Source organism: Eubalaena glacialis, chromosome 5 (genome assembly GCF_028564815.1).
Source record: "Eubalaena glacialis isolate mEubGla1 chromosome 5, mEubGla1.1.hap2.+ XY, whole genome shotgun sequence".
Lineage (NCBI taxonomy): Eukaryota > Metazoa > Chordata > Mammalia > Artiodactyla > Balaenidae > Eubalaena > Eubalaena glacialis.
In genome coordinates this window covers 11,704,844-11,993,201 of record NC_083720.1, presented here as the reverse complement: position 1 = coordinate 11,993,201, position 288,358 = coordinate 11,704,844, and positions in this window count along the sequence as shown.

Here is a 288,358-nt window from a genome sequence, read left to right as displayed (position 1 = left end):
TTGGTGCAGTTCTTATTTATATTCATAAAGTCCCAATCTAACAAAGTTAATGTATATTTAAGGATAAAGTTTTCTTGTGATCTGATTAGTTTCAGAAGCAAAATTTTAAGTTAATATTTTGATGGATATGCACTTAGCTTTTGTTTCTTTGTACAGGGTCCAAATATGAGTGTATTAAAGACATCTATACATCTATTACTGAAGATATAAAGTACCAGATTAATTCTCATCAGAGTTTAGACAAAGAAAATCCTTTATTTCTTATGTTGGTATTATGTGAGTCTTTTTACTAGAAAGTAAGATCTGCATAATTCACTTTGATTCCATTTTTCACAGACTGGTAGAAGACACTGAGTTGATATTTAGATTTCAGAGTTTTATGCTTAGGACGACTAATGATTTTTAGTAAATTTAGCTATGTTTCTCTTTATTATTTGTGCTTTGCCCTTTGTCTCTATTTTCAAAGTATTTGCTCCAACCCTGATATTATAATCAGTGTGGCTGTATTTTTATTTACTTTATGGGCCTGTATGAGAACATTTTAAAACAATTTGACATTGGTTACATAGAACTAGAAAATGTGTATCTCTAGTCTCTCAAAAATTATACTAAATAAATTTAGTATGGGATTGTATTACATTATGCAAACTTTCAACAGACATGCTCATTACAAAAATATAAATCAGAGTATTTCAAAGACTTAAACTAATTTGGAAAATTTTTCCAAATTATGTAAATAACCAGAGGCAAAATAATTGTCAGTTTTTATTGGCTTCTTACAAATAAATGTAAAAAGCCATACAGAATAACTAGAAACAGAAAGATGATAAATGTAATTTATATATTTTTTCCTATCACCTAGACTTAAAGTAAATGAAGATTATCTCTGTTTTTAAAGTAATCATATTAACAAAATTCCATATAGTATATTTTAATTGGACAATTTTGTCTTTAAGAAAATTATCCTTCTTGGCAGACTTATAGAAATGTTGCCAAATTTGGCCATCAAAGTAGAATGTTCTCTTGTTCCTTGAGTAGTTCCTACAAGTAGCTTTTCATATCCTTATCATCATTTTGTTTGTTGTTTCTTAACACCCTTAAACACTAACTAATATGGCAGTACATCTATACTTCTTTGTTCTTTTCAGTATTAGGCTTTTGTGGATCCCTGTGTCAGTTACAAAGGGCTGAAAGTGATGATTCATTTTAACAGAAGTTATGTGTAATATACTTTAGAAGATGAGAGCTTGTACATGAAGTCTTTACTGAGTAGAATTTATCAATCCTTGCTTTGCTTTCTTATATTTTAGCCATTAGCCACATGTGGATATTTAAATTAAACTCAATTAAGAGGAAATAAGTTGAAAATTCAATTCTGTGTTGCTAGCTACACTTCAAGCGCTCAGTGACAAGTTGGGGCTGACTGTTATTACATAGGGTAACACATATATGTAACATTTTTATCATCAGAGAAAGTTATATTGGATAGCACATGACTTTATATAATTTTTGTTGGAAGTTTTCTGTTTAAAATTATGGCTTTATGTGACAGCATTATACAAAATATAATTTGCCTGCTCTTTCCCTCTATGTTTAACTGACGATTTTTAGATTAAGAATATATTTATAAATCTCCAAAAAAAGCAACAAAATCACTCTTGCTAATTTCTGTTCTGAAAATATTTTATTTAAAAGTAATTATTCAGAACTGGGAAACTGACTTCCTTTTATAACATTTTTTTAAGTCTCAAATTTCGAGGGAATGTATTTCTTTAGCATAGGTACATACCTACATTATAGAAATTTTATCCTCTTGGAAACATTTCAGTATTTATCAGTTTAGAAGCAGGATGTATACCTAAATGTAGAAAATGACTTTAAGTTTATTTATGATAGTTAAGAGGTGATGTTGTATAATTTACCTGAAATTGATTTTGTAGCTGTCGTAAAAGTACACAGAGCTTCTGTGGAATCAAAACCATATCTATTGGTATGGTATTTTCTTCACAATTTCCCATTCAAATATCTGTTGAATAAAATACACAAGGTTCTTTTTTCCCCCTCTATATTCCACTGATAGAGAGAAGATTCATTATTCATTCACTCAGCCATTTAGTCAAGCAAAATGTATTGAAAGCCACTGAGAAAGCATTGTAAGTGGCATAAATATTAAGCCAGATATAGAATTATCTCTTGGAAGTCTTACACTCCTGTATGCAGAATAAGATAAACACACACACATACACAGACACACACACAGAATTGAATGTAGGAAGAGTTAAGTGCCATAAGAAAGAATATGTAAAAGATAAAGTTAGATAGACATATAGATTGATAGATATAGAGATAGACACAAACATATATCCTAAGATATATATGTATATCTTAGCACATTGTCTGGCACAAGAAAAACTCCAAATAAATTTTACTCTTATTACTTATGTCACAAATTGAGAATTCACAGGTGAAGAGTTTATTTGTAGGTGTGTAACATGACAGTCTTATAGATTGAAAAAGCTGATTGGAGCTCGGTACCTAAGAAAATGTCCAGCATTTATAAAAAATTGAGGGACTTCCCTCGTGGTGCAGTGGTTAAGAATCTGCCTGCCAATGAAGGGGACATGGGTCTGAGCCCTGGTCCAGGAAGATCCCACATGCCGCGGAGCAACTAAGCCCGTGCACCACAACTACTGAGCCTGTGCTCTAGAGCCTGCGAGCCACAACTACTGAGCCCAAGTGCTGCAACTACTGAAGTTCAACTACTGAACTACCGCGACAAGAGAAGCCACCACAATGAGAAGCCCGTGCACCGCAACAAACAGTAGCCCCCGCTCGCTGCAACTAGAGAAAGCCCACGCACAGCAGCAAAGACCCAACGCAGCCAAAAATAAATAAATGAATAAACAAACAAATTAATTAATTAATTATTTTTAAAAATGAACAATGGCAATGAGACAAGAAAATGCAGGAAGTCTATGGGAGTACTAAATAATACATTTTATCCATTTAAGGTAAGGGCTATGAGGGAAAATAGAATATGAGCTGGAACAACACTAAATATACTTCTTTACGATGTTAGTAAGATTAAAAGAGGCTTGATCTGTGTTTAATTAAATTCTTCAAATGAAACAAACAATAGCTATTAATTCCAACACACCCCTTCTTGGTTTATCTCCAGAATCATAGGAAAAAACTGATCATCTTCTTCCCTAACCCTTATTCTTCATTCTGTGTCTCTTACTCAGTGGTTTAAACATCCTTTTTTATCATTCATCCTTAATGTGACATTAATCTGTAAGTCTTATTGCATCTATGTTCTAAACCTCTCTGGAATCTGTCTTGTCCCCTTCATCCTCACTGCCTTTATTGTATATACATCTCTTGTCCTATTTACTCCCAACAATTGATACTAGCAGAAAGTCCAGACTTCTAAACAAAACTTCCTACCTCTAGGGTTCCTTCATTTGAATGGATCAGATAACAGATTTTGCAGTGTCTACTCTGCTCTACCACAGCAGTGCACTTGGGTTTGGATTAACAAACTCCTAAGAAACAGTAGGCTTCTCCTAGCGACACGTTTATTTTTTAATAATATGGAATAAACAACATCTTTTTCAGAGCAATAGCAGAGCAGAGGTCCCATGTCTTCCAGTTCTAGACACAGCTTTGATTATCCAGTCACTCCAAATTGGGACATGTGTGCTAAAAAGTGACAAGTATGGGTAGACACAATCTATGTCAGCTCAAAGATGTCATCATTTTGGGGGATCCCTTCATCTTTCATACTAAGCTAGGCATTCAGCCCCTTTAGGGGTCATGGACTAATTCTTATTCTGTAGTTCAGATGCATCTTATTATCAGTTCTATTTATTCCCTACCAAAATAAATTATCTTTATAAAAAGGCATGCAGGCTTGATCTCTAGAACATAGTCCTTGACTAAAACCTCAGATATTTTCAGTCTTCTATATCCACCCTCTTACAATTTCCTTGTTAGTGATGCAAGAAGAATTCAACCATGAGTCAACATTTTAGGCATTCTTGAGGCTAGGAAAGGCCACAGAAACAGCTGTTTACCCTTTACTTACAAATCTGGAAAAAACCTAATTTTGTGTCCTCAATTCCATTTTAACCTTTCAACAGTTTCTCATTGCCTATGCTAGAAAACCCCTCAGCATATTATACAAAGCCTTATTATTGTTCCAGCTTTATTTCACACCAATATACAGGCTTCTCTTTACTCCCGTATCCAAACTTTCTGTGCTTCAGCCATTTGGAATTAGTTTTCCCTCTTAACAGTAGGTCTTTGCATGCAGTGCATTTTCTCTTGAAATGTCATCCTTTTCATTTTTCAATTCAACCCTTATTCCTCACCCAACTACCTGTTCTGACTAGAAACAGGGTTAATGCTCAGAGAAGCACAAGGCAAATTCGGAGCAAGTATATGTGAATGAAATGCTTACTCATAAATATATGATTTTGCTATTTTACCATTTCAATAGTTAGAAAACAGAGTTTCTCTGACCCACAAAAACTGTTTTTAAAGATGTCCAAACAATTGTGTTATGGAGATCTCAATTCTGAGTGTAGTCTTGGCTTTATTTAAGGCATAGGCACAATCTGCATTAAATTATATACTGATGCTTTATCATTTCAGATAGAACTTACAAATAAAGAGTGTGAACTCAAGAGTCAGGAGTCCTATATTCATACAGCATAATCTAGATGTTTAATATTTCTCTGTTACATTTTCAGCATCTGGCAATTCTATCACCCAAGTTTTAAATCAACTAATTATGTAAAGTGCCCAAAAGTACAATTATGCGCAGGAAGCACTAGATAAGTGTTACTATTATTTTTATATTTTGTGTTGCATTATCAATTAATTATCTAATTATTTCTAATGGATAGAAGTCAAAAGTTAAATGCGTTTAGTATGTAGATATTTAAAAATACTTTGCATTAGTTGTTTTTCCTCAATATTTCTATCAAGAAACAGAAACAAAGGAGAATTTAATAAGAAAAGCCCTGCTTGGATATTTTACCAGAAACAGACAATGTTAGGAAAAAAACAGTTTGAGATGCATACAGTTTGAGTACCTAATAATAAGAATATTTGAAAATAATTTTATGTTTATATCCCATTAGTCACTCTTCCTCTTTCAGCCTTTTATCTATTAGTTAACGATTTGACTGTCTTCTTAGCAATAACTACTCTTAATTTATCTTTTTTCTGTACATTTTCTTCAGTAAGTATATTTTCTTTGATCTTTTCAGTCTGTTAGAGCTGTGATGAGACCTAAATTAATATCATGTAATGCTCTCAGCCTCCCACGTAAGCCAAAATATACATGGGGTTTCCTTAGAACATTTTATCACTGTACAAGAAACTCCTATATATTAGAATTCACTAGCAAACAATAGTTTACTTTCTGTCTCTATGAATTTGTCTATTAAGGAAATTTCATATAAATGGAATCATACAATAGGTGTTTCATGACTGGTGTCTGCTGCTTAGCATGAAATTCTTAAAGTATATCCATGCTGTAGCATGTATTACCACTTCATTCCTTTTACTAGTGAATAATATTCCATTATATGAATATACCACATTTTACTTATTCTTTCATCTTTGACATTTGTGCAGTTTTTACTTTTAGGTTATAATGAATGACGCTGCTCTGAACATTCATGTAGATAGATATTTGTGCAGTTTTTACTTTTAGGCTATAATGAATAATGCTGCTCTGAACATTCATGTACAAGTTTTGAGTGCTGATATATGTTTTCATTACTCTTAGGAGTAGAATTTCTGGGTTTTATGGTAATTCTCTGTTGAACATTTTGAGGAACTATCGAACTGTTTGCCAAAGTGGTGACATCATTTTACATTCCCACCAGCAACAGAGGACAGTTTCAATTTCTCCAAATCCTCTCCAACAATGAAAACATTACATATCATATGATTTAAACTATATGACTTTTTAAAAAAGCAAAGCTATGGAGAGGGTCAAAAGATAAGTGGTTGCCAGCCGTTGAGATTGGGTGGGAGAAATGAGTAGGCAGAGCATAGAGGAATTTTAGGGCAGAAGAAGTAGTCTGTATGATATTATAATGATGGATAAATGTCACTATACATTTGTCCAAGCCCATAAAATGTGTCAAACAAGTGTATAATGACATGTATTCATCATGGAAGAACATTAAGTTCATATTACTAATTTAAAAAAGACAATCTGAAAACAATACACGTTGGATGTTTCTAACTATATGACAATCTGAAAAAGCCAAAACTTGGGAGACAGTCAGAATACCTTTGGTTGCGAAGAATTAGTGGCGGATGAAGGGATGGGTAGATAGGTGACAGTCAGCAACATCAAAAATTAGAACTTCATTTTTAACTTATATTTATATGATTGTTTTTAAGGTGGTAATAAAGATAAAGTAAGAACTTTTCTTACATAAAATATGAATTTTGTCTAGCTTTTCTAACTTTTCAGTGTGAAATACATTAATTGAAAAGGATTTGGTACTTCCCTGGTGATGCATTGTTTAAGACTCTGAGCTTCCATTGCAGAGGGCACGGGTTCGATCCCTGATTGGTGAACTAAGATCCCGCATGTGGCACAGCATGGCTCCCTCCCAAAAAAAAAGGAAAAGAAAAGGATTCATAGCAGACACATAAAGGTATGCTACACATTAATAAGAAACAATGAAGACTATTGAATGGGATGTTTGATTAGGCACTTCACAAAAGAGGATATCAAAATGATTAATAAACTTATGTAAAAACATCTACCTCATTAGTTATCGACAGATACAAAAGAAACCCTCATTTTGATAACATAACCATAATGGCTAAAGTTTAAATGACTTACAGTAACAAGTGCTAGTGAAGACACAATACATTGCTTGGGATTTTAAATTAGTTTCACAATTTAGTGAGAAAATAAAATCTAACAATATTTTGAGCAATAAAAATTAAAGTAAAAATTACAAAGTTGTATCACTTATAAGATTTCAAGATTAATGAAAAAATGTTAGTATTTATAATAAAATATTTGTCAGAGTACATTACTTTGAATGCTGTAACAGTCTTCAAAATCTCAGTAGGTTAACACCTTGGAACAGTACTCTTCAATAGAACTTTCTGTGTTCATGGGAATATTTTTTACATGTGCTGTCCGTTATGATGATCATGATGGTAACCATACTTACCTACTGAGCACTTGAACTTGTGCTAATGTGGCTGTGTGACTAAAATTTTAATTTATTTAAATTTAAATGTAATACCCAATGTGGCTAGCGGCTACTGTATGGGACAGTGCACCCCTAGAATATTATTTCCTGACCACCTAACACTTCAAAACAATTGCTCAGCACCCATGTTCCTCACTGTGAGTCAGAGACCAGGCTCAATGCATCTTATGGTTATTCTACCCTTCAGATTTCATAATCCTCTACTTGCATCTTGTTAGTAAACAGGGGAAGACAAGTTTGTACGTGAAAGCTTTCATGAGCCAATCAGAACCACACACATTACTATTTTCACTGTCCATTGGTCAGAACGCAATTACACAATCATACCTTGTTAAAAGGGAGGCTTGGAAATTAGAGATTAGTAGTTTTCCCAAGAGGAAAATGAAATGGGCCTTGGTAATACATGGCAGTGTCTCTCACAGAAAGTATATTAGGCAGGCAAGATAGCTGAAGGTTAAAAGTCCAAACTCTGAAGTCAAATGTCTGGGTTCAAACCTGACTCTACCATGTATATGTGATCTAGGCAAATTATTTAAACTCTTTGTTTTCCGTCTGATAAATGGGGGTAATAAAGTACTTACCTCGTAGGATGGTTGTAAGATTAAATGACTGTTTATAAAGCACCTATGGCAATATCTGACACATTAAAAAGTAGTAGGTTGAATTATTATTATATTATTATTATTACTATTATTAATAGTCTTAGGATAGGCAAATGAATAAATAAGATTAACAAGCTCAGAATCAGAAAAACATATGTGTGGAAACGTTATGTGGCAAATGTAAAATATTAAATGTCAGTAGCTATTCTGAGACAATTGGTGATACATAAAGAAAAATAAATTTAGATTCATTCAATATGGCACGAATAAAATAAATTTCAATGGGTTACAATAATCTATATTGAGGCAAAACTTAAATATAAGAGGAAAAAAAGGAGACAAGCTATGTGATGTATAAGTAGGAAAAGTTTTCTTTGACAAACCACAAAAACAAAAATCATAATAGAAATTGATGAATTTGATATTTGGCAAGGTTAATTACAATCAAATAGACTCTTGCTCTTTTACCTGGGGATTTTATTTCTATACGTATTTTCTAGAAAAAGTCACAAATGAGCACTAGAATTTTCATACACTTATGTTTCAGTGTACGATAATTTATAACAGAGAGAATTTTAAGTAGATTAAGTGTCCATCAAAGGTTGTTGGATAAATACATGTTTAATATCTAACCAACGGAATTCTATTAAAGAATTAAAATTAATTAACTAGCATTGCATCTATTAACTTGGCACTTATGAACGGTGCCTTTGAACCAAAGAAACACAATTTAGAATGGCACATTAATTAAGAATCAGTTATACAAAAACTTAAACATGCATAACAGTAGTAGATTATGTTCATGTATAAGTAAAAGTATATAAACATGCAGGAAATGATGAACGCTGAATTCATCATAGCAATGGCTTGGGGAAGGCAAAAACTGTCATGAGGTTTGGCGCGATGCAGGGGGGTCGTGAAAAATTTTTTAGAAATAATGTCTGTACTCAGCTTTGTTAATCTACACAATATGTAGTAGTTTATTCAGGTTATTATTTTTAATAATTATTTTTCAATAATCTGAATAAACTACTACATATTGCAGGTTAGGTTCCAGACCACCACAATAAAGCGACATTTTGGTTTCCCAGTGTATATAAAAGTTATGTTTACATTATACTTTAGTCTTTTAAGTGTGCAATGACATTATGTCTAAACAAATGTACGTGCCTTAATTTAAAAATACTTTATTGCTAAAAAATGCTAACCATCATCTGAGCCTTCAACGAGTCATAATCTTTTTGCAACAGTAACATCAAGGATCACTGATCACAGATCACCATAACAAATATAATAATAATGAAAAATTTGAAATACAGCGAGAATTACCAAAATGTGACACAGAGACACAAAGTGAGCAAATGCTGTGGGAAAAATGGCGCCGATAGACTCGCTTGATGCAGGCTTGCTCACAAACCTTCAATTTGTAAAAAACACACAATAGCTGCTAAGTGTAATAAAGTAAAGCACCAATAAAATGAGATACGCATCTATACATTTAAATTATTATCCAAAATAGAAAATAGTGCAAGGCCAAAAACAAGTACAAGAAACATCACAAATCCAAATGAAATCACATAAGGAGCATTCCACTGTGCTAAGGTGTATTTTAGAGACACAAAGCAACATCACGATTGGCTTATCCCACTCTTCTTAAAGTCATACTACCTTGAACTTAAAATATCACTGAGAAATAAGTATAATTCTGTTTCCAAGATTTTATTAATACAAAAAGGGCTATCTATCTACCTATCTGCCTATCTAGTCTATCTGTCTATCTATATTTTAAATATTGCTTACTAAATATGTGTGTTCAGGGGAAAAAAACAGGCTTCGACTAGAGACAAAAGTTAAGTCAGAGGCAAATTTTTGAGAAAAATGTTATCCAAATTTTGAAATCAGTCCTTTTATATAAACACTGTGATTCATAAAGAAAATATCCCTTAATTTTCATGGCACATTATTCATAGCACTTTGTATTATATTTTAACTTTTTTCATCCAACTAATGCCTAGTCTTAATTTATTTAGGCAAAAAATATACACACACCTGCATGCATGCATGCATGCATGCAAAAAAAAAAACTCCTTTAATTTACTTCTAAATGTTTTCCTTCTGGAACTTTATCTTATTATTGTGTGTGTTTATTTCAATTTTATTTGTTTTCTTTTTAAACTGGAGAAAAACGTAGTACAAGCAATGACATCCTTTTTTGCATAATGTGTATGCGCATTACATTTATAAAGTTACAGTTAGATAGTCAATGTGGGACAATTTTATTTTATCTGTCTAATCCTCATATCAGCATAAAATTAGGAGGTTCCATTCATCATTTCTGACAGTTGTAATATGCTTGGTTAGCAATAAAATTTCATAATGTGTAAAAGGGAAAATATTATCTAACACAATTAACAATGAGAAAAATACACACACACACACTAAGTTTTGGCAGCCCTCCAGAACTGCAGAAATCAGCAGAACTCAACTAATTCTACATTATAGTAGAATATTTTGTGGAAATAAATATTATTCTGCCTAAATCTCAAATGAGTCTATTACAATCAGTAGTATTATAATCACTAAAGTGTTGCTGATGTGCTTAGTGACTGTGATTGCAATAATTGAAAAAAAGTATTTAGAATCCACCCAAGATTAATGATTTTTGAAAAAAGACTAAAGCAAGTAAGTATCAAACAGTAGTCTTTGAAGTTAAGATAGGGAAAATAATGTTCACTTGTCAGAAGAAGCAAGTTCGATGTACTGGTATAATAGCTCTACAAAGTGTAAATTCCGTAAGAGACATGATCTATTTGTTGGTGGAAAAATGCTTCAGTCTTCCTTTATACTGTAGTCATTCTGATAGTGGGAGGTGAAGTGAATGATCAAACAGTCAAATTTGGGAGGGATCACTGGGTGGGTTTATCTTAACTCAGGCCTTCTTTCTCTTGAAGTTAATGTATAGAGCAGCCCTGCTTTCTTCTAAGGGGCAGAGGCCCATAACATAAAGCATCACTTTATAGGGTAGACAAATATGCCTAATTCTGAGATTTATTTAGCAGAACAATTTGGCTGTCCCACTAAGCTCTGTCCTTTGACATGGCCTCTGTCAGAAATACATCTGACATTTTGGTTTCTATTTTACTTCACTGATTTATTTCTCAAATATGAAGAAGTTGGTTGAAATTAAGGTGTGCCATATTTTGAGGTCTACCTCAGAGATCTCAACACTGCTCAGTTAGTGTTGTAATCTGTAACACTCCAACAAGTTTCATAAAATATAATTGACTATATTCTAACTCACTTCTGAACTTATTTTACTAGTGGAGAATATAAAAGAGTTTTTACAATTATACCATCATTGACATAACAGCTCTGGTACTAGTATAATCTCTAAATATTCCTAAATTTGTGTGAGGCAAGCAAAAAGTATATCAGCCTTATGACATTTGTGAGTACCATTAGTTTTCCAACAATAATTTAGAACAGGAGTCAGAACAACCTGTAGGTGAATCCCAGCCAGGCTCCTGCCTTTCTTACTTTCATTGGAACATAGACACACCCATTCATTTACTACTAGCTCTCCTGTTTGAAAAGAAAATCAATATAACTGAAACAAACACACAAAAAAGGAGATAGAAAATAAGTCCTGGAAGGAGAGTCTGAAAATAAATTAATTTTTTGACCGTTTTCACACTACGGTGGCAAAGTTGAGGAGGATGGCAGAGACAATATGGCCTGTAGCGCCTAAAATATTTACCATCTGGTTCTTTACTGAAAACGTTTGCTGACCTCTGATTTCAAAGAGCAGCCTGAAGACATGAAGAATAAGCTTTCTGTGTGGGATTTTCAGTTTGTGTGAGAAGTCCTGTTTACTCACATGACACTTAGCCTGGCTTACCTTCCTTCTTTCTTGGTAATTTGCATGGTAGATTCATTGATGAATCTCTAAAGCATCAATTTTACTAACACTTATTAATGTTTGCTTTCCATTTCAAAGATAATGGGGTTTATGCAGTCTTTATATTTTAATCATATCTAAATTTGAATATATATTCTGAAACCAGTAGTTTGTCTTCAGTGATATAACCTATACTGCGTAGAAAGCTGATGTATTACCTGGTGGATGGTAACTAGCCTTGCAAGTTAACTGATTGCTACTGAGGCCAAAAAAGGGAGACAAAATTGTAATTTAAAAAGTACTTATTTTTTCTATAGAATTCCTTCTGTTTCGGTATGACCAAGTTTTATACTATGCTAATATAATGTGTGGAAGACCAGCCACCTTCCCAACATGAAGTAATATTTTCAACAGTTTCATGATAACACTGTGGAAATAAATCTTGTTAAGTTCAATGGTTATCAAATGCCCAGAGTGTAAATTTGGCCAAATAAAATTTTTTGATCGATGCCAACTAGAGCAGTCCTGTAATAATAGTGTGAAAAAGGACATCTCTAACCAATGTCCCCTTCTTGCATTTCTTCTATCACATGCTATACATGTGACAGTGTGCTCGAAGAACATTGTCACCAGGTTAAATAGAACTGCTAGTAAATTACTAGCTAGTAAACTCCAAAAAGGAAAACTTCCCCATTTTGAATCAACTTTATTGCTGTATAACTTAGAAACAATAAAATGTACCTATTTTCTTTAGAGTTTGACGAGTTTTGACAAATATCTACACCCATGTAATAACAACCTTAATCAAGATATAGACTATTTCTATCACCAAAAAAATTAACTTCTGCCCCTTTGTAGTTAATCTCTCTACTCCTCTCCTAGACAACTAGGAGACTAGTGACTAGTGGCTTTTTGTCATTGTAGAATAGGTTTTACTAGGGTTTCCATGTGAGAATTCCTTACTAGAATTTTACATATATATGTATATACATGTACATATATTTTATATACATATATGTACATACATATATAATATATAACACAATGTATGTTATAATAACATATAATACATGTATGCATATTGTGATATATGTATATACATATGTATGTTATATATAAATTACAAATCCTGAATCTCAAGGGAAAAAAAAAGAAAATCAAGAAAGGGGAAGACAGATTATAATTCTGTTGTGAAAGTCAGTTATTATCAATGTAGAGATATTACTAATGAAATCAAATGGAATCATGATGAAAATAACAGTTAGAAATGCTGTAGGCAGAATCCAAAGTTAGGCTGAGCTTTCAGGAACCAGGGCTGGGAGCATGTGGAAGGGAAGAGGTTATGTTGTAATCAGTCAGTCTTGCTTGTAGCTTTCACCACCTTATAAATGTGTGCTTGTTGCCTTTTCTGCTGTTAAAGGTAAGCTATTCTTACAGATAAAATAAACGTTCTTAAGTTTATAATCCTAGTACACTCCATACAAATCCTATAGATAGAATTAGAAGATGTAACAAATCTTGAGCTAAAAATGTCTTTAAATCAGTAATGTTGACACATTCTCTATAGTGCTCTTAACTTAGCTAGGTCAGAATGCTATGCTGTTCAAATACTCCCAATGTATTATATGAAGATTGCATAACCTTGACATCAAACTGCACAAAGAATAGTAGAGAAAATGAACTTTATAAGCCTGTCTCATTTACTGTGTGACATGACACAAAAATTGTAAGTATAGTATTAGCAAATGGAAAGTAGCAATATATAAAAAGGCAATCACTGGAAAGTGATTACACAGTAGAAAATAAATCAACAGAAAAATCATTTGACAAACAATTTTGTAGAAAATAATTTGGGGCAAATCGATACATATTTATGGTTTAAAAAAATTTTTTTAACGCAGGACTTTAAAATTTGTTAGCACAATGGAGCACTTGCTCATGCACTCTTGTGTCTCTGCCTTTGCCATGAGAAAAGCTTCCTGGGGGTAGCTGTTGTTCCTTCAGATCAGGGACCAGAATTAAGAAAGGTTTAGCGAAGTTGTTCTGCCCCCATTCAACCGCACACACATTTGAAATAAATGTCTTTTGCTCCATGCCCCTGAAAGCTTGTGGTTGGTAGTTATGCAGTACAAATTAGCTGATAGGCCCTTCTCTATCTTGCTCTTCTCACCTTCTTCATTATTAAAATTGCCTTTAACTCATGTAATCTTTGTTCTTTCCTACTTGTGACAGGATACCTTTGTAAATGCATAGTAAGATTACAACAGAGGCCTTTTTTGCATGAAAGGGGTGGAGCTTTTCCTTTGTCCTCTCATGTCTTATCCACTTTTATTTCTGCTTTCTGTAGCTTGTAATATATACCATGTTATTTTGAAATATGTAATTTAGAAGACATTACTATGAAAGTTATTTCCATTCAGTGGGTGGTGAGTGGTGCTTAAGGAAGTTGAAATGAGTTAAAATAGGAACAATATATTATACAATAAATCTTGAATTTTACTCTCTTTAAAATAAATATTTGTCCAAAAAAATTAAATCTGAATTTTGAATATGATTCTCTTTTTGTGTAAATATATTTGGCACGTTTAGACTGATTATGGCTTAATTATACATAAAGATAAGAAGGAAAATTAACTAATTCAAAGTTTTCAAAATCAATATAGATTTAGCATTATTTAAACAATAAATTTGACATAAGTAAAAAATGACAGAGGCTGTGAAGAGGACTATAAGAATTTCACAATGTTCTGACAGTTTTGCGAGGTCTCAATTTGTAATTTGATTCCTCTACTGCTTTCTTAGTAGTATGTTTTAATTTTTTCTTCAAGGTTTATGAGAAAATTAATTATTAACTTTTCTTTGTGTATTGATCATTTTTTAATGTAATGATCAGACACAGACTGCTCAAATTGATCATTATTTTAAAAAGTTTCAGCCACATATGCATCCTGTAGCTTTCCCTCAAGTCTGCTCCTTCAGTGGTTTTAAAGACTTTTCCTTTTCTTAGTGAATCCTAAAAATATCTCTTGACTTGATTCTAGGTATTTTGTATTAAACACTCTGTTTAAAGAATCCATTATCAAATTTTTAAATAAACATCTTAATATAATAAACAAATATTTGCTCAGTTTCCACAGTGTATCAGCTATTATTGAATGAGTGGTGGAGATAAACCATTAAATAACGAGTCATAATCACTTACCCTGTTGTGCTTACTTATGTGTGAAACTTAGTCTAGAGGCAATATACAATAATAAGTAAGGCAATAGACAAAAAGTCTGTGTTTGAATCCTGCCTCTCAAACTCATAGCTGAGTGATCGTGGATAAGTGGCTTAAATCCCCTTCACTTAGGTTTCCGCAAATAAAATGGGGATGATTTTGTGCATTAAATAAATTAACATGAGCAAAGAAGTTATTAAATTTCTGCTATCCGGGCATTTTTATTACTGAGAAAGACAATAAACATAATGCATAATTATGTAATTATATTTAAAGTTTGGGAGCCTAAGGGTGGATGTCAGAGCTATAATTTTTGTTAAGGTATTCAGGGTAGAGTTCACGGGGAATGTGTCACTTAGGAAAAGAATTGACGGAGGTGAGGCTGTGGATATTTAGGGGAAGATCATTCTAGACAAAGGGAACAAGTCAGGGCTTTGCAAATATTTTGCAAAGGAACACTTTGAGGCCCAATGTCTGAAACATGGTGAGCCAGAGAAAAGATAGGAAGAGATGAAGTCATGGAGTTAACAAACCTGCAGATACTGCAGGGCCTAGTAGACCATTAAAAAAACTATGGTTTTTATTTCACAGTATGTGATGTGACCATGAAGGTGGGCTAATTTCAGGAATTGTAAGTTTGTTTCACATGTAAAAATCAACAAATAAAATATTACTGGCATATCACAATGTGAGATATAACTCATGATCACCTCAAAATCATATAAATCTATGCTCATATAAATCATATGATCATCTCAAAGTAGAAGATAAGCATTTAATTAAACTCGTTATCCAATTATACTTTTAAAACTTGCAAACCAGAATTAGAAGAGAATTTCATTAATCTGGTTAAGAATATTTACACACAGTATTAAAAAAGCAACCTACAATAAATACAGTAAATATATTAAATAGTAAAATATTGACTGTGATTCTCTTTTAGTTCAGTAAGATACAGAAAATTCTGTGTTCACTATTAATGCAGTTCAATAGTATTCTCTAGCAACACAATAAATGTAAAACAAATAAAATCACACTTATTACAGAAGTAGATATAAAACATTTATTAATTGCAGTGGAATTAGTGAATTTATTTTGAGTGGATGGATACAAAATCAACATAAAAATATTTTTCTAGATATCAAAAACAATGATTTTTCACATTCAGTTTATAAATTGTATTTATGTAGCATCAAAATAACAAATACTGAAATCTAACAAAATAAATAAATCTAAAAATATGTGTAAGATCCCCATACAGAAAATTGCAATACATGACAAAAACTGACTCTAGAAGATATAAATAATTGACATGTTTTACCATATTCCTGAATTCCTCTATTATAATCCTATGTACATTTTCCGTAAATTGATCTATAAATTTAATTTAATCCCAATCTAAATTAATTTAGCCTATTGTGGTAAAATTGACAAATTAATTCTAAGATTAATATGAAAAAACAAAAAGAATAAGTCTATCAAAACCAAAATAACAAAAAAATAGAATTATAGCTTCAGATAGCATGACATTAAGACCTTGAGCAATTAGGAGTCATATCGATACAAATACAGATCATGTCAACTACAAATTGGCACTTGCCACGGGCACTTGCCATCTACCTCTACAAGGATTAAATCAGGTGCCCCTGCAGCTGCTGACCTTCAACACCCCCGGAAAGGAACTCAGGGTGGAGAGCAGGAATGAGGCAGTCGGTGCTCTGAGAAAAACTGGCAGACAGGTCTTCAGATAGTGAGATTTTCAGGAGCCGATTTTATGAACCCAATTCTTGCATCTCCTCATATCTAGAAAAGGACTGAATTCCTTCCTGGTGACGTCTGCTCCTCATGACTAGCAGTAACCCTCACAAGACCTTCTGCAAAAATGTGTGCTTGATTGCATATATTCCCCCTTCACCAAAATCACATATAGACTGACCTTCCCCCCTACCTCTTTGGAGCAGTTTCTCAGAACTATCTGAAATGCTGTCTCCTGGGCTGCAGTCCTCATTTTGCCCCAAATAAAAACTTAACTCGTAACTCTCATGTTGTGCATTTTTTTAAGTCAACGATCAATAGAAAAATAGTACAAAAGAGAGATGTGTGAAATAGTCTTAAATATTTATGAACATTTATCTTATTAAAAACATTTTGCACCTGTGAGCAGCAGACAAATAGTCATTTCAATAAATAAAACTTGGTAATTGGAAATTCATATTTTTTTTAAATGAAATCTTCCTTCTTCACACTATTCACAAAACTTAATTAGAAGGAAATTGCTAATTTAAGGTAGGAGGAAATATTGGGCTGGCCAAAAAGTGCCTTTGGTTTTTAAGTAAAAATAAAAGACACATTTTTCATTTTCACGAAGAACTTTATTGAACAATGTATTCACCCTTTTGTTCCACTACTTTCTGCCATTTTTCAGGCAACTTCATAATTCCATCTTCCCCAAACTTTTTATCTTTTTGAGCAAAGAACTGTTCCAGGTGCCTCTTACAGTCTTCCAGGGAATTGAAATTTTTTTCCATTTAGAGAATATTGTAAAGACAAATAAATGGAAGATCTGAAGATGCAATGTCTGGTGAATACAGATGAATCAGAACTTCCCAGCCAAGTTTTGTAATAGCTTTTGCCTGTCATTAAAGAAACATATGGTCTTGCACTATCCTGATGGAAGATTATGTGTTTTCTGTTGACTATTTCTGGACAGTTTTCATCGAGTGCCTCTTTCAGTTGGTCTAATTGGGAGCAGTACTTGTTGGAATTAATCGTTTGGTTTTCTGGAAGAAGCTCATCATAGAGGACTCCCTTCCAATCCCACCATATACACAACATCATCTTCTTTGGATGAAGACCGACCTTTGGTGTGGTTGGTGGTAGTTCATTTCGCTTACCCCATGATCTCTTCCGTTCCACATTATTGAACAGTATCCACTTTTCATCAGCCGTCACAATTTGTTTTAAAAATGGAATGTTTTCGTTACATTTAAGTAGAGAATCGCTTGCGGAAATATGATCAAGAAGGTTTATTTCGCTTATGTGGAACACAAACATCAAAGCGATTCACATAACCAAGGTGGTGCAAATGATTTTCAACGCTTGATTTGGATATTTTAAGTATGTCGGCTATCTCCCTTGCGGTATAATGTTGATTGTTCTCAGTTAATGTCTCGATTTGATCACTATCAACTTCAACTGGTCTACCCGACCATGGAGCATCGTCCAGAGAGAAATCTCCAGCACAAAACTTTGCAAACCACTCTTGACACGTTCGATCCATCACAGCACCTTCTCCATTCACTGCACAAATCTATTTTTACGTTTCAGTTGCATTTTTACCTTTCTTGAAATAATAAAGTATAATATGCAGAAAATGTTGCTTTTTTTCTTCTGTCTTCAATATTAAAATGGCTACACAAATATTCACCAATTTTGATGTCTTTTTTTTAATACACACTGATATAACAGCTGTCACATACAATCTAACAAAATTGTTTCGAATGAAGTTAAAGACAACTAAGTGCTACTAGAGTCATCTTATGGAAAAAAATGAACGAACCTTTTGGCCAAACCAAAGCAATAAAGCCTTTAGGAAATAACAGGAGAATACCTTCAAGAAATTGAGGTAGGACTTTCCTTGACCACAGCAGTTCTAATGGAAAGGATGCAGATAAGAGGTGAATTTGATTAAGCTAAAGATACACTAGGAAGTGAGAGATTTGCATTTGGATTAATAGATATAAACAAAGATTTTGCAATTTTTACTGTGACTAATGGCAAAGAAGTGGGAGGCAGCTAAGAGGTATCATGAGGTCAAGGCAGGGTATTATTAAAGTTGAAGACACCAACACATGTGTGTACAAATGCAAGTAATTCATTAGAGACAGAAATCATGATTCAAAAGAGATTTGGTAATCACAGTAGAGTCATTGCAGGTTGAGGGCAGAACAGAAGTGGAAAAGCAATCTTTCAAAGAAACAGATAAGTTTCATGTACTTTATGCAACAATGAAGTAGTATTCAGATGATGGCAAAAGAACAGGAAAAGCAGAAAATGAAACTTGGAAAATATTATTAAGCCAAAAAGAGGGGTTGAAGATAGCAATGAAACAAGAACCATTGCTTAGGACTGCATTTAGTTATAAAACTACTAATAATGTTTCTAAAACTTTCAGGATTCTATTAATTCTAGACTTAGAATAAGGAGTAGAAATGTTTTATTTGGGAGATGGATAGGTCTTTGATTTATAATTATTTTAAAAATTATACAGATATGTTTTATGTAGTCTTTTAAATGAAACCCATATCTCAGATTAAAAAAAAATAAGTGTATGAGAGGCTTAGTTTAGAGTCTGGATTATAGTAGATGCTCAATCAAAGTTTGCTTTATTGGTACTCATATTTCAGTCTGGTTTAGAATCTGGACCCTCTTCCCCAGAACCAAAGTAAAAGGTTAAAAATCAAAATGATTAATTTTGGAAGCAAGTAGTCTTATTAGCTAAATTTTTAGCTTTCAATTTACAACATGCGATACAAAATTTAAAATTTAAAATTCAATTCCAGTTTCTTACTTCTCACAAAATGTGAATATGTGCAATACAATGTAACTCACTTTCATCATAAGAAAAAAAAATCTCTAAAATTCAATATCTAAAGTATTGACTATATTTAGGTTCTGTAGACTTTTTAAGCTTGTTTAACTAAAAGGGAATTGATTTGTCAAAATAACTGAGCCTATATGGCCAAATACATGATATAATATTTATTGCTTATAATAACAGAGGAGTGGTTATTCCTCGTCATTTAAGGAAGATAAAAGTTTTGCCAACATTTTTATCATGATTTATGTTTGATGGCAAAATAACTAAAACATGCTTTTTTTTTTTTTTACTTAATTTTCTTTGTCACCACATTTTAGTGTGATAAATTTTGTTGGAACCTAATGCTATTTTTTCATTCTTTATTTAGTCTGAAATAAATAATGATGAAAATGTCATTATGGGGAGACTTTTTCTAAATAACTCTTCCTCCTCCTTCCCCTCCTCCTCTTGTTTCTTCATTTTCTCACTTGCTAGAATTGGTGGTAGGAATTATATGACTTTATGTCTAACAGAGGACTTATGAAGGACTAAAACTTTTTGAATTTTTAACACCTTCCATGTCTCCCACAGCCTCAACCATGTGGGGTTTATGGGTTTATGAGATATGGATAATGTTTGGAATTCCACGTAAGTACCCATAACATCCCCATTGGGATGTGAAAGGGTGCCTTAACAGAGTCAGGGAGATCACTTCATCTGTATCACTTTCATAAACTCTGCTAATCCTTTTTTAGAGGTGTACACCTGTTTAAAATTCTCCATTGACATATATCAGATTTGGTCAAAATTTTCCGCCACACCCCTCATTTTATGCTTCTCGCTTTTGTCTCTTTCACCCAGAGATCTTACTCCACTTAGATGACACACTTTTATATCATTAATTGGACTTTTGGAGTCTGCCTGGCTGGGCTTGACATATGTTTGTCTTCATCATTTTGGGTCATCAAATTTACCGAACTATTTAATTTGATTGTTTACCTGGAACAGCCAAATACATATAAGCCAGCAGAATCTACTGAGAATAGACCTGAAGCCATAATGAAGCCATAACACATTCTGTTTGTTCCATTTGTACTTTCTGAAGCACATATTACACCTATAACTCCATTTTATTAATTAAAGTGAATCATAGCCAAACCAAAAGGAACTACAAGATAGCGTTTCATTGAGCTACAGGCTTTAGAGGAAAGTATACAAATTGAAAACTTAATCTATTTTTTCTACTGTATTTGTAATTCACGAGCTATTTCTTGAGCCTATTGACAGGAAGATAATGAAGATGAACCTTATTGATTAAAAACCCTCCCTTCTTCTGTCCATGTGTAGCCATCATCACATGCTACTTCTTAACATGTCCACTCTGCTTCAACTCTTGCTTTTCTCCTTCCTACACTCCTATGTAGCTTGTTTTATAATTTCAGAATGACCAAAATGAATACATTTTCTAATATTTTCAACATTCTGACTACCACTTAAACCATTTCTGGCACTGAAGCAATTGAGAATGTAATAGCCTTCATATGGACCAGATTAACATTTGTGAGAACAGCTATTCATCTTCAAAAAAGATTCACTTTGTGCAACAGCTTTCTATTGTGAATAATAAAGTCCTGAACTGTATCACCAGGAGAGCTAAGATTAGGGCAGTATGTCTATCTTGCTATCTTTTTGCAGCTAACTTCTACCAAAGCCCACAGGAGTAAGACCCTGACTTGCTTCTCTTCAAAGGACTTGGGAACTGCTTCCCGATTTGATTTTGATCTTTCTTCCTTCACACTCCTGGACTCCCTTTCTATTTGTGAAGTGATTGTTTTGTTTGTTTGTTTTCTCTCAGAAAGATACTGGTTATTTTTATTGAAAAGGAAGAATATCTTCCTGCTTTCTATATCTGGTTAGATTGTTCTTCTCCCCAATTTTAGGGCCAATATGTCTTCAAGAGATGCAGCATAGAGGAAGAAAGCAGACAATTGCAAAGAGTCAGTAATTTTTGATACCTGACATTTTAGGTAGCCTTGAGAATTGGATATGAGTGATAGAGTATTCTTCCCTGCTTTCAGAAACAATTGATTCTAAGCTGTGTGATATAATGTACCGAGGAACGGTCCTTTCTCTTCAATATAAACCATGAAAAATTAGCTACATGATACTAAATTTTTCAGACTGTCGCATTTTGCCATTTCTTTAACTTATTAATATTTCTCCAAAGTATTGGATTTAAATTATATGCCATTGGGCATATAATTCCAGAATAACTCTGTAGGTCTTCTTGATTAGGTTCTCAGAATAGTATTTAAGCTTTTTTTTTTCTTTCATTTTGTAGGAGAAAAAAAAAAAATTAAAGCATAGACTAACTGGCTTCTTTGAGTTCTGCTAAATGATTTGTTTCATTTGGGATTCGCACATTATCAACCCCATTTGCAAGAGAAAAATCTGATCTTAGCTGTGTGCTCTGCAGTTTAAATTAGAATTTTGGAAATCTGAGGATTTAAATTAAAGCTCATACCCAGGGTAACAGAAAACCCTCCACTCTACACTCATAGAGAAAGTAATTATATATGAGAACCTGAAATTAGAGCTATATTCACTCAGCCCCAAAGAACAGCTATTTTTTCAGACCTAATAATGAAATATATTATCCAGGTAAGATAATATACACGTCAGAGCCATTCTGTGCCACAGTTGCTCAGCTCGTATTTTCCTTTCTCAAATATATTGAATCCCCTTAACTCCCTTTGCTGGTAAAAAAATGTTTTAAACTATTTACAGATTGCAATATTTGACCAAAGGTTCTGCCTTAAATTTAGAAAAAGAGGTAAAAAGTGCCATGTTTGAATAAATTTTCTTTTGGTTGTATTTAATATTCATAAGAGCAAATACAAATAAAAATTAATGGATGTCTCTGGCATTGCTCATCATAGTGATAAGGAACGTGATACTTTTATTAGAAAATATTATATAAAATATGTTTTTCAGTTAATGGTAAATGATTTTACGGTAAAGAATATGCAGAGAACATGAAAATATTATCATGAAAATAATAACTAACACTTACTGAGCCCTTGTTTTGTACCAGACATCGTGATAAATATTTCACAAATATTGTCTCATAAAGCCTTGACAGAAACTGATATATATGTACATTTATATATACATATAAACATATATATCAAGATTTTACAGTACCATACATACATATATACACACACATATACCCTAGTTTACCAGACATAAAATTGATGACTTTCTCTAAGTCACAAAGATAGATTTCCAGAACCAGACTCTTCACCTCTCTAATATAGTAAAATGTGTCACTTTTTACTTGGGGCTCTGAACACAGAAAGATCATTTTATTAAAATAAAATTGATTGATATGTTTCTAATACATTGATTTCACGTTTTATGTAATGTTGGTTTTAATTAGTATGCAAATACATATACAATAGTATATGTATAAAAATAAACTGAAGAAATGCAAATAACTAAATTGAGTATGAGGCCAAATTTAAACAGATCAACTAGAACCAGATATGGTAAGGCAACAATTGCTAAAAACTAGCATAAAATTGAAGAAGTAATATTTTAGTGTCATCAAAATATTAGTGATAAATACTGATGATAAATAGTGATAAATCCTATTGATGATCTTTTGTCATGATGATTCTATTCGTCTAATCTGTCTTAAGTAATCCAGCAGTTTGTCAAAGATCACAATGTGCGTAAAGATTCACTGACACACACACACACATATATATATAATATATAATTTCGATGGAGTCAGCAATGTCTATATAAAAGCTTCATTGAGCATGCATTGGTATTGCCTTATGCTTTCTTGAGCAGGAAAGGGGGTTAGATTATATAGCTACTGTCCATTAAATTAGATATAGAGGTACAAAATTTGGTGTTTCCTACTTATAGACTTTATTTTTAACAACTTTATTGAGGTATAATTGATATACAAAAAACTGCATATATTTAATGCAACGTGATGAGTTTGGACATACCAATAAACCTATGAAACCATCATCACAATCAAATTAATGAACACATCTATCACTTCTAAAAATTTCCTCCTCCCCCCACTTTTTTCTCCCCCCACTTTTTCTGTGATAACAACGCATAAAATGAGATCTACCCTCTTATCAAATTCTTGAGTGTACCAAACAGTGTTGCTAACTACAGGCTGTATATTGTACAGTGGATCTCTAGGACTTATTCACTTGGCATAACTGAAATGTTATACCCTTTGAACAACAATTTAGACTACAGAATATTATAAAAGCTCCCTTTTCTGGAGTCAGTCACCTTATTAATTTACCATTCTCATAAGAAAAAATGAAGGAGTGGGACTACATGAATTTTAGACTTAATCTCTATGTCCTGGTTTATAGGGGGAAAAAAGTCCGATAGTAATCATATAGAAGCTATAACATCCATTCATAATATTTCTGCTTTAATTCAGAATTACAGGCTACTTTCTTTCCTTTGAACTCTAGAAAGCATTTGCCAATTATCCTCCCAATTAGAAACATAAAAAGTGTCTTCTTCACACTGTATTAATATGAGAATATAAACTGGTATGACCTTTCTGGAAGGCAATTTGGTAATGAATATCCAAAGCCTTAAAATGAGCAAGAAATAGTACTTCAGAAATATATCCCAAGGAAACAATTATGTGAATGAAAAGTTCTACAAGAAATTTATTGCAACAGTGTTTGTAATAATAATAAATTGTAATTTTCTTAATTGACCAACAACATGGAAAATTTTGGATAAATGTAATTTAATCTAGGCATTATAAAGCGTGTCAAATCCAATAATATCAAAAAGCGAGTTTTAAAAATATCAAATCATAGTAGTAAGAATATAATCAATTAAAATATATGCACACATACCATATATTAGTCACTGTAGTTGTATTCAATGGCAAAAAACTGACAAGAAAGTAGTCGAATCTAACATTCATCCAAACAAGAAAATATAACAGAAAAAAATTTTAAGGTTGGTGTGTTCCAACTACTATTAAAAATAATTTTTAATGGAAATCATTAAAATATAATATATTAGTTAGATGCTATGTGACATTAAGTTAACTGAAAGAATAGAACATGTTTTTATTTTTTTAGTAAACTGATAATTTCAGCATCATTCTCTATGTTTTATATATGGGACTATTACCAGGTTTACTTTTGGGGAGAAGAAAAGTGGAAATAGTTAGCTTTTTAATCTTTCTCTATAGGCTAACAACCACTTAAGATTATATCTACTGTTAAAGAAATGGTCTTAGACACTCCCTTCTTGCTGGCAGATGGGCACAATTTCACAAACTGGAAGACCTATGTCTAAACACATGTTTGAAAATAGTTGTGATCATGGTATGTTTAATATGTTTTAGAAAGATACCATTTTTCAAGGAATCTCTATGTTTTGAATAAAAAGAAATATAGAAAAGAAAGGTAGATAGTAAGTCATTTTACTATTAAAAGAAAATCTGTTTATGAAAATTGTATGGATTAGAGTCTTGAATAACTATTTAAACATGTTTACAAGTCCTAGAGCATTTGATATTACTCATCCTAACCTATTCTTTTTATTCTTAGTTCACAATGAAGTGCAGTGTGCAGACAACTGCCCACTGTTTCAGAACATTTACTTCTTATTAATTTTGCATGCCAAATAAGCCTTGATCCTCTCTATTTAAGTTTCTTATTGCTTCCCCCAGACACAAATTTGAGTTTGGAGTCTAGAAGGATGTGATCTTGACTTTTCCACAGATAATTTTATAGCTCCTAAGCCTTGAAATATGTGGATATGTAATAAAATGTTTACATACATACAACTAATAGATTTTCTTTGCTGTGGAATAGTTTATAGTCCACTATTTCCAGAATTATTCATTTTATGAGATAGATTATCCCAGAGATTGACTTCTGGCATGAGAGCCTCAGGAACTCCACTGACCCACTCTCTAGCACAGGGGTTCCCAAGCCCCGGGCCACAGACCTGTACCATGTCCTCGGCCTGTTAGGAACCGGGCCGCACAGCAGGAGGTGGAGTGGCAGGCAAGCAGAGCAAAGCTTCATCTGCAGCTCCCCATCGCTCACAGTACTGCCGAAACCATCGCTTGCATTACTGTCTGAACCATCCCCCCGCCCCCTACCAGCCCTCCACCACATCCGTGGAAAAATTGTCTTCCACGAAACCCGTCCCTGGTGCCAAAAAAGGTTGGGGACCGCTGCTCTAGCAAAAGGGGTTAAAATTATTTTTAAAAAACAACCGTTTCATCAGAATTTAAAATTTCCACTGTATGAAGAACATTGTCAGGAGAATGATAAGACAAGTCACAGACTGGGAGAAAAAAATTGCAAAACATATCGGATGGGGGCTGTTATTCAAAATCTACAAAAACTCTTAAAACGAGAAAAGAAAGAAGCTGATTAAAAATGGGAAAAGACCTGAACAGACACCTCACCAAAGAATATATAGAGATGATAAATAAGCATGTGAAAAGATGGTCAACATCATATGTCATTAGATAATTGGAAATGAATACAACAGTGAGATACTGTAACCAAAAGTAGGGTCTGGCCGCTCACTGCTCAAAAGCCAATAAAGAGGCAAGGCTGGTGGAAAGGAAAGTTTACTTTGTTTTGGGTGCTGGCACCCAGGGCGGGGGGAGGGGGGAACGCCTGTCCAAAGGCCGACCTCCTCCCCCCAACCCCCGGACCATCTGGGGGCAAGAGCTTTTACAGACGGAGGGAGGGGGCTGCATGCGGAAACAGCACAGTCAGCTCCGACAGTCATCTTGAAATTGGTCATCAGTGATCTGACCAGCGTCATCTAGATTGTTTTAAATACAGTTAATCTTCAGTTCCAGGGTCGGTTTGCTCACATTTCCTTGAGGCCAATTCTTGGAATTGTGGCAGCTTATGTCATGGCTACAGTCTGGTCATCATGTAGTTAACTTCTTCCACCTGGCGGGGGTTTCTGTATCTATAAGACAGCTCACAGGATATGGCTCAGAATATTACCTATAGCTCTTAAGAAGGAACTAAAGGTCCTTGACTCTGTTTAATGACTAAACTATTATTATTTGGTCTCCTTTGACTGTTTTCCTTTGTTTCTGCATTTTCTCACTTCTCTGATTAAACTTATTGTTTGGCTAAAGTTTTTCCACAGACAAAAGGCAGGCAGAGGACATGGGGCGGCAAGGACCATAGGGTCCTGCTCCATTTCAGTACAACTACACATCTATTAGAATGGCCAAAATCCGGAACACTGGCGACACTGATGGCGAGGATGTGGAGTAACAGGAACTCTCATTCATCGCTGAGGGGAATGCAAAATGGTACAGCCACCTTACACTTCGGAAGTTTCTTACAAAACTTACAGTCTAGCCTCATGATCCAGCAATCACATGCCTTGATATTTACCCAAAGGAGTTGAAAACTTATGTTCACACAAACCCTGCACATGGATGTTTTTAGGAGTTTTATTCATAATCGGCAAAACACAGATGTAATCAAGATATTCTACAGTAAGTGAATGTATACATAAACTGTGGTAAATCCAAACAATGGAATATTATTCATTGTTAAAAATAAATGAGCTGTAATCATGAAAAGTCATGGAGAAAACTAAAATGCATATTATTAAGTTAAAGAAGTCAATCTTTAAAGACAACATACTGGGACTTCCCTGGCGGTCCAGTGGTTAAAACTCCGAGCTTCCACCACAGGGGGCTCGGGTTCGATCCCTGGTCAGGGAACTAAGATCCTGCATGCCTCGAAGTGTGGCCAAAAAAAAAAAAAGACAACATACTGTACGTTTCCAACTATATGACATTTTGTAAAAGGCGAAACTATGGAGACAGAAAAGATTACTTCATTGGTTGTCAGGGATTAGAGGGGAGGGAGGGGCAAATTAGCAGAACACAGAGGATTTTTAGGGCAGTGAAACAACTCTGTGAGGTATTATATTAGAGGATATGTGTCATTATACATTTGTTCAAACCTATAGAATGTAGAGTGAACTCTAATGTAAACTAAGGACTTTGGGTGATAATAATGTATCAGTGGAGTTCCATTGATTCTAACCAATGTACCACTGTGATGTAAGGTGTTGATAGAGAAGGAGGCTATGCCTGTGAGGGGGACAAGTCAGGTATGGGAACGTTCACTCTGTACTTTTTAAGTTATGAACTTAAAACTGCTCTAAAAACTAAAGTCTAAAAACAACAAAAAGAAAAAAGAAACACAACCATTGAAAGCCTCTAGAAGCAGTCCTAAGGAAAAAGAGCAAAGAAAGGAACATCTATTCAATAAAATCTACAACAATTTTTAAGAACTGCAAGAGTCTATGGTATTTGAACCAAAACCACTTCTCTCCACTCACCCACATCAGAGCATCAGACTCCACTCCAGACTGCTTCACCCAAGAACACAGGGCTCCCTTCCCCCCAGCTTCCAGTCAAAAGGCTTTTATCCTAGGGGGTGCAGGACTTCAGCACTTCTTATGCTTCCCCAGGTACTTGTTGCTGAGGCTGAGTTCCTGGGTTAGTGTGGTTGAGAGGTAGGGCTTTCTTTATTAGGCACTGCAACATTCACGGAATGAAGTCGCAGCACACTGCCAGTACAAAGCCAGATCAAGTGGTGGCAGTCCCAAACCAGGAGAGGCAAGTTGAGAGGACCTTAGGACAATAGTCCTGCCCTCCGCCTAGAACTCAGTTCCTAATCATTGGTGGGCATGCCGCTCAGAAAGTAGCTTGCCTTAGTCCTCACTCCAAGCTCCAGAGCCCTATCCCAGGATTTGCCAGGGGAAGTGGCATGCCATAAAATAGATAGCTCCTAATCTCTTCCAAAGCAACTGCCTTTATTTTGCAGGGGATATGGAGAAATTCAAGCATATAGGCCCTCTGAAAAACCTGAGAGTGTGGTAAGAGGAAACTGGGAGGAGATTCATGGACTTAATGAAGGTACAGTCCAGATGGTAAGCTGAGTAGTTTGCAGGATAGAATCAGGGAATGAGACAGCTGCTGGGGGCAATCCTGTAGTCAGAATAGATAACAACCATGGACTTCAGAAATTAATCCTTCAAGAGAGCTAAAATTTAATTGGATTAGTTTGTAGAGCAATTTATGCCCCAGAGCATCTCTGAAAACCATTGAGGAATCTGCCCACCCTTAGCGGAGGTTAACAGCAGAGTACGGTCAGGGAAAGTGAGAAAGAAAGCCCTATCAATACCACTGACATCCCAGGAGACTAGAGGCATATGTCACCCTGCAGAGCAACAGCAAAGACTTAGCATTGTGAGGAAGGAATAAACAGACTTCACTAAAACAATATACGCAGTCTGAAGAATAAATAAGCAAAAAACATACTAAACCCTGGGGGCAGGGCGGGGCAGGGGGGCAGTACTTAGAGTTGCTACAATATACTACCTAAAATGTCCATTTTCCAACAAGAATTTGAGTCTTGCAAAGAAACCAGAAATTATGCCCTATACACCAGAAAAAAAAAAACAAAAAACAGGAGGCAACACAAATTGCTTGTGTAAGTGACCAGATGTCATATTTAAAGGAAAAAAAGACTTTAAAATAGCCATTATAGCATCAAAGCTTACAAAAAAAGTCCAAGACCAAATGGCTTCATGAGTGAGTTTGATCAAACATTTAAAGAAGTAACACCAATTCTTATCAAACTCCTCCAAAAAATAGAATAAGAGAGAACGAGAGAACACTTCCTTTCTCTAAGAGGTCTGCATTACCCTGATACTAAAACCAGAAAAAGATACCACAAGTATAGAAATAATTGACCAATATCCCATATGAATACAGAGACAAACGTCTTCAGCGGAAATACCAGCAAACTAAACCCAACAGCATTTTAAAAGGATTATTCACTGTGACAAATAAGAATTTATCACAGGAATGTATGGTTGGTTCTCCATAGGAAAATCAGTCAATATAATACACCACATTAATAGAATAAAGAGAAAAAATAGAACACTTGTATATCTCAATTGACACAGAACAAAAGTTTGACAAAATCTGACGCTTTCATAATAAAAACACCCAGTAAACTATGAATAGAAGAGAACTCAATATGATAAAGAGCATTTATGGAAAAGCCACATCATATATTCAGTGATGAAAGAATGAAAACTTTCCCCCTAAAATAAGTAGCAAGACAAAGATGACACTTTCACCACTGCTTTCAATACTGTACTGAATTTCAAGCCAAAGCACCTGGACAAGAAAATAAATAAATAAATAAATTGGAGAGGAAGAATTAAACCTACCTCTTAAGAAACTGGAAAAAGAAGAGGGGACTAACCTAAAGTTAATAAAGAGGGAAGTAATAAAGGCTAGAGTAGAAAAAGAATTGAGAAAAATCCATGAAAGCAAAAGTTGGTTCCTTGATAAAAATCAACACAATTGACAAAACTTTTGCCACACTGACCAAGAGAAAAAGAAAGAGTTGAATTACTAGAAACAGAAATAAAAGATGGAGCAGCTTTATCACTGAACTTTTAGAAATTTTTTAAAAATAAAGGCATACTATGAACAACGGTATGCCAGTAAATTAGATAATTTAGATAAAATTGACAAATACTTGAAACTACCAAAACCAACTCAAGAAGAAATAGACGCACTGAATAGATTTAGAAAGAGTGAAATGATTGAAGTGGTAATCCAGACTACCCAGGCCCAGATGTATTCATCAATGAATTTTACCAACATTCAAAGAAAAATTAATACTAATTCTTCTCTAAATCTTTCAAAAAGTAGAAGAGGAAGGAACACTTCCCAACTCATTTTACAAGGCCATTGTTACTCCGACACCAAAACCAGACAAAAACATCGCAAGAAAACTGTAGACCTATTTTATCAATATATCTTAAAAAATCCTCAAAAAAATACTAACAATCAAATCCAGCAACATACAGAAGGGTGATAACTAAAGGGAATGCACTTTCTTTCTGAGGTGTTGAGAATGTTCTAAAGCTGGCTGTAATTCTGCTTGTTCACATCTGGGAATATGTTAAAAACCATTGACTTGTACACTTTAAATGGGTGAATTGGATTGTTTTATAGTGAATTATATCACAATAAGGTTGTTTAACAAAAAAGGAAAGAAAGAAATCTCACTGACATTGAGTTATGCAGAGGCAGTATTCTTTCTCTACTTGATTACTAGCTAACCAAGCATGACAGCTCTTAGACTTGTTAAAAAAACAAAAACAACAACAAAAACTGACAAAGTGCCCCAGGCATGACCTTATCATTTAAACAGTTACATTGCTTCTCCTCCCTTCATTATGACCTTCACACCTCATTCTCTTCCTAATACAGAATTCAGATGTCAGTAGGAAGATATATGTGTGTTCATTTGTGGTTTTATATCTGTATTTTCCCTAAACCCTGCTATTCAGTTTCTCATTCTCTCCTTCAGTTCGATTTTACCAACTGAGAAGGTACCCATCTCAGTCACTCCAAGTTCTGAAGTTTCTTTCACTTTCCTGTCTCCATCTGTACTTTCCTTATAAAAGTTCTCTGTAGTCTGAACAAGTGCTATTAAATAAAAATATAATGGGATCAATATATGTAATTTTAAGTTTAATAGACACTGACAATCAGTAAAATTTATGTTAATAATATATTTTATATACACCAATCCCCCAAATTAACATTTTGACATATAAAACCATTAATAAGGTCCAAATTATATACTTTTTATATACTTTTTCATATTAGATATTTCAAATTTCATATTTTACACTTATAGCAATATTAATTTGTACTAGCCATGTTTCAAGTTTATAAAAGTCATGTGTGGTTGCCCAAAAGTCAACCACAAGTCAGGTATTTGATATAATAACGGGGTGAAAAAGACATGGTTACTGTCTTTAGAGAAGAAACTACCTTGTTTTGAATGGAAATTTATATTAATTTTTTAAATTCTGAAATTGTGTTTTACCTTGATCTTCTCATGAATGTTCCTTCTGTAGGGAACACTTACCTACTCCCAAGAAGATTGATACTTTGAGCAGATAAAGGAGAATGTCATGCATTTGAAAATATAAAAAGAACATTATATTAATAATTTTCACAATATCAGTGTTAGTAAATCACAGCCATGCACGCTATACAGGTTTACCCACACAAGATGACATTTTTACGCATCTAGGAATTGGATGCTAGAAGGTAAGTAAATAAAATGGGCAGTAAGAAATAATTCTAGATTAGACATTGCTAAGTCTCTGCTTCCTTTGGTATTTTCTAATACTAGTAATGATTTAATATATTTAACAATGTTCTTAAACTTGGAAAAATTGTGTGTGAGTGTGTGTGTGTGTGTGTGTGTGTGTGTGTGTGTAAAAATTCAAGACACAGACATGGACATTCATAGAGTATTGAATTGTGTATGTGCAGTTGGCCTGCTTCCTTCCCTATTAATCAATCAGTTTATATGCTTTATGAGAGTTACTGAAGACAAGAGTAATATTTTCAAAGTGAAAGTCATAATTATTCTTAATATGTTTAATTAAGTCAAAATTTCTTATCATCTGCTAAGATATTCATTATACAACCAAATCAAAGGACCCAAGATAAATCTATGGTGTCTCTCAAATTAATTTCAAATAAAAATAATCATCACATTATTACCAACTTGCCACCCAAAGTCAGTGCTATATATTAACTAGCTTAGATTTCATTATTAAACATTAAAGCACTTTTTTTGCTGTCAAGTATGAGAGAAAAGAAACCAAAAATCAAGGTTATTGGAAATAAATGGAAGCCAGCAGGACTGGGAGCAGATAATTATAGCAGAGTGATAGTGTACCTGGACATCGAATTTTCAAAACAACAGGAGTTGAAATTAGAAGAGGAAGAGGGGCTACAATAAATAGAAGCTGATGTGTGCACCTCTCTTTTATATTTTAGCGTTCATATTTTATTTCATGTGAGAAAGATAAAAGCAGTCATCCAAGAGCTGGTCTAGCACTCAGAGCTAAGCCTGATGTTCTCCTTTTAAATGTTAATAATTTCATAGAACATCAATATCAATTAAGGACACACCATGGCTGTGAAGAAGTGAGACAAAGTTTGTCCACACACAGAAAAAAGCAACAAACATACTGTGCAAATTACAAAAACACCAAATATACCCCATCATCGCTAGTATGAGCGGCTGCTGCTTCTTTACCTGTATTTTCAGTCTCATGCTAATCTTTTCTACTTCTAGATAAGGTCCATTAAGATAGTAAATCATAGAATTACTCCTGCTTTCTAACAGCTTTTGATATAGAACAAAACTTAGTTTCCTTGAACCACGCCCCCAAATCATTTAAAAGATCCAAATAAAACAGAATTTCCTTTTCATACCTTCTTACTAGACACCCCACAAATCCCCATAGCGTGATTTGCCTAGCTGCAATGAGCAATGTGCCCATCTTGTTCAACTACAGGAGAGGTCCTAGTAGTCTTTGACTGAGGAGTCTTGGCTATTGTAAAAATGACAATATCACCGTATATTTACTTATTCTCCTCTTGATAGTCATTCAGATTAATTCAGATTAATTTTTGATAATAAAAACCAAAGTTACAGTAAACATCATTGAACCTATCACCTTGAACATATGTGAGTTAGTATAAAAATGATGCTTAGAAGTAATATTGGTGGTTTGTTTGTTGGAAATCCTTAACACTATGTGGTACTGACAGATTTATGCTTATAGTGTCATATACAATTTAAATTTGCACTATCATTGTTAGGGAATTCCTGATTCTATATATTCTCATCAGTACAAAGTACTTCCACTGTTTATTTTTCTCATTTTGATTTATTGGAAATACATCTTATTTTCAAATCTATTATTTCTCTGACCACTACTTACTTTAGAAATTTTTATGTTTATTGAGCACTTAGGTTTCATTTTCTGTGAGTCAAAACATTTGACTCTGTTTTTCCTCTGTTGGCTATTTGTTTACCTTTTAATTATTTGTAGAAATTGTATACATTTTCATAATACTATGCTTTGTTTAATATTGTGTTGTAATTATCTCATCAGTGTCATATATTAAATTTGTTCATAATGTTTGCTGTTTTTCTAAGTTTTCTTTTTAATTATTGTCCTTTTTATAAAAGTCATTTGATTTCCATGGGTTTTAGTAAAACTTCTAGACATCTGGTTTCTGTTCAAGCCTGTAAGGAGCTTGTAGTTTTTCTTATGACCTCAATTCTCTGACAGATCATCTAAGTAAAGTTGTTGATTTTTAGTTTGTTCAGTTTTTTAATTGTAATCAGGACAGAATAACAAGTTAAACATCTCTCAAATGGGGGGTGTGTGTGTATGTGCACATGCATGTGTGCTGTGTTAAACTTTTTTTCCATAATGGAATTGGGATTTGAGGTATATTATAATTGCTGTCTGTAAACAATGAGGGTGCATTTAATGATGCATCATGTGGACTAATGTTAGTATTCTTTTTCTTGAAGATGCTGACCACTCAATTTCTTCCCAGAATGTCTTCTTCCGTTATTAACTACCACATTTAGCTGGCCCTTTTCACATTTTCATAACACTAAGGCATACCTTACAGTATTTATTCCAGGCTGATAATGACAAAAACTATTTTTCAGTGGAAAATCGTGTATCTTTTCCATTATTCTCTCCTGAGCAAAGTCCAGGAGACTCTGGCACTGGGCTTGGGACTAGAAAGAAGGCGGGACTGTCTTGAATATGTTGTGGGTCACAAAGGGAACCAAACACAGGAAACTGTGTGTTGGGTAAAAGTGGCCTAGCTTCCCATTAGTATGGGAAGCAAACCCATACTAATCACCATAAATACAAAATGTGGAGTGAGAGGGAAGCAGTGGAACAGCACATACAGAAAGGCAAAAAGCAAATATGAATTAAAGGGTATATCATAAGACCAAGGAGGTTGGAGAGAGTAAAGAGGAAGTTAAAATGTTTCCAAAGGTACCGATGTACAGATAGATCCCCTTCGGTAGACTTCTTGGTGCTTGTGGATGTTCATAAACCTCCTTAAAGCTAAGGTAGCAATCCATGCCTTTGGGATTGGTGTGCTGAAGGTGCAGTGCACATGCTTGCGAGAAATGAATGTCTGAAGCTCTTCTCAACTTCACGTTCAGTGGCATAACATTGATAGATCTAAACTGGCCATATTGGAAGTTTTACACCAAGGAAATTGGCAAAGTAGACTACTTCAAAAACATATTTGTGTGGCCCATATAGTGTGTGTCTGCTTATTTTAATAATTTATGACATTAAAATAAGGATATATAAAGTTAAAAAATAAGTTACTGGCATCCTTTACAAGATCATAAGATGTGGCTATAATTGGCCCTCATGGTTCAGTTGAAATGATGGAATGCAGCTAAGCATCAGTGAGGTCCTTTAGAGCAACGGGCCGCACAGCAGGACGTGAACAGCGGGCAAGAATGAAGTTTCATGGGCTGCTCCCCACTGCTAGCATTACCACCTGAACCCTTCCCTACCCACCCACCCCCCAGGTCCATGGAAAAATTGTCTTCCACGGAACTGGTCCCTGGTGCCAAAAAGGCTGGGGACCGCTGCTTTAGAGTATAATGTGATTTCCAGTTTGTTTCAGACCTTCTCTCTTTCAACTGGTCTCTTTCATTTATTTGCATTAACAACCTGGCCTCTCCAAGCGTATTCATTATGACCCTTGTTTTAAAGTCTCTAAGAATTTAAAGTCTATTGATGTAATTGTTCCTAGCCTGGTGCACTCCGTGTTATCTCTGCCATTTTATTCTAACAGTAGATTCAGCAGTTGTTCACTAAGTAATGACAACCATAACATTAGTAATAGGTTGATGACAATAATAAATATAATGGAACAACTTTTTCACACTTTGTAATTGACCAATTTGATGATTTATTCTCATCCAGTGTAGTGTGTCGCTCCATGCAGAAAATATTTTAACCACTCCTCATCGCTGTCAGGATACAATAACAAGTTTTATTGTGGATACTGAAGAAAATTAAATTAGGTTTTAACATAGTGCGATTAAATTGTGTTATGATTAAAATGTCTATATAACTTGATTGACTCAATGTACTTAAGATTAAGTATGTCTTCAGGTTATTTCATGTCATGAATGAACATATAAATAAATGCACGTTATTTTTATAGTGTAAAAGATTACAATTTAGAGGGGCTTCCCTGGTGGCGCAGTGGTTAAGAATCCTCCTGCCAATGCAGGGGACACGGGTTTGAGCCCTGGTCCGGGAAGATCCCACATGCTGCAGAACGAAGCCCGTGAGCCACAACTACTGAGCCTGCGAGCCACAACTACTGAAGCCTGTGTGCCTGGAGCCCATGCTCCGCAGCAAGAGAAGCCACAGCAATGAGAAGCCCGTGCACCACAACGAAGAGTAGCCCCCGCTCGCCACAACTAGAGAAAGCCCGTGCAGCAACAAAGACCCAACTCAGCCAAAAATAAATAAATAGATAAATTTATATTAAAAAAAAACCAATTACAATTTAGATTAAAAGAGTCATTTTATTAACCATTGATACATTTAATTTATTTAAGGTTTATATTTTCTGTGCTTTTTGTTTTGTTCCATATCTCTACTGAGAGCCCTCTCTGACAATGGGAAGTAAAATAAACATTCTCAGTACAAAGTTTGACGTTTAGGGAACGAATTAATAATGACATAGGTAAATTTTTTATATTCTTTATCTCAAATATTTGTGAAAATATGACTATTTAAGAAAAACTTACTCATTTCTCAGAGAAAAGTCCAAGGGGATTACTATAGATTTTATAACTTAATCAACTATTATATTAACATATTCAATAAATGTTTTAGAATCGATGCAATGATGCTAGTCTGTTCAATATATGCCACAACTGAAATATGGAGCAAAACTTTAGTTATTTGATTAAAGATGCTTAAAGTAAATTAATATATTTAAGTAGAACAAACAACAATAAGATAAAAGTGAAAAAAATTGGCTCACATTGGAGAAACATGCTGGTTTTCCTTCTTGGTCCTTAGGAATAAACTTGGAGGGTCATGGGGTGCTTGCTACAGCATGCTAAAATAATATCTAATTTTTTGAAAAGTGTGCATGGGGGCATGTCTTGGGCGTTGCTAACAGATGGTACAAAATTAAATGGGTTTCCTTAGGTAGAAACAGTTTCTCAAAACTAGTGATGTTTAGGCACAGGCTGGCCGTACTATGATATTGATATTACGGTTGTCAATTTAAGTGATTTTTGCCTTTTTTCTTATAGACCAGTGAACAAAAATGTATCATTATTTAATATGTATATGGATCGAAAATAGTAATGGCTAACGAATTATATTATAATACTATATTAATAAATACTATATATAAAATGGAATATATATTATATGTAAATAGTAAAACTTGGAATACTTGTACAATAATACATTGTCAATTTTGAATATTTGTGAAAAATCTGTCATTTTATAATGTCATTTTATAATTTATATAATCTGTCATTTTTGGCGTAAGCTGAAGTCTAATATTCAACTTAAATGAATTGTAGATTATATGTCAAATCCAGTCAGGTTAATTGAACATCTTTCTCTGAAAAAGATTTCTTTAATACCTGGAGATTAAATGCTGTACAGTGTTAAGAACATGGTCTTGATAAAGACAGAAATATGCTATTAATACTTGCCCAAACACTGAAATTCTTTATTATTTTTATTATTTTGCTCAAATATTGAAATTTTCAAACAGCAGCCTTTTTTTCTAAAATACTGTTTTATAATAAGAATATTAATCTTCCAACTAAGAAGTTTCCCTTGATTAACTCAAGGAAGGAGACAAATAGAGGTTAAAAATGTGCAAACTTCATGAATTGTGTTGAAGATATTTCTCACCCCAACAATGGATCTGAGTTGCCTGAACCTAGTGATTGAAAATGGATGCCTTTGTGAAAAACAAAGTGTTTTTATAAACACTTTATATTGGATTTCATGCCCTCTGCCAACTTTACCTAAGATGTTACTTGCGTAAAAATTGGAAATATCTGAAGGTAACAAATCTGCTACCTCATCTTCAAGTCCACTGCTGTAATGAGACTAATATGAGGTGGGAGGAGGGAGACTACAACATTGGGAATATATCAGGGAGCCCCACAATTTCTTTTTTTTTTTTTTTATCGGCGTCATGCAGCATGAGGGATCTTAGTTCCCCAACCAGGGATGGAACCCGCGTCCCCTGCAGTGGAAGCGCAGAGTCTTAACCACTGGACCAACAGGGAAGTCCCAGGGAGCCCCACGATTTCTTTTTTTTTTTAATTTATTTATTTAGGGCTGTGTTGGATCTTCGTTTCTGTGCGAAGCCTTTCTCTAGTTGTGGCAAGCGGGGGCCACTCTTCATCGCGGTGCGCGGGCCTCTCACTGTCGCGGCCTCTCTTGTTGCGGAGCACAGGCTCCAGACGCGCAGGCTCAGTAGTTGTGGCTCACGGGCCCAGTTGCTCCGCGGCACGTGGGATGTTCCCGGACCAGGGCTCGAACCGGTGTCCGCCGCATTGGCAGGCAGACCCTCAACCACTGTGCCACTAGGGAAGCCCCCCACGATTTCTTTTTAACAGAACTTCCACAGGTCACAGTGTAAAAAGGAGAATAAATATAAAGGAGAATAAGGTGTAAGGGATAATAGAATTAACTTGCTTTGAAATGTCCTAGAGCAGGGTAGAAGATAGCCTGTTAAAATAGTTTTGTAAATGGTGAAACATGTTACTCTATGACAATATATACATTACACATTATTCTTCAAGCTATAATGTAACAAATCCTACAACATAAGCAGCATGTCACTGATATATCTATCACCACTAATTCCTCTCCACTTGAAATACCTCTGCTTTTGTTGATGGTGGAAAATGGACAAGTGAAACAAAACTCACTGCATTCCACCAATAAAAAACTCACTTCAAATGTAAATGTAAAGACTCATAAGTTTAAAGGCAATGGACTGAAAACTATAGCTCATGCTAACACTAATCAAAGGAAAGCTGGAACAAGACTTTTGTTTCTGGAAGTACATCTGGTCCCTATTACTCCATCTTAGCCTGAAACAAATGACAATGTGCTCTGTTAATGAGGCTGCTGGGAAATATGCGTTCTCTTATAATGCTTGTGGGAGGGCAAACTATTACATCTGTAAGGAGGATGTATTAGATTCATTATAATTACTATTTAAATATTAAAATTAGAAATGGATTCACTTTTAGACTCAACGGAGAAATATGTTATATATACACTTTTCTCATTAAGGTCATTAATTGCAGCATTGTTTGTAAAGGAAGAAACAATAATTAAATAAAATAATCTAAATGTCTTTCAGTAAGGGAGTGTTGAAATAATTTACATTGTAACAAATAATGTTATAATGTGCTGCTCTAACCAGTGAGGAAGCTCTCTGTGCACTTATATGAAAGTAGACTCCCAGATATATTAAATGAGAAAGCAAGAAACAGAGAAGTGTGTATATAGTACACTACTTTGTGTATAAAAAGTGGAGGGTAAGTATATATTCATAGAGTGCAAGAATTATCATAAAGACGCTCTGGAATGACAGGTAAGACACAAATACAGTTGTCTGTGGGAATTCTGGGATTGCTTGAGCACAGGGAAAGAAGGGAGAATTTTCACTGGATGATTCAATCATGTGACTGCATTATATATGAAAAAGTTAAATGCAAAATTAAACAATGAGCAACCAAAAATTAAAGCAATAGTTCCATTCTGATACAAAGATATCCAGTCACATTGAGTAGAAGACTAAACCTTCTCTTACTTTAGTTGCTCAAAACCTCTGTTTTTGCCTTTTCATTCATTCTCTTGCCATTTTTTCAAATGAAAAATTTTTGGAAAAGTTCTCTCATGTAACAGAAGGGAAAATAAAACAAAAGTTTTAATCATCTTTACTCATATAATGAAGAAGACGAGAATACCACTGCCATATCATAAAATGTCCAGAAAATAATACAGGAAAAAGGTGGTTGAAGACTCCTGGAACAAATTGAAAGGTCAAAAATGCATAGGCTTACCTTTGAGAACAGCTGGATTACCAAGGTTCTCACACCTAGAGATTTTTGTTTTGTTTTGTTTTTCCCTCATGGCTTTATTGTTAGGAAAAATGAAATAGTTAATGTACAAAGACAGCTTTCATCAAATATGTGATGAACCGTGAATACCTTCTGGGCATGAGCAAAATGAATTTAGTTTCAAACTTTATGGCTTTGCAATAGTTATTTTAATCATATGTAAAGTTGTTTTAAGTAGAATGATTTTACCATTATTTATATTAACATCGAATTATCATTAAGCTTTCCACATGATATAGTTTCTGCAGTTTTATTTGAGACATTGGCAGGTATGTTAAGTCATGTAAATTCAGGGATTATAATCACTCGTGAATAATCTTGTAGCAAACAGGACGATATAATCGTACCCTGTCTCATTTTTTAAAATTTAATATAAAAAACATGAATGGACAATTTTCATTCCTAAAAGCTAACAGTTCATTTATTAATGGTCTCTGGACTTCAATTAAGAAAAGTAACCATGACTGTTAAGTAAATAGGCATTTTACACTTCATTTCATTAATACAGCTTCAACACGTAGAACTAGGTATTTTTAACCTCATTTAAAACACATTAAAACTGATTAAATAAAAGAGAAATAATTCAGTTATAAGTCTGTCTAGCTCAAAGTGTATTAACTCAGGTATAAGTTCTGTGAAACCCTTCCCCTTAACATCCCAGAGCCTCACTCATAATAGTCACATTATATGTTGCTGCCATTGTATGTACTCAGTGATGTTATTGATTCCATGCTAGTCCCGGAGTTGAAATCATCATCAGCATCCAGTTTGCCCATATCTGAGACTAGACAAGCTCTATCTTCTTGCAAGTGTGTTTTTGCCTTAGGTCTAGAATCACATGTAAGAAAGATATCTGACTTGGAAAACTTTTTATCATGAAATAAAAGTAATCCATTCCCAGCTATATTAGTCTATTGGACGTACATTGTCCTACTACTAGGTACTTGGTTATGTGCAAATGAGTGTCTTTGTAAGAAGATATAGCAAAGATGGATGAGTGAGAGACAAAATTGCATGTAATTTTAATCATATCATTGAAACATAGGTTTTTAGAATCATTGAAAGTATTGAGAAGAACAAAATACAGTTCCTTCTGATTATGTCTACTGATTTGTGTGTTCAAGGGCAGAATTCTTTCTTACCAACTTTTATTGCTATCACCAAGTTGGAACAAAAAGATAAACTTTAATGGCAACTTCAGCCCAAGAGGGATGTTTAATGTTTTGTTAAAAGAAAAGAAAACAAAACAAAACAAAATCCTGGGGCATCGATGATTCTTTGTGACATGTAAGATAGCCAGTGCCCACACAGACCAAGCATTATTATTTTTCATCCAAAGGAAAACAAATTTATAACATCCCACCCACTGCCATAATGGAGAAGAATTTTAATTAGGCAGAATACTGTGGCAACTTGTTCAAGAAGCATGATTCATATTAGAGGCATTTACAGATGTAAGATAACATAAATAGAATGAGAAGTCATTTCTTATTAATAAGTAGCTAATGGTAAAAATTTCTTCAAAGCAAATGAGAGCATAGAGATCCTCTTGAGCATATCATTGATAAAGACAAAGTAGTTAAAAGCAAGTTTAAAATATGTTTATGCAGACAACTAAGAACTGTCTGATATTAGAAGAAAGATGTAACCACCAGCCATTCCACGGCAGAAGGACACATGAAAGAACAGCATGGTACACGAAGAAACTGATCAGAAGAGCAAAATTCTCTTGAATTAAAGAAAAAAAAAAAAAAGAGGAGATAGCCACAGGACAAGAGCAGAGATAATTACCTACCTTTACTAAGGTAAGAGTTTTCATCATACCCCAAATTATATTTTGGAGTACATAATTACACTAGTTGGAAAATACATAATTCTCATTTTAAATTGTTAATATAATCATTGTCAAATTATCTCCCTTGTAGTTTTCACAAAGTACTGACTTGGAAAATTCTTTCAGGTTGGGGTTGTTTTTCTGGGTCAATTGCTGTCAGCATTAATACACATAAAGGGCCTTCATTTGATACAAAGCATACTATACAGAGTACTTCTTCTATCTACAAGTGCGTATTATTCCATATCCATTCTCCCTTAAATGTTATTAGACTTACATAGATCTATTTGCATTTATAATTATCCATTTCAGTTTTACAACATAATATTTCAGGTCCCATTTTTCATCCTGTAAAATTTTAGAAGCAATAAAGTGTTCTGTCTTCATTCCTATCTTTTTCTCTCCTAAACATAATTATTTTCTCGTATTCAGGGAAAGTATTGATAAATGCATTTTGCAATGCCATCAGTATTTGGCAATTGGAGGGATCTTCTGCCTGATATCATATAAAGCTAATGAATATCCCCATAACCTTTGTCCCTGTTTATTAAGGAGTACTAGGACAAAATTGGTGACTAGTTACTTCTAACTTCACCAATGGGTACAGCAAGATAAGAGTTCTTAACTTCTATTAGGTAATATTTTTGCATGCTAAATACTGAAAATGAAATTCATTAAATAGCCTAGATTCCAGGGGTATAGTGTGACTACTTTTTTCAAAAAGGTGTAATGATAAATAGATCTGCACATGTTTTTGAAAAAAAATTAATTGAAATGATATATGATAATGGGAACTTGGGTTCTCACTACATATTCCATAGGTTTGAACAGAAATGCTCATCTGTTTATACCCATGGTACTCGTGAGAGAGAACATCATGTTAATAAAAAAGGAAGGGTAGCAGAAATAATGTATATTTCCCTCCCCCTCCAACTCCCCCTCCCCCATGGCAGAAAATACTCAAAGAAATAATTCATTGTTCTCTAAAAAGATTAATCTTGGAGAAACAGTTTTTGGCCATACAAATTATTCAGTTTGGTTTCTGGTATGCTGTGTAGGTCCATAGTCTCAAGTAAAATTTTTTTCCAGAACTAAGGTATTCACCAATTTCTTAAAACCATAACTTTCATGGGGAAGCTCATTAATGGTGATCAAATATTAGAAAAGAACAAATGTCATTTTGCCTGAGAATGTGTTATAGTCATTATAGTTTATATTATCTTCAAATACTCTTTATCCACAAGTTTCATTTTAAAGTGTAATTACGGTCAGAACAGTGACAATGTAAGAACATGATATCTAGAATCTATATTTATTCTGCAATTCTGACATCCTTAGTTTTTTTTTCTCAGTCCGCAAGTCAAAACAATATTTTCTCTCTGTAAGGACAGCAGTTTTAACTGTTGTATAAATATCACACTGTCTATATTTCTTACATTTTGTCTCTTTAGTGTTTGAATGGGTGACTCCTTTCTTTTTACACAGGACTTAGAAGACTGAAAATTATGAGAAAGGCTTGAATGGGGGAGAATAATAATTAGTGGTGTTATCTATGTTTAAAATAGGTTAACCTTCTACTATTAATGAAATAATAAAATATGTAAACAGAAAAATAAAATACAATAAGAATAATTTTATTGAATAGCATTCATTTAAGCACCTATAATTGGTGTGCATATTTCACACATGATTTATACTTGTAAAATAGAGTGATAAATTATATAAAAAAATGCATGGTCATTATTATTTTAGAAGCAGTAAGTGAATCATTGAATATTAATTTGTCAGGATTTTACCACTACGAAGGCAAACTTGCTCTTCCTTGAGCAGGTCTATTTTTGTGTTAAACTTTCTTGTTTTGTCCTCTCCATCTAAAGATAACATTACCTTTTATGCAGCAAGGAAACAATTATTTTATAATCATTAATAAAATTAGTTATGCCAATAGCTATCTTTTCCAAAAAATACAGTTTTCTATGAAAAAGGAAACATAATTTGTTGATCCTTAGAGCCCAAACAAAAGTACTCTGAGTATATCAAGTGATTATCAATATGATGACCTGGAGTGTTACAAAGAAGGATGTTTGAGGCTATGGACTGGAGACAGACTATATACTTTCACATGTGGCTGTGCCGTGTGCTTACTGTGTGCCCTCAGCAAACTGCCTAACTTAAATCAGCCTCTTTCCCCAACTATAAAATAAGGAGATTATCATAATGTAACTCCACGGGATGGTCGTGGTAAAGATTCAGTGAGTACAGTGTACTTAGGGCTGTGCCTAGTACATGGTGTTACACAAGTGTTGGCTACTTTCAAGTATATATGCGTCACGACAGAGGCATTAGCTAATCCTCTGATGGTAACCATTTTGCAAGATACGTGTATCAAATCAACACATTGTACACCTTCAGCTTACACAATGTTATGTGTCAATTACATCTCAATAAGACTGGAAAGAAGGCACACAAAAATAAGTGTGTGCTAATATTAAAATGCAAGTGAGTGACCTTTTAGGTTTAATGATATATTTCATTTATATTAATAGTGTTTTAATTATTTGATCCTCAAGTCCTTTCCAACTGTGTTTTATTGTGTTTAAGGAAGAGGTAGTCACTTCAATCATAGTTGATTTTATTTTAAAAAACAAAGTCAAAATAGATTAGAAAAAAATGGGATAAAGCAGGTTACTTTAAATATAAAACAAAACATGCTTTCTTAATCATAGGATAGAATTTACAAAGTCTGATCTTCCATAATTGTAGGATGAGGATATATTTTTGACCTTTCTTTTTGTCTTTGTTCTTGCTGGAGAACAGGAGGGGAAAACGTTCTGTTCAAAAATTTTTTGCTTGGCTTTTTATAATGGTTTTCTAACTAAATAAATATAACAATATGCTTCTAAGTATAGTTCATGAAATGTTAATCTAAGAGAAATGCCCTGAAAAATGGACCTTGTGATCAAAAAACGCATTTTAAGAAGTTATGAAATAAACACACTTGCTTAGCATTGTTTTACTCATCAAAATTCCTATTTTGCAAATCACAAATCTGCTCTGCACATTATTTAAAGACTCATGGACCAACGTTCTATGCAACGCTCTTTATGAAAGCATCCTGTACAATCTTACCTTGAGATCTTCTGATCCCACCCTCACAAAGAGCTAAGTAGAAACTCATTGAAGTCAAATATCACTTGTTATGAGTCAAACATTTGTTGACTTACTATGAATTTATAATTAATAAATCATATTACTCTTTCATTTTACAACATTTTTTTTTTGGCCGCGTTGTGCGGCTTGCAGGATCTTAGTTCCCTGACCAGGGATTGAACCCCGGCCATGGCAGTGAAAGCGCCGGGTCCTAACCACTGGACTGCCAGAGAATTCCCTCATTTTGCAACATCAAGTTCAAATAATCTCTTTGTTTTTCATATTATCTGGCTCATAAACAACAGAGTCAAAGCATCAACCAAGACTCCCCTTCTAAGTAGCAAAGGGTGGGGGGACTCCAGCAATCAATTAAAGAAAAATGATCAAATAAAAACACAAATTCATACTGAAAATAAAATGTTTCTTCTCTTTTGATTTCTATAGAAGATGTTCCTTAACTCTAAGATTGAAATTACCTAGAAATGTTTGGATGTTGCTTACCAGGCTAGCTTTGATTTCCAGAAAATTAAAGATTTACACCATTGAGCATCTAGGAAAATTATAAACAAATTTAGGTGTAAACCTTTATGAGATGAATATTACTAAAGGTCAAGATTTTTAATTTGCTATGCTAATATAAATTATTCTTTGCCTTGATGACCCAAGGTTGTCATTAGAAACATAAACCATTATAATAATGCTGTAGTAAGTGATACTATTTTACCCCACTGAAGTATTTTGGCTGTTTTCCCTTTACTAAAAATTCCAGAATGCTTCATATCTATTGTCTTGATTTTTAAAGTTTTAACCCTTTTTGTATTCTTACTTTCTCTATCACGTATTTACTCACTGAATCTCAGGCCTGCCATCGCCTGTTGTACACTTAAACTTGTCTCTGTACCGCTTGGGACTGGAAGCCTTTAAACAAGATTTTCTCAGACTCTCTTATCATTTAGACTCTAAGTTTTTAAGAAGGTTAGCTAAAGTTAATATCCCAGATTCTGTATTTTATCACCTCACAGATGGGAGCAATACCATTGTGTTTCTATGTAGCATTCCTTTAGGAAGCAGAGGGGCTTAACTCCACCTCCATTAAGGAGTTTACAATCTAGCAGAAGAGACAGACAATTCAATAGGCAATTGCAATTAGGGTTTGAAATGTATTATAAAAAAAAGTAATAGTTGTAATAGAAGTACATGTTAAGGACACTTGATGTAAATCATGTTTTCAGGAGGGTTTTAGCCAAATGAAACTGTGATGGAAGGGCAAAGTGTCTTACAAAACTGAGTCATATTGAAAGCACAGTGTGTTCAAAAAGAACACAAGGTGAGAGAGTGGAAAATTCCTCCAAGAGGGGAAAGTTTCATGTGGCTTACACAATAGTATGATGTGGTAGAAGATGAAGCTATGTAAGGGAGGGTATATGAAGCCAAGTTTAAAATTAATTATAAGCAGAAATAACTTCAAGCATGGGCACATTAGAATGACATTTATGTGGTAGACTAATTATTCTGATTGGCAATTGAAAATTTATTTTGAGTGAAGTACGTTATGAAACAGAGACCACTGAGGGACTGACAGTGAACACATAAGACAATGCCTTCTCATTACCATGTACTCTACTGTTTTTTACTTAAAAAACAGATTTTATTATATGTATAGTTATATTTGTTTTTCTTTAGATTAAGAGATTTCAGAAATACTTTTCAAGTAATTAAATATAATTTTGTTCCATTATTTTAAATCTCTACATAGTATTTCATATACTAAATGACTATTTTTAAAGTATTATTGTGGTTAAAAAAAAAAACACTTAATATGAAATCTACCCTGAACAAAAATTTAGATAAACAGGACAGTACTATTAACGATAGGCACGATATTGCATAGCAGACCTCTAGAAATTATTCATCTTGAGTATTTGAAACTCTATACCCTTTGAATAGCAAAGGTACTTTCCCCCACCTGAACCCCTGCCAACCACCATTTTACTCTGTTTCTATGAGTTTGACTATTTTAGATATTTCATGTAAGTGGAATCATGCAGAATTTGTCCTTCTGTGACTGGCTTATTTCACTTAGCATGATATTCTCCAAGTTCATCCAAGTTATTGTATATTGCAGGATTCTTCTTTATAAGGCTAAATTACATATATATGTATATACAGATATATATACAAACATATATATAAACACATATATATATGTATAAACATAGATGTAATGTTTTCTTTATCAATTCATCAGTTGGTGGCCACTTAGGTTATTTCCATAGCTTGGCTATTGTAAATAATGCTGCAATGAACATGGGAGTACATATACCTCTTTGAGAACATGATTTCAATTTTTTTGGGTATATAATCAGAAGTGGAATTCCAGGTCGTAAAGTAAATCTTAGGATGCCAGGAATACACAATAGGAAAAAAACAGTCTCTTCAACAAAGCATGTTGGGGAAACTGGATATCACAGGCAAAAAAAATGAAATCGGGCCCTTTCACTATACACAAAAAGCAACACAAAATGAATTATTTAAATGTAAGACCAGGCGCTGTAAAACTCCTAGAAGAAATCATATTGGAAAAGCTTCCTGGCATTAGCTTTGGAAATGGTTTCTCGGATATGACACCAAAAGCAAAATTAGACAAGTGGGACCACATTAAACTAAAAAACTTATGCACAGCAAAGGAAACAATCAACAGAATGAAACAGATTCTTCTTGAAGCTTGTTATTCTAAAATCCTTCCAAGTTATACTTTAATTAATCTATTTTATATTGGGGTTATATGCCTTGTTACTAAAAGAATACTATTAAATACCAGCTGTTTCAAGAATTCATATAATCATAGTCTGTCATGTCCTTGTGGGTAGAGACAAAGTAAATGGCTTGATAAAATATTTTGGAGGTAGTAAAAATGGTATTTAAACATTGATTGTGTGAGGAATAAGGGAGAGAAAAAGTAAAGTTGACTCTTTTCCATTTTAAAGAAATAATATATTTTCAAAAGGTTTTAATTAAAATAAATGTATCAAATTAAAGATTTTACATATATCCTTGAATTTAATACTATTGTATACACAGGGAGAAGATAGATATACTAAGATGGACTACTTTATTAATTGAGTGGTATACAGGTTCACTTTTAAGATAATTAATATTGAGTAGCTCATTTTCAGCACACTATAGTCAACATTCATTAGCATGTAGGGAGTTTGGCATCTTCAGTTTTGAAAGTTAGATTCATTGATTTATTTGACTGAAAATCCTGAATGCAAAATTATCAATTCCATATGCAAACATTATAAAATCCACATGAGATGGCTTGTTGCTACACTTTACATAATGTTGTTCCCTCCAGTCGATTACTATGTGTATTGTTTGAAGTAATCACACTCAAACTGAAAAATGTTGAAATTTTTAAAAAGTAAAAGAATTGTTTTTGAGAATTTAAGTGGCAAGGTAATTTTGACTGAATTTTTGCTAATAAGGATAAATGTCTTGGTTGATAACTGATTATCCGGTTCAGCTTCCAATTTCCTAAGTTTTCAAAAGGTCATAACAAAGGGAGGGCTGTAATTATAATAAAGAACAAAAGGTAAGAACAATTAATAATTGAACAAACAATTTTAGGAATGCGTAGAATTTAAAAACCACTCCAAATTTCTCTGAACAGAAGTCCTAAAAATAATAATATTGGCATCTTAATCATCTAATTTAACAATTCCAGGCTTTCTCTGTATGGATACAACTGTCCAGACTTGTTTCTTTACAAGATCCATTAACTAGGTATTCCTAAGCATATATTATTTATGTATACATATTTAGAATATTTATATCTAAGAATTTCCACTTATTTAACACAATTTTGAAAAGCCTTCATGTCAAAGCACATTTCAGGCCAGCATATTACAGCACTCTCTAAAAAGTAGAGAATATTCCTGACACATTCATGAACGTCCTTTAGATAACAAATTATGGGTGTAGAATTCATCAATGAATACCTTACCTTTAAATTAGACACCAATAGGAAAATCTATTACTAAAGAAAGAAAAGGTTATGCACCTGCTTTTATTCAAAACTAAAAGATCTCTGAAGAAAACAGAACAAAGGAAATGACCATAACAAAATTGAGTACATATTACTTTTAAGGCGAATTTTGTAGACAGTCTCAAGGTAGTTTAATCACCTGCTGTTGAGGTAACCAATGCATTATACTACCCAAGGAGTCTCGTGGATATATCATATCATATACCTTTTTGTTCTAAAATCAAATTTAAAATAGTCTATAGAATATCATTTTATTAAAATAGCAATTGTTAATTACTCTTGTTAGGTTACCCATATTTTTTCTAATTTCTACTCTCAATTTTTAAAAACATCCTTAGCATCCTTAGGTGTGAATTTTTGGTGTTTGGTTTTATCTTCACATGTCAATCTGAATTATTTTTTCCTTATACTTTCCTCAAAATTTAATTTTATGTGTATTCACATAGACTCATATTTACCCTCAATTAAACAGGATAGAAAGCCCAGAGATAAACCCACGCACATATGGTCACCTTATCTTTGATAAAGGAGGCAAGAATATACAGTAGAGAAAAGACAGCCTCTTCAATAAGTGGTGCTGGGAAAACTGGACAGCTACATGTAAAAGTATGAAATTATAACACTCCCTAACACCATACACAAAAATAAACTCAAAATGTATTAAAGACTTAAATGTAAGGCCAGACACCATCAAACTCTTAGAGGAAAACATAGGCAGAAGACTCTATGACATAAATCACAGCAAGGTCCTTTTTGACCCACCTCCTAGAGGAATGGGAATAAAAACAAAAATAAACAAATGGGACCTAATGAAACTTAAAAGCTTTTGCACAGCAAAGGAAACCATAAACAAGATGAAAAGACAACCCTCAGAATGGGAGAAAATATTTGCAAATGAAGCAACTGACAAAGGATTAATCTCCAAAATTTACAAGCAGCTCATGCAGCTCAATATCAAAAATCAAACAACCCAATCCAAAAATGGGCGGAAGACCTAAATAGACATTTGTCCAAAGAAGATATACAGATTGCCAACAAACACATGAAAGGATGCTCAACATCACTAATCATTAGAGAAATGCGAATCAAAGCTACAATGAGGTATCACCTCGCACCTGTCAGAATGGCCATCATCAAAAAATCTACAAACAATAAATGCTGGCGAGGGTGTGGAGAAAAGGGAACCCTCTTGCACTGTTGGTGGGAATGTAAATTGATACAGCCACTATGGAGAACAGTGTGGAGGTTCCTTAAAAAACTACAAATAGAACTACCATACGACCCAGCAATCCCTCTACTGGGCATATACCCTGAGAAAACCATAATTCAAAAAGAGTCATGTACCAAAATGTTCATTGCAGCTCTATTTACAATAGCCAGGACATGAAAGGAACCTAAGTGTCCATCGACAGATGAATGGATAAAGAAGATGTGGCACATATATACAATGGAATATTACTCAGCCATAAAAAGAAACGAAATTGAGTTATTTGTAGTGAGGTGGATGGACCTAGAGTCTGTCATACAGAGTGAAGTAAGTCAGAAAGAGAAAAACAAATACCGTATGCTAACACATATATATGGAATCTAAAAAAAAAGAAAAAAAAAAAGGTCATGAAGAACCTAGGGGCAAGACGGGAATAAAGACGCAGACCTACTAGAAAATGGACTTGAGGGTATGGGGAGGGGGAAGGGTAAGCTGGGACGAAGTGAGAGAGTGGCATGGACATATATACACTACCAAATGTAAATAGATAGCACAGGAAGATCAGCTCGGTGCTTTGTGACCACATAGAGGGGTAGGATAGGGAGGGTGGGAGGGAGGGAGGCGCAAGAGGGAAGAGATATGGGGACATATGTATATGTATAACTGATTCACTTTGTTATAAAGCAGAAACTGACACACCATTGTAAAGCAATTATACTCCAATAAAGATGTTAAAAAAAAAAAATCCACCTGGCTTATTCTGAGTTAAATAACCCAGGTTCCATATATGTGTCAAAATACTTCTATTATTTTTTCTACTCCCGTTTGAGAAATCCTATATGAGCTAATATTTAGTAGAATTAAACACTTTATTTATCCTTGTTGCTTTCTCAATATGATTTTTATTTCAAAGCAGTACACTCCCACTCCTAGAATTAAAATTGAATGCCCACTGTAGAGTACAATATAATTGACAAACAAGCATTTGCCAAATGCTTTCTGAGACTATACTAAGTACGAACTTCCATTAATGTGGTACTTAGCTTAATAGTTTCGAGAATTCTAACTCTGGTTCTTGGGAATATCTAGATTTAAAAAAATATATAACACTATCTTTTCTCTAATTCATTCCATCCATTTCTTTTCTAATTATAATTTAAATTACTATATCAAAATCCATCACTAATTATGAGACAATGTATGTCTGAAAATTTTCTCAGTGTACAATAAGATATGTGTGGAGAACAAATTGATCTTGGATTCACTGAGTCTGACCTAGTATTGATTAGCCTGACTGTTGTCTTTCTTCCTTTTATGAACTTGTCCTCTAAAAATACTGCTAACAATGGCATTAACATGTTCATAATTTTTAAATTTAAGATTACATATTCACTTATTCTCTACTTTCAATTGACAGTAATTTGTTCATTACTACATTGTTATAATCACCTATTTCTCATGATCATAACACAGTTTCTGATACCACTTGTATTTTGACTTTTCTTTCTGTCAATAAATTGATCCATTATACACACCTCTATATTACAGTCTTTGTATTTGGAAAAAGGGATAGAGAGAGAAATAAGGCATAGTCTCTGTCATCAGAGAATTTAGTCTGGTTGAGTGATTAATAAGAAATCAGTAATTATATATTTGTAACATTATTTTGATTTTCTTATCACAGTTTGTTCCTTTATTTTAAAACATTAGGATTATTAAGTTAGGGCAAAGTATGGCACAAAGTTTCAGAAACTTGAGGATATAATTGCATTCTTGTCAACCACATGCTAAATATTACTGTAATGAAATGTAATGGAATATCTCTGGGTCATGCTAAAATATTTTTATGATGTTATCATTAATAAAATGTCCACCATGTTTCCTCTAATTATACATCCCACTTATATCTAAATATGAGAACTATATTAACACACTTCTATTGATGATTTTACTTGGAAATGATCTTTCAGTTTTGTTTTGCTTTGTTTTTTTACTGTATTAACATTGTTCTAAAAAGGATACCCCACAGTTTATTAACATTGTTATAAAAACAGATTCTCTAACCAAGATAGAGTAACCAGTACAGGAATATATATCCAGTAAAAATGAATATAAAAACTGGGAGCAACACATGAGACAACTATCTTTCAATGTTATTTAACAGGCAGTATTGGAATTTGATGCCTGAAAGAGCAGGAAAAGAAAGCATGTTCAGCAACCTATGTATGTTGGCTTTATACTTGAGTTTACCTTTCAGATTGTAGTTTAGGGACAGAACACAGTGGTATCTCTGAGCTGGAAAGGTAGAACTTGGAGTGCAGGGCTGCTCAAGTGGCTGCAGTTTGTGATATCAGGTTACTAGCAAGCAGGATGCTATTCAGAAAAGGAGCTCCGAATATTGACTTCAGGGATCCCTTTTATTTCTGGCTGAATAATAAGTTGTATATATGCAAGGCAGTCTTCCATGAGGCCTGGCGGAGGATAGTTACTGGGAAGCAGGGACCCAAAAGGAGAGTTTAGATTAGAGGTCAAAGAGTGCTGGCAGAAATGGGAATTTTGATGAAACAGACTGCAGAGACCTCACAATAATGCAGGCACTCAGCTGAGACTCCAGATATACCAAGTGTTAAATAAGATTATTTTAGGAAGAGTGAACCTTAATGTAAACTGTGGATTTTGGATGATAATGATGTGCCAATATAGGTTCAACAATTGTAACAAAGGTACAGTTCTAGAGGAGGATGTTGATACTGGGGGAGTCGATGCATGTGTGGTTTAGGGAGTATATGGGAAATCTCTATACCTTCCTCTCAATTTTTCTGTGAACCTAAAATTGCTCTAAAAAAAAAAGCAATGTCCTGGAAAAAAAAAAAAAAAGTGGTAGAAGTGATAGTGCATGACTTCCAAAGTGATGTCGTAAAAGGTTATATAGGGTTTCTGACTGGCTTCTTCTACCTTGGGGCACTTATCTTTGGATCCAGGTATTATGTATGCTCTAAGGAAACCCAAACTATCTCTACTATCAGAGGCCCTTGAAGAATGAAAACTGAGGCCCCCATTTGAACAGTCAGTATCAACAACCAGACAAGTGAGTGCGTGAACCTTCAGATGATTCTAGTATTTGGTCTTTGATTCTTCAACCCGAGGCCATAGAGGTAATAGAGCTTATACAAGGAATCCCCACTCTGCCCTTTTCAATGTTCTGATTGACCAGAACAATACATGGTTATTTAATGACAATGAATTTTGGGATAATCTATTACAATGCCTCAAATATCCCATCTTTGTACTGACCAGTGTCACTGTCAAGTTTCACTTCTTTAATGACCCACCTTAAGTTCCATTTTCCAACAATAAAATAATTGCCTTGCTTATAACATCAGCATGTGTGTGATTTTCTTGCTACATTGTACATAGTTGGTAAGTATCCCAATCTGGGATTCAATTATCTGACTACTCCGTTCCTGCACCAATGCAGCTATGTCTGTAAATTAAAAAATTCAAAAAAACCTCAACCATGCTGACTGATCTCATCTTTAAATCATGACCACCATGTCCAATGAGACCTCAATATTTGTTCAGAGCACTTAAAAAGAGGTCATTTTATTGTATCAAGTGTAATAAATGACATGGATGTCTTGGATTCCATCTAACACAGTTAACATTACAACTTATGTTTAGATCTTATTTGAATTGCTGTCCTCCAGTGGGTGGTGCTTTTTAATTTAATTTTATTTTTTTGGCCACACTGCATGGCTTGTGGGATCTTAGTTTCCTGACCAGGGATCGAAGCCAGGTCCTCGGCAGTGAAAGCATGGAGTCCTAACCACTGGACCACCAGGGAATTCCCCAGTCGGTGGTACTTTTGATCCATTTATTTTCTATAACTCTGTGGAAATTAAATTTAATTAAATTGTGTTTTATTAAAATGTATCTTAATTTTATAGTACTAGTATTAACAGGTCTACAGCATCACCTTATGGTTTCCCCATTTCTTTTATTTATTTATTTGTTTATTTATCTATGGCTGTGTTGGGTCTTCGTTTCTGTGCGAGGGCTTTCTCTAGTTGCGGCAAGTGGGGGCCACTCTTCATCGCGGTGCGCGGGCCTCTCACTATCGCGGCCTCTCTTGTTGCGGAGCACAGGCTCCAGACGTGCAGGCTCAGCAATTGTGGCTCACGGGCCTAGTCGCTCCGCGGTATGTGGGATCTTCCCAGACCAGGGCTCGAACCCGTGTCCCCTGCATTGGCAGGCAGATTCTCAACCACTGCGCCACCACGGAAGCCCCCCCCCCCCCCCCGCCCCCCCCATTTCTTAATTCCTTTAAAATCATATTAAAATAAAGATAAAGCAAAGTACTCAATTCTTAAACTTTTGTGGAGTTTCATCAAAAGAAAATGGTATTACAAAAAGGAAAACGAAGTTATATAATGTTACTTAAGAAAAAACAAAGGATCATAAGGCAATATATTATATCATGTAGATCAAGTATTGTGGTAAATTACAAGTGATTGCAATTTTTATCTATAAAACTGCTACCTCTAAGCAGCATGTTAATTCTAATCTATTTGAGAAAATCATTCAATTACAATACCAGTTTTTCATAAAATATCATATAAAATAATAAAATATAATTAAAACATGCACTTGTTAGCAATGCAGCAAAATTAAATAACCCACATGATTTAGTAATGTAACAAATTATTAAAATGTAGAAATTATTCATTATATAAATTTTGAACCATGTATTTCCTTATATAATTGCCACATCCCATGAAAGTGTACTGGATTCTATGATACTTGACCTAAGGGTTTTTACTTGTACCAGAAAAGTTTTAGATATATATAAACTTTCAGAAATCAATATTTGATCATCACTTCTTTGTATTTTACTCTTTATAATAACCTATATGGAATTAGAGTTGTTTCTTATTAGGGGACAGGTTTTCTGAAACTCTATATGTTATTATAATAGAGACATGTTGTACAGGTGAGATGCCAGGGAAAGACAAATAGTCTAAAGAAAAAATGATAAAAGGAGCTCACAGAGATATACATCAGACAAGTCAAAAGTTTCATGGTTCAGTGAAGGCTCCTGGCAAAATCATTTAACACATAGTTTTCAAGTATTATAGAAAAAATAGTTTTACTCTACTTAAACAGAAGCTATGATTTAGTGATATATTATATACTGTTTGACTGATTTCTTTTAAAAGTAGCAGTATATTAGGCTGAAAATGGAGAACCAATAGAAGTGTTAACATAATTTACACAGGCTGCAAATGTTAAGTAGTTTTATTCATTGTGGGAATAAATCTATCCCACAGTTTGAAACTATCAATTAAGTTGATGGCTAAAATTCATTATAATCGATGTATAGCATGCTATTCACGACAAGCAAATGCTCCATCTATCACTACTAAGTACATGACTGTGAGGAAAAAAATGATATAGAAAAGATGGCCCTTTAGCTTTCAATTTACACCAAATTAGAAAAGGGTATATGCTTAACATTGTAAATAAGCACAAAGATCCTATATATGTTCCCAGAATTCTCAATGTGTTTTCTTAACTTCACTATTTTAATCAGCAGATCTATAAAATCATAATTTGTATAAGCACATTTGAAGCAAACAGTTTTTAAGAGAGGCATAAAAACTCAATATTATTTTCAGCCAAAACAGTACAAAGGAAACTATTTCTTGTGAAAATTTGCCCCTTCACAGTTTTAAATGTTTATAAGGCTGAAGAAAAACTCAAATGATAGAAGTTGTGATAAAATAAGTGTTAAAAATGTATACACAATGTAATTGAAATATGACTGCTATCACTATTTTACACACGGCATTGAGATCCAGAGAGGACAATTAGTCCATAATTACCTGCTCCTATTCTGAATTAATATTTTACTCAAATCTGTATGTATCATTTAAAAACATAAGCACTTTCCCAAGTGTCTCATGTAAAACCATTTTGAACTGCAATATATCAATAAGATTAGCCATCAGAAAAAGAAGAGATTTTCCCACAAAAAACTTTATAATTTCTAAGAAAAAATACTGTATTTCACAAAGTTTCATTAACTATCACTTTAAAAAAATGGAATTCATGATGTTATTTCACTATAAAATAAAACTTTAATTTACCTAAATAGTATCTGTTGATTCTCTTTCGTGTTTTTAAACAAAAGGTTTTGACTACAATACTATCCAAATTTTATTCATTTAAACAAATGTTGATTCTTCTTTTAATCTACATCACTGTTTTTGTGAGAAATAAAATTAGTACTAGTGTGAAGAGTTTTATTTCTAAGTCCAGGTTTCTCTTTTTATTTCCTTTTTCTTCCTACTTATTCATCTTCTCAAGTCCTTCTCCAACTCATTCTTCTTTCCAAACTCCTCAAGAACAAAGAAGTATTTCATATGAGAAATATACACAGTTGCCATGTTATAAGAATTGGAGATTATTGATTCCAGCAGACTTCAATGTAACGTTGAGATGCAGTTGTTGTGTTCATATTTGAATATTTCAGAGACAAGATGTTAATTATGACCTGAAAAACTCACACTTCTATTGGGCAGTTGTTTTGTTGTTACAGCTCTTGTTTACAAATATTTCTCTAGTGAGCCAAAATATCACTTTCTGTTACCTCTATCTGTTGACAACATGTGTAGTTCTATCTACTAGATTGACGCCAAATATATGTTATATTGTATTATTGCTCAAAACATTTGCTGCTCCTCCCGAGGAAGGATTATACCGCTGTACCCTATCAATGTCAATGTTGGCAGTGCAATTTGCAGGGTTCTCTCTGCAGAAGGATTATACTTCCATTCCTGCCCAGTTATCTCAGACTTAGTCATTGTGATTTGTGATGATGCACCCAAAAAGAGAATTATGCATCCTTGGAGTCTGAAATCAGGAGAGGTCATATAAATCATTTTAGCCAAGGGTATTTGTGTGGAGGTGATATATGTCACTCTTGAAGCTTTAAAAGCCAACTCACAGTTAACCTTATCTCTTTATTCCCTCTGCCAAGCAAATCTCCCACAGAGATTCTGCTTCTTCAACCTGGACCTAGAGGGAGAATAACAGAACAGAGATGCATTCATCTTGCGATGGACATTTAGCATGAGATAAAAATAAATTGTCTTTTCATAAACCACTGAGCTTTAGAGTTGTTTATTAACACGACATAGCCTGTTATATCCAGACTAATACATGTTATAACAAAAATTTCTTAAAATCAAATTTGAAACAAAATAAAAACTAGCTTAGTGTGGCACAAAATTCTTTATGATGTGACCTGCTTTATTCTGAAGGTCAGGGTGTTTGTTTTTTTTTTAATGATAGTATCGATGTGATGAGAAATAAAGTTTTTGATCAAAGAAATTTATCTAGACATTTCACCTTATGGCATTGTGATTGATTTTTTTTCATGTTGCAATCACTTATTTTGGTACTATAAGGTCAGAAATGATGGCTGTATAAAGACACATAATTTTGGTCAAATTGACTTGGGGGATTGTATTAGTAAGGGTTATGCAGAGAAACAGAATCAATAGAGACAGAATCACCAGAACCATGGTCGGGATTATCCAGAGAGAGAGTCAGACTTCTCCAGAGAGACAGAGTCAATATTTATTATAAGGAGTTGGCTTACACAATTATGTTGGCTGGCAAGTCCAGAATCAGCAGTGGGCACTGGAAGTCTGGAGATTCAGGAGAGGTGATGGTACACATGAAGTCTGACATCGGTCTGCGGCAGAATCTCCTCTTGCTCTGCTCAGAGAGTCAAATAATTTATTTTTCTATTCAAGCCTTCAATTGATTGGATGAGGCCATATTATGGAAGGCAATCTGCTTTATTCAAAGTTTACTTACTTACATATTAACTCATCAAAACTACCCTCCAAGTTGACACAAAATTAACCATCATGAGGATATATCTGTATCTGTCTATTCATCTAGATAGACAGATAGATAGATAGATAGATAGATAGATAGATAGATAGATAGATAGATAGACAGATAGATTAAATAAAAGATTATCTTGTGGATCATTACTGATAAGGGATGGTTTCACATTTTATTTGGGAGAATTTTTAATTTTCTGTTATCTAGTCACTCAAAATTATAAGCTTATACATAATATATTATCTATTAATTACATTTGATACTACTATTTATACATTCATAAATCTGACTGTAGCTATCTGTATTAACTTTAATATAACTCGATAGGCATTGCTTTTGCTTTTGAGATTTAGTTTTAGATCTTTAAATGGATAAATGTTTGAAAATGCTAGTAATATTATAAAAAAGAAAATTAATTCCAAAAGGGAAAGAAACTACTTTTGCTTCTAGGTAGCACACTCTTTATAATATTTATTGTTAAGCCAACAAAAAATTTTACAAGCTAATTATAAAAATTTCATTTTGAATCATAACATTTATGTGGTTATCTCCTTATAAACCATTTAAATTTAACTGCAAGATGTGGCACGTCCCAGCAATCTTTGATAAATGTAATTCAAATATCTTGCTGTTGTTTTTTTCTCCCAAAACAAAAAAATGTCATAAAATTAGCATTGTAGGATGGTTTGGAAATGATATAGTCCCATCCACTTATTTTTACCAGAATTAGCAAGGTTATTATTATTAGTTTTTAATGCAGCAGCTGTTGAGTTGTCTATATCCTTTTTAGCATCTCATTTTCCCCCAAAAGAGTCACAAATGCTCAGTTATTCCTCTCAATTCATGTTCTCAACTTACCAATCCATCAAATATTTAATGAGCATATGTTATAAGAAATACACTTCGCTAGGCATGATAGAGAGGAGTTGTGTGTATGGAGAAAGATTAGAAAGTAATTGTTACTCTTTCTCACACTCTGAAATGTGATATGAGCTTTTTATCTTAAATGTACAGATAAAATATTCAGATTATTTACATTAAGTACTAGTAACAATACTACTCATTGGCAATGAGAAACATATTATTTTATAGTTTATTGTTTATATAAGTTGAAGGGCTACAATTTTCATCCTTTCTACTTCTATGGAGAACTAGACTCCTTTGTTCTTTATATTTCTCTTCTATATTTGTAAAAATGCAAAAACTTCATTAAATTAGCAAAACTGTGATTTTAATACCTCCATACCTCCATACCTACGTACCTCGTATGTCTCAAAACTGTGATTTTAATACCTACATACCTCGTATGTCTCAAAACTTCATGTGGTGATTTGAGTTTTTTAAAACTGAATTATCAAAAACATCTCTTGTTCTTCTAATATAGAAATCGAACCAAAGCACAGGTAAGGAATAATGTCTTAGACAAGTTAGAAATATTTAATTATTTCTTTAGAGTTCTAAGTAAACTTCTTATTTATCCTGGATCTACTCCTATTCTAATTAATTATAGAATTCAATATATACTCAGAGGTGCATCCATCTTAGGAATTTTTGTTGTTTTCAAAAGAGTATTTCTTTAGTAGATTTCTTTAAAATACATTCTACAACTACAAAATGCTAGTGACAACTATCCTACATCCAGTTTTTATCTAAAAACAAGAAAACAGAGCATTATGAAATACTCATTTGTAGGAGCAAATGTCATGTCTTCCCTCATGAGGAGACTATAGTTTGTTTACAGTCAATTTATAATATGTTGTCATAATCCTCTTTACACAGTTTTCTCCAAACAGGATTTAACACTGCTAGATGAAATTAATTTACTGACTTCTGTGGTGTAAGACTGATTCTGTTGATAGATAATCAGATATTTATTCAGCTTTCACTGTGGTTTAAAAGAAGTTGCCTCAGTTCATGCAGGTAGAATAGGATTCAAACTATTCAAAATAAAAGAGATATTAAAATCACATAAAAGGAATTAAAGATCTAATTAACTTTTTAAAAAAAGATCTAATTTAGTGACTTGAATTTCTTCCAATGTTTCTGTATATAAGTTTTATCAATAGTTTACAATTAGGATAATGATATAATTAATCATATATATGATGGTACATTTGAGAGTAAAAGGAGTCTTCTTAATAAAATAGATTTTTAAAAAGCAATAGGGGCTTCCCTGGTGGCACAGCGGTTAAGAATCTGCCTGCCAATGCAGGGGACGTGGGTTCGATCCCTGGTCTGGGAAGATCCCATGTGCCGTGGAGCAACTGAGGCCGTGCGCCACAACTACTGAGCCTGCGCTCTAGAACCCACAAGCCACAACTACTGAGCCCACGTGCCACAGCTACTGAAGCCCGCGTGCCTAGAGCCCGTGCTCCACAACAAGAGAAGCCACCGCAGTGAGAAGCCCCATGCACGGCAACGAAGAGTAGCCCCTGCTCGCTGCAACTAGAGAAAGCCTGCATGTAGCAACGAAGACCCAACACAGCCAAAAATTAATTAATCAATCAACTAATTAATTAATTTAAAAATTCTAAAAAAAAAGCAATAAATATGTAAGTTCTTGGGAAAACAGGACATAGGTTCAACTTATCTAGAAATAACTTAAGGAGAGGCACTATTTGCTTAAGCATAATATCTTCAGCACCTAGACTAGCACATAACAGGTACTTAGTAAAAACAAATTTAAATAAATGATGGATTAATTGTTCAAAAAGTAATCATTATGTCTTCTTTATAGTCATTTATTTATTACAAACTTTATTTATTACACCTGTAATTCAAATTCTATTAATTCTGACATTTTAGAGAATCATCGGTATGTTGATCACTTTAGGTCAATCTATATTCTGTGAAATAGCATTGACTGTGCTGTATTACTATTCACTTATCCTTTTTTGAAATCAGTTTCTGTATCAAACAGTATACATGCACATTAACCTCATTTATCTAGAGGCAAGTGTGACAGAAGTGGGACAGTAGAAAAGTTTGGTAACTTACCTTTAAGTGGCAGTGTCAACGATTAGGGAATTTGTAAATATGTTTGTTTCTGTCTCATTGCTACTCATGACATCAAGGAATCTGATACTCTGAAATAAGGTATAATGATGTTCAAATAATTAAAGTCTAAGTAGAATCTTCAATCTTGTTAACCCAGTTTCCGAATGAGGTGTACGTTTATAAAATTCTAATAAGATGTTCAATAGGAAAACCTTGAAAATGTTTCTTTGAATAAAAAACAAAATATAATTGTGACTACCTATTAGATAACTTAGGTTTATGGAATTATAATGTCAGCTACAATTTAAGAAAAGTAAAACTTCATCCTCAGACTTAACTGTAATAATAAAGATGAGCAGAATTATTTTACACAGCATTTGAATGGGACACAAGTAGTAAGTCTAATTAAAGATTTTAAAAAGGTAAGAAGATTGATTCTATTAAAAACTTGGTTAAAGTAGAATCCCAGTTTACACCTGGCACAGCATGGTAAGTTAAGGGAGCAAACGTAAGAATTCTAGTATGGTCAATAGTGTGGCATAAGGAGAGCTGGATTGCCTCTGTCTAGTATTTATCTGTTCAATTTTAGCTAATCACTTAATTTTCATCTTATCTGTTTCTTCAACTGCAAAATTAAGGATAGGGATAAATAAGAATTTCTAAAAGTCTATTCATGGCAAACACTGGCATGCATAAATAGTCTTTCAAAAATTATGTTTTGTTTTGGGATCCAGTCTAGGACCATCCTGGAGATTAATCATTCACACTGCCATTATGAGAAGCATTGCCGCAATAAAACAGCGTGCCTAACCACGTTCAACATAGTAAGGACCAGACTTCAGCGCAATTCTTTCCTTAAAGCTCCATTTCTAGGAAGTGCTTTTGGGGAGCTATGAACAAGCCAATATTTAAGTTATTTAATCTGATTATTATGAAGTATGTCATATGTGTTAAATCAATGACCTGGTTTACGTGCATTTCCAGTGTAATGGGAAAACTTTCTAGCTTTGTGCAAATAAAAAGTCTTTATATTTTATAGTTAACCCAAATCAAATTTCTGTTTCAAATCTCCCAAAGTCTTGAACTGGGTTGATATTGGAAAATAGAATGACAAAAGGTAATGTGCTGATTAATAATCAATGCTATTTCCCATCTTTCCAATAAATAGAATCTAATATGATTACTAAAACCTCAGTCACTTACCATGTTACAGTCATCCTTCATCTTTAATCAGTTGAAACGCCTCTCCTGGCTTGGACAGAGCTTCCTGGCCCACAGCAGTCTGCTTGCAAATCTCCTTTGTCTCCATCTTCCCTGACCGTTTTGCTGGCCTGTCAGATGAAAAATGGGGTGGAATTGGATAAGACAGCTGCCAATATGTCTGTCCACGTCTTGGTTGAAATAGTTTCCACAGCTAATCTACATATATTTTTTTCTCTAAAGAATTCTATGGTCAAAGTAGCTTGAAGTCAAGAGGCTTACATACATGGGTGGGACATGATAAAACCACGCTAAGGGACCTGATTCTGTGCAACTCTATGTATGTGAGAACTCCAGGAGTTTTTGCCCCATTCCTCTGATTCCTAGTTGGTTGCATCATGCCCACTTTTATTTGATACAAGCAAACCTTTGCCTACTCTTCAGTAGCTTTTAAAAGGCCTACACACCCTCAAAACTCCTATGAATATAATCAAGGCCTACTGGAAATAATGATATGCTGTTTATACCAGAGCTGGGAGGGGCTTGAGAATGTCTTTATTCTTTCCAGACTGTTTGTCCCATCGTGCTACATTTTCTAAGATCCTTTTCCATGTTCTGCAAGACAACGGCGATGTTGGCAATGGAGATATAGAAATACAAAAAAAAAGTCTTCATGACATACCATGCAGGCCATGCAATGCCACTTAAGTGAAACTAACAAAACACAGTGATGGCAATTTACAGGATATACAACATTTAAAAAGAGCATATTGGAGATTGAGCATAAAAAAGTAAAAGTTGCTGTACTTGGTCTTTGGTTGAGACTTCTGTCTTACCTTTGCAGCATCCTCTAACTTGAGCTTCCTCCTGCGCAAGAGATGGACTCTAATCCAGAAAACAAGTTCCAGAATTAGGTCCTTCTACCTGTGGACACATATCACATAGTGATAGCTATGCATTTTTCTGATTTAAGTACTTTTCACATATATTCTCTGTGCACTGCTTGAGACCATACTTTTCACTCCAGAAAATCTCAGGACTAACGTTTGCCAGAAATAAAACTGGGCTTGCTTAGCTTAGAGGGTATTGGTTCTAGTCTATTTAGCTAAACTTTCCTTTTCTGGGTGAGGGGTGCTTCCTTGCCTTATGTGACTGATTTCTCTTCCCTTATTCCACAAAAGCCAAACTGCTTTTATCCTGTTGTCTATTTCTTCATAACACAACATCTGCCCTATTGTTGGATTCCTAATATAAACATGTACTCAACCTACTGTAATTTTAAACAAATACCATGCTTGACACTAAGTGTATTTTATTAAATGTATCAAGATGTTTTTTATCTCTCTTAATCATATTTGAGTAAAGTTGTACATGTTAAAGTACATTTAATCCATGTTATATTTTGACTATAGACAGATGTGTGTATATATATACATATATACTTCTATGTATAAACATATTATATATTTTATAAATATTAGCAAGAAGCATGATAAGAATCAGTTGAAATATGTAAACAAATATTTTTTTTCTTGCTCAAGGACTGGTAGTGAATTTTTTTTTTTTGAAAAGAACATTTGTTAAGTGGTTAAGAAAGAAAAGACCAAGACAAGCTCAATCCCTCCATGTATAAAATATATTGTGTTTGGTAGGCAAAGCCACTCTTTCTTTAGCATTGTTTGTGAATTGTGTTTATTAAAGTATTTGATAGTTTTTAATGTCTTTGTCCAACATGAGAAATCCTTTTTCTATTTTCACATCGTAGTAATTTTGCATGCCACTATTCTTGCCAAGCAGTTTGAGGCAGTGTCATATTGCTAGAGGTCATAATTCAACATACATTTTAAGTGCTTACATGTTTTTTCTTCCTTTATAGTTACCCTCATTTCACCTTTTGAATACAACGTCTTACAGAAATGCTCTGGGATTTTATTTGTACTTATTCTCCATGAATCTTCAGCCTAGCAGGCTAGCGAACTAAAACCATCCTTTTATTGCCTGCTGACTGGCTGACTTCCAGGACCTCGTTGTTAGTGGTTCTGTTTAGTCTTTTCAAGTTATCTGTTTAATAGCATAATTTTTTCAGGACCTGCTGAATACAGCTGTTTATGATGTTTCTCTTAATCAAACTATCACATGGGTATGAGAAGATCCGTTTGAAAGATCAGAAACAAAAGCATGAGAATAAGCCAATTGAAAATTAAAATGTGTTGTTTAGACAAAGTTGTAATTAGGAGGAAATAAAATAATTTGGGTCATAGCTAAATAAATAAAAGACATATTCTGTTACGTGAGAAAGTGCTTTCTCGATCCCTGTTCATATACTTAAATCCTCTTCAGTGAAATGATATTTTTTTTCTCTTATTTATGCTTTTGGTCTTTTACTCAGTTTTCACAGGCTGAATATTATGAATTTCTGTCATTTTTATGTACTAAAACCCATTTCTATTGAAAGAAAACAGTTGAGTCAAGTGTTGAAAAATATTTTATTTGGGATAACCTCATTTAATGCATGAGAAATTTTCTTCTACACAATCTATTCCAACTTCATTTTTACTTTACTATGTCTTGGCTATTTGGAACAGCAACTATTGAACACAATATTCCAAATCGCATATTTTTTAAAACGCAGGATTTGTATTCTTATGGTGGTTCTCTATTTGTTCTATGTGTTTATCTTAACTTTTACTAAGTTATTCACATAATTACAGTAAAAACACTATTTAATGATGTTTAAATGAAGCTGGCTATTTAATGAAGTTGCCAGGTTCATCTCTGGCACATAAAAACAGGGTGGCCATAGTTCAATATTCTGTGAATTGCATGAATATTACTCCCGCAGTACTAGAATGAACACGTCTAAAATCAAAGCTTTATATAAGCTCTTGGGGTATAAAAAGACTTAGAGGGCTTCCCTGGTGGCGCAGCGGTTGAGAATCTGCCTGCTAATGCGGGGACACGGGTTCGAGCCCTGGTCTGGGAAGATCCCACATGCTGCGGAGCAACTAGGCCCGTGAGCCACAACTACTGAGCCTGCGCGTCTGGAGCCTGTGCTCCGCAACAAGAGAGGCCACGATAGTGAGAGGCCCGCGCACCGCGATGAAGAGTGGCCCCCGCTTGCCGCAACTAGAGAAAGCCCTCGCACAGAAACGAAGACCCAACACAGCCATAAATTAATTAATTAATTAATTAATTTAAAAAAAAAACTTAGAAAAAAAGACTTAATAATTACCAAAACACAAAACACTTCATTAATTAGTAGAAATAACAAATTTTTTTAAATGATGAATTCTATAAAGTGATGATGGAGAAAGGGGGGGAAAGTTTATCTCTAGCTAAGAGCATATTAAAGAAGAATAAGAAAAATGTAAGTACCTGGGAAATGATTTTCATCTCTTATTTTAATCACTTGACTTCTATAGCTCTGTTGCAACATGAATGTTGATGACTGAATCCATATGGGCTATATAAAACATCACTAAAAGGTCATTATTTTTAGTTTTCGTTCCATGTTTAATATCTTATTGATAGATAATGATACAACTGTTGACTTATTTGCCTAAAAATTTGGAATCTCTATTAAAATGCTGGCTGCCAATTTCCCTATAGTGTAAATACTATCAAACAAACTTATTCAATTGAACAGTAGATAATATTATTGATTAAATAAATATCTGAATCTTATGATACAAAAATTTAGGCCAAACTATTGTTTCCACAATTTCATCAACATATTTTATCAACTGTAAAAATTTAAATGAGCAATATTGTTAAGGTATATAAAATTAAAATATTTATTGTTTTAATTACTTAGTATTGAAAATCTCAAGTTAAACAGCAATGTAGTACATGAGCAAATGCTTCAGAATTATTGGTACATTTAGGACAATTAAGATGGATCAATATAATGACTTTGCAAGGGTTTTCGCTCATTGGTCAGTGCAACCACAACCGCGCTACCTCATTCATCATGTTCCTGTCCAAATGTTCACTTTAAAATAGTCCATTATGTTTCTCTATTAATATATTTCTGCATCTGATGAGTGAGTGAGTGTGAGAGAGAGAGAGACATAGAGAGAGAGAGAGACAGAAGCAAAACTATCTCAGTTTATGAAATGTTACATACACAATACCAGGTATATAATTTTGGTGAATAAGATACAATGTTGTGGAGCTTATATTCTATATGTGAACACATACGTAATCTAGAATTTCATTCAACAATCAAAGATCTGAATAAAGTGGAGTTTTCTGTACCTTTGGGTGTAAAACTTTTAATCTTAGACATATATCAACACTGGCTGGACATTAATTGTATTATTGTAAGAAATCGAAACTTTTCTATTTATTTGATATTTGTTTTTTAAAAATATGTAGCTGATTCGAAGACTAAGATGCCTCTTTTAAGCAAATCAGAGGCATTTGGCAGAAAAGTAGGCTAATTGTTTTTTTTGCGCATGTGTGACTTTGGCCTTGCTTACAAAGTACGTAATATCAATACATCCTTTATTATTCAAGTCTTCATCAGTTTAGCTCTTTATACTGGACATAGACTGAGAGGTTTATTCAACTTTCATTTGAAGTCCTGATGGCTACTGCTTGCCACATACTTTGTTGGTAGTGCAATTAAAACTGTGAAATTCCCACTTATATATGAAGAGTTTATCAAAAATTTCAAACCTAGAAAAGTTTATGGGACATATTCATACATCAAGGGGTGTCAGTCAAAGGGTGTGTTCCTCTGTACGTTCTGAGACAAAGTCTCACAAGTCCATCTGCCTCAGCATCCCAGAACTTGAATTTCTGACTCTTCCACTCAGTAAAATGGCCACGATCTAGTTAGGTCTCCATTCCCTGCACTAATGTCCAGAAATTTCTTCTAGCCTGAGACCACAGTGGTCCCTCATTTCTTTGCCTTTCCTCATGGGGTCACAGCCCTGCATGTGTTGACAAATATTTGAAAACCGTTGGTTCACATGTTTTGCAAATATCTGTTTATGGTGAGAGAATAACTCTAGTTTTCATCATATAAAGAAGTGGAATTTTAATTCTACAATTTTTAGGTTAAAAACTAAATGTACACATGTATCTATTTATCTAAAGATATATATATGTATATATATATGTGTGTGTGTATATATATAGAGAGAGAGAGAGAGAAAGAGAATTATATCTATATACACTCTTCCTGGAAAAGATATGTATATTTCTTATTCTTCTATTCTATTTATATCTATCTAAATAAAGTTGGGCCAATGGTTACCTTTGTACATAGAGATAATAGGAGAGATTGGATACATCTATTCAGGGCAGGATTCTTCAAAGGCACATATAGTGTTTCCTTTCTTAACTGGATTTGGAGTGGATCGGTTTTACAATATCATAATCCTTTATGCCTTACATACATTTTTATGAATTCATATTCAATAAAAAATTTGAGAAGTATAAAATTACCAGATATTGTATTATTTGTACCAAAGCTCACTACGCTTATGAAGAGTTTAACTCTGAGGTATTTTTAACATAGCTGTCTAAATGAGATAAGGAATTTTTCACATAGTGAACAAGTATTAAATAATAGGTGTTTTAGAAGAAAGATGGAAGAAAATGCCTTGGTTGTTCTAGAAAAGCAATATAGCACAATGATGTTCGCACTCTGGGGTCTAATAAATGTATATCCAGTTCTGGTTCTTTAACTTTCCAGCTATATGTTTCTGGAAAACTTGCATAATCTCTCTAAATCTTAGGTCCCCATTGTATAATCTGTATAATAATGGCACCTATTTCTTTTTTTTTTTTTAATTTTTATTTATTTATTTATTTTTGGCTGCGTTGGGTCTTCATTGCTGCGCGCGGGCTTTCTCTAGTTGCGGCGAGCGGGGCTACTCTTCGTTGCGGTGTGCGGGCTTCTCATTGTGGTTGCTTCTCTTGTTGCGGAGCACGGGCTCTAGGCACACAGGCTTCAGTTGTTGTGGCATGCAGGCTCAGTAGTTGTGGCACACGGGCTTAGTTGCTCCGCGGCATGTGGGATCTTCCCGGACCAGGGCTCAAACCCACATCCCCTGCATTGGCAGGGGGATTTTTAACCACTGTGCCACCAGGGAAGTCCCAGCACCTATTTCAAAATAATATAGGAGTATAAAATAAGTAATTCATTTATAATCAGCTAACACAGAGCTTGCCACAGAGTAAATGTTCAATAAAATATTAACTATTATAATTACTACAGTTCTGTCCAACACTACTAGTATTCATTGACATCATATCTAAAATACTATTAAAGCATTTCCTTTGTTAGGCACTTTTTCCCATTAAATTCAATAATAACATCATTTCACTTATAAGTAAATTTCAACGAAAATCTTTTCCTGCTCTGCTATCGTTAGATTATATACGGTAACATTTCAAACACTTGTTAGTATTGACAGTATTTCTAGAATACAGGGCAAGGTTAAAAGAAATGCATTACCATTTTGACTTTGAAAGTACACAGAAGATTAATGTGTTGCTGAATTTAATATTACTACTGAGACCTGCATGCATGATTTTCTGTCTTGGGTTCATCAAGAGAACCCTGATGAAGGTAAATAGTTGAACCTGTGCTACCAAACCAGTGTTCCTTTCTTCTGAAGTGGTTTCTGTACATTAGACAACAGGGAGGATGTAATGAATACAGAAAATTTGTCTGCTTTTAGAATCATTAGAATCTATCTGTGATTGGAAGGCAAAAGAAAGTATAGGTCTGAAGACAGAAATATCTAGTTTGAAAGTTGTAGTTTGAAAGCATCCATAGGCAATAAGTAAAAATGTGTGGCTGTGTTTAAATAAAACTTTATTTACAAAAGTAGCAGAGTAGATTTGGTGCACAGGCCAGAGCTTGCCATTCCCTCTTCTAAGGTCTTTACAGATACTAACTCATTTAAACATCATGAAGTTAAAGTGGCAGAGTTAGGATTAAACCCAGTTGATTTGGCTGCGAGGTCTGTGCTGTACTCTTTCTCAGGCTAGGACTCGCTGGGTCCTCCTCTTTCCTCCCTTGATTGTCCCTCTATTTTCCCATGTTCTCTCCATTATCCTCCATCTATGTTTCTGTATGTGTAATCCTATATATCTATTCCTGTTCTACACATCGGTTCTCCGTATTGCTGAAAATATATCCCATTTCTAGTTTTCTTCATTCTCCTTCATTGCGTTTCTTTCACCATTTTAAAATTTCTTGAGGTTTTATGGAAAGTAGTATTTACAATTTAAAAAAGAGTCAGGTTGAAAGATTTTCTTCATAAATGGTCATTTTTACATTAATTCTTTTTTTAAGAAATTGAACAATAGATTTTGCCTAGCTAAGTCAGGTGTCTATCTGTTTTACTGAAAATATGTAATAATAAAAACAAATATGTAATAATAAATAAACAAATAAAGACAACAAAAGTTTGAGAACTTCAAATGCAATTGAGACTGACATTATGAAAAATATTTATTTGATGAAGGAATATTTCCTTATACAATAACATTATTTTTTTAGACTTGAAAAAAAGTTTGACAATGGCACCAATTTAAATGGAAAGTTAAAAAAAAAGTTACAATAGAAAACTGTGCAAAGAAAGAAGTGAATTTTGTCCTTCAGTATACAGAATTATTCATTAACAGATAAAACGTACTCATAAAACAGGTCTATGAGAAGAAAACAGTTGGAATAAGACTATCCAATGGATACATATTATATTAAATTATTAGGTAATAAGATAACTAGTAGAACTGAAACAACTTTTAAAACAGATGAACACTTATCTCTGAAATGTACTTCAAAATTCTGAAAGTGGCATTTGTTCATCGTTTTAAAAGTACCTCAAATACATTTTAGAAACTACTGCTACAAACTGAAGTGTTTTGCAACAGAATGAGGATAGATTTTTCAGTGCTAACACCCTAAAATACATATTTAACTATACATTTTTAAAACAAGGTAGGAAAAATTAAAATCTCTTCCATTTTTACTTTAGAATTATTGACTGCTGGACAGTTTCTGCTATGTTTCACTTATTTGTTTTGGGATTGAAGTTCTGGTTTTATATCCCCCAGTTCTGTATGTATACGTAAGACCCTTAAATAGCTTTTCTCTTCCAAAACCTTCTGCTTGATACGTGATTTACACAGATGCCTATATTTAGTTTCCATTTATTCCCAATTGCAACTTGCCTTTCACATCCACTTATATATTCACATGTTTACGCAGAGATTGCTACTAGAAGATTGAGAGGAGAATATAAGCTGAAGAGGAGAGAAACTATGTTCTAAATATGCTGTAACGCTACACCTAGAACAATGCCAGAAAGGCTGTATATGAATAATTGAATGTATAAATAAATTAAATGAATGAAGTAGCTTGACACTGTTACATTTTTTTCCCCTGAAACTATATAAATGTCTTACATTTTTCTTTAATTTCAAACCACCCAAATCACGATATTTGGATAAATTTCTAGTAACGTCAACTCACTTTAACAGATTTCCTGACTTTTGGAATTTAATTAAACCATTTGTTTAAAACAAATCTATGCTCCAGATATGGTGCTTTCTCTTACAGATTCAACAATATGCAAAATACAAACTTTTGTTTTTTAGGCACTCAGAATCAACAGGTTTGCAAGACTTTAAAGATTCCAGTTCACTTCTTATGTGCAAGTACTTTTACATTAATAATTTGATTTTGAAAGCAAATGGTTTAAAAAAATTACAAATATGCATACACATCTGTTTGTTTAAATCAATATGAGGTACAGTTGAACTTAGTAAGTTTTTGGATGTAGTCATAAAGATAATTAATTTTATTTTTCTACCAGTGGTGTCAGTGTGTATTAGGGTTTTCTAGAGAAACAGAACCCATAGGAGATAGATAGCTGAAAGAAAGAGAGAGAGAGAGAGAGAGAGAGAAAGGAAGGAAGGAAGGAAGGAAGGGAGAGAGGGAGGGAGGGAGGAAGGAAGAAAGAAAGAGAGAGAGAGGGAGGGAGGGAGGGAGAGAGGGAGGAAGGAAGAAAGGAAGGAAGGAAGAAATTTTTTTATACGGAATTGTCTCACATGATTATAGAGTGGAGGCTAACAAGTCTAAAATCTATAAAGCCAGTGTCTCAGTTTGAGTCCAAAAACCATAAGCTATTGTGGAAGCAGGAAGAGCTGAATTTCTGTTTGGAGGCCATCATGCAGAAGAATTCTCTCATACTCAGGGGACAGTCAGACTTTTGTCCTACCCAGGCCTTGAACTGATTGAAGGAGCCCCCATACTTTAGGGAGGAAAATTTTCTTTATTCAGTCTACTGATTTAAATGTTAATCTCATCCAAAAAACACCCCCACAGAAATGTCCAGAATAATGTTTGGGCAAATATCTGGGTACCCTGTGGCATGATCAACTTGACACATAAAATTAATAAACACAGGCTCAAGGAAACCTAGTTTTTAATTGCATTCTCTATTCCAAACATTGCTGAACACTAACAATTCTGGCTGGGTCTGTTTTTGTTTTTCAGATTTCTGCTATACAGGACCTAATTTCTGGGACTCTTAGAAATCCCTTGGGTTCATTTGTTTTTTGGGCCCTGTCTGCTCGCTAAGTGGAGAGGCTAGTGACCTACTTCGTCTCCTAGTTTTTTTGAATACAGCAGGTTCTTATTAGTTATCTATTTTATACATATTAGTGTATATATGTCAATCCCAATCTCCCAATTCATCCCACCACCACTCCCCACCATTTTCCCCCCTTGGTGTCCATATGTTTGTTCTCTACATCTGTGTCTCTATTTCTGCCTTGCAAACCGGTTCATCTGTACTATTTTTCTAGATTCCACATATATGGGTTAATATACGATACTTGTTTTTCTCTTTCTGACTTACTTCACTCTGTATGATCGTCTCTAGGTCCATCCACATCTCTACAAATGACCCAATTTTGTTCCTTTTTATGGCTGAGTAATATTCCATTGTATATGTGTACCACATCTTCTTTATCCATTCTTCTGTTGATGGGCATTTAGGTTGCTTCCATGACCTAGCTATTGTAAATAGTGCTGCAATGATCTTTTAATACTACTGCAACAGGTTTTCCTAGGTGTCACCACTACCCATTCACAGGCGGGATCCTTAGGAGCTCTAGTGCACAAAACTGTCCCAAATTAACCCACAGAGTTTGTGACTTTCCTAGTGGCAGTCTGTACGGGCTAGTGAAACAACCAGGAAGTGTGGATTAACAACATGAGAATAACTCTGACCAGGAATCAAAGGCAGGAGATCAAAAGGAACATGAAAAAGACTTGTTCTTTCTGAATATATGCCATCCTGTCACAGGAGGGAACTACTTTCTATTTGGAAGTCAGTGTATGACATTCTACTGGGTCCTTTCAGGGAATGAGCACCAGATCATGAAACAACATGCGATTGTACAAACCTAGCTTCCAATAATGAGCTGGATGCCTTAAGAACCTGTGAGGCATAAAATCAGGTGGAAGCAGCCAAAATCCATTTTACAATGGAAGGGATCTCTCCAGGATAGGTCTTGAGTAAGGCCAGAAGTCATGAATAAATTGCATGAGCAGGTGGCCCAGACCCCACATAACATACCTCCATTGTGCCGATGCCTCTCCTTGTACCCACGACTTAACAGAGGGGTTTCTTAGTTGATGGAGAAGAAAAAGATTCAGGTCAAGTTTTCAGACCATTAAGAGTGTATGTTGGTTCTAGCTTCAAAAAGACTGCTGCTTTTTGCAAAATTATATTCACAAATAACCGTATGCTGAAAGTTATATATTAAAGAGTGACTTTTTAAATGAAAATGATACTAGTATGTGGATTTTTAAATATGTGAAAAAAAAGGAGTTTTAATGGGCAAAAATTAGCAGCTTAAATAGTAATGGGATGAAACATAATTTTGAGGTTTAAGTTTTGTTTTCCTTGGGATTCTTATTATATAATTGTATCTTAAATATAGATTTAATAAATTTAGAAAACATATGATATCCATATATCATAAAGTATACGGAGAAATGCAAAACTGTCATTGTAAGAGTTCAGCAATATTTTTTAAAAAAATTTAGTGATTCAAACATTTAATAAAATAAAATAAAGGCCAAGAAAAAAAAAAAAAAGACTGCTACTCCATAGTAACTCCACTTATAGGCATAAAGGACAGCAATGAAGGAAATCATCCAAGTGGGCAGATCTGGGAACATGACCGTTGGACATCCACTTAAAGAAAGACTAAGTTACAGATATTCACTGAATCCTAGTTACTAGCAGCCAGCAGCAGAGACTGACTGAGGATTTTGACTCAGAACTACTATTTCTAGAGAAGACTGCGTCATATCCTAATAGCAGTAAGTTATATTGGACCCCTTTCACCACAAAGGGGGCAGCAAATTGTCTTTATTGTAATAGATATATACAATGACTATGGGTTTGACTCAGCTAGCTCCATATCCAAGGGCTTACAGAATGCCTCTTCTATTGAGATGTTATCCCATACAATATTACCACATATTGAAGAATTATTTTTAGAGCCCAAAGAATTGCAGTTAATGAGCTCCTGACTATGCAATTCTTGAGTCTTACCATATAACCCATCATCAGATTTTTTTTAAAGTGTGGAATAATATTTGGAAGGTTTAGTTAAGATGACAGACGGGGATATTGACTTGAATGATTGCAACACACTGTCCTCTTGGAATACATGTATTTTAAAAGTCAGAGGATAGAAGTGGGATTTTTTTTGCCTTCTCCATCACTGTGAATGACTGACTTGAACAATTTGAACTTCCCATCCTCACACCATAGACTGTAACAGATAAGACATCCTCATTCTTAGCAAGGAAATACTTTCACTAAGTGACCTATCTGAAGCAGAAGATAAACAAAATAGAAAGAAATCCTAATTTTATGTGTATGAAACCATCCCTTACCAAAATAGTAACCTCATTATCTACCTGTTAACCTACTGGAATGAGGAGCCTGAACTTTCTAGTAGGCAGCCTCGGATAATGTTAAATGGAATGATGGTTGTGCTTACAGAGAAAGGCATCCATAAATATATAATTTTTATAAGCTATAAGGATTCTTTCCATGGTTAAAGTTTTATCATAGCTCCATATCTTCAAATAACCAAATGGCATTAAATTTTCCAACTTTGTGTGTGTGTCATTGTTGTTATTTGTGGTTTTTGTTTGTTTATCTGAGTTTAATTTTTAGCTGGGACTCAAATAATATTTGTACATTAAAATGACTAATAGCCAATTAAATTTCTTTCAAGGTTATCTAGCGAGCTAGCTAGCTAGCTAGCTAGCATTTGTCTATCTTTCTGTCAGTCTTTCTCTCCTAATGGGTTAGGAATTTCAGCTTGTTTTAAGGTACTCTATATTTTGTCTGTGGGAAAAATAGCACCCATAATTTGTTGCTAGTTTATGGTATTTCTCATTCTTCATGACATTACTATATGTTATTCCTACATTTTCACTGTAACTTTGTGAAATATAACCACTCTGTTCTTCATTCTACTTCTAGGTAATGGGGAATACAGTATGACCGCTAAGTCAGTGGGTATCAGCCCATTACCTTACTTTTTACTTTAAAAATAAATGTATTGGTTAGAAGTAATGCTGTGTATGCTATCATAATATGGTGAATGCCCACAGATAGTGGCCCTGACAGAAGAATGGTAGACACATACTTGTTTTGCCCATGGCAAGAATACAAATAAAGGTCCATATGCTCTAGGTCTAAATAGTTAGAAGTGACAAGTCAAGTTAGATGACATATGACCTATCTTCTTGACAAATATGCTCTCATAACAACCTGGAAAGCTAAGTTTGAATATAAAATTCTTTACTTCCTTGGTGTTCCATGTCAGAGCTCAGTGGCACAGGAAGAGGTATTTCCTAGGCCCCATTACCATGTCCCCAATCTTCAGAATGTCTTACTTCTTGTTTCTTGGCTGCTTCATTTTTGTACTGCTAGTGGCCATGTAGACATGTTGACAACCCAGTGCTATTCAACTAATACATGAAAATGGATAGCTGAAGGAAACTAATGTATTCAGAATTGGTTAGATGTCTCACTGGCTTCAGCAAATTTAATGTTTAGCAAATTGACCTCAAGAGATCTTTGAATATATTTCTCAGCACTTAAGAGCTAGTTGGACAAGTTGTACATGATAAATATTCCTCAAAAAAAAAACAAAACAAGGGGTGGGATAGGGAGGGTGGGAGGGAGACGCAAAAGGGAGGGGATATGGGGATATATGTATATGTATAGCTGATTCACCTTGTTATACAGCAGAAACTAACACAACAATGTAAAGCAATTATACTCCAATAAAGATGTTAAAAAAAGAAAGTAATAGATAATATGATGAGCAATAATAAATATGTAGCATCCAAAAAAACAACAAAAAAACCCAGCTTCTTTTCTGAACTTTCTGGGTTATTCCTTCTCACATTTAATAAGCAACTTATGACCTCAGAGCATCATATAACTTAGTCCTCCAAGGACTGAAGACTTAGCCATTTCTAAAAGTATATGCTTTCCTCCCACCTCTCAGAATTCTCAGAATTCATTCATATCCTTATTACCAAGATTTTTTTTTATGACTCTGTGTTAGTTAACTGTTAATATTTTTTGAGCAGTCTTCGCCTTTCTGGTTTCATTTTCGAATCATTTCTCATCACCACCCTCCCCACATATACAGGCTGGGGTACAGCTCACATTAGTAGGTATAGATATAGAGAGAAACAGTTGTTAGTGAAGGAGGAGAACTAGGTTCACCTTACAAGACAACCCATCCTCAGTAAGGATTATCTATTAGCACTGCTTCCTTTCCAAGTTAGCTTTTGGCCCAAGTTACATACTCTTCAAGCAAGAAAAGAACTTCCTCTTAATAAAAGGGACAAAGGAGGTTCAGTGGGAGTTGGTGGTTTGTTTTGTTTTGTTTTGTTTGATTTTGAGTCCTTGTACCCTCTCTGTCACATTTTTCAGGGCCCCACTCTTTTTGTAACAATGAAGAGGAAAGTCTGTCAGTTTTCAGGCTATATCTTGACTATTAGGACAAAATGCCTTTAAGGATATTCATTTCCTCTTCTATTCTTTAATGATGTACAGTACTATTAACAATAGCTAATCCAACTCAAGTTACTCTGTTTTTCTTGTTCTTCAGGGTATCAGCCATTCTAATATTTAAAGCTTAATTCTCAGCGAGAGCTTCATTCCAGGTGACAATAGGTGAAAAAGGAATTAATCATTTTCCACTTCACGTCATGGCTGACAGATTCCTTAGCAGTAAGTGGACTTTCCATGTAGCCCCAACTAAGCCAGACAACCACTCCCAAACTTCCCCACCACTTTCTCGTAGCCCCTCCATTTTCCTTTCCTGGCAGTGATTCCCAGATTAATCTTTTAGTCCCAAATAATAGAAATCTATCATGGTCTATTTAAGCAGAAAAGGGATTAGATAAAAGTTTAGATAACTAATTAGATAACTAAATTAGCAAAAAGCCTGGAGAATCAGACTCAGAAAATCTTCAAAAGGGAAGAATTTAACCAGTCAGAGCTACACAAATCCTGCCACATTCAAAACTACCACCAAGGGACTTCCCTGGTGGTCCAGTGGTTAAGACTCTGCGCTTCCTATGCAGTGGGTACGGGTTCGATCCCTGGTCGGGGAACTAAGATCCCACATGCTGTGTGACCAAATAAATAAATAAATAAATAATAAAAGAATAAACATCATCAGCAAAATCATGCCCATACAACTCATCCATTGAGAAGTTGGCTCTTACTTTTCTGAGCACCGGATCCCAAATCTTACTTCCAGGCACTGGATCTTAGATGGCATGTTAGCTTTGCTGTCAGTGCTCTTCTAACGTCCCTCCATTTGCTGCCAATGAACCTTCTTGAGGGAGGACTTCCCATAATTCCTGCAGTTTTGCCAGATTAGCTCTTGGTTCAAAGTTGAGAGTGGTTGTGCGTGTTGAACAGCCTGTATCAACAAGCCTGGCCAAGTGACTCTTTAGAATGATCAGCTTCCAGAATAGGACAATATTTTCTGGTTCTCATAGAATTTCATACGGTGGGAAGAATCATGGCTTGTATAATGTTGATTATGTAGTAGGAAATCAAAAGATGTTGAATATATACTATATTCTACCATCTAGCTGTGCGACATCAGCATAGTATAACAAATAAGAACTGCTGTTTCTGAATGCAGAAAAACTATCTCCTCATATATAAATAAAATCCATCCATTCCCTCTGTTAATGTGCTTTATTCCTTCCTTGCCCCAGAACATAGACAGAATGTATTTCCTGTTACTGAAATGCCACCTCAATTGTAGTTTAACAACATCGACCAGGAAGCCTTCCTGAAGCTCCATCCTAGAGCAGGGCAACCAGGTAGTCTGCTCATAGCATTCGTACTTCTCCTTTCTAGTGGTTATAATCAATTAAATAAGGAATCTTGTCACCATTTATTTTATGTCTATTTTACCTGTTAGAATGTAATCTTCAGCCTGTGTTGATTTTGTCCAGATGTGCATTTATAATGCTAAAGCAATGATTTACATACAATCGTAGCTCAATACATATATTTTTCAATGACAAAACAAAATGGAATGAAGCTACATGCCATAACAGGGCTGGATTTCTACCTAAGGTCTCTTGGCAAGTTTTGGATGATTTTACTCAAGAGTTTGCTACAGAATATATAGTTTGACAGAGTCCACTTTCTACGCCAGCAGTAAGAAATATTATTAGAATGATAGACTGAAGGATACAGGGCCCCGCATTGTAAATTTAGAGGAGAATTATGTCTATAGATAAAACCTGCTGTCATATCTTACAAGTATTAATGATGCATTAAAGGTCAACAGTGATGTCAGTTCACAGATAAATTCTACAAAATTTCTAAACCAATTTTATTGTAATTGTGTTGCCATATAATTCTTGAGAAAAATCTTTGCTAATATTTGCAGTGATTCAATGATACTGTAATATCTGGACTTCGACAGATGTTACTAACACCAGCTCCTAAGAATGAATTTTCTATTTGCCTATTGGATTCAATACCTCCTGCCTTCTTATGAGTTTTATACTGTTTCACTCTCTAGCTCTGTGTCTGTTGCTTTTCCTCTTTCCCTGTCTCCTTCCCTTCCTCCCAATCCCTTCCTTTCTCTTTTTCTCTTTTCTGGTCAACCTCTGCCTATAAATTGAATCCATTCCATAGGTTTTAACATATCCAAGCTTTAACCAAAAAACTTTAAAATTTAAAACTCAACCCTGGCGCATTAGTTACTTATTTCTTTCTCTCCCTTCATAAGTAAAATTTGGGGAAGATATGTCTTCATTTTCTCGATTTCTATTTTCTCCCCATATCATTCTGGTCTGTCGTTCAGATGTTCCCATTAACCCAATTCTCATTATGGTTACAAGTCTCCAGAATATCCAACAGATATGTTTTCAGTGCTCACATCATTTGACTACTTAGCCACACTTGAAATCACTCCCAGCTTCTTAAAATGTTTTCTTCCTCTGGTTTCTGAACACGTTTTCCTGGCTTTCCTCCTACCTCTCTGTGCCATGTTGGTGATACTTATTTGGTGAGCATATTTTCATCAGCTGGCCACTAGTAGTCACTGTGACTCAGCATTTGGTCTGGCCGTGGGCATATCTTTCACGCTATGGTCTCTCTAGGTCATTCTACCCAGCCTCATGGATTCAATTGCTCACAAGACTCACAGTTTATATATTCAATTAGGACATCTCTATGATTTCTAGACTCAAAGAAACCTAAAACTCAAAGAATTCAAACTTTATGATTTGGTAAATGCTATCAATCATCATCCATCCACTTAAATAAACCAGCACCTCAGAAGTCATCATTGACACCTTTCTTTCCTTAAACGTATACACTTAACACACAGTTTAGTCCTATTGATTTTATCCTACACCTATCTCCTGTAGTAGATTCAAATTTGGTCAACTCACATGTAATATTGCTCAATTAAAATATATTTTCACTACATCTGGGATGACCTTTCATCTAAACAAAATCATAGATTCCACTACTAAGTAAAAATGGAGTTCCCACTCCATTGCTTAAAATATATCAACAAAATTTATTAAATCCTTACACTTACTTACTTGTAATATTATTTTGTTGATGTCTGTTTCTATTATTAGAATAAAACTCATTGAAGGCAAGGCCCAATTTCTTTTTGATTCATTACTCTATTGCCAGGAATTACTAGGAACTAATTAAACATTTTTTGAAAGAATGAAGAAACTATCATATTGTGTTCTCCCTCTAAATGAATTAAAATAGTTTCTTTTCCCCTCTGTCTCTTTAAACATAGTATATTTATTGCATTTGGTTAAGAGAGTGATATAGACCTGTGTAAAGATTATCCACTTGTTTCATCATGGTAAATCAGATAATAATTGTTTATTATATCATTCCTAAATCATATAATCAACAGATTTAAATTAAGGGTTACCAATTAATCCAAAGTATTTGCTATTCATTTACTTAAAAAAAACCCAAGCAAAATAAGTATAAATTACATTTATAACTTTGATAGAGTTAGAGAAATATTTTGTTTCTAACTATGAGAAATATCATTGATGGTCCAAAACATTACAGTGTTTCTATTAAATTTCCATTTAGAATATACACTGGCAAAGTTTTAATTTATACTAAATTTTTAAGCTTCAATAAAAATTAGTAAAAGAAATCTTATGGTTATTCTAAAAACTTTAGTTTATTGAGTTAAAATATACCTGCACAGTTATCTCATTGACCATTTTCCCAAACCATGTGAGGATTATTGAAGATATTTTCTCAATTTTATGAAGAGTCAGAAGATTTGATCAGAATCTTTTTTATTTTTTATTTACTTTTTTGATTTCATAATTTTCTCAGAACATTTACCTCATTATCTCTATTTTCTCAAATTTTGATTTATCATTTGACATGATACAAGATGCCCACAAATATGGACATGAAGAAAATATGATTATATTTATATATGATAAACATAATACAAAAGTATAAGTGGTATAGCAAAAACAAATATAGGGCAAAATATTTAAATGTCTTAGACTCTTCTTCATATTTTGTATGGATTAGCTTCAATGGTAATCTTGCATTTAATGAAAAAGTTTATTACATTTCAAGAACTCTGAGAATAAGTTTAATCCTCAGAACAATACTTTAGGCAATTATTATAATATTAAAGCTAGATAAGGTTAAATTTGGATACAGTACATAATTTGCCAGAAATCATAAACAATGAATGGCAGTGCAGATATTTAAAAATATATCTATTAAACCCTGCAGTTTATGTTTTTGAAGACAACTGCATACTTTCTACCTTATGATAATTAAAAAGTATTGATACCTGCAATTTGCTAATTCATTAATCTCATTATCGGGTGGGCTTAAATTGAAATAATTATTAAATTTAAATAAAATTGTGATCATAATGACAGTTTTTCTTTTTGTATTTTTGCAGAATCCTACAGGTAAATAATTTTATTGGGAATAAATTCAATTACAGTGTTCATTTATACATCTTGTTCTAAGTATTCAGAGAAAGCCGAAATGGTTGCATCATGGAAAGTATAAAAAGGGTGGTAGAGAGGATACTTTGAGATACTTTGAGTATTTAAATACATAGCTGAATAAAAGCTTCTTATAAATCTTTAGCTTTAAGCACAAAATACTCAAAGTCATAGTCGTTGATAACAGCAAAAGCAAGTTCATAGAGAATTGGTCTGATAATAGCTGGACTCAGAAGAGATACATTGATGTGCAAAGAATGTCTGTAGATAAGGCAAAACAAAGAGAAATCAGAGGAAAAAGCACATTTATAATATACTGTGCAAAATCACTAAAGCAATAGCTTTGGAAACCTTACATCTGCAGAAAATCTTGTGGGTCTGAATTCAATCCAAACCTGTCAAAAATATTGATGGAAAAAATGTGTCTTTATATTTAAGTAAACATGAATTTAGGAACCTGCTCCTAAATTCAATTTTTTCCATAAGAAAGATAAAATTTTTCCTTACATTGCATTGTGTAGGCATGAAGATTTAATTAAGACACTGATGATGCCAACAAAATTACTTTTTCACTGAGGTACTGAAATAGCTATTGACAAATAACAAGTGTATCAAAGATTATAATCATGTTTCTGCAAATTGCTTTTATAGCTATTTTCAATAAATAGTTTCAATAAACCTAGTTTCTTTCAAACTGATTTGATCACAGCCATTGTCAATATTCAAACTATAGTCTGCTTCTAAAACGGGATCTGAACATATGTTAAATTTCTCAATCTATTCCACTAGGTTACTTTACTTCAGTTACTCAAGTCGTATCTAAAGTTAGGTATACTTAAAAATTATACCTACAAAATGGAATCAGAAAATATAATCAATTTTGTCCTTCCAAAACAACCCATGTTAAAATGCATGCACGGATAAGTATTCACCTAACACACATTGGAGAGGGACACTTGAGAAATCTGACAATTTTCTGAAGTTTTTCTCAATCGATATATTCTTGCTTGATTGTAAAGACATATTTTCATCTTCAGCTTTCAATAAACAGTCTAAAATTAGTCACAGTCTTATTTTCTTGCTCTGGATTATTAAAAACTCTTAAGTTGTAAATTAAAAGAGTCCACGTTGCAGACAACTTTAACCCGTATTGCCTTGAAATGCATTTTATTATGATTTGCTATAACTCGTAAAGTTATTAAACCATATTACTATCTAGCAAATTCATGTAATGTTTGAAGTGTAGCAGCATAATAAATAAAGAGAAGTGTCTTATTATATTATATTGTAATCGTTTGGTCTGATAATACTCAGCCATATAAAAGAAAGAAGTCCTGCCATTTGCAACAGTATGGATGAATCTTGAAGTGCCAAGTGAAGTAAGTCAGATAGAGAAAGACAGACACTGTACGAGCTCACTTATACGTGGAATCTAAACACATAAAGTCAGAAACAGAGAACAGATTGGTGGTTGCCAGAGCCAGAGCATTGGGAAGCTGGGAGAAATGGATGAAAGTGGTTAAAGGATACAAAATTCCAGTCATAAGATAAATAAGTTCAGGGGATGTAATATACAGCATGGTGACTCTAGTTCATGATACTGTATTATATACTTGAAAAGTGCTATGAGAGCAGATCTTAAGCGTTCTCATCACAAGAAAAAAATCGTTAACTATGCGAGGTGATGGATATTAACTAAACATTGTGGTAATCATTTCACGATAATACATATATCAAATCATTATGTTGTACACCTTAAATTATAAAATGTTATATGTCAATTGCATCTTAATAATGCTGAACAAAAATATCTGGGTCTGGAAGCATTTACAAGGATTGGTCTAACAGAGGAAGTGCCTTAATCTCACCCTAAAATAGACTTTTCTTGGGTATGCTTGTTCCAATGGTATCTGGGAGTAAAGGATTCTGTAAAACACATTTCAACTTATTTTCAGACAACAAGCACTCCAATGCTGATATTAATTATAAGCTTTAGCTGAGAGAAGCTCAAATTAACATAAGAGGAAAAGGGGTAAAGGGAACATGTCAATCCCTTTAACCTACTAAATATGTTAATATAATTCATAATAGCGTAACTCTGTGATCAAATACTCACATTTTTCTGTGAAAGAATTGCTGGCTTTCTAGCCTGGATTAAGAGAAGGAGAGAGAGCTACAGGGTGTTTTATACTGGGCAACACTGGGGAAGCTTACGTGAAAAGACACTATAACAAAGAAGGCATTTCCCAGGAAATAATTTAAAAGTTTAAAAAAGAAAAAAAAAAAAAAACTCAAAGAAATACACACAATGCAATACTAAAATTATTGTTTTCTCATTAGCCAATTATCATTCTAAACATAATTGAAAAATATGCAAATAATTCCCCATGTTAAAACATTTTAAACAAGTTGAGAAAGGAAAAAATACAAAGATAAGCACTTACTGTCTGTAAGGACTTTTAGTGAAAAATAAGCATAAAAAGTCTTTTCAGGCAGAGCAAGGAGTGGATTTTCTGTTTCTGAGGTAGATTACCATTTCTGAAGAAAAGATCAAAAGATCATTTCATTTAATGGAGACAGCTTTTAGTGTGGAGTCCTGCCTTCCAGCATCAATATGTAAAGAATTTAAAAAGCAGTTCTAAGAAGTATGTGCTATGTATCCAGTCCAGTGTTTGTAAGCTATTTCACATCCCTGGGGCAGCTCTGAGTGCCAGTTTTTGTTCCTCTTGCTAATTCTTAGAAATATTAAGGTTAAGTGATTCTCGATACATTTGCAATGAAGGATATATATTCGATTTCATTGTTACTTCTATTCTAAAAGCATAGATTTTAGACTATCAGTTTGAGACCTAGAAAAAATAGGGTAAATAATTTGTCAATTCTCTTCTTTAAATTACTACATTATATATAATTTTGTGAATACTTAGGATATTAACAGACTACCATGAACATCACTTGCTAAGCCTTTTATTCAATGTCATTTAAGTTGATAATGACATAATCAACACCAAATGCAAATTCAATTGGGGCAGCATGTTTGTCGTTTTGTTTCAAAGTAATAGTATAACTTAAGCAGTGATTGTATATTGCTGTGTGAACAAACAAAAAGAATATATACTATTGCACTATGCTCTCTCCCTTTGGAGTTTCTTTGATTCCTTTCATCAAGCTTTTCTTAAAAGTATATAGGAATACTCTCAAAATTAATTTTTATATAAAAGGTTAATGATAAATTAGAATGTTATATGTTCAAATGCAGACCTTGGTAAAATTCATCGTACATAATTTAAATAAAAATTCAGTAAGTTTATGCCTATGCAATGCTAATACAGTCCTTGAGTAGTAAAATATTCACTGATTCAATTACATATTGTGTACATAGTAAATATGTGGACACTCTTCCCCATGAAAATTAAGAACCTGTTTTGACAATATAGAGTTTAGCTTAAAATCTAAGATGTTAGCAAAGAGTTCCATGAATTTCAAACATAGCTTATTGATAACTGACCAGATTCTGTAAGTCGCTATATTAAAACCAAAAAGCAATAAACAAATCTTTTCTTGGTTAAAGGTGTTTGATCAGTTGTTGCTGCCCTCTGTATATTTGCTTTGGCATTTGAATAATATTTATTCACGTAAAGATTTTAAAAATAAAACATTTAGTCATGTTAATATTAATTATTATCTAAACCTTGCATCGCAAATCGATTTTAGAAGCTTTGCAGGATATATGACTGCATTCTATTAAATAATTTTAAAAGAACATGGACAAGTATGCAAGTGAACATATTGTCCATAAGTACACACACCCACTCCTATACTAGCATGAAATGGTATGGTACAAATAATTGGTAGCTATATTTTTCATTTTTCAATGAGGCAATTCCTTGCACCCTCTTCCAAGTTTTTCTTTGAAAAGCCTCTCTCTTTCTCTCTCTCCATCATTAACCTTGTTCTTGCTACTTAAATACTTGCCACTCTGGCCGCCACTCCTTTTTCTACTTAACATAAGGAGTCATTTCTGCAGGAGTCTGCATTCTCTCTAGCAAATTATGTTGCCATTAAGAGATACAATAAGAATATAAAGCAGGAGTCAATGCTACTGTGGAAATCCAAAGGAGAAAATAAATGCACTCAACTGGCAGCAAGAGTGATTTGGAGGGAGCGTGCATTCGAGGTTCACCAGAAATTAATTGTTGTTAAAGCTTACAGACTATGATGCCAAGACTGGATTCCACTTAGCCCAGCACACACATGGGTTCTTTACAAACTGATGCAAAATGCAATTATTCAGTCCTTCGAAAAGAGTCTGATGTTTAGTAGTTTTTATTGTGCGTTAATGATAAATCAGGCAAGAAAAGTATTGCTAAACTTTTTACATGGAATCCTGAGCCTACATTGCCTTCCACCTGCCCAATCCAGATATTTTGCAATTTGAACAATTATCATGAATAGACTGTACCTATCTATAAGATATTCTAAGCTTTTCCCTAAAAAACAAATAAATTTAAAAATAAATATCTTGACTATCAAGAGGTAAGACACACCTAAATTATTATAATAGACTACTGGTTTAAGTCGTTTTCAACAGTTAATATTTATATAATTAACTAATGAGAATAAATTTTGCACTTTTGGGATTTCACATGTAAACTTTAATAAAAGAAAAAAATTTCTGTCTTCATCTTCATTGTGTCTTTCCTATAAAAAATGTGTGGTCACAAATTAACCCTGATTTTAATACAGTTTTAAAGAAAAAGAAATAACCAGCTCTTTAAGTGTAGAGCATAAGTAACAAAAATAAACTTTACTCAAAAAAGATGCATGTTTCTTGAATTGTGTGTTGTATATACTGAGTTATTCTTATAATTTGTGAATCTACTTTTATTACATTTATATTTGACTGGATTATCATCTGATTTTGTTTATGCCAGAGTCTGGTTAAGTCTTTCCTAATTTTTATGTCTGATCTATATTTTGGAACTATGTATATCTGATCATAGTTGAGTGTTTAAAGATCCATTTTAACAATTTACTACAGGGCTAAGAAAATGAAAGAGTACTCGTAAGATTGGGTCAATTTTTAGAGCATAAATGCCAAATCTGAAAAATATTACAATAATGTAGCACTCTCTATTGATATGACCTTTAGAAAGTAATTTTAAGTGCTTAAAATAAATAATGGGTATTCTTCCTTTTTACCTATTTTATTGTAGTGCTCTTACTGAATAACAAATCAATTTGTATGATGAGGACTACTTAAGACTGTAAGGAATACTCATTTGATACAGTTATTTTGAGCTGCCCATCAGTTATCTAGGTATTCTCTTAGTTGAAGTTTAGTTTCTTTGTTAAAGTTAGCATGAAGAAATCTAATAGAAAAACAGAAGTATAGTGTTTGCAGTTATTTTGTGTAAGTAAAATATGAAATGATGATGAAAGAGTATTTTTAATGTTTAAGCAACTAATAATTTATATCCCAAATTTTCAATTTGGGATTGTATACTAATGAAATCTTAATGATATTTTTGATTTTTATATATTTCTTTTAAAGAAGATCTTCTACTGTGCATTTTCACAGAAATAACATAATAAACTACTTAATAAATACTATTTGTGAAGACAAATTAAACAAAAATAATTTTTCATTTTGTTGACTGCTTTCCAGGTTTAAGTTACCTATAGGAAAATATTATTAATCTAATTCAACTAATTGCAGTATATATCCTATTTTAAAGTGTGTAAAAATGTCCTAAAATAAAATAATTTCCCCCATAAATTATTATCATTTTTTTTGGTTGCATATAAAGTAATATTGTGTTTTATATTTTTCTATTTCAGGAATAAGAAAAGGTGCACTTCTTAAGTATAAATAACGGAGAAGTGGAACTTATTTCTAGGAAAAAACAAAATTTTATATGAATAAAAAGTTTCTTCAACCAAAGATATATTGAAGTCATGAGCTCCAGTACCTGAGAATGTGACCTTATTTGTAAATAGATTCTTTGCAGATTTAGTCAAGTTAAGATGAGGTCATTAGGGTGAGTCCTAATCCAATATGACTGACATCCTTATAAGAAGACAGCCATGTGAAGACACAGAAATATGGGGTGAATTCCATGTAAAGACAGAGGTTGAGATTCTATAAGCCAAAGAATGCCAAGGATTTTCTGCCATCACCAGACACTAAGAGAGAGGCATGGAACAGATTTTCCCTCAGAGTCATTAGAAGGAATCAACACTGCTGACACTCTGATTTCAGACTTCTGCCTTCCAAAACTGTGAGAAAGTAAATTTCTATTGTTTTAAGCCACTCTTTTTGTGATACTTTATAGCAATCCTAGGAAACTAGTACACTATTTACATGTAGATATTCAAGGTTCTGGCCATTTTATTCTAGGTGCTAGATTGAATTGGTACTTATGTAAGCTACACTTACTGCAACAATGCATGAGACGTTAGGTTAATATATCATTTAAATGTGTGATTTCAACTGTGAGGTTTCATTAGGCCCTAGACTATAATAAATGAGATTCATCCCCCTCTAGACCAGACTCTACTCTTTCCCTGTTTCTGCTTCATATCATCGCTTACAATTGTTCTTTTTTAGTGTACTTCACACATAGAGGTAATGTCATTACAAGAAAACTCTTATAAACCTTTGTTATTTGACCTCAGCATACACGTATTCAAAGCCTACCTGTTTTTATGCTTCTTTCTACGTTTCAATGAACACAGGCTGTAAAAGACAAACTGTGTAGCAATGAACGATTGCCTTAACTTCCCTTCTATAAACCTTCACAGAAGCAACTTTAAGTTTGTTCAAGTCCTCTAGATTCTTATAAATACAAGTTACATTTTTCTCCTTGCCTTGAAGTAGTTAGATATCCTGACCAGAATTAATCTTCCAAACCTGATATCAACACTCTTTATTTTTTTTTGGAAGCAACCTAAAAGTCCATTGACAGATGAATGGATAAAGAAGATATGGCACATATATACAATGGAATATTACTCAGCCATTAAAAAGAATGAAATAATGCCATTTGCAGCAAACATGGATAGACCTGGAGATCATCATACTAAGTGAAGTAAGTCAGACAGAGAAAGACAAATATCATATGATATCACTTATATGCGGGATCTAAAAAAAAATGATGCAAATGAACTTATTTACAAAACAGAAACAGATTCACAGACTTAGAGAACTAACTTATGGTTACTGGAGAAAAGGGTAGGGGGGAGGGATAGACTGGGAGTTTGGGATTGACATGTACATGCTGCTATATTTAAAATAAAGTGTCTTTCCATGAAAAAAAATTTTTTTAATAAAATAAATAAATAAAATCAACACTTTAATTAGTATCAGAATAGTTCTCTTCCTCTTTAAATTGTGAATTCTAGGGGTTAATAACTCTTAATTATTAGTTTTACTATCCTCAACATGATTTTCACTTAGTGAAATTCAGTGTTGCTTGGATTGAACAACACTGTTTCCTCTACCTTTACTTAATTCTCATGTCTGATTTAACATGACTGATTCACTCTAATTCATAATGCTTACTTTCTGTATTGAGTTGGTTAACCGTTATACTTGTCAGCTTGTTAAACATCAAATATGATAAAAACATGTAAAAATATATGTGAGTTTTAGAAGGAACACTGATATATCTAGCATATAATTTACAATACAAATCAATATTGCTTTTGGAGACAGCTGTGGCCCCCTACTTGGTGCCAACTCTGTCTTTCCCATCAGAGGAAATCACTACCCTGAACGTTACATTTGCCTTTCCCTAGATTCCTTTAGTTTTCCAAATATGTGCCAGTGTCCCTGAACGAAGATGTTTCTGAGCCTTGATGTTTTTAAACTCTGTGTTAATGAAATTACAATCTGTGGATTCTTCTGCAACTTGCTTATTTGCTTTACCACTGTACTCCTGAAATTCATCTATGTTTACTGTAAATAATGATCATACATTCTTAATGATTGGATAATATGCCACCGTATATAACACTAGCATGTGTATCAAACATAGGATTATTTCCAGCTTTTTTTTAATACGAAAATTCTGTCATCACCATTCTTCTATATGTTTCCTGGTGTGTGTGTGCAAGGGTTACTCCAGGGTGTACAGCTAAGAATAGAATTGCTGCATCATGGGTATGTATATCTTTGTTCCTCTTAGAAGATGTCATGTTTCTTTCTAAAGCAGTTGTATCAATGTGAGCTCCCACCAGAAGTATAAAATTATTCCAGTTCCTCATATCATTACTAACACTGGCTATTTCACACTTAATTTTTTTGCTAACCTGGTTGATAAGAAATGATATCTTATTGTAAGTTCAATTTGAATTCTACCTATTATTTATCAGGTTAACTTCTTCGTATATTTAATGGCTAATACTGTTTTGTTCTCTGGAAATTCTGCTTTTGCCCATATTATTGGGTTATCTCATTTTCTTAATGATTTGTAGGTAGTATTTATGTATTCTGAATGTATAAATTACATCCGTTTCAAATGTTTTCTTCAAATACATGGCTTGTGTTTCCACTTGTTATGGTTTAGTTTCATAAATAAATATTCTTGCTTCAATATAAGTTTTACAAGTTCTACAAGTTTTATACTTTTTCATATTCAAATTTATAATTCATAAGATCTTTGTTTTTGTTGTGAGGTAGGAGTCCAGCTCCACTTTTTGACATATGGATGGCAAATTATCTCAGCATGTATGCTGTAGTTCTTTCTTTCTTCCATGACTGACAGCACCATTTCTGTCATAAATCAATTTTCCATACAGCAATGTTTGTTTCCTGTGAGGTCACCTGTAATCATTTCATCCTTGTAGGCTTTAGTATATAGGATGTCTTAATCCAATAAAATAGTTGGAGAATGTTTCCTATTTTCTATATTCTACAGTAGGAATAGATTCCATATTTTCTGAATATGGAAAATGGGACTAGTTGTTCCTTGAATACATGTTAGAACTTGTTGTTTAAAAAAAATAACCTAAGCTTGGTGTTTCCTTTTATGGAAGGCTTTACTTAGCCAATATATTTTGTTATAAAGTGAATCTGATTTTTAAGGTATTTTCAGTGAGCTTTTCGAGTTGATTTATTTAGAAATTCATTTATTTGCTTGATATTTTCAAAGTAATTGGCATGTTTTACAAATTAAACATTAACTATTACTATTACACTTTGTTTTGATGAGTATTAGTGAATTCTCTCTTTGTTCATCATTTTACTTTCCACCTTTCTCTTTGCTATGTTTTAGAAAAATCTCTTGAGCAGCACAGGTAGATATGTTGTGAGGGGCCTATTCTGATAAACTTTGTGTTTCTTAACTCAATCACTTTGTCCATTTATATTTATTGCAATGATTTATTTTATTCATTTATTTTAATATTATAGGTTGTCAAAAATTTCCCAAGTTTTCTACATTTTTTACTCTTTTTCTGTTTTTGTGAATGTTCTAATTTAATTTTCCCCTCCATTCAATTAAAATTATACATTTCATTTATCTCTAGTTTTTCCTCAGCAATTTTAATATTCATTTAAGTCAATTAGTATCATTAGTCTTCTTACAAATAGTATTTAGAATACTTTAAACTTGATCAAACATTTCCCAGATTTTCCCAAATCATCACCATTATTATTCATTCCCACAATAAATATTTAATATTGGCATATACAGGCGATGTTTGTTTTAATTTCTGACATGCATATCAGGTATTTTGCTTTTTGTTCCTGATGGTACCATAGATATCCTTCTAGCATCATTTTCATTGGGACAGAAGTACACCCAATAGAATTTCATATGAAGAGGATCTATTTGTGGCAAAATCTCATATTTCGTTCGCCTAAGCATCTACTTTTCACTTTCACAGAAGTTATTTTCAGGTGGATTAAACAAAGTCCCCTGTAAGTCTAATTGCAAATGCTTTGAGGACAATCTTTGCCTTCTCTTTGTCCATTTTTAAGAGATTCTTTTTGGTCTTGGTGTACTACAGGTTCACTTTGGTGTGCCTAGGAGTAAATGTCTGTCATTTATCTCATTTGAGATTTTATAAGTGTCTGTGAATTTTTTCCTCTTACCAGTTTTGAAATTTTTTGGTCATTTGCTTTTCATATAGTTTTATGTCCATTCCATCTCTTCTTTCCTGAAATTCTGATTCAAGCATTTTAGATTTTATCCTTCTAAACTCCAAGTATCTTAACCATAAGTTTTTTTCTTAATCTCTTTACCTTTTAAGCTCCATTGTGAATAATGACTTCAGATATATATTCAGGAGTGGTTCTTCAGTTCTGTATTGTGTCTACTAACATATCCATTGAGTCTTTAATTTTTGTTATATATGTCTCTTTATGTTTAATATTTTTCAATCAGATTAGGTACCTTTACTGGAGTCAGTCTTGCTTTTATCTCATTTGCCTCTCATTTCTTGTTATTACTAAATGTACTTAATTTTGTAAATGCATATCTTTGCTGTTTTAATATTTTCTTCCAGTTGTTTATCATGGCCCACATTCATGGTACTGAGTGTTAATTGTGATTTTTGACTGTGGACTCAATTTTCTTGGAAATTTTTTTGTGGTAATTCTTGAAGATAAGTTTTATGGTAAAAAAGAAAAAGCTTAATATAATCAGCAAATGTTCAACAGTGAAAGCTGGCTCCATTGCTCCTTTTTCCTCTCTAGGCTTTCATTTCAGTTAATATTTGATTTGATCAAAGACTCAGAACATAAATGTATTTTTTTAATTGTATATATATGTATATGTGTATCTATCTCTATATCTATCTATACATATATATTTAAAGTTTTAGTTGTTGTAGTTGGAATATTTGGTCAGACTACCTAGAATGTCATATTATCATATAGTAATTTTCTCTTCCTACTTTTACTCCTATTTTATAGCCATTTAAAAAATTAATAGTCTAATGGAAAGAAAGGATGCTTTTTTATTCCTTGCCAGTAATCATAAAACGTGTATTTTATTTTTTATGTTTTTTCTTAGTTATACTAAATTATGCTTTATAGTATACTTTACCTTAGTAGTACACTTTTTTAATTTGAAAACTCTTCACTGGAGGATATTTTGGAGAAGAAATGTTCAAATTGGAAGCCTTAATAGGCATGGTGTTCTGGTTTGAATTTCAGCATATCACCTCTTTCTGTTACTTTTTTGCCTGGTCCAGATGGCACAGTTACTTGACTTGCCCAGTGTCTGGCTGAGTTAAGTGTGAACCATTTGAAATTCAAACAGTAGAAGATGGAAGTGATGGCTTTTGGGCAGAGGAAAGCATTTTGATAATTTATAAATCATTTTATTTAGATGACCATGAAAACTACAAGCTATGTTATACTGTGATAAACCTGACACTTTTGGCATTAGATTAAAATGAATTTTCCACTCAAAAAATCAATGATATGCTTCTTTTTTTTCCTTTATTAAGGAAATAATCCCCAATTTTTTTGGCTTAGAGTTTGTAGATTAATTACATGCATGGTGTTTTGGCTTCATTTCTGTGCATTTTAATAGACTTATTACACATTTTCTACAAAATATAAATACAGTAGATAAGAAAACGTTATGTACAAGAAAAGTATTGCTTTCATGGTTCAGATCGATTTATTGTACAGGCACAAATTATACTTTGAGAAAATGGAAGCACTGGAATTCTCTTGCATTTTGTTTTAAATATATGATTTAAAATCAACTTTCATAATTATCTTGAGATACTAATATGACAATTTTCACAAAGTTTGATTATTTAGAAGACAGACATACTTTGGGAATACTCACAGGACGTTCAATGTCATATTTGTATAAATGCAGGAAGTGGCTTTAAGAACCAAAAGAAGTCCTCATATTACTTATATTTTAAAACATTTAAGTGTTTGGAGAATAGGCCACATATAAAAATAATTATAAATATATATTAAACAGATTCTAGAAACATTTGAAGTAAAATATTTTATGTTTCTGATTCCATATAAGTTTAATTTCAGTAAACTTAAGCTTGTTCATGATCTTGTGATTATTTAATGTTAAAGACAAGTGTTTCCAAGTATAAATTTTGTAGAATCTTAAAATCAAAGCAAAGCAAGGCAAAAAAACCCAAAAAACAAAAAATTATACCAAGAAAGAACCTTAAACATATAATATATTATTCTAATTTAACCTAATGGGAAAGGGTCTTTACAATAGGTCCGATGGAATGTCTAACCCCACTTAGCTGGTCAGTGCGAGAGGTGGTACTAGAAATTAAATTACCAAGTTCATTTGGTTTACTGATGGGAAGACACAGGTTTAAATTCTAGTTTTACCCTCAGTAGATGCTGGCGCATCTAGTACATTTGTAAAAGTTAGGAAGAGGTCCCTTCAAGGCAAATAAATTAAGAGACTGCCCCTTCTGTGCAAAGTAGAAGTATTCTCTGTGTCAGTCGGTGACCCAGCAGGACAAAAAAAAAAACCTAATCAAATTGGGGTAAATAAAGAAGATCTTATCGTACAGGCACAAATTACACTTTGAGGAAATGGAAGGATCTGTAGTACACCTTGTTTTTTACTTTCTCTTCCATTAAAAGGGTAAGGGGAGGAAGCAATTATGAAAGCTAAGCAGTAAGAGTTCTATAGTCCATATTGAGAGCTGGAAAATAGCCAGCCTGAAGCAGTGCTGGAAAGAAGGAGATTGAGAAATAAGTACTCCAACCTCACTCTCCTTCCTCACTTTCATCTCCTTTGTTGCTACCTATTGGCCAACATAAGTAGGTGCCAGAAGGCAAGAAAGCCTAAGGCAGAAACAAAGTAGTGAAGGGTAGAAAGTGAATCTGGGGGAGCTAAGAGATGTCCAGAATAGGTTCTCTTCCACCAGGCTGCCACAGTGCTGAGCCAAGTTAGCGGATCTGGCAAGCCATGCCTGTCTGCTTTTCAGCTGGTACTTTGTACCTCCTTGGCCAGGCATTCTTGTACATGGTATGTACATCAGCTTTCACCACTTACTAACATTGTGAAGTAGAGCAAATCACTCCTATACGCAAAATAAACATAAAGATAATATTTACTCCACAGGTGTGTTGTGAAGACTAAATGTAATTAGCTATTTGGAAGAATATGACAAATCTAAATAAACATGCAAATACGTGACAATTTTCATTATTGAAAGAAGAGAACCATTCTTCTAATAGCTGTCATATGCAAGGCTCTGGGATTGATTAATCTCTCTTTAATATGAACATTCATCAGTTTTAGTGCTCAGTTTTAGTCAGTAGATATTCCTACTCTCCACCACACTTATCACGTTTCTACTCAGCTGTCTAGATTTAATCCTGTCGTTGCTCTTTCCTGCAATGTTTTAACCATTCTTTCATGTATGTTTCTAGCACTTCCAAGAAACTATGCTGGTCTATCGCTTCCAGGTCTTATCTAGCCCTTTCTTACCATACTTTTGGTTTGTTTCACATACTTAACATATTAGCATCAGTCATATAATAATCTATGTTGATCATTTCATCCATATTTTGTAATAACCCTCAGTAATGATGGAAGACCAGATTGGAGAAAGCAGAGGATTCAGGGCTCTTTGAACCCAGTAATTGTACACAATACAAAATTTAGAAAATACAAAATTTGGAAAATACAAAATTTGGAAAATACAAAATTTAGAAAACAGTTGCTTCCAGAAATCAGAGCATGGCACATTCTACCCCAGTTTCGTCATATTTTGAATATTCCTTGTAAGGGGCAAATCTCTGGAAAATTATTACTAAACCAAGCAAGAGTTTCTATTTACTAGCTATCATTTTTCTAACATAATTTAATGGTTTGATTTACACAGAATAAATGCACATGGTTGACTCTTACAAATAAGTTTCTTGTCCAATGATGCTGGTGCAGCAGTTCTAGATCAGCTGAGGTTTAGTTATACCTCCTTACACCGTCGACCACATCAACTACACTAACAGTTCCCTTCTTACCCGGTAGAGCAGAATATCAAATCAAATGTTCCTTTTAAAAAAATTTTTAGAATGAGTCATTCGGACTGCTTTTAAAGTTAGCCAGCTTATGCGTACAACAGCATAAATGAATCAGACTTCTAAAATTCTCCATTTCTAATATCCTGATTTCTTTCAGTATGTAGGTGTCAGTTGGTGTAAATTAACATCCATAAACTGAGAGTGACTTTTTTGTCCATGGTTCTGGAGGGCTTGTCTATAATATACTGATATTCTCTTAAGCAGTTACTAACATGATAACAATTTCTTTGAGTCGAAAGGGCCTTTTAAATACAACAAACAGTTTTATTTTTCTGTGACTCAAACTATATAATGTTAAAAGATAGACTGAGGCATATTAAAAATTTTAAGCATTTATTTGAGCAAAAATTGATTCAAATGGGGCAGAGCCAAACCGGAAGTGGTTAGGAGCTCTCTCTCCATCCACATGAGGGAAAGACTTATTTTAGAGAAAAGGAAGAAGCAAAGCAAGGAAATTATCTGATTGGCTATAGCTTAAATGTCTGCCCTATTTGGAGAAGCCCAATAAACAGTGGCTGTTTATGATTGGTTGTCCTTAGGTTTCGATTTCTTAACCTTGAGTCATTTACAGGTTCAGGTTTTGATTTGCTTACGTAGGCTGCTAAGGTATTAGAACCACATCAGTCTGATGGCCTCCTTGTTTAATTAATTTAACAATAATAAAATTTGATGTTTTGGCAAGATATTTTGACACACATTGTCTCATAAAACACACCATAACACTGCTGTAATATTATTTCACTTTATAGACAAGACACTAAGATTTAAGACTGTGATTTGCCCATTCCTACAACAAAGAAGTGGCCAATCCAGATTATCTAGGATTTGGCCAACAAAACCAGAGACTTTACCATTGTTTACAATAGCATCAAACTGAAAATACAATTCATTGTCATTAGCTGTTTTAGCTCTTTGCTTTCAGAAACAAAGCTAATTAGCTTACAAAAATTACAACAAAGTTCACATTTAATTCCACTTTGAAAAATGATATAAAATGAATGATTTCATTTTGATTTTTTCTCTACAGGAACTAAACCTTTGCAAACAATTTTATATATGGATTTTAATTCTAATGTTTAACATATTTATATATGTGTTGCAATATTTCTGTGTTAGAAATACAGAAATCCTGGGAATTCCCTGGTGGTCCACTGGTTTAGAATCTGCCTGCCAATGCACGGGACGTGGGTTCGATCCCTGGTCGGGGAACTGAGATCCCACATACCCAAGGGCAACTAAGCCCGTGCAACACAACTACTGAGTCCACGTGGTCAGCTAGAGAGCCCGCGTGCCGCAAACTACAGAGCCCATGTACCACAACTAGAGAGCTCTCACGCTGCAACTAGAGAGAAGCCCACATGCCGCGACAAAAGATCCTGCATGCCACAAAGACCTGACGCAGCCAAAAATAAAATTAAAATAAATAAATAAATAACTATAAAAAATTTTTTTAAAACCCAAAATATTTGTATTGATATTGATTTTTGTATTGAAATGATGACTGCTGTGCAAATTAAATACTCTCCTCAGTCTCCTCTACAAAAGATTCAGAAAAATCCATGTTACTGAGAAATTTATTTTCTGAAAATGTAAACTGTCCTATTTTTTTTGAGCTTGAATTTTAGCATGGGTTGAAATTAGAGGTTCTCCAATGAAACGTCCAACATCTGGCTAACATGTTATACACAGTAGTTTGAGGTCACAGATTGTGTTTATCAACTTATGAATCCCCAGTAAAAATTTAAATGATTGAAATATAGCAGAAGATAATAAATGTTTGATGAATGAATGAAAGAAAATGATAGAAAAGATATAGCAAGGAGGGAGCAGGATAAGAAGGGCAGATAAAAAACAAGAGGGTTCGAGGAAGGGAGAGGAAAATGGATTCTGAAATGGAACATCTTTATTTGAGCCCTCAGTTGATGAGTTTCTGTGGTCTGTCCCTGGGCAGTAGTAGCTTTTGTGAGCCTTGGTTTCTCCTCTTTGCAAAACAGGAGCAATTATACCTACAATTGCCATTTTAAAATACTAGGAGATTCAGATGACAATGTAATTAAAAGATATTCATAAAATTGAATTATGTTATGCTTATCTTAGAATTACTCCAAGAAGAACTAGTCAGCAAATTTCAAACCCTTTCCATTAGCTAATTTTTCTCCTGCTCTATTGTTTTGTGAAAATACATCATATTAAAAATAGCAGCTTCCTCTAAGAGTATGCTTTGCCTCACTGACTATACACAGATACCTCTCGTACTTGTCTCTACCCCATTCCCTCCTACCACACTGATCTTTTCTTCTCCTATTTACTAATGAGGAATGCTGCTACTGTCATAACTTGTATTGTAAAGCATGAAAACTGTGAGAGGAAAACAGAATTAGGATCCAGCACAGTAACTGAAAAGAAAAAAGTGCTACACTGACCAAAGGAAGAAACGGATTGAAGTTTGCAAGGATTTGGGAGTCTTTTATAGGGAATGTTTTGTCTTTTTATGATTAAATGAATCCCTAATACTGTATTACAGTATAAAATAAAAGCCAAATAGACACTATTGCAGTTTAAAAAAAAAGTGACTTTAGCTGTCTTGTGAAAAAGTTATGCTTTTTGTGGTTTTCAGTTGAAGTTTGGCATTATATATAAGAGTTGAAATGATAGTGATTGAAATAAATCTGAAATGTTCAAAGTCCTGGAGCTCTTAAATAAGCAAAACTCATTTTCCAGTGTTCAGTAGGCATTCAATTCCATTATGAATCTTGAAAGAAATAATGTAGAAATCGCTGTCGAACTTGAAAGAAGGGAGAAAATAATATGTAATAATTGTTTTATTCCCCTGAAGAATGCTGCACTACCAAAAAATCCTATAGTCTGTATTTCTTTTCCATTAGTTTCCGATATCATAGTGAGAATTTACTTTTCTTCTGAAAGTGTAACTAGATACTTTTTTTCCTATTTCTGCTTTGTGATGTGGAAATGGCATTTGATGATTTCTTTTCTGGTCTCTGTTTGTGCCTTTCATTTCTCATTAAAAGTCTTAGTTCAAAAGTACACAGCTTCATGACTGACCCTGGCAATGGCCTGCTAACAGGTCTTCTGTCCTCCAGAATCTCTTCCTATAATCTGCTGTATATGAGGCTAAAAGATTACATTTTTCCTTATGTAAAATTATGAAAATGTCTTTCCTTTGGTCAAAATCACTAATGTCTGCATACGTGTTGTGTATTCCAACCTCATGGCCAGCATTCAAGTTCCTCACAATCTGGCACAAATCTAAACTTCCAGCATGATTTTTCACTATTCTATCCTGAAACCCCATGATCCATTCACATTACAACACACTCTACACGTGTACATGCATTTGAATGCCACACATGTGTTCATGATGTGTTCTGTTACTGGAGAAACCTGGATGATAACTTTTAAAATTCTAGACATCCATCCAAGGCAAGGCTATAAAGGCCTAAAGAAAATGGCCAAATTTTCACCCCAAATGCAAATTTCTTTCCCCTTTGGTCAGCTGTAACATTTTCTTGATATAAATCATACTCTTGGCTTATAATTTTTATGAAAAATAATCTTATTCCTACTAGAAGATTATAAAGAAAAATTAATCCTACTTATGTCTCCAGTGTAGTGATACGCAAACATAACTCTTTGCCTCATACAAGATTGTAGACTAAATAAAAATCAGCAGAAAAACTTGTCAGTATGTAGATTCACAGTCTATACCACAGAGTTTCAGATTTAGTCTGACTGAATATCCTGTACACAACCTTCTAGGTTTACAAAACTATAATCTAATTCAATTGTACAACTCCAAGGAGCAAATAGATTATTTTTAAATGAAAGAATGAGTTTAATGCATGCATATTTATGAATAAATGAATTAAAAATGGAATGAAATGCATTGTTAAAGAAATGCTATATTATTGAAGAATTAACTTTTAGCTCTGCTATTTAATCCTTTTGAAGTAAGAATTTAATCTTGCTAAGCCCCAGTTTCTTCATGTGGAAATCTGAAGAAATACCAAGTGAAATGCAATTTTTTAAAGACTAAAATATGTTCTTGAGATATAGGAACCTCTGTGTTTCTGAGACTCTGAAAAAAATAGCTTCTCCTATTTTGCACCCAATTTTGTATTTTTAATTTCAAATGTCCTTCTATATTTTAGAATATGTGGGATAGAAATATAATGTTCAACACAATATGTATACCTCCTACAATTGAGACCAGATTACTTTTTATCACAAGAGGCAGAAAACAGAGGTGTCATACACTAAAAATTATGAGCAGGAAGTAATGATTGGAATACCAGACATTATTCATTGCTCGCTATGAAGTATGAGCTTCCATAAAATCTTCTCCTATAAAAAATGTATCTCACTGTCTCAGAAGAAGAGAAGACGCTATTCAAATCACAAGCATGTTGGAAATCTACCACTTCCTTATATCAAGGACTTTGCTTTATCAATAATTTTTGGTCCTTTCCATAAATTTCTTTCATTTGTTATGCACTTATTCATTTGTGTAATGTATATCTTTCGAGAACCTAATATAATCAGGACACTGTGCTAAGTTCTAGAGATATGGATGTGAATAAATAAAAACTGGAGCACTGAGCAGAAATTTTCCAGATGAAAATGCACAAGAACGTTCCTGGCAAAGGAAGCAAGTGCATCTTGGTTAGAACAGTGAATCTGTGGGATTTAAGCCATGACCCATGACACTTTCCCTAACTCAGCGAGATGGATGGATCCTCTGGGCGAATGTAGCCAAGAGCATATGGTTCCCTCTCCCCCCAGGTTCCCAGTATAGGGCTATGACTTCTCATGGGGAGGGGCAGGCTAACAGGATTTCTCATCGTTCCAATCCTTTCCGTGTTTCAGGAGCTCTATTTAAGGCAAGTGTGACTTAAGAAGTCTGCGGCTCCTTTCTCCTACCCAGCCTCAATTTCCGTGGAGAAATGTCTACCAAAGGCATGCATGGCATGCCAAATGATCACCTTCACTACAGTTTGCTCGTGAGATGAAGAATCCATACCAGGTGAGGTAAACTAAGATGACCAGAGTCTACTGCACCTGCTCAGCACCTACTCATACACCAAGGGTGTTCCTGCAACAAAAAGCTGGTCTCTGTCTACACCCCAGCCCTAGAGCCGTGGTGCTCTGCCCAGGGGACAGACAGGCTGTAAGAACAGATGGTTCCAGCAGCTCTCCCTTCAAGGAACCAATTTTATTTGGAGTATAGTGTAGAGAAATTCAAGCCAAAAAGTGCTGTCAAAAACAATGGAGATTTGGTGGTGAGAAATTAAGAGGAGGCTGGTGGCTCTATAATAACAACAAGTAAAACAAGTAGAAACAGTAGAAATATGACATGTAGAGTTGTAGTAACACAAAGGAGACAAGTAGGGAAAAAGCTATATTGGTGTAAGTAAATGGCAACAGATGACAACAAAAAAACCGCAGGAAGCAATGAAGAGAACCAGGAATAAAAAGTAAGAAGGTTGATATAATGAACTATAAATATATACTTGCTGTCCTTCTCTCAACTTCTTTAAAATACATAAAATTATATAGAGTAATATCATAAAACCACATTATTGGGTTTGTAATATCTATACACATAATATGCATAACAGTAACAGCACAAAGGAAAGTGAGCAATAAATAGAGCTATAGTGAAAGAACACCTCTATATCTCACTGGAATTAAGTGAGTATAACTCTGAAGTAGATTCTGATAGGTTCAGATGTATACTGTAAGCCCTAGAGCAACCTCTAAAATGTCTAGATAGGAAAGAAATAAATAAAACTATGTCTATTTGCAGATGACAAGATCTTGTATTAAAAAGCTTCTAAAACTTTACTTAAAAATCTATAAGAGCTAATAAGTTAGTTCAGCAAGGTTTCAGGGTAGGAGATAAATATAAATATTAATTACATTTCCATAAAATAGCAAGGAAAAATCTGAAAGTGGAATTAAGAAAGAATCCTTTTTACAGTAGCACCAATTACAATAAAGTAGAAATAAACCTAACAAAAAAAGGGCAAGACTTGTACACTGAAAACTATGAAAGGTTGTTGAAAGAAATGAGGGAAGACGCAAATAAATGGAAAGATATTTCATGTTCATGGAACAGAAAGCTTAATATTGATCAGGTGGTAATACTGCCCAAATTTATGTACAGATTCAGCAGAATCTTTATCAAAAATCTCAGGTAGCCTTTTTTTAAAAGAATTTGGCAAATTGATCTAAAAATTAATATGGAGCTGCAAGGAGCCCATAATAGCCAAACAAGTTTTGAAAATAAAAAGTTGGAGAACTCACGTTTCCTGATTTCAAAGCTTACTAAAAAGGTACAGTAATCAAGACATGTGGTAGTGGCATAAGACTAAACATATAGATTAATGGCAAACAATTTAGAGACTAGTAATAAACCCTTGCATTGATGGTTAATTAATTCTTTAAAAGGATGTCAAGATAATCCAATGGGGGAAATAATAGTATTTTCAACAAGTGGTGTTGGAAAAACTGGATACCTGCATGCAAAACCAAACATAAAAATTAAATCAGTGTGATTCATAGATCTAAATTTAAGAAGAAAAACCCTAAAATTCTTACAAGTAAATATAGGAATAAATCTGTGTGACCTGGGATTAGGCGAAGGTTCTGTAGATACTACATCAAAAGCACAAGTCACTAAAATACTAATAAATAAATTGTAATTCATCAAAATTTAAAACTTTTGTGTTGCAAACAATATCATAAAGACTACACTTAGAATATTTACAAATTATTTATCTGATAAAGGACCCCTATCTAGAGCTTCCCTGGTGGCGCAGTGGTTAAGAATCCCCCTGCCAATGCAGGGGACACGGGTTCGAGCCCGGGTCTGGGAAGATCCCATATGCCGCGGAGCAACTAAGCCCATGCGCCACAACTACTGAGCCCGCATGCTGCAACTACTGAAGCCCAAGCGCCTAGAGCTGGTGCTCCGCAGCAAGAGAAGCCACTGCAATGAGAAGCCGGCGCACTGCAACGAAGAGTAGCCCCCACTCACTGCAACTAGAGAAAGCCCGCACACAGCAACAAAGACCCAAAGCAGCCATAAATAAAATAAAATTTAAAAAAAAAAGGAGCCCTATCTAGATTATATAAAGAGCGCTTACAACTCAATAATAAACAGGCAAAAAAATTAAAAAATGGACATAGGATTTGAATAGGTATTTTTCCAAAGACATATATACATGGTCAATAAACACATAAAAAGATGTTCCATATTATTATCCATTAGTAAGATGTACCTTAAATCCACAGTAAGGTATCTTTTCACATCCACTAGTATACCTATAATCAAAAAACCAAACAATAACAAGTGTTGGCAAGAATATGGAAAAATTGGAACCCTTATAAACTGCAGATAGAAATGTGAAATGTGGCAGCATCTTTGAAAAAGAGTTTGACAGTTCCTCATAAAGTTAAGCAGAGAATTATCATATGACCCAGTAATTCCTCTATGAAGTATATACTCATGAGAAATTAAAACGTATATTCACACAAAAACATATAAACTAGTTTTCATTGCAGCATTATTCATAATATCCAAAAAGTAGAAACTACCCAAATTTCCACCCAAACTGATGGCATTATAGAGAGAGTATATGCATAAAATAGAATATTATTCTGTGTTAACAAGGAATGCAGTGCAGATACATGCTACAACATGCATGAATATTAAAAAAATTATGGCAAATGAAAGACACCACAAAAATCCACATATTGTATGATTCAATTTACAGAGACAGAAAGTAGATGAGAGGCTGCCTGTAACTGGACTATTTTCAAGGAATGGGGAGTGACTGCTAATTGGAATATGTGGTTTCTTTTTGGGGTAATAAAAATGTCCTAAAATTGATTGTGATGGTTGCAGAACTGTGCTGACATGCTAAAAATCAATTGAATTATACACTTTAACAAGGGAGAGGGAGAAGAGTGAATTTAGGAAGTTTCATGTAGCAGTAAACATACTATCCCAGGTGAAAGATACAGCCTTATACCAAAAGATTGCAGTGAAAATCAACAGAAATGGGCCAATATTAGCAATACGTTGCACGTGGAATCGTAGCATGGACCCTGAACTGTTCGTGAGTTTTGAGGAACAGGGAAGAGGAAAACTGCTCCAAAGTTTTTGGTAAAGGGTGCCACTGACTAAGACGAAGGATGAGGAATGTGAGGTACCAGTAGCTGATGGTTATAGGACTGGGGCTAACTGAGGGAGGTGTAAGGAAGCATAAGTACTTATGTATTAGCTTATACGCAAGTTGTATACAAACCCTTGGAGATGGATGCACATATCGGGAAAGAAACAATATCAAGTAAGAAGGTAAATGGTCATAGGACCAATCCCTGTGGAATGTCAACAATTCTTAAGTAGGGCACAGAAAGTGAAGTGTGTAAAAGAAACGGAAGACCAACCATAGAAGTAGAACAGCAACGACAACAAAAATATTGAAATATATGTTTAGAAACTTAGAGAATAATTTAAGAAGGAAAGAGTATCCATTTATTTTTTTTAAATTTTATTGAAGTATAGTTGAGTTACAATGTTGAGTTAATTTCTTCTGTACAGTGAGGTGACTCAGTTATACAAATATATATATTCTTTTTCATATTCTTTCCCATTACGATTTGTCACAGGATATTGAATCTAGTTCTTTGTGCTATACAGTAGGGCTTGGTTGTTTATCCATCTTATGTATAATACCTTGCCTCTGCTAATCCCTTCCCTCCCCTACTTCCCCTCCACTTGGCAACCACAAGTCTGTCCTCTATATCTGTGAGTAGAAACAGAAAGAGTATACATCTATTTTAAAATGCTACACTATTAAAGTAAGATGGCAACCCATAAGAATCTCTTTGATTAAGCAATAGAGAGATCCAGTTGAATTTGAAAGAGCAGTTTCAGTAGGGATATAAGCCAGACTGGTGTAAATTAGAAAGTGAATAAAAAATAAAAAATGAAATCAGTGCCTTCAGTGGTCCTTTTAAAGAAATGAGATATAAATATGGACTGAGAGAGCAACAATTTGGGGGGATTTGTATCAAAGAAGAGTATTTTTTTAAAAAGGAAGCTACCAGAATATGTATAAATATTGTCGGATTTAGTCCAGCCAGAGGAGATAACAATGATTAATGCCAGTGAGGTGGCAGGAAGACGAACACGTGGAAAGATACCCGCCATAGACAGGGAGAAAGGGCTTCCATTTCAACAGGTTTAAGGAAAGGATAGGGCAGCACAGATACCTTTTAGTTCAGCATAATGGCTTCTATTTTTTTTTTTTTTTGCTTGAAAATATTTGAAATGAAAAGGATGATGAAGAGAGAAGTTGAGATGTTATACATATTAGAAACATGACCATCATCATTTTTATTATGCATTAAAAAAAAAACAAACTATTTCCCTGTATTTTTATATTACCCAGTCTCTGTTTTCACTTTTATATCTAGTTTTCCAGGGGCTTGGGGGAGGTCTACTCCTCCAGTCTGTCATCTTTACCTCTTTTCTATTCCTCTGCCCACTGCCATGTAATCTCATCACTCCCTGTAAACTGAATTGCACTTAGATGACCAAAGATCTCCTATCAGGTTAATCTCTTTATCTTTGACTTCTCTGTAACATTAGGCACTTGAACCTCTTGCCTCACTGTCTCTCTCTTCCCATGTTGGTCTATCTCGTGGCTGACCTATGTTCAATCTGTGCCGCTTTTATGTTCCACTGAGGTTCCCTAGCATTTTGTCCTCCGCTTTCTTTTCTTCTCTCTATACACTTTCCTAAACATCTTGCCTGTACCTTTGGCTTCACCTACAACCTATATATTAATTGGCATAAATTCATTTCCAAAATACAGATTTAAAAAAAAAATCAAACTCCAAATATCAGTGTTCTTTTTTAGAAATTCCACTTGGATTATCTTTTGTACCTCAAAGTCAACTTGTCAAAACATGAGTCTTCATCTTTCTGTCCCCATGTGACATTTCATCTGTTCCTATATTCCCTATGGTAGTGACATGGAGAGCCCTGTGCACTAAGCATGAATCCCTGCGAACATATTACTCTTCCATCTATTTATCCCTCCAATTCATCATCACAGCCCATCTCTTCTGCTTCCAAGTTTCAGTGTCTCCTCCATCTCTCTTGTCAACTCTGCCCTAGTTTATCTTCATCCTTTCTTTATTGAACTATTTTAATAGTCTTTTGTTTACTCTCCCTACTTCTAGTCACACCTATATCCACTGACTTAAAAGACAGTCAGAGTGGTCTCTCTTCAGAATTGTCAAGCCAGGAGACAGGAGTTCTGGATCCACTTCTAATACTCCCAAGCAGTGTAGACACAGGAAGTTCACTTAAGCCCTCAGGTGTCAGGTTTCTCATTACTGAGAATGTGCTGAGATTATCGAGACGACATTTAAGGTTACTTCAGTTTTAATGAATTATGATTCTATAACTTTTATATTTCCATTTATAATTCTGAAATAGAAACAGTGATGGTTTTTGATTTAACTTATTTTAGTTCTAATTTTCACTACAAGCAAAACATTAAAAGCCTTAAATATTATTGTTAATAGATTAGTTACTGAAAACATTGCAGAAGGAACTGAGATAAGAGGGGACTGACTTTTCTCCTAGAAAAGAGATTCACCCTAAGACATGGGACTTAGATTTTAAAATGGAAATAGGGCTTTTAAAAATCATGTGGATAAATTACCAGTGATTACACTTTGTTTTTTTACTTAATAGACTTCAGCTTGTGTGTGCATACATAGAGTAAAGCTCTTTGTTCTAAACCACAGTAATTCTAAATTATTCGTGATTTACAAAACAATCATTTGAACTAGACTTAAATTTCCTCATTTAGCAAATTTTTCTTTTAACACATATTTTTAGATAATGATATTAATGTGAACCCGCCAGAAGGAGAAATGTGTTAATTTTGTTTGACAGATAATTTTGGACACTTTCCAAGTACTGAGCTTGACAAAAATCATGTTTAATACCAACCCCTGTTTGTAGGAAGGTTACTGAGTATGTAGGAATAGAAACAAAAAACCTAAAGAGCTGTAAGACTGCTTTGTGTTTTTAATCGCAAAATCATTACAGCTAATAAATGATTAAGAAAAACGTAATTAAACGTGGCCTGAGAATACAGTATAGACTTTCAAAGAGAATGCTAGACTAGAAATGCACTTTCAATAATGGCAATAATATCAATGAAAAGAATGTGTGAGATTTGTACTGTAAATTGCAATGTTTAAAACCATGTTGCAGACAGCATTTGATTTTGTCCCCATAGTAACTCTGTGAAAACAATATAGAAAATGCTGTTATACTCCCTTAATAGATGAGAAATTAAGAATTGGAAGAGATAATATATTTAGATTATAGAACCTGTAAACAGGTTTGGAATTAGTTCTTCAGTGACTGGACTTTATTGTCCATTGGATAAAGGGCACTGGATGGGAGAGGTAAAAAAAATTGAAAAAATAAAAATTAACATTTATTAAGGACATGAATGCCTTTTGAAAATGCTGTTATGAAACAACAGAATAGCACTCCAAATTCATATAGTAAACTCAAAGAATGTAGCTTGTCAAAGTAAATTGATACTCATTTTTTTTTCAGATTTTATTCTAAGGCCTAAATACTGCCACTAGAAATGCTAGGATTTATATAGATTTAAGGGAATAAAAATGAATGACTGACTAAAATAATTATATGGGGGTAAAATTGCTATATTTGGAAAGCAAATATATGAGACTATATGGACAAGGTATTGATACTAACAGAATATAGTTTGAAAGGGAGATTAGAATCACACTGTAAGACTTTGAATTTCAGCTAATGTATTTGTACTACATATTTTACCTCAGGCGAAGCAACAGAATAGTCTCTGCAAAGGAATTGCTAGGGCTTATTTTATTCAGTAACTAAAATGTACAAACTAGATGTTGATGACAAGTATGTCTAATAAAGAGCTTAAGAATAAATTATCTCAAGATCAGAGTCCCAGAGAGAGTAAAGGTTACTAAACATCTTATTTCTCACCCTTCCTTGCAGTTAGGCAAGACAACATTACTAATCCTGGACCACAAGCTGGGAGGGAAGTGATGTGCACCACTTCCAAGCCAGGCTGGTGCTCCTCTGACCTCTCTTACTTTGCCTTGGCAAAATATGCTCATTTGTTCCAGATAAATATTTTAATTCCAAGATATTGTGCTGTACTTCATCTGCATTCTTTTTTGTTTGTTTGTTTTTGTTCTTTGTTTTGTTTTGTTTTTTATTTTTGTCTGCGTTGGGTCTTCGTTTCTGTGCGCGGGCTTTCTCTAGTTGCGGCAAGCGGGGGCCACTCTTCATCGCGGTGCGCGGGCCTCTCACTATCGCGGCCTCTCTTGTTGCAGAGCACAGGTTCCAGACGCGCAGGCTCAGTAATTGTGGCTCACAGGCCCAGTTGCTCCACGGCATGTGGGATCTTCCCAGACCAGGGCTTGAACCCATGTCCCCTGCACTGGCAGGCAGACTCTCAACCACTGAGCCACCAGGGAAGCCGTCATCTGCATTCTTGAGTGACTACGTGAAGCAGAGAATCCGCCTACTACTGCCACAGAACTGCGGTGGACATGAATCTGAGTCTAAATTTAACTTTGGATTTAAGTCACTGAGATTTTGACAGTTTGTATTACTACAGCATAACCTAAGCAATACTGACTAGTAAAAAAATTGACATCGAAAGTGAAATGATTCTTTAAGGGAAAAACTAAACTATGTGGCAGAGTGAAAAAATTGATATCAAAGGCTGGAAAGATAACAAGCACGATCTATGGTGGCAAAATACTTAGAAAAATTGTCAACTGAGATTAAATGGATGCAAGGTAACCTGCTTAATGAACTTAGAGCCCCATGAGAAAAAGTGAGAATACAGAATCTTCTAAAATGCGTTGATATTGATTGGTTATGTTTTCCAGGGCATTAAAGAAAAAAAAGCTCAGAGGAAAAAAAAAATGTTGACAGTTTGAAAGCAAATAGAAAGTAAATATAGAGTTTCTAGAAAATTTTTGCCTGTCAGTGTTAAAAAAAAATCAACTACTGTTCAACACAGAAGAACAAAAAATAAGATTGGGAGAGAATGTGAATGGCAAATCCTAAGTATCTTTCAAATGATTAAATTGCACCAGCAATAGAAAAGGAACATAAATGTGTGATTCCCAGTGAGTTATTTCAATCCAATGACTTAGAACAAAGGGTAGATTAAGGATGTGGATTTCCCATCAAAGTCAATATACTTAAGCTGTCCAATATTAAGTTGAGAAGGAAGATGGATAGAGATTAGGAGGTAGAGTGTAAAAAACAAAACAAAACAAACAAAAAATTCAGCTTCAACGTATCTTGAAAAATATGTGAGCATGTTTATTAAATTTTAGAGAAATATATCCTGACAAAAATGACAAGTCACTTCTAAGAGTTACTGTTAGCTTTTAAGACAAAAAGTGTGCTTTGGCTCCCAAAATATCTGCATGCAGGAAATAAACTAAGAAAGAAGCACAGTGTACAAGGAGAACATATTTTCCTAGGCCTATTTCTGATGTGGCCAATCAGAATAAGGGACACGGAAGAATTTCTCAGAGATTTAAATAGCCTGTGAAATTCTCAAAAAAAAATTTTTTTTTAAGTAAGTGTTCTGCACGTAATTCCAATGTGTTCAAGAAATTCTCAGACACCAGCTGGGTGTGCTACAATTCAACTAAATTCTGACACTTTTCTACCTGGAGACAGCATCAGATTCCACAGGTTAAGTGTTCAGTCCCACAAGACTGCCCTCCACTTGAGATCCCAATTACAAGCAAATCCAGATTGTTACCTACACTTCTGACCAACCGGCTATAAATCAGAAGTTCCCACAACCCCTTCCTTGGGCTCAATTCATTTGCTAGAGCAGCTCACAGGACTCAGGAAACCAGTTTACTCACTAGATAACTGGTTTATTACAAGGATATTAAAGGCAAGGAATCAACAGCCAGATGAAGAAATGCATAAAGTGAAGTCCCAAATGAAGGAGCTTCTGTCCTTGTGAAGTTTGGGCATGGCATGGTGACATGTTCACCAACCTGGAAGCTCTCTGAACCCCCTCCTTTTGGGTTTATATGGAGGCTTCATTACATAGGCATGCTTCATTAAATCACTGACCATTGGTGATTGATTCAACCTTCAGCCCTTCTCCCCTCCCTGGTGGTCAGGGGTTGGAAGTTCCAATTGTCCAACCACATGGCTGATTCTCCTGGCAACAACCAGCCCCCATCCTTAGATGGGGTGCGAATGTCACCTCGTTAACCTTATAAGAGACACCATCATGGAAATTCCAAGGGTTTTAGGAGCTCTGTTCCAGAAATGGGTGAAAGACAAAATATATATTTCTTATTATAAACCACAATATCACTGTGAGTTAGGAATTAAAAAAAGAAAGAGCGAATTTGTTAATCAAAATAATGGATTGAGGCAGATAGTAATACCTACTAAATGTTCCATTTTGTCATTGATTTTCTGTATTATCCAAATAATGTGAGGCTATGTGTGGCTCTGGCCAAGGGCTCTAAAGAAAGACATATGACTCAGAGCCTTGGTAATGAAAAGCCCATCAGGATTTTCCAATATTTTTCTTCTAATTCATGGACTAGTTGTAAAAGCCACATATTTCAGCTGGTACAGCAAGAAAATGATAGAATTTTTGTTAGCCTGGGTTTTTGAAAGCCTGTGTCGAGCAAAGCTCTTTAATGACCCCATGTTAACTGATCATGCAGCATGAACAGGGAGTAAATATATGTTGTTTGCTTTTTGTTTTGTTTTGTTTTTACACCACAGCAAAATTAGGGTTATTTGATACTGTAGCCTTTTCTGACTCTACAAGGGGTGATTTGAGTGTCCTAGTCATTGCACAATGCTTTCCTTTATTCTTTTTAAGACACCAATTAAGTAACTGTTCCATCATTTATGAAGAGATCCCATCCAAATGATAGGCAATCTTTGGTAAACATCAATCTAAATCATACAACTTTTTAATTATACAGATAGGGCTATCAAAAATCAGAAATGTTTATTAAATGACAACTGAGAGGATAAAAGAGGATTGCCATTTTCAACTCAAGAATTGCTTATGAGAATTTCTCCATTTGTTATAGGGTAAGACTTTCCCAGATTCCACAGTATGAATGGTGTCATGAAGCCAATAAAAAAGTCTTGGGTTTTTGTCAGCTAGAACATCTCCACATTTACCTCCATAGTTCTCAAGGTGTATCTTAGCAGCCAAAGTCATAATTGCTTTTGAATGATAAATGTACTAGAATTTTAATAATAGAAAAAAAAGTGGGTGAGGGGTGAGAATAAGAGGTGTATGGCAGGGACATAAGTTGGAAGTATAATGATAAAGAATACTAATCAGAATTATTGCATAGTATCAGCAAGTATATACAGGAAGTATATATATAAAAAATACATATATAATTTTATTTTTCAATTCACTTCAATGAATATGAAAGAGGTACACAAATCGATCCTTGAAGAAAGGCAAATTATCTGGAGAAATAATTACATGTTCCAGAGCAAGGTTCGATTCACCTTTAATCAGTTTAAGAGAGACACAGATGTAGAGAACAAACGTATGGACACCAAGGGGAGAAACCGGGTGGCGGGTGGTGGTGGTGGGATGAACTGGGAGATGGGGATTGACATATATACACTAATACGTACAAAGTAGATGACTAATAAGAACCTGCTGTATAATAAATAAATAAATAAATAAATAAATAAATATTTTTTTTAAAAAACCCAAAACTGCACAGGGAACTATATTCAATATCTTGTAGTGACCTATAATGGAAGGGAATCTAAATCTGCTAAACAAACAAATGTGGATATAATCATTGCAAATTTGTATTCCATAATCTGATCAGATATTATCTTATTTTGAGTTACTGTATATAATTCAATTGAATCCAACTATATTTCTTTAAAAATATGAATTTCCCCATTATTTGATTATCCTGAAATACTAACATAGAACTATGTTCCTCTGTTTTTTATATAAACATATTCCCTCTCAATTCCTACTCATGATGATCTGGAAAAATCTAAAACTTTGGGGAACACTTTACCTCTCTGTGTATCTTGATGTACATTCAATGGCTGCTAGATAAAACTGCCAGAGTAAGTGAAGCTGCCTGATTTCACTTGAAATTCATAATAATAAATGTTAAAAAAAAGTCCTTTATATGTTGTAGACAAATTGCTTGTTGTTGCCTGTGTTAATCAGGGTTATTCAGCAAAAGGGAACAAATAGCATAGAAACAGATAGGTACAGATATAGATATATAGACATAGATATAGATAAAAGGAGATTTATTATAGGGATTGGCTCACACAGTTGTGGAAGCCAAGAAGTCTCACAATCTACCATCCACAAGCTGCAGAACCAGGAAAGCAGTGGTATAATTCAGTCTGAGTCCACAGGTCCAAGGACCGAGAGTCCCTATGACCAAGGTCAGAAGAAGATGGACATTTCAGCTCAAGGAGAGAGAGAGAGACAGAGAGAGAGAGGAGACAGAATTCATTGTTCCTCTGCCTTTCTTTTCTATCCAGGTCCTTAACAGATTGGATGACTCCCCACCCACGTTGGTGAAGGCAGATCTTCTTTATCCAGTCTACTTAATCAAAAGCTAATCTCTTCTGGAAACACCCTCACAGACACAGCCAGAAATAATATTTTTCTGGCTATCTAGGCATCACTTAGTTCAGTCAAGTTGACACAAAATTAATGATCACATTGCCTAATATCTGTTCTCCCCCCTACTGTAGCTGTAGATCCCAAATTCTCTTTGGATACTTGTCTACCTGGAATAGACTGCATTTCAGTCTTTTTTGCAGCTAAGCATGACTATGTGTCTAAGTTCTGGCCAAATTGTATATAACATAAAATGGTGCAGGAAACATTGGAATTGTGCTTGAAGAGAAGGAATTTGCCCTTCTTCCTTTTATTGCTTTTCTACTTCCTGCTGTCTAGAAGGCATATAAATGCTGGTATCAGGAACCTAAACAGGTAACTTGCACCGTGAAGAGAAAGCAAAGTTCAGATTGGTAGGGCGAAATATGGGAGCCTTGGTTTCCTGATGATCATGACATCCTCACACTAACTCTTGTCTGTCTATACATACATATAAGAAAATATAAAATTTAATCTTATTTAAGTAACTGCTATTATTCTTTCTTACCACTTATAGTTTAACGTTAATAAATACAACCATTCTTCAATCCTTTTTATTTATAATGGAGATCCTTTCCCTTACTTCCTAAAATGTTTACTTTGCACCCTTTGACTTCCCCTCAGATATTCCATATGTCTTCATCTCCTCTCACTTCCAGCTGTGGTCCTGCCCACATTTCATTGACGAAATAAATAAACAGCTACACATCTTCTCGCCATCACACTCTGAAATCTACATACCATGGCTTTGTTCCAATGATCTCCTTTCCTCCTGTTAAAATGATTTCCTCCTATAAACCATTCTCTTCTTACAAAGAAATAATTTCTCCACTTGTGCTGTGAATCCCTTCCACTCTAGACTTCCTTATATCTGCACTTTGACTTAACTCCTTCTCTCCTGCATCATCATTTTCTCCATTTCAACTGAATAATTTTCATCAGTGTACAGATATGCTCTAATTAATGAAACTCTTGCCCTGTAGTATAATATGGAGACCACCAGATTCACTGCTTTCTTTCCCTGTTTGGCCTCTAAAGTTATGTACTTCACAGGGATCATTTTAGTCCCTTTTCTGTCTTAGAATCACCCTATTAATTGTATTACTGATTTCCAAGGTTTTAAAGACCAGCTCAATACCATGTTTCAAATTTATGTTTCTGTTCCAGGTCTTGCAATCTCCTACATGCCCTTCCAACTATGTACTTGGTATTTCCTTTCAGGGTCTCGCAGAGAAATCTCAGACTTATCATGTCCAAAACTGAAATCTTAATTCCTCCCCTCCACATGGGAAAGCTCATATTTTTAAAGAAATATATTTGGATTCTGTTGAATTATATACAGTAACTCAAAATAAGGCAATGTCTGATTAGCAAAGGAATACAAATTCGCAATGATTATACCCACATTTGTTTGTCTAGCAGATTTTTAAAACTGACTGAAGGTGAATGATACCTATCTGCAAATTCACCAAGCTCAGGAACTCACACTCATTCATTCATTCAGCTGCTTAAGCCATGATCTTAATAGTCATTTTGGATACCTCTCTTTCCTTGACACTCCTACAAATGATATCTGTTTCACCAGCACATCCTGTTAATATCAGGGCATATTTCTCAAATCTACCTACTCTTCTCTACCTCCAGTACCAAGGTCCTCATCTACTTACTGACTTCTCTCACTTAGACGATTACAACAATTTCTTAAGTAGTGTCTACTCTTTTATGCCTTCAATATATTCTACACAGGGCAGTAAGGTGAGGGAATGCATTATATCACTTTGTTGTTAGAATACTTTCATTGTTTTTACTATACACGGGAAAAGTCAAATTCCTTAACACGTACACATACAAGGATATATATATGATCATACGCATCCTCATACACTGTAATTATTAGTCTTCATTCAGACTATATAGTACAAAGATATTGTTTGTAGTCTTTCCCACATTGGAACACTTTTCTATCTCCTCTTCACATGTTTAACGCCATCTTATCTTCCTGGTATAACTGTCACATCTGTGTGAAGTGGTAAAGTGTACTCTGTTTATTATATGTAAATACCCCTCAGCAAATACACACACTCCAAGAATCCCAATATTCTCTATCTTAGCACTCTGTTTCCTTTATACCATTTCTTACAATCTGATATTATTTTCCTTATTTATTTTATAATTGGTGGTGACTGTCTCCCCAATAGATTTTAAGCCTTACCACCGTCTTTTAACTATTCTATCCTCAGCACCAAGCAAAATATCAAGTAGAGTAGATACACAATGCATACCTGTTCATTGAATAAGTGACTAAATAATTTGTGTAGGTTTCTCTTTGGGAGGAACACTGGACTTAATCTAAGGAAGCCCGAGTTACAGCCTGGACTCTGTCACTAATTCTCAGTTCCTGTGACCTACTATAACAAAACTCTATAAACTGGGGAGCTTTTACTATGCGTCTACTAAATTAACACTTGTTAAGTAGAGCACAGAGTGCTGAATGATGAGCCACAATTCAGAAACACACCACAAGAGAAATTGGAATAGAGAAGTTTATTACTCACAGATTCTGGAGGAAGCGTCCGGCATGCCCTGAGGGGTCACACGGGGAGGTCAAGGCAGAGTGCAGGCAGGCAGATAGAAAGACACAGGAGCCAGGACACAGGACTTTATTAGGGTCTGTGGGTGGAGTGCTTTGGAGTTCCTGGGCTCTGTCTGGATAGGTCAATTCAAACCACAAGAATGGTTTTGAGAAGCCCCACTGCGGTCTTATCTACGAGGTGCATAAGGGGAAGGCACTGCGAGGCAGGGGAGACTGCGGATCACAAGGGCTGTTGGGGAAGTCGTTTCAGGAACTTAGATTTACTTGGGACTCAGAGGGCTACTATCTAGGGCATGTACTTGCATGGGAGGCTAGTGTCCATTTAAGGTCACTGCCAGCCAAACAAAATGCATGCCAAGGCAGCAATATCTTGAAGTAGCTTAGCTAAACTCTCAACACTTAGGAACAACAGAAATTTACTTCTCACAGTACTGGAGGTTGGGAAGTCCAAGATCAAGGTGCCAGCAGATTCAGTATCCAGTGAGAACCAGCTTCCTCACTGGCCGCTATCGTCTCACTACAGCCTCACATGGCAGAAAAGGGGCAAGCAAGCTTCCTTAGATCTCTCTTATAAAGACACCAATCTCATTCACAAGGGCTTCACCATCACGACCTAAGCACTTCCAAAATGTGCCACCTCGTAATGCCATCACATCGGGCATTAGGTTTCAACATATAAATCTGGGTGGGACACACAAAATTTGGTCCATAGTACTCTCCATGAGGCCACATGGAAATATTTAAGTTAACAAGGTATTTTCAGATTTCTAAGACCTCTTCAATTTGGAGCATCTTCTATGTCTTTATAAATCGTCTCCAATTTTAAAAGTAAAATCAATAAACAGCTTTTAAACGTTTAAATTACCTGTGTAATAAAGTTACATTTGTCTTGGTAAATCCTATGGCCCAGAACATCATTTTCAGAAACAAATACAGGCTTAAGTGCAAAATAATTTCTCAACACATGTGATTAATGGACCAAATTTACTTACACTGCAAAAACTACTTCTGTCATCCAGGAATCAAATGTGAATCATGAAACTTAACTTATTGCTATCTGGAGTCACAGTGGCTAAAAATATTTATATATGCATATGTATGAGTAAATATACAGTTACATAAACTCCCTGCAGCATAATGGTATATTACTCATATTTATATTTGCATTGGTACCTGGGACAGAGTTCATACTCAATAAATGTTTTATTTAATAAATGAATAGGAGGTTATAGGATATATCTGATACTATTTGATCTTACTGTGCTATAAAAAATCTTTTGGTCTCTGTTTTTATAAGAAACTATTTTAAAGCTGTTTTTATTTTAATTATTTTGCATTTGTAATTTAATCCATTATTATCAAAAAATAGTTCCTCAGAAACCAAAAGCTTGTCAGAGAAGGACAGACTTCAGGCAGTGGGAAAAAAAAGAGACTAGTAACCTGTTTGCTTCTATGCTTACTCTCATCAAGCAGCTATATGTCTCTAAAGGTACTGGTATGTCCTCCTTATTATTACAAATTAAATCTGAACTGTACAACAGCACTTGTAAACCGCTGCACGCAATTCTTTTGATTCTTAAAGGAAAAAAAAAAAAAGAATACAGGAAGAAAAGTGAGTAAAACATTGGTAATTTGTTTAGCTGGTGGTGCAGGCAGCTCTCCGATCAAATTTTGTTTCCCAAAGGAAGGCATCAGTTTTAAATTACACAGCAAGCGGGCAAGAGAAAGGAAGCAAACAATCAAAACCTTCCCAGGAGGGGAAAGAATAAGGCGAGAGCTCCAGAGATCCCATTTAATAAATAAACACCTTCATTTCTGTAAGTTAATTTCACCACAGGAAATAAGTTTAGTTTTAATTATATTGCCTTATGTCATGTTTTATAAAAGGCACATGAGGTTCATTGACTTTCTCTTATTAAAGCTTTGGCTGTTTCCAAAAACCTTTCATGTAGGTTAAATCTCTGAGGAAACGTACGTAGTGTAATGTACAACTATTTGAAATGCAATATTTTCATCTTATCCCATGTTAGTGACAATGAGATAGATGAAAACAGCATGTTGTATTTAATTTTCATTACAAACTGGTTTTACTTTTAGAGTATATATGAAAGACTGAATAATACAGGCTAGCTGTATCATTGGCACTAATTAAAAAGTAGGCTACCTTTTGTCAAGTTTGAGAAAATATATACTTAGTAAATTCATGGTTAATTTTTGTGATGTAGACTCCTAGTCTTCATACTTATATACAGTTGTAATTTAAATTTAACATACCAGGAAGTGAGTATTTTCATGTTTTTGCAGAGTTAGGGCTTTCTGAGCCAAGAAACTGAAACCTGGATTAAAGTACAAGTCTTAGATAGTGAGAAACCTCCAGAGAGATTTAGATGCTTATCTTAAAATTTGTTTACATTTCAAAGTGGAATGAAATCTGGAGCTAGGAGCAGGCTGTTTACATTCCAAAGGATTATAACACATTACTAGCAAACAGTTCCCCTCATCTCTCAGAAGGGGAGGGGGCAGCGTGTAGTCTATAAACTCCGAGATTCTTAATTTTTTGGTCCCTCTCTTGTGGTGTATAAAACCTCTTTTGCATGTGCAGTGTCCATCTGACTCTTAGGGCTTCTTCCTGAATGGAGGAGGATGCAGTATGGGGGGTCTGATATAGTTATCGCTGTACATAATGGTAATCTGTATTTGATCCAGAAACTTTGTGTTTGCCTTTGGAATAATATAAATAATGTAGATACTAAGACTTCTCACACATTTGGATCCATGACTTTAAAATGCATCATCTGCACAAGTTTAAAGGTGAAAAGGATTTATCTGAGCCTCTGGCAAAACTCTCTATTTTACAGCCTATGAGAAATTTGTTTTTCTTATTTTTTTCCCTTTAGGGATAAAGCATAGAAAGTTTAAGGAAAATGTCCAGAGTCAAATCCATACATTCAGAACTCACTTCCTTACTAGTTATTATGTGATGGATCAAGTTTATTTTAGCTTGAAGACTAAATGGTACACAGTGGATAAAGGAAAAAAAAATCATGGTGGGTAAAGTTGGCTATAGTGGATACAAGGCAAAAAAATAAAAATAAACAAATAAGATATGGTCTACATATGTATTTTGATTAGTGAAAAACAATACTCTGTGGGTGAGAAATTTCACTGATATGAAAACTCTGAGGGTTACCAGGGAGGAGACAAATATCAAACATATGTCCCCAAACACACATTTTTTAAAATCTTGGTGTATTGAGCATCCTTAACTAAAGCAAGGTATTAAAACCAGCAATGTACTTCCTGAGATGAAATCAATACAGGTTAGGTTGGCTCTACGTTTGTGAGATGGAAGACAATTTTGCTCTCCAAACAACCAGTCGTAAGTTAGGCTTACATTCTAAAGACAACCTATATGTATAGCACATAATATGATTAATGCAATGCCTGGCATTTATTAGGCATTGACTATATAACTGCTCTTCTTTTCATTATTGCTATTCCTGAGTTGTGTTTTGTGTTGATGCAGTTAAGTCGGTGTTGAATAATTATTATATTTGTCTTTCTAGCTTATATAAAAGGGATAAGCCAATGATAATCATGCCCTCATAGCTCTCACTAGGACATAAGAACACAGGACAAAAAATGAGAAGACACTTCCTTTTATAGAACACAATTTGAAGAGGCACACACAACTGAGAGCTGATTTTATCTAGATAACTGTTAAAAGAAACTATGTTGCTAAAGACAGTGTTTTATTCATTCTGTTAAGATGCTGCTCCAAAACCCAGCCTTACTCCTATAGGTATTTCTGAGAGAAAAAAATATATATATGGGGCTGTGAGTGGTTGAGCCATTGTGACCATAATTGGTACAAGGTATACAAGGGGGAACACACGACCAGGGTGTACAATGGTAGGCCTCGTAAAGGGAGCAATATTTATGTTTTCCATTTTGTCTTTCTATTAGGTACGTAGGTTACTTTTTCATTTAAATGCCTGTTACTAAATATGTTCAATTAAATTGAACCTCATGGGAGGACCAGGATCACTTGAAATAGAGTATATGCAATGTACTAAATTAAGCCAATGGAAGGACTTCTGAATTGGACTTAGTCAACATTTTTTTTAAATAAGGGAAAACTTGTGTTCTTTAAAAGAATTATTAAGAAAATGAAAAGACAAGCCATAGAGACAAAATTTTAAGCCATAATTCTGATAAAGGACTCTCATAAGTCAATAAGAAATCAAAAAACCCAATACAAAATAAACTGAACAGAAATGTTACCACAAAATATATAAATGACAAATACACATGAAAAGCTGCTCAAAATCATGAGTTTAGGGAAACACAAAACCACAGCGAGAAAACTACATGCTTCTCAAACTAAAAGACTGATTCTACCATGTGCTGGTGAAAGTCTGGAATAAATGGAACCCTCATACACTGGAGGCAGGAATATAAAATCTTATAACCATTTTGGAAAATAGCTGTCAATCTCTTCATACATTGAAGATACACCACTAATTATTCCACTCTTAGGTATTAACCCAAGAGAAAAAAAGAATATATGGCCGTTCAAAGACTCTCACACTAATCTTCATAACCGATATTTGCTAATAGCTCCAAACTGGAAACAACCCAAATGTCTATCAACAGGTAAATGATGAAACAAATATTGACATATATCTATACGATGGAATAGTACTTAGCAATAAAGGAAAAACTCCTGATACATGCGACCACATTGGTTAATCTGAAAGAATTTTTCTGAGAAAGAGTAGCCAAACAGCCCCCTCGCAAAAAAAAGTCCATACTAAATGATTCCATTTATATAAAACTCTATAAAATACAAATAAATCTATAGTTGAAAAAAAAATTAGACCAATACTTTCCTGAGGATAGAAGAGTGGGAACTTCAGGAGGATGGGATTAAAGGGGGCTGTGAAGAAACATTTGAGGGTGATGGATTTGTTCACTAAGTAGGTATAATATGTTTTTACATGTGTAAAGACTTAACATGTATGATTTAAGTATATGCAGTTTATTGTAAGCTTATTGCATGTCAATTATGCCTACGTAAATCTTTTAAAAATAGAATAAAAGTAAACAACCATCTGACAAAAAAAAAGATAAAGAACAAATTTGCATGAGATTCTCATTCCTCAATTATTTTTGTAAGGCAAGGGTTTCCCATTCAGACATTACATTCATTCTAATAATGCATAAATTTATGGGTGACATGATTATCATACATGATATTTATTTATAAATTCATACCTTTGCCACATTTTTACTTTTGAATGTTCTACAGTAGCATCACCATATTCTGTAAATTTAACACAGTGCCCTTCAGATTTTCATGTGCAGGTTTAGGTATCAGTGTGCATTAAGCATCTCTGACAGTCCCAGTAATGCCTCTTCAGGCTATTTTACCCACACCAATGCAGAAGACCTTCCTCTGGAAGCTGTGCCGAGAGACCTCAGCTACCCGAGGACTCAGTCATAATGCCCTTCTTCATCTCACACTTTTTTGATTACCAATCTGAAGAGACTGTAGATTCCACTTTTTTGTCATCATCAGGTTTTCAATTCATCAGGAGGTGAATAAGCAAATTTGTTGCTTTCTTCTCACCTGAGGAATTGTTAGAGCAGCCTGACCACCTGATCTCATATAATGAGCCATAATCACCTTGGTTGCCACTTCAATTATCTCCTCCCGTTTTGTACCACTTTTTTTTTTTTTTTTTTTTTTTGGCTGTGCTGGGTCTTCGTTGCTGCGCGCGGGTTTTCTCTAGTTGCGGCGAGCGGGGGCTACTCTTCGTTGGGGTGCGCAGGCTTCTCATGGCGGTGGCTTCTCTTGTTGCGGAGCACGGGCTCTAGGCGCGCGGGCTTCAGTAGCTGTGCACATGGGCTTCGGTAGTTGTGGCTCGCGGGCTCTAGAGCGCAGGCTCAGTAGCTGTGGCGAACTGGCTTAGTTGCTCCGCGGCATGTGGGATCTTCCCGGACCAGGGCTCAAACCCGTGTCCCCTGCATTGGCGGGCGGATTCTTAACCACTGCGCCACCAGGGAAGTCCCTGTACCACTTTAAACTAACCACCTCCTTACATTTTGTTTGACCATCCTGCGTCTTTATCATCCCTTTTAAAATTATGTCGTTTTTTCCTGAATAATTTATATCTTCTTTCTGTCATGCAGCCCATTATGTGAAGCTTAGCTAGTAGAATTGTGATAGTTTTACTCATTTGGTCTGTTTTTTTAGCCACAATGTTAAAATACGGTGTTCAAAGAGGCAGAGCTCCACTTATTATGGCATCAATCACGACATCAGTTAAAGGGATAAAATTAGGAGACAACCTGACATCATTGTATAACCAATCCAAAGTAGCTTACCTTCTTAAAATTTAGAAGACTCAAGAATGTTCCCTTTAATATATAAGGATGGCTTGGGCAATTCTTCTCAAGGTAATCTTTCCTTAACTCTCACCTTTAACCAGCTCATGAGCTTGGAATTTGTCCCTCCATTTATATTTCTACCAGTCTGTGATTAACTGCGATGCTGAATAAGATCAAACCTCCACTTAGATCACGATGTCTTGAGCTAGAGACCTCGCCAAAAGGTCTCCAAATTCTCAGTTGATTTCCCTTCTGTTGAAACTACTCTTTTTATTGATTTAGCAATGATCCCACGTTTCAAGCCTACCACCTCTACGTCCCATGGATAGCTTTTCTAACTGTCCATGACAGTAACATTTGTTCAACTTCAAACCATGGATGGCTTGGCAGCAATCTGGTCTTCACGGGTTCCTCTTCCTCCTGTTTCTTCTATAGAGGATGAAAAACAAATCTCCTCCTGCCCTTCTCAGTTCTGAGCTGAGACCCTATAATAAGAGCAGATTAACAATAGAAAACAAACCAATCTTTTAAAACTTCTTTCAGAAAATAGAAAACACATTCCCATGTGTTACATGAGGCCAACAAAACTATGACCCTAAACATGTGGCAAGGATATAACAAGAAAAGAAAGTGAAATCAGGTTTGTGCTTACCAGAGGCAGAGGGAAGGGGGAGGGAGAATTGGATGAAGCCGGTCAAAATGTACAAACTTCCAGTAGTAGGGGTGCAATGTATAACATGATTAATACAATTAACACTGCAGCATGTTATAGATGAAAATTGTTAAGAGAGTAAATCCTAAGAGTTCCCATCACAAGGAAAATACATATTTGTCTTCTTCTTTCATTTTGTAACTATGTGAGATGATGGAATGTTCATTAAACTTACTGTGGTCATCATTTCATGATGTAAGTCAAGTCATTATGCTGTACACCTTAAACTGATACAGTGCTCTATGTCAATTATACTCAATAACACTGGAAGAAAAAATGCATAAATACATATATAAATACCTACAATAGATAAAATGTAAAAAAAAAAGAGAGAAAAAAGAAAACGAAAGACCAATATGGCTCATGAATAATGACAAGAGTTCTGAATATAAAATTAGCATTTTGAATTCAACAATATATAAAAGAGATTTCAAGGTTGGTTTAACATTCAAGAATTAATTAATACTCCAATTTAGCAGAGAGAAAGGAAAAACATATGCTTACATCAAAAGATACGGAGAAAGTATGAAATTCAAGTCCATTTTTAGAAAACCTTTCAGCAAAGTACAAACAGAAGGAAACTTTCTTTACTTGATGAAGGATATCTCTTCTAACCCTGAAGCTTACATTATACTAAATAGTAAACACTTTTCCCTTAATTTGGGTACAAGAAAAGAACATGTACTACTGCCTTTCACTCAGTGGTATTTTTTAAATAGTAAAAAAGAATACTACATGTCACCATGCAACAATATGGATTATTCATTTAAACCCAGTATTGCTCAAAAGAAACTGAGCACCAAAGAATATATACATTCCATGGTACAAAGAAAGTATGCGGTTCAAAAACTACAGAACTATGGCGTTTGAAGTATAGGAAAGAATGTGGGAAAGTGACTGGGAGGAAAAATCAAAGGGGTCTGTTTGTTGCTGATGAGGTTTACTTATATTCTGAACTTTTTACTTTCATCTCTATATTTTTTAAATGGAATTTTATTCATTTCTTTAATTTCAACTTGCATTCTCATATAAATGATTACCAAATTTAAATTCATAGCCCTATGCTATCCAGGGGAATAAATCAATAGTACAAAAGGCCTTGAGCTTTATTCTTTAATCTTTATTTCAGGTTATTACACTTACCTATAACGTCCCTAATCCCCAACTCCATCACATGAAAGTGTTCCAACTTTCTAAGGTCCATCTCAAATATCTTTCTGGTAAGACTTCTCTGTGAAATTTCCCTATATGATCTTTTATTATGCTTAGTTTGTAACCATTTCTTTTTTTTTCTTTTTCTTTTGCCGCGCTGCGTGGCTTATGGGATCTTAGTTCTCTGACCAGGGATTGAACCCAGCCAGGCCTTCTGCAGTGAGAGTGCCGAGTCCTAACCACTGAACCACCAGGGAATTCCCTGTAACCATTTCTTGAAACGTCCCAATCCAGCTTGTGTTCAACTGTTTATCTCCATTTTCCTCAAAATATTTTTTTAAAATGCCTTGAAATGTACTAATCTTTTATCCACCAGAGTACTGTAATCAATGCTTTAATCAAAACTAGTGCTAAAAAGGTACTTAACAAATTGCATTTGTATCCAGAATCATGGCCCCCAACTTTCAACTCTGGTAAAAATGTTTATTTATACATTGTTTTTGGTAATATTTACTATGGAGGGGAGTTAGATATGAGAGAGATCAAGCTTCCAGGAGAAGTTCTGAGGAAAATCACAAGCCCCACCTGAACAAAGACCATCCATTATCAGCACGAGCTCACGAGAAGTACGAACATGTGTCATGCATTGACCATCCATCCTGAGTACTGCTGGATTGGGACCCCAAACTCTGCCCAATCCCAGTTCAGTTCCAGTTTCATCGAACTTGAATGAGTGCTTCCACTTCTGATACCTCAGGTCATTTATATGTCAGAATGGAGTGTCAGAGCTGATAGTAATGGAGGGTACAAAGTTGGATAAAAGGCAAATCCCACCAGTGAAGAAAAATGAAACTAGACACAATTTGTAATCTGGTACTTAGGAAGGCAGTTTAACACCCTGCTTCTGTTAAACATCCTGGTTCTAGTTTTTCCCTTTAAATGAAGACTATTTAAAGCTTTTAGGAAAAAAGGTAATTGCATGTACTTTCGTTACTGATATATTTTCCTCCTATTTCTCTACTAACAAACATCTAAATCAATGTTTTTTCATTCTTACATCATATAAATTGAAAACATGTTAATAACCCTCCTGGTCTATAGTTACTGAAAATACAGAGAAGAAATGACTTTGCCTATTCTGTCAGGTACATTATTCACTATATAGAGTTAGAATTTATTTTCATATTTATTGGGATCTAAAGGGCCAGTTATCATTCAGTTTTATTTAGAGCGCCACTCCAGCCCAAAGGGAATGATGCAAGCTATCCTATAGTTCTTGGTTTTCTTGTATTCACTTCCAGAAACTCTTTCTCTGAGCTTCCATCTCATTAATTCCTAAATATTTGTCTGGTGTTAGATCAAAATTGCCAGTTCTTCAGAGGGATTTTTTTCTTAATATGTGTCATAAACCCATTTCTAAATCAGCTAATTGTGTTTTTCTCTCAGATTTTCATGTTTCGCATCTTGCAAAATCTTCATTGTTGCATATAACTATATATTTATTCGATGTGTGCTTATCTTCCATTTTCTCCACTGGACATCGGCACATACTTCAAGGGTATATGGATGATAATAATAGGTCTTTGGATTTTTAAAATTGTAATCTCCTGGATGTTTTCTTTATATTTTGAAACTATACTATAAGCCTATAGTATATAACATTCTGTGTATTGCTCTAAGACAACCAGATATGTTAACAGCTATATTTATGTCCTTAAAAAAACCTTGACTCAGAAGTCCTTTACCTGCTCTGGTTCAAGGGCCTCTACCTCATATTCCCACCATCTACCCTGATGTGACTATATCTTACACCTTGTCATCACTCCAGTTTGTACTATTTTCTTAATCTTGAAACCTGAAACATGAACCAACTTCCTGCAGTTCCTTTAAACCTACCTTTAGTCTCACTGGAAATTCCCTTCAAGTTCTTGGTCTCATCTCAGTTCTCTGACCTAAAATATCACCCACCAAAGTGACTTCATGCAATTTTCTCTGCAAGATAATATTCTCAGCCAGTTGAAGCACCTATTCTCTATTATCTTCAAATGCAGGAGAATGGAAGCTGAGAAATTTTTAGAGAAAATGTGCTGACTCATATCACTAAATATCATGTTATCTGTCTTCAAATGGGATCTCTATTTCTTTTTAATCATTTAATTTTGGCTTGCTCAATCCCCTCTTTTCTCATGCAAACTCTATCTAAACATGGTTATATTCACTATGTCCTTTACTCTATTTCTGGGCTTCTCACTCAATAGCAGCCTAATTTTCAACCTTTCTGAGAAACTGAGAAAACAGTCCTCAATTTGTTTCTCTTATAACTTCCTTATAATTATTTTCATACATATGTGTTACTTTATATATAAATATTATTAGCTTATCATATGCAACATATAATTTGTATATTATATTTTAATAAATTCTGTTTATGTATACATAAAACATAACTGTGTTACTCTCTTCCTTTTTTCTGACCAATTCAAAACTATATATCTGTCTGTTCTGTTAATACTTTCCTTACTCATGTCCTTTAGGGTCAAGTTCTAAAAATTATCCTCTCTTCTCTAGTGTATATGTTATTTTTTTTCCTTCACTTTAAAAGAAAAGCAAACTAGTATAAAACCTCCTTTTGAATATGAAAATCTCTTTCACTCCTTCACGCTCATTCTCTGTCCCTGCTTTTAATAGCTCAGGTGTTCCTGTCAAAATCACAGAGGCATTTTGATACTTGAACTGGAGAGACCCTTGAAGATAGAGTCTTCATTATTTTTTTTCTCTTGTAGATGAGAAATAAAGCGCCTAAAAGTTAAGAGATTTGCTCAATATCACATTCCTAGTTGTGATCATAACTGAGAATAATACCTAGATTTTCAAAATATAAAATTCAGTTTCCTTTCTTCCATTAAGCTATTGTTTCTGCACCCACCCGTATCTCTTGAAATTCAGTTTTTTGCACTTATCCTGCTCAACCAAGACTAAAATATTCTACTCCTACTTCTTTTCTTCCAAAGGAATGATTTACTAAATTCTATAGATTCTACCAGCATAAAGTCCGTGTACTCCACTCCCCCTTTTTGTTACTATTGCCCTCTCAGTAGTTCCTGACCTTATGAAATCTCATCTGTGCAGTCATTACCCAAAGGCTATAAAAATAAGCTTCTAAGTGATTCTTCAGTTATGTATTGTTACTAACTCCCAAGCCCAAGCCATGCTATGCACTGTGGTGGATTTGGTTTTATAAAAGTGAGCTCCATTCAAAGTATGTCCTTAATTGCTCTACAAGTAAAAATACAATTCAATTTACTGATCTTCCATCAACTGAGCACTCACCACATGTCAAATGTAAATGATAGGTTTTAAAGTTCTGCCACTGAGAAATAATTGAAAAGAAAGAGATGTATTCGAATAGACAATAAAGAATGCTTCCTGTATCACAGGATTACAATTACTGGCGTATTGCATTTGAGTGGAGATTTAGTGAACAAATAAACCTTTAAGTGTGCTTTTGTCACCCGTGGGATTAGGCGAGAACGCCTCACTGCGGTTTTCAGGAAACTCCACAGTATGACACTAGCCTCCATTTTCAGGCTTACTTTGCATTTTATATTAAGGATGTGTAAAGGTGAGAAAGATATACTGTTTTCTGAAAGAAAAAGAGCAATTTTTATATTAGAATCACAAAGTTCAGGAAAAGGAAAAACTGGTTGAAATAAGCAACATTAGTACCACTTGAAAAATGTGTTTCCTTCAACAGTGGAAAGTCACTGAGATTTTAAATAACGTTCATCCAGTGGCCCAAAGAAGTGGTTGAAAAGCAGAGGCGGCGAGGATTACAGAGCTACAGTGACCAGGGGTTCGAGCAGGGAATTGCTCCCTTTCCTTCCCTTCTCCAATCACAGGTGGGGCAAAGATTCAGCTGCTCTTAACATTTCACCCTGTATTTCCCCCAGCATGTTTCACTTTATGGAAAAAAAAAAAAAAAAAAAAAGAGTGGTTCGCATAGAAAAACCAAGTTAAAATGAGAGAAAAATAAAACAGTGAAAGCTGAGTCTTTATCATGCTACCTTTAGCTGTGACACTGCTTGATGTTTTTAAAGCTCTCAAGGAGGAGCTGCAGTTGCTGTTTCACAACAAAAAAGAAAGAAGGCCAGGGAATTACGTGGCAAATCATTTTTCCACAATAAATAAGGAGAGGATTATGTTAGGTAAGAATAATACAGTAAATACAGTGGGTCAGTGAAAGAAAGGGAGCAGCTATGCCCAAGACAGCCTGCAAACGAGCTTGGCCACAGTGCCCCACAAACTGCCAGAGCCAGGAGAAGAAAAGCCATTCTCTAGTCCTGCTTCATTATGTGACTAATAGATCTTCTGATGCCTGAAGACCTGTCTCCCATTACCATTTACGGTAATGAGCAATCACAACCTCAATCGTCTAATGCTTGGCACACAGAGAGTCGTCACCTGCTTGACCTGAGGTTTTAGTTATGAGCCCTGAAGGAACTGCAAAAGGTGGGCATTGTGGGAAAACAAGAAAATGCGGTTAAAGCCTGAATTTAATAAAAAAGGAGAAAAAAGTAAGAAAAATAATGTTGTTTTCTGAGGAACAGAGAGCATAGCAGTACTAAAAATATAGATAGGCCATTTAGAATCATGGGAAATATTTCTGAGGCAAAACAAAAACAGATTTTGATAGTTTAATTCGTAGATTATTTCAGTTGTTTCAGGTTTGGATGTTCAAATAAATAGTATGACATGTTAGCACGTTCAGGAACCAAAAAGAGTTTGAAAAGAACAGAGCCAGGGCCCTGGGGAGTAGGCTTACCTGAGGCCGATTTTATTTGTGTACAATCCTGTAATGGCTAATCATCACTAATGATGGCCATTGTGAGGAAAATGATATTACATGACTTCTGCTTTAGAGAACTGAAGTAAAAGCAAGTGTTCTTCCCTATGTGTATTGCTGTTTTCAATAAACCTATTCAAAATATGTATCTTGAGTGATTAAGATTAATATTCTCAAATGATAACAATAACAACACATAATTTGGAATTACTGTGTGAATCAATATACATACAGGGCTTAGAATAATGCCTGGCATGTATTAGAGACTCGATAAATTTTTGTTGTATTTAATATTATGCTACATTTCTGCGGTAACTGCTTTGAACAACTCAAAAATTAATTAAAACATAAATCTCCTCAAGCAGATTATAGTTTTAAAAAGGAGATTACATGTGTATGTATGTACAAATACACGTAGGGTGTGTGTGTGTGTGTGTGTGTGTGTGTGTGTGTATACAAGCTCCATAATAAAACGAGGAAAAAATCGTAGGAGAACAAGAGCAGAGCTGGCCAAATTCAGTGAGGATTCAGTGGCGGTTTGAGATTACATTTGTGGGAAACTTGAGATTTAGGAGATAAAGTAACATAAGAGCTAGACATTTAAGACTGGATTGCATTTGAGGATCTACATTGGGGGGTAGTCATTCCAGGCAGTAAGAACATTGATCACATAGACTAAGACAGGCAGAAAATAGGAAATACACTGAAATCTGCAAAAATGCAAACTGGAAAAGTCAAGAGTTTGTGGTAATGAAAAATGTTAAATAACCCTGATTATTTAACCAGGAAAAGATCATAGAGAATGTTTATTCTAGGAAAGTGATCTGAATTTAATCTGTGATGATGCAAAACATTGAAAGTTTTTAAAGTCCATGAATTTCGGTCTTGTGAGGAGCTATTTCGTACATGTATGCAATAAGGAATAAGATGTGCTAGAAGGAAAGGAAACGAATGAATATATGGCATCCATAATTTTATGATCTCATTCTCAAATGGACCTTTATTATATTTTTACTTATGCCCAAGAGGAATGCCATGTAAACATCGTCCACAGCTCTAATTTCAGTGCCTAGAAGAATATTTCTTGAATGAATGTATAAAATATAGAGGTTGGCTGAATTAAATTAGATGGAAGTGAAATAAGGAGAAGCCATGATAGAGGTTCTGTGACTATTAATGATTTCCTTTCTCCTCCACTAAACTGTGAACAGCATAAGGAAAAGATTACAATTATTGTGTCCACTATTTTCTCCCCAGTTCCTAACACAGGCTCTACTACACTGTAGTACTGGAAAAATATTTGTTGAGCGATCACATTTTCATTAGCATGATCATACGCTACAAATAGCTTTGTTTAATTGCTTAATATTTTATCTTGAGATTATTACATACACATGTATGAACGTATACACACATATGTAGATCTATATCACAAATTTTAATGGTAGACAAGTCTTTCATTTTATAAAATTATCAGAATTCATTTAGTAAACTCTGTATTGCAGATAATTTAGATAATTTTAACCATGTGATCTATATACATAGATTGAACAACTATATGTTAATAGATTAGATAATATCATACGACTAAAGTCAAATTTATGGAACAATGTACGCATATATAATGTTTTAATATATTATTAAATTATTCTCAAAAATAGTATTATGCATTTCATATATATTCAGAACTGTATGAGTGGGTCTGTTTTCCCACACCCTTGACTTTCTCAGGTATATAGTTATTTCAGTCTCTGCCAAACTGATAAGTAAATAAAGGTTATCTATTTTTAAGTTAAGTTTGATGATTACTATGCTCAAACACACTCAATATGTTTACTGAGATTTTCTTTTAATTTTTTGAATTGAATGTTTATATCTTTCACTCCATTTTTCAATTGCTTTTTGTTTCTTTTCTTGATATATTTGTAAGCAAAATGTTCACATTGAATATTAACTTTGTATGCCATATTCAATGAAATATGAATAACTTTCTTTTCAAATGTGAAATGAAACATTTTTTCCAGTTTCTCAATTTACTATGAATTTGTATTTTTACATATAATTTTTCAAGTTATCATGGGTCAGATTATTTATTTTTTCCTTTATACTTCCCCAGTTTTGTATATTACTCTTATGGAAAGCGTTGCCATTATAAACAGATGATTTTTGCTCTACCAATGGTTGTTATTTTTCCTCTTCAGCAAAACATTTTTCTCTTAAACATATTCAAGCAAATAGGTTTTTCTATGCCCAGATTTAAGGGATATTGTATCATAAAGAATAGAACAGAAGTGTCTTTCTCTGACTTTTATAGTTAGAAAACCTAAGCCATTAGGTTGATGTAAAGATCAAAATCTTGAAAAAAAAGTAGAGTTTTTCCCATCTTCTCCCCCCACAAAAAAACAGGATAATCTCTGCTTTGGCGAGTTGAGGAATTGATGGAAGGGAAATAATGAAAGTTGAGGGAAGAAACTCTATACTCTACAGCCTATGAAAGGCCTGGGATTTGGCAAACATCCCAGAATTACCTTTGGTGAACCATATCTGAAGGCAGGAAGAATATGATAGATTTTCCAAGTAGAAAGTTGGGATTTATCAAAGTTGGGATTTTTCATTTTATTCAAAAATGAAATGATGCTTGGTATATATAAGCAGCAAAGGCCTCAAAAAGCCTCTGGGAAGTTTTACTCTCAAAATTCACAGAGGCTACACTCGGACTACTGTAGTGTACCAGAAAGTAACACAAAAATATAATAGTTCTCAGACCTGTAGGATCCATGAAACAAGAATGAAGAGCAAGTATGCAGTCAACTTTGAGGACCACTAACTTAGGACCAGGTGAGTGGTGGATGCCCAGTAGGAGCCTCTGTCACCATATGACAGCAAGGAAAAGACCTGAGCTCCTTTGAAACCATGACACCACTCAAACACCATCCCCCACTCCAAACTTAGATGCAAACCTACCTCATGGGAGGAGGGCCTCAATTGGACTGTGGTTATATTTCCAGCAAAACTGCAGATCAGGAACTCGAAATGATAGCAAAATTGATTCATAAATAATTCAATAGTTGCATATCTGACTTGATGAACAAAAATTTACCCTTACTGTGTCCAGAAAAGAAAACCATCAACCTATCATTTTTCCAACACATTTGTCAAATCTGCTTTTAAATTTAAATAGTTGAATGTAACCACTTGAATTTATTTTTGTGAAAGAATGGAGAATCTAAATGTCATGAAGAACAAGTGTTCATGAGTCCTGAGGAGTGCACCCTTCCTGATGCCTGTGTACTGCTCAGATTTCAGATTCGCTTGCTCCCCCAGTTCTGAGTGAGCCGAGTCTCAAGGAAGAAATATTGCATTAGAATTAAACCCTCAGTTTGTATTACCTCTGATGGTCAAGTTACAGTTGGTTAAGTTACAGATTAATATGGTTAATTTTCCCTACAAAGGTTCTGTTTTCCCTGACTCTCCAGTGGCTTTCAATTATTACTCTTATCTCTAGCCCTTTAGACTTCCTGTTAGAATAAGATGTTTATGCAAAAATATTCAATATGTGGATGCAAGGGCAAGGTGTTTTCTTCAGTTTTGATGTTATTGCTCATCTACCGAGGTAGAAAGGCTTGGAAATGGATATTCTCAATTGTTCCAATACTCTTTCCAGACTTCACTTCTTTTTATTATGGGTCCACAGTCCCTTATTTGCATTTCTGAAATCCACCAATATCTTAAGAATGATTTCTTGGCGGTAATTCATTTACATATTTGACATAAACTTGAATTTACATGAGGCTATTTATATTGTTTGCATTTTTCCTACAGTTATTACCCTAAATCCTGCTGGGGATGTTATAGAACAGATTGTATATTAAGTTTTTGCTTATTTAAATTGGAGATATTCTGAATTTTAAAAGACAGGTGTATCAAAAGTTTTCAGAATGTGGACCTGTAAATATTGGGCTATATTATAGTGATGCTTCCAGAAATTGTTCCACCTACTTGCCAGCTCACATGCTGAGCTCTCAAACAGGGTTTATATGCTAACTCCGGTTCTTCTCTTCCCAACTGTTCAAAATCATACTGTATAGGTCATTTGTATTATAGTTTGTGGTGTTTTAGGTTTGCTTTGGTTCATAATAGTTGGCTATGAGGGAGGAGGTGGTTTTCAGGGAGGTCAGATTTCTGACAATGACTATTCTAGCAATTTTTTTTTTGTGTGTGACTACTTTTTTTTTTTAATTTTTAAAATTTTTTTGGCTGTGTTGGGTCTTCGTTTCTGTGCGAGGGCTTTCTCTAGTTGCGGCAAGTGGGGGCCGCTCTTCATCGCGGTGCGCGGGCCTCTCACTATCGTGGCCTCTCCTGTTGCGGAGCACAGGCTCCAGACGCGCAGGCTCAGTAGTTGTGGCTCACGGGCCCAGTTGCTCCGCGGCATGTGGGATCTTCCCAGACCAGGGCTCGAACCCGTGTCCCCTGCATTAGCAGGCAGATTCTCAACCACTGCGCCACCAGGGAAGCCCTATTCTAGCAATTTCCATGAAAAGTTCTTAGAATTGACTCCTAGAAAAATCTTTTTCAATAAAATATAGGGAATGAACTGGAGGGGAACAAGGAGATGAAGAAACACCATTTAATGTTTTCAGCAGTTAGTGAATCAGTCAAAGGGCAAATTCTACTTATACTCCAGGGCTCTGTATTAGAAAAGTATGTATTTTTTTTACCTTTGCTTTCCAACTTGGAATTCTGGCCTGATGAATTGTTACTAGGTTCCTTTCTGCAGAGAGCTAGCTGTTGGATCTGGGGATCCAATCTGCAGTTGCTGCTTGGATAACCAAATGATACAAATAACCCAGATGTTTTATGAGATTTGAAATTAAATAACTATGTGAAGTATTTCTTTTTAGATAAATAATGATCTGCATTAGAGTAAATGATTTCAGTCCCCACCATGTGCTTTCAAATTCTATTTTATGCTCCTTTCAAACAAAGATATGAAAAATGCTTACTGAGATCTCTAATGATCCTGGATATAGTTTTCTGGATCGTTTCAGTGATCCCTCTGAGGCACACTCTCCGCACTATTCTTGCCCAGGCAATAGATTTGCTTCTCATTGGTTAGGAGAGACAAGAGTGTTTTTCATCACACCATGAACTCTCATCTCAAAAAGACAAGGCAGGGAGTTACACAGCTATAGGTTAACCGTGATGTTCATTAACAGTCCCAGCTTTGTCAGGAGAGTGAGTAGTGATCATATACTTCAGAGTAGGCTCTGGGGAGGGATCTCTGTTTAAGAGTAGGTTGGAGTTGTTCACTAATAGCATGCCTGTACAAAACTAATAACAAATTCTGAAGCAGGAAGCCGTTGCTTTTAACTCACCTAAGTTCAAAGTCCAAGAGTTCTGCTTTCTAAGTTCCACATACAAAATTAAAGGTAAAGACCATATAAAATGTTACCAAATGGCTTCTCACTTGAGGGTAATTGAATTCATGTAACTGGAGCTCTCATCATTACGTTAGATGTGAATTTACAAACTAACTCACAGAATATATAATAATACAATACACATTTATTTAATACATGAATTTTAAATAAACCTTATATGATGAGTAAAATCTAGAGATATGAATGAAAAAATAATATGATTTTATTTACCAAGCCTTTAAGTATTCATTTTTTCTGACAGATTAATAAAGAATATTCATCAAAGAAAAGTTTTAGAGCTTAAGATGAGGGAAAAAATCGTTAAAATTTGACAAAATGGAACACAATTACCTCTTTCTCCCTCACTTCTTTCTTCTCTCTTTCACTTTTTTAAAAGTCATACCTGAGGTCTCATCATTTTCACCTCTGCATCCTAATGCATTGTTTAAGAACTATTAAAAAAGTGCCATTTTTTGAATACTTTGTACATTTCCTACATCAATCCTTACCTAAAATTCTATTTCTCTTTCACACTTATGGACTCAGAATTACCACTTAATTGAAGCCTCCATGGAATCCCTTTTTCATATCAGATATAATTGTTATTGTCAAGTTTGTTTTTTTCTTTTTTTTACATTTACATGGGGTTTTTAGCACATTTCTGGTATAGTGTTTATCATACAGTGTTTTAATTATTTCTCTGTATTTCTGTCCAGCCCATGCATATAGTGATTTCAGAGAAGAAATGGACTGTATCCCCAATTCCTATTCATTTTTTAAATCATAGGTCCTAGCCTATGATGTTGCATAGATGAAGCTCAGTAAATTAATATTACAGAAAGCTTTGAATTATTTTAGTAAACTTTCAACCTGATATATTGTGCATCAAATAATCAGAAAAGCACTTAATACTTATGCAATCAAAAATAAATTATATATGGTAGCATTTGTCAATTATGTTTTAAACAATTACTGTAAATGCACTTTTAGTGACATTTTAAATTGCAAAAATACTAATCTATACTTTGAACCTTCAAATTATTTTCAGTAAATTATATGCTATTTGAGAAGGAAAATCCATGAAAAATTTCCTCCCATGGTGTTTATTTGAAACAGTTCTCTGCCATTTTTAGAGAAAATAATAATAATAGTAATATCAACTAATAATGATAAAGGGCTTAATAGGGGTCAAGCCCTGTTCCAAGTGTCACATATTTTCTCATTTAATCATTACAACCATCCATTGAGGCTAGTGCTGTTTCCCTGTCTCACAGGGAAACTGACATACAGAGGAGTTCACTAGATTCAGTCACAGTGGCGATGACTGGTGGATCCAGGTTGCGAAATAACCATTTAGGTGCCAGAACTTTTGTTCTTAACCGATTAGGTAAGACATACTATTTATCATCCAGTTTGGAGATGCAGGTAATCATAAATTCCATGGGGAAAAAAGGCACACTTGTTAGCGATCCCTAAGAAAATGTATATTCATGATTCAAAATGAAAATGCCAAATATTCTATTTCTCTACTTCGGTGACTGTTAGATTAATAATATGGTTTTATTTACATTTCAATCTTGGGAAATTATGTTTGGCATGAAGACCCAGTATTTCATCTTGTAAAATGAAGGGCTAGAGTTTAAATAAGTCTCATTAGCACCATGATCTAATAATTGGTTTACATATATTATAATAGTAGGTATGTATGGATAACAGTCATTAGACGCAGCAAAAAAGTGCACGTCACTGAAATAACTTTGAAGAAAATATGTATTTTAGGATCAGAATTATTAAAATCCAAAATAAATTAGAAATGAAACTATCTCTTCCATGTGAGCTTTGAGAATCTGAATCATGTATACCAGTCAGATAAAGAAAATTGAAAGCATTCCAAATATTTCAAACACTGGACATTTACTATAGGAAATTGCCTTCAAAGAACGTAGAAGGGCTAGAAATGCTAGAAGTGCAAACACAAAAAGAATCCATGTTAAAAACATGAAGAAAAAAAAGTGATACCAGAGTACACACGATATTAATACCCCAGGCTGGAGCTCATGCACTCACACGTCCTAAAACATGATCGGAAATGCTCTTGCACTCCCTTCTGGATTCACAACAAGAAGAGCAAATACTACTTCTCCCTGGGCTGCTCAATTCAGGAATCATCTTGCCCCACTGCTATTTCAGTCACTCCCACAGTCACTCCCAGCAAATGCTAGCTGTTGGGTTCAGAGGAAGGGATTTCTCTCTTGTTTCTCCATAATCTTATCTTCAAACAGTGCCTACCCATTGGAGGCACCCAACAGGAAGTCACTCGGCAAATGAACTGGAAAAATAGAGTTTGCACACCCCCCGACCTAGCGATACACAGCAGGATTTAGGAAGGTGGGTGTCAGGCTGGGAGCTCAATGTATAAATAACTGGAATGGCATGTTATATGAAAAATGACAGCCCCAACTCCTATGTCTAGAATCCAAGAAACTTTTGCTTTTATGTTTGCTTGAAGTATTGTTGGTATCTGGGACACTGTATTCACAATGTAAACTTTGTGTTCTATTGGAACACACTGTAGGCTTTTTTTTCCTAGTCCTTAGATATCTGATTTTGGGTCCTTTAGTGAATTCATTTTGCATTTGCACTGTAGTGGGTCACAAACAATCATCAGTGTATTTAGCTGTTTTTTGTACAAATATTGTTGAAAGAGAAATCAGTTTTGAGAACTTTAATAGGAATGGCAGGCAGACGTAACAGTTAAGACCTAAAGCATACTTAGAGACATCAACTCAGCTAATGAAAACTGTCGGCCTGTCTCAATACACCCTTAAAACCACCATCTCTCCATCTGAACTACACCTACTTGTATCTCTTTACAACTACTCTACTAACTATTATATAGTTACTTGTCCAAATAACCTTTTAGTATACTCTTAAAGATCTTCTTTGTGAACTACCATGTCTCAAAAGGTGCACAAAGAGTTGTAAGTCTTTTAAATTTCCATTTATATACTGAGATAACACTCTCACAAACTTGGTTACTATTTTTTTTATGATTAATGAAAACAACTAGAGATTTATTTGGAAAATAATAAAAAGCAATAGATAATTAGAAAACCTGGGATTATTTAAAAGTTCTTACTTTCTATGGAATTTAAAGCCAGTGTAGATTTCATAGAATGAATTGAAAGATTCATCCAATGACGAAATTTCCTTCTCTCACTGCAGACTTTCTGGTCTTCACAAATTATTTAATCTCTCTTTCTCTTACCAAATGTTGAACAGATATGTAACAAGCACTGTGATAAACTTTTCCTATGACTAATCTCATTTAATTCTCACAACAACCTTAAACCTTGATTACTATTATTCTCATTTCATAGAAATGAAAATAGAGTTCAGACAGATAACTTACCCAAGGTCGGTTTGTAAATTTGGGGGCTGGAATCTTAAATAATAATTGCTGATTCCAAAGTTTCTGTGCATTTAGCATGCAATAGACTGCCTCTCTCTTTAAGCTATGTTGGTTAATTTAATTTTTCAGAAAAGGACAAATAATTTAATTTTTCAGGTTCTTTTAGAACCATAAGAGATAAATGAAATAGCATATATAATGTAATGATTACTCTCTGGAACCCCATAAACCAGTTAGTAAATTTGCATTCCTTTTCATCTTTCCATTCTCCTAGAATAAAGCAAAACAAACAAAAAAAATTTGAGAAAGATTTCCATTACAGAATCAATGGGTTAATTCAAGTCTCATCTTGTAGAAGTTTCCCCTTAAACTTTTAATAATAAATCATATTAATAATAAATCAATATGAGCAGATGACAACCCATTGCAGAGTTATAATTTAGTTAGATAAACAAAATATTTAAAGTACTTATTTACAAGTATATATTGAATGCCAACTATATGCCAGGAACTATGTTAAATTTTAAACTGTTAAAAAAGAAGGCATTCTGAGCAGATACAGAAGTGAAACAGGGAAACTGCTATATCATGATAGCACATATTTGGTCCACCTAAATCGATATCAAAGGTCAGTGACTTGGAAGAAATAAAGACCTCGCAAAATATCTGTCCCAGTGTTGGAATCAAAGTGTAAACTATGATTATGCACAGAAGGGGTTTCCTTTGATGTTTCACCTCTACCTCTAAAAGCTCCAGCAAATGGCTTACCAAGATCAGCTTGACTAGTGCAGAAGTAATGGCAAGACTTCAGTAAAAACTGTTTTGACCTCAAAATCCAGAAATTGGAATTTATGATACATATTTTAGTATTTTTTAAAAATAATAATCATATAATAATGCTACTTACTACATTATTAATGTCTTAATTCAGTGATGTGATAGAACATTTGAGACAGTATTAATTGACACTTGTAAATCTGCTAATTTTGTTTTCTCTGTAAAAGCATAAACAAACTGTTTTACTCTGAAAAACAATCTCATTGAACATTCCAAGCATATAGCATAGAATATTGGAAGAGTAATTTGTCACAGTTATTTTTTTCCCAGCATTTCATGCTCTCAGTTAATAAAATTATTTGACTTAACTAAAAAAGCAACTTCTGTACTGTTCATGCTGTGAAACAAAGAATAGCTATTCCTTCCCTGTACTTCTTTTGACAGAATTAAATTGCATTTCTGATGTGTCAAACTGGAGAAAATCTTGTTGGTTTATGACATGGTGCAACACAAATATATGTATAAAGAATAGCCCAATGTGACAAATTACAGATCTTTTTAATATTAAATACTAGCTATCAATTCACACATTTGTACAGCAATAGTTTGGATTTTTAAAAAGTGGCAAATGGAAAATAACCTAAGTAATATATGTTCACGTGAAGTGTGAACAAGTTATTTTTTGTCTGTCTTATCTTCTAAAAATCCAAAAATTCTTCTAATTTACTCTTTTTTTAAAATTTAGAGCTGTTTGCAATATAATATTCCTATAGAGTTTTATGATTCGCAATTATAGTGTAGTACTGGACTCTATATTGGTACCATCATTATATTATAATGGCAAGTTCACAAATTTAAATTATTTCCTTTGGTGTCAATATTCTTCAAACTTAAAATAAAAGGGCAGGTAATTGTCATTATCTGTCTTTAATTATTATACTATAAAATATGCGTTTACTTAAATAATATATGCGTATTTATAGTGGGGATGTAGCTGCAAAGAGTGTTAAAATAAGAGACAAAGTTACGGATCGGGAAGGGAGGGAGGAAAGGAAGGAGAGAAGGGGAGAGACAAAGATACAGAGACAGAGAAACAGTTGATACGTCTGATGTTGAACCTGGACAACATACAGTATTTGGATCATTCTGGTATAGTAAATCTTCTGAGACAAATATCCTGTCTTTACTTCATAAGACGTTTCCATGCTATGCATAGGATGATCCACTAATGGAGTCGGAAATTAACACCTAAGCCAGACCGCCATTTCTCATTTGCCCAGGGGTCAATGGGGTAGACTGTGAAAAATAATATCAAGTAGTGTTTAAGTTCTAGTCTGTCTTCATTACTTACTAGCTATGTGATCTTGGGCAAGTTATTTAACTTCTTTGCATTTCACTTTTATCATCTCTAAAATAAGGAAAATATTATTAACTTGCCTTAGAGATTATCTCTAAAAATTTAAAACCACTAATAATATATAATAAGCATTTGATATTGCTTAGTGACTAATGAATCATCAAATCAGACTTTTAATGAGTCATAGGCACAAAGGAGTTACAAAGGGGTGAGAATTGACAGTATAGCAGTATACTGAGATAGAAATAATGATACCTCAAAGATTTGTAGGATAGAAGAGCACAAGCTACAAAAAAAAACCCAAACATATACGGTGATGTCCTATATCTCTGGTTATCAGCATCTCTTTGACAGGATTTAATACCTTTAGGTCTTCCAACAGAGGAAATCTTTTAGAAGGTATGGAATGTGACCAGGTGGGTACCAGTGCACTAGAGTAGAGCAATTATGAGCCATTCTCAGAGAATAAAATTATGATGTGCTTGTGAAATTCTAATGATAGTCCAATTACCAGGAAGTTTAATTATACAACTGCTAATTAGTTTTTCATGCTTCCTTATGTCTCCATGTATTCTTTTTTTAAAATTAATAATTAATTAATTAATTTTTGGTGTGTTGGGTCTTCGTTGCTGGGCACAGGCTTTTTTTAGTTGCGACCAGCGGGGGCTACTCTTTGTTGCAGTGCGTGGGCTTCTCATTGCGGTAGCTTCTCTTGTTGCGGAGCACGGACAACAACAAGAAGGTTCGCGGGCTTCAGTTGTTGTGGCACGCAGGCTCAGCAGTTGTGGCTCACAGGCTTAGTTGCTCTGCGGCATGTGGGATCTTCCCGGACAAGGGCACGAACCCATATCCACTGCATTGGCAGGTGGATTCTTAACCACTGCACCACAAGGGCAGTCCTCCATTTATTCTTATAAATCAAAATTCCTATCACTTGAAGGTATATGACATAGCTTTGTTCTCTACAACCTGGAAAAGTCAAATATAATATTCTACCTAATCTATGACAGCCCTCAGATTTAGACCAACAGATGAATCAATTTGCATGTGTGGTAAAGAATGGTAAAGAAATCTACTGCAATAGAATGCAGTTTGAGAGAAGAGAATACATCTTACGTTGTCAGATTTACATGTCTGATCCAGGGATGTAAGTCAGGTTCAGAGAGAAGGGGGGATTCACAGTAGCCTAGAATGAACATTCTCATCATTAGTATATGTAAGAAATGCTTTAGTTAAGATGTAACAATTTTCAGCGGACCAACAAGACAAGTTTATTTTGTATTCATGTAATGATCCAAATGGGTGTTAGTTTGTCAGTTAGTTAGTTGTCGAGTGGCTGGCTCTCCTCCAAGAAGTGATTCAGGGACTCTTCTCTCATTGGCTCTGCCCATGTCTATCATCATCTGCATCCAGACAGAAAACAAAAAGGGGGGCGGGTGGTGGGGAAGGGAAGAGAAGGCATGATTACATCTTTAAATCCTTGGTCTGGAAGTCACACACAGCAATTCTTTTGACATTCTATTGGAGGATTCAAGGTTATGGACAAATCATAATGCAAGAGAAAAAGGAGCCAGCTAGCTGGTAACAATCCCACAGTATGGAAAGAGGGTTATAGATTTCCATGGTGAAAAATCTTCCATGAAACATACCAAATAAAACTACTTATTTCAAGAGCAGGGTTGCCCTTCCTTGGATGGCAAAAAGATGGGGGATTTGTCAACCATCACAGGGCTCAGATACATTTTAACATTGTCAAAAGAAAAAAAGTCCAACGAAGAAGTAAAGAATGGAGTAAAAAGTTTTTTTTTTTTCCTTTGATAGAATGAAATTTGTTAAGAATTCTAAATTAGATTCACATACAAACACCAGATAGAAAACCTTACTGGTTTGAAAGGAAATATATCATCATTATTTCATATCTTCAGGCATTTACTTAATAAAGCCTTGAGTAATATTTTGAATTAATGGTTTAACTTACCAAATTATCTTTGTTAAATTAATTAATTTACCAAATTATTAATTCATTTTGAAAATGGACCTAGAGTTTACCTATCTAGTTTAATTTCCCATGACATGCAGAAAATATTTTTAAGATATCACTGAATATCTTGTGCTGAAAGAGTTACTTCAAGAGTTTCATTGGCAAGAAAGTCATTCTCTTCTTAGCTATCTTGTTCCGTGATAGGATAACTGTAACATGTTTAAAAATATGCCTTATATTCAAGTAATAATGTATCTATCTGTCTTAGTCCCTTTGAGCTTCTATAACAAAACACCACAGACTAGGTAGCTTATAAACAACAGAAATTTATTTCTCAAGCTTCTGAGCCTGGAAGTCTGAGATTTGGGGGCCAACATGATTGGGTGAGGGTTCTCTTCCTGATAGTGGACACGCATGGACCACACTTCAGTCAAGCTTGAGGAGACTGCTTGGCTTCTATTGTAATGGCTCAGGGGGTCAAGCTGGAGATGGGTTCTCTGAGGCTGTCAATTTCTTGCCTTTTATGAGCACTGAGTTCACATGAAGATATGTAAATTGAAGCACTTAAAAACAGGTTCTGGCATTCAAATAACCGGGAGCTGTCAATTAAAACCAGAATGGATAGCATTTTTTCCTGTAGTTCTTATTTTCTTACGCAAATTGTACTTTAGTCTCTAAACAATACCAACATGCTGATCATGCTAATGATTTCCATGTATTTTACTCCTGAACATTAAATTAATATAATTTGAGCTAATGGATTACCCAGGCATTAGTAAAATGCCTTTTGTAGTATTCAGTATCTGAAATCACAATATGCTAAACGAAAAGGAAGCAAAAAACAGACCCCAAAATGCAAACTGACTATTTTATTCACATCTGCAGTAATTTTGAGTAAACTAATGACGTACAATTGTAGTTTTTGTTTGGTATACTGTTGATGTTTTCATGTTTTATTTTCTGGACATATAAGAAATCCCTCCCTTTCTCTTAAACAATCTATAACATAATATTTAAGTAGAATATACTTTGTAAAACAGAAATGAGTATTTGTAAGTTATATATATATTTTTCCCTGTGTGACTCTCCAGAATTTGGAAACCCTTATTCAGTTTTATTATTTTCATGGCAATATAATTATTTACATTGAGTTCAATAAGAATCTGTCCTCCTTTGTACCAGGATATAATTAATAGGAAATATTGCTTAAGTAACCAAGTTCTTCCCTGGAATGCCATACCTGAGAATAATGTTAATATAATCAGATATGAGCAAACACTTAGGAAAGTAAGTTTAAATTTATGGAGCCAATGCTTACAAAGTCCTTTTGGGAAAATTGGCCTGGTATCTGGCTTATAGAATTTTCAGTCTTTCAAGTGAGTAAAGATGATTTTTTTATTTTTATTTTTTGGCAAGCTCAAGAATCCTAGCATACTTTAGAGTCACCAAGGAGAGAGAAATTTGCCCACACTTACAGGAGCCACAGGTAAACTCTGATGGAGAGTTTATGGCATGGTTTCCTGGCCTCAAGATGCTTTTAAAAGTCCTATCTGAGATTCCTTCTGAAATCTTCCAGCAAAACAAACTTATGAATGTCTATATAGTAAATTACCATTCTTGGCTGTCCTACATAAATGGTTAGGCCTAATCTAATGACACCAATCATATTTTATAATAAAGAACAATCTCTCTTTGAGATTATTTTTGGTCAAAAGAGGAGTAATTGTAGAGTGAAATTTTGTGTTTAAGTGGAAAACTATGCATCTTCTATAGCACGCCCTTCGCAGTTAGCAGTTTGAAACCCTATGCATAGTCTTTAAACAATGTTGTACCTTTTTGTAAATGACAAGTAACTGATGGATACACAAATTCTGTCTTATCTGGATAAAATTTAATTGACTCATTCCCTCCTTCCCTGGGGAAAAAAAAAACAATTTTGTTACCTTACTGCAAGACAACAGTACTGGATCCTGTTACCTTGCCCAAATTGTTAATCCTTAACAAATTTTCAGTTCTTTGGCTACATCTCTCCAATCTAACTTTTCCAATTTTCCTTCCTCTTGCCTGACTCAGCATCACTGAGAACTAAAACTGGCTTCTCAGATCCACATTTGGACTCCAGGTTTCCTTGCGGCTGGCCCTCTTATCCTGTGAATCTGAACAAGCTCTGTGAACTGAATGAAACTCAGTGACTTCCACCACATGACCACCCCCAAAGCAAACCATGGATGGGCCAACTTTGCTATGGACAAGCTGTGACCGGGCCACTATGGAAGTCGGATGAGACGTTTGGATCATGTAGGTCCTTATATAAGAGGTAAACAAGACTTTGGACAACATGACCAAGAGCTTGACATTCTAGCTTGAAACTTTCAAGAAACTCAAGCACTGGTGCTACATAACTAACTGAAAGATTTTCCGTTATAGACCTCTTTAAATCCACAGTACTGGTATCTTCACGGTTAACTCTGGGACTCTAATACACCTCTTATGTTAACATTTCTCTTTTTTCATTTTGGTCATCTCTCTTTTAGATGCCTGATCTCCAAGACCCTAAAACAAACAACAAACAAACAAACAAATAAATAAATAAAACCCTGGTCTTTACAACCACCATTCAACAGATGGTCCAACTAGTGTTATGGAACAAACTCCAACAAGAATTCTCCAGAAACTGTCTTAAATCCTGCCTCACTCTACTCTAGAGATTTAATTTTGCCTCTGACCTGTTCAGTGACAAATCATATTTATTCTCTTGATAAAAAAGAAAATTGACAATGTTGCATTTCATCTGAGTCTTATACTCCCTGAAAGCAGTGATGGTTGGAAAATCTCATCCCAGTGCGATCCCAGAAACAGCTAATTTCAAAAAGGCCATCCTGCTGGTCTCATATCCCAGGAGAAGATCTGCCTTCACCTTCCCTCAGTGACTCAGTTAAGACCAGTCTCAATCCTTCCTTAAGACTCAATGATGGCTCTCTTGTTTACCTACATCTATAAAACCCCAGGTTACTCTCCTTTTCTTGTAGATACTTTTAATAATGAACATTTTCCTTATTGCAATAGTCTGAATAAAGTCATCTCCTTTATTGTCCCAGGCATTTTGTCTTTTGTACCTTACTGCCACCAAATTCACCATCTTGATATACAATTTGTTTTTGGTGTTAAACTTATCCAATTATTAAGCATAAGTGAAACAAATCCTGTTGAAAATCTTTCTACATATTAAAGTGTGGATAAGATTCCTACCGTAGATAAAATGGCAGCAGAATTGGGTAGGCACAGTTAACAACAGTAATTGATTAGTTTTTACTATCTTTACTTGCTAACTTGGAGTAATAGCAAAATTGATTCTTCTAAAGCTGTATTATGAGTACTGAATGGCAGCTTTATATTGGTTTGTTTGTTGCAATTATAACAAAAGTTATGGTATCATAGAAGAAGAAATTGTAAAGGCTATATTGATTCAATTAGATCAAAGAAGTGAAAGTTGCCTCAGTATTGTATGTGTATATATCTGTGTGTTTTAAATCAATAATGGGAAGGAAGACCTAGATTTTATTAAATTACAATACCTTGGTTTCAGTTGTTCTGAAATCATGACTTTGAAACATCTGTAAGATCTTAACCCCCCTCTCTCTCTTCATCCACCTCTCAATGTCCACTCTTCAACCTTCTAACTTTCTCATACCTGATGGTGAATGAGTGCACTTAGTCTCTGATACGTGTTTCACAATGTAATTCAATATTATAATAATACGAAAGATTATTATTCATCCAGAGACAGTAGTCCACACATTAATTCTGCTAATGCAAATAATAGGTTGTTGAGGTAGGGAATGTATGTATGTCCTCAGAAGAAGTCTGTTTCAAGGATGAACAATGACTCCATTGTTCAGTAATCAGGGCTATCTTTGTGCATGGCTACTAAAAAACAAACCAAAGACTGTTTGGATAATCAGTTTAAAAATTGGTCAATATCAACATAAGTTATGCTTGGAGTAGGAATATTTCCAGTCTTGATTGAAGACACGTAGCTAGAAATTTGCAGATGCAATGTGTGTGTGTGTGTCTCCTGGATTCAGGTATTCAGTTATCACGTTAAAGATATTATAAAAACTTTAAATGCTACAAATGATAAGTTAGTCTTTAACCCTTTAACCCCTTACTCCGACAATAAAATTTGTTTTCAATTTCACCTTAAAAACTTATGGGAAATAAGCTTGATAGAATTTATTTCTTTTAATTTTTAAAAACAGAATTAGCGTATGTGTGTGTGAGTGAGTGTGTGTGTGTGTGTGTGTGTGTGTGTGTAGTATTATGTCATTGTGATCAAGGAAATGTTGAAAGCATGCAACTGATATTCTATTATTGCACACACACCCCATTTGAAGGGCTTCTCAGACATCAGATGCTACATGAATGTAACATTTACTCTTGATTAGACATTTGTAAAAAGACCTAATACAGGCCTAGAGATTACAAATTCATAAAGTTACATGAAAATCTTATCTGTATCAATCAGTTTGGTAAATGTCCACTTATCTATTTCTCTATCAAAAATAATAGATACTGATTTTTGGTGTTGTTTTAAAATTGAATCACCTCGTTTTCTAAAACTGTTGCAAATGAAAATTTAACGTGATATAGTTATATTTTAATATAACCATATAATTTTAATAATGTCAAAGGATAATACAGATTTACTTCATTTCTAATACCTTATACGGTATAAAATGATAACAATTTAAACTATAACATATTGTTCATCACAAACTTTGAAGTAACTTAGTTATCTTCAAAGACTTGAACTCGGTGTCTACTTTCATGGCAGATGAAAGAGGACAAGAACTGTCCCTATCTTGTATTCACGGTTATTAGAACAGTGTGTAATCCATACTCAATACGCTTTTGAATGGATGAATGGACGAATAAGTACATAAATATACGAGTTTATATAAATGTTGTATAATCCTCTAAAATTCTCAGCTCTCCTTCATGCTTTTCTTCAGATATATGGAGGAAATGTCATATATTACTCTCTGTAGAAAGCTAAATGGATACATAATTAGAGAAAGAAAATAAGCGTTTATTCTACCATATGCTAAAATCCTGTATTTTGTTATGTAATACAATGTTTTTGTTGTTAGAAAAAGGAGTAACTGAGGATCAGCCCACTTAAATAACTTACATAGTATCACACAGCTAGCAGGGTCAGAGCTGAACCACAAACTTGATCTATGTTAACTTATAGTCGAAGGTCCATTCATTACACCATTCTAAGGTGAGAAGAGCTGAAGTGTGTGTGAATGGGAGACACAGACAAAAAAAAAAAAAAAAAAGTGATGGAATGCAAAGCCTAAAGGTTGTTCTTACACTGCAATTACAAAATCATTTACAAAATCATGTTAAATGAAAACCAGCTTTCTCAATAACTCAATTGGCTTCCTGTAATTTGATATATTTTGTTATTCTAGCATAATTAGCTACAATTTAAATGTCTAGATCTTTAGAGAGTTAACAAGACACACATAAATATATTTATATATGTATACATATATGTATATGTATTTGTATATGTACTCTCATGAAAACATATTGCTTTGCTGTGCCTGTGTGTGAGTCTCTAGATGTGTTTTTAAGTGTGTTTGAGTGAGTGAAAAGAGTGAGAACAGGCCAGGAAGGAAAATACAGAAGGGCCAGAGAGAAGAGAATTAAAATATTTTTAGAACGGTATTTCTCCCTTCTGTTCTAATCTTTACATACTTCAAGTTCTCTTCCTAAGAGATAATGCAGATAATAACAAATTCAAATGCACTGCAATATAAATACATTAGCCAGTGCCTTTAAAATTCTTAACCTTTAGGGCATTTTCCTTAACAAAAAGTACTAATTACACTAAAGATATATGTAATTTTACAAAAAAAGTGAAATTTATATTTAGACATAAAGTCAACTACACTTAATAATTCTATGAAGTACTAACACTCGAAACTTCTGAATGCCCATAACAGTTTAAAAATACGTTCACTATGCATCATTTTATCCTAGCAGGAAACGGTAATACTATACGTCATACAACTACCGTAATGGATGTAAAGTGAATATTAGTTACCTGAAATGAAGGAAAGTGTCACTTCCACCACACAGGGAAATCATGAAGGAAGTGAGATTGAATTGCACAGTGGAAATTCTAATGCCTGCTAAATTGCTGGTCGAGAAATATCAAATGTAGGCTTTCTCAACACGTTGAGCATTCTGGCATGGAGGCAAATACGAAGGAGGAATATGAGAACATAAATTTAAACAAAAAGAAACGATGCAGCAAAAAGAGAGTTTATTTAGGGGAAAATGTAACCAAAAAAAAAAAAAAAAGAGAAAGATTGGGGATAAAAACTATCAGTCATTACTTAATGAGTATTCTCTAAAAGCAGATGACTGTGATATGTACAGAAATGTAATTCTTAAGCCCAGAATAATCAAGGGGACTGTAAATACTTACATATCGCTAGAAAAGAAATACACATACAAATCTGAAGATTTATTCCAATCATATATGAGGGCTTTAGTGATTGACTAATGCTGATTCAAGGGAGATTAAATGTAACAATTAAGTATTTATATTTATCTATGTATTTACTAATTTATATTTCACATGCAATGCAAGAACAATGATGAAAAACACTATAAATACTGACACTTGAAATGCATCCAGTTTGGTGGAAGTGGTGATGGTGATGCTTGTGTGTGTGTCTATGTGAACCTCTATAATGGATATTATGCCTTACATATTCCTTAATAAGTTGTTTATTCAAAATAAAAGTGAACAGCCTCTAAGACATTATTCTGAAACTATTCACTCACTTTTTTAGTTTTTTTCACAATTTATTAAATGAATTCCATATTTTTAGGTTTGCTGTTTTCAAAAAATATGAGAGGACAGAGGTGGAACAGAGTAAAGAAAGTTGGGCACAGGTGTTATAAGAGGTAACATCAAGTGCATTTGTCAGGTGCCCTTCAAAACCAGAGATGGCTTCATGCTGAATATCACTTGTTAGTAGTATGGCCTTAGACCTGTTATTTCATCAACTGCAGTTTCTGATTTGTATAATCCTAATAGTGAAATATATTTCATAGGAAACGATGAGGATTAAAATTTAATTCTCAGTACAATGCCTGTCACAGAGTAAACGCTCAATGTTTAGAAATTATTACAAAATGTCCAGAAACTTAGTTCTTACATAAGTGCATGAATTATAATTTATAGGTTTTCTTCGCTAGACCAAAAATGTATAACCGCACATGTAGGGAGTGATTATGGAAATTAATCACAACTTAAGCAATAGCAATGCAAAAATTTCTTCACTTGCATTTTGCACTTGACATAATTTTCTATGCATTTATTGCACATACAGATTTATTCAGAGACACACATGCTGAGATATTTTTAATGAAATAACATTGTACATGTACTACATCTACTCCCATTCATCAGTGTGTAGTTGAGATCTCCCCATATTGCTGCTTCTAAATATACACACGTTAAATGGATGCATGAACTTCCATATCATGGATGTACCAATGTTTAAATACATTTCTCACTTTTGACAGACATTAAGGTTGTTTGAAAATTTTGTTCTTACAATAATCAATCTTTCATATTCTCATTTATGCACATATGTTAGTTTTCCAGAAGAGAATTGCTTAGTTGAGTTTATAGATTTTTTAAATTATTGGTAAAGACAAACAAACCTGCGTCCGAAAAAAAAAATTTAGCCATCAATTCACAATTCCACTACTACTGGAAGACAGTGTCTTTACCTGACACTTTCTCCAGTTCTAGATTTTTAACAGTCTTTTAAATGCTTGCCAAATGGGAGGAATGGAGTTTTATTTTTCCAAGTTTTATATCCCTAATTACTAGTAAAGCTAATCATTTTATACGTTCACTAACAATTTGTATATCTTGTGTATGTGTGTCAGATTTTGTTCATAACTTTTTACTTATTTTTCTATTAGTAATTTTATTAATCTTAATTTGAAGAACTCTTTGATTACATATGTTGAAAATACTATGTAGCCAGTCTGTCACTTGATTTTTTTACTTGATTTACAGCATCTTTTGTTTTACTTGAGTTTCATGTTATATGTACTTAAATATGTCTTCTTTATGAATCCTGACGTTTTCCCTGATCTTGGGAAATTTTCTCAAGATCTGCAATACCCAAAATGATTTTTAAAATAGTCTCCTGATTTTTCTATAGTTACTTAAAAGTGTTTTTAAACATTTACGTTGGAAGTGCCATTAGTTCAGTTTGGGTATAATGTTAGGTAAGCACTTTGATTTTTCCCAAAATGGATACCAAAATAGCTTATGAGTATTTACTAAAGTGTTCATCTTTCTCTGTATTTGAACTATCAAATATTCGTAAGCCAACTTCACTCTTTGAGTCTATCCCTGGATTATCTATTTTGTTTATCGATGTATTTGTGTGTCCTGACCAATACCAGAGTGTTTTAACTGTGACTGATTTATAGAGTTTCGATATCACATAGGGCACTTAACACTGTTGTTATTTTCAAAGCAGTTTGCCAATGGTATTTTTACAGCAGAATTTTCAAATCAACTTTTTAAATCACATAAAAATCATAGCATCGTGCTTAAAATATTTACTCCTTAAAAGTAAACAAAAAGATAAAGATTAATGATGTTTGTATTTCCTTTCCCCATAAAGAACCTATTTGAAGAGCCTCATCCTACTCGGAGAGATGCTTTAATAGTGACAAATCAGAACTGAATTTACTTGCAAGTACAGCTTTCTGGACCTACACTGTCATTTTATGGTTTTCATTATTCAAATTCAATAAAAACTATTACTAAAAGTGTTTACCTTGTTCCCAGGAATGAACATTTTCAACTATAAACTACAGTGAATTTTTTTTTAAATAAAAGTTATCCTAATATTTTTTCAGGAATAAAATAGATACAGATATCTATCTGTATATATACATGTATATATAGAGAGATACATGTTGACATATACTTCAAATATATTTATATATATATAAATATTTTGCCATAATGAAGTATGTGTCAAAATTTTGTGGAGAAAAGTTACCTGTGTTATTAAATTATATTCAATTAATTGCTTTGTTGTTTGAGTTCTATTTATTTTATACTTGCTAAAGCAAGATTGTGCAAAATTTCATTTGTACCTTAAGTCATATATGAATTCAGTTTGAGACATAGATAGAAGTATTGTTTCTGACACTGGAATCAGCAAAGGGTAACAGACAATAACATGGCTGATTACTAAAGTAGAAGACGTAAATTCTGCTACATTTCTATGCATTAAAAGCCTCAGAGCCCCTGAATTTTAATATAAAATACAATGAAGTGTATCAAATGAGATTCCCCTATCTCGCCTAGTAATAATGTGGTTAAATCACAATGTGAACACTTTAAAGGGCAAAAAATGGCTTTAAAAAACCTTTGCCTCACTAAGTTTCAAGAATATCTCATTTTATTTCAAAATCTTATTGAACTTTTCTACACTTTCTTCCATGACTGACTTTGACAATATTAGTGTCTTGGTTGTCACCTCACCTAGAGAACCAAAGACAAGTATGGTGAATGATTCTATGGCAAGATATACTCTGTTAATTGGATGCGATGAAACTAAAGATGCAGAAGTATTTTAAAAAAAAAGGACAATTATGTATTTTAACTGTGACAGGGTGTCTGCTTAACCATGCCCTGTTCATAGTGATGAACAGTAGTGGCACTCAAATAGCCTAAGCGTTTAAAAATACAAAACCACAGCCTATCATTTGCTTCCGAAGGGAATTCAACCTAAGATGAAGCTCCAATTTCCCGAATAAAGGGTGAAATTCATATATTATTGTGCCTGTGAGACCTAACTTGATTAAGACATAAAATTTTACTAGACAGCTTTAAGCAGTAAGAAAAGAAGGTGGAGTATCCTTATTTTTCTTTCAAGGATTTAAACTAGTGTTCCGTATTACACTACTGTATATGAAGCATGCACAGAGGCTTTATTTTCTATGAATATAATCAAATAATCAAGAGAAAACATAGCCTACTGCTAAATAGCATGGCCTTCAGACACAGACTTCCTGAATTCAACTCCTAGCTCCAATGCTTACAACCTGTGTGACTTTGAGTAAGTTTTTAAATCTCTCTGTGGCTCAGTTTCCTCAATATTAGTATAGGAAGAATAAGAGCACCTTCTTTATAGAAGAAGGTTGTTATAGGGTTGTTATAATCATAAAGTATTTTAAAATTTATAAGAAACTTAGAGAAATGTTCACTTGGTAAAGTGGAGGAACATTAGAATATTTTAATGGAGGGAGAGACATGATTTGATTTTTACTTTTAAATATTTCCAATTGCTGCTTTGTGAAGAATGCATTATGGGGTGGGAGAAAAGGGTGTACACTGGGATAAGTTAAGTGGCAATTGACACTACCTGAATTTTAAAAGTTGGTATTTTGGAGCAAGTTATTAGCAGGGAAAACGGGGATATATCTTACATATAGAAGTCAACAGAATTTCCTGTAGGATGGGTAGATATGAGAGAGTTATTTTATGGATGAAATGGGACAGGTCTATTCTTATCTCCAGGGACACCTGAATGTCTGGTTTGACACTTGTGCAAAAATAAGGGCAGCTAACTAAATAACTAACAAATGATTTATGATGTCTTTTTTATAGTTTGAAATTCCCTGGGAGCACCCATGGCTGTTTTTTTTATTAGTGGCTTTCACTTGACTGATTGGTTAGACAGCCTAGTTTAGCTCTATGACCAAAGAGGCATAAATGACCCTGCTGTGAACTCCCGCCTTGAACTGTCCTGAAACCATAATTTGTCAGACAAATCTTGACACTTAAATTCAGAGAAAAAAAAAAATGTATCCTTGTGCACATAAGAATGCTGGGGAATCTGTGCCTGGATGTCCCTCCAATGTTTGCCTGCATTCGCTTTGTCATCATTAGAAGTCTTACATGAGTATCTCCGTGAATTCTTGTGAGCCCGTTCAGAAATCTCCAAGCCTCTTGAATCTTTGCATGGGATTTGAGCATTGAGCAAAAGAGAGGGATCAAGGGTAACTTCTAGGTCTTTAGTTATTCCTAGGAATAACCTGTGAAATCAAGTGCTGTATACTGAGAAGTGAGGCACTGCTAAGGTACAGTCTTATAGCAAGAATGTATTTTGTATATGTCAATTTTGACATACTCATAATTGGAACATACTAAGTTGAGCTACTATGTAAATAGTTTAGAGTTCAGAGAATAGATTGGGGCTAAAACATAAATGTTTTACATAAGATTATTCATGTTTAAAAGTTCATGAAAGAAATGATATGAGAAGAGTTACAGGGTGAATTAGATATCAATCAAAAGAGGTGGAACTAGCAAAGACTGAGAAGATGGGGTCATTTAAGTGACATGGAAAACTAGGTGCACACTGTGACAAGGCCAAGAAAGAAGGATGTTTTAAGAAGTGGGATGAACACCTGTGTTGAATATTTCCAAACATATAAGTAAGATAAATTCAAAGAAATACTATTGGATTTGGTCACATGTAGTCCACTGGTGATTTTAAAGAGAGATATTTAACTCACTGTGGAGTTGTGGGGAGAAAAGTCTTATTTAGTGGCCTGAGATGTTTTGATGGCTGTACTTAATTGAAAATTCTTTCTAGGAATTTTCGTCATGCCAGAAAGTGAAGAAATGGCTGGCTGTTTATTGAATAGAGGTAAGAGCAAAGATTTTTTTCTTTAAAATAGAAGACACTAAAGTATGTGGAAATCTTATGGAAATTATCTAGCAGAGAGGGATAAATAAATGATGCAAATGAAAGGCAAAGGAATTGCAGAAGAGATGTCAAAAATACAGGATCTGGAGCACGAATAGGAGTGTTGAACTTTGATAGGACAAAGGCTACTTCATCCATTAAACACAAGACTAAGGGCATGGGTACAGAAATGGTTAAAGAAATAGTATAGACATGGTAATGGGAAAATGAACGAATTCTAGGTTTCTTTTTGCTATTTTCTCAATGAAGCATGAGCAAGTTCATAATGAAAAATAAAAATGGAGGAAAAAACAAACAAGAAGTATGAGAAGAAAAAATAAAAAGAAAGCATGACAAATATTTCTTTGGGAAGTAAGGGACTCATATGCAGGGGAAGAGTCATAGTACTGCCTAGGAGTCTTAATGTGCCATTTGGGATATGTTGTTGAATTAAGCAAGGTTTAAATTCTTGATATTCATATGAACGTTTTCCTCTATTAAAGATTTCATTTCCATTGCTGCCAAGATTATATTCATTCTAGAAATGAGGAAAAATCTGTAAGATTAAAAAACATATTCAGCACAATTTTCTCTATGGTAGGCTCTTCATATGGTAAATAGAAATTTTCACAGAATTTATTCAAATTAACATTTGAATTATTTTTTGAAATATGTTTATACATATATCCATATATATGCACATATGTGTATATTTTGCCTTAATTATTTGCCTAAAATACTGTTCTGAGATCAACATGTTTACTTTTTCTCAATTGCTAAATCTTTCTAAATTCTTCATTAAACTTTAAAAAATAATAGTAGATGGATACTGGTTTAACCCTGTTTGATTTTTCCTGAACGTATTGCTTCTCTGCAAGCCATAGAATATTTCAATTAAGCTTGTGTTCCACTGATACATACTCTATTGTAACTGGTATTTCTTAAAACGTGTCTTTACACTTTTTCCTCTAAACATGTTCTGTTTAGATTCTAAGCATGTAAAAGCATTGCACTCTGTTTACCTAGCTTTGTACATATCCCTGACAGTTCTGGCGATATTTGCCACTAATGCAAGTGGGTGTTTATATACTGTTTGTTTATTCATGACAGTTCCACAATGTTTGGAAAGTGATAAAAAAATATTGATAATCCTGTGGTCATTGAAATGCTCCCTTAATTTCAACTTCAGTTATATTTATATTCTCAACATTTCATGAACACTTACAGCAGTTAAACCATGATGTCCTTTCAAAAATAACCTGGAAATACTGTTGCCACAACTGCACTTGAGACACTAGCTACATAAGTGAAGCAGTAGTCCTCTGACTAGCGTGAATTCAGGATTACAGACATTCCTACATCCATGTCATCTTTCTTCCTCCCTAAAATACACACATGCACACATATACAGACATACTTCATGCATTCAATATTCCATGATACATACGCCTTTTCTATACATCTTGTTATATCAGCTTTGTAAATATACCACAGAGGCAATGAGTTCAAGATTATTGTCCCAATAAAAGTTATTTTAATAATGGCTTATTGTGAAAGAAGTGGGTAGATTCATCAACTAGTCTTTTCTCATTGTCTTAGCAAATTTCTTCAAGTATTCAATCACTTGTGTTCGTTTCCTGAGGCTGTATAACAAATCACTACAATGTTTGCCTAAAACAACAGAGATTCACTTTCTCAAAGTTCTGGACAGGCCTGAAGTCTGAAATCAAGGTGTCAACAGGGCTGTACTCTCTAGTGTACAGACTCTAGTGAGGGACCTGTGGCCATGTAACTTCAATCTCTGTCTCCACGGTCATTTTACTTCCTCTTCTCTCTGTCAAATCTCCCTTGGCCTCACTCTTTTTTTTCTTTTTTTTTAGCACCTGGCATACAGTAGGTGCTTTTTAAAAAATTATTTATTTATTTATTTTGGCTGCGTTGGGTCTTCGTTGCTGCACATGGGCTTTCTCTATTTCCCTCGAGCGGGGGCTACTCTTTGTTGTGGTGCGCGGGCTTCTCATTGCAGTGGCTTCTCTTGTTGCAGAGCACGGGCTCTAGGCACGCGGGCTTCAGTAGTTGCAGCACGCGGGCTCAGTAGTTGTGGCTCACGGGCTCTAGAGCGCAGGCTCAGTAGTTGTGGAGCACGGGTTTAGTTGCTCCGCGGCATGTGGGATCTTCCCAGACCAGGGCTCAAACTGGTGTCCCCTGCATTGGCAGGTGGATTCTTAACCACGGCACCATCAGGGAATTACCTCCCTTGGCCTCACTCTTATAAGGACACTTATTGGGAATTTAGGGCTGACCAGGATAAGCATCTCCTCATGAGATCCTTACTTAATCACATATTTTACCATAAGGTAGTATTCCCAGGTTCCAGAGATTAGGACCCGGACATATCTTTGGGCAGGACATATCTTAATAGTGATCAAGCATACTACACTCATAATCTTTAATGTCAGAAGGATCCTGATGTTAAATTCATTATATACACAAGATTACATTTTAATGAGAATGGCGCATTAATCAGTAGGCAATGGGACTTAGGGGAAGTTGTCCCCGTGATTTGATAACACATGGACACTAGTGAAGACAGCCAGAAGTGCCATCCGAGGGAGGAGGCGGTGTCTCTCTCTCAGCACCCACTACCCTTCTTCTCTCTTTATGGCTGTTTTCTTCAGTGTCTTCCCCTCACTCTCAAATTTGGTAAATTTAAGAAGTAAATATATAACTACTCTGCAGGCTTACAATAGGATTAAATAAAGCGTTAATCTGGTTTTTAAATAATTCTAAATAACCTTTTTGTTAACAAAAGAAAAAATTAGCAGTACTCCATATACATAGTGAATACATTCATAAATGGTCATTTCTGTGTCTAAATTATAGGAATATGACTAATTAACACACCAGAAGCTGTGTTTTTATGGTTACCAACATTCTAGTTTTTCTGCATTTTCTTGACTACTGGCTGGAAGACAGAGGATACGGTGAGGAAACTGACCGAAACATGGGAGAAAAATAAAGTATAAAATCTGACGATGGCTGACATTTATTATTTACTATTAACAAGTATAGAATAAAATATTAGTGTAACAATTTATAATAGTAACTGATTTATTCTTCACACTATTTTATTGTGTCTGTTTCACAGACAGGAAAACTGAGGCACGGAACCCTTCTGTGAATGGCTTAAAGTTACAGGACACAAAGCTAAGAAGTGTCAGACTTAGAAGGTGTGATAGTTAATTTGATAGGTCAACTTGACTGGACCATGGATAGCCAGACGTCTGGTTAAACGTCATATCTGAGCGTGTCTGTGGGAGTGTTTCTGGAAGAGATTAGGATTGGAATGGGTAGACTGAGCGAAGTGGATGGCGCTCCTCAGTGAGGGGGACAGCAACCAACCCGGTGAGGACCTGAGGAGAACAAAAAGTTGGAGGAAGGAGAAGTTCACCTCGCTCCGCTTGCCTGAGCTGACTCACCAATATCCTCTTGACCTTGATGTGCCTGTGCTCAGGGCTTCATAACTTGGACTGGACTCTACGTTATTGGCTCTCCAGCTCTCAAGCCTTCGAACTACACCACATGCCTTCGTAAGTCTCCAGCTTGCAGAAGGCAGATTTGGGGACTTCCCAGACTCTAATAATGTGAGTTAATAACATCATAAATCTCTTTATATATACATTGATCCTGTTTCTCTGGAGTACTCTGACTAATATAAAAGTCAGACCTTGAGCACTTAATTTTTAGGCTATGCTGATTCTCAAAAAAGTATTACTTTATAGAAGCAAGGCCTTTATTAGCATTTAAATTTTTCTTTTTATGTTAAGATAATGGAAATGTTGCTCCAGCCTGGAGGAAAGGCAGGTCACTTGGGATTGTTTCCTCTTAGAACTGCATTGAAGGGTCTCTAATCCCACCAGAACTCCCTTTCTCATCCTGTGCGAAGAGAAGCCTTTGAATCAGTCTTGCTTATCACCTCCCTTTGCCAGAAAAATAATTGTCATCACCAAGGTTTGAAGCTCCAAAATGATGATTTGGAATAAAGAATAAAAGTGAGTCACTCGGCCCTCAAAATTATCACAGCTTCCAATTTTTGACCCTCTACCACCCATCAGGTCACAAATATCTTTTACTCTCAGAAGACTTATAGAGAGGAGAAAGTTGAGGTTCAGGGATTTTGAACTTGACAAAGCTCATTCAACTAGCAAATGGATAAACTGGGATTTGGATCAATCTTGGGTTGACCCAAAGTTCGTGATTTTTCTACAAGAACAAATTTGTTTTTGACAGTATCTTAAAGAGAGACCTATTAAACTGGCAAAACTTCTCAAAGTATGTTAATTTCACCTAAGTTATAGCTAGAAAATTTGGCTTGGTAGTAGTATTAAATCATACTGATAATAATAACTATTGGTGGGGAGAGAAAATAGATTAAAGTAGTTTTTAGTTGAAACCTCTCAATCAATTCGAAGTTTATAACCGCATCATGCCTTTGAAACAAATAAAGAAATGTCCAGGCATGTCTTACCCAGATCTCTCTTTCCAGAATAAATTCAATATAAAAAATTGAATATACTTATTTCTCTAATGTGCAGGTGCAACTGGAAAAATAGAACAGACACCTTGAAGGCTTTGGTATTTTTAAAAGTGCTGCCAACTTCACTGGTAGCAGTCACTTCCTTTCCACTAGAAATTGATGATGATAAAATAAAAACAATAGAAATTGTGCAATATTAATCAAAATCACCTGTAGTCTTTACAACTGATCTTCCCAAGTTATTATTTAAGCATCAGCTTAACTAAAATATACTTTTAATAATACATAAACACCATAATCATTAAGCTTAACTTATGTATAACCAAGAAAAAAATAATCACAGCTGACTTGAACTTAAATGAGTCTCAGAATACCATGTGGGTAAATATTGCTTTTCAGTTCAAAATATCTGATTTGTAAATACGATAAGTATAAAGTTCCCATCCTCTGGCTATTCAGAAGCTGAGGTATTCCTATATTCTGGCTACTTGTTTTCCATATGAAGCCATGTCATGTCAAATGTATCCCTAACAAGAGTAGGGTAGTGATTAGAGCACAAGCATAGCCCTGTTTTCCCAGATTTCATGTCTATTGGAACCCAGGACCCAGAGTCTAATTATAGATTGTGTCATGGGAAAGCTTGATTAATCTTTTAGATAACAACTTCAAAAGGTAAATAAGAAATGAAATCATTCTAGTTCCTTTCAATGATCTAACATAAATTTATTACACTTTATCAAATACATATCTAATCTGATTTTGTATCCAATACCATTGGAATTTATGAGTATCTCCTCTAACAATTCTTGAAGTCAGAGCATTAAGAAAACAGCAGAAGTCTAGGCTTTGTTGTTAAATCCCATCTTCACCACCTAACAACTGTGTATGAATGGGCATAGTAAGAATACTTAGTTTATTTAAGCTTCATGCTCTTTTTTTTCCCCATACTAAGTGGGAATAACAATCATTACCTAATGGAAATTTGATTGGAGTAAGTACACAGCAAATGACAGCTCTTCCTGAGCTCTACCTGGGCACCCTGTGGCTCTAAAATTCAGCCTAAATTTTGATTATTAAAGACTGAAGTGTTTTCCTCAAAGCAGACTATAAAATGCAAGAATTTAGTGAGTGTCCCTGTGATAATCTGAACATTATGATTTGATACCTGATATGCTTCAGGCTTGTTTGTATTTTTAGTGTGGAACCTCATAGTATATTTAGTTTGACATCCTTATACCCTGATGCCAGCTTCTTGAAATGAGACTCCATTTTGAATTTGTGTGTGTGTGTGTGTGTGTGTGTGTGTTTGGCTGTTGGTGGCATTTTTGTGTTTTGCTCAGGTGCTAAGAAACAGAACGCAAATAAGTGGATTAGTAGTCCTACATTCCAAAGCAAGGCATTAGATGACCTATAGAGAACTATAAAGGAGGTATTTAAAATCAGTTTGCAATACTTAATCTGTCACCAATCTGGTGATATTAAAAAGAATTTAGATTGTGGAAACTGGAGGACTTATTTGAGGAGAGTAGGTGCCGTGTGGTGAAGAAGTTTGAGAGGGTTGGTGGATAATCACTCCTCATTTCAAGTCTTGTGAAGACACTATTTGGAGGAAACTGTTATGTGTTTTCTAGAATATGTAGGAAACTATGAACTACTGTCAGAGTTGACTGAAAAAAAAAGTGAAAGGGGAGCTGCTGGCTGAATGAGTTGGTAGTAGCAAGGTAGATGGTTGCATTTGCAAATTACTGCTTTTCTTATGATAGAAGGTCAAAGTTGCATACTTAGCAGGAAGTGGTTGGCTAATGGTTGCTTTAAAAGGAACAACCATGCTCTGGATGGTGTTCAGAGGGTGAAGCAACCCACACCCAAAGGGGCCGGAGTACAGCAATGGCTGTGGAAGTTGAGGAATGAGGTTGAGAAGCCAACTCAAAAAGTACTGCTCAAGGCAAAAGAGCCACTTGCTGGGACCCTGTAAGGAATTCTGAGAAATCCCCAAGACAACCCAAGAGAGAAAATGAGCTTTAATCATTAGGATTTTCCAGAGGAAAACAACACTGAATTATTAAAGTGCCAAATGAGATACTTCTTGCCCCCTACCATTCCTCCTACTCCAACTTTACCCTGAAAAAAGACATGGGCAGTCTACTAAATGGGGAAGAAAGGATAGAAACATAAGAATGATAAAAAGTCACCAATGCTTCCTTTCCTTCAGTGCTTGAATAGCCTGGGACACGGGTAAGCTGGGAGGGAAAAGTTTTTAACTTTGAAAGAACTTTATAGTTTTGTATAATTCCGAACCAGACAAATTAGTTTGAAAAAAAAAAAAAAGGATATTTTTGTAAGTTGGAGAAGTTTACTTTTATTATAGAGTTTGTAGATGAACTAAGGGGCCTTCAGAGATTTCAACTTGGCAAAAGTTTTTGTCACCTAGAGTTAAGATTGAACAGGCGATGGGAAGAAAGGATATCTATCTATCTATCATCTATCTATCTACCTATCTATCTATCTATCTACTATCTATCTTTATTTTTATTCTGATAGCACCCTACGAAGTCTTCTCAAGGGGCTACAATTACAATTACTTCCTCTCCCACTGGGTTGATTATTGAGTTAAATTGCTTGAAACAGATTGACTACAAAGAAGTCATGAGAATATCATTTAGCTTATTTGAAAGTTTAGATATTCTGAGACACTTACTTTTTATTGGGAATAAAATAGTTTCAACTAATAGTTAACTACCGGAGTTTTATTCCATTTATGCATTTAGTGGATTGTAAAGGCAATTGAATGAAGGGCTCAAAAAGTGAAGGGTTCCAAGCTGTGAAATTGACTCACTTATATCCTTGTTTTATTCCCTAATCAATTTCCCCACATTTATGGTATAAACAGAAGAGAACATGAACTGAAACATTTGATATAAGTAGGTGTCATCTAGTTCTGCATTTCAGTACATATATACGTTCACCACTACTTAAACCACAGATGTTTAGCAATAGGAATACAGCTATTTCCAATACCCTGGAGTGAAATATTTCCAATACCCTGGAATGAAATATATGGAAGCTGTAAAAAAAAAATAGATTCAGTTAGATGAGATAAAATTATTTCTCATGATTATTTTAATGCTTATACAGAATGGAAAATAAATATTCCCTTGCAATCAAAACTACAATGAGGCATCACCTCACACTGGCCAGAAGGGCCATCATTGAAAAGTCTACAAATAACACATGCTGGAAAGGGTGTGGAGAAAAGGGAACCCTCCTACACTATTGGTGGGAATGTAAATTGGTGCAGCCACTATGGAGAACTGTATGGAGGTTCCGTAAAAAACTAAAAATAGAGCTACCAGATGACCCAGCAATCCTACTCCTGGGCATATACCTAGAGAAAACCATAATTCGAAAAGATACATGCACCCCAATGTTCATTGCAGCACTGTTTACAATAGCCAGGACATGGAAGCAACATAAATGTTGATCAACAGAGGAATGGATAAAGAAGATGTGGTACATATATACAATGGAATATTACTTAGCCATAAAAAGAATGAAATAATGGCATTTGCAGCAACATGGATGGACCTAGAGATTGTCATACTGAGTGAAGTAAGTCAGACACAGAAAGACAAATATATGATATCACTTATATGTGGAATCTAAAAAAAAGGGTACAAATGAATTTATCTACAAAACAGAAATAGAGTTACAGATGTAGAAAACAAACTTATGGTTACCAGGGGGTAAGGTGGGGGGAGGGATAAATTGGGAGATTGGGATTGACATATACACACTACTATATATAAAATAGATAACGAATAAAAACCTACTGTATAGCACAGGGAACTATACTCAGTAATCTGTAATGGCCTATATGGGAAAAGAATCTAAAAAAGAGTGGATATATGTATATGTATAACTGATTCACTTTGCTGTATACCTGAAACTAACATAACATTGTAAATCAACTGTACTCAAATAAAAATTTAAAAAATTCCCTTGCAAGTTGTATCAGAGGCCATCTTTGATGTAGATGTAAATATTGATAAAATCATGATTTTATTATTATATTTTGTCAGAAAGGATGTTTAAGTGGTGTCAACTCAACAGAAAATAGACAGTAAATATAGTTATATAATATAGTGAGTTTATGAAGAAGTCAAGATGAAGAACACAAGTAGGAAACTAAAGACTGAGGGAGAAAAGAATGCGAAGAACAGAGTAAAATACATATTGTTTTTTATTTTAAGGGGCAGAGTCCTTAGAGCAGGTGAAGTTGCCCCAAACACCCTTTACATGGTAAAAATAGTTAATAGTGCAGAAAAAATTTCCAGTGACCTTATATAATCACCAGTGCTACACAGAAATCATGGATTCCATTTGTCCTTGATTTATATTTTACACACCATGCATTATTCATGTTTAATTCTTTGTATTTTTCCATCATTACAGAACATAACCAAAATGAGTTGCTTTACTAGTGTGAAATATAAATACAGGCACATCTTCCCTCGCCTCCCTCAAACTTCCATTTAAGCCCCAACATACCTTTTTTTAAAAATATTTATTTATTTATTTGGCTGCGCTGGGTCTTAGTTGTGGCATGCGGGATCTTTAGTTGCAGCATGTGGGCTCTTAGTCGCGGCATGCGGGATCTAGTTCCCCGACCAGGGATCGAATCTGGGCCCCCTGCATTGGGAGCGTGAAGTCTTAACCACTGGACCACCAGGGAAGTCCCCCCAACATAACTTTATCTTTAGAAAGTCCACTATCCCCCACCTTAGGTTTCCATTAACCAAAATTTTAAAAATAATCTTGAGAATTTGCTCATTTCATGTTGTGAGGGGTGATGAGGCAGTCTCACTTGTAAGTGCTAGGATGAAAAGACAACAGAAATATACTCAAGCCTTAAAGCACTTGAGTGCTAGCTCTCCACCACTGTCACTAGGTGGCGCTGTGGACACTGTTCTGCCCAGTCTATTGGATGCTTGTTTGCTGCTATAGAGTTGTCCTTGTTAGAGTGCAAGGTCATAGCTCATTCAATTCACAGGACCCTAAGTCAGAGTGGCAGACCAGAAGGCTTCAAGTCTAGCTACCAGCTCTCCATCATCAGCACTTAAGTCCTTGTGTTGATGCTAATGCACCAGTTCCCCTCTTTTTTTTTGACTTCCATATTCAAAATCTTGGTTAGAGTAAACTTATTCCAAATAGAAGGTGGAGAATATTGGTCATTCCCTCCAAAAATATTCAGGAATCCGTATCCACATCAGTGCACTCTCACACTATACATCTTTTTAAAAAGGATCTAAAACCAAGAAAACCTTCAAACCACAACGTTCTATTTAGCACTTTTCCCAGTCAATGGGAAGGTATTTATCCTCTAGGATGAGCAAATACCTGCTGTCTCCAGCTATGGAAGTAAAGCAGCTGGCATATCTGTTTATTTTTACTTCATCTGGCATCCTGTTATACTAAATATTTGACACATTAAATATTCGAATAGGAAAAGAGGAAAGAAAAGTTCTCAGAAGGGGTTTTCCCAACAATAAATGGCCTAGATTCAAAATGGTTAGTAATTTAAATTCTAATTGTCCCATCACAGTTCTGTCTTGCTCTCTTTGGGAAGCCTCTGCGTCAGAAGGCATGAAATACAGGTGCTTTTCATCTTAAGGTAGTATATCATGAAATAATGAAAAGAAAAGGGTAAACATGCTTTTTAATCTGTATTAGTTATCCGTTTTCTTGCTCTAAACAGCCAATTTGCTGAAGTCTTATTTAACTGTTTAAAATGTTTTACATTCCTAATAATGCATGTTAATCCCATTCTATTGAAGGTAGTAAATACAGGATAATAATATTGTGATGCATAAACACAGGTTCAGTTACTACATTAACCCTTGCAGATTACTGACTTGTATTCTAAAGATCTACAACATTCAGTAAATTTGGTAGCACAAGATCATTCATTAATAAGCCTTTTCTATAGTAAAAGAAAAATGTTAATGATGTATTGTAAATAATTTTGGATGTCATCTATTTATCATACAAAGTAGGTATTTTCAGAAACACCGAATTTTCGGAAAACATATTTTCTTGCACCATATGACCATTAAAAGACATCTGCATTGTCAATAGATGGCAGCATAACTCTTCAGGAGTTCCTGGGAAACTGCTTTACAGTTTGAGATCACACCTATTACCATGCTAAAAATGGTAATGTCAGCGAAGCTTTCTCATTGCATTTTCTTTTAATACTTCATTGAACTGATGTTACATATTTCCAAAAAGGAAAATGAAAAATATGTAAACCATAAACACTTTATGGTCCAGTTTTCCTTTTTTTTAAAAAAGTGTGTATAAATTTGAGCTTAGGACTGTGGGGTGAAGGAAAAGATATCACTGCTGACAGATTGATGTATGAATCTTTCACTGCACTATTAGACCTTGAAATTTTAGTTTGACATCAAGCATGTGAACTTTTAATAAATTATCAATAATCTCTCAATATGAAGGGCACTTTTAAACAAATTTTTCAAATAATTACTGAAAAATTTTTGATCATCAATCTATCTTCCCTAGAAAGATGAGGATTTAATTTATGAGAGTAGAATCTCTTCCTAAAACACGTCAGTGGATCTGCTTTAAGGGGAGGGAAGCAAGCTGAACTTTTCAAATCTGTTCCATAAAATTATACATGGACCCGGTAACTTCTGAAGAAAAATAAAGTTCTTTATGAACTATTTGAATTGTATTCAGGAGGCTCAGGGTGCCTCTAAAATTGAGGTTGCTAGTGTTACACTACTCTTACGGAAGTAAATGCCGGCCATAAAGATATAATGTGTTAACACAAAGGAGAAGGAAAACAGGAGACACAGTGATTTGTTTAATAGACAAGGATTCTGCCGTGAATATCTATCACTATAAGATATAAAAGAGTATCAATCACAGTGCAAACGAAAGGTTATAGCTCTGTAATTAGTTTCAATAATCCCGAGCAATCAAAATTGTATCATTGCTTAAAATGTATCATTGCTTTGTTAATATTACTGTAGTAATCTTTATCAATTTTGAAAAGAGATTCCTGAGTTTTTTTCTTACATTTTCATTAATTTCCACATACAGAAAAACTTCAATTTCTATGAGATCTATTCTGTTTTACTAAGTCTATGACAGAGATCTTTCTATGACATATATTCTCATCTGTAGAAAGGGTTTTAATTCTAAATAACCTATACAGAGAAAGAAAAGATAGTTTGATTATGGACACTGGTGTCCTTTATTATATCCACAGGGTTAGCTGTTTTTCTAATCAAAAATCTCTCCTTAACAACTGTTTTCAAATAACTACCACTATCTTTAGAAGGTTTCTCTAAGTAAACCACTTTGTTTATTCATTCATTGATTATTGATTTATTCACTTAACAGATTAGATGAACGTTTACTATATTTCAGGCACTATGCTAGACAGGACATTTTCATGGATAGGGTAGAAGTCTCCTTTTTTTCCTACCCAGTAGGAAATAAAGACACATGAAGAGATGTTTTTATTGCCATGGAGACATATGCACAAGATACTGGAGTCACTCTTCTGACCTCCACATAACCTTCTCCCCAAAACATCAAAGCTCTGTGCTTCCTTTGTACGTCAGACTGACTGACGTCAGGGCCATATTGCATGTGCTGCTCTCAAGTACACTCCCACCAGCTTATTCGTATGTTTACTGAGGATCAGTTGCATGTCTTCCAAATCCTATTTACGTCACTCACACCTAATGCTATAATTGGATAATTTGATTGCTGAAAAAATGTAAGTGTAAAAATAATTGCTGGTTGTTTGAATACTAAGTTAAAAACTAAATTTTTCAAGAGACTAGAATGACAAGTTAGTTAAAAAAATATTTGTCTTATTAGAAATCATCATGCCAACAATAAAATCTTTTTAAATGAAAGAAATATATAAGGATTTGGAAAAGAAAAAGAAACTAGAAACATTTTTCAATATGCATTCTTTTGTTTATACTTTGTTCTTACTATACTTTAAAGAAACTGAAACTGTGTTTAGAATATATATTTTTGGTATTTTATGCGACCAAGCTGGTACTAAACTCCAAGAAGCTGACCCATACGCAAAGTAAATGCCTTGGCCTATGTCAAAGATTGAAATATACAAATAAGAATTTGTAAATGAATGAAATTTATAATTTTTCAGTTATTAATAACAATTTTCCAAGTAGTTGATAAAATACTGTATTAGTTTCCTAGGGCAACTATAACAAATTACCAAAAACTGGGTGGCTTAAAGCAACAGACATTTGGAGTTCTGGAGTTTAGAAAGGTAAGTGGAACTATGTCTGATGTCCATAATTGGCATGCTGCATTTTTAAGTCTGTTTGATTATTTGTTTAGTTGAATATATTTTGTTTATCTATAGGTCTGTAACTATGTCAATGTAATGATAATGCCGTCTTACAAAGCAGCAATTAGTAAAAATATACAGAAAATTCATTTAATCATTAATGAATAAATATTTATTTGGTGAACAAAATATAGTATGAATAGTCATGACACTTATAGGCTACAGAGGGAGATAAAGGAGTAAACAAATAATTGCAAATAAATTATAATTTCAAAATTGCCATGAAGTTGGTTCAAGTGTATAGTTAACTATCTACTTACAATTAATTTGGGAATTCAAGGTATTTTGAATTATGTAATTTGATTTTAGGATGTCTGAGCCTTGTTATAGCTATGATAACAAATAATGAGGGGGAAATGATAGAAGTGCACAGCTTTCTTAAAGCTATTCTTTGGTGGCGTTAACTTTATTTTATTCATTTATTTATTTTTATTGAAGTACAGTTGATTTACAATGTTGTGTTAGTTTCAGGTATTATACTAACTGAAGTAAGCCAGACAGTGAAAGACAAATATCATAAGATACCGCTTATGTGTGAAATCTAAAAGAAAAAAAAAGATACAAATGAACTTACATAAAAAACAGAAATAGACCCACAGACATAGAAAACAAACTTATGGTTACCAAAGGGGAAAGGGTGGAAGGATAAATTAGGAGTTTGGGATTAACATATACACACTACATACTATATATAAAATGGATAACCAATAAGGGCCTACTGTATAGCACAGGGATCTGTACTAAATATTTGCAATAACCTAGAAGGGAAAAGAATCTGAAAAAGACTATATATATATATATATAGTTTCCATATATATAATCCATATCTATATATATATATAGCTTCCATATCTATATCTATATAGATTCCAAAGACCATATATATATATATATATATATATATATATATATATGGTCTTTGGAATCACTTTGGAGGCATTAACTTTAAATTTGCATGTTTAGCCATGAATGAAATCTTCCTGGGCCTCTGACTGTGACAGGTCATTGAAAATAGCATTGAGTGCCTTATATTAAGTGTCCTGTAATTTACACAAACCTAAATATTTCCACAGAAACTGATTTAAACTTTTTTTCATTAATATAATGTAAGATTTTGAAAGACACTTTAATTTTTTTAATAATAAACACATATAATATAGCTACTTTGTATAAATATTTGAAATGTTAAGATACTTATAAAACAATTTTGGGTACAATTATAATTAAACTTAGGAGAACATATAATTAACATACCTCACATAAGAACAAATATTGATTTTTCAAACTGCATTATAGTTAGATATAATGTTGTCCATATTACGATGAAGGATAAGAAGAAAAAGAAGGAAAGAAAAATGAGGAAAAAAGCAAGAGAAAGGGAGAGGCAATAATGTAATCAATTATTTTTAATTGTGTAAATTGGCAGAGCTTTTTCAAATTTAAATGAATGGACTTTACTTTTTAGAAGTTTTAGGTTTACAGAAACATTGAACAGAAAGTATATCAATTCTCATACATCTTTCCCCACTCCCCACCACAGTTTCCCCTATTATTAATATCTTGCATTAGTGTGGTATATTTGTTACAATTGATGAATCAATATTGATATATAATTATTAACTAAAGTTCATAGTTTACACTAGGTTTCATTCTTTGTCTTGTTCAGTTGTTAAGAGTTTTGACAAATGCATAATGCCATGTATCCACTTGTCCAATGTCATAAAGAAGAGTTGCATATTCTATTTTTTTTTAATCTTTTTTTCTCTCTTTAGACTTCATTTTGGAAAATTTCTATTTGACATATTTTCAAGTTCACTGACTCTTTCCTTAGCTGTTTCCAGTCTGCTCATGAGCCCATCAAAGGCATTCTTTATTTCAATTACACTTTTTAAAATTTATTTCTAGCATTTCCTTTTGATTCTTAGAGTTTTTATCTCTCTCCTTACATTAAGCATATGTTCTTCCATGTTGTCTATTTTTTTTCCCCTTAGATTCCTTAGAATGTTAATTGTGGTTGTTTTAAATTCCAGGTTTCATGATTCCAAAATCTTTGCCATATCTGAGTCTGGTTTTGGTCCTTGCTTTTTTCTCTTCAGACTGTTCTTTCTTGCCTTTTAGCATACCTGGTAACCTCATTTGAAATACAGATATTACATATTAGGTAATAGGAATGGAGGTAAACAGGCCTTTAGTGTGAGGTTTTATGTTTATCTCTCTAAGGGTTAGGCTATGCTTAACGTTTGCTGTAGCTGTAGGCACCAGAGACTTCAACTTCCTCTAGCGTGCTTGTTTTTGTCTACTCTAGTCTTTGGGTTTCCCTTGAAACTCCTTCTTAATTAGAGTTTGTGTCTTTCAGCTGTCTCAGCTGTAACCCACTGTTATTATAATGTAGCATTATTGATGCAGAGGGAATGTTTTCAATTATCCTACGATTATATCTTATTTTTAAAATTATTTGTTTATTTATTTGGAAATTACTGGAATTTTATTTGCCTCAGGCTTATGACTTGCAACCAAAGACATTGTGCAAAGAAAGCAAAGATTAAGGACACTTTAGGGGGAAGGAGACAATACACATTGGTAACAGGAGATCAGGTTGACAAAAGAAGCCATCCATTACACTATATAGATTGCAATATTCAATAGTGATTTCAACACAACTTTTTTTTAATCAACAGCAAAAAAATTAAGCAATGTTTACAGAAACATAAATCTTACACAATTCAAAAAGCGTTTTTTTCAGATCATAGAGCATAAAATGGAAAAATGTCTATGTAGGTGAAGTCTAACTACTGTACATTTATCGCCTAGTAAAGTTGCTTATATGTACCACAGCATAAAAAAAAAATTGCCTCATGAAAAATAAAATAACCAGTGGCTTTTAATGACTTCTCCTGGCTATCAGTGCTACAAAAAGACAAAAATCTTCTCATCTGAACAGGTGATAAAACCAGGCACAATTGGGCCTGAGTCCCTTGTCTGTGACCTTCAGAAGAGTTTTTAAGCCTTTTTTGAACCCTTATATGTGAAAACAAGGCTAGAAGGAGCTCCTATTTTCAAAATTACCCTCCTCCTCAGTCAGATAAAGCTCCAGTGAAAGTAGGGACTTCCCTGGTGGTCCAGTGGGTAAGACTCTGCGCTCCCAAGGCTGGGGGGCCCAGATTTGATCCCTGGTCGGGGAAATAGATCCCGCACGCATGCCGCAACTAAGAAGCCCGCATGCCACAACTAAGAGTCCGCATGCTGCAACTAAGAAGCCCACATGCCGCAATGAAGACCCAGCGCAGCCAAATAAATAAATAAATAAATATTAAAAAAAAAAAAAAAGCTCCAGTAAAAGTAAAGTAGATTTCCTGAGGCAGGCCTTTGTTACAGAGCACAGAACCTTCAAGGCTGGCATATTTCAAAAGAGTAACTTTTCTCTCAGGCATATTTAAAAAGTTACTTATCTCATCTACCTGCCCAAAGGATAAGGGATATTTTTCACCAACTTTCACCAAGAAAAAAGAAGAATGCTTCTGGAGTGTAGAGACTTTCACTAAAACTGGCCCCCTATAGTTTTTAACTCTCAAGTTAGACCACCCTCAGTCTCCAGCAAGTCCTCAATTACCATTTCCTAGTAAGCTGCTGTACTCACCTGTCTCTCCAGTTTTCCAGACAGTAATTTGCCTTTTGACCTCAGTTCTCTGATGAATCTAAGAAGAAATATCTACTTGTACTTTGTTCAGCTTTTTCTTCTTGTGAGGAGTGGTGTGGAGTGATGATTTCCAAGCTCTTTATATGTCAGAGCAGAAAAGACAACGCTTCTTTGAAGAAATTATCTTAGCAGGTAGTCGGGGGCAAAACATACACTAACATTTATAAGGATTTTATGCCAGTCTCAGTTTCTTCTGGAGAGAGTAAGTTCTATGGTAATTCAAGATGACTTCTTTTAAATAAGATTTTCACAGTTCATTATGGATATTGTTCAAACTTGGTGTAAACATTTTCCAATATGAATTTAAATTCAGATTAGAAAATGTTATTTTATATAAACTAATAATTATTAAAATAACACATGGTCATGGCAAGCATTTGAAAAAAATGTGTCTATAAAATAAAAAGAAACATCACCTTTCAACCTGCAACCCTCAATTCCTAATATTACTGCTCCTAAATATAGTTAAGAGCGTTAATGTATCCTATGCACTTATATATTCATAGTGCATATAAATTAATAAATATAAAATAAAGAATATTGACTATTATATTTAAAGATATCCAGCACCTTTTGGGTCTTTTAACGTCCTTTACTTTTTAAATGTCTGCATAATATTCCACATATGGATTTGCCAGCCTCATTATTAGTGATGGTCATGTAAATCTCTTTTAACTTTTTTTATTGCTATTATAAACAGTGTTGCTGTGTACATCTCTGTACATATGTACCTTTGTGTACCTTTGCCATCCATCAACAGGATAAATTCATTAATTGGATTTCTGGGTTGAAGGGAATAAACTTTTAAAATTTCGATAGATATTGCCAAGCTACTCTGCTAAATTATTGGCTCAATTATCTCTATTGGCATTTTACCTACCTTTCTTTAAAAATTTCCCAGTAGGAGGGAGGGGCAAGATGGCGGAAGAGTAAGACGCGGAGATCACCTTCCTCCCCACAGATACATGAGAAATACATCTACACGTGGAACTGCTCCTACAGAACACCCACTGAACGCTGGCAGAAGACGTCAGACCTCCCAAAAGGCAAGAAAATCCCCACGTACTTGGGTAGGGCAAAAGAAAAAAGAAATAACAGAGACAAAAGAATAGGGACGGGACCTGCACCAGTGGGAGGGAGCGGTGAAGGAGGAAAGGTTTCCACACACTAGGAAGCCCCTTCGAGGGCAGAGACTGCGGGTAGCAGAGGGGGGAAGCTTCGGAGCCACGGAGGAGAGCGCAGCCACATTGGTGCGGAGGGCAAAGCGGAGATTCCCGCACAGAGGAGCGGTGTCGACCAGCACTCACCAGCCCGAGAGGCTTGTCTGCTCAGCCGCCGGGGCGGGCGGGGCCTGGGAGCTGGGGCTCGGGCTTCGGTGCTAGCCGGGAGGGAGTCCGGGAAAAAGACTGCGGCTGCCAAAGAGGCAAGAGAATTTTCTTGCCTCTTTGTTTCGCGGCGCGCAAGGAGAGGGGATTCAGAGCGCCGCCTAAACGAGCTCCAGAGACGGGCGCGAGCCGCGGCTATCAGCGCGGATCCCACAGCAACAGGGACGCAGAGGGAAAAACGGAGAGATTCCCGCACAGAGGCTCGGTGCCGAGCAGCACTCACCAGCCCGAGAGGCTTGTCTGCTCACCCGCCGGGGCGGGCGGGGGCTGGGAGCTGAGGCGCGGGCTTCGGTCGGATCCCAGGGAGAGGACTGGGGTTGGCTGCGTGAACACAGCCTGAAGGGTCTAGCGCACCACAACTAGCCGGGAGGGTGCACGAGAAAAAGTCTGCGGCTGCCGAAGAGGCAGGAGACTTTTTCTTGCCTCTTTGTTTCGCGGCGTGCAAGGAGAGGGGATTCAGAGCGCCACTTAAACGAACTCCAGAGACGGGCGCGAGCCGCGGCTATCAGCGCGGACCCCAGAGACGGGCATGAGACGATAAGGCTGCTGCTGCCGCCACCAAACAGCCTGTGGGCAAGCACAGGTCATTCTCCACACCGCCCCTCCCGGGAGCCTGTGCAGCCCGCCACGGCCAGGCTCCCGTAATCCGGGGACAACTTCCCCGGGAGAGCGCACGGCGCGCCTCAGGCTGCTGCAACGTCACGCCGGCTTCTGCCGCCGCAGGCTCGCCCCGCCTCCTCCGTACCGCTCCCTCCCCCCGGCCTGACTGAGCCAGAGCCCCCGAATCAGCTGCTCCTTTAACCCCGTTCTGTCTGGGCGGGGAACAGACGCCCTCAGGGGACCTACATGCAGAGGCGGGTCCAAATCCAAAGCTGAACCCCGGGAGCTGTACGAACAAAGAAGAGAAAGGGAAATCTCTCCCAGCAGCCTCAGAAGCAGCGGATTAAAGCTCCACAAACAACTTGATGTGCCTGCATCTGTTGAATACCTGAATAGACAACGAATCATCCCAAATTTAGGAGATGGACTTTGGGAGCAGGATATATTAACTTTTCCCCTTTTCCTTTTTTTTGTGAGTGTAGATGTGTATGCTTCTGGGTGAGATTTTGTCTGTATAGCTTTGCTCTCACCGTTAGTCCTAGGGTTAGGTCCGTCCGTTTTTTTTTTTGTTTTGTTTTGTTTTTTGGCTTAAAAAAATTTTTTTTTCCCTAATAAATGTTTTCTTAATAATTTTTTCCTTATTTTCTATTTTTAAAAAAATTTTTTAATAAGTTTTTTCACATTTTTTATTTTAAAAAAAATTAAAAAATTTTTTTTCTTAATAAATTTTTTCTAAATAATTTTTTTCTTATTTTTAGTATAAAAAATTAATAAATTTATTTTTAAAAATTAAAAAAAATTTTTTTTCTTAATAAATTTACTCTTAATAATTTTTTTTCGTATTTTTTATTACAATTGCTTTATTTTATTTTATTTTATCCTCTTTTTTTCTTTCTTTCCATTTTTTCTCCCTTTTATTCTGAGCCGTGTGGATGAAAGGCTCTTGGTGCTCCAGCCAGGCATCAGGGCTGTGCCTCTGAGGTGGGAGAGCCAACTTCAGGACACTGGTCCACAAGAGACCTCCCAGCTCCACGTAATACCAAACGGCGAAAATCTCTCACAGATCTCCATCTCAACATCAAGACCCAGCTTCACTCAACGACCAGCAAGCTACAGTGCTGGACACCCTATGCCAAACAACTAGCAAGAGAGGAACACAGCCCCATCCATTAACAGAGAGGCTGCCTAAAATCATAATAAGGCCACAGACACCCCAAAACACACCACCAGACGTGGACGAACCCACCAGAAAGACAACATCCAGCCTCATCCACCAGAACACAGGCACTAGTTCCCTCCACCAGGAAACCTACACAACCCACTGAACCAACCTTAGCCACTGGGGACAGATACCAAAAACAACGGGAACTACGAACCTGCAGCCTGTGAAAAGGAGACCCCAAACACAGTAAGATAAGCAAAATGAGAAGACAGAAAAACACACAGCAGATGAAGGAGCAGGGTCAAAACACACCAGACCTAACAAATGAAGAGGAAATAGGTAGTCTACCTGAAAAAGAATTCAGAATAATGATAGTAAGAATGATCCAAAGTCTTGGAAATAGAATAGACAAAATGCAAGAAACATTTAACAAGGACGTAGAAGAACTAAAGAGGAACCAAGAAACGATGACAAGCACAATAAATGAAATTAAAAATACTCTAGATGGGATCAATAGCAGAATAACTGAGGCAGAAGAACGGATAAGTGACCTGGAAGATAAAATGGTGGAAATAACTACTGCAGACCAGAATAAAGAAAAAAGAATGAAAAGAACTGAGGACAGTCTCAGAGACCTCTGGGACAACATTAAACGCACCAACATTCGAATTATAGGGGTCCCAGAAGAAGAAGAGAAAAAGAAAGGGACTGAGAAAATATTTGAAGAGATTATAGTTGAAAACTTCCCTAATATGGGAAAGGAAATAGTTAATCAAGTCCTGGAAGCACAGAGAGTCCCATACAGGATAAATCCAAGGAGAAACACACCAAGACACATATTAATCAAACTATCAAAAATTAAATATAAAGAAAACATATTAAAAGCAGCAAGGGAAAAACAACAGATAACACACAAGGGCATCCCCATAAGGTTAACAGCTGATCTTTCAGCAGAAACGCTGCAAGCCAGAAGGGAGTGGCAGGATATACTTAAAGTGATGAAGGAGAAAAACCTACAACCAAGATTACTCTACCCAGCAAGGATCTCATTCAGATTTGATGGAGAAATTAAAACCTTTACAGACAAGCAAAAGCTGAGAGAGTTCAGCACCACCAAACCAGCTTTACAACAAATGCTAAAGGAACTTCTCTAGGCAAGAAACACAAGAGAAGGAAAACACCTACAATAACAAACCCAAAACATTTAAGAAAATGGGAATAGGAACATACATATCGATAATTACCTTAAATGTAAATGGATTAAATGCTCCCACCAAAAGACACAGACTGGCTGAATGGATACAAAAACAAGACCCATATATATGCTGTCTACAAGAGACCCACTTCAGACCTAGAGACACATACAGACTGAAAGTGAGGGGATGGAAAAAGATATTCCATGCAAATGGAAATCAAAAGAAAGCTGGAGTAGCAATTCTCATATCAGACAAAATAGACTTTAAAATAAAGACAATTACAAGAGACAAAGACGGACACTATATAATGATCAGGGGATCGATCCAAGAGGAAGGTATAACAATTGTAAATATTTATGCACCCAACATAGGAGCACCTCAATACATAAGGCAAATACTAACAGCCATAAAAGGGGAAATCGACAGTAACACAATCATAGTAGGGGACTTTAACACCCCACTTTCACCAATGGACAGATCATCCAAAATGAAAATAAATAAGGAAACACAAGCTTTAAATGATACATTAAACAAGATGGACTTAATTGATATTTATAGGACATTCCACCCAAAAACAACAGAATACACATTTTTCTCAAGTGCTCATGGAACATTCTCCAGGATAGATCATATCTTGGGTCACAAATCAAGCCTTGGTAAATTTAAAAAAATTGAAATCGTATCAAGTATCTTTTCCGACCACAACGCTATGAGACTAGATATCAATTACAGGAAAAGATCTGTAAAAAATACAAACACATGGAGGCTACACAATACACTACTTAATAACGAAGTGATCACTGAAGAAATCAAAGGGGAAATCAAAAAATACCTAGAAACAAATGACAATGGAGACACGACGATCCAAAACCTATGGGATGCAGCAAAAGCAGTTCTAAGAGGGAAGTTTATAGCAATACAAGCCTACATCAAGAAACAGGAAACATCTCGAATAAACAACCTAACCTTGCACCTAAAGCAATTAGAGAAAGAAGAACAAAAAAACCCCAAAGCTAGCAGAAGGAAAGAAATCATAAAGATCAGATCAGAAATAAATGAAAAAGAAATGAAGGAAACAATAGCAAAAATCAATGAAACTAAAAGCTGGTTCTTTGAGAAGATAAACAAAATTGATAAACCATTAGCCAGACTCATCAAGAGAAAAAAGGAGAAGACTCAAATTAATAGAATTAGAAATGAAAAAGGAGAAGTAACCACTGACACTGCAGAAATACAAACGATCATAAGAGATTACTACAAGCAACTCTATGCTAATAAAATGGACAACCTGGAAGAAATGGACAGATTCTTAGAAATGCACAACCTGCCGAGACTGAACCAGGAAGAAATAGAAAATATGAACAGACCAATCACAAGCACTGAAATTGAAACTGTGATTAAAAATCTTCCAACACACAAAAGCCCAGGACCAGATGGCTTCACAGGCGAATTCTATCAAACATTTAGAGAAGAGCTAACACCTATCCTTCTCAAACTCTTCCAAAATATTGCAGAGGGAGGAACACTCCCCAACTCATTCTACGAGGCCACCATCACCCTGATACCAAAACCAGGCAAAGATGTCACAAAGAAAGAAAACTACAGGCCAATATCACTGATGAACATAGATGCAAAAATCCTCAACAAAATACTAGCAAACAGAATCCAACAGCACATTAAAAGGATCATACACCATGATCAAGTGGGGTTTATTCCAGGAATGCAAGGATTCTTCAATATACGCAAATCAATCAACGTGATACATCATATTAACAAATTGAAGGAGAAAAACCATATGATCATCTCAATAGATGCAGAGAAAGCCTTCGACAAAATTCAACACCCATTTATGATAAAAGTCCTGCAGAAAGTAGGCATAGAGGGAACTTTCCTCAACATAATAAAGGCCGTATATGACAAACCCACAGCCAACATTGTCCTCAATGGTGAAAAACTGAAACCATTTCCACTAAGATCAGGAACAAGACAAGGTTGCCCACTCTCACCACTATTATTCAACATAGTTTTGGAAGTGTTAGCCACAGCAATCAGAGACGAAAAAGAAATAAAAGGAATCCAAATCGGAAAAGAAGAAGTATAGCTGTCACTGTTTGCAGATGACATGATACTATACATAGAGAATCCAAAAGATGCTACCAGAAAACTACTAGAGCTAATCAATGAATTTGGTAAAGTAGCAGGATACAAAATTAATGCACAGAAATCTCTTGCATTCCTGTATACTAATGATGAAAAATCTGAAAGTGAAATTAAGAAAACACTCCCGTTTACCATTGCAACAAAAAGAATAAAATACCTAGGAATAAACCTACCTAAGGAGACAAAAGACCTGTATGCAGAAAATTATAGGACACTGATGAAAGAAATTAAAGATGATACAAATAGATGGAGAGATATACCATGTTCTTGGATTGGAAGAATCAACATTGTGAAAATGACTCTGCTACCCAAAGCAATCTACAGATTCAATGCAATCCCTATCAAACTACCACTGGCATTTTTCACAGAACTAGAACAAAAAATTTCACAATTTGTATGGAAACACAAAAGACCCCGAATAGCCAAAGCAATCTTGAGAACGAAAAATGGAGCTGGAGGAATCAGGCTCCCTGACTTCAGACTATATTACAAAGCTACAGTAATCAAGACAGTTTGGTACTGGCACAAAAACAGAAATATAGATCAATGGAACAGGATAGAAAGCCCAGAGATAAGCCCACGCACATATGGTCACCTCATCTTTGATAAAGGAGGCAAGCATATACAGTGGAGAAAAGACAGCCTCTTCAATAAGTGGTGCTGGGAAAATTGGACAGGTACATGTAAAAGTATGAAATTAGAACACTCCCTAACACCATACACAAAAATAAACTCAAAATGGATTAAAGACCTAAGTGTAAGGCCAGACACTATCAAACTCTTAGAGGAAAACATAGGCAGAACACTGTATGACATAAGTCACAGCAAGATCCTTTTTGACCCAGGTCCTAGAGAAATGGAAATAAAAACAAAAATAAACAAATGGGACCTAATGAAACTTAAAAGCTTTTGCACAGCAAAGGAAACCATAAACAAGACCAAAAGACAACCCTCAGAATGGGAGAAAATATTTGCAAATGAAGCAACGGACAAAGGATTAATCTCCAAGATTTACAAGCAGCTCATGCAGCTCAATAACAAAAAAACAAACAACCCAATCCAAAAATGGGCAGAAGACCTAAATAGACATTTCTCCAAAGAAGAGATACAGATTGCCAACAGACACATGAAAGAATGCTCAACATCTTTAATCATTAGAGAAATGCAAATCAAAACTACAATGAGGTATCATCTCACACCGGTCAGAATGGCCATCATCAAAAAATCTAGAAACAATAAATGCTGGAGAGGGTGTGGAGAAAAGGGAACACTCTTGCACTGTTGGTGGGAATGTAAATTGATACAGCCACTATGGAGAACAGTATGGAGGTTCCTTAAAAAACTAAAAATAGAACTACCATACGACCCAGCAATCCCACTACTGGGCATATACCCTGAGAAAACCATAATTCAGAAAGAGTCATGTACCAAAATATTCATTGCAGCTCTGTTTACAATAGCCAGGACATGGAAGCAACCTAGGTGTCCATCATCGGATGAATGGATAAAGAAGATGTGGCACATATATACAATGGAATATTACTCAGCCATAAAAAGAAATGAAATGGAGGTGTTTGTAATGAGGTGGATGGAGTTAGAGTCTGTCATACAGAGTGAAGTAAGTCAGAAAGAGAAAAAGAAATACAGTATGCTAACACATATATATGGAATCTAAGGGAAAAAAAAAAAAAAAAGAGGTCATGAAGAACCTAGTGGCAAGATGGGAATAAAGACACAGACCTACTAGAGAATGGACTTGAGGATATGGGGAGGGGGAGGGGTGAGATGTGACAGGGTGAGAGAGTGTCATGGACATATATACACTACCAAATGTAAAATAGATAACTAGTGGGAAGCAGCCGCATAGCACAGGGAGATCAGCTCGGTGCTTTGTGACCACCTAGAGGGGTGGGATAGGGAGGGTGGGAGGGAGGGAGATGCAAGAGGGAAGAGATATGGCAACATATGTATATGTGTAACTGATTCACTTTGTTGTAAAGCAGAAGCTAGCACACCATTGTAAAGCAATTATACTTCAATAAAGATGTTTAAAAAAAAAAAAAAAAAAAAAAAAAATTTCCCAGTAAAATTCATTTAAACCCTATACTAGCAAGCTTAGTGTCATGGGTAAAGATGTAAGACTCTGGAACCAGATTGTTAATTTATAATTTTAACTTTGTCAATTACCAACAGTACAACATTGGGTAAATTACTTACCTTCTCAGTTAAAGGGGGGGGTGCATATTAACACAATAAGCCCATGAAGGCTTATCTTAGAAACAGTCAGGCTTTTTTCTTATAGCAGGTGTTCATTCCAATGTAGTTTCTTTTTTTTTGAGTCATGATGGGACCAGTTGGGAGAACTGTTGAGTACACTTAAACTGTTCCTAAATACCCTGTTTCTATATACCAGTGTCCATGAAATGACTCTAGAGTGCCAGAGTCTTGTTACTTAAGTAAACCCTAATTAGTTAAATCAACAATTCAGAAGACTCAGTAGACCTCCACTTAGGCACTGAGTAGAATAAGAAACTTCTGGTTTTTTTGTTCCATTTGATTATTTCTGTTTTTTTAAACTAGATTTTTAATTAAACTACTATTTTTATCTCTTACAAGCTTTACTCCAATGCCCAACCCGCCGAAAAAATAACAGAAGCCAAAACAACGATTGTAAAATGCAAACTAACAAAAAGAGAAAAAGAAAACAGAGATCTGCGTACTAAGCATATTCAAATTTACCTTCACAATTACACCATATCAAACATGAAAAATCATTAATAATGTCAGATATGTAACAAATGGTTTATATCCACAGTCTGGAAAACCTTATGTATTATCAGCTATCTGTGACACAGCTTTCCTAAATTTCACTAGCTTTCTGGGGCTAACCTATCTTACGATATAAAAGTGAAAATTATTGAAACGTCCATATCATTCATGTTGTTCAAAGGCAAAACTTTCTCAAATTTTTTAAGTCCACCTCCATTTTCCTGCCACTGGTTATATTTTCTGAAAATCTATATAATCTCCATTCTATATTTCTTGCCTCATGGCCCTACAGTATCTTTTCTTCATGGTGTAATAACAAGCTGGGCAAGTGATATATTTTCTTCATTCCTCCCATAATCCTGATAGAAGATATTGTGTTCAGCAGAATTTGAGTGAAGGCTTGGAACTTGTTTATGTTTGTATGTTGGAGTGAGTATTGGTGGTTTATACTGTAAATGCAAAATAACAGATAACACAAATACAGCTGTTTTCAAACATATCAGAGCAATACACTCCTTCAGGAACATTTGCTCATCTGTATTCCTCCGAGTCTCAGGGTTTCACTCTATGGAGTGTTTTCACAACCCCTGAAATCTCCTTACCCTCATCTTTTTAGGGCTATCTATCCTTAGAAAAATAAATTTTCATCTTAGTTTATTATTTAGAACAATTTATTTCTCCTCTTCTCTTTTCTCACTTTCAATATTCAGCTCTACAAATCACTTTCTAAAATTAAAAACCAAAACAAAACAAAATACAAGAGTTTATAAAGTTATTTGGTTAAACACAATTCTCTCCATAAAAAATTCACTGGAAGTCTTTAAATTAACATTTAAAAATATTTTTCTCCAATTTTGCAGCTTCATATTTCTTTTTTTTATAAATGTTTGATAACCAAAGCTCTTCAGAAGATTCAGGAGGTGATAAATACATATGCTTTCATTTTCTTATATTATCAGAGTCTTGCATAATTAGGTAAAAACTGATGACATTAATAGATGAGATAATGGAAGAGGAATATTTATCAGGGTGAAGAAAGGTGATCATGAATTTGATTTTGAACATGTTGTGTTTTCTTAACTATGTGAATCAGTAAAATAATATCCAACAGGAAGTTGTATATATAAGACTATAGCTTAAAGATGGGTTCTAAGCTGGAGATATCCACATGGCAGCCTTTGGCTTTTATACTGTACTTTACATGACAGTCCTGGGTGAGATGCAGTGTGGCAAAGAAATAGAATTAAAAGGAAAGTGGCCTTCAGACTCAACATTGAGAAAATCTTACTTTGAAGACAAAACTAAAGAGAAAGAATTAGCTAGGGGCTTTTAAAGGGATGATCCAAAGCTATAGGAAGAAAAACTTAAGTGTGTGACTTCATGGATGGCAAGAGGAGTGAGTGTTTTAAGAAGGAGTGAGTAATCAAGATTACTAGATACAATTTTACCAAGATTTTAAGGTATAGTGATACCGGTGAAAGTCATATAAGAGTAGATAAAGGATAAGTTGGAGGTGAAGAAATGGAGCGGCAAGTATAAAACAAAACTTTCAAAAGCTCCCCTGTGTAAGAGGTGTGAATTTTATAGATAGCTCTCATAGAACTTGATCCAAAACAGAATTTTTAAAGATGATGAAACCTGAGTACTTTTTAAAAGCATGGGAAAGATTCAATTTGATCAAGGACTTGAATATACAGGAAAGAAAAGGAGAGTGGGTGATGTAAATTTTGAGAGATAAGAAGTGATGTGACCATTATCATGAGCACAGGAAGAGGGAAATACTGGCCTTCAATAGGAGACAAAGCTCTACTATGGTAATCAGAACACTAGAGGAAATGTTGCTATGAATTCAAGTAACTTTTTTCAGTTGGGAATGGGCATTTTTGCTAACATAATTATCTGAGCCTTCGTTAATTTTCTTCACTTTAGCATCGTGCATCCCGTTCTTAGACAAGAGAAACCTGTGTGGAATTATTCCTTCCCATTTTGTGCATGAATATATGCAGGCTATGAATCAAGGTATTTATATTTTCCCGTCTGAGTTCTGACTGCAGCTAAACTAATTAGACATTCCTAAGATTTTGAGTCTTGATAATGAAAACAGAAAAGAGTTTGATCTCATTTATTACAGCAGTAGTATATACAATAAAATGGAGCATTTTAGGCTACCTGGACTCCAGGTAGCTGCCCTATCTTGTTCCTACAGCTTATCAACAACTAGGGTAATAAAGGCTTTTAAGCAGATAAAATTTTGGAAAATTGCTAATTTATATCATTTAAAAATATTGAAGAATATGATTAGGGATGGGATTGTGTGTGTGTGTTCTAATACAATACATTTAACCTATTAATTCAGTGTTGATATGAGGGTACATAGCCTTCAAGATGCTAGCTTAAGGAATCGTGTGTGTTTCTAATAATGTGTGTGCATGTGTGTATATGTGTGGGAAAATGTAAATTTTAAGATGCAATAAGGACACTGAAAAGTCAGTTATCATTTAGCATAAACAGAAGAAGAAATGTAAAGCCTTTGTGGGATAAGAATGAATCACCAAGTCTGAGTCTGTGACCCATTTCTCAGATCTGAGTCAATTCTTAGATTCAGGATCCTTAAAAAACAGCAGTTTGATTAGCCTGAAGAGGCACCCTGGTACACTGATATAAAACCACAAACGTGTACCGTACCCTGCCTTCTATTTCAATTTTAGGTGACCTGAGAACATTCAAAAGGCTATTTTTTGAACTGAGGAAAATGAAAAGTCCAAACTGAAGGTTATGGATAATGACTTTTTAGATGTTTGGCTATTGTTCTGAGCTAACCCTAATTCTTGAAGATGCTAGATGCCATTGTGCTACACCAGTGAGACAGGTGATAAATGGAGTTTGACCAGAGTACATCTCACAGGAGCTAGTGATTGTTCTAATTCCTATGTTTGCAGTTGGAGTAGATAACTTCAATACCAGAAGAATCCTCATTATAAGTATGGTCCAGAGCTAGGAGCTAGTCCTTGAATCCAGGTTATGCTTCAAAATGCTCTACAATGTGGTACACTCTGACCTGCCAGATCCAGTAGGGCACAAGATTTCTATGACAAATCCTAGTAGGAAAATCTCAGACATTTGTAGCAAGCAGAGTCGTCACTGGTCACTGACAGCAATCACCTATTCTCCTCTGAATAACAGAGAGAAGATTAAGGTTGAAAATGAATGCTTGTTTTACTTTGTTCAATACAAAGCAAGTGAATCTGATTCATCTCTCCACAATGTTGGACATGCCTAGCAGAAATCTAGGTGAAATCCAGTGAAAATGGTATATTCAGAAGCGCAATCAGCATGAACTAAAGATGAAAGAAATATACCTAAGTAGATATTTCAGAATTCCAATACATCTCCTAACACACAGCAGTGCTGCTGAAGTAAGCCCACTCAGGGGGATTCTGAAGAAAAGTGAAGAGGGGGCATTCTTTAAAGGGGTATAATTTTGAAAAGAAACTCCTTACGAGGTGTTTCTCATAAGGGATGAGCTGATAAACATAGGAAAAATTAATCGGGGTTGCTAAAATGTTTTTGGAGCAGTAAGTTTGATTAACAAATCCATTTAGATATGTTCTCTTCTGTTTTGAGCTAAGAGTGACCATTATATTTTGACAATGCATAGATTAAAAAATATGCTAATTTATACTCTTCTGCCATCTCTTCCTCTTGATTATTTTTCTTCTTTTAGCAGGCTATTATTTTCTCAAGAGGATTCACAAGTAGCATTCTCTGGTCATGACAAACCTTCAATTAACTGGCTTTCATGCAGCGTGTATTATTATCTCATTATCAAGTTGTCTTTGTGTTCTTTTTTTTCCTCTTTCAAGTTATTTATTTATTGCAATTGGCCCACACAAAATTTCTTTAATTATTTTAAGTGACACTTTTATTAGCATTAACACACTTTTCATGAAGTTATTCTTGAAAAGAAAAAAAAGAGAACCTAATTTAAATGTGCTCTTCTATACCATGGATTCAAAAAAATAAGCTCTGATGTGGGAAATCGGCAATGCAAGTTCTAGTTTTGTTTGCTGAAATATACCTCATAGAGTCTTGGTTTCCTTGTCTGTAAAATTAAACAGTTATTTTGGAAGGTTGTTAAGCTCTATGATATTGTGGATTTCTGTTTGGCCATGCTATTATATAAAGAAAATAATAAATGATATAAAAACTAAAATTTTAGCTTAGAAATTGGCAGTAGGTCTTCGTGAGTTCTTGTGAAAAGTTAACTCTTACAGATATCAGTTCCTTCATCTCAAAAATGGAATGATTCTAAATGGTGATTATTATCTCTTCTGAAATGTATAACGATGGCTCTGCTACAATCTTAAACATTTATAACTTATTTCATATCTCCAGATACCAGAATTATCTTTCTATTGATTTGCACAGCTTCATTTTCACATACAAAAAATCATCAACATTTTATAAAATATGGCCACAATTTGCAGTTAATTGTATTTGTGTCTGGATTAGTGAATGCTAGTTGTGTGCTGGCTGTACATCAGTGTCACATCAAAAAACAGCTCAATGAGAGCACAAGTAGGAAAGTTGGAAAATATTTTAGAAATATATATTTTTAAGACATGGAGGATTTCCAATGCAGTAATGAATTGAGAAGTCAAAATTCTGGATGGAAGGAAACTCAGATATGGGTCCAGAATTTGGAGATCTTTTTTGCCAGTGGACTTCAAAAGAAGCTTAGCAGAGGAGAGCTGAGCTGCAGAAAAGCCACATAGTGGCAGCTGAAGTGAATTTAGCACAATGTTAAAGTCTCATAGGCCTCAATATAATTTAAAAAATTTATAAAACAGGAATAAAATAAAACATATTATTCCTATTTGGCATATGAAAATATTATAAGACTAAAAATTGATTTGATGAAGTCACGTAATGTATTAGGGAAATCCAAGCTCTAGATGAGAAATGATAGTTTGGAAAGAGAGTTTTTAAGCATGAATAGAGTTTAGATTTTTAAAAACTAATTCGGTCATTTAAGAGGTTAGTTCATGGAACTGGGGATGGGGTGGAGTGAGTCAGATCAAATTCTTACATCCTGATTACGTGGAGCTTGGATTTTCAGACCAGGAAACGTTCTCATTTGTGGTTAAAATATTCCAGCCCAAAGTAAATAAGGTACAACTACCAAACTTGGTTCTCCTCACCTAACAATTTCTCTTTTTTAATACTTTATTAAGATAGAGCATCTATAAAAACAAACAACATGAATTATTGTAAAATATTTTTTCATTATTGTGGCATGAATGAGCAATAATGCAAATCTGAAAGCGATACGCATTTCCATCTCCATTTAATGTCCAACTGTACAGAGTGAATTGCAATACCATGGCACAAGAAAAATCACCATGACTTTTGTCACTAGAAACCAGATGTATTTACCATGTTCTAAATATGATCCATTCCACACGTCTTTCTTAGTCATTGCTAAAAATGAGGCCAACCAGGGACATCACAGATGCAACTGACCTGATAATTTGTGAATTTTAAAATCATATCTCATTACTTTATCAAGATGGAATTAAGTCTCTCCAACTTTATCACCAATCACCTCATTGTGCAAGCAGATTATTTTTAATACTGATAACTTTTGTCTTTTTAAATTTATACTTTACTAATTATTTGGCCTAATATAGCTATATTTATTTGTTTAAAAGCTCTATTATAATATATTCTATGTGTTTGTATATATATACGTCATTGGCTCCACAGGTATGTATGTTTTATATATATATAAAATATATACATATATATATATAAAAATCCTGATAAATTCTAAACTCCTCAAAGAAAGAATACTTTTTAGTTTCTTTGCAATTCTCATATTTATTATTGTCAATGAACTGTAAAATGTATTTCTAAAACATATATAAATATAGCCGACAAAAATAATTCCCTGAGCGTGACACACATAAAATGATATACAGAAAATATTTAGAGAATTACATACAGGTAGATATAAGAATGGAGGCTTTTGTTGTTGTTGTTGTTTTTCCTTAAAGCTAAAAACTGACCAATGCAATAACTATTCTAACTCAAGTTTAATTTTGAACTGGTTGGTTTACAAAGGAGTTTAGGTTGACATTTAAACTCCTTCCAAAAACATATCTATTGCTATTGCTAGAAAGAGGATTAGAACCATGCTAGGTTTCTAGGCATGTCCTGGCATAGGTGAAGTATATTTCAATAAATGGATTTGCTGATAGAATTAGGATTTCACAGAAATCAAAGGCCATAACCAGAAGTTCAAAAGCCTACTTTTCCCATTGGTGACCATTCTAACTTATTTTATGCCTTCCCTAAGTTTTTTCTGGATAATATGATTAATTTTTGCTTAAGTAGATAAACACATTTTATGATTTTACTTACTTAGGTTGCAATGGGAAAAGTCTCTGATCTGGTGTGTTTCAATATTACAATGGTCACTTTAAGCTGATATAACTTTGGAAGTATTAATAAATATATGATGTCCAGCATAAGATATCTCCCTTCTATTTTTATTTTCAACATGAGGTGTTAATTCAGTCAACATGATATGACTAGAATATATTATTAAATATTCTAGGTAAATAAACACAAAAGTATATTCACAATTATAAAATATGTACCAGGGAAAACATTGACATTCATCAATCAACTGATATATTTTTGTAAAATAAGTATTATTGTTTTATTAAAGTTAAGTTTAGAACTCCAGAATATATACAGTTTATTTCATAATTTAGTAACAATGAATGTTAAATAATAGAGTCTACTAGTGTATAAAGCTGGAAAAAAATCCCTAAATGCTTTTAAATTACAGTAAATTGATTTATATCACTGATCCCTTTTTCTTAGGGACAAAGTTTCAAATAGGAACTAATCTTCAAAATAAGTAATGTACAGATATCGTAGTTACTCTGTATACATTTAATAGTAAAATAAGTTAGTTTAAATATATGAAAATAAGTTTACTTAAGTTGAGACTGGCAGAGCTACAATGAGTTTATCCAATTCTTTTAAGCCTCTTGTCCTCCTAACCCACAACTTAGCAGATGATTTACCTCAAACGGAAAAAATCGAGGTTAATACCACTGATCTACTCATGATTATAAACATATCATAGGTGAATCTAGCAGTTCTTCTTTCTGTTAGTTTCATGTTTACCACCTCCATAACCTTTCTCTAATTTACTCTTTTTTGTTAAGGACCATCATCCCACATTCTTGTATTTTCAACTTGTCCCTCATGTCATCCTTGTGAATACACACAAAGAACATGTCTAAGTTCTGTGCCCTCTCTAGTCATCACCTTATTTCTTTTCCTCCTTTTACATGCAAGTTCTTTCATAAAAGGAACTCCACTCATTACCCATTATTTTTTTATCCATTCTCTCCTGAACATAGAGCAAACTGCTTTCCATTCAAAGCAATCCATTGGCAAATGACACCAGTGTTCCCCTAATTCCTTTCACTAAATTCCTTCACTAGCATCTCAAAGTCAACATTTTCATAATTTACCCTAAGACTCCTAATCCTTCAATTCCCAGCCCCTATGGATGCTAACTAGTGCCAAAGGCAACATCACATTTGGGCATAACCTTGTTACCTGATGCTCCCACAGCACTAAAATTCATCAAGTCATCCACGTAGACACAGAACACTGGCTCTCTTCACTTAGCCTTTGAATTAATAATAAAACCATGTTTTCCATGTTTTATTTCTTTTTTCTCTTGCTAATGACACCATGGAAAACCCAATTGCCCAAGTCCCAATGCTGAATGCCATAAGCTATCATATGGCCTTATTACTTATATCTAATAAATTACTGTATCTTCTCAATTTTAGCTACTAAATATGAATTGATTCTATCCTTTCCTCTATATTTCTACTATGACTCTCTGCTGTAATTTCTCACACAGACAGCTGTGTTATTCTCCAAAGAGGTCTCCCTGTCTTCTATACAACTGCCAGAATATATGTGTAATTTTAGTAAAACTATATATTTTTTTCCTAAAATTTAATGAGTGGTTGACCTACACTACTGAGAAAACTTTATTTTGTTTTTGTTTGAGTTTACATATTAAATACACACTCCCCAGGACAGCATGCAAGGCTCTATATCTGCTCCCTGCCTATAACTTCAACCTTATTTCTTTCTGCAATATATACTGAGATGCTAGCTCTAAACTGCTCTTATTATCTTGAACTTCTCTGACTGCTTCACATCACTTGACCTTTTCTGAAGCTGATCCCTCAGGCTGAAACACTGCCCTAGCTCTCATATATTCTTTCTTAGTCCAGGACACGGTCCGTGATCTACCACCTCCCTGATATCTGCTGACTGTCATCTTTCAAAACAAGCACTAGGTTACCCAGGGTGAAAAATTTTCTGACTCATTAAGGAGAAACATACCAACCCATTTTGAAGATTCTTTTGTGTGTTTTTCTGATATTTACCAATGCATCATTATATTACACTTACTTGCTTATATGTCTATCTTTATCCAGAAGAGTAAGTCTCTTACAGAAAACTTCAGGAGTATTAAATAGTTTTTATTTGCCTTGTGCCCAGTACTGTCTCTGATATATATTGTATGCTATGTATATATATATTTGTTAAATAAACACTTATTTAACAAATAAGTTAAATATATTTATTTATTTAACTTATTTATTTAACTGCTTAAGGCAGTTAAATATATTTTCATTTATTCAGTAGCACTTACAGCTTTACTCAGGTTATTGAATATTTACGCAATGAGTTTCTTGGCCTTGAAAGACACAATCAAATTTTATACGTAATATAAATGACAAAGATTCTCAGTAATACATTGTATATGTGTTCTTTGGTGCCATGAATGCTGTGTGAAGAAACAACTTTATATATCTGGGAACAAAAAAGGGAAAGCAGACAGTTTAGAGGAGAAGCATTCAGAGGTAGATGAACAGAAAAGAAATCACTTAATATCCTTATTATGAAATAGCTCTTAAAGTTTGTGCTAATAACTCAAGGAAACATTGTGGGAAAAAGCAACATAAGTGATAATCAGGATGCATGAACAAAGCTGTAGAGCCTCTTTGATGCTCACCTTCTCCCTCTGCCCTAGAAATTCTAACAATACTAAGTGAAGTCAGAGAAAGACAAATATCATATGATATTGCTTATATGTGGAATCTAAAAGAAATGATACAAACGAGCTTATTTACAAAACAGAAACAGACTCACAGACTTAGAGAACAAACTTATGGTTACAAGGAAGAAAGAATGGTGGGGAAGGATAGATTGGGAGTTTGGGATTGACATGTACACACTGCTATATTTAAAATGGATAACCAACATGGATGTACTGTATAGCACAGGGAACTCTGCTCAATACTCTGTAATAACCTAAATGAGAAAATAATTTAAAAAAGAATAGATACATGTATATGTATAACTGAATCACTCTGCTGTACACTTGAAACTAACACAACATTGTTAATCAACTATATTCCAATATAAAATAAAAATTAAAAAAATACATTGCTATTTCTTTAAGCTTTATTTTATAATATATATTGTTTTGTATATAAATAAAATGTATAAATCTGTAATTGATTATAATATTCTTTTACTTCAGGGTTTGGTTTTATAGAAAATGGAAAAAAATGATTGACTTTTTTTTTTTTTTTTAATTTTCGGCTCAAGGGATACTTGTGTTTTTTTTTTTTTAATTAATTAATTTATTATTTATTTATTTTTGGCTGTGTTGGGTCTTCGTTTCTGTGCGTGGGCTTTCTCTAGTTGCGGTAAGCGGGGGCCACTCTTCATCGCGGTGCGCGGGCCTCTCACTATCGCGGCCTCTCTTGTTGCGGAGCACAGGCTCCAGACGCGCAGGCTCAGTAGTTGTGGCTCACGGGCCCAGTTGCTCCGCGGCATGTGGGATATTCCCAGACCAGGGCTCGAACCCGTGTCCCCTGCATTGGCAGGCGGATTCTCAACCACTGCACCACCAGGGAAGCCCTGACTAACTGTTTTGATTATTTATGTCTGGAGAAAAAAACCAGGATAATTTTCAAATTTAATATTACCCCATGGGGAGGAGCCTCAAGATGGCGGAAGAGTAAGACGTGGAGATCACCTTCCTCCCCACAAATACATCAGAAATACATCTACACGTGGAACTGCTCCTATAGAACACCTACTGAACGCTGGCAGAAGACCTCAGACCTCCCAAAAGGCAAGAAACTCCCCATGTACCTGGGTGGGGCAAAAGAAAAAAGAAAAAATAGAGACAAAAGAATAGGGACGGGACCTGCACCAGTGGGAGGGAGCTGTGAAGGAGGAAAGGTGTCCACACACTAGGAAGCCCCTTCGCGGGCAGAGACTGCGGGTGGCGGAGGGGGGAAGCTTCGGAGCCACGGAGGAGAGCGCAGCCACAAGGGTGCAGAGGGCAAAGCGGAGAGATTCCCGCACAGAGGATCGGCGCCGAGCAGCACTCACCAGCCCGAGAGGCTTGTCTGCTCAGCCGCCGGGGCGGGCGGGGCTGGGAGCTGAGGCGCGGGCTTAGGTCGGATCGCAGGGAGAGGACTGGGGTTGGCTGCGTGAACACAGCCTGAAGGGGTTAGTGCACCACAGCTAGCCAGGAGGGAGTCCGGGAAAAGGTCTGGACCTGCCGAAGAGGCAAGAGACTTTTTCTTGCCTCTTTGTTTCCTGGTGCGCGAGGAGAGGGGATTGAGAGAGCAGCTTAAAGGAGCTCCAGAGACGGGCGCGAGCCGCGGCGATCAGCGCGGACCCCAGAGACGGGCATGAGACGCTAAGGCTGCTGCTGCAGCCACCAAGAAGCCTGTGTGCGATCACAGGTCACCATCCACACCTCCCCTCCCAGGAGCTGGTGCAGCCCGCCACTGCCAGGGTCCCGTGATCCAGGGACAACTTCCCCGGGAGAACGCACGGCGCGCCTCGGGCTGGTGCAACGTCACGCCGGCCTCTGCCGCCGCAGGCTCGCCCCGCCTCCTCCGTACCGCTCCCTCCCCCCGGCCTGACTGAGCCAGAGCCCCCGAATCAGCTGCTCCTTTAACCCCCTTCTGTCTGGGCGGGGAACAGACGCCCTCAGGCGACCTACACGCATAGGCGGGTCCAAATCCACAGCTGAACCCCAGGAGCTGTGCGAACAAAGAGGAGAAAGGAAATTTCTCCCAGCAGCCTCAGAAGCAGCGGATTAAATCTCCGCAATCAACTTAATGTACCCTGCATCTGTGGAATACCTGAATAGACAACGAATCATCCCAAATTGAGGAGGCGGACTTTGGAAGCAACGATATATATATTTTTCCCCCTTTTTCTCTTTTTGTGAGTGTGTATGCGTATGCTTCTGTGTGTGATTTTGTCTGTATAGCTTTGCTTTCACCATTTGTCCTAGGGTTCTGTCCGTCCGTTTTTGTTTTTTTATTACTTAAAAAATTTTTTTCTTGTTATTTTTCATTTGAATAACTTTATTTTATTTTATTTTACTTTATTTTATGTTATTTTATCTTCTTCTTTCTTTCTTTTTTTTTCCCTTTTATTCTGAGCCGTGTGGATGACAGGCTCTTCGTGCTCCAGCCAGGCATCAGGGCTGTGCCACTGAGGTGGGAGAGCCAAGTTCAGGACACTGGACCACAAGAGACCTCGCAGCTCCAAGTAATATCAAATGGTGAAAATCTCCCAGAGATCTCCATCTCAACACCAAGACCCAGCTCCACTCAACAACTAGCAAGCTACAGTGCCGGACACCCTATGCCAAACAACTAGCAAGACAGGAACACAGCCCCATCCATTAGCAGAGAGGCTGCCTAAAATCATAATAAGGCCACAGACACCCCAAAACACACCACCAGACGTGGACCTGCCCACCAGAAAGACAAGATCCAGCCTCATCCACCAGAACACAGGCACCAGTCCCTTCCACCAGGAAGCCTACACAACCCACTGAACCAACCTTAGCCACTGGGGACAGACACCAAAAACAACGGGAACTACGGACCTGCAGCCTGCAAAAAGGAGACACTAAATACAGTAAGTTAAGTAAAAGGAGAAGACAGAGAAACACACAGCAGATGAAGGAGCAACGTAAAAACCCACCAGACCAAAAAAATGAAGAGGAAATAGGCAGTCTACCTGAAAAAGAATTCAGAATAATGATAGTAAAGACGATACAAAATCTTGGAAATAGAATGGAGAAAATACAAGAAATGTTTAACAAGGACCTAGAAGAGCTAAAGAGCAAACAAACAATGATGAACAAAACAATAAATGAAATTTAAAATTCTCTAGAAGGAATCAATAGCAGAATAACTGGGGCAGAAGAACGGATAAGTGACCTGGAAGATAAAAGAGTGGAAATAACTACTGCAGAGCAGAATAAAGAAAAAAGAATGAAAAGAATTGAGAACAGTCTCAGAGACCTCTGGGACAACATTAAACGCACAAACATTCGAATTATAGGGGTCCCAGAAGAAAAAGAGAAAAAGAAAGGGACTGAGAAAATATTTGAAGAGATTATAGTTGAAAACTTCCCTAATATGGGAAAGGAAATAGTTAATCAAGTCCAGGAAGCACAGAGCGTCCCATACAGGATAAATCCAAGGAGAAACATGCCAAGACACATATTAATCAACCTATCAAAAAATAATACAAACAACAAATATTAAAAGCAGCAAGGGAAAAACAACAAGTAACACGTAAGGAAATCCCCATAAGGTTAACAGCTGATCTTTCAGCAGAAACTCTGCAAGCCAGAAGGGAGTGGCAGGACATATTTAAAGTGATGAAAGGGAAAAACCTACAACCAAGATTACTCTACCCAGCAAGGATCTCATTCAGATTTGACGGAGAAATTAAAACCTTTACAGACAAGCAAAAGTTGGGAGAATTCAGAGCCACCAAACCACCTTTACAACAAATGCTAAAGGAACTTCTCTAGGCAGGAAACACAAGAGAAGGAAAAGACCTACAATAATAAACCCAAAAGAATCAAGAAAATGGTAATAGGAACATACATATTGATAATTACCTTAAATGTAAATGGATTAAATGCTCCAACCAAAAGACACAGACTGGCTGAATGGATACAAAAACAAGACCCATATATATGCTGTCTACAAGAGACCCACTTCAGACCTAGGGACACATACAGACTGAAAGTGAGGGGATGGAAAAAGATATTCCATGCAAATGGAAATCAAAAGAAAGCTGGAGTAGCAATTCTCATATCAGACAAAATAGACTTTAAAACAAAGACTATTACAAGAGACAAAGAAGAACACTACATAATGATCACGGGATCAATCCAAGAAGAAGATATAACAATTATAAATATTTATGCACCCAACATAGGAGCACCTCAATACATAAGGCAAATACTAACAGCCATAAAAGGGGAATCGACAGGAACACAATCACAGTAGGGGGCTTTAACATCCCACTTTTACCAATGGACAGATCATACAAAATGAAAATAAATAAGGAAACACAAGCTTTAAATGATACATTAAACAAGATGGACTTAATTGATATTTATAGGACATTCCATCCAAAAACAACAGAATACACATTCTTCTCAAGTGCTCATGGAACATTCTCCAGGATAGATCATATCTTGGGTCACAAATCAAGCCTTGGTAAATTTAAGAAACTTGAAATTGTAACAAGTATCTTTTCCGACCACAACGCTATGAGACTAGATATCAATTACAGGAAAAAATCTGTAAGAAATACAAACACATGGAGGCTAAACAACACACTACTTAATAACCAAGAGATCACTGAAGAAATCAAAGAGGAAATCAAAAAATACCTAGAAAAAAATAACAATGAAAACACAACCACCCAAAACCTATGGGATGCAGCAAAAGCAGTTCTAAGAGGGAAGTTTATGGCTATACAAGCCTACCTTAAAAAACAAGAAACATCTCAAATAAACAATCTAACCTTACACCTAAAGCAATTAGAGAAAGAAGAACAAAAAAAACCCCAAAGTTAGCAGAAGGAAAGAAATCATAAAGATCAGATCAGAAATAAATGAAAAAGAAATAAAGGAAACGATACCAAAGATCAATAAAACTAAAAGCTGGTTCTTTGAGAAGATAAACAAAATTGATAAACCATTAGCCAGATTTATCAAGAATAAAAGGGAGAAGACTCAAATCAATAGAATTAGAAATGAAAAAGGAGAAGTAACAACTGACACTGCAGAAATACAAACGATCATGAGAGATTACTACAAGCAAGTATATGCCAATAAAATGGACAACCGGGAAAAGATGGACAAATTCTTAGAAATGCACAACCTTCCGATACTGAACCAGGAAGAAATAGAAAATATAAACAGACCAATCACAAACACTGAAATTGAAACTGTGATTAAAAATCTTCCAACAAACAAAAGCCCAGGACCAGATGGCTTCACAGGCGAATTCTACCAAACATTTAGAGAAGAGCTAACACCTATCCTTCACAAACTCTTCCAAAATATAGCAGAAGGAGGAAGACTCCCAAACTCATTCTACGAGGCCACCATCACTCTGATACCAAAACCAGACAAGGATGTCACAAAGAAAGAAAACTACAGGCCAATATCACTAATGAACATAGATGCAAAAATCCTCAACAAAATACTAGCAAACAGAATCCAACAGCACATTAAAAGGATCATACATTATGATCAAGTGGGGCTTATCCCAGGAATGCAAGGATTCTTCAATATACGCAAATCAATCAACGTGATACACCATAGTAACAAATTGAAGCAGAAAAACCATATGATCATCTCAATAGATGCAGAGAAAGCTTTCGACAAAATTCAACACCCATTTGTGATAAAAACCTTCCAGAAAGTAGGCATAGAGGGAACTTTCCCCAACATAATAAAGGCCATATATGACAAACCCACAGCCAACATCATCCTCAATGGTGAAAAACTGAAACCATTTCCACTAAGATCAGGAACAAGACAAGGTTGTCCACTCTCACCACTATTATTCAACATAGTTTTGGAAGTTTTAGCCACAGCAATCAGAGACAAAAAGAAATTAAAGCAATCCAAATCAGAAAAAAAGAAGTAAATCTGTCACTGTTTGCAGATGACATGATACTATACACAGAGAATCCTAAAGATGCTACCAGAAAACTACTAGAGCTAATCAATGAATTTGGAAAAGTAGCAGGATACAAAATTAATGCACAGAAATCTCTTGCATTCTTATACACTAATGATGAAAAATCTGAAAGTGAAATTAAGAAAACACTCCCATTTACCATTTCAACAAAAAGAATAAAATATCTAGGAATAAACCTACCTAAGGAGACAAAAGACCTGTATGCAGAAAATTATAAGACACTGATGAAAGAAATTAAAGATGATACAAATAGATGGAGAGATATACCATGTTCTTGGATTGGAAGAATCAACATTGTGAAAATGACTCTACTACCCAAAGCAATCTACAGATTCAATGCAATCCCTGTCAAACTACCACTGGCATTTTTCACAGAACTAGAACAAAAAATTTCACAATTTGTATGGAAACACAAAAGACCCCGAATAGCCAAAGCAATCTTGAGAAAGATAAACGGAGCTGGAGGAATCAGACTCCCTGACTTCAGAATACTACAAAGCTACAGTAATCAAGACAGTATGGTACTGGCACAAAAACAGAAATATAGATCAATGGAACAGGATAGAAAGCCCAGAGATAAACCCACACACATACGGTCACCTTATCTTTGATAAAGGAGGCAAGAATATACAGTGGAGAAAAGACAGCCTCTTCAATAAGTGGTGCTGGGAAAACTGGACAGCTACATGTAAAAGAATGAAATTAGAACACTCCCTAACACCATACACAAAAATAAACTCAAAATGGATTAAAGACGTAAATGTAAGGCCAGACACCATCAAACTCTTAGAGGAAAACATAGGCAGAAGACTCTATGACATAAATCACAGCAAGATCCTTTTTGACCCACCTCCTAGAGAAACGGAAATAAAAACTAAAATAAACAAATGGGACCTAATGAAACTTAAAAGCTTTTGCACAGCAAAGGAAACCATAAACAAGACCAAAAGACCACCCTCAGAATGGGAGAAAATATTTGCAAATGAAGCAACTGACAAAGGATTAATCTCCAAAACATACAAGCAACTCATGCAGCTCAAAATCAAAAAAACAACCCAATCCAAAAATGGGCAGAAGACCTAAATTGACATTTCTCCATGGAAGATATACAGATTGCCAACAAACACATGAAAGAATGCTCATTATCACTAATCATTAGAGAAATGCAAATCAAAACTACAATGAGGTATCACCTCACACCAGTCAGAATGGCCATCATCAAAAATTCCAGAAGCAACAAATGCTGGAGAGGGTGTGGAGAAAAGGGAACCCTCTTGCACTATTGGTGGAAATGTAAATTGATACAGCCACTATGTAGAACAGTATGGAGGTTCCTTAAAAGACTAAAAATAGGACTACCATATGACCCAGCAATCACACTACTGGGCATATACCCTGAGAAAACCATAATTCAAAAAGAGTCATGTACCACAATGTTCATTGCAGCTCTATTTACAATAGCCAGGACATGGAAGCAACCTAAGTGTCCATCGACAGATGAATGGATAAAGAAGATGTGGCACATATATACAATGGAATATTACTCAGCCATAAAAAGGAACGAAACTGAGTTATTTGTAGTGAGGTGGATGGACCTAGAGACTGTCATACAGAGTGAAGTACGTCAGAAAGAGAAAAACAAATACCGTATGCTAACAAATATATATGGAATCTAAAAAAAAAAAAAAAAAATAAGAAAATGCTCAGAAGAACCTAGGGGCAAGACGGGAATAAAGATGCAGACCTACTAGAGAATGGACTTGAGGATACGGGTAGGGGGAAGGGTAAGCTGGGACAAAGTGAGAGAGTGGCATGGACATATATAGACTACCAAATATAAAATAGATAGCTGTGGGAAGCAGCTGCATAGCACAGGGAGATCAGCTTGGTGCTTTGTGACCACCTAGACGGGTGGGATAGGGAGGGTGGGAGATGCAAGAGGGAAGAGATATGGGGACATATGTATATATATAACTGTGTCACTTTGTTATAAAGCAGAAACTGACACACCATTGTAAAGCAATTATACTCTAATAAAGGTGTTAAAAAAGAATATTACTCCATGAATACATTTCATTTGGTATGCAACTTTATTTAGCTCACTACAATGTCTAGGAACAAATAATTGTTTGTGGCTGATTTTACAATGTAGTCTTACAAAATGATAGCAAAATCTCACCTCTAATTTAAATATTTCCTGCAAATAATCTTAAGAAACATGATATTGTTAGCTTAATTAGTTAAATATATTATGAAAGACAATGAAATCTTACATAAGGCACAACTTCAAGACAGTTTTTTTACAGGCTTTTTACTGAAAGAAGCTACATTATTGCATATTTGAATGATCATTACCAAGGTCCCAGAAAAAAAAACTGATTTGAAACATGTAATATTTGATTCTGTCGTCTCTTAAATTTTGTTCTTTTTTAGTTTATTGAAAACAGATGGAGACCTAAACTCAAAGATGCTTAATTGGATTAATAAATATGTATGACAAAATAAAATATTCCTGTGTCTCATTTAACTTATCAACCAAACAGGATAAATGTGAGCAATACCTATTTCCTTGAAAAGTGCTTGACAAGAAGAATATGGATGTAATCAAGGTACAAAACCTAAGGCTTTCTGTTTTATTTCTTCTTTTAAAAAGTCATCAATCTTATTTGAAAAAGCCCAGGTTGATATATATCTAAATACATACCACAGAATTCAAATTTTTATTTACCTAAAACAAAATAAGTAGAAAGAGGATTTTACAATAAGAAGGATTTTTTTCTCCATCTAATGGCCAGGTTTACAAATAAAATTCTACTAAGTGTCTCCTGGAGTTTGATAATGTCCTTTCTCATTTTCAAATGCTATTCAGATTGTTTCCACTGTTCCTGAAAACATGTGCAACTAGATATTTTAAAATAGGAAGCATGATTACAAAGCTTATTTTATTTTAGAAAAAAAGTCTACTTCAGATTAAATATCCATATTTAATTTTGTACTAATGATAAATTAATATTAAAATTCTAAATTTTAAGAATACCCATCAATTAAAACTTTTGGAAGTTCAGTTATAAATACACTCTAAGACAAACAAAAATCTTACAAAAATTTGACTATAAAGAAGATACATTTCTAGTTATTTTAACATTCATTTAAGAATTTTATTAGTAAGAATACAGACTCTGTCCTAATTATAAATTATAACATAATTACTTTTAGCTGAATAACAAGGGATTGAAATGTTTTTTGAAAAATATTTCAAAATAATTTATCTATGGTTTTCCTTCAACAACATTTCCTGATACTCAGCTGCTTAGCATTCTTTATGCAACAATACAGACTTGATTAGCATGAGCTAGATTATGATTTTTTTCTTTGAAAGGATATTTATGCTCATTATGTGAAAATTTTGCTGTTTTGCGTATTTATGATCGTCTCCAGTGGTTAGGCATTTGAACCTCCTGGATAGCTATCAGAATAAAATGACTAATAAAAACTTGGTGCATGCACAATCAAAGGCAGTTTTGAGTTCTTCACTTCCCATTTCTCTGCCAACCTCCATGCCTAAGGAGTTTGACAATTTCTTATTGTTATCAATTTCCTACTAATTAATTTTGCATGAAGAATTTTTTAAAATGTTTAATTAAACATGGGTTTCCCAAGCTGAGACAGCTCTTCTTTAGAAAATCATGTATCTGCGGCTGAAACAGAAAAACTTGTAAAATACTGAACAATAATATGACTCTCTAGAGATTTTATAATGAAAAGTATAATATCTGACAATCCATTGAGGTCCCAGCCTTGCACAACTGTCCCTTCATTTTCATCTGAACTGTGGCAAGGTAAGTGCTTCCCCTTCAGCACCAGCATAATCTGTCAGATTTAGTCCCAACTGCCTTAAGTGGTTTTGAAGATGATAGTGGAGGAGAATTGGTGATTTAAAAAGACAGTATTCTCTTGCATGATACAAAATTAGTACAGAGAAATCTCTTGCACTCTTATACACTAACAATGAAAGATCAGAAAGAGAAATTAAGGAAACAATCCCATTTACTATTGCAACAAAAATAATAAAATACCTAGAAATAAACCTACCAAAAACCTGTACTCAGAAAACTATAGGATCCTGATGAAGGAAATCAAAGACCACACAAACAGATGGAGAGACATACCATGTTCTTGGATTGGAACAATCAGTATCGTCAAAATGACTCTACTACCGAAAGCAATCTACAGATTCAATGCAATCCCTATCAAATTACCAATGGCATTTTTCACAGAATTAGAACAAAAAAATTTACAATTTGTATGGAAACGCAAAAGACCCCAAATAGCCAAAGCAATACTGAGAAAGAAAAATGGAGCTGGAGAGATCAGGCTCCTTAATTTCAGACTATACTGTATACAAAGCTACAGTCATCAAGACAGTATGGTACTGGCATAAAAACAGAAATATAGATCAATGGAACAGATTGAAAGCCCAGAGATAAACCCACACACCTGGGGTAACCTAATCTATGACAAAGGAGGCAAGAATATACAATGGAGAAAAGACAGTCTCTTCAATAAGTGGTGCTGGGAAAACTGGACAACTACATGTAAAAGAATGAAATCAGAACACTCCCTAACACCATACACAAAAATAAACTCAAAATGGATTAAAGACCTAAATGTAAGGCCAGACAGTATAAAACTCTAAGAGGAAAGCATAGGCAGAACACTCTTTGACATAAATTGCAGCAAGATATTTTTTGACCTACCTCCTAGAGTAATGAAAATAAAAACAAAAACAAACAAATGGGACGTAATTAAACTTAAAAGCTTTTGCACAGCAAAAGAAACCATAAACAAAACAAAGACAACCCTCAGAATGGGAGAAAATATTTGCCAACAAAACAACCAACAAGGGACTAATCTCCAAAATATACAAACAGCTCATGCAATACCAAAAAAACAAACAACCCAATGAAAAAATAAGCAGAAGATCTAAATAGACATTTCTTCAAAGACATACAGATGGCCACTGTTTTCTGTCTGCCTGACAAATTTGCTTCTTTTAGTGTAGGTATACTGGCAATTAATTCACTTGGCTTTCTCTTCTTTACTTCTATAAGATAGCTTTATTTTAATTTCTATTGGTAAAGAATTCTACATTGGATTCTTTTTTCTTAGTCTTCTAAACATTTCATTCACTTCCATTCTGGTTTCCCTTATTTTGTACAGTATGTTGTCAATCTTATTTTGTGACTTTGAAGGTAGTATTTATGTTCTATTGCTGTCTTTAAGATTATTTTTTTTTAAATTTAGTTTTCAACAGTTTGACTATGATGTGCGTAGATGTTATTTTCTTAATATTAATTCTGTTTGAAGTTTGTAGGACTGCTTGTAACACTATTTTGATATATTTTATTATATTTTGGAAAATTCTTAGCCAGTATATCTTCAAATGATGCTTATGTCTTATTCTTTTCATCCTCTCCTCTGTATCTCCAACGACATAACAGGTAGTCTTTAGGGTCACACAGAACTCTTAGACTCATTTCTATGTTTTCCATACAAATTTCCTTTCTATGCTCTTATGTGGATATTTTCTGTTAAGTTTTCTTCTTGAACACTAGTCCTCTAATCTGTTAATACCACATGTGTTGAATTTTTAATTCTTAGTTTATTATATATATCACTTGGCTTATTTTATTAAATAGAAAAAAATTTAATAAAATATATACATGTCTTACCTAACTATTATATTATATCCATTGAAATAAGCACCAAGTTGAAAATTTTAAGACAATGAAATAATAAAGTTCTGTTATTTTCTTCAACATTCGGGTTGGATGGGTGATTGGAAGAATCCTTGAGGTAAATGCTCCTTCCTTTAGAGAGCACTACTTTAAATAATTTTAAAATCAGTAAATAACTACAAATTTTTCCCCTGAATTCTAATGGGTTGAATAGGGCAAGTTTCCAAGGCTCAGAGCAGACAGAATTAACAAAGATCTTAAATATTTGAGCAGATATTTCAACAACTGGATTGTACAGGGGGACAAAGATTAGAATTCTGGGCCATCTAAGGGCCTTCTATCTAAGGCAGAAGGGTTCTGGTAAATATTGCAGGGTTTTATGTACTCTCATCCTAGATATAAGAAAACCTACATTACAAAGAAGCTACAAGAAGTTCTTCAGGATGAATAAGAATGATGGTAGAAGAAAGCCGAGATCCACAGATAGGGATAAAGAACACCAGAAAAAAGTATATAATGTCAAATCAATCCCCTAAAAATCGAACCCTTTAAACACCATCTGGATCTCCATACTTAGAGCTCGTACCGTGGTACTATTTGATATAGAATAGATAGAAATGACCCAATATAAAATCTTTGTAGACTTTTTCCTAGTTGGTAGCTCCTCTTTTACTAATTCTAATGACTGAAGACAAATGACAACCACCACCACAAGACTATGTTTGGCTGTAAATTATTTTTTGTATCTTTTGATAGTATTTGCTGAACTTGGGATCTACCAATGCATGTATTATAAATAATTGCCTGTAGATCTCACCAATGTTCACATGATTATGTACTGTGTTAATATATATGTAAAAGCTGTAAGAAATTTTTTTAAAGTTTTCATGGACTACAGATCACTGCCGTTACAGGTTGGTTGTTCAGTCCATCACCTCGCTATTTTTTATTTTCTTTTTACAAATTAAATTTTGAAGTCATTCAAAGACTGCTCGAAAACTTTATTTCAGACTGAGTTATAAAGAACACATTTTAGCCTCTAGGTATAGAGACTGCTTAAAATGCAAGCATCTTCGTAATATAGATTCTGAGTGGAAAGTAGGGTAAGATTTTGCATTAGAAATATAAAATAAGCATATTTGTATCTATGAGGAGTACAAAAAACAATCATCAAACTCTGGTAAAATGTTTTTTTTGGTCAGCTTTTCTTTTTAAAGGAGAATTTATTTAGTAATAGTTTTTATTTTAATAGGAAGGATACTGTTATGCCACTCTCAAACATTTAAAATTGAAATGCTATAAATTGCTTTCTTCAGAGAAAACATAAAGAAGATTTCTAATGGCTAAATAGCAGTTTTCCTATGTGCTTCATGCATCAAAGAGTGCCCTGGAAAATACATTTTGCATGTGCAGGCATGCTGCAGAACAGATGTGAAGAGATAAGTGGTAATACATGCTGCTTATTTCAGAGCTGAATCTCAGTGCTTTACCAAAAATTGAAAATGGAAAGAAAAACAATATTTTCCTACACACCATTAAAAAATACATTAACAGATTTATATACAACTTTAAAAGTATTATTGGTTGTAATAATATTTATTAATCACGGTATTCACATTTCATAAAAAAGGAACTTATTAGTTCATAATAGCAATATGAAAAAACAAACAACTTGAAAAATCAGCTCTCTCAGTTGAAAAATAAAAGAAATTTTGCATCTGAATAATACTGCCTGTGACCAAAGGCTTACAATTCATATTTGTATTTGAGGTGTGTGAAACTGCCCCATTTTCCCACAGCAGTTCATAGGAAATTCTTTCAATCTCAGACTTTCACAGCTACTTGAATTTTGCAAACCCCACCAGCACTTAAACAGGTCACTGTCAAACTTTGCAAACATTTGTAAAGCTGTGAGCCTTGTAGCAAAATTTGAAGCTCACGTGCCATTTAAAATGGTACTTATTTGTAACCAGAAGAATAAAACAGCCATGTATAGCTCAAAATTCTCAGAATCAAAATAAATTAAAATTCAATCTTGGGATTAGGTGAGTGAAAGTTACTACAAAACATATGCAAAATGCCTGTTTTTTAGGTAGAGTTGGCAAATTAAAACTTTGATTCTATATTTACAGTTACATACATTAAATAATATGGCTGGATAGGATCTTTATAATTTATATCCAGCACTTATATTTGTACCTAAAGCATTAAGAAAGCAAATTTAATTTAAATTAGTGAGTTTTATTTATACTGATTAGTAATAAGAAATGGTGATTTTCTGAATTATTAAAAATTAAGTATAAATATTTAAATTGTCAGGAGAACCATAAATTAATCTTACCTATCAAATTAATATTTAAATTATCACTTAATATATTTGAGAGTTGAAGTTTTGTGTTTACGATTATTTAAAAATTAAATCAGGAACTTCCCTGGCAGTCCAGTGATTAAGACTCCGCACTTCCAGCTCAGAGGGCGCAGGTTTGATCCCTGGTTGAGGAACTAAGATCTCACATCGAGTGACATGCTCGGTGTGGCCAAAAAAACTAAATGAGAGCAATAAGACATTTATCTAAAATAGTTATAAAAGATAGTATATTTATGTAGATTAGTTATAAAAGACAGTATAATAAAAATTTTCTTCTCTTAACCAATTTAAAACAATAAAATATTGCAAAAAGCTGCATCCACAAAGTTGTATTTTTTGGCCTATAATATAGAGATATAATATACTACACTGTACAGGAAGATAGGAAATGAGTTGTCCAATAAATTAGATTAAGGAAATGACACTATATGGCAACTTCTTGAATCCACAGGAATAATTGAAGATAACCAGGAATGTTAGATAGGAAGATATACATGTATATACACAATTTTGTTTTTGTTCTTCTTTTTGTTTTTTAAATTACTGTTCTCTTGAATAAATTCACTAGAGTTTATTTTTTCTTTCTTTTATGTTACTTGTAAAATGAGATTGGAAAAAATCTGCTATTTGATAAAGAAAAAGATTTAATAAAAATTAAAATTGTGAGAATATATTAAAACGGTGGTATTATATGCAAATGAACAAGCAATAAAATTAAGCCTTAAGATTTTTTCATAATAAATGTTTGTCATAATGTTTGTCACTTTCAAATATGAAATGATTGAATCCATTTTGGGGGGGGGAGTTCACATTTTAAAAGCCAAGTAAATGAATAAAATATAATCAATACATGTGAATAGTTCTAGTTATTTGAATAGAACTTCCTGTGCTTCTAATTAATTTCATATTAATTGATGTTATAGATAAACTGCATTTTGATGTATAGCTTTTGTAAGAATTTTTAAAATTAATTAACCATGGACACCCTTCTACTGTGTGTATCAGTAGGTTGTTTAGTATCCAAGTTGTATTTCATTTCATTTTAATTTTGAAATTGTGGTTCGTTGTGATTCCTTGTTACCTTTAAATGTAGTTTCACTTGACTTATAATTCTGTGTTCAGCAAGAGTGTATGTTTAGTTAATTATAGTTTATAAGGCATTCTGTGCTCTTGGTAGAAGTGGCAATGGATAAATATATTAATTTACCTCGTGATGAGCTAGATTAGATTATGTTAACTATAAACTTGTAATAAAAATGCTTAAGCTTCTGAAGAAATGTCTTTCTCTTGGGCAAAAATGTGTCATTTATTAAGTTACTCAATTCACTGCAACTCTAGGCACTCATGTTGTAGAAGGACAAGCCTTAAGAACACAAACACACATACATGCATATACATATAAGAATATATATATATATATATATAGGAGGAAATATCTATATATGTATGTCTATATATGTATGTATGTATATATATGTATATGTATATAGGTACATATGTATATCTATATATGTGTACATAGGTATATATATGTATACCACGGAGGAGAGCACAGCAACAGGGGTGCAGAGGGTAAAGCAGAGAGATTCCCGCACAGAGGATCGGTGCTGACCAGCACTCACCAGCCCGAGAGGCTTGTCGGCTCACCTGCTGGGGCGGGCGGGGGCTGGGAGCTGAGGCTCCGACTTCGGCTTCAGAGGTCAGACCCCAGGGAGAGGACTGGGGTTGGCTGTGTGAACACAACCTGAAGAGGGCTAGCGCGCAACAGCTAGCTGGAAGGCAGTCTGGGAAAATGTCTGGAACTGCCTAAGAGGCAACAGACCATTGTTTTGGGGTGCCCGAGGAGACGGGATTCAGAACACCACCTAAACGAGCTCCAGAGATGGGCGTGAACCTTGGCTATCAGTGCGGACACCAGAGACGGGCACGAATCGCTAAGGCTGCTGCTGCAGCCACCAAGAAGCCTAAGTGCAAGCACAGGTCACTATCCACACCTCCCCTCCTGGGAGTCTATGAAGCCCACCACTCACAGGGTCCTATGATCCAGGGACAACTTCCCCGGGAGAACATACAGAGCACCTTAGGCTGTTGCAATGTCACGCTGGCCTCTGCCACCACAGGCTCACCCCACATTCTGTACCCCTCGCTCCCCCCCGGCCTGAGTGAGCCAGAGCCCCCGAATCAGCTGCTCCTTTAACCCTTTCCTGTCTGAGCAAAGAACAGGCGCCCTTGGCTACCTACATGCAGAGGCGGGGCCAAATCCAAAGCTGAACCCCAGGAGCTGTGCGAACAAAGAAGAGAAAGGGAAATTTCTCCCAGCAGCCTCAGGAGCAGCAGATTAAATCTCCACAATCAACTTGATGTTCCCTGCATCTCTGGAATACCTGAATAGATAACGAATCCTCCCAAAATTGAGGCCGTGGACTTTGGGAGCAACTGTAGACTTGGGATTTGCTTTCTGCATCTAATTTGTTTCTGTTTTTGTTTATCTTAGTTTAGTATTTAGGGTTTATTATCATTGGTAGATTTGTTTATTGATTTGGTTGCTCTCTTCCTTTTTTTAATATATATATAGATTTATATATTTTTTTCCTTTTTCTCTTTTTGTGAATGTGTATGTGTATGCTTCTTTGTGTGATTTAGTCTGTATAGTTTTGCTTTACCATTTATCTCAGGGTTCTGTCTGTCTTTTTTTTTTTTTTTTTTCTTTTTTTACTACTTAATTTTTTTTTTATTTTTAATAATTTGTTTATTTTTTATTTTAATAACTTAATTTTATTTATTTATTTTCTCCCTTTTCTTCTGAGCCATGTGGCTTACAGGGTTTTGGTGCCCTGGCCAGATGTCAGGCCTGTGTCTCTGAGGTGGGAGAGCCGAGTTCAGGACATTGGTCTACCAGACACCTCCTGGCTCCACCTAATATCAAATGGCAAAAGCTCTCCCAGAGATCTCCATCTCAAAGCTAAGACCCAGCTCCACTCAACGACCAGCAAGCTACAGTGCTGGACACCCTATGTCAAACAAGCAGCAAGACAGGAACACAACCCCACCCATTAGCAGAGAGGCTGCCTAAAATCATAATAAGGTCACAGACACCCCAAAACACACCACCGGACACGGTCCTGCCCACCAGAAAGACAAGATCCAGCCTCATCCACCAGAACACAGGCACCAGTCCTCTCCACCAGGAAGCCTACACAACCCACTGAACCAACCTTAGCCACTGAGGGCAGACACCAAAAACAACAGGAACTACGAAGCAGCAGCCGGTGAAAAGGAGACGCCAAACACAGTAAGTTAAGCAAAAGGAGAAGACAGAGAAACACACAGCAGATGAAGGAGCAAGGTAAAAACCCACCAGACCAAACGAATGAAGAGGAAATAGGCAGTCTACCTGAAAAAGAATTCAGAGTAATGATAGTAAAGATGATCCAAAATCTTGGAAATAGAATGGAGAAAATATAAGAAACGTTTCACAGGGACCTAGAAGAACTAAAGAGCAAACAAACAATGATGAACCACGCAATAAATGAAATTAAAAATTCTCTAGAAGGGATCAATAGCAGAAAAACTGAGGCAGAAGAACGGATAAGTGACCTGGAAGATAAAATATTGGAAATAACTACTGCAGAGCAGAATAAAGAAAAAAGAATGAAAAGAATAGAGGACAGTCTCATAGACCTCTGGGACAACATTAAACGCACCAACATTCGAATTATAGGGGTTCCAGAAGAAGAAGAGAAGAAGAAAGGGACTGAGAAAATATTTGAAGAGATTATAGTTGAAAACTTCCTTAATATGGGAAGGGAAATAATCAATCAAGTCCAGGAAGCACCGAGAGTCCCATACAGGATAAATCCAAGGAGAAACATGCCAAGACACATATTAATCAAACTCTCAAAAATTAAATACAAAGAAAAAATATTAAAAGCAGCAAGGGAAAAACAACAAAAAATATACAAAGGAATCCCCATAAGGTTAACAGCTGATCTTTCAGCAGAAACTCTGCAATCCAGAAGGGAGTGGCAGGATATATTTAAAGTGATGAAAGGGAAAAACCTACAACCAAGATTTCTCTACCCAGCAAGGATCTCATTCAGATTTGACAGAGAAATTAAAACCTTTACAGACAAGCAAAAGTTGGGAGAATTCAGCACCACCAAACCAGCTTTACAAGAAAAGCTAAAGGAACTTCTCTAGGCAGGAAACACAAGAGAAGGAAAAGACCTACAATAACAAACCCAAAACAATTAAGAAAATGGTAATAGGAGCATACATATTGATAATTACCTTAAATGTAAATGGATTAAATTCTCCAACCAAAAGACATAGACTGGCTGAATGGATACAAAAACAAGACCCATATATATGCTGTCAACAAGAGACCCACTTCAGACCTAGGGACACATACAGACTGAAAGTGAGGGCATGGAAAAAGATATTCCATGCAAATGGAAATCAAAAGAAAGCTGGAGTAGCAATTCTCATATCAGACAAAATAGACTTTAAAATAAAGACTATCACAAGAGACAAAGAAGGAAACTACATAATGATCAAGGGATCAATCCAAGAAGAAGATATAACAATTGTAAATATTTATGCACCCAATATAGGAGCACCTCAATACATAAGGCAAATGCTAAAGCCATAAAGGGGAAAATCGACAGTAACACAATCATACTAGGGGACTTTAACACCTCACTTTCACCAATGGAGAGATCATCCAAAATGAAAATAAATAAAGAGACACAAGCTTTAAATGACACATTAAAGAAGATGGACTTAACTGATATTTATAGGACATTCCATCCAAAAACAACAGAATACACTTTCTTCTCAAGTGCTCATGGAACATTTTCCAGGATAGACCATATCTTGGGTCACAAATCAAGCCTTGGTAAATTTAAGAAACTTGAAATCATATCAAGTATCTTTTCTGACCACAGTGCTATGAGACTAGATATCAATTACAGGAAAAAATCTGTAAAAACTACAAACATATGGAGGCTAAACAATACACTACTAAATAACCAAGAGATAACTGAAAAAAATCTAAGATGATATCAAATATACCTAGAAACAAATGACAATGAAAACACGACGACCCAAAACCTATGGGATGCAGCAAAAGCAGTTTTAAGAGGGAAGTTGATAACAATACAATCATACCTCAAGAAACAAGAAACATCTCAAATAAACAACCTAAACTTACACCTAAAGCAATTAGGGAAAGAAGAACAAAAAAACCCCAAATTTAGAAGGAGGAAAGAAATCATAAAGATCAGATCAGAAATAAATGAAAAAGAAATAAAGGAAACAATGGCAAAGCTCAATAAAACTAAAAGCTTGTTCTTTGAGAAGATAACCAAAATTGATAAACCATTAGCCAGACTCATCTAGAAAAAAAGGGAGAAGACTCAAATCAATAGAATTAGAAATGAAAAAGAAGTAACAATTGGCACTGCAGAAATACAAAAGATCATGAGAGATTACTACAAGCAACTATACGCCAATAAAATGGACAACCTAGAAGAAATGGACAAATTCTTAGAAAAGCACAACCTTCCAAGACTGAACCAGGAAGAAATAGAAAATATAAACAGACCAATTACAAGCACTGAAATTGAAACTGTGATTAAAATTTTTCCAACAAACAAAAGCCTAGGGCCACATGGCTTCACAGGTGAATTCTATCCAACATTTAGAGAAGAAACAACACCTAACCTTCTCAAACTCTTCCCAAATATAGCAGAGAGAGGAACACTCCCATACTCATTCTATGAGGCAACCATCACCCTGATACCAAAACCAGACAAAGATGTCACAAAGAAAGAAAACTACAGGCCAATATCACTGATGAACATAGATTCAAAAATTCTCAACAGAATACTAGCAAACAGAATCCAACAGCACATTAAAAGGATCATACACCATGCTCAAGTGGGATTTCTCCCAGGAATGGAAGGATTCTTCAATATACACAAATCAATCAATGTGATAAACCATATTAACAAATTGAAGCAGAAAAACCACATGATCAACTCAAGAGATGCAGAAAAAGCTTTTGACAAAATTCAACACCCATTTATGATAAAAACCCTCCAGAAAGCAGGCATAGAGGGAACTTACCTCTACATAATAAAGGCCATATATGACAAAACCACAGCCAACACCATTCTCAATGGTGAAAAACTAATACCATTTCCTCTAAGATCAGGAAAAAGACAAGGTTGCCCACTCTCACCACTATTATTCAAACATAGTTTTGGAAGTTTTAGTCACAGCAATCAGAGAAGAAAAAGAAATAAAAGGAATCTAAATCGGAAAAGAAGAAGTAAAGCTGTCACTGTTTGCAGTTGATGTGATAGTATATATAGAGAATCCTAAAGATGCTACCAGAAAACTACTAGAGCTAATCAATGAATTTGGTAAAGTAGCAGGATACAAAATTAATGCACAGAAGTCTCTTGCATTCCTACACACTAATGATGAAAAATCTGAAAGAGAAATTAAGGAAACACTGCCATTTACCATTGCAGCAGAAAGAATAAAATACCTAGGAATAAACCTACCTAAGGAGACAAAAGACGTGTATGAAGAAAAGTATAAGACACTGATGAAAGAAGTTAAAGATGATACAAACAGATGGAGAGATATACCATGTTCTTGGATTGGAAGAATTAACATTGTGAAAATGACTATACTACCCAAAGCAATCTACAGATTCCATGCAATCCCTGTCAAACTCCCAATGGCATTTTTCACAGAACTAGAAGAAAAAATTTCACAATTTTCATGGAAACATAAAAGATCCCGATAGCCAAAGCAATCTTGGTAAAGAAAAACTAAGCTGGAGGGATCAGGCTCTCGGAATTCAGACTATACTACAAAGCTACAATAATCAAGACAGTATGGTACTGGCTTTGAAACAGAAATATAGATCAGTGGAACAGGATAGAAAGCCCAGAGATAAACCCATGCACATATGGTCACTTTATGTTTGATAAAGGAAGCAAGAATATACAATGGAGAAAAGACAGCTTCTTCAATAAGTGGTGCTGGGAAAACTGGACAGCTACATGTAAAAGAATGAAATTAGAACACTCCCTAACACCATACACAGAGATAAACTCAAAATGGATTCAAGACCTAAATGTAAGGCCAGACACTATAAAACTCTTAGAGGAAAGCATAGGTAGAACACTTTATGACATAAATCACAGCAAGATCCTTTTAGACCCTAGAGAAATGGAAATAAAAACAGAAATAAACAAATGGGACCTAATGCAACTTAAAAGCTTTTGCACGGCAAAGGAAAACTTAAACAAAACGAAAAGACAACCCTCAGAATGGGAGAAAATATTTGCAAATGAAGCAACTGACAAAGGATTAATCTCCAAAATTTACAAGCAGCTCATGCAGCTCAATATCAAAAAAACAAGCAACCCAATCTAAAAATGGGCAGGAGACCTAAATAGACGTTTGTCCAAAGAAGACATACAGATTGCCAACAAACACATGAAAGGATGCTCAACATCACTAATCATTAGAGAAATGCAAATGAAAACTACAGTGAGGTTTCACCTCACACAAATCAGAATGGCCATCATCAAAAATCTACAAACAATAAATGCTGGAGAGGGTGTGGAGAAAAGGGAACCCTCTTGCATTCTTGGTGGGAATGTCAGTTGATACAGCCACTATGGAGGACAGTATGGAGGTTCCTTAAGAAACTAAAAATAGAACTACCATATGACCCAGCAATCCCACTACTGGGCATGTGCCCTGAGAAAATCATAATTCAAAAAGAGTCATGTACCACAATGTTCATTGCAGCTCTATTTACAATAGCCAGGACATGGAAGCAACCTAAGTAAGTGTCCAGTGACAGATGAATGGATAAAGAAGATGTGGCACATATAAAAAATGGAATATTACTCAGCCAGAAAAAGAAATGAAATTGAGTTATTTGTAGGGAGGTGGATGGACCTAGAGTCTGTCATACAGAATGAAGGAAGTCGGAAAGAGAAAAACAAATACTGTATGCTAACAGATATATATGGAATGTAAAAAAAAAAATGGTTTTGAAGAACCTAGAGGCAGGAGAGAAATAAAGATGCAGACTTAGAGAATGGACTTGAGGACATGGGGAGGGGGAAGGGTAAGCTGGGATGAAGTGAGAGAGTGGCAAGGACATATATACACTACCAATTGTAAAATAGATAGCTAGTGGGAAGCAGCCACATAGCACAGGGAGATCAGCTCAGTGCTTTGTGACCACCTAGAGGGGTGGGATAGGGAGGGTGGGAGGGAGATGCAAGTGGGAGTGCATATTGGGATATATGTATATGTATAGCTGATTCACTTGGTTATACAGCAGAAACTAACACAACATTGTAAAACAATTATACTCCAATAAAGATGTAAAAACAAAATCAAAACAAAAACCCAGATTCTTGTTTGGCCAAAATTGGCAGAGGCTGGGTTCCAGAATCCATTTCAGTTGGCAACACAAAATTCTCTGGCTGGCCACCAGGTGGAAAGGTAGATAAAATATACAGGTAAAATACATCACAACAACCTGTGAGCTGCTAAGTGTTTAAAGTGGGGCAATGACAATGAAAAAGGAGAGATGAGAGAATAATTATGGACTATTGGCATGGTTGACCAGAGTAGAATAAACTTTCCTCTTTCCAAATGTATGATAATGAGGAGTGTCAATAAAGACTTCACTGATGGAAATCAGATCCTCTATGCAGTAGCTACATGCTTAGCTATGTACTTTGTACTACGCAATACATCCATATTTAGTGATCCTGCTTGAATGATTAAATTTGTCTTTTGATAATATTACTTGAAAAATAATTTTAGATTTTGCATTCTCCCAAACCCCTAATTATCTACCATAAAATCATGATGGAATAGGATATTAAATGTATACGACATCCTTACAATATAAGCTGGAATTGGAACTCTCGGTTTTGTTTTAAACTGTAAAATTCTTTTTTTATCTGATTTCTAGCAGTTGGCAGTAATGTATGCTTTTGATGATCATAAACTGAAATTTAGTGGAGCTGATTTAAGAGTACTGAATCCAGAAATTTAATGATGTTAATTTTTCTTAAGAAAATGCATACTAGAAAAAAAAAAGTTATGCCAGTTCTTTTAATGCTATCAAACACTAAAATAAAAGCCCTAATTATTCAATAAGACTGAGAAGAGTGAGCAGACTTAAGATTTAAAAAACTAAATATTCAAAGGAAAAAAGTCGATATTTCTGCCTGAAGAATAATTGGGTTAGTTAAAGAAGTATGTAAATGTCCTTGTTTTAGAGTGGTTGATAAATCCCTGAGCTATTATGTGGTTGCCAAAAATCTAAATAAACTTCATTACTACATAATAAAACAGCTCAGCTTTAAAATTGGTCAGTTTATTGATTTTAGTGCCAAGGGATTTGAATGTATTTTCTTTGTTTGCTGTTAATTTCTTGCTTTCTGAAACCAATCTGTTACTGCCAATGGAGAATTATACATGCAGATATTATTACAATCAGACATAAAATGAAGTGTGGGCTCTTGGGGTGTTCATATAAATTACAAAAATAGCTTTTTTATAATCTTTTCCAAGTGCAGAAGATATCAGTGTGGGCCATTTTGAAACTTTTATAATTTGTTTGTAATATATTTTTTATCAAATAGTGAATTTTAATTCACTGAGTTAAATCTCAGAGTTTATAACTCATTGGTTCAGTCTGCTGCTTTTCACATTTGTATTTTAAAATTATTAAAGTCATAGGTTATCTCACAATAAGCATTACTCTGTTTACTCCTGTTTTTTTCCTCTTTATAAAATACAATATCTGTTCACCAATCAACTTAAATTAAAAAAAAAAATTAGTAACCACAAAAGCCTCTTCTGAACTCTGTGCAGATGCCACTTGCCCATGTACTGAATTCTTACACTGTGTGCGTCTCATAAAATTTAGCATACTCTGTCTTTATTATTATAGTTTGCACAGAGATCTACTGTTCAATTTTAGATTTTATACTCCAGGAAAGAATGTTACAGAGTGTTGAAAGTAAGACCAATACCTGGTAGCATTTTATATTTGTGAGCATATTGTATAAGTATTCAATATGCCAGTTTTCATTCTTTATCCTGTTCTAGTTGATGTGTAAATTCACAATCAGTATCTGTTTTAAAATTATTTTAAAGAGAATCACGTTTTTAAGTTCCACATTAAAGCATTTTCTGGAGGTAATCTTAGCTAACACTTAAGAGACGGTACACAAAATGTCTCCTTCAGTCACACTGGTTATCAGTCACATATCAATTCAATATAATTTTTCATTATTTTCAAATGCTAAGGCACTTTCCTTCTATAATATTTGTTTTGTAATCATTCGTGGCTTTTCATGGATACTCTTTTGTTTAGCATTTCATGTACACCCTTTTGTTTTCCTAACTAAATTAGAGATTATTCACTTCCCCAACTTTGTAGCTGCTCTGGAATTTATTTGTATCTAATTCATTGGAGAAATTCAACAAATGATTGTTGATTCATTGATTTTGTAAGAAGTCAGCAGGATTTCTATGACAAAGAGCCCTGAATTAAAAAATAAACAAAGATCTAGATATTATTAGTGGCTCTAATTCAAACTAACTGCAAAATTATGGAATCTTCTTAATCATTGGTTTCCTCTTTTTATAAATATTATTAATAAATATTATTTATAAATATTCTTAAAATTGAATTCTCAACACTGAGTGATTGAGAAACCAATAGAATAATGCAAGGAAATTACATGCTATAAACCATTAATGTAATTGTCATTATGATTTAAGAAAATATTCTTATTTCAACTTAAAGAGTATTGGATAAGTTTGTTTTTTTTAGAATAGTTACTGAAGCAAAAAGTTAGTCTTAAAAATAAATATAGCCAGTAGTTTTATTAATGAATGTCATAGTTTAGCTATCAAAATAAGTTATTCATAGAGTCTTCTGCCAGTTTTTTGGTTCCTTTTCAGTAATTTCAATGTCTTCATTTATGTAGATAAATTTACCAGTTGTATTCAAATAAATTCATTTTCTGTCTGTTTGCTTTATCTGCTGGAGTGGTATTATGTGTGAACAAACCTGAAGTCTTATCTCTCTTTACTTAAACACCGTTTTCTGGCAGATTTTCTATGTGTTTGCTCATGGTGGCCATTGAAGTGATATTTTTAACTTTTTATTTGACTAGGTTGTAACTGAGAAAAAATATGTAACTTACCTTAACTCAAAGCAGGAATGCATTGTCAATATACTCTCTACATTGACTTCTAGAAGACCTGCCTCCCTGCAATATTAAAAAATATATATATTCTGTTAAAGATTGTGATGGTAATCAATATTATTTTTTGTTACTACTATATGTCAGAGATGTGTCAGGCACTTTTTATATTTGTAACACTCAATAATTTTTTAAAAAAACCCATAGGACCATGACCTCTTTCCATAAATAAATAAATAAATAAATAAATAAATAAATAAATAAAGCAAGTTCAGAGAATTTAAGTCACCTCTTAAAAGTATCCTTGTCGTATACGGTAGAGAAAATCAAAACACAGGCCTTTTTAGCACTCTAAACAACTGGATTTATGATATGATATGAATATTAAAATAATTTTTCACAATAAAAATGTGCCATTTAAACATGAATGGATTATAAATGAAGGAGGGAGATAAAATGGAACTGTATAAAATACTCAATGTAAATCAGAGATGAGAAGAAAGGGGGGAGAAAAAAAAGGAAAATACAATGAATATGAAATATGTAGTTACAAAGAGGTAAATATTAATCTAACTATATCAATAATCACTTAAAATGTAAATTGTCTAGAAACACCAACTAAAACAATGTTAAAATGGATTAAAAAGTAAGACCCTCATAAAAACACACATAACACATTCTTAACACAATGTTAGAAAATAAATCCAGTGGTATAAAGGAGAGTACATCAACGTCAAGTGGTGTTCATTCCATCAATGCAGGGCTGGATCAACACTCATAAAACAATTAAAACTATTCATCATATCAACAGACTGAATAAGAAAAAATATGTTCATATCAATAATGCAGAAAAACTCAATATTCATCATGCTCTCGTGTTACTCTTGAAAAGTTAGCAGTAGAAGTGGATATCCTCAGCCTAATAAAAGAGATATATGAAAAGCTTACAGATAACATGAAATTTAATGGTAAGAAATGAAACTCCTTCCGCTTAAGACCAAGAACAAGGCAATGATGTACTCTATTATCACTCTTACTCAACATTTTACTGGAATATCTAGTTAGTGCAAAAGAAATTTAAAATGATATAAAAAGTATACAAAGTGTAAATGAAGAACTAAAACACTATTCACAGATGATACAATTTTCTGCATAAAATCCCCAAAGAATCTGCAAAAAAAACCCCCCAAAACCAAAAGTCCTGAATCTAGTAAGAGAGTATAGCAAGGTCACAGGATAAAAACTCAATATATAAAAGTTAGTCATTTTCCCATATGAAAGAAACAATTAGAATTTTAAATTAAAAGAAAAGCAATACTATTTAAAAACACAACCAAAAATAAAATGCTTACATACAAATGTAACAAAATATTTACAGACTCTGTATGTTAACAACTATAAAACTTTGATGAAATGAAGACATTAAGAAATGGTGAAGTATTTTGTACTCATAGATTGGAAGAATCAATAATGTTAAATGTCAATTCTGTCCAATTTGATGTACAAATTCAATATGATCCCATTCAAAATACCAGCAAGGTATTTTCTACATATTGACAAGCTGACTTGAAAATTTATAAGAAAAGGCAAAGGACAAAGTACCAACATGATACTGAGGAAGAACAAAGTTGGAACACTCACCATGCAATTTCAAGGTTTACTGTAAGTCAACAACATTCAAGAAAGTATGGTATTGATGAAAGAATACACTCATATATTAATGGAACAAAATTGTCCAGAAATAACCCACATAGGTATAGTCAACTAATTTTTGACAAAGGAACAAAGGAAACTCAGTGAAAAAGGATAGTCTTTTCAAAAAAGGATTCTGACAATCTTACACAAAAATTAACTTATAGTAGGGATCTAAATGTAAAGTGAAAAATTATAAAACTACTGAAAGAAAACTGAATAATGCCTATACAACCTTGGCTTTGGTGATGAGTTTTTAGATACAACACCACAAGAAAATCTATAAAGAAAAATATTTCTAAGCTGGAATTAATTAAAACTTTGCTCTGATGTAGATACTGTTAAGAGAGTAAACAAATATCACATATTAACGCATATATGTGGAAGCTAGAAAAATGGTACAGATGAACCTATCTGCAAAGCAGAAAAAGAGACACAGACGTAGAGAACAAACGTATGGACACCGAGGTGGGGAGGGGGGTTGGGATGAATTGGGATATTGGGATTGATATATATACACTACTACGTATAAAATAGGTAACTAATGAGAACCTGCTGTATAGCACAGGGAACTCTACTTAATGCTCTGTGGTGACCTAAATGGAAAGGAAATAAAAAAAAGAGGGATATATGTATACATATAGCTGATTCACTTCGCCATACAGCAGAAACTAACACAACGTTGTAAAGCAACTATACCCCATTAAAAAAAAGAAAATAAAATACATGTCATAAGCTGGTAGAAAATATTTAAAAATAATTTTTCTTATAGAGAACTTGTATCCAAAAATATACAAACACTTCAAACTCAAACATAAACAAACAAGCCAATAAAAAATGGGCAGTTAATCTGAACAGAAACTTCACCAAGAGGATATACAGATGGCAAATGAACGTATGAATAGATGTTCATCATTTGGCATTAGGGAAATGCAAATTCAAACCACAATGAGATACCACTACATAGCTATTAGAATGCCTAAAAGCGCCCTTCCCACCAAAAAAAAAAAAAACCCACACCAATATTACTGGTGAAGACATGTAGCTGAGAGAACTTTCATTCATTGATGGTGCTGATGTAAATTGTGAAAGACAGAAGACAGTTTGCCATTTTCTTTCATAACTAAGTATAGTCTTACCATAGGAGCTAACAATTATGCTCCTAGGTATATCCAACTGATTTTCAAACACAAAATCTTACACTTGAATGCTTATAGCAGTTTTATTCATAATTGCCAGAAAACGGATGGAACCAAGATGACCTTCAATAGGTGAATGGATAAACAAACTGGTACATCCATTCGATAGACTATTATTTGTTTATAAAAAGAAATGAGCTACCAACCCGTTCAAAGAGATAAATCTTGATTGCATACTGGTAAGTTAAAGATGACAGTAGGGAGGAGATGACATATACATAATTCCATTAAAATTTTGAAATGGCAAAACTATAGAGATGGTAAGTTGATTTGTGAATGCTAGGAGTTTGGAGAGGTGGAAGGTGTTGTTTTATGGTGGTTAAGCTATTCGGTATGATTACTGTACATGATCCTATACATTTGTCAAACCCATAGAACTTTACAACACAAAGAGTGAACCTCAAGGTATAAAAATTTTTATAAAAATCCTTTAGGAAATCAGGATATCTTGGGATGGAATAAAAACTTTCAGAAAATAATTTGACTGCATTACATATATATGAAATAGCCTAGCTAAATGGGTGGGAGAAAATGATGGTGAACTAAGTAATTCTGAAAATGAGTTAATATTGTAAGACTAAAGGCAAAAAAAAAAAGCTATAGAAAATCATTATCCTGTAGTTGATAAAATTGTTTCCCATAATGTTAGCAATTCTCAAACATTACATATATATACTGGGTTTAAATAATTAAGAAATATGTGGCATGTGAAGGGGCTAGATTTCTCACTGTTGGTGCATGAGGTTACTGATGAGTTGGGGGGAAGGTAGAATAATCAGTGCAGTACTTGCTTGCAGATGAAAATGTAAGTACAAATTTGTGTTTAACTTAATATACATATAGATGTACACATCCAAAAATATTTCTGGATATGTGTACGTACATGATTTAGTATATAAATGTATGTTTTCTTGCTTTGTCAGCAAAGAGGGTCTAGATACAAGACACCCCCTTAGCAGCTAGCTCTTGTGGTCAGGTCTTATTTTTTAATAGTATCTTCCAATAAAAGGAACAAGCATTTCTTGGAGAAATGATTGATTCTAGCGCTGGGAAAGGGAATATATAAGATGAGCCAGAGAAAAGAAAGTACTAAAAACAAAACCTACAGTAAAGGGGGAATGTCAAAGGGATATGGGACCCTAAATGAAAAATTTTCCTATTATTGGAAGAATTTGAGAAATGATATAAATAACATAATGTTAATATAAATAAATGATTGAAAAAGTAGGGTAGAATAGAAAAATCTTTCACACAGAAAACAAACCCTAAAAATTTATATAGATACTGTCCTCTCAAGAAAAAGGAACAAAACTTTCCATCCCTTATGTGTGGGCTGTGCACAATGACTTTGTTCTAAAAACTAAAGGGAAACATGGAATAGCTTTACAGTGGAGAAAATTGACAAAAATACCTAACCCAGGTGATAAAAGTCATCATTAATAGCAATAATCACGCTGTTAGCATGCACCCCTGAGACATGTGATGAGAATGGCACTTTAACTCCATAGTCCTCCCCAGACCCATAATCCTAGTCTAATCATAAAACACAGCAGACAAACCCCAATTGAAGACTTTTTACAAAATACTTGACAAGTGTTTCTCAAAACTGTCAAGAATATCACAAATAGTAACATTTAAATAACTGTCACAGTCTAGAGAAACCTAAGGAGACATGATGACTACATGTAATGTGGTATTGTGGTTCCCAGAAATTAAAAAAAGACATTTTAGGTAAAAACTAATAAACTTCGAATAAGGTAGAGACTCTAGTTAATAATGATGTCGATATTGGTTCATTAGTTGTGACCGATGAAATATACTAATATAACAAGTTAGTAATAAGGTAAACTGAATAAGGAATAGTGGGACTCTGTACTATCTTCACAACTTTCTGTAAATCCAAAACTTCTAAAGAGAAAACATTTACTTGAAAAAATTAGGTAGATACTTCCAAGTGATCCTTCCAAAAGGCAACGATAATTCTTATTTTTACAGTTTCTTTGAATACCTATGTCTTTGCAATCTTCCCAACACTGAATATTATATCTTTAAGAATGTTGCCAACCTTCTGAGAAACATAATTATACCTCACTGTTTTAATGGATATTTCCCTGAATGCTAGTAGGGCTATTCACTAGATTTTTAATAAATTTATTAGCCACTTCTTTTTATTTTTCTGTAGAATGTTATTCATATCCTATGCCAAATTTTCATTACTTTGTCTTCTATTTGTTTGATAGGAGTTCTTTATATAATTTGGATTGTTATTCTTGTGTATCATATACTTTTCAGATACCTCTCAAAGTTTATCATCTGTCCTTTAATTTGTCACCATAAACTCCTACTAGTTTGCATAGTTTTAAAATTTGCTCTTTGTTATTTGTTCAGGAAGTTTTTCCCTAACTCAAAATTAGAAAACTTCACCTATATTTTTCTGTAGAAAAATTATCAGCATTTTAATCCACCTGAATTTATTTTTGTGTGTATAATAAAAGGATGAGATCTAACTTATGAATTACAAATTGATGCATTCTTTCTCCACTAATGTAAACCTGATAAATCAAGATGAACAAGTTTGTTTTTGCATTTTCTATTTCTGATCGGAGGTATATTTGTATATGCATTAAGTAATTTCATTATGTTTTAATGCTTATGATTTAATAATATATTTTTGTCTTACAGATTAAGTCACTTTTCATTGTATTCTTTTAAAATATGTCCTTAGATATTATTGAGAATTTATATTTCACATGGATTTTAGAATTAACTTTTAATGTTTCATTGAAGCATATTTGGAAGTTTTAATTAGGATGGTATTAGATATAATTTGGGGGACATGTATTACAATATTAAGTACTTCCTTCCAATGAAGCAGTAGATCTCTTCATTCATTCAGGTATTCTGTTATTCCTTTTGGTGCAATTTTAAAGTTTACTTCAATTGGTTTACACATTCCTTAGATATTAATGCATATTATTGATAAAATAAAATATATTTTTCTTATTATTGTTTTCTTTTTGGTTGTTTTAATTATGTACTGTATATACAAAGTGCTCATATATAGCACATCACTGCACTGTTTCATCACTTTTAATAACTCTACAGTTGATTCTCCTGAAATGTGTCTAATTGTATAATTTGGTAGTATACTTCATTTGCACGCTTATTGATATAAATAGTTGGTCTATAGCTTAAAATCATTAAAGTGCTCAAGAAAGAGTGAAATTATACATCTATTTTTATTACCCACAGATATGAATTAAGTTTAGAAACCTATCAAGTAATACTTAAGAACACGGTTTTGTTTAAAATCCATTTAAGATTTTGATTATTGGTGAACTATAAATTTATTTGAGAATAATGGTGATATAGTTGTTTGAATATCTTCGTCTGCATTAATTTAGAATATTTTGTAGGGAATTATATTTGCATGTTATTTTCTAATATAAATTTCAAGCCTCTTTATCACATTTTAATTAAAATTACATTTGTCAACATTGAAGAAAGAAGAAGGCACTTGACATCTTTACTCACAACATCTGACAGTACAATAACCACTGAACTTATCTTGAAAGAACAGAGTTGGGAAGGGATGAGGAATCCCTAGATTGCAAATCTGCATTCTTTTTGAATTCTACTTAAAATAAAATTTCTGAGAGTTTTTTTGAAATCTAAATAGAAGCTATTATGATGAAGCCAGCCGTAGTCTTTTAGAGGTTTTTATTCTTTATGACTGCTCTATTCCTTACAGCGTATCTGTGAAGTGCAGAAAAGTTCACAGCAGATGATTATACTAAGGCACCATGGCCACTGGAGTGTGAGATAATCTTCAGAGCTGAGAATTAGTGTCTTGGGCAATCAAGCGGGAAACCAAAGGGGAGTTATTCCCTCAGTCAAGTTTAATGCCTAAGATACACCTGAATCTATAGGTCTTTATTATTGCTCAAATCTATACTTTTGATCATTTGGTTACATGTTAGTAAAGGTTATATTTTTCTCTCTCTCACTGATCCTTGCTCAGTTAGTAGAACGTAAATTCCCAAGACACTGTGTAGAACATTTAATCAAAATAGTATAGTTTTCAACATTTGCAATTTCATGCAAAGATTAAGCAAATGAGATGATTCTTTATTAAACCTTTGAAGTACATAGAATGGAATCAAATTAGACTTGGATTTTTTCAAAGTTCTAGACAAGATATCATTAAAGGAAATTAGTGTTCCACACAGAGAAACATCATAGGGTATAGAAGAACTTTTAATGGAACAAGTAAGGACATATTTATACAGGGTTTGTGTTTTTATTTGGAGGTTATGTTGGTAGAGGATAATTTACATAATCAGGATCAAAGTTCTATGCATGTTTCTTCTTGGTATGGAGAACATTTTTCACTTTTATATAAATGGTGTATTTTACTATCTCTAGTTTAAAGTGGAAGGATATTTTAGTGCTTTTTATAAACTCTTTCAAATTATAATTTCTATATTTACTTTTATATCTTAACTGACCCACAATGATCACAACTAATGGGCCATGCATTGCTATGTTGTAAACTTATTGGTTATTTTATTTTATGTTTGTGAAGTCAGTGTGACTTTATCACTATTAGGTCTAAGCCAACCCTAGTAAATATGTCCACAACTCATTATTACATAATTTATCAAGTATTGTTAAATTCCACATTTATGTTTATGAATGTTGACCTGAAGCAAATGTCTTCTGTTCTTCACTTTGAAAGAATTCAACTCTAAGTTTGTAATAATTTTCACCATATAGAAAAAGCAACCAAATATTTTACAGATAAGCATGATATAAATCGTTATGACAATAAATGTTGAATTTTACTGACTGAATAACTCTTTTTTATACATGTGTCTATAAACTTTTGTTCATCTTACTTAATTAGCATTTTAAGGGGATATAATAGAGCAATCCTTCCAACAATACATTTTTTTTAAAAGTACCTTAGAAAGTGAAATGGAGATGTCATTTAGAAAATGATGGATTAAATTTCAAAAGAGAGGAACTAAAGAAATCATATGAGAGAATGAATAGCCTGAGGAATCGAAGGCCTGACAGTATACAGCACATCTACTCATGACTACACTAATCAAATTCACCACTACTGAGCATTCACTTTATTACAATGAAAAGGAACATGTTGCCTTATCCTCCGTAATTCAAAATGTACATCATTAGAAATCTGACGTTGAAAGAGGCAACTTAATTCTTTTCTCTATTAATTATAGGATAAGAAAATAGATTTCTCTTTAGGACTTCCCAGTTTGTTCATCTTGCTACAAAATGATAGTCCAGGCAAATTATTCAGAAATATACTGACTTTTCCCACTATTTTCTGCTGTCTTTGCAAATATGCCTTTGCCTTCTAATGTCTCTGTGGCATTTTCACAACAGGAATTGCCATTATTTGTAGTTTCAGGCATTAAAGCATCAAGCCAAGAATGATTACAGATGTTAGGAAGTAGTAAAACACCTGCCATTCCAAACTGTCTTTAGATAATACAAACGGAGTCTGCTTTGTGTTTATAACTGACCCATTAATTATGTGCTGGAAATTCCAAGCAAAGTTCCTGCTGCTTTCAGAATTGAGAACTCAATGTTGACTGGTCTTGCAAGAACTGCCAAGAGATAATAAGAAATGATTTAAGGGGATATGAAAACAATTCTTCATGCTATTTGAGGCTCTGTTTCAGAATGTGTGAGTAACGTGTATTGGCAGAAAATTCTTTAGCTCTAACTATGCTGATTACCTGATTAAATATCAGGTATTTCAACTAAATCTTGATTTTGATTCTCTCTAGTACCAAAACTATTGACTTGCTAAAGATACCTCTGTAAACAATTTTAATAAACTTTCTAGACTAAAAAGCTTAATAAATTACATCTCCATTATTTTTTTTAATGACCTGAAATAACCCGAGGTTTTATGCATTCTCCCCACCAGTTAAAATATTATAAATTTAGCAAGAATGTTAAGTATTTGTGAAAAACATTTTCATAGGTTTGATTTTTCCATGGAAAATTTTACTTCTAAGTATAATCTGGTTAAACTTAAATGCGAATGAGCCTAGTGCAACAAGTACTGTGATGGACAAGGTGACACGCCACTTATATTTTGCTTCAAGGTGGGATTTCTTGCCTCAATTGATGGCAGTCCTGTCAGTAGACGGAATCCAGCTCTTAACCCTTCAGATAATGTCTAAGCTGCAGATGGTCATGCGATTGCTAAGGTCAAAATATCTCAAGACTAATCAAATCAGGTTATAAAGCCTGGTCACTTTGACTCAATACACAACTCCAATGGGTGAAGCGAGATGCTTCAAAGACACTCACTGGGTGGTGCAAGGCTATCATTCAGGCCTTTAATGCAGAACTCATATTCTCTCTGCCCAATCCTGTTCGTTCCCCTCCTTTCCACAGATGCTGATTTCAAGAAGATTCCCTAAAAATAATCTTATACACTGTTATGGGCTGAATTGCATACCCCTCCAAATTCATATGCTGAAGCTCTAACACCCAGTGCCTCAGAGGTTATTGTATTTGGAGATAAGGCCTTTAAAAAGGTAATTAAGTTAAAATGAGGCCATTGGGGGGGGGGTTCTAATACAGTACGATTGGTGTACTTATAAGAACAGGAGATTAGGACATAACAGAGAGACACTAGCGGCTCGTGTAAGAGGTAGCAAGAAAGTGGCCAGCAACAAGCCAAGGAGCGAGGCCTCAAAGGAAACTAATCCTGCAGGTAAATTTGTATGCATGGTCAAAAAACTGACGCATTTCTCTCTCACTTAAAAATATTTTTTTGTTTGTTTTAATAGAGGGCAATCGCCTTTACTCTGCCCCCAGGGGGGGAAAAATTTTGTTTTTTGTTTGAATACACATATTTCTACCTCTTTGCAAGTAGTAGTTAATATATATTCCTCCCCGCAAATTATTACAATGATGAACAGAGACACATGAACTGGATTTTTCAAGTGCATTTTGTTGTAGTGCATTACTGGTGCAAGATGTATGATGAACAAAACAAAAACTTAATTCAGACTCTGATACTATCGGAAGCTGATGGCTTTGTATACCCTAAATCATTTTTTTCCAATGGGGAAAATAAAAAATGAATTTTAAAAGCCAATTAAAAGTAAAAATAGTAACTAGATAGCATTTAAAAAAAAAAAAAAAACTGACAATAAAATGAAGAACACAACACCCTCTCCAAAACAAACCTTTGGTCATTTTCAAGAAAGCCTTAAGGAGAGCGCTAACAGGACTGAAAACTCCAGTGAAGAGTGGATGTTGGGTCAGTGTATTATCTCTATTAGGAACCCTCTGATTATTTACATGTACAGCTTTTTTAGAAACTCCCTTCGAAGGTCGTATGAAATCATGACATTATTATGCAATGAATTCCAGACTCCATAATGATTAAATGATTATTTTCCGAAAATAGTAAAGGGTTCCAACTTACATGTGAAAAATTAAAACAAATGCATTAAATCATTTAACATAAGTTTATCAAAAGTCCTTCTACGTTTTGGTGCTGGAGGCTAGAGCAGTGAGTAGCATAGATAAAACCACGGTCCTTACAGAACTTATGTTTACAGATAAAGAATGTCTCTCTTCTTAAAAGGTGATTCATATTTTATTACAAAATGTTTGAGCTTAATTTAAAAAATTTTCTCCCATTCTGAACATTTCTATGTTCTGCTACAAAAATAACCTAATCAAATGAGATCTGATGGTAACTTCTACCTTATTACAAAATTGCACTCATTGACCCACTGTTTGGTGCATTTCTTTAAAAACACAAAGAACAAAAAACAGAGAAAAATAACTGTACATGAAATTGGGATTTACAGCAACTCTGAATCATTATTCAAAATGAGTTTAATGGTGTATGGATCCAGTCAAGAGATGATGCTGAGCAAAGGAACAAGCTTCTAATGGTCTTTGGACAGATGTGAATTTTTCCACGTTAATAATGTTGGCCTTTATTTTCAATGGTGAAATTGGGCAAAGCCTTTGGTTCAACCAGATAAGGATGTTATACAACCTCTTTACAAGAAGCAGGTAGGTTCTCAGTGTGGCTGGCGACAGTGTGGAGAAGAGCAGCTGCCACTTATAGCCAGCTGAAGAAGGAAAATAAAGCAAGCTAAATAAATTGCCACTCAAAGGCAAAACCAGAAACAAAACAGAAAACACAGGACATGCAGAGCTTTGTTGTTTCCTGATGGAGCACATACCAAATGCTGAGAGTCATGCTCACAGATGTACTGTCAGGGCAGATTGCATAGTAAGAGGCAGAATTTTGAGAAAACTTTTTCTTAGAAAAAAGTTCTGACAAAGACAGAAAGTTCTGTTAAGGACAGAAAAGTCTTGAACACATGTAATCTGTATTTATGTAGACAGAGAAAAAAATAACAAAACAACTGACATAAAGACATGGTTAGGGACTTCCCTGGTGGTGCAGTGGTTAAGAATCCGCCTGCCAATGTAGGGGACACGGGTTCGATCCCTGGTCTGGGAAGATCCCACATGCTGTGGAGCAACTAAGCCTGTTTGCCACAACTACTGAGCCTGCACTCTAGAGCGTGTGAGCCACAACTAGTGAAGACGTGCCCTAGAGCCCACAAGCCACAACTACTGAGCCTACGCGCTACAACTACTGAAGCCGCGCCCTCTAGGACCCGCATGCCACAACTACTGAGCCCGCGTGCTGCAACTACTGAAGCCCGTGCACCTAGAGCCTGTGCGCCTACAGCCCGTGCTCCGCAACAAGAGAAGCCACTGCAATGAGAAGCCCGTGCACTGCAATGAAGAGTAGCCCCCACTTGCCGCAACTAGAGGAAGCCCACACACAGCAACGAAGACCCAAAGCAGACCAAAGAAAAACAAAAAAATGCACGTTTATGTGAGGCATTCTGAATTACAAGAATAAATATATATAGGGGCATCAGAAAAAAGAATCAAGTCTCTTACAATGGTGAGCATATGAACATATGTGTGAGTGTGTGTGTGTGGGGGGGGGTGAACGTGAGTGTGTGTGCTTTATGATGAGGGGAAATTAGGATGGGAAGTCAGTGTTTGTTAGAAGATCCAATGACAGTGAAATTCTTTCTTTGAAGTCCCAGAGAAAAAAATCTACAAAGTATGTGATGCTAACAGTAGATAAATATTTTTAAAATTCATGTTTTTGTTCTTAAAAAAATATGGTGACCAAGTCCAGAAACCAAGAGAAAAATTAAGATATTTAGGAAAGTAATAGTGCTGAACATCACTATTATCTGGGAATCATTTCATGAGATATATATATACAGATAGATATTAATCTCTCTCGCCCTCTATGTGTGTGTGTATATATATATATACAAACACACAGATATGTATATAGAAAGAGAAGTATAGTTGATTTCATGAAACATATTTTAAATAAAATGGACCTTAACAGGGTGGAAATAACAAAAATTACTAATGTTAAAAAAATTGGGGAGAGAAGGGGTGAGGAAGTGAAATTTCACAGTTTTCCTCATCTTTAGTTAGCATGATTTCAAATACATAATACTTAATGCTGCAAAACAATTATTCACCCACTACTAGATGTGTAGTTACTAAAATAATTAAGAAGAAGAAGAATTAGAGGAAGAATATGTAGAAAGCATTGTAAATGTGATAATTTTCTTACCACCCCATAATGAGGGTGTAATAATTAATATTAGAAAGTGATAAGTTAAGATGTAAAGGTCAAATATAATATATAAATTTATAAATGTAACTATAAAAAACCTTAAATTTCTTTGTGTATTCAGTCTTCTTTAATATACATTAAATATTTACATATAAAATGCATGTAATAGGATATTAATATAGAATTCTTTCTGACTTTGTCCCCCCAGACTACAGCATTATAGAGCAAGATTTTCAGCCATCTATGTGGGTCTCCACCCTGCAAATCTGGACTTGCCAGTTCCATAACTGTATGAGCTAATTTGTTAATTGTCTATTATATAAAATGTATATATTTCTCTGGAGAACCCTGACTGATACAATGAATAAGTATAAAACTAATTTTAACGCATATAGCGCAAAACAAGGAGGAATAAAATGAATGCTTTAATGAATATTTTCCAATAACTTATAAAGATCAAAGAAATAAGAAAGCAGAAAAAAAAAGAAAAAGCAAATTTAGTAAAACAGAAAAAAAATCTTTTTTTAAAAAGAAGTCAACAAAACAGGTGCAGTGAGATAAATTAAGAAAAATTGATACAAAACTACTTTGTAAAAATAATAAAAATTGAAAAATGTTAATTGTATACATATGTGACATTTAAAATATTACAGCAGAGTAGTTGTTGTATTCAAATGGATTTAAAAATCTAGATTAAAATGATAATTTTCTGGAAAAATATAATTTTGGTCATTCAAACCAGATGTCATAGAGGAGAATTATAATAGCATATGGAGGAATCAAGAAAAGGGAAACAAGCTGTCATATGCTTTTCCTCAACCATTTCCTGCCCTCTACCAACATATGCACATACACATACACATACACACCCCCATAATGTCCAAAATAATTCACAAGTAAATTATGCTTTCAAGGATTTAATGCCATTTATATTTTTCATGATCATAGAAAGTCAGTTTGATAGCAACTCATAAAAGTAATACCCAATAAAATGAAGACCACTCTTCGGTCTCACATATTGAGATTACAATATATTTTGAGATAAAATATCAAATAAATTTCAGCTACATACTACAAGATTAATAATTAATGGAATCAAATTAAATTTATTCCAAGAATTCAATAGTATCTCATTTTCAGAACATCTTTATTATAATTCATGGTGTTAGAAAAGTCAATGGGGAAAAAAATATGAACACCTCAAGTGTCAAAAAGTCATTTGATAAAATACAGCATGTATTTCCCATAAAAACTCAATAAAATAGAAAGAAAATATTACTTCTTGATATAAATGAAAATATATATCATAAGGTAAAAGCCAGCATCATGCATAATGTTGGCTCATCAGAAGCATCGGTTTTAAGAACAATATAAGATTGTTCATTATAAACATTAATATTTAACAACACTCTAAAAGTACTATCCAATTAGTTGTAGACAAAGAGAGAAGCATAATTATTATTGTTTTAGATGATATTGTATACCTAAAACACTTCAGAAAATGCACTTAAAATTTTGAAATAATGAGATAATTTTTTATTTATGGTGGCTTGTTACAAAATGAATAGACAGAATAGACAAAATGAATAAGTAATTAGATTCCACATGTAAAATTAGGAGTTAAGTTAGAACATTTAACAGAAGATAATATCCCCCTTTACTATAGGAACCTAAAAGTTAAACAAACAACAACAACAAAAAAACAGAAATAAATTCAAATATAATACAGACTACCACATAATTATAACTTCAAATTCAGGGTCTTTTTTCTTAAATACCAGAGTACTCAGGGATCTTGGCTTCAAGGGAGATAAGTATATTCTATCTAGCTTAAACAAAAAGGAAATTTATTGGACAGATACCAGGGTCTTACTGATTATACTTAGGGTTGGACGTTTTTGCCTAGACAAAAAGTCAGACACTAAAACTGTTCTGCTGGACCAGAGAATAAAATGCACCTGGGATCTTTAGTGTAAATCGTCAGAAAGGGCTGTCAGGGCCAACACTAGACACTGCAGCTGCCTCACTTGGATAAGGTGGTAGCTACCATTGAATACCTTTACTGCAGCAATTGCAAAAACAAATTTTCACTGTGCTTTTTTTTTTTTTTCCTGGTTGCATTGCTAGCGCTAAGTTTAAAATATAAGGCAGCAGTTTATATTTGGACAAGATACAGGTGCTCCATGTTCTGTGAAAATGAGAGAGAAATATTTGGGATATTTACCTTCCAAAACGAAAGGTAGAACAATGACTCCCACCAGGCTACACACAACTGGTCATCTCCAAAAATTAAAAAGTGGATGTTGGGTGATAAAGAGCCAAAACATACTGAGAATCTTGTTGGTTTCCTAACACTGACACTCATTCATCTTTCCATAGTTAGACTTCCAAAAATTTTTCTGCCTAAATAATGCAACTCTTCTTCTTACAATTAAGAAAACAAAGGAGTCCCTACTTTCCCATAGGAATACATCCCTAAATCCCTTCATTACTGCATATGACCCAGTGCCATTATTTCTGGGGGACATCTGTTCCCCTTCTAATTTTGTTACGCTCCTCTCTCAGTCCACAAATGGTCCAGTGGCAAAGTTAACCAACTACCACCTTCAAAAAACAATTGTCAGGAAGAGGGGATAAGGAGGAAAGAAAGGTGGAAGCACACTAAGTAAAATCTATTTTTCTGCAAATGGTAAATGGAATAATTTATGTTTATGATTGTCCTTTTTCACTACCTATTCATTTAGCCTGCAACTCTGTTGATAAGCTGTTAAGAGGTCTTTATTCATTGGGGTGAGCCACACCTTCATTTCTGAGGATGTGTGTTCATGGTGGTGATGCCTCTTTGGGGTGCCTCGTGTTGCATTAATATTTGTCATTGGACATATTGATAATAGGAGGGCTACCATGTGGTACTCAGCTTTATCTGCTTGATTATCCGGAACACTCATATCCACCTATATACACATCTCATTTTTGCCTGTTCACCAATTATAATAAAGAGCCTTAAGTGGCCTGGTAGCAGATCCAGTTTATAATTTTCGGGAACCATTACTTTTCTTAAATTGAAAGAATCCTAAACCTGTAGAGCCTAGAATTACACTGATAAAAACATTGTTTTCCTTGACAATCCAAATATTCATTATGAAAGGTGCCATTCTACTTCTACCGCTTGGTTAATAGGCAACAGTATTTTCTTCATGGGAGTAACAGCTCCATATATTATTTCTGGTTCAAATTCCACATTATAATCTGAAGTCCTGCACCCCATCCTGCAAAAAGCTTACCTCTCAGCTGGCCAGATAACTTTCTTCCATATGTGTCAGGGTTAAATCACTTCTTTCAGGTCTCTGATAAAATATAGGCTCCCAGAAAGTAATTTTTTTTGACTGATCTACCTAGAAGAAGACACCATTCATAATTCCCTTTCCCTTATCTATCCCCAAGGCCTAGAAGAATCTCCAGCACATAGATAGATTGTTTGTTGCAGGAACAGTTATTGACCCTCACAAGTAAAAAAAAAAGAGAGGTTATTGTGATAAGTGTATTGACAGGAGACTGAACTGCCAATCCTGGTTAATAGACAGGAACTACAGTGACTTTGGAGGGTCAAGAAGCAGACAACACTGCTTCAGGACACCGCCCTTGCTACACGATGCCAGCCAACATGCCGGGCATCAACTCTGAAGTCATTCCTTTTCAAGCATCTTAGCAGTATTCCTTTTCTTGCTCCACGTTTCAAAGTTTCAGGTCGAGCCTAGTAAATGTGCCCTAATTACCTGGGACCAGTGATGAAGGTTCTGGCTCCCTTGGCCACTTACAAAACAAAATATGGAGAAATAGTAAAATATACAAAGGAGTGGTCTGACCTAGAAAAATATGTGATACGTCTTCTGAGAAGTATAAAACTAGTCTTGAAGAAGTGAAAAAAAGAAATGTATCTTACTTAGGAAAAAAAATCAAATACAGTAAACTTGACTACATCTTTTTTTTCTCTCCTGCTTTTTCACTAAATGTTGAATATAAAATGTTAAATGGAAGGTTATCTTAACAAGAAAAAAGATGTGATTGTAGAAATGTATTGCTTATTTTACAGAATATGCATTTATAGTTATGAAGAATGAATATTCATATAGAAATTAAGCATTCAAGAGTAGACAGGAATTTCTGAAAAGAAGATGAAGGATCAATTAGTCATATTACAAGACACTGAAATATATTATGGATTTAGAATAATTAAAATGGTTTGGACATAAGAATTCATTAACAAATCAATGTAATATGATAGAACATATAGAAATAGGTGCTAACATTTACAATAAATTAATATAAAATAAAACAGTCAATATATTTTTGTACATATAAAACACTAGCCATTTTGTTGGGAGATGGACAGTCGATTTTCTACTAAATTTAAATATAAAAGGAAGTTCATTATTGGAAAGTGTGAGATTTTAATTAAAAGATAGGAAGTGAGGAAAACATTACGAGGGCAGCCACAAATTCACAAATACATAGCAATAAATATTGCTATAGCTTACACAAAGTTAAAAAGAGATGATATATTTTTAAAGATTATATTATCACAAACAAGGATAATTGTCTTAATTAATACATGTTCTAAAAACTAAAAGGAAAATCCAAGAAAGCAAATAGAAAAAAAAAAAAGGCAAAGGGTATGAGCAGTCAGAAATACAAATAGCTTATGCACTTATTATAGAAAAATATACATGAAATGTACGAAAATGTGCTATACACTCATTATAGAAAAAACTAAAATGTCAGTAAATGTAATATTTTCCCCTATATGGTTATGAATTGATGAAAAATTTGGAGGGTGATTTGGCCATATAGGCAAATACTAAAATGTGGAAAACTTTTAATTTTAGAAACTTCCTAACATTTTATTGTTTAAATATACTTACAGAGGTGTATAAAGATATACAAATAAGATTTATTCCAGAATAGCATTTAATAACAAACAGGGAATAAGAAATTATTCAAATATTGTGCATCGTAATACTTGGAAGGCTGTGCATTTATTTTGAAGAAACAGTTGTATCTATAGGGATTTTTTTTCCCATAGTAGACACAGAAGATACATTTGTACTATTTGGGTATTTATTAAATATATATATTTTCATAATATTAAAAAAATTACAGGACTGAAAAGAAGTACAGAATATGATTATAAAATAGGGTCCTGCAACCTTGAGTTCATTAACAATATAACAGAAACAAATGTACTCAAAGCCATTAATCCATATAACAGTATTGTGATGTCAGAAGTCATTATTGCCATTGCCCTGCTCATGAAAAAAACATTCTCACTATATACTACTTTAAGAATCTGTTAAAACAATGCTATAATGGAGCTAGCCATACTTGTGTTAGAATTTAGGGAAACATAAATTTATAAGTTGATTATATTGTTATATTAATACAGTGTCTGGTTGTCATCTAGACACAATTCCTGGGACATTACTTTTTGCAAGAGACACCTGGACCTGCACAAACATGATGCGTTACAACACAATCAAAATATTATTAATGAATCTCGTCCTCCTAGCCAGATTTATATAGCTCAGAAAATAAAAAGGGAATACTCTTGGAAACAAGAAGACATTTTCATTTCTTAATAGAAACTTGCACTTCCATGTAAGTTAATCTTATTGTAATGATTTTCTTGGGAATCACGGAGAAAAGAACTACAGCTCTACTGTCAAGGGTTTAGATTACCTTTGGATGTGGATAGACTCTGGTTCTTTTAAGAATAAAATTTAGTAATTTGTAAGTGTATGCATTTTTGTTACATTATAGATAAAACACAGAATGCCATTATTTTAATTGAATAACTGGATGTAGCTAAAAGACTAAAGGCATATTACCTACTTCCCAATAAAAGTCACTGAAGGAATCCTTACCCTCTACTAAAAATATCCATCAGGACTGTTCGCTTCCGGACTAACACTTGATCAAACTTGAGGTATTGGGAAATGAGTTTGTGCATAATTGCCATTCACCACCCTTCTCATTCTCCAAATTCTATCTCTAAGTTACCCTTTGCAATTATTCCAAGCAGCGATGTTTCTTTAAAAAACAATTACACCAGTCATTAACACCACAGAAGCACATCTCAAAGCCAACATTGGTACTTCCAGAGTAGTTAAACTTGGAAACAATACGGAAAAAAAGGAATGCCTCAAGGCTATGGTTACACTTCATCAAAATTTCAAGTGGAAATTGAACAGGTCTCGAAAATTTAAAGTATTCAAGCAACAAACTTAAAGAAAATTATTAAAACCTAACAAAGATGCATTGAAAAGAAATATTTGTCTCAGGGATATTTAACGGACTATGGGAAGCATGAAAATGCAGAGGTTTCATGTGGATTTTTGCAAAGTGAAATACACACACACACAAATCTACCCTTAACAAAAGTGTATCCGAATTCAAATATTGGCTCTCCCTCCTTAGTGCAGTGTGACTTTAGTCAAGTAACTTAATTTCTCTGTGCTTCAGTCTCTTCATCTATAAAATAGGATAACAATTACTTCACTTGTTGTGTTGAGTTATAGAAATAAGTGAGTCAATAGGTACAAAACTATTGAAAAAGGGATTGGCACATAGCGGCACACAATGTGTGCTATCTCATTGCTATTATTATTACTATTACTAATACTAATGTCAGTGCCTGTTCTCTACGATGTTATGTAAATGAGCATTAAGAAATGTGAGCAAAACTAAAAAGTCCTAAGAATTTATCAGTAACACTGGCTTGGAAATCTTGGCAACCATACAGACAAAGACAGATTACATAAGTTTTTAGTACCTAAATTAAGAACATTTTTTATGAGGAAAAAGAAGAACAATGAAGCCAATGTCAATTATAAAGTAGGATCTTAATCAATACACAAGGAATTGAAGTTGTAGAATTAAATTTCGCTAGACATAATTTGTGTTTTGTTTCCTCTGAACATCTAAACAAATAATTTTAGAAAGCATCTGTTGAACACCTCCCACATACTCACACATACACACACACCACAAGCACACACAAACTTACCTGTGCTAGTGTCCTTTGTAAGTAAGTACCCTATTTTCAAAGTGTTTACCTGTGTACATTGTCCTCTAGATAAGTGCTCTTCAAACTGTTTGATTATACATTCCATCATTAAAAATCCTTTCTGTATTTCCAATATGTCTATTTATGAAAAAATTATATGCATGTGCTACTGTAATAATTTGTTATGAGCAAAAAATAAAAACCAAAAAAAGTAAAAGAATGAGAAAACTATGGAATTATTTAAATAATTTTTCTGATTTATTAACAATAATTTTATGAGATAATTTATTGTTTTTGTAAATCATTTTTTTTTAACATGTGTGACATTCCATATTTTGAATGTCTGGTTACATAGCACTGCATTTTTTTTTTTTCTGACACATTACATTATTAGCAAGCAGGTACAAAAAAGGGTACAAAAATCTCAAATTTTTGTTCTTTTAGGTGTTCTGAACACATCTTGTTTGAACTTGACATTAAGGCCAACTTAATAATATTCTAGAAGCACCATTCAGACAACCAGATTCCCCCGAATTCAAAGCTGGACACAGGACTGATTAGAGATCTTGGCTTGCCGGCCACCCTGAAGTGTACAAGCTATAGGGCATACCCGATTCTTATCTTCATGTAAAGTAGGAGTAGAGCACCATATTTTGGTATTTGATTTTAGTGGCTATCATAGCTAAAAAAGGTACTTCACCAAGATATATATATACATATATATATCCCCAAATTTAAAAGGTATGTCCTTGCCTCTGTTTAAAAAAAAAACATGATTTTTATTTTCTAATTTTATCAAACAATTTGGGTGATTTTTTTTTCTAATTCAGCAAGTACATTTTTATATTCTCAAATATTAATCATTTGTGCCTGTACACCAAAAAGAATGTATTCCATACATACATATATATATGCACATTTATATACATATATGTATATGTGTATGTTAGGAAATTGTTTCCTTTATTTTAATGTGGGAAGAGTTTTAATAGGTGATATAGTAACATTGGTTCCAACAGCAAAATTACATAACAATGGAAATATTCCAAATATTAATGTTCAAAAGGTGTTTTCCATAGGATGAGGAGAACTTGACAAAAGCAGTTACCTTTTTCATTAATTGTAAAAACATAATTTCACTTTGAAGAAACAGGTTAAATGTATGATTTTTTTTTTTCAAAAGTAACCATGGGTAGTATACAAATCACTGACATATTTTCAGAAGTTAGTAAGTTTGGATCTGTTGTCTTTGTGCAAAAGCAGTACGCAATAAATGTATAATTTAACTTCACATTATACCTCCTCTCTTAAAATGTTTTCCATAACATAAACAGTGAAATTTATGTTAAAAGATATATTCACAGACTTCACATTTCATAAAAAAGTAGAGAATATACTACATGTTGAAAAATTTCCTTTTTAAAATTAACCACATCACAGTTATAACAATTTGGGTGTTTGTTTGCTACTGTAGATTATCTAGTTTATTCTTCAAAAAAAAAACCCAAAATCCAAAAGGATTCATTCTTGACTCCTTTTACTGTCTCATAAGCCACAATCTGTAAGAAAATTCTTCCAAAACATATTTGTAATCTAGAATCTTACCATTTTTGCCACTACTGCTGTGGGCCAAGCTGGCTTTATGTCCTGTGTAGATTACTCCTGAGTCTCCCTACTCCCCATCCTTTCCTCCTGAAGTCTATTCTCAACACCGCATCACCATATCGACAGAGCCCTTGAAAAACTGAGTCGGGTGATGCTTCTCTTCTGTTCAAGAGAAAAAACCCTTCAAAAGACTGTACCACTCAAAATAAAATCAAAGTTTGTAGAAGGGTCTAAAGGCACTACACATTCTGACCCCTAGAGTCCCTCCCATGGTATCTCTTTCCCCAGCAGATTTTCTAAGGCTACACTGGCTTCGTGCCATTACTCAAACATGCCCTGCACAGAACACGGCCTCAGCCTTTGAACTTGGTGTCCCTTTTCCTGGAAAACAGTCATGTACGCGGGATTAGTTCTTTCACTTCTTTTGGGTCTTTGTTCAAGTGTCACGTTCTCAAAAAAAAAAAAGAAATATATATATATATATATCACTATTTAAGAAAGAGTATACATCTGTCCTCACCCCCACTAGTGCTATCCCTTGTTCTTGCTTACTTTTATTCTATGGCACTCATTAATCTCTGACATACTCCATATGTTGTTTATTTAATGGCATATTTTCTGTCTCCCCTACCTGGTGTAAGTCTCATGAAGGTAGGAATTTCTGTCTACTTTGTCTACTGCTGTACCCCAGGCTTCCAGTTCCTTGAAAGGTGGTGGGCAGTACATCAGTTCTTGTTTAAAGAATCAATCAGTTTATTTTAACAGTTCAGCTAAAACCCTGTGACCTTTTTTCAGAATTTTTAAAGACTAGCAAAATGGCTATTCCTTTTGTGGTTAAAATTACGTAGTTTTTCTTAATATAAAACATGTTTTTTAAAAGATATTAATTTCATTATATCTGGCTAGTATATCTTTCTTCACTGGTTCAAAAAGTAGTACTTTTTCTTACATTTCATTTTTGAAACAGAATATTGCAAAAACCACAATATAAGACATAGCAGAAACCTGCATACTTTCATAAGATTTTACAGCAATCTTCCCGAACTTTGAAATATGTTATAAAGCATGTTTGTTTTCAGATCTTCAGCAATGTTTTCCAAGCATCCTCTGACAACATTTCTGACAACGGAATTAACTCTATCTCAATCCCACATTGTTTTGTAGGTTTTATTTGAGCTACTTTACCATTGCAAGAACAAGTGTTACTTTGATGGTATGGGGTATTAGAATTTCACTTTTAAATAAGAAATTTCAGAAGAACCATCTCTACCATTAAGGGTATTTTTACAGAAAATTGTGTTAAACATAGACTGACTTGTTGAAAAGTATCGTAATTATAGAATTTACTCTTCATATGTTGGACAGAATTTTTAAGCGTCTTGCTAATAATGATGCTTAATCATTATCTATTATCTCGAGCCACATTGGGACTTAGGGCATGCTTACATCATTAATAATATAAAACTGTATGAAGACCTGTTTTTAATAGTCTATTATAATTCTAAACTTAAAATTTTTTTTCAATTCTGTTAGACTTTTGTTATTTTTATCTTCTTAAATTATGTACTTTTATTAGAAAAAGTCAACTTTACCCCTTTCTTATGTACACTTCTGCTTGACTTAGTATTGTCTTTATATGGATTTTTCTTTGCAAATATATTTTGTCATTTTGTGAGTGTTACCATAAATATAATGAAAAAAATAATATAAATTTGAATTCATTTAATCAAGTTTACAAAAGATGTATTATCTTACAATATTCTAAAGCATAATGAGTTTGTTTATGAATTTATACATTAAATACCCACAACTTTCTTAGGATCACTAGTATATTGCATGTTAGAGGTGATCATATAACATATAGATCAAATAGGAGTTAATCTGTGTATCAAAACGTAGATAGAAAGTTTAATATTCTGCACCCGTGTCATAAGAAAAATTCTCACAAAATACTTGGCAAAGAATATTTTCCACTACAGGGACCATGTTCATGACTGTAGGCTTCTGAGAGAAAATGCACAATACCTCATTTATTGGATCAAAAGAACAGAACAAAATAACTGGCTTGCAATGGTAGTAAACAGTTAATAATTATTTGCTGAACAAAGGCATTTAAGTATTTATGTACCAGATACCATAAAATATTATTTCACTGAAGTATTTATGATAATACAGCTTTTTAATTAATAAATTCTTTTAAAAAGTAAGAAAACTCAAACTCAAAAATAATATAGTTAGCTTGCTCAAGATCAAGCACTATTTTTCAAAAATATGCTTTGGAGCAAGATTTCCAGTTGTATCGAGTATACTTTCCTGTCTGTATATTTGCAATCATCTTTATTCTGCATCACCATGTACACAGCAACCTTATTCAAAATAGTCAAGACATGGAAGCTATCTAAGTGACCATCAACAGATGAATAGATAAAGAAAATATGATATATATGTATATACAATGGAATATTATTCAGCCATAAAAAGGTAGGAAATCCTGCCATTTGCAACAATAGGGATGGACCTTGAGGACATTATGCTAAGTGAAATAAGTCAGACAGAGACAGATACTGTATGATCACTTATATGTGGAATTTTTAAAAAGCCAAACTCACGGAAAAGTTGCTATGACAGTAGATTTTAAATGTTCTCACCACACACACACAAATAGTAATTATGAGACGATGAGGTATTAACTAACCTTATTTTTGTAATCATTTTGCAATACATAAGTGTATCAAATCACCCCTTTGTACACCTTTGACTTAAACAATGTTATATGTCAATTGTATCTCAATAAAGCTGGGGGAAGAGGACGTAAGTGTTCCACTGCAGTACTAAAGTTCTGACCATATGCACAACTGGTATAATTATTTTTATTAAACTAGAAAATTATTTGAATCCAGTGAAAGTAGTTAACAACCAATCAACAAACAATAAATATTTACTTAATGCTTAATTATTGTTAAGTGTTTAAGCTAGGAAAATATTTTTCTTTTTTATGAAAATAGAGAAATGCCATTATTAATCACTTCTAAAACATCTACTGTAATTTTATATATTCTTAGCACTATATAATTAGTTTTTTTATACTTCAAATACTTGAACCTCTTGAGATATATAATCTGCACTGGCAGTTAAAGTCTTTAATTTATTGAATGGTAGGAAAAGGTGACACAGACAGAGTTTCCTGCCAATAAACTTTACTGCTGATATGAAAAACAGAGTGTGTATGGATAGAAAAGAATTCCAATATGGAACATCCCTTACTGTTTGCCAAGTTCCTCATAGGCTGCTAATCACTACCTGACAATGATTCATTGAAAAGTGAAGTCAGACCACCAAACTATTTCATATATCATAGCCTATTGAGCAGCTGCCAAACGTTAAACACCAGATGTCTTCATTGACCTAGGTTGGACTGAAAGCAGAGAATGAATAGCAATGACTCTATTTCATGGCCAAATTTTCCTAAACCAGTTTAGACTCAATCCGCATGCATTTATAAAAATCTGCTAAACTGCAGGAACAAAATATTATAACTTCTATTTATATTTTATCTAAAAATGAAGATTATATATATATATGTACACAAACACTGAATGAATGATTGGGATTTTGTAAATGATTATCAGTCTTGTAAAATGGCAATTAGAGTTAATCACCACTCTATATAAAACACAAATAAAAAGATAACTTAAAACATAAGGTGGCAACAATGGAAAGGAAATCAGTTGAAATTCAACTACCTAGGTCAATAAAAATTATTCATTGAAAAAACAAAAACAAAAACATAAGGTGGCAATCATGACATATTTCATGAAATAAATGCTTGTTTGTTATTTTAAGGTACTATAAGATTAGGAAATGTTGCTTATGAATATATGCCTGTGTGCATACACACATATTTTAAAATATATAAGGAGGGAGATTTCCATAATTCATAATATAACAATTTTTATTAGCTTTTTATAGATTGAACTTCAATGTCTAGATGGTATATGTAGTACCTACTGCTATATCCAACCCTACACCAAATTTTGGAACTTATAGAAAACATACATATATAATTACAGCCACACCAGAAATGAGAAAAGAGATTGATGGAGGATCAAAAATTCACGAGCAATCCACTATGCAAGTAAACCAGGTTGACTCATATTTGAAATAAAAATTGCAGCTTAAGAGAAGAAGCACTGACCAACAACATGCTTAAGTTGGTGGAGTGAGTAGCAGGTGATGATCCAGGGGCCATTTAGGATGATTAATTGACGTGCAGGGGCAGGAGCAGCCAAAAGGTTTATGCATCCAGCCACTTTGAGTCAGAGAGCAACTTGCAGGGATCTGCCTCCAGGAAATGTGCCAAGAAAGGGAGAGCTTTGGTCTGGGAGTAAGAGCAGTGCCCCATGTGTCTGATCATAGAGCAAAGAGAAGCATGATAATCAGAAGGGCAGCTGCTGAGGCGCCTTCAAACGATAAGTGGACAGTATGTCATAGGCAGAATTATAACGATGTCCCCCAAGATTCCTCTAGCCTGGTTATTCAATCAAACATTACTGTACTGTGGTGCGAATGGACTTTGTAGATGGAGGTAAGATTACTAATCACTTGATCTTAAAATAGGGAAATTATCCTATAATATCCGGATGAGCCCAATGTAATCACATGGACCTTTAAAAGGGAAGAGAAAGGTGGAAGAGTTATTCAGAGATGCAGCAGCAGAAGAGACAGGAGAGATGAAGCAGAAGTAGGGGTCAAAGACATTCATTGTGTGGGTGAGAAGGGCTTGATCCACCATTGCCTACTTTGAAGATCTCCATCTTCTAAAGAGTTCTATAAGCCATAGAATGCAAGTGGTATCTAGAAGCTGAGAATGTCCCTTGGCCAACAGCCAGCAAAATATTAGGGACCTCAATCTTACAACAGATTGGTACTGAATTTTGGCAATAACCTGAAGGGGCTTAAAATAGATTCTCCCCTAGACTTTCAGAAAAAAACACAGAACTGCTTACACATTGATCTGTGAGACTCAGAGCAAAGAAACCTCCCAAGCCCACTGGATTTCAGACTTACAGATTTGTGAGATAATAAATTTATGCTATTTGCCACTGTTAAATTTATAGTCATTTGTTACAGCAGCAGTAGAAAACTAAAACAGTATCCCTCTTAAACTCGCATGCCTCTTTCATGCCCAATTAGGATAACAAACAGGACAGAAGAGCAGACGAATGAATTCAGCTTCATAGCTGACCACACATTCAAGAATCACTAAGTATTAGAAAATAAGATGACAGAAACTCAACAGGTGGAAGAAATTAAGCCTGATAAAAGAATTAATGGAGGAACTTCCCTGGTGGTCTAGTGGTTAAGACTTCACCTTCCAATTCAGGGGGTGCAGGTTCGATCCCTGGTCTGGGAGCTAAGATTCCACATGCCTCGCGGCCAAAAAACCAAAACATAAAACAGAAGGATTATTGTAACAAATTCAATAAAGACTTTAAAAATGGTCCACATCAAAAAAAAAAAAGAATTAATGGAAAAAATAAATATTAAAATATTTATAATTGATATATCTAGAAATTAACAGAATGTGACATATATGTGTATGTGTATATGTATACACACACAAGTGATTTGCTCATGATTCACAAGAGAATAAAAAATGCATAAACATCAGTTAAATTATACTACAGAAATTTTAATTAAAAAGATTACTTTAAAACATGTTTTTTATTATGAATAAATATGTACATCAACTTGGATTAATTTTGGCTGCATATAACAAAAAGACAAAAATAAAATAGTGACTTAAAATGTAGAGGTTATCTTTTAGCTTTCTCAAAAGTATACTGAATGTGAGATGTCCAGGATTACCATAAGAACTTCTGGTACATGAGAGCCCTATGCTATCTTTATCTCTCTTGCTCCATACTCCTTATTACGTTTCTGTAATCCTGTGTATTCTTCATGATCACAAAATGGCTATGGCAGCTCCTGTGATCACACCTAATGTCCAAGTGGTAGAAAGGAGAAAGTGTCCAATGTTAAAGGGATCACCTTCCATCTGTATTATCCTAACCTAGTTTTCTGCTTACATCTTAGTGGCCCCTCTTTTTCCAATGGAAGATAAAAATACAGTTTATATATGAGCATTGTTGAATTTTTCTAAGATATCTTGTTTTGAAGATTGACTACTGACAAAAGAACAATCAGTTCTTTCATCATTAACCTTATGTTAACATTGTTTTAGAAGAATTTTTTACAAACTACAATGCTTTTGAATGTCACATTCTCTCAAAAATTCGTGTAATGCTATATTTTGTAGATAAAACATACAATGGCAGGAAATATTTAACATCCAAATAACAGTTATGATTTACTGAGAAATAGTATATGCATACTTTTTAAAGGCTATATGGGAACATGAAATCAAACATGGCCTATATCTGTTATATAGTATTTTTTATTAAAAAGTTACTGTGGCAATTTTAATGTCTTGATGATTTTAAGAAACTATAAAATAAGACTAAATTCTAGGCAAATTTTTGGAAAACACATATTCATACTGAATCAGTCAGGATAGGCTAGGTTTTGTCGCTATAGAAAACAATCTCAACAAATTAATTAATGATTATTTTCCATTTACACTACATTAGCAGGGCTCTTTGCTAACTGAATTCTAGTCATGCACAAGGCCAGTGGGAGCTCTAATTTGACAACTGCTTTCACAATCACCTAGATAATACAAAGAGAGTATGCTGGATTACACACTGGGTCTCAAAGATACAGTCTAGAATTACTGCAAGGCATTTAAACATACATTTAACTGGGTCAAAGTAAGTCACATGTTTATGTCTAACTTAACAGCAGGTCAGACAGCACAATCTTTTACATGTATTGAAAAAATAATTGAATAGGGCTAACGGATTCTGTACTAACATTTATAGGGAAAAATGTTAATTGGTTAAATTATTTGGAAAGCCATCTGATGATATGTATTAACTATCTTTAAAATAATCATGATATTTAGCACAGTAATCTTTTTTTAGGGAATTAATTCTAGGAAGGACAAAACATGCATACAGAAATGTTTGTACAATTTTTAATAATAATAACAATAAAATGTCCAATACTATGGGACTGGCTATATAGAGGATGACATATTTGCATATTAAAATATTACATTCTGATCCCCTGGGAAATTATCAGATTAAATAATGCATCTAATTTTATATTCCAAAATACCCACTAAATCCAAGAAAACTGTAGGAATTTTTTTTTTTACCATGAAATTATAGGAGAGTGTGGTATCTGACATCCAAACTCAAGAAACCTGGATATAATACATCAATAGAGAAACAAGTTCTAATGATGGAATTCTTAAAAATTCCCCCAAACTGGGTGTACCATGTTCTGCTTCAATGCAAAGTAAAAGCAATAAAGGTAAAATAAGGAACACTGGATGAAAACATGAGAAGTGGTTATATACCTAGATTCCCTCTCTAAATCTAAACCATTGGACAGGTATCTTTCTTCCACCCAGAAAGAGATCTGGAGAGTTATTCTCTAGAGAGGGTAAAATGGACAGTGTTTGAACCAGTGAAATGTCAAGAGTTGAAGGCATGAGTAATTTACTAAAAATTGTGAGAAGATGTTAATTAATGTTATGAATGTAGAAACCTGAACAGTCTTCCTCTATTTACTCTCCAGAACACTTTGAGAAGGATGCTAGAAGACTCTTCTGAAAAATTCAAGAGCAAACAGTTAGATACTGGCCTCTTATCTTGGTGTAACCCCAAAGCAATCCATTGAAATCACTCCAGGAAAACTCAAAGTCAACAAGTCCAATACATACCCTTTGAGTTTTGATATATATGCATATATATGCACATACATATGTGTGCGTGTGTATATATATATATCAGTCCCTCATTCCTTTTTTGTTTTTTTCTGGCCACTCTGCATGGCATGTGGGATCTTAGTTGCCGGACCAGGGATCAAACCTGCGCCCCCTGCAGTGGAAGCACAGAGTCTTAACCCCTGGACCACCAGGGAAGTCCCCAATCCCCCATTCCTAATCATAGACAGATGCCAAGAAATATAACATTTGTCAGAAATAGCTTGTAACAAGAAAAATTAAAAACTCAAACAAATGGTGAGAAAAAAGCAAATTAGAAGAAATAAAGAAATTATGAAATAATTTTGAGACAATTTCTTTGAGTGAAACTCTTTTTAAAGAAGTATATAGGCCAGTAGTTGAAGAGCAATAAACAAAATAAAAGCCCATTAAAGAACAATACAATATTGTAGTAAATTGATTCCTAATTAAACAGGAATCAATTATCTACAAGTATAGATAATTAGTGCAAGAACAATTATAGAAAGATCTGTCTGTCACTGAATGTGACTGGAAAAATTTATAAAGAAACACGGAGAAGTCAAACTCAAAGCAGAGCGGTATTTTCCCATAAGATGTTGACCATTGGATATATCTTAAAAGGGATGGAAATGCGCATAGTTAAATGAAATTAACATTTCTCCATGCTCTTGTTAGAAGACTCATCAATAATTTTCAAAAGGGGAATACTTTATGCCACATTTCCCAAATTTACTAATAGTTTTTTTTTTCTTTTCTTCCTATGGAATACTTGCCTAAGGAGTGAGGAAGGTATTCATGGTTGTTAGGATGCACAGCTAGAAAGATAGGGAAGGGGTAGTGATGAAGATGACTATCTCCCCATGTCCCAGTGTAAGCCACCAGCTGGTAGTAAGCCAGATTTTATTTTAAATGATTTGGGAAAATTGCATATGATTGGACATTTAATATAATAAATAACTATCTATCTGTAATGGGTTCTAGTGACTAGAGAAGGCTAAAAACTTTTAAATATCCTAGAATAAGCAGTGAGTTTGAATAGAGTACAAAGAATAAAGTAGGTTTCTGCTTAAATAGCGTAGTGTGGCTCTTCTAAATCAATGGTTACTTTTGTACAGCAAAAATCCTATCGGATATTTATGTGTTGTTTTCTTTCCTATCTTAAGGAAAACTGACCTGAAGCAAGATTTTGGAAAATGTTTTCTGGTTGCTTGTTCATTGGACCACACAATGCTATAATTATTTCAAAAACGAAGTCTGCAGTTGCTCTTGGCAGGGAGGAACTTGCTCAGGGAGTTATGATTTTTTTAAGTGATGGCGTCCAATGCCAATTGCACTACGTCTGATACATTGTTTAGCACACTGATGGGAAAGAATGATCTCCATTTGTTTCCCTAGAAGTATGTAGAGTGCAGCTGGCACTGGACAAGGGAATGGGCAGCAACACCGCTCCACCAGAGCTGAGATAGCCTCTTTCTCAACTAACTTCTGATTGGAGAAGTCAGCTATCAAATCCGGAAGCTTTTCACACTAAGTTTAATTTATATAAAACCATTTTGGGTCTTTACCATATGTGAAATCTGTTCATTTATATTTTAAAGCTCTAATTTTAATATCTGTTTACTCAAAACTATTAATCATATCAGATTATATTTAACAAAATATATTCAAAAATTTATATATTGTATCATCAACAGGCATTTTAAATCCATGAGTCAACAACTATCTTAAAAAGTAGCCTACCAGAAAATAGTTTGCCCTTTCAAAATAATATCCATTTATTTCTCGTAACATATAGGGTCAAATACTATTGCATAAATAAAAACATAAGAAAAGTATAAGTAAAATAATTTTATATTTATGAAAGATAAATATTTTGTAAGATACATTTTAGGTGTATTTTAATCTTAACTCTAAGTATAAAGTGACATCAGAAGTTTTTGGCCAAATTATCAGTTTCTTAATCTTTAGAGTTGACACTATTAACCTTGTAAAGCATATTTTTGGTGGATTGATGTCACCCCGGATGGAGCAAAATTGATTGAATCTTGCCCTCTCACTATGAAGAAGAAAGCATAATACCTGCTGGGCCTTTTGAGTTCCAGAGGCAATTTATTGAACACTTGGACATACTTATTGCACACTTGGACACACTCCAGATTATAAGCCCAATAAAATACATTATCCAGTGGGTTCTGAAGCAGGAAAGTTCTCAGTCTGTGATATAAGCAGCTCTGTCCCTTTGGAAATATTGACTCAGTAGACTTCACTATTAGAGGTATCAGTAACTGGAAAAACTGCTGCATGTAGGTTATGGCAAGCCCCAGGAGGAGAATCAAAACATTGGCTTTTGAGGATCTGAAGTACATCCAGAGCATCTGTAGCACAGAATTAACTACTACTTGAAAAACAACTCCCAGCATGATCTGGAAGACATTAAGCACTTAAACCTGGACATCAGGTGACTATGTATCTGGAAATGACAATCACAAACTGGATTCTGTCCTGGCCTCAAATCATAAGATCAGGCAGACTCAGAAGAAATCCATAGCATGTTGGCCATTGCACATCTATAATCAGCAGGTGACAAATCAAGGTGCATGAGCTTGATTCCCTGAAACTTTGCCATCACTCATGTTTCAGTAGCACCCAAATCCTCCCTCACATCCATGCCTATGGAGCAGGAAAACACTTCCCACTGGGTGGAGAATAGCAAAGATCATAACAATACCAACCACCAGAATTAGGAGTCTATAAAGCTGCACCCACTGCATCTGTATGCGTTCAGAGTAATAATGGCCTTACTCACAGAAAGGAGAAGATGCAGCAAGATCAGCATCTATAATGTGCACCAGTTTCCCTGGCCAGGAGGTCTCTCTCAATAGCTGATGAGGGTGATGGACCGTGTGCACCCCTCTGGTGCTGCAGGCAGAGACCCTGTTTCCTGGCTGTGGATGGGGGTTTGCTGGGCAGATACACTGGTGGGGCTGACCAGCTACCATATGACGCACGTGCTCAAGTAATACAAGAAAGTTCACTGAGTACCCAGGACCGAAGAAACGTTTTTTTCTAGTAAGGAAGAAGAATTTGGGGCCAAGCTGCAGCTCTGCACTGGCTTCCATATAGGACAGGGTTCGCCAACCCCCGGTAAGTGGACCGGTACCGGTCCGCGGCCTGTTAGGAACCAGGCCACACAGCAGGAGGTGAGCGGTGGGCCGGCGAGTGAGCAAAGCTTCATCGGCTGCTCCCCATCACTCGCATTACTGCCTGAACCATCCCATCTCTCCCCACCGTCCATGGAAAAATTGTCTTCCATGAAACCAGTCCCTGGTGCCAAAAAGGTTGGGGACCGCTGATATGGGAGAATGTTCCGGACTGCGGGCACTAATTGGGCAACCTCTAAGAAGGCAACAGCTCACTGGATGGTTGCTTCTCCCACAATGATCAGATGGTTCGTCGTTTCTGACAGCTGATAGAGAAGGAAAAACCCTAGGCTTGGTTTACAGAAAGGTAGGCAAGTCTGTGGATGCAGACTGAAGGTGTAAGCAGCCGTACCTGGACACCACCAGGCAGTGCCTTTGAAAAGTACAGGGTAGGACAATCTCCTCAGGGGTGAAGCTTCCTGTGGTACATCTAGTCAACCATTTTACGTGGAACAGGAAGTGAACCAAGATTAGAAGATATGTGGATTCATGAGCTGAGTTAAATGGTTTGGTTGGATGGTCAGGGGCCCAGAAACAGAAAAATGAAATATGGGGGACAAGAAGGTCCCAAGTAGAGGCAAATGGATAGATGTATGGAATTTGGAATAAAGTGTGAAGATCTTTGAACCACACGTTGATTCCCACCAAAGAACATCCACCTCAGAATAGAGATGACAATCCAACTTCTCCCTTTTCAATCCTGATTCCCTTCTCCCTTTCCTTCCATAGATGTTCACTTCTAATAAATATCCTGAAATGCCAAACCCCACCTCAGCTTCTTGATCTGGATAAATATGTAACAATCTTAAAAAGATTCAAAAGAAGTAAGAGAATGTTGAGTCACTTTATGTATATAAATTTGATAATTTGGATGAAATGGATGAATTCCTTGGAAGGCACAAGTCATCAAAACCGATTCACAAAATATTAAAATCTCCATATCCTTATATCGACTTTAATCTGAACTGTTAAAAAAAAAAACTCCTTCACACAAAGAAAATTCTAGGTCTAAACTGTTCACTGAAATACATAATTTCAGTTCTGTAAAACTCCATTATAATATAGAATGGAGGGAACATTCTTTAACGGAACACCTTGTTTTATGAAGCCTTTACCCTGACATTAAAACTAGAGAAAAACATCATAAGAAGACAAAACTATAAACCAATATCCTTCCTCAATATAGATGAAATAATCCTTAGTAAATACTAGCAAATCAAGTCTAAGAAAATGTTAAAAGGTAAATGCACCAAGACCAAGTGGAATGCAAAAAATGCAATGTTGGATCAACATTTGAAAATAAATGTAACTCACTATGATGATAGAAAAAACATAGACTTACATTTTAAAATCACTGTACTACCTGGAGAAAAATAATTTGATGAAATATACAAACCAGTTCTAATAATAAAGAAAAGAAAAACTCTCAAAAAATTTGATATAGAAAGTAACTTTCTCATCCTGATACAAGGCATCTATTAAAAATTATAAATAACATTGTACTTATTAGTTAAAGACTAATTTTTTAACTGTTTTCTTTTCTCTTAAAATCAGGAAATGCACAAGCTGTTTTGACTAATTCTATTCAACGGCGTACAGGAGATTCTATATTATGCAAAATGGCAAGGCAAATAATAAAATCCTACATACTGAACAGATGCAGATTTGTCTTATTCACAGGCAACATGGTCATGTACGCATAGAATGTCCAAATAGAAAATTCTACTAAAAGTAATATGTGACTTTAACAATGGTACAGGATACAGGGCCAAGATTCAAAATCAATTGTAACTTTATACACTAGTAAAAAAGTTAGAAATTGAAATTAAAAGAAACATTGCTATTTAAAATAGAAAAAAAGGCACCATTAAAAGCTCAATGATAAGTGTGTTTGTGTTTGTGTGCCTGTGTGTTACTCTTAGAAATCCCCACCCCTCCCAAATTGCAAAAAAAACTGAAATTAAATGACCAAAATAAATACAGAAATAAACCAGGTTAACTGATTGGAAGACTCAGTATTTTTAAGGTACCAGTTTTCTCCAAATTAATATGACTATAAGTCAAGCTCAGTCAAAATCTGAACAGACTTTTTGGGTAGAAATTGATAATCTGATTTTAAAATATACATAGCAATTCAAAGGTCTTAGAACAGCCAAAATAATAAGATTTAATAACTTTTACTACCTAATATCAATATTTACTCTAAAACTACAATAATCAAGACAATGTACTATAGATATAAGGATAGACACATGGATTAGTGGAAGAAAATAGTCCAGAATGAAACTCAAACAAATATATATAATTGAATTTGACAAATGTTCCAAGGTTATTCAATGAAGAAATTAAGAAAAACAAACGGTGAATCTTGACCCTTGTTAAAAAAAGGAAGAAAACTTTCATCTATCCTTCTAGGGTCCTCTGGGCAGGGGGGTCATTCACAGGACAATAAGAAGAGCAGATATTTGGTAATTATTTGTTTGCCCTGCCATATAGATGGGGCCACTTAGATAAAATTTATCTCTGGTAATAACACTTTTTCTAAAAAAAATCCCTAGTTTAAATTCTTCTAGGTATTTAAAGGAGGAACAGTCATTTCTCTTGAGCCCACAGGGTCTCCATTACCTTTAGCTCAAAATAACCCTCATGCCAAATTAGCAGATCTTGTGGAGGCCTGTTCTGAGCCCTACACCTTAACGTACACAACACATGAACATCACCTTACAATGGGTCATAGAAATCAATATAAAAACTCTTCCAGACACGAAGAGGTGAGAAAACATTTGTGACCTTGGGGTAGTTCTTAAATAAGACACAAAATGCATAAACCATAAACAAGTGGTTAATTGGACTTTATGAAAATTAAACGTCTGCTCCCCTAAAAACACCATTAAGAAAATGAAAAGAGAAAAAAGACTTATTATACATGAGTGTGAAGAAAAACTTTATCCAGAATGTGTGAAGAGATTTTACAACTCACAAAGAAGACAAGACAATCAAAAAAAATTTTTTTTAATTTATTTTTTTATTGATTGATTGATTGCTATGTTGGGTCTTCGTTTCTGTGCGAGGGCTTTCTCTAGTTGCGGCGAGTAGGGGCCACTCTTCATCGCGGTGCGCGGGCCTCTCACTATCGCGGCCTCTCTTGTTGCGGAGCACAGGCTCCAGACGCGCAGGCTCAGTAGTTGTGGGTCACGGGCCTAGTTGCTCCGCGGCATGTGGGATCTTCCCAGACCAGGTCTCGAACCCGTGTCCCCTGCATTAGCAGGCAGATTCTCAACCACTGCGCCACCAGGGAAGCCCGACAATCAAAATTTTTAAGTGGGAAAAATATTTGAGCAGTACTTCACAAAAGAAGATATTCAAATGGCCAAAAATCTCATGAAAAGATGCTTAACACTACTGTTAATCAGGGGCATGCACCTGAGAGCACACTGAGATGCCTCTGACATAGCAATTAGAATGGCTGTGTTATAAAGGCCTCGCAGCACCAAGTGCTGGCCAGGATACGAGGAACACTGCTGGTGGGAATACAGATAATACAATCATTTCAGTAAACTGTTAGTTTCTCTTTACCATATAGCCCAGCAATTTTATTCCTAGGTATTTACTCAAATAAACAATAAACAGGAATGTCTACATAGAGATATAAATATTTTTAGCAGCTTTTTCATAATAGTCCCAGATTGGCTATGACCCATATGCCTCTCATCTGGGAAATGGATAAACAATGGAATGCCACTTTGCAGTATAAAGGAATATACTGATAAACAGAACTACATATATGAATCTCAAAAGCATCATGCTGAATGAAAAATGCTACACAAATAATACATATTTTGTGATTCCATTTATATGAAACTCGAATAGTAATTTAACTGATAGTAAATAGAATGTAAATCTGTATTTGTCTGAAGAGTAGGGTCAACCAAGGAGGGGCACAACAGACGTGGTGATGAAAATATATTAAACCTTTAGTATACTGGTGTTTAAGTGTATCCATTTGTTAAAACTCATTGAACAGTATATGAAGTTGGGTGCATTTATCTTCTGTACATTATACCGCAAATAAAGCTGATTTTATTAACTTGATATGTTCCATCTTCCAAAAGTTTTCTGGAAGAGCTGAGTTACTGAGAAATATATTGTAGACACAAATCACTTCTTTATGTAACATGAATATAGTCCCTTTAAAAAATGCATTCAAAACAGGAGGATAGCATTGTGAATTGAAATAGGATTGAGGAAATATATTTTTCATTACTTAAAAATATTTGTAAGGTTGAAATAAACACCTTATATCAGTGGTCCCCAACCTTTTTGGCATCAGGGACCAGTTTCACGGAAGACAATTTTTCCACGTACGGGGGGTGGGGGGGATAGTTCAGGTGGTAATGCGAGCGATGCGGAGGGATGGAGAGCGATGGGGAGCTGAAGATTTGCTCGCTCCACCGCCACTCACCTCCTGCTGTGTGGCCTGGTTCCTAACAGGCCGCAGATGGGTACCAGTCCGCGGCCTGGGGGTTGGGGACCCCTGCCTTATATCGTTCATTCCAATTATTACATTTGTTGGGTAAGTTTGCTACTAAAATTGTCCAAAGCCCCTTCTATAAAGGAGCTTATCATACAGATGTTGATCCCTCACCCTTGTCTAAAAAAATGTGGTTTTGAAGTATATTGTATGTGATTATGTAGTATATGCAAGGCGATAAATGAAAATATAAGATCATTCTTTTCACTATAAGAGCAACAGTTCAGCAAAGCAATCATTTGCTTGGAATTTGTTCAATTCTTTAATTATATATACATTAATGAAAGGATTACATAAAAAGTTACAGAACACCTGCTATGTACCAAAAACCAACTAGGCACCGGATATTTCCAAGAGACATTCCCATGAAATATATATTCCTGGAGTTTGTAGTCAAGGTCAGAAAATACATGACTAACCAGGTAATTTTAATATGGTAAATAAATGATAGGACAGTGGTGGCTGGGGGCCACACTTAGAGGAGGGCTTAAACCAAGTTTGGAGGTTTCAAGCCCAGCAAAAGTATATATATGCAAATTAGACAGGAGTAGGCAACAGAGTATCCTGGCAAGAGAGAACCCCATGCTTAGACAGGGAATAGGATGAATGTTAAAATGGCTGGGTTGTGTTACGTGAATAAAAAGAGGAAGTTGGGGAGAAGCCTGGACAAATGATGGAGGAGTAACATCTCCCCAAAATATTTTTAATAACTTAAAAGCTGTTATACATTCAAAGGGGACGATGAATGAAGTGATTTAAACTGGCAAGTGCAGGGCTGGATGTGAAGTTTACATTTTCTTATTTGTTACATGTTTTCCTTCTTCAAAACCAGTGGTCATTTTATCTTTCTTCTTCTCATGCATCTGGATTTAAGTTTTGAGAAATAAGTCCACAAAATTATAAAATACTCCAATTATATCACTGGTAAAGTTATTTACTAATCCCTATGCTGTTTCTGTATTTAAGATAATTTCCTTAGAGACCTTTTAATTTGGTGGCTTAGCTTCGTTTTTATAAATAAACACTTATAAATAAAGCAACATACGTTTTTTGTGTTTTTAGCATTTGACAGGCACATCTTCCAGAATCTGAAGATATGGCAGTGAACAAGGTATACCTTCCCTGCTGTTGTGAACTTATATTCTAGAATGAGAAGATCTTGAAAAATGATTTTTGCTTGACTGAAAGTTTAGTATATATGTTGGTTCTGATTTTTTTAAAAAAATGTTTCTCCTTTGCTCCATACTGAGAACATAGACTATCAATATTTTCAGAAGTCACAGTGGTTTCATGTTTCTGCTGACATATGAGGGCTCTTTAAACAGCTATAGAAATGTGTTTAGAAACCAATAGGCTCTTCTCAATGCGATATCAATGAACAACTTCTAAATTCACCAGTGACAGTGATTTTGCTTTGCGGTCATATAAGACAAGGCAACCCATTTTGCAGGGAAGAGTTCTTCCTTTCCTTTCAGAGGATATTTTAAAGGTCATGCTGAAGAAGAAAGACAAACATCAAATTCTAATCCAACCTGTTACTTTGTAAACTTTGCAATTGAAATGGTCTCAAAAAAGGAGGAAATTTGAAGATGTGAATATATTTTTTAATTGAGTTTCTGGAATACAGAAAAATGTGACGTGGAATCATATCTTCCAAATTAAAAAAGAATAAAAATTCACACAATGTAGGGTTAAATGATACCCTAGGTTTTTGCATTGGCTGAAAAAGTTGACCCAACTTGAACTGACATTGTCTTTATCTTTTACAAATATTTTTTCTTGTTAAAATCACAGAGGGACTTCCCTGGCGGTCCAGTGGTTAAGACTCCGTGCTTCCACTGCAAGGAGCGCGGGTTTGATCCCTGGTTGGGGAACTAAGATCCCACATGCCACGCGGCCAAAAATAAATCAATAAATAAAGCATCTGGACTTAAGTCTTAAAAAAAAAAGTATCAGAAAATGGTAATGGGTAAAATTCTCTTGACAATCCATTTACAGATACAAATGCATATTTTATAGGCACACAGAGGCATTTTTTTCCACATATAATTCACCTGGCTATGTGACAGAATCTACAATCTAATCTCAAATTCCATTTGAGAATGTATTCCTGGAGGTCAATTGAAAATTGTATACTGAAATTGTTTTTGTAAAACTTTCCAGAGGTCATCTGTTAAAAACTACCTTGTAATAAACAGGGAAGGAGAAAATTTTTAATCAAAATATCACCACAATTTGGAAACGAACCCCTAAGATATGGTACATTTTTCAAATTAAGTACACTGAGATTATGGCAATGACAAATATATATTTAGTTAGTTTAAAGAACTATGTTCTCAGGCATTTGTTAGAACACATCAAGTTTAGCTTTTTTCAAAATATAATTACTATTTTATACTTGCAAACTATCATTTTTTGTCATTATGTTAATATGAGTATAATAATACAGAAATCGTATACCAAGACTTACTTTTATGTGGTTATAAGTGTTTAATGTTGAGGTGTCTAATTCATTAAAATCTTTATATTTTATTATAAATAGGTAGCAACTATCGTAAATAAGCTAAATCACCCATTTTGGCCTTTGCTACCAACTATGACCTCAACGATATTTAACAGTAAACTGTTCTCAATCATTTCAAGAGCTAGCATCAATATTTCATGCTTTGTTTTCCTCACTTATCTTCATATAATCCCAGAAACCACTGTCCCCACTGATACTGTATGAAGGACACACAAAAAATATTTAGATGGTCAAAAGAGAGTTTTAAAAAATTTTAGTGAGATTCTTGACGATTTTTTTCCTTACTAGTGAAATATACAGTAGCGTGTATTTTGAGAAAAGAACAAGGATATTTATAAAACATGTTCATTCATACCTTGGAAGATTAGTATTTGGGTGCATAAAACTGTGACATGGCTTTGAAAGACAGTTCTTATTTTAACTATTGTACTCTACCCGGGAACGAGCAGCAGAGCGACGCTTTCTATTATTTTTAAGTCCATCTGCAAACCTTTTCTCCCTTGGTTAGGTGTGTCATCATCCTCAGCAATTGCGTAGTGTTTGCACTGGACGGGACAGCCTGATGTGAGCTTTCATCTGGTTTAGCGGAGCCAGAATTTACCTTTATTCTCCTTCTAAACCCAATGTAAAATATTCTCGACACTTTGAACAACTGTACACAGACTGACGAGTCTTTTGTCTAGTGCAATCAGCTGAGTCTTTCTAAGACCTTACTTCGTCCTAGCACATTGTTGCCTTCTCCATCTGCCTGGCTGCATATTGCCACTCTTGCTTGTTGTATTCTCTGGGAATTGGACTGTGGGACCTTTCTGTACAATGTTCTACTGCTGACCTCTTAGTATATTTTTTTCTTGCATCTTGCAGCTACGAACTTGTGATAATTCTTACAATAAAAAATACTGTAAACTTAGTATAACCCCAAACAATAATGTTTCTTTCCAGTTTATGTTCATGAGAACCTAATTTACTTACAACATTAGTAAAATTATGCAAAATATAACTCCATGACACCATAAAAAATATATGCTTTACACATTAACATTTGCTAGATTCCTATTTGTAAATATAGCTACATAATTCTGTGGTTCCCTTATCATTCTCCATACCACTAATTCCAATCTGTGTTCACAAAAAACCAGTATTCTTGAGAAAATTATTGATCAGAAATAATGGATTTGTAATAAAGACAACTAAGATTTTTTAAAAAGTAGAAAAATTACCCTCCTACATTGTAGCTTTAACTTTGATGTTTATGTGGATATGGCCCAATTTTCTTCCCTTTCTTCTCTAACTCCTTAAAGATGTGTATCTATGCCTCTTTTACTTCTTATCCTTTTAAGCAAATATTTTATCATCTCTTTCTCTCTCTTGTCCTCTTTCTTGTTTTACTTTAAATTGCCTTCGAGTTTTAAAAAAGTCTGTCCTTCTAGCAATTCTATATATTCTTTTTTAGGTTCTCTTTCTTTTTGGCCTTTATGTGGGATTTGGGTTAGAGGCAAGTTGTTATGTTGGTTAACAGCATGGGTGCTGAGGTCTGACAAAATGGGTTTAAAACCAGGGTCCACCCCTTATACGCTATGACATATTAAGTCAGTTAAATACTCATTGTGCACCTCAGTTTCCTGTGTGAAATGTGGATTTTCATAGTATTTACCTAATAGTGTTTTTGTGCGTGTGTGTGTGTAAAGATTAAATAAAGGCAGTTAAATTATAAATGTATTACAATAGTAATTGGCATATAGCAAATGTCCTAAAAATTGTTAATATTATTGTATATAAATCCTTCTCTGACTTCTATAGCCTCTCTTTACTTGTCTATATAGCGGTTCTTAAGAGAGGGACATTTTGCTCCCGGGAGGAAATACTGCAATATCTGGAGACATTTTTGGGCTTCACAACTTGGTTGGAGACAGGATGCTGCTGTCATCTAGTCGGTAGAGGCCAAAAATGCTGCCTAAACATCCTGCTATACCCAGGACAGACACCCATGAAAAAGAATTATGCAACCTAAAATGTTAATAGTGCCAAGATTGAGACACTCTGGTCTAGTACAATGCTTAAAACTGAATCGACACAATCAGTAGAGTACATTCATAGAAGAATCCTAGAAAGAGACGGACTCATAAAATCACTAAAATTATTTAAGGTGCTTATATTGTTTTAAATAATCAAGATGGCATAAGAGAGTGATCTTTTATCAAGGACAGGAGGCAAAGGAGTAATTGTGGTTTATATATCTCCACAGAGCACTGTAACTCATAAAACTCAGAGAAAGGCATATTGTGGCTTAATAAATGGTGAAATGGGGCTTCTTCTTGATGTAGCGAGTATCTCTTCCCTGGAAAAGTTTTCAAATAGAGCTTTCAAATAGTGTCTGGAAAGAGACCATTGGATTGATCCTTTGACTAAACTTGAAATAGTAGTTTTAAGAAAATGAAATACAATTTATCATGTATAATTGCATTAAGTAGAAGAGTTATTTGGTGGGTTAAAATAGGTATCAAGTGAAAATTATATTTTCTGGGAATTTGACAGTCAAAGTAAGAACATTAAAGGAACAGTATGCTGAAAAGATGATAGCTTAAGAAATGACTTTAAAAACATGTAGTAGGATGAAGGAGACTTAATTGTGATTGTATATAAAGGAAAAGATGGTATCTGGTCGATCTATTTGAGATGTAAAACAGCAGGTAAAATTGCTGAAGCAAAATAGAAGGGAAAACAGCAGAGGAGAGCATGGAAAGGAAGGATGACTGCCTTAGTCCTTGAGAAAAGTAATGATGACTCTTCCGAGGCAAAGAGGAATGGTGAAAGAAGATGCAGATATGCTTTCAAGGAGGAAGAAAATCAGTCAAGTTGCAATAAAGCTGAAAAGTTTTATGAAATTGTGAACCCTATATTGAAAGAACAGCAGAATAAATGACAAAAGAAAATATTAGAGGTAAGACAAAGTCTTACAGAAGAGAAAGAATAATGTCATCTGCACCGGTGGGCGGTTGTGGAATGAGTACTTCTTTCATTGTAAGGTTTATAATAGATCTATTCAGACCCAATGTTGGAAATTGAGATAGCAGCTTTTGCCCACAAATCATAGACATGAAAGTCCACCTTGTTTGGCATCCTTGAGATGGGGTGTTACATACCAAAACCTCTGATACTTGAGATATAAGAACTGAGGAATGGGACCTAAACAGATCAGTCTTGCACTGAATTCCTACTCTGTCTGTGCTTTTTACCTCCTTTATGGCTCTAATTCTGAACCTGTTTCAAAGTTGAAAGAAAATTGTTAAGGCAAATATCAACAAGTCACATTGTTTTCTTACGTTTAACGTAAGACGTTTTAATACTTAGAATGATACAATTTAAAAGGAGATCAAAAATTGGATTTTTAAATTCTGATTAGAAAGTAGATGAATCTAGGTATAGTATGGTCAGCTGTCAAGATCCTAACTTTAAGACCAAGGTACGCATTGCCCCAGATGGTAACTGCTTGTGACTGTGTAACTTCTCATGCATTTCTTTAAGCCAGAGTTGTCTCATCCAAGTTTTGCCCTTCCCCATGGCGGGCACTCATCCAGTTGAATGATACAAATGTTATTCTCCATGACACGATTACAGACAATTCAGAAGCGCCATCCTAGTTCCAGAGTTCTGTACTGGATAGACTGAGGGTTTTTTTGTTTTGTTTTTGTTTTGGCAACTTCATTGCTGTTCAACATCTCCTTATGCCCAATTCAGATTTCTTTACTTCTTCACAAGGGCTGTTTCCAGACACACACACCAATAAACTTCCTACAAGCAAGTCTCTATCTCAGAGCCTATTTCTAAGAGAACAGGATCAAAGATTATGAATTTTTCCTAAACCTGAGAAGAATAAATAAAAGAATGTTTGTAAAATCTTATGAAAAAATTCAGAAAGCTGGCTATTTGCATTATATGTTTCAATGCATACATTTTCTTTTATTTCTTTTTAATATTTTTGTTATTGGTTTTAACATTTTAGACAGTAAATGATAACATAGTGGTCATGTTTAGTATATTTCACCGGAAGACCATAGGAAAATGTTGCCATTCATTCAGTGGTATCATATTTAAAGACAAAGTGAATTTTTTAGAGGAAATAAATGCGATATTTCACTTTTGAGATGGCAAATCTAAATTTGTAAATGTGAACAGGAATGTCACAGGGTGCAACATTGATTATTTCTAAACTGCTCTGAATAACTATTATGTTTCCAATGATATAAAAACAACTCAGAGATTTGTAGCATTTGAAGTCGCTATATAAACTAATAATCCAGTGTAATGAGAAAAATCCATTATATTGGGAGTTCAGGGAAAGTTTGGCAATAATGTTATGGCAAGTTTTTTTTTAATGTTCTTTTATTATATTTCTAATTTCTCACACCTCTAATTTCTTATTTTATTTAATTTATTTTTTATTTATTTTTATTTTTGGCTGCACTGGTTCTTTGTTGCTGCGCGTGGGCTTTCTCTAGTTGCAGCGAGCGGGGGCTACTCTTTGTTGCGGTGCACAGCCTTCTCATTGCGGTGGCTTCTCTTGTTGTGGAGCATGGGCTCTAGGCACGTGGGCTTCAGTAGTTGTGGCACACGGGCTCAGTAGTTGTGGCACGCGGGTTTAGTTGCTCCGTGGCACATGGGATCTTCCAGGACCAGGGATCAAACCTGTGTCCCCTGCATTGGCAGGCAGATTCTTAACCACCGCGCCACCAGGGAAGTCCCTCTAATTTCTTGAATACCTTTGAAACCCTGTTGGTATGCAGCCCAGACTTGTTTTGAACGGTAAAGGCAACAAGGCTACACAGAAATATCTCAAAGATAAAAGTGACATAACAATTAGTGTGACATGATTCAGACAGCCATTTAGAATTCAGAAGAATCACAGTTACTCATATTGTAGCACAAGTGCCTGCTTTGTCCAATAAATAAAATTTATATAATTGAATTCCTATTAATGTTTGTTCATATGATTTTTATTACACTATAGAACACATTTTTATTATCTGTGCAGATGCTGCCTCTCTTCAAGTACATATGCTCCTTGAGGTCAACAGTATTTTTGTATGCATACCATATACTATCAATTTTAGTCAGTAAGTGCATATTTTATTGAATTACTGAATTTTTAATTAGAAGTTACTTGAATAAATTATCTTAATAAAACTAAAATTTGGAAAAATATAATAGTAATTCTTATACATCATAGCATATGAAAATTGAAAATGCATTGGTTTATAAGAATCAATCTCATGATTTATGGTAAATACTAGAGATGCATAAGCATTTGTTTTGTTCCCTAAAAAAAAAGATTTGATATAATTATTTATGATCAGATGAGAATGATTAAATTTCTCTGCTATTTCATTCTGTTTATGGTTTGCCATTTGAACAGTGAAAAAATTCTCTCTAACTCATATGTAATTCAAATTCATTTATATCAAATCGTATCATTCAATTTGCTTATAATTTCAGAGATGTGACTTTATGGCAATATACTTGTTCTCAAATTATGAAAAATAATATTTTAATATCATAATATTCACTATTAGGTTATTTTGATTGTATAAGAATCTAGTCTATTTGAATACAATTCTTTCAAGTCCTTTGTGGGGGGGAAAAAAAACTACCAAATCAACAATCAATTGAAATGACCTTTGTGCATTCATTAAAACTCATTAGAAGCACATACATATTAATATAAAGAACACAATTTCCATTTCTGTGTGCATTTTCAAGAGCTTTATGATTTGAATATTTTAAAAGATTAAAAATCCTATGCCATTGTCCTGATTAATCAAAAACAGAGACAACAATTGGAACAATTACTCATTTTAAGATAAAATTATTAGTTGATATATATGCATGCACAATATATAGTTTAAAATATATTACAATTGGAGTATTTCAAGGTTAATACTCATGATGAAAATGATAGGGTAACTATAGATTAAGAGAAAAAGATCTCTAAACACTGACAAGAACAAAATGAGCAAAGAGAATAAAAACTGGTGAGGGAACTTCATGAATCTCAAAATATATAATAGATGCAAACTAAGCCCCAAGGATTCTCTGCCATATATTGAAGTTTATACAAAATCAAGACCATACTTACCATAAATATTCAGCTTCTCTTATTAAATGTTACAGAACATGTTATAGATTCAATGCTATAGAAAATAACTAGAAAATATTCTGAGACATCCTCCAATTAACATCTAATTTGCAAGTGGAGTAAAATGAACAGAGTCACCATATAATTCCTTTTATGAAATAAGAATTCAGTGTTAAAGAGAAAATGTAGATGAGATTCTGAAAAATTAATTGCTTAATTTCAAAAACAGAAGAGTGTTTGGAGGTCTGAGGAAATTGCAGGAGACATAGGATACTCCACCCCATTGCATTCAGAGACTTTGTCTTTACCATAGACCAAGTTCTGCAGGGATTATTGCACTGAGAATAAAATAGAAAGTTCATAACTCTGCCATGTTATTTTATTTTTAAAAGTTATCTATGACCTAACACACACACACACACACATAACACAGACAGAATCTCAAACCTTAAGAGCATGTCCTACAAAGAACAACAACAGCAATAAAATACTAAGTTAAAGAGAATACCCCCAGTTCACAAAGCAGTTTGTGAGAGTCAATGAATATCTTTATTGCAAATTATCTTCACTTGATGTGTAAAAGAACAAAGAACAAACAAACCAAAAATCCTGAATGTTCACTGCTCACACACCCTGCTAACAGTGTCTTCTCTAACCAGGTAGAGTAACTTTTGGTGCTAATATTTATGACGAGAAAACAGATAGAGTTAAAGATCACTTATTAAATGAAAATGTCCTGCTTTCTTATGTTAAAAAGCAAAATTCAGCTGAGCAAATTTGAGGATCTAATTGGCTTTATTCAAGGATTCATGAATCAGGCAGCATCCCAGCTAGCAGATAGAAAGGAGCTCCAAAGAGCTGCAGAAAAGGAAAGGTTTTTAAAGGTAAAATGGGGAGGGACAGGGAAGTCATAAACAAAAGGAACAGTTATTTCAGGCAAGGCCACCTTCCTTTGGGGGATGAAAGGGGTCTATTAGGACCTCACTAGTGCTGACCAGAAAATTCCAGATTGACTAGTTGAGATTACATTCCTGGGAAAGGCTGAAACTGCAATTAGTGTAGGTATTATCTTGGTTTGGTGACCTGCAATTAGTACAAGTGACTCCATTTTGAGCCCATTGTCTCTTTCTTAACCCTTACTATCATCAGTTAACTAAATAAAATACGTGATAAAATAAATGTATAATGCACAGAACTGTAGCTTAATTTCTATGTGAAAAATCAAATAGAGTTTAGTGAACAAGAAAAAAGAGATGCTATTCATCCTATTGTCTAATTATTGTTGATGATATTGTTGCTAAGGTAGTTCATTTATTTTGACAAAAATGATTTGAGATAAATCTATCTCTATTTGGAGTTGAGAATATAGATAAAATCAAACCTTTAATTATTCAATATAAAAAGAGAAAAGCAAGAGATATATGCAAGTTATATGGAGGTGTACATCTGAATTTTTACCCAAGGAATTAAAGAAAGTTGATATATTTACATAGAACAAAAAATTAAGTATACATGACTGAAAAATAAGGCACAAATGCTGAAATCACACACACACACACACAAACCACCACATTGTGATGAAAAGAAAGTTTGAAGGCTGAAGACAAATTCAAAGAGCTAAATAAATCCACTGCATAAATTATACATAATTAGAAGCTGCAAATTTCAGAACTACATGCTTCTCTTAGTTAATTCATTTATTTATTTATTATGTTTTAAGTATTGGATTTTATACTGACTTATGACTCATTCTTAAGTTCTAGATTCACTCTGTACACTCTCAGCTGCTGATTTTTTTTTTTTTTTACAATCTTTTCCTTTAAAATAATTCCAGACTTACCAGAGAGTGTGGAAAGGGAACAAAAAAAGTCTTGTACATCCTTCACTCATATCTCCAAAATGTTAATATTTTACATTTGCCCTCTGTCTCTGTCTGTGTATGTGTGTGTGTATATGCAGATATATCTATACCTATACCTATAAATATATACAATTGACCCTTGAACAACACAGGTTTGACTGTGAAGGCTCAGTTATACATAGATTTTATTCTTCAATAAAGGCATATTATAGTACTACATGATTTGTGATTGGTTGGATCTGTGGATGCTAAAACGTGGATACAGAGGGCCAGCTATAAAGTTATACATGGCTTTTTAACTGTGAGGGATGGAACCCCTAACACCTACATTGTTCAAGGGGTTAGATAGATTGATTTTTCTTCTGTTTGTATAGATAGATTGATTTATCTTCTGATTGTATAGATAGATTGATTTATCTTCTGATTGTATAGATAGATTGATTTTTCTTCTGATTGTATAGATAGATTGATTTTTCTTCTGGTTGTATAGGTAGATTGATTTTTCTTCTGATTGTTTGTGTGAAAGTTGCAGGCATGATGCCCTTTTACTTTACTCCAAGTATATTTCCAAAGAAATATTACAGTACAATTTTCAAACTTAGGAAATAAACATTAATACAATACTATGACTTAATTTACAGATCAGAAAAGATTTTGCCTGGAGTAATTAATAAGTATTGCATGAAGGATATTTTGTAAGTGACAAAACATCCTGTTTCTCGTCAAGCTTTCACTCACTAGTTTCATCTATTAAATTTTTAATATTTAAATTATTATTATTTTTATAGTTGCCAAATTGTGATTTTTTTCTTCCATCATTTCTTCTTCTTTATTCATTAGAATTATACTCTATATAGAAGAAAAGATTTTTTTTCTTTATGTGTTTGTTTGTTTAAGCCAGTAGGAATTTATGAATTCTCATTTTATTCTATGGACTATCTTACTTTCTGACATAATAGATTTCCAGCTTACTTTGTTCTTTGTCTTTGTCAGTCCTGAAATAAGAGAGAAATTAATGAGAATGATTATATAGAGAAATTGGAAATAGAATGAAAAGAATGGGGGTTAGAATGGGATAGAAAAAAATGGGGTGGGATACTTCTCTCAACATAATTTTCCTTATAGCTCTCCCTTCTAAAACTCTGTTAAATGCTTTACATATTCAAAAATCAAATCAACAAAGAATACAAACAGAAATAATGAACCTCTGTGTATCCCAAGTGATTAACATAACACACTAAAGGTAAAAACAAAACAAGCAACAACAAAAAAACCTACTAAATATGGAATGCAGTATTTTTACTACATGCAAACAGGCCAAAGACAATTAAAAAAAAACACCGTAAACATATATCAAAAGGGGGAAAGCTAGTTTGAATCCTGGGTATTCAATCAGAATCAGTATCAGAAAAAAATTATGTTTTTTAGTATATAGATATTCAAAAAGATACAGATAGAGGTAGAGATATAAAAATAGCTATACTTTTGTCATGTATGTATATATGTATATATATTACTAATATAATAAAGTATTATATTTTAAGAAGTGTATGTGTGAAAATAGGATAGATAGATAGATAGGTAGATAGACAGACAGCTCTGTCCCTAAGGAAGCCAAGAAGGAAGGAATGAGATTCTTGTATCAATGAACATACCTAGAACCCACATTAATGAACATACCTAGAACCCACATTTCTATATACTATTTCACACTTAAAAGTACCATGGCTCGCTATACCTGATTTTACCCATTTCCATCTTAACAAATAGAGTCTCTGAACGCTGAGTTTATGTAACAGTAAATATTTGGGTAATTTGAGCATCTCCAAGTTAACATTTTCGTAACTGACCTTTTGTTTCTTTCCCACTATGTACTGTTTCCACTTCTCTCCATTTTAGTAAAATGGCCCTTTCCCCTCTGCCCCCGCTTTTTTGGCACTACCCATTTTCAGGTTAAGACAAATCCTTCAATGCATTCTCTAGTATACGTTTGATCCAACCATTTTTTCCAATCAAAACTGGCTGTTGCGAGGCTGAGAGATGAATAACATCCTCCAAGCCAATAAGGAACTTTACATCCAAAAAATGAAGCCGGTAACTCCATAAAGTGCAGCTATGAAGTTTATTGTAAGTAATTTACATACAGGCAGGAAGGATGCGGCATACCAAGGATCCAGAGGCATTCACAGCTGCACTCCGCACCACAGAAAGGGGGACAGGGAGATTTAAAAGGACCAAAGCTAGGTACTGCCCTGGTGGCGCAGTGGTTAAGAATCTGCCTGCCAATGCAGGGGACACGGTTCGATCCCTGGTGCAGGAAGATCCCATGTGCTGCAGAGCAACTAAGCCTGGGCACCACAACTGCTGAAGCCCGTGCACCTAGAGCCTGTGCCCGCACCTAGAGCCTGTGCCCGTGCTCCGCAACAAGAGAAGCCACTGCAATGAGAAGCCCGCGCACTGCCATAAAGAGTAGCCCCTGCTCACAGCAACTAGAAAAAGCCTCCGTGCAGCAACGAAGACCCAACATAGCCAAAAATTAAAAAAATAAATTTATAAATAAAATAAGAAATAAAAATAAAGGACCAAAGCTAAAAACAGAATCTGACTACCAGGGAGAAGGAATCACATCCACACTGATGGGAACCAGATTTCTTTCCTCCCCACGGGAGTCTCATGACCACTGACCATCTGTGTCAGCAAAAGGCATCCTTTCAGTTTTCACATCAGGTGAAGGCAAGGTAAAAGTTGATAGGGAATTTATCTGGCTTGGGCACATTCCTTGTGAGTAGGCTAAAGTTCAGTCAGGTCGAAAGGGGAGGGGGTAGGGCTGTGGGCCAAAGATGGAGCTGAAAAAATGGAGTCAGTGTGGTTCAGCCACACACCGGCATCACCCTACACATAGCCAACATTACTTTTGACCTTAACTACAACAATAGCTTACTAACGTATTGCCTCACTTTTAGTCTTGTAAATTCCCACTTCGTTCAGCACAAGCAGCCGTGCGTGATGCTGAAGAATAAAGTTATTTTATTACTCCCAGACTTTGTCTTGTCATGTCTTTCCATTATCCATAGATTAAATACAAAATCTTTGACTGGCAGTATAGTACACTGAATAAAGAGAACAGACCGGATAGCAGATGGAAAGCTTTGAAACCTACTTCAGCACCCCTCTCAATTGTGTGGTCTTCAACACATCACTCAACCGCTCAATGATTAAGTTTTCTCATTTGTTAAATAAATGTTCATTTTAAACAAAAAGACTGCCAGTTTTTTCTCCAGGAAAAAAATGGGTTTATTTGGGATAACAAAGAATTGCTATTCACAGTCTGCAACCATGATAAGCCATGTGCAAATCCAGCTCAAAAAGGAGAGGAGATACAGTGGGGAAAAGAAAGTTGGGAGGGCTATGGTAGACAAAGAGTCAATTGGAGGAATTGAGAGTTGTAAGTATAATGGCTTTTCATTGGCTGACTGACAGTTTCTCACTGGCTGAGCTGTTGCCAGGCGAGAAGAGGAAGTCTTTCTTCTTCCTCTTGGGCTTTGCTATCATCATGTGGTGTGAAGGCTCCCGTTTCTGATCTCTCAAGTCTATTATAATCGAAGTTTGTGATGATTATTTTTATAGTACCTATGCTTTAAGATTATTTGAAGATTAAAGAATAAATGTGTGAAGCAGCTCATGCAGCTCAATGTCAAAAAAACAAACAACCCAATCCAAAAATGGACAGAAGACCTAAATAGACATTTCTCCAAAGAAGATATACAGATTGCCAACAAACACATGAAAGGATGCTCAATATCACTAATCATTAGAGAAATGCAAATCAAAACTACAATGAGGTATCACCTCACACCAGTCAAAATGGCCATCATCAAAAAATCTACAAACAATAAATGCTGGAGAGGGTGTGGAGAAAAGGGAACCCTCTTGCATTCTTCGTGGGAATGTCAGTTGATACAGCCACTATGGAGAACAGTATGGAGGTTCCTTAAAAAACTAAAAATAGAACTACCATACGACCCAGCAATCCCACTACTGGGCATATACCCTGAGAAAACCATAATTCAAAAAGAGTCAGGTACCACAATGTTCATTGCAGCACTATTTACAATAGCCAGGACATGGAAGCAACCTAAGTGTCCATCAACAGATGAATGGATAAAGAACATGTAACGCATATATACAATGGAATATTACTCAGCCATAAAAAGAAATGAAACTGAGTTATTTGTAGTGAGATAAATGGACCTAGAGTCTGTCATACAGAGTGAAGTAAGTCAGAAAGAGAAAAACAAATACCATATGCTAACACATATGTATGGAATCTAAAAAAGAAAAAATGGCTCTGAAGAACCTAGGGGCAGGACAGGAATAAAGATGCAGACATAGAGAATGGACTTGAGGACATGGGGAGGGGGAAGGGTAAGCTGGGACGAAGTGAAAGAGTAGCATTGACATATATACGCTACCAGATGTAAAATAGATAGTAGTGGGAAGCAGCTGTATAGCACAGGGAGATCAGCTCGGTGCTTTGTGACCATCTAAAGGGGTGGGATAGGGAGGGTGGGTGGGTGACACAAGAGGGAGGGGATATGGGGATATAAGTATACGTATAGCTGATTCACTTTGTTATAAAGCAGAAACTAACACAACAATGTAAAGCAATTATACTCCAATAAAGATGTTAAAAAAAAAAAGAATAAATGTGTGAAGAGTTCAGAGTGTTATCTAGCAAATTGTAATGCTAGCATTCATTACAAAGGCCTGCACAGTGTAAATAAGCAGTATATTTTTGCAGCATGAACAAAACAACTTTCCCAACCTGAAACTCTCAATTTACTTCAATTACTGTAGCTTTTTTCAAATACTTGGACCGTATAATAATCTTTTCCAACCTCTTCTCACATGACACTCCCTCTTCTTGAAATGCTGTCTTCACTACTCAATGTCTACCCAACTTCTATTTATCTTTCAATTCTGTAAATGTCATTTTCTCAGGCAGGCTATGTTTTGATTCCTCAATCTAAATATTAATTTTAACATATAGTAATTTTGCTTGAACAATTTTTCTTCAGAAGAACTGTCAAAATATGAAATAATATACTCTGTAAAACAGAAATATTTATTTATATGATACCTATCTCACATTTGGACTGTAAAGTTTATAATAATATGAATACAGTACCTTTTTTCTACAGAAACAACTTTGTGAATCCTAGCACATCCTAAGCATTCAATATAGTTTTGCAGAATGATCAAAACAATCAAATGATGAAGCGATTTGAAGAGAAATGACCCAGAAGGGGAAAACTAAAAAGAATTGTAAATAATCATATAAAATATGATGTAATTGGATATCATATAATAATTTAAACATGAATATTTAAGCATGATGAAATGAAAAAAATTTAATAAAAGAAAAAATGTTTCAGATGTATAAAAGAAGTTTGGAATCTGTAATACAGATCTTAGAGGTTACATGTAATATCTAAGGGACTCATCACTAGCAGGGAAAACTGATAAAAATGTAAAACCATGAAAGCCTGGTTGAAATTTGATAAATTTATTTAAGATCAAGATTAAGGAAATTCTGTAACAAAAAGAAAGACCAAATTCTATACATGTCTACAATGGTGGGAACTAATAGCAATAATAATAAAACTGTCCAGATATTAATTTACATTAGAAAATTCTAGAAGGAAATAGAGTTTGAAAGAATTAGGCAGAAAACAAGGTTTTGTCTTTAGACTAAAAAGAAAAATTTCAAAAATTATTATCGTAATACAGTAAAATACAATAAAAATGATAGAATTAGAAAGTAACTATTTTTTTAAAAACTCAATTTATTATACTTGGATCAAATAGATATACAAGCTATATGAAAATATACTGTCAAATAGCAATAATAAAAACATTCATAATCATCATAGTCAACACCATAGTTACATAAAATTTTTCTCAGGGGAAAATATCCTAAGAGAAAATTTATATGATTTCAGTATATGTGTGTTTTTGTGTGTGCATGTATATGTGTAGCTGTGTTGCAAAATATTGCAGAATATATGTTAAATTTTTACAGCACTTATGACTAGAAATTAGAATATTAGGAAATTTATACTTTCCTATCATATTAAAATCACCATCTGAATCTTTTTAAGTGAGCATGTTTTTCTTTTGTAATCTTAAAAGAAACAATTATTTTCACATTTTAAATGAATGGCAAAGCAGTGAGATTCATGCATATATTTTAAAGGCATTTCCCAAATAAAGTCAATTTGCTTTATAGAGACAACATTAAATCAGCTGTCAACAAAATCAAAGCTAGAACTTTAAATTTTCATTTTTCTTCCCATGAAGCCTGATGATAAATATTGTATGTTTACATGGACTGAAGCCAAACAATATTAACACAAAAATTAACGTCTCAAAGAAATTGAGAGTAAATTTTTTTCATGTAGACAAGTCTCTACATTCAAAATATCCACATGGAGTAGAATTGTTAAGTTTTATTTTTATTATACTCATTAATTTTTTAGGCAAAAATAATAGAAAATCCTGCAACCACTGAGAAAGCACATTTACTATTTTTAGATTATCGATAGTCTTGTGAAGTCAGTTGCTTTTATAGTATTTTAGAAAAACATTTAAGAATGCAGTATTGAAGGACTTTTTTAAAATACTTGCTTCACCATAGCTTTAAAATAAAAAAGCATTTTTAACATGACAAAGAAACTTTCAGTTCCTTATGCAAAAGGTTTTCAGACTTTTAACTTCAATATATTTGTGTGAGTGTGGTATGTGTTGTGTGTAATATAAATATATAAAAATATTTTTTCAGGTTCTCTGCTTTTTTGAGTAGAGGGAGATCTGGACACCCAACTCACCTCTTCTCCTATGTTAACTGAAGAGTGCAGCTGGGCCATGACCAGTTCAATATTACAAGTATTCTACGTAACAGACTTAGATCATAAGTGCATAAATAGTAATAAAATGAAAAACAGATATTTTTAATTTCCAAAACTAAGATTAATAAATATTGAGGGTTTAAATCATCCTTTCTCTTTAGCAGTATCTAAAAGGAGCAACATATCTCCCAATTTTAATTCTAAGAGTATGCCATTAACGAATCATCAGACTTCTGTTAGTATTTCTCTGAAAAATGTTTGAGTTTTTTAACACAATAGCCTTGGGATTTAGTAGTCATCTGATCTAGGTCTCTAATTACCTACATACAGCCTTTTAGGTAATTGAAGACCTAACTCAGTTATTTTTGTGAGAAAATTGGGCATCTCTCCAGGTAATCAAAATTGCATAAGTAGGCCATACATTGATTTTAAAAAAAAATTAACAACTTTTACTTACTTCTACAATATTGTCCTCTCTCAAAGGTCTGAATTTTTCCAAAGCAGCTAGAAATAGACCAGGAATAGAATATTTTTGAGCATGTCTTCCTCCATGTACTCCCTATCATTCATTTAGCCAATCCCCTTGGATCTAATTCAATTTACTCAAAAAATCATTGGTAACACTTGTTTCTGATAATTTGCCTCAAAAATTTTGGCCCTTCATACCAAAGATGGGTAAGCGGCTACATCCTGGCTGAAAGACAATCCTGCTCATGGTGTAAATCAGAGATACCACCACCCATTAGATTGTCAAATCAACTCAATCACAGATCTTGCCAGCGTCAAGTTTTACCAATAATTTCAAGAACACAAGCAATGCAGTAGCCTAAGTGAGGCAAAGCGAGGACCGGGACACCCTGTCTACTTCTCAAGGTACTTCGTTTCCACAACAGACTCAGGTTCTCTGTTCCAGAGTAATAGTTTAGTAATAGTTTAGATTCTAAGTAAGGTCTGTGTGTCATCTCATGTCGTGGAGGTCATTTAGCTTTATCTAACACCTCCATTTTATAAAAAGAATGTTACGTTGCTTGCATTGCAATTTCCAGAGTGTCGTGCCATAAACCCACAGATTGTGGTTTGTGTTCTGTTAATAATACTGAACCTTGGACATCATGCTATGAGATTTCCAGAGATAAAAAATTCTGCCTAGCAAATTTCACTAGTCTATTTACTGGGTGATCCAATTATCAACGGGATTAGACTGGGTCAGCGGCTTTCTCTCCCCTGGGGATATCACCCTCATAGTCAGGACAGAAATGGATCACAGTCCTGCTGCTTTAACTTCATTCTTCCCTGGGTGAGCTAGTATGTCTAATTTTAGGGTGAAATAATTGAGCACATTTATTCACACATTTTTGGCTTTCTCCTAAAAAGCTTTACTAATATAAAAAATAATATTTTGATTTCCATCTACCTGACTCTTTAGGTTATCTCTAATAATTTTTTTCCCACTATTTCTTTTAATTCTGTATGTCTAAAAGAAAACTTATTTTCACCTCCAAGAAAATTATTTCACTGTGATCTGTTTGATCTGTCCATTGCTTTTCGTTATGATAATTGTTTTCTAGTCACTCAGAATCAAAATTACAGGATTTTGAAATATACTTTGTGTACGTAGAGAATCAAAGCCTAATAAACTTTTGAGTTTAACTGGCAAGTATATGAAAAGGTTTTCAAATTTCAAAAGGTTTGACAATTAATTTATACCTTTATTCTATTTGCATTATCTGGAGAACATTAGTCATTTACAGTACTGTATAACTGATACATATTATTATTGCCATGTTCATATGATGATTGATTGCTATTATACTATTGATTTTTAGTCCTATCTTCTCTATATGGATGGATTTATTTGCTTTTCTAGGATGTACAGATATCATTTAGTATACAGTATGATGAAATTAGTATCTTTCAGGCTTCATTTGGTACTACAACTTATTTGATGTTTCATCTTCTCCCTATGATAATCTGCAGTTTTCTAATTTCAGTTAGATACTGCTGTAATTGCCATACACAACTCATATTTAAATGTTAATGGAGTGAAATTGCTCACATCCATATTTTAAGAGGTTTAAATATGTGCAGTTCACAAGCTCCAGGAAAAATGGAGTTTTTAAAAGATAAAAAAAATCAGGATATTTCAACTGAAAAATTAAGTATAAACAAACAAATCAGTAATGGAAATGCTCAATCTTTATTTTTCTAGTGAATGTCAATTTGTAGTATATAATATGCTGCCTGTTTGTAATGAATGTCAAGGAAATATCAAAATCACACATCAGAAGTTTATACATCTTATTTTTTTTCCATTTGCTAGTTTTAACAAGTGTGTAGAATGTCTTCGAATATTAAAAAATAAAATTTAATGAAATTTTAATTTGGCTTATTTGCTCCAAATGTTGTAACCTATTGATATGTTTACTAGATAGCATCTAATTTCATAAATCTTAATGTGGCATTATGGTTTATAATAAGAAATTAATATTTGGTCTTCATTTGGCTTCTGGCACAGACATTCTAAAACCCTTGGAATTCCCTAAGGGCTAAGAGCAAAAAAGGTATTTTAATATTCATAACAAACCACTTCAATCACATATCAGTCGAGTTTAATCAGGTGACTTTTGGATTACACCTAAAGATGGGGGCTGTTTGCCAGGGGAACCAACCATGTGACTAGAGTGTTGGAATTTTAGTCCCACCTCCTGACCTCCAGGAAGAGGCTGAAGGTTGAAATCAATCCCAGTGGCAATGATTTAATCAACTATGACTATGTAAGGAAGCCTCCATAATATCTCAGTAGCACAAGGTTCAGAGAGCTTCCAGGTTGGGGAACACGTGGATGTTTGGGGAGAGCTGGCATGCTAGGAGAGGGCATGGAAGCTCCTGGCCCTTTCCCCATACCTTGCCTAATGCATCTCTTCCATCTGGCTGTTCCTGAGTTATGTCCTTTTATTATAAACCAGTAATCTAGTAAGTTTCTCTTGAGTTCTGTAAGACACTCTAGCTAATTAATCAAACCTGAGGAGCACTTTGTTGGAACTTGTACTCTATAGTTGGATGATCAGAAGCCCAGGTGACAATCCAGACTTGCACTTGGCATCTGAAGTTGGTGGGGGAGGGCAGTCTTATAGGACTGAGCCCTTAATTTGTGGGATCTGATGCTAGCTCCATGTAGATAGTGTCAGAATTGAGTTTAATTGTAGGATACTCAGCTGATGTCAGAGAATGGCTTGGTGCTGTGGGGAACCACCCCCCCAACACACACACTGGAATTGGTACTCGATTATTTTACCTAAATAATAGAGCATGTTTCATTGCTACCCTATAAAAATGTGCACCATGACATCTAAAAATATACTTTTCAATGTGTCAAATTATCATGCACCATGTTATTCTTAAATATTTTTTTACTAAAACAAAAATAACAATACTTACTTTTTTTGCTCAATCCATCAATTGAAAGAAAAACTTTATAAGCAGTAAAACAATCATATATAATTATGTATGAATTAATTAATGTATTCTCTGCAAATGACTACAAAGGAGATATAAGTGAGTTTTCTCCAGGTTATATACTCGTTAAATAATATGAAGTCCACGTCAGATAAACAAAATTGTTTATTCAAAATTTTTCCAAACAAGATTAAGTTTTTATGGATCTGCTATACTGAGAGTGAATCACATTAAGTCTGATCAAATTATCGTTTGGATATAAATAGTTAGGGTTTGTATGAAAGACAAATAGTTACATAAGATTATCAAAACATGATTTAACTCAAGTTAAAACAGCATTTAGAAACAGATGGGTCTAACGTAATTTCATAGTTTTATCTGTCGATTTTTAAATTTCACATAGCATTTAATTTAAACATCATATTACTCAACTTTATTTCAATTATAATACTGTAAGCAATCAATAAAATGACAAAATAAGATTTGACATAGACGTAAATTAAATCTATATCAGTCAGGGTTCGCCAGAGAAACAGAATCAATGGGATAACAGAATACATCTAAAAGCATATATGTGATTTATTCTAAGGAATTGTCTTACATAGTTGTAGTTTGGCAAGTTTGAAATCCATAGGACAAGACAACAGCGTGGAAACCTTCTCTGTGAAACTTCAGTTTTTGCTCTTAAGCCCTTCACTGATTGGATCAGGTGTATCCATATTATGCAAGGTATCTGTTTTACTTAAAGTCACCTGATTGTAAATGTTAATTACATTTACAAAATACATAGCAACAAATGTTGTCCAAGATAACATCTAGACTAGTGTTTGACTAAACAGCTGGGGACCAGCCTAACCAAGTAGACACATAAAATTAACCATCACAAAATATTTCTTTACAGATGTTTTGCCTTGTGAGACAAAGCCTATGCTTTTTCATTTCTCCATATACTTACTCATTCAACTGGTCAGGAAACATTTTCTGAGCATTCAATTTGTCCCTTCAAGTATATTAGGGGAGAGAAATGGGGAGATTTGAGAGGCACTAAAATAGCATTAGACATTGTCCCAATATTTACATTTTATTCTTAATTTGTGGATAGAGATAGAAAAAGTGATGATCTCTACTGTAAAGGCTATAAATTGAAACAAGATATAAGAACATAGAGGTTAATGTATGTATTAGTCACTGTTCTCAAGAGAAACAGAACCAATGGCAATATCTATCTATCTCTGTGTATATTTACGTATTTACTTATTTATCTATGTATTATACAAATAGGTTAATGTGATAATGAAAACCAAAAAGTCCTACAAACTGCCATCTGCAAGCTGGAGAACCAGGAAAGCTGTGGTGTAATTCACTGTGAAACTGAAGGTTGAGAATAAGAAGTGCCAATGTTTGAGGGCAGAAGAAGGATGTCCCAGCTCAAGCAAAGATCATATTTGCTCTTCTTCTACCTTTTGGTTTTATTCAGGCCCTCAACTGATTAGACAATGCCCAACCTTATTGGTGAGGGTGATCTTTACTCAGTCTACCAATTCAAATGCCAATCTCTTCTGGAAACGCTCTCACAGACACACCAGAAATAATATTTTACCAACTATTTGGGCATTAGTCCAGTTAAGTCCTTAGTCCAGTTAAGTCGTCACATAAAATTAACATACTAATGGCCAACAGATACATGAAAAAGTGCTTAACATCACTAATCATCAGGAAAATTGAAATCAAAACCACAATGATATATCAACTCATACATGTTAGGATGTCTATTCTCAAAAAGACAAGAGATAAAAAATGCTGGAAAGGATGTGGAAAAAAGTTAACCCTGTACACTGTTGGTTGGAATGTAAACTGGTCTAGTCACTATGGAAAATAGTATGGAGGTTTCTCAAAAAATTAAAAATAGAACTACCATATAATCCAGCAATTCCACTTCTGGGAATATATTTGAAGGAAAGAAAACACTATATGGAAGAGACATCTGCACCCCATATTCATAGTTCATAGCAGCATTATTTACAATAGCCAAGACATAGAAACAACCTAAGTTGCCATTGATGGACAAATGAACAAAAGAGTTGTAGATGACAGAGAGAGAGATATTTTTCAGCCATACAAATGATTTAATCCTGCTACTTGTGACAACATGGATGGTCCTTGAGGGCACTATGCTAAGTGAAAAAAGTCAGACAAACACAAATGCTATATGATTTCACTTAGATGTGCAACCTAAAACAAAACAAAACAAAACAAAAACAAACTCAGAGGAAAAGAGATTAGATTGTGGTTGCCAGAGGCAAGGGTGGGATAGGGAGAAATGGATGAACATAGTCAAAAGGCACAACCTCAAGTTATAAGATAAATAAGTACTGAGAATATAATTTACAACATGATAACTAGAGTTCACCACCAGCTTATAACATATATATGTGTATATATGTCATTAAGAGTGTAAATCCTGAGTTTTCATCACAAGGGGAGATAGAAAGGTAGACAGAGATAGACAGATAGACAGATAGACAGATAGGTAGATAGATAGATAGATAGATGGAGATAGATAGATAGATAGATAGATAGATAGATAGATAGATAGACAGATAGGTAGATAGACTGACAGATAGATAGATAGGTAGACAGATAGACAGACAGACAGATAGATAGATGGATAGACAGACAGATAGATAGATGGATAGACAGACAGATACAGTCAGACAGATAGAGAGATCGATCGATAGATAGATAGATAGATAGATAGACAGGCAAATAGGTAGATAGATAGATAGATAGTCAGACAGATAGATAAACAGTTAGATAGGCAGATAGACAGTCAGACAGATAGATAGATAGATAGACAAATAGAGAGGTAGATAGATAGACTGATGGAGAGAGACAGACACACATGATGATGGATATTAAGTAAACTTACTGTGATAATCATTTCATGGCATATGTGAGTCAAGTCAAATTGTTATTCTGTACACCCTAAACTTACACAGTGCTGTGTGTTGAGTCTATCTCAATAAAACCAGAAGAAAAAAAGTTATTCTAGGCTTTTACAGTAAATATTGGTAAGACATATTTTTTAAGCAAACTTTGTCTTGAAGAAACAGGAATTATATTATATATGGATAAGACCCTGTGTTATCGTATTCCTAATTTTTTTTCTCTACCACATATACCTCTTAGAAGTGAATTAACTCTGAAATTACTTAAATATTTGGCTGTATCGAGAACATACTATTCTGTATAAGTTAAAATCGTTTCATTTTTATTTTGTCACATTCAAAGGTTATGATTGTCTAAATGTCTAAGCAATGAAAAGTAGAAATGTGGTCCCTTTGGAAAAAAAAATTAGAGAAACATCTCCATAAACTTTATTTCCCTATGTATCTACAGACTTCTGAGGCTATGTATTACATGGTTGGAAGTGATTCTTGCAAAAATTTTCTATGTCTAAAAAAGCTTTAATTTGTTGAGATCTGTTACTTCAAGGTAGTATTTAAGTATTGTACCATATATTCCCTTTAATTTTAATGTTATTTTCCTTAAACTCCATTATGTTTGGTTTCTGAATTGGGCCTTCTAAATTGGGTAAGAAAACACATTTTCAAGATTATACTAGAGTCCTTACCAGAGCTGCTTTCTGTACAGTGCTACTCATTACTATATACATGAGATATTAATATCTATGTGAAATTTATAACAGTAATTTTAAGGAGTGAAAAGAAAAAACTAGTTCCACGGAATTCATAATCCAGATAGCACAATGTTGAAAAACAGTATTCTTAAATAGATGTAAGCTTAGAATTAAAGATAGCTGCTTTGTAAAATTCCCAGTGAGAATCAAAATCTACCATTTCAAAAATATCTCAAAGTTATGAGTTGATTTAAATGTTATCCTTATTTTCCAAATCTCAAATAGAGACATTAAAAAATTTGTCTGTTTTCTCTTATCTCTACCCTATTTCATGCATTTGAATTTAAAAGGGCTTTACATTGATTCAAGACAAACTTTGCAAAAATACAATTTTTTAAATAGTTACATAATTACTTCTGTCTGATTAGTGGCCCTTTACTTTATCTTCTTTGAATATATTTTCTATTTCATCCTTCCAACTCATCAGTACTGTTTAATATGGAAATCATAGGCAAGTCTCAGCATGTTGGACTGCTTACAAAGAATATTTTCTTTTACTTCACTGTATAGCGTAGTGTGGTCTTTACTGTGCATTCACATGAAATATGCCTGGTAATTCTAGTAGGTTATAACGTTCTAGCCCTGCAGTGAAGTAAGTTAGAGCCTTGCTGTGATAAGAAGCAGCATATGTTTTCCACTCTCAACTTGGAAGAATGATTTACTGACAACTGATGCTAAAGATACATCATTAACACATGGCTAAATTTGCTTGACTGCAATTTCAAGGAAATTCAGAATACTGTACCTTTCTTTGAAAATTAAGATTGTCTAATTTATGCTTAGTGACACCTCTCAAACATATTTTAGAAAACTAATCATCTTTTATGTTTTTAAACTGTATAGCTGTGCAATCTAATCATGGAATTTATTTATAATAACCCATGTATTTTTTAATAACAGGTTTAAAAAAATTATTATGAGAAGGTAAAACTTAAAAATTTTTTTCTTTATATTTTACATAGTTAAGAATATTCTCTATGCCTTTTATAAAATTCTTTAGTGAAGATAATGGCCACACAAATTGAGTATGTAAAAAATAAAATAATATTTGCTTACTGGTATAATTTATTTCTCTGGATCAACCATGGGAGATGATCTTATTTATCCATTCAATAAAAATATAAGCAGCAGGAAGGAAACCTGTGAGGGGGAGAGTAGTAAGAGATAAAGCCAGGAGATGGGGTGGGGGGCAGTTTTTGTCAGTAGTTATGTGAAGAGAGGGAAGATAACTTAGGGCCTTCTAGGCTTTGATTGAATTGGTGATCGGTGGGGGAGTTCTGAGATGAGAGACATAACCTAACTCATGTTAAATAACACCTTACTATGTTGAGAATAAACCTGAAGTAGCAAAGGTGAAAACAAGGAGGTCAGCTGGAAGTGTCGACAATAATACAGGTAAAAGATGATGGTGATGAGGGTTAGGTGAGGCAGTTGAAGCAGGCAAAGTAATGAAAGCCTGGATATGTTTTGAAGTGAAGCTTGTGGATTTCGGGGTGAACTGGATATGTGTTACGGTCTGTGAGAGAAAAAGAAAAATCATGATTGTCTCTGATTTTTTTTTTTTTTTTTGTCTTGAGCAACTGGAAGGATGGTGTTGCCATCAACTGAGATAAGGGGAGACTCAGGTAAAGGAGATATTGGGGGAAATATTAGAAGATAGTTGATGAACATGTTGAGTTTGAGATGCCTATAAGCATACCCAATTTTAGTAGGTAATTGGATAAACCAATCTGGGCATGGAAGAAGTATGAACATGTAAATTTGGATACACTAGAACCAGAGGTCACATAGCCGGGAAGAGATCTCTCAGGGAACGTGTGAAGATAGAGGAAAAAGGAGCCAAATTCTGAGATCTGAGACAGTCCACCATTTTGATATGGGAGTACAGTAATGAAAAGGGACTAACAATGAAATCAATCAACAATCAATCAATCAACGTCTCCTCGAAGCCACATGAATACATCAGGAAAAATTAATTATCAAGTGTATCTAATGTTTGTGGTAGATCAAGGTCAATTTCGTATAGAAATTTATCTCTATGTTTTGCAATGTGAGTTTGAGATATAGTCACTAAATGTCTGAGTTATTTAAACAGCAATAATTTTGTAGGTGTGATTTTATTCAGTGCAATTCTGTTTTGTTTGCATTAGTTCAATGGCTATATGAATCAATAGGACTGAGATAAATCAGTTCATATATGGCCATTTAACAATACATAATCAAAATTATATTAAAGAATAACAATAATTTGGGTACAGTCTTGGATAGATTATAGAACATTGAATTATATTACATTTATCTTTGACATTTATAATTGTTAAGGGTTTCCACACAGTACCCCTTCTTCTCACTATCAAACACAAAATCTTCTGCATGCTGGCTCAATTATTTGACAATCTGTAATGCTTATTTCATTAAAATGATCAAGTTTTAAAGTGTCTTCACTTTAACATTTTATGTTTTTGAAAAATAAATGCTTGAATAAAAGTAAGATGCATATAACCTACAAAGTCAATACAATTTAATTTTGTTGAATTTTATAATATTTATTGAGACTCTATTGTGTGCAAATGTCTATAGTAGTTTCTCCAGGAGATACAAAAGTGAATTTTTAATAAAAGGAAAAATAAATTTCATTGCTTCCTTCTTGCCCATTGCATGGTAATATGAAGGAGACTAATGAATGCGGAAGGGAGGGAGATATGAATGTCTTTGGAAGGCCAATACTTCGGTGATATTGGATATTTCCTTTTTGTCATGGTGGCTTTCATGCTCTTATAGACTTTTCCAAAGTGTTTAACAAAGAGGTTGTTTTTGTTTGTTTGTTTTTGTTTTTACTGTTCTTCATCATTGCTGCGAGATATAGGCATATTTAAATGGTCCGACAAACACGTTACTTAGAAATTAAGCATAGAAAATTATCCTTGTAGGAAGGAGAAGCTAGTAGGTATGGGCTGATAAATGAGACACTATTTAACTTAATGGTCTGTTTTGTTTTGTTTTTTTAATGCTTCCTCTGTATTTTCGCTTTTCTATCTTTTAAATACTCAATATATTCAAAAGAAGCTCCTTACGTTTCTTTCTCTCTATACCAATTGCAGTCTTGGTAAACAAATTATGTGAGTCAGTCCATAGGTTACCCTTTGCCTTTACTGTTGTGATAAATGAATCTTTTGGAAAACTAATCAGTTGGTTTAAGTAGATGTGAGCAAGCATTGCTGTGATAAAAAGGTACAGGTACAAGGTCCCTCATATAGAAAAATAGTCCTATACATAAAAATACAGGTACAAGAACAAGAAGAAAAAGGTGTAGAGGAAAGGAAGAAAATGTCATTGCTTCTTTATCAGTAATAATAATTGTCCTCTATTGATGGATATTATATTTTCTAAAAAAGAATAATATCTGCTGTCTTTTCAGTTTAGGTTTAGATTTCTTTGTCATATACTAGCTCCTTCACATTAGTTGACCAACTATGTTTTTTCTTTCTCTCTGAGTAGCTGTGCTCTCACAGCACTCCTTAATTCTAATAAAAACAAACAAACAAAGCCAAAACAGCATTCTCTGAAACTTAACTAAGGCAGAGCCTAAGAACTATGTATTCATGCCTGTGCATACTTTTCTCAGAAGATATTTTTCTTATTATGCCAAAACATTTAATTTTCTTTTATTCCCAATTATACAAAATGTCCACTGATATCAAATCATAGATACAAAAATTTAACTATCCCAGTTTTCCCCAGATTTTACAACCATCACTTCTCCTATTATTTGAAGCTCTATACTTTCTTCTCCACAAAATTATTTTTAAGGCTGACCACATTTCCTCTTGGCTCTCATAAAAGGATTTAGAAGAAAACAGGGAGGTGGTATTGCCATCGCAAACTCTATTCATTTTTGAGCCCTGCTGTTAATGCATTTTGTTAAAGAGCAGGTTGCAAATGTGGACCCAATATATTAACGCAAAAACTATTCATTTGGCAAAACTGTTCATGTGAAAAATGTGTAAGCACATGATATCGAGTGAACCATTTACTCTGAAGCAAAAGCTGTCACTAATGCTTCATCTATCATCTTGCTTAGAGTTTCTGGCTTTGAATATATATTTACATTTTTCTCTAATAATGGACTATCTCTTAACACAAACTAGGTGTGCCTAGTTTGATGGTGGGGTGGGAAGAGGGACTTGTTGACTCATGAATTCCAGAATACCACAAAACCTTTTTACTCAAACAGCAATTACCTTTATGCAACCTCACCCCTGACCTCAATCTTGCCCATTCTGGGCCAGTAGTATCCTGGAGTCAGTGTTCTACATGGCAAGAGTATAAAGAATTGAAAGCTTTCTTGTATTTTCTGGAAATCACGGGTTATGTGCTACTAGCAATCAGGACTTGTGGAAATATCTATTAAAAATGAAATACTATTGAGATCACTGAGTTGGAGGAAACCTTAAATTATTTTACAAATATCTATTTTCATATTTTCTGTTTTTTTTCCCCCTCTCTAAATTTGTTACAGCACATTCTGGTTAAATTTGACTCTACCTTATTTTAAAGGTAATGTTTTTGAATAAGATCTTCACATGATTTTTCTCACCTTGATATTTTAAAATCTGAAACAGAAAAATTCACATATGTATATATTTGTTTATCATTCTTTTAATAAATATTGACTGAGCACCAACTATATATCAGATATTGTGACTGGTGATGGCAACATTGATGATATATTTAGGGTTAGAAAAAATAGCAGACCTCGTAGATTAAAAGGAGTCCGTGAACTCATCCTGTCAAAACACTTCATTTTATCATCAGAAAAGCCTTTTTATCACTTAAGGGATTCCTGATAAGAGAAACAGATTATTTTCCTTGTATTTAGGATGTGATACTTAATTGGCCCTGAATTTGTACACAGCTATTAGCTAGAGTTTTTAGTAGTGATCCTTACATACAATCCTTTCCTCATCCTCATTTTTTAAAGAAATCATAAAATCTGCGATACTTCGAATGCACTTTACATCTTTGTAGTCAAGTTGAAAATTATGTGTTTACTTTTTTGTTTGTTTTCAAGAAGATGATGCTACTAGAGGAGAGGAGATCTTCTCTCCTCTTCCAACAGATAAATGTCAAGTAAATAGAAAGGTTTCACCATTGCGGGTCAGAGAGAAGGTAATGAAAACAATGTGTATGAAAATATATAAGCTCCCAAATTACATAAATTCCTCAAGCCACTTCCCACTAATTCTATCTCTTTCTCAACAGCCTACCTCCCTCCAAAAAAATGACCGTTAAATCTAATACAAATATATCACAGTTTAGAAAATAGACTTAAATAATCCTCTTTGTTTTGATTGGCCCTATCTATTTATATACCTTTTCAAATTGATAATATTTTGATTTTTGGCAATGTGTGCATACTATATATACAAAATATACAATGGGTATGTGAAAATTAATACTCCCCTATTTCTCACATGTAGACTGGCTTAAATTCAACAGGTTTTGCTTTGTTTTTGTGATATGTACAGTAGCTGCAGGGGTAGTTATTTACTAAACCCATATATATATTTTAAAAGTACTATGCTCCCTGGAAGTGAATGGAAGTTACTGGGTAAGGAGTAATAATGTTTATTTTTTTACTATTGGTTCTATTTCAGAAACTTTACTGCATAATTTACATATGCTATCTAATTTAATGGGAATCTATTAGATAGAAAATTTTATTTTCATTTTATAGATGAAGAAAATGAATATGTAAAAGGTTGATTATCTCTCCAATAAAAATGAGCTTATCCTAGTATTAGACTTAGATCTGTGCTTCCTCATAGATATATAAGTACTTGATCACATACTATATTGTATTTCAGAGCGGACAATATTGTTTCAGCAAAGTTAAATATACTGCTTAATAATCATTCTTAGCTGCAAGCAATCATCACTTATAATTTTAAGTCCAATGCAATAATTCAGAAATTTTAAAAAAGCTATGAAAGTATTTCAAAGTATATTTTGCCCATGAAAAAAAGATTAATATGTTGGGTTTCTCAGTAACCGGTACTGATTCTGATTCCTGATATGATGGACTAAAAATCAACTGGTATGAAATTTATGGTAAAACAAATGAACAAACCAAAAAATATGCAGATAATGCAGGAGTCAAAGAAGCAGAAAGACTCTGACGGAGGATGCAATGCACTCTGAGGAGAGAAGGGGAAGTGAACAAGTCCCTGCATGTTTCTGTGGGTCTTAATCTAAAACCAGGAGCAGTCCGTGTGGTGAATACAGTACCTGCTGGGTACACACTGGGAAGACCAGTCTTTCTCTCCTGGAAAACTGGAACAAGAAGTTGAGTAACTATGAACATTGAAAAGATTAGAAGAATTTCAGAAGGAAAAATGCTAAAGAGGGGTTGTCCAAACGAGGCCCCTCCGCATTTTGACTTGACAACTAAAAAAGTGTAGCTCACCATCTGGTTCTACAAGAATGAAGTCATCAGCTACTGCAGTCACTGACCTTTCACACCCCCTGAAAGGAGCTCAGGACAGAGACCAGGAATGAGCATTCTGTGCTCTGGGAAAAACTGGCAGAACAGGCCTGTAGACAGTTAGATATTTTCAGGAAAAAATTTTATGAACCCAACTTCTTGCATCTTTTCATACCTAGAAAAGCACTAAAATCATTAAGGGTGTCATCTGCTTGTGACTAGCAGTAACCTTCTATGGAGATGCATGATTGGTTGCACAAACCTCCTTCGCCAAAATCACACGTATACTGACCCTTCGGAGAAGTTCCTCAGCGCTACCTGAGAGGCTGTCTCCCGGGCTACAGTCCTCAGTTTAAGTCCTCAAATAAAACTAAAACTCAAAGCTCTCGTGTTGTGCTTTTTTCTTCTTTTTCAGTCGACAGACTGAACCTTGAACCATGGGTGAAGCAGATTCAAACCAGCCATCTGAAGGAACTGGATGGGAATTGAGACCAGAGATGCTGCTCAAGAAACAGTCCACAGTTTAAGCTTAGACAAATATTTCTTGCTAAAATTAAGGAAAAAATGCTGACAAAAAAAAAAACAGGATCCAGAATTCCCACAACTTAACCTTTTCAGTATCAAGGACACAATCAAAATTAACTGAAAAATGAAGAAATAAAAAATGTGACACATTCTCAAGAGAAAGAATGCTAATTGAGTCCAAAAGCTAATTGTCCAAAAATTCTAATTGAGCTATCTGATCTGAAATAAACAAGATATTGGCACTAACAGACAACATCTTAAAGCATCTTTTGTAACTATTCTCAACTGAACATGGTTTCAGAGAATGCAAATCTCACAAAGGACTCTCAAATCTCAGGAGAGAAACAGAGACAACAAAATGGAACCAAAAGGACATTCCTGGACTAAAAAATATTATTAATAAAATAACAAACAAAAAGCTGAGACTGAATAAAAGATCAATGCCACCCTCGGGGTATTATCCTTGCATGAAAACTTGCTTAGGTCACATAACAATAAAATGCAAATGAAATGGTGTTTCAGCGTGCAGTGCGAAGGATTCAGACAAGATCAGGCTCAGCGATCTTCTGTCAAAAGAAAGCTAACATCAAAGTTTTCTCTTACTAATTTGAGTTTTGAAGATATTGAATAAAATAGGAGTGCTGTTAGAAAGGGTGAAAAATGTTATTGAACAAGATTAAAGAGATAAGATGATGAAGCAGTTCTCATTAGTTATGTTTTAAAATTCAAGACTGGATGTATGCATATGAAGAATGTGTACTTATGATAAAAAGTCAGGAAGCATCTCAATATCAGAAATCAAGAGTAAGGATAAATCAATTCACACATGGTGAGCATGCTTGAAAAATAACAACAAAAAAGGAGGTAGAGTTTATGGGATTTCCGAAGATGAATGATTCTTATTTGGTGAGAAAGAGTGGGTATATAAGGGGCCTGAATATCTGCTAAACTGTCTTAGAGGCTAATAAAATTTGTGTCATCCTTGAAGACTAGTACTTAGCAATATAGCTGCCAAATATAGAAGAATGAATTTAACTCCTCTATATTTTGAAAATTATAATTCTAGTTTCGCTATTACCACAAACTTCAAGATGTCATATTTATGGATATATTTTGAAGTACACTTGTAATATATCAATAGTGTCATTTCCTAGCAATCCTTTACTGAAAGATTACTGAATTTTTAATTCCTTAGCATAGAGAAATAAAACCTTCCTAGATCTCTCAGTGCTCCTGCAAAGTCCTAGACTCCTGAGACTCCTATGTGACATGAGATTGTATCTGTAGCCATTTGTCTACTGAATTAATTTGATGATCTGAGGGACAATTAAATCCCTTACCTCCCTTAGAAAGACAAATGGATACAGCTCAGACTAGGTCTCAAAATTAAGCTTTATGGGGTTAGGATGACCAGGGAGCCAGCTACCTAGGTATTTACAAATGAAAAGGAATAAAGTCCCCAAACTTGGAGATATCTCTATATCTCAAACAAGAGACCTGGACTATTTGGCTGCTGTAGATATTTTACTTACACACCAATAAATGACTCAGACCTTGTATGTTTTCAAGGAGGCCTGCTTCCTTCCTCTTCAGAAGCAAAGGAAAAAAAATTTTTTTCCCTTACTCTTCACAAATGGAATACTTGACAAGTCATATGGGGAATTTGGTATGGCTCTTTTTGTGTTACCCACAAGTAAGCACTGGGGCAAGGGATACAACACAATTCTCTACTGTAAAGTAATTAATAGTGAATCCATTTCTGATCCAGAACATCTCCTGTGCATATTAAATTAATGTGGAAAGAATCTGTGGAAAAATAAGAATAAGAATACTATGCAGAAGAGTCTACACAATGAAGAAGAGAACACCAAAAATTTTAAAGAGAACATGGTCAACAGAATGGAAAAAGACAACGGGTTCATGAAAGGAATAATAAATATTCTAGGTACTGAGCCAAAAGAAAGAGGTGGCATGGGATAAATGAAGGGCAGAATTATGAGGAGATGTGAACAATAATGTCAAAATCTAAAGACATTTCATTATTTTCTCAGTTAGCTAATTAGCTCAGCATATATTTATTGCGTTATTACCATGTTTCAGGTTGTAAAGAAAAATAAGATTCTCTAGCCTCAAAGGTCTTACAGCTAATAAATAAAAGTAGACAAATATACATGTAAATAGGCTAAATATTCATTATTCCTGTGGAAAACATTTAAGAAAGAAGGTTACGACTCATAGTTTTTGTTGCTGGGGTTTGAGGTTAGAAGTTAAAAAATAAATTTATGGAGTGGCTAATGGCTAATCTAAAATTGGAACTATGTCAATGGTGTCAAAGGCTAAATAAATCTCATTAATTTAGTGTTAGAAAGTTATTGAAGACCTTTAAAAGAGTTGTTTCTGGACAAGAGTTGGCGAATAAAACAGATTAAATAAGTGACCAACTAGAGAGTGGGATAAAGAGGGGCTAATCAAGCATTCTATGGCTGTGAAGTTATACAGCATTCTCTACCTGGATACAAATATGACTGATTTTTTTTTTTTACTGACTGGGCTAACATAACCCCTTAATCAGTTATATGTACAGGCCTAGGCTATGTATACGTATCTGGATTATGTATGCAGATCATCAAAATACTGAAACACTTTTTTTCTTTTTACGTAACAAATTTGGCATGTCTTACTAGCATCCCCCTACATGCAGTAAGAGAAGAAATAGACTGTGTTAAGAATGCATTTGAATATAAATATTTGTGTCTGAGATTATCCTAAAGTACATAAAGAAATTAAAATATTTATGCCATCTTAGATATAATTTATTCAATGAAAAGCAATATAAAATCTACTCAGAAAACAATCTATTTACTAAAGCAGCTGTTAAAATGCCAGAATGGGAGCAGTGGTATGGTAATGTCTTGCAGTTTGGTGTGAAACCATGGCTTTGAGTCCTGAGTCTACTGAGTCCTGAGTTTATTTGCTTCATATATGACCTAGATTGTTTTCTTTCTGTGTGTTTAGAATACAGTGCAAGTTTACTTCATGACATAGATACAAAGATATGAGGATGTTTGGGGTACCTTCTTTTACATTTTGGCTGTTCTGCCTTGTTTTCCTTAGTAAACCTCGTCTTGCTTTGTGATACATGCCTATCTGACAGGAAGACTTACTGAGGGCTCCAGAGTCAATCTGCCTATAAAATAACAGTAAAGTTTATTATTTTCATGGTAGGCACTGAGTGTTGAGCAAAGTACTATAAAAACGGCACTATTCTTACTGTAATCAGTGCAGTCTCTCTGTGAAGTGCTCATCTCCTTATGTAGCAACATGGTAAGCAAATCTTTCAGAAAGTCATTTATTTTGCCACAGGGTCTTTTCAAATATTTCTAAAAGTAGAAGGCTTTCTAGAGAAAAATTATTTTCTTAGTTTGTTGAAGAGTAACATGAAAAGGTACCTATCTCTTTTCTATACTGTCGTCAAGACTCTAGGTAGACACTGGAACTTGGCACTTACTTCCTTTAGGGATGTCATATTGGTATGGTGGTGAGGAACTGGTAGCTCTACACACAACAGTCTTAGCCAGAAATTTAATATTTTTCAAGTGTGGGCTTTAATGAGCCACTTATTACTGGTTAAGAATTATATCGAGGGCTTCCCTGATGGTGCAGTAGTTAAGAATCTGCCTGCCAACACAGGGGACACGGGTTCGAGCCCTGGCCCGGGAAGATCCCACATGCCGCGGAGCAACTAAGCCCGTGCGCCACAACTACTGAGCCTGCGCTCTAGAGCCCGCGAGCCACAATTACTGAAGTCCGCGCGCCTAGAGCCCGTGCTCCGCAACAAGAGAAGCCACCGCAGTGAGAGGCCCGCGCACCGCAACGAAGAGTAGCCCCCGCTCGCCGCAACTAGAGAAAACCCGCGTGCAGCAATGAAGACACAATGCAGCCAAAAATAAATAAATAAAATAAATAAATTAAAAAAAAAAAAGAATTATATCGATAATTAGCACTTCTTGCTTATGGATTCTCATACTGCTCTTGGAGAAGCCCTGTGTTACTGAAAGGTGATCCAGTATAACAGGAAAAATAAGGTCAAATATTCTTTGTTTCAAATACCCAGATCCTGTAATAACTAGTTGTACAACACTGGACCCTTGATATCTTGGGTCCTTGATAGGGATGATAGTTCCTATCCTGCACTGTTGGTGTGAGATTCAAATAAATGTACTAAAGAGTCATTATATAGTAGATACTCATTGAAAAATAGCTATTATAATATCTCTTTGTATAATAGCTAAAAAATGATACAAATGAACTTATTTACAAAAGAGAAATAGACTCACAGATGTAGAAAACAAACTTATGGTTACCAAAGGGGAAAAGGGGGGAGGGATAAATTAGGAGTTTGAAATTAACAGATACAAACTAGTATATATAAAGTAGATAACCAACAAGGACCTACTGTATAGCACAGGGAACTATACTCAATATTTTGTAATAATCTACAATGAAAAAGAATCTGAAAAAAAAATATGTGTATAAGTGAATCTCTTCACTGTACACCTGAGACTAACACAACAATTGTAAATCAACTATATTTCAATAAAAATTTAAAAAACAATGTCTTTGTAGAAACACAGAGATATGAGAGCTTGATAATGCAGAGCTAATGTGTCCAAAGAGTGTATCAAAATACCCTAGGCAGCACAGAAAGTTCACATGGGCATGGTAGGATATTTTAAATTTTCAAGGATACACAATGAATTTTGATGTCCACTGCATGGATTTGAACTCAGTGTCACTCACAATTTCAATATTAAATTGGGCCATTATTTTCAATTATATTGTATCTTTGCAAAACTGAGTTTCTAAGGGTTGCACATATTTTTACACATTTTTCTAAAAAAATGTTATTTTGCAATGGCCTTATATTTATCATTATCAAATAATATTTCAATGCACAATGTAAGATTTTTTTTAAAAAATTTTATTTATTTATTTATTTATTTATTTATTTTTGGCTGTGTTGGGTCTTCGTTGCTGTGCACGGGCTTTTTCTAGTTGCGGTGAGCGGGGGCTACTCTTCGTTGCAGCGCACGGGCCTCTCACTGCAGTGGCTTCTCTTGTTGCAGAGCATGGGTTCTAGGCGCGCAGGCTTCAGTAGCTGTGGCACGTGGTCTCGGTAGTTGTGGCTTGTGGGCTCTAGAGCACAGGCTCAGTAGTTGTGGCGCACGGGCTTAGTTGCTCTGTGGCATGTGGGATCTTCCGGGACCAGGGCTCGAACCCGTGTCCCCTGCATTGGCAGGTGGATTCTTAACCACTGTGCCACCAGAGAAGCCCAAGATGTTTATCTTTAGTGTTAGTAGACAAAAAAAATCATACTTTAAATCATCATTTTGAGTTTTTCAGTTTTTCAGATGATTTTCCAATCAAATGTGGTTAAATATACCATTGTTTTTATATTATACCATTACTGAGAAAAGCACATGCAAGTTAGCGGAAAATATGTTTTGCTTTTTTGTGGGGAGGTGGGTGAGAGTGTTTGCTTATTAATTCTAGTATTACCAGTATTTTCTTTATCAGAATTCTTTGCAGACTCTTTTTAAGCCAATTTTTTTAAAGATAAGCTATTAGTAAAACTTATCTGCTGCATAAAAATTATATTATTTCATCACATTCGACATGAATAAAATATAAGGATGCTTTTTGGTACCCTCTTGTTTTTTGGGTAATCTGCCATGCTTCTCTTAAAAAATTTTGCCTGTGCTATGTGATACATGCCTGTCTGACTGGCAGACCTACTGAGGACTCCAGAGCCAATCCACATATGAAATATTAGTAAAGTTTTCATAGTAGGCATCATTTATTATTTTAGATAAAATGTATATGAATAAATGTTAGTTTTCCTCCCATAGTACCATCATCTGGTCACATATCCTACTCTGGTAGACACTGTTAGAGCTCATAGAAATATTCCCATTGAGTCTTCTACACACTCAGCTAGTTAAAAAAAAAAAAATTCAAAGGCTCATTCCATTAGGAAGTAACTATTTAATACCTCAGATTACTACAATCTTTTCCTTTTGTTCTATTCTACGAAGAACACAGTTAGTTAACTTTTTTCAGGTAATGGTGAAATAATGTACTCCTAAAAGCTGCCTTTCCAGGAACTTAAAGAGAAAAACTTTTTTGCTACTTTTTGGCAAAATTTGTGTTATCCAGTTGCATGGAAAATCTTTCAAGTTCTTCTTCATATGCTTTCTACAAGACAAAGTGACACATAGGCGAAGTTACTTCCAAAGTACAGAAGAGCTGATATCCCCATATTGCCTAAGTGTCTGTGCAAATAATTCTTCAGAAATATAAGTAATTTATGAGGTACAGAAAGTATGTGATGTGCTTTTAACATAATCTACACAGTGAAACTTCTTCAGTGCTGTCAATCAGATAAAATGGTGCATGCATTTCATAATTATAATTGTCTATTTTTATAAAATGAAGCTTTAATAGCATTTATAATTAACTATACTTCATTAACATGATGGATCTGATCAGATAAATTAAAAAAATTTGAAACCCACTATGGAAAATATACGTATGAATATATCTTATTTGGGCTACTTCACATGTTAAAAAAATGAAAAATAGTCTATTAGACTTTCCAAAAAGACGTGACATAATTAATATTTTATCAGAAATAAACAAGTAATAATCATCTAGTACATTAGGCTACCTCCAAGCCAACAACAACAAAAAAATTCCATTAAAATAACTATTGAACACTGATGTTTCCTTAATTCCTAGGATATTACTTTTCTAGGGATACTAAAACAAAGTATCACAAACTAAATGGCTTAACAGAAATTTATTGTTTCACAGTTCAGAAAGCCAGAAGTCCAGAATCAAGGCATTGGCAGGCCTGGTTCCTCCCGAGGGATGTGAGAGATAATCTGTTCCATGCTTCTCACCTAACTTTTGGTGGTTTGTTGGCAATCGTTAGCATTCCTTGGTTTGTAGAAGCATCATCTCAATCTCTGCCGTGATCTTCGTATGGCACCCTCCCTGTGTGTCTTTGTGTCCACGTTCCCCCTTTATAGGACAGCAGTTATTGGATAAGGTCCATCCTAATGACCTCATCTTAACTACTTAGTGTTAAATAATTTTACTTTTTAGTGATAGATTTTAATACATAAATTTTAATAAATTCCAAAAATGAATAATTAAATTTAAGAATAAAGTCTATGTGGTATAATATGAATTTTGAATATTGATACATTGCCAACATTTTCCCTCCAATGTCTTTCTAACTTTATATTACAAGAAATAGCGTATTAGAAAGCCTGTTTTGCCAAGACATTAGTTAAATTGACTGTTACCAAACTTTTAAACTTGTCTTTCCTATTGATAAAATAAACAAAATTCACTTGATAAATATGATTCTTCTGCTTCCAGAATCACAGGTG